At 45.1% G+C, this 248,548-nt stretch overlaps 5 protein-coding genes across 11 annotated transcripts; 4 read left to right on the top strand and 1 right to left on the bottom strand.

Moving 5' to 3' along the window:
* Positions 1 to 19,074: 19,074 nt before the first annotated feature.
* Positions 19,075 to 28,140, top strand: GOT1 (glutamic-oxaloacetic transaminase 1). Its single transcript, XM_035133544.3, has 9 exons — positions 19,075 to 19,282; positions 22,853 to 23,034; positions 23,355 to 23,478; positions 24,236 to 24,348; positions 24,675 to 24,779; positions 25,326 to 25,476; positions 25,748 to 25,913; positions 26,067 to 26,209; positions 27,130 to 28,140. Exons 1-9 carry the CDS (start codon positions 19,159 to 19,161, stop codon positions 27,267 to 27,269), a joined length of 1,248 nt encoding a protein of 415 aa, XP_034989435.3. The 5' UTR covers positions 19,075 to 19,158; the 3' UTR covers positions 27,270 to 28,140.
* A 1,689-nt stretch (positions 28,141 to 29,829) lies between these two features.
* On the bottom strand, positions 29,830 to 80,638 carry CNNM1 (cyclin and CBS domain divalent metal cation transport mediator 1). Of its 2 annotated transcripts, XM_035133728.3 has the most exons (16): positions 80,272 to 80,638; positions 66,527 to 66,596; positions 52,737 to 52,873; positions 45,901 to 51,878; positions 42,366 to 42,509; positions 41,396 to 41,536; positions 40,799 to 40,968; positions 39,542 to 39,641; positions 38,470 to 38,517; positions 36,862 to 36,924; positions 34,059 to 34,225; positions 33,114 to 33,282; positions 32,681 to 32,797; positions 32,472 to 32,588; positions 32,076 to 32,184; positions 29,830 to 30,491 (listed from the first exon to the last, which is right to left on the bottom strand). In XM_035133728.3, the coding sequence occupies exons 4-15, from the start codon at positions 47,420 to 47,422 to the stop codon at positions 32,105 to 32,107; spliced, it is 2,838 nt and encodes a 945-aa protein (XP_034989619.3). In that variant the 5' UTR covers positions 47,423 to 51,878; positions 52,737 to 52,873; positions 66,527 to 66,596; positions 80,272 to 80,638; the 3' UTR covers positions 29,830 to 30,491; positions 32,076 to 32,104. The 2 variants fall into 2 exon arrangements, with proteins under 2 accessions (XP_034989619.3, XP_088526830.1); XM_088670704.1 differs by lacking the exon at positions 36,862 to 36,924 and having other exon boundaries at positions 80,272 to 80,637.
* Positions 80,639 to 80,797: 159 nt separating this feature from the next.
* HPSE2 (heparanase 2 (inactive)) lies at positions 80,798 to 194,222 on the top strand. Its single transcript, XM_035133543.3, has 12 exons — positions 80,798 to 81,145; positions 82,059 to 82,216; positions 98,191 to 98,352; positions 157,718 to 157,891; positions 158,712 to 158,883; positions 169,314 to 169,361; positions 175,629 to 175,722; positions 178,485 to 178,591; positions 182,825 to 182,939; positions 189,213 to 189,358; positions 191,724 to 191,870; positions 193,061 to 194,222. Exons 1-12 carry the CDS (start codon positions 80,886 to 80,888, stop codon positions 193,224 to 193,226), a joined length of 1,749 nt encoding a protein of 582 aa, XP_034989434.1. The 5' UTR covers positions 80,798 to 80,885; the 3' UTR covers positions 193,227 to 194,222.
* A 7,676-nt stretch (positions 194,223 to 201,898) lies between these two features.
* Positions 201,899 to 219,009, top strand: HPS1 (HPS1 biogenesis of lysosomal organelles complex 3 subunit 1). 4 transcript variants are annotated; one of them, XM_088670661.1, is made up of 19 exons: positions 201,902 to 202,094; positions 203,312 to 203,428; positions 203,879 to 204,016; positions 204,778 to 204,920; positions 206,279 to 206,387; positions 207,030 to 207,190; positions 207,438 to 207,540; positions 208,748 to 208,840; positions 209,142 to 209,211; positions 209,621 to 209,688; positions 211,414 to 211,581; positions 211,659 to 211,838; positions 212,481 to 212,548; positions 214,265 to 214,390; positions 215,001 to 215,071; positions 215,604 to 215,743; positions 215,968 to 216,081; positions 216,428 to 216,510; positions 217,126 to 219,009. In XM_088670661.1, exons 2-19 carry the CDS (start codon positions 203,312 to 203,314, stop codon positions 217,286 to 217,288), a joined length of 2,115 nt encoding a protein of 704 aa, XP_088526787.1. In that variant the 5' UTR covers positions 201,902 to 202,094; the 3' UTR covers positions 217,289 to 219,009. The 4 variants fall into 4 exon arrangements, with proteins under 4 accessions (XP_088526791.1, XP_088526787.1, XP_088526788.1 ...); XM_088670665.1 differs by lacking the exon at positions 209,142 to 209,211 and having other exon boundaries at positions 201,899 to 202,094; XM_088670663.1 differs by lacking the exon at positions 209,621 to 209,688 and having other exon boundaries at positions 201,943 to 202,094.
* A 1,010-nt stretch (positions 219,010 to 220,019) lies between these two features.
* PYROXD2 (pyridine nucleotide-disulphide oxidoreductase domain 2) lies at positions 220,020 to 237,056 on the top strand. 3 transcript variants are annotated; one of them, XM_035133130.3, is made up of 16 exons: positions 220,020 to 221,132; positions 221,977 to 221,996; positions 222,207 to 222,300; positions 222,398 to 222,471; positions 223,957 to 224,112; positions 225,263 to 225,416; positions 226,370 to 226,431; positions 226,824 to 226,921; positions 227,887 to 228,028; positions 228,952 to 229,086; positions 230,738 to 230,810; positions 232,881 to 233,037; positions 234,605 to 234,759; positions 235,265 to 235,371; positions 235,606 to 235,726; positions 236,720 to 237,056. In XM_035133130.3, the coding sequence occupies exons 1-16, from the start codon at positions 220,994 to 220,996 to the stop codon at positions 236,788 to 236,790; spliced, it is 1,758 nt and encodes a 585-aa protein (XP_034989021.1). In that variant the 5' UTR covers positions 220,020 to 220,993; the 3' UTR covers positions 236,791 to 237,056. The 3 variants fall into 3 exon arrangements, with proteins under 3 accessions (XP_034989021.1, XP_088526793.1, XP_088526792.1); XM_088670667.1 differs by lacking the exon at positions 223,957 to 224,112; XM_088670666.1 differs by lacking the exon at positions 235,606 to 235,726.
* Positions 237,057 to 248,548: the final 11,492 nt, after the last annotated feature.

The raw sequence follows: 248,548 nt of genomic DNA, 5'->3' as shown, positions 1-248,548 counted from the left end.
AATTCATGTGTGATGCAGAACCATCAGGGGTGTATGTGTGCACTGGGCCGCCTCCCAGACAGCTGGTGGGTCCCCTTCCCTCAATAATCTTGACATTATCTCCCAAACAGTTGTTGCTTGTTTTCTTTGGCCTGGACTGTTATTTACAGTCCCCATCCTGCTTATGGTTCATGGTTTCATTTTTCTTCTGGTGTTTACTGAGATCTTTCCCGAATATTTGTGACGTGATTTTATTAGGGGACATGGGAGAGATGTCAGACACTCACCATCTGGCTCATCCTCTCCCACTAAAATCTCAGGCAAAGCTTGTGAAGGATTCAGTCCTACACCCACCAGTTAGGCTCATGGCTACCATGCCAATTGTTACATGCACCCCACTTTCCTATCTGGTGAGAAGTTCTAGGGGCAGGGCTACCAGGGTAACTTCCCATTGGATGGCAGAGAGCATCGGAGAATTAAGATGTGCTTGCAATCAGTGCTATTCTTCTAAGAAAAAGAGGTGCCAGAGCTCACCATGAACTTCTCTTTTGTTCTCTTAGAATGGCAATGGCATCCACCTGAGAGCTGCCAAAGCTGAGCTATGGCTGAAAAAAGCCCTGCTTGTAACAATGGCTTTGTTTAGAAACCAACAAGCATAAGTGAAGGCAAAGAGGGGCTCCTTCAAAGCAATGAAGTAAGGTCCCCAGAGAGACCTTCAGCCAACTCTCATTTTCCAAATTGTCAACCTCTTTTTGTTTCACGTGCACACAGCAGGCTATGTGTCCTACTTTATAGAGGGCTGTCCTCTATTTCAGGGGTGGCCAACTCCCAAGAGACTGCGATCTACTCACAGAGTTAAAAACTGGCAATGATCTACCCCCTTTTTGTTGAGCCTTTTTTAGGAAAGAGGAAGCCCATTTTTTGGAGGGGGGTTTCAGGTCAAAGCTGATGAGTTTTTTCAGGGAGGAGATAAAATGTCGAGCTTTTTTTAGGGGAGTCACAGTTTTTCAGCTTCTTTGGGGGAAGCCAATGATCTACCAATGATCTACCGCAGACGTCCAGTGATCTACCAGTAGATCATGATCCACCTGTTGGATATGCCTGCTCTATTTGAAGGCATCTTCTATTTGAAAGTCTGTCTAGGTCCAAATTTGGGGTGAAGATAAAGAACCCTAAGAAGGGAGAGCAGGGTCTTTGGAGTTGCCCAGCAATACTTAGTACCTGGGTAGCAGACTGAGCAGGAACATAGCACACAGCACACCTGGTCAGAGTCTTCCCCACTATGATGGGGAACAATTTAATATTTAAAATGCTTAAAATAATAATAATAAATAATTTAAATACTTAAAAATAATTTAAGCATTTCAACTTAAATTATAATAATACATTCTAAGTTAGTATCTATACATAAAGGTAAAGGTAAAGGGACCCCTGACCATTAGGTCCAGGCGTGAACGACTCTGGGGTTGCAACGCTCATCTCACGTTATTGGCTGCGGCGTACAGCTTCCGGGTCATGTGGCCAGTGTGACTAAACCGCTTTGCACACGGAAATGCTGTTTACCTTCCCGCCGGAGCAGTACCTATTTATCTACTTGCACTTTGACATGCTTTTGAACTGCTAGGTGGGCAGGAGCTGGGACCGAACAACGGGGTGGGGATTCGAACCGCCCACCTTTTGATCGGCAAGCCCTAGGCTCTGTGGTTTAGACCACAGTGCCACCCGCATCCCAATACATATACATATAAGTTAGTAAATTTTACGCAAATTGGTATCCCTTTTTTTGGTGATAGATTCCTCCCCCCCCCACTTCATAAGAGGTAGAGTGGCCACTTATGAAATTAATCTCATAAAGGACCATAAGGAGGCAGAGTTGCCCATCAACACTTAGCACTTGGACAGCAGAATGAGCTGACACACAGGTCACCTGATCAGAGTCTCCCACCACCCCCACCTCTCAGGATATGTATCGTATTTCAATTTAAATTATAATACTTATTTCTAAATTTGTAGCCATTGTATGCTACAAATGTAAATCCGCTTATGTAAATCCGAGTCACTTTTTGCCCTGTTCATAATTTATGACTTATTGTTAATATACATGAAATAAACACTGGACAAACCACACCAACCTCTGCAAATATGGATATTGTACAGATATTCTCCTCCTCCTCCTCCCTCTTTTGGATCCTTAGACCTCACTGTGGTATGGTTACATTTTCACATTTTGTTCTGCTGTTCTAAAAAAGCATGAGTGCTATGCACTTGTTCAGTTCAACTATATTTCAATTCAACTATATTTCTTACTTGAACATCAGCTATAGGATCTTATAAATATTTTTGAAGCAATCTGCTATCTTAGCACATTCTTTTATTTCAATGGCACAAAAATAACAACGCTTTCACTTTTGTTACACATTTGGGAAAACCCTGAATTCATACTCTCCACTTATAGATCTCTCTTTACAATAACATTTTGTTGAAAACAAAGGGCATTATTCAACTAAATCCTCTTGATTTCAGCCGGAGATGTTGAAGTAATTTTGTTCAGGGGTATAAAATTACATCATTTGACTGAAATGTGAATTTCAATGCTTCTCATTCAGATTCAGATTGTCAACGTTTTATTCTATTTTTACATGACAGCAAAACATATAAAAATGGGGAAGTGGAAGCTTGTTACAATACATGCACCTTCCTCTGTTCTCCATTGTGAAACCATGATTCTAGGGTGTTTCAGAAGACAATTTCTCCGAAACATGAATTGGCCTAAACAAATCCTTGACTTGCAAAAGTTCCTTCCTTTTCCAATTTGACTATCATAATTATAGCTTTGTTAATCGTTTAGTTCTACATCTCTGAGGACAACCTAGTCAAAGATAAGCACTTTCTAATCCCATGTATTTAAATGGGAGGTATTTTAGCATGTGCTTTTCATTCACTCGTCCAAACCAATGGGAGTCAGAAAAGTGCTTAACTACAAACATTTTAAAATCCTGTGAATATGGCTGAAGGACTGGAAGGCACAGTGTGTGTACAACACTCTGCCTAATATTGTGCTTATAGGTTTTATACATTTCTATTGACGGTGTAAATAATTTTTGGTCTTTAAAGTATTTTGTGCTTTCTGCCCTCTGCTGAGAAACCTCATTGCACACACCTGGTCCACTCACACAAAGTCAGGTTTCTCTTTATTAAGGAAAGGGACTCTTCACATGCTCTGAGACTCTCAGCTCATGCTGGGAATTTTTATTTTATTTTTTAAATCCAAACATAGCAAAACTCCTGACTAGAGATGAATGTCAAGGTTCAGTTTGGCATCTAGGCAGTGTATGGCAGGTGTTTGTGGAGATAACTAGTCCTTGGCTTTTGGGAGCATGGGCTGCACTTTCCTGCCAGCAAAGCATTGCTGTGTTTGTGGGAATGTGGCAGCCTCGGAGGGAGGGACATGTCAGTGCTTTTGTATTCCAGCAGGAGTTTATCTCATGGGATCTCACCAGGTTTCCTGGGTCATGCTACACCTCTTTGTTTTCTGAAAACACAGGAACAGGCTTCTCCAGAGCCAAGCGGCACTCAAACTTCTCAACCTCCATGCAGCGGCAACAGCACACACAATGCAGTCCCACCCCCCACCCATAAGGGAATATGAGACTGGGCTGCGGGGAGGGAGGAGGGAGGCTGAGATTCATCTGTTTCCTTCATGCATTTCCAGTTCCACACCAGCACTGTCTCAATTGCAGGGTTCATTCACTTTTCAGCAGGCAGTATTTCTTCATCTTGGGTAGCCAGAGTGCCTCCCCACTAGCACTGCCCAGGAGAATAATATTAGGCAGGGCCTGCATGAGGGATTGGAATTGCTGGACACATCAGAAGGCCTATAGTGCAGGTGTAGAGGGGCACTGCCAGTCCCCAGAGCCTCTTGGCTCTGCTGTGCCCGTATCCTTGCTTCTACTGCTGGTTCACTTGGCTTTCCAAGTGAGCAGTAAGAGGAGTGAGGAGATAGAACAGGAACCTCCCATTGGGCCAGAGAGAGAGGGGGGAGGAAGGGAATGTGCTGTGACAGCAGTGACAAGGAAGAGCAGGTGAGGGGAGCCTACTGAGAGCATCTTGCCAAAGGACCCTCCCCCCCCCCAAAAAAAACTTGGAACTGGCAGTAACTATAGGATGAGCAATCTTCACTTGCAGATGGCTTCCCATTGCTCCTAAGACCACTAAGTGTGTTCTCTTTGTGGCGAAGTAGGCTGCAGAAGATCTCCAGATGAAATAACTCCCCATGTGATCTCAGCAGGATTCCATTGATCTGGAGCTTTGATGCGTCCCCCTGATCCTTTAATGCAAAGCTAGGGGTCATCCAAACTAGCGTGGTGCCAGCTTTGTGCCAGGACCAGGATATGCAAAATGCATTAATTAATTAATTAATATTTGTTTATAAAAGTATTTATAAATCACCAACACATAAAAACATCATGGTGATGTGCAACGGAATCATTATCGCATAAAATGCTTTCCACCATTCCAGTTACCATTGAGAGAATGAAGCCACAGGTTGCCTCTGGACCTCAATATATACCTTATGTCCAGTCCAAGAAAAGGAAATATTAAAAGAGTGTGGAGGGCTCCCTTAGCCTCAGAGTGATTGCTATTTCCCCAGACGCCTCTGCATGTCAAAACCCTTTGTATGTCCTGCTCCTACATTTCTGGTAAATAATTGGTGACGCCATGTCAGGAGGCCTGTGAATAACCCCAGCATGGCTTGTGAGCCTAGGAAGGACATGGCCACCCACAGCCCGACCCCCTAGAAGGGCAAGGCTACTTTTGTTTGAATTCCTGGATGACTAAATGCTTGGGCTGATTCTGCCCAAACAAGGGGATGTGGGTTTTTTATTTTTAATACTATATAAACCATGTGCAGTATTAGTTTCAGCAAGGCCTCAATATCTCTTTTCCCAGTACCAGCTCTGGAATCCTCAGCTGAGCTTCTGAAAGAACCCCCAGTATTCTCCTGGGCCCTTCAGAGATCCACCCCCCAGTCCATATTTTGGTCTCTCTAATGTTTGCAAGTTGCACGCCAGAGAACCACTCTGATGCTTTGAAACTACCAAGGATGTCGAACACGAGACAGCTGCCGCTTCTGCCGCCAGTTCCTTCCCTGGTCGTTTTTTCTGCTCCCTCTCTTGCCTGCTCTATCTATAAGGATTTGGGTGTGCTGTTCAGGGATCATCCACAGAGTATGTCAGACCTCACATGGGAGACTGGGCAGCAAAGTTGTGACAAAGGAGGAATTGGCTATTGGATAAAGTGGGGGTAATTTTCAGCAACTGCTATTGCCTGGTTTAGAGTCTGTGCGTCCAAGGCAGTGCTTGGTTATAATGCTCACCTTAGGATCAGATTAATATTATTAGGAATGCATAGGGTGCCTCCCGTCTGTCGGTATTTTGCGGCAGAGATTCCAGCATATACGAGGAAATTTAGAAATGCACAATTAAAGTGGATTAAAGCACCTGTAGCTTTAGTGCATCAAAACTCTACTTCACCCACACTAGAGATGTGAAGACCTGGTGAAGAAATGGAAACACTGGGGGAAACCAATTTGGCTCCAATTTGTCCTTATTTGTCTCAAAAAGATAAGGAAACCCCCCCCCCCAGAAAAATTGGGAAAATATGTAACCCCCCACCCTGTCTTCTGACCCTTAATTCCAGGTGCATGGGAAAGAAAATTGTTTGCAATAGATCCTGACCTTTCTCTTTGCCCTTAAGTCAACATTGCTTGTTCTTTTCCATCAGGAGATTCCAGGAAGACGTCAGCTTCATAGAAGCGTAAGAAAAGCCCTGCTTCGTCAGACTAAGTGCCCATCTAGTTCAGCAACCTGCTCTCACCGTAGCCAATCAGATTCCTTCGGGAAAACTTGCAAGCAGGACTTGAGTGTTACAGCCCTTTCCTCACTTCTGATTCCCAGCCATTTTATTTATCTATCACATCAGATCAAGTTTAACTCTGCAGTGCTGGGAAAAAATACCATTAACATGGGTGATCTTCTGAGCACTTCATTCAAATGGATTCAACTTTCAGTATGGAAAAGCCAAAGAGCCAGTTGGTTGGGTTCCTGAGTGGCTTAAACAGAGATAGAGAAAAAACACACAACAAGATTGCTTATTGTTTCAGCTCTACTCACTGCTTGCAGCTTCTGTAAACCCTTTGAGCTATCATCACCCTCAAGCGATGACAGACAAATCCTGGGATCCAGTGCAGCCTTGGCCTGGAAACTCCTGATTCTTCCTTATCCGACAGTTTTCTTCATTGGCTTGTTATAGGCTCATATTTCCAGTCACTGTCTATCCCCTTGCTGATACACTCAGCTATCTAATCATCTCAATTCTCTGCTTGTCTGTTTTTCCTCTCACAGGCCTATCCTCCTCCTGTTTCTTATGTGTTAACTGTAGACACAGTCCGGTCACTAGCAGAAGACAAAAAAGTTTGAATAAAGCTTCTCACTTATGAATCAAGTTTGAACATTCTTTTGAATCTTTCAAATACAGCATTCAAATAGAAACCTATGAAATCATGGACAAAACAGAAGGGTTTTAAAATAATAACAGAAGGGTTTTAAAATAATTATAACTTGAGGTTTGTTTGTTTCTTAACTGGAGGATGTAATTTTTAAAATGTAACTTTGTTTTTGTTTTTTAAAAAACCCCTGCTAATTTTATTTACAAATTTTATGGTCAACTTGTTTTTAATGATTGGTGTTCTCAGTATGTGTTCTCAGTATATTTTAATGAATGTTTCATGTTGTTTTATGTAAATTAATTGGCAGTTTCTGTGGAATAAGCATTATATAAATCCAGTTAGTTAGATAGATAAAGAAGCTCTGAACTGCAAATTTGAATATCACACATATTTACTTATTTTATTATTGATGAATTTACATACTGCCCTTCCTCCTGAAGGAAGGAGCCCAGGTTTGCAAACACATCCAAAGCAAAGCATTCTAAAAAGTGTTAAAGAAAAAATTCTAGTAGTTTTTATATGTAACGTATTTGTGACTTTAACAACAGCAGCTTATGAAATGATGGCCCATATCTGTCACCTGACACAGGTTTCACTTAGTTTAAGAGTGGGGCTGACCATAGGCTCATATTTGGGGAATAATTTCCACTGATATAAGTGGTGTATGATGCAGCTACTACTGAAATCTTTTGCCATTGCACCCAAAACCTCAAGGCTGCTGCATTTCCAGATCAGGGGGTTCTTTTATCCTGAATGATTGTTTTCCACAGAAGTTGCTTCCATCTCTCCCCACCCTTCCCTTTTCACAGAGAAAGTACTTGCAGGCAGAGGAATGTAAACACATTGGAGCTTTTCTTTCTCTGAGTCTCTGGTTCTTGTCCTGGAGCAGGCATATACAAATGAGGAATCCTGGACAATGGAGCTCTCGCTCCTCCTTCTCTATCCCAAGCATGGCCTGCCTTGGCCTGCCTTTGGACTGCTACCGTAGTTCTGAGGAAAGACAGCTGTGGGGATTGGCCTAGTCTGCTAAGGGCATCCTTCTGCAAATGCTTGCTGCCAGGTCCTGCTCACCTTGTTAGAAGCCTACCTAGCCATTTCCTACTTCAAACACAATAACCCTTGAGGATGGGGAAGGTCTTTCCCCCAATAAACTCACCAGGAGTGAGGAACCTGTAGTCTTCTTCTATGTATTGAGTTTCCAAGAAGGAGAGCTAAAAGAGTTTATGGCACAGGCCTCCATTGGCATAAGAAATTAAGATCTCCAATCTGAGTGGGCATCTGGTGAGGGAAGTTTGGTCTTCGTTGAGCATTGTGGTCCTACTGCAGCCACAGTAAAGAGAGAATGTCACCATGGCATCAAAGTTAAGGAAAAGGATCCAGAAATAACTTTGAGAGATGCATTCTTGGAGAACAGCTGAAGAAGGTTTGAAGGAGTTGGGCATGTTTAACCTGGAGAAGAGCCAGTTATGAGCCAATATGATAGACATCTTCAAATATCTGAAAGGATGAAGATGAAGATGTTTTCTGCTGCTCAGGTGTGAGCAGGGCCTGAACCAATGGGTTCAAATTAGAAGAAAGGGGATTTTGACTAAACGATAAGAATAACTTCCTGATGACACAACATGTGTGGTAGTCCAATAGATTGTTTCAGAAGGCAGTAGACTCTCATTTGTTAGGCTGCATAGAAACTATACCTTTAAAGCACATCTACCACCTCAAAGAATTATGAGTACTGTAGTTTACCCCTCCAAGCAACCCTTAACAAACCACAGGGCCAAAATTCTTTGCCGGGGGGGGGGGAGGGATGACGACAGCTGGGAGTCAGAAACATGTACTGCAAATCATGCAGAGATCTACCAGTAGATCCCAGTGTATCTTCTGCCCACCACTGTATTAATGGTATTAACATCAGAACAGTTTTTTATCATACTCATTATCATAAAACAGGAAACAATTATGATGTAAGTAACTATTTACACAGCAGACATAACTCTCCATTCATCTGAGTTATTTGCTCATTTATACAGAGCTCACGACAAATGAGAATGTCACGTATGCTCAAAAATTGAGCCAGCTCTGTGCTTTGTAACATATTTATGACCAGCTTGGAAGGCAGGACATGCATCTTGTTTGCTGTGCTCGTCTGAAAGTAAGTGACTTGTCTGAGGCCATAAAATGAGTTCTTGCTGGACAATTCTTAAAGTGTGCCACTATTCAGCTGCTTGAGAGCGGCACTTTTGCTCCTCATTTTATCTCTCCCCTCTTTGATCTAATATCTAATTCCCTTCTTAAGCACACAGAAAAAAAATCATGGTTATCCTTGTGCACAAGTAATTTTGTTGCTAAAAGTCTGGGTTAACAAGTGTGGGGTGAAATACATCAAGGTTAGCTAGCGTGTTGGTTGTCAGCTGGCTTGCAGCAAGTGACCCGCAAGGGTGGCACAGCTGAGAAGACTTCCCACATGCAGCTGATATTTTGCTCACATGGTGGCAATGTTCAAAAGCACAGTAATCTCAGCGCAGTGGTGTAGTGTGGGTTGCCAGTACCCCGGGCCATGCAAAGGGGGTGGGTGGGAGGGAAACGGACAGAGTATGCATGCTCATTCAACTGCCTATTGGCATCTGCATCACGCAGCAGATTGCAGCAGAAGAGATAAGAAGAGTCGTTCCCTTGTCTGGAGACATCACTTCCTGGTTGACGTGCAGAAGCTGTTTTCAATGGAGCCCCGCAATGGAAGCATGTAACTGTATTGAGACAGCACTAGGAGTTGATTAACAACTTTCGATGGTCACTGAAAAAAAGCTTGGTAACTGTGTCTGGCTTTATACTTCTTGAAATATGGCAACCCTAGATTTGAACCTGGGACCTTCTACATGCCAGGCAGGTGCTCTGCCACTGAGCTCTGGCCCTAACCCAGAAATCAGATACAAATTATTCATCATGTGGCCTTCTACCCAAACGGGTGACAAAGCCTCATAGCTTATGGACTCATTTGGGTGGCATTTAGTGGCAAGCTACTGACTTGCAGAGTCAGTTCTCCCGGCTGCAAAAATATGTATGTTTCCTACTCGGCAGGTTGGAAGAAACAGGCCACCATGCACCTGGAAAGCTAAAAGGTTCCATACAAATGCTTTGCCCCTAGGCAGAGGCCTTTCGCTTGCTCTCTTAGGTAGACATACTAAACTAACCCAGGAAGTAATCAGCGCTACAATACCAGGGATTGAACCTGAGATCTCCTTGGTATTCCCCATCCCTGTTAACCATTGTGATCAGTGGTGTAGTGGTAAAAAATGACATGCAGGAGCTCATCATGGTAGCCCCCATAGCCCCACCCCAAAAATGCAGGGACGTACACACATAAGTATGTATATGTGTGTGCCCATATGACCTTATTTTCCAACTTTATACTGATATGGCACAAGCAGTGGTAAAACTCAAAAGCTTCATTATCACCCCATTCACTTGCCAGAGCAAGGGCAGTCCATCAATTACTCTGGCACTCCAGCAGAGGACATCACACTCACACACAGAAGTCCCAGAACTGTCCTCCCCCAATACAGCACATTATGTGACGCTCAGTCATGGGGACACATCCAAGAAGAGTTACATCCTTTGGTATCCCAATTATGCCATAATTATTGTAAAAAATGGTACATGGAGGAGGTGCACAGGAATGCCCCCCTCTTCTATGTTATCTAGGTACTCTTTATGTTTCCAAAGGCCTTCCCTAACCATCCCTTCACAGTACTTTTCCTTTCGGTGTAGCGTTTCTGATGCCCGTCTCATGCAAAAGTTGAGGCTTTCAAGACAATCTTGGGGTAGTGGTTGTGCATGTGGCAACCAAGGGTTAATGCTGCAGATCTGGACATGTTGTTAGGGATCAGCTAATCTGGGGAATCGCAGCAGAAAAAGCTTCCTGACCTGACCTTGGGGTCTGAGAATGAAGACAGCGCACTCTCCTTAGTCTGGACCCATCTGCCAGAAAACAGCTGTGGTCAGAGGAATGCTAATGTCACCCAGATTCTGAAGAAACACAGCTACCTCGGAGCTGTCAAGGGAGGATAATGACTACAAGTAATGTAACCCCAGGACAGGAAACAACTGAGAAAGGTTGGGGCAGAGAGGACAGGGCAACACTGCCCTGGCAAAATTATAGAGCTCCAGGGCCGGCTCTGCCATTTGGCAGAGTTAAGCAACCACCACCTCAGGCTGCAGGTGCTCAGTTGACAGCCACATGGCTTCTTCCAGGCCTCCTAATCTGGCCTGCTTTGCTGTAAGGTTCAGCGGAGGATGCTATCCTGTCACTAGTGTTAAGAGTCAACTGATGGTCCAGTTGGTTTCTCTGTGTGGAGTCGGTAGGTGCTGCCATTTTGTCATTTTCTGGCCCTTCAGGCAGCAAAATATATTGGGCTGCCCCTGCATAACTCTATGTTTCCTTTGGAGTTTCTCAGGAAGGACCAGGAGATTGTCTCACTGAGTCCAAAGAAAGCACAGTTGCCAATTCCTGATCTGGAAGCACCACCTACGGCTGAGACTGTGAGCTGCTATTCAGAAAGAGTGGCCTGGCCCTTACCCTGATGCGACAATCTCCCATCTTCGTCTGTGCCTTCTGTAGCAGGCTAGACATTAGTCCATTCCCTACCTGTTGTGAACAAGGACTATTTGGAGCATCAGTATGGGAATCCTAATTCTGAACATTTCACTGCTAAGGTGCTGCTGAAGCTGTCTCCCGGTTACATAAAGTGTCTGCAGCTTTTGATGTAAGAGCTAACTTTAAGCACAATTAAAGGACATAACATCTGCCAAGAACCCGGGGATGTGTAGTTTCCCCTTCACAGAGCTATAATTTTCAGCACCCTTAACTGACTAGAGTTCCCAGTATTTGGGGGGGGGAAGCCATGTGTTTTAATTGTGCACTGGATATGCTTTAAATCTGTGGTGTGGGTCTGCCTATGGTCTGCTGGGAAGCGACAACTTGGGAGATTGGCTTGATGGATGCTACCTGGAACCATTGGCAGTGGCAACAAGAATCTGCGTGGATGGCTTTTCCATAAAGCTTCAGGTCAGGCTATGAGTACAGGTAAATACTAATGCTGTCATTGCAATTGATCCTGAAGATGGAAATGGTGCGCTTTGCGGGAGGTGGAGTTAGCTATGATACCTATGCTCTGCCTCCACAATTGGAGGCAATCATTTTTCTGAATGACAGTTGCTGGAAACCACAGGAGGAAATAGTGCTCTTGTGCTCAGGTCCTCTTTGCAGGTTTCCCACAGGCTGGCCACTGTGAGAGCAGGATACTGGACTAGATGGGCCATTGGCCTGATCCAGCAGGCCCTTCATATGTCCTTACAGATTTGACCAACCACGACAAACCAGAAACTGCTTTCTAGAGAGCTTGCATCTACACCCAGTTCTCCTCTCCTGGGCCCCCTCTACACTCTGTGGGGAGTCTCTCTCCGCAGCCTCCATGGGTGGATGTGAAAACATAAACATGGATTCCCTGCCAGGGCATCGCTGCAGGGTGGGGCTCTGTAAGTGTGTGGGGTGGGGGAGGGTCTCCCTCTCTCTCTCTCTCGGCTCAGGTATATGAATGCTCGCGTTGACTGGCAGGTCATTTCTCTGCGTCAATCATAGTCAAGAGATTAAGGGGCAGAGGTGCCTCCGGGCCTCTTTCTATGTTTTCTCTTTTTACAAACTTTTCCATGGCAGCCTTTGTGTACCTGTGCAAGATTAAAGTACAGTGGGTGGGGAGCTTGAGGGGTGAGGGATGATAGTTCTTGCAGCAAACTGCCACATGCATTATTACCGGAGGGCCTAAATGCCTCTAGTTTTGGGGGGGGGACCTGTGTGTGCGTTTCCTCCAACATTAATATCCTACCATCTACACTTGGTTCTAAAGTGAGGAACCGCTAAGATGGTTGTTGTTCTTGATAATTAATTTACATGATGAAATGGGCTCAAAACCTGAGAGCAAATATTCCATTTGAGATTTGGATAAATTTATGGATGAAAGCACATACATTTTATTTGAATATGCCAGTGAAGAGAGAATTGTTATAAGCTACTGAGTAGGTGGTATATTATAAAATACATAATATCAATCAGAATCACCTGTATACGTGTTGGAAATGTCAGAAAAAGGAAATAGACCCCCCCCAATGTGTGGTGGAATTGTGGAGAGGCTTCCCCCCCCCCCTCAAGGCGGGGAGGAGAAAAAGGAATACTGAAGAAGGATTCCTAGATCCATTGTTATTTTTACTGAATGAAGCAAGAACATGAGGAACTGGCTTCTGATATGCTGGCAGCAGCCAGAATCTTATATGCAAAGAAATGGAGATTAATAACAACAATGCCATCTATTAGTGAGTGGATTGAGTAACTGGGGGAGTTTGCTATAATAGCTAAACTAACATATTACATCACTGAAAGAACAAAAACAAAGACAGGATATTTCATGGCTCGTAAGATTAAGCTTATTGAATATTGCAAGCAATATTGGTTACCACCCAAAGTTCATTATGGGTTTACAAAACTCAGTTAGCTCAAGGAAGCATATTTATAAGGTACTGAAATAAATTGGGTGACTATTGTTATAAGAAGGTAATATAATTAGTTTCTGCAACAGTCTTGGCAAAGGCTAGCAATTTAAAGACTTATATCAGTCTACACAAAATATGGATCTAGGGATCTCCCTTGCAAATGATCTGTAGAGCCTGGTGATTCTCTCCTGGTATGCAGAAAAGAGAACAATAGATTGACTGTGGGGCAGGATCCCAACATTTTTCTTTCCTGTATCTTGAGCAGGCATCCCCAAACTTCGGCCCTCCAGATGTTTTGGACTACAATTCCCATCATCCCTGACCACTGGTCCTGTTAGGTAGGGATCATGGGAGTTGTAGGCCAAAACATCTGGAGGGCCACAGTTTGGGGATGCCTGATCTTGAGGGTATCACTGAGAGTAGTGGGGACCCCCAAGTTTTAAACAACCACAACCAGAGGAGTTGTCTTTTTCACCTTATTTATTATTACATTCAGGGCTTTTCCCCAATATAATTCCAGGTCCTAGTCCAACACTAACCACTACACCATGCTGGCTTTCCTGACAAAGACACTTCCCAAATTTTACATAATTTCATTGTGAGGTTCCATGAAGTGTTGATTAAGCAGCAGAGGATATGAATAGAAGGGTAAAGAAACTTCCTAAGCTATATTTTCATTTAGCATGATTTGGTGTGTTAGGATTTTCCTTCAACTTGCAAAAGAAGTAGCAATGAGACGAAGTTATGGTTTCCAGTCTATCAAAAAAATATTTGGAGACAAAAATATGGGGAAAGAGGATGAATGTCATAAAAGAGCTTGGTCTTACAAAGCTGTAATCTCTTTTTGAGAGTTTCTTTCTGTTCTTTTTTAAGAACCAAGGGCCAGTCCATAATTGGGATTATCTCTCTGGGAATGGAAGATTGAATTTTAATCACAGAACCTTGTATTGCGTTCTGTGTATCAAGTCTCTGAGAAAACTCCCAGGAACAGAAGATATCATCTTAATTTGGATACTTCTGAAACTATTTTTAGATGCATATTTGTTTTATAGAAACATACACAACTTTGTGGAAAGAAGAGTTTTGTAAGAATCCAAGTTTGATTCCTGTATCTCTTTTTACCAAGCCATGGTAGAGGCCAACCTGCTGAAAGTTTTGCCATTTTCATCAACTCCAAAAGGAAACTAGAATCTGAATTAGTAAAGCTTTCTAACTGCCTCTTTCTTGTGACAGAGTATGGCATGAAAAATCTAATTGTTTAATTTTGCTTAATATTTATAATGCTCATGAGCATTATCTGGATCTATTTTTAGCAAGAATTGAGAGCTATCATAGAAATAAAAATAACTATTTAATAAAAACATGGAAATAAATTGAAATAAAAAGGGGTTATTATACAGCATTTGCTTTGAATGTTGTAGCAGTCCTGATGCAGTAAAGATGGTACAGCAGCTCCCCCCAGTGACCTTATTGAGATAACTATAGATGAACAGAACCCTGGTTTTGAATCATGTTGTTTATAGCTGAGTTCTATAGTTACAAAAGGGACACGGGTGGTGCTGTGGGTTAAACCACAGAGCCTAGGGCTTGCCGATCAGAAAGTCGGCGTGGCTTTGTCATGCTGGCCACATGACCTGGAAGCTGCATGCTGGCTCCCTTGGCCAATAAAGCAAGATGAGTGCTGCAACCCCAGAGTCAGTCACGACTGGATCTAATGGTCAGGGGTCCCTTTACCTTTATAGTTACAAAAAGTGGACATTTGCTTATTTACCCAGTAGTCCTAGGTGTAACCTGAAAAGCATCTAGTAAGTTGTTGTTTAGTCGTTTAGTCGTGTCCGACTCTTCGTGACCCCATGGACCATAGCACGCCAGGCACTCCTGTCTTCCACTGCAGTTTGGTCAAACTCATGTTGCTAGCTTCGAGAACATTGCCCAACCATCTCATCCTCTGTCGTCCCCTTCTCCTTGTGCCCTCCATCTTTCCCAACATCAGGGTCTTTTCCAGGGAGTCTTCTCTTCTCATGAGGTGGCCAAAGTATTGGAGCCTCAGCTTCAGGATCTGTCCTTCCAGTGAGCACTCAGGGCTGATTTCCTTCAGAATGGATAGGTTTGATCTTCTTGCAGTCCATGGGACTCTCAAGGGTCTCCTCCAGCACCAGGGCCGGCCCTATGGCCAGGCTGGGTGGCGCAGGGCACCACGACGCCGGCCCACCAGGAGGGTGGCGCGAGCTGCGCCTGCCCGCTGGCCGGTCGGTCCGCCGGTCCGCCGCGCAGCTGCGCCCACGGCAACTGCGCTGTACCTGCCCGCCCGCCGCACAGCAGCGTTTGTGGCACCCGCGCTGCACGTTGCGCCCGAACGCCCACCGCTCTGGGAAACGGGGCGGGGGTGGCGCTGGAGGGATCCACGGTGCCAGGGGCACCATAATTCAAAAGCATCAATTCTTCGGTGATCAGCCTTCTTTATGGTCCAGCTCTCACTTCCATACATCACTACTGGGAAAACCATAGCTTTAACTATACGGACCTTTGTCGGCAAGGTGGTGTCTCTGCTTTTTAAGATGCTGTCTAGGTTTGTCATTGCTTTTCTCCCAAGAAGCAGGCGTCTTTTAATTTCGTGACTGCTGTCACCATCTGCAGTGATCAAGGAGCCCAAGAAAGTAAAATCTCTCACTGCCTCCATTTCTTCCCCTTCTATTTGCCAGGAGGTGATAGGACCAGTGGCCATGATCTTGGTTTTTTTGATGTTGAGCTTCAGACCACATTTTGCGCTCTCCTCTTTCACCCTCATTAAAAGGTTCTTTAATTCCTCCTCACTTTCTGCCATCAAGGTTGTGTCATCGGCATATCTGAGGTTGTTGATATTTCTTCCGGAAATCTTAATTCTGGCTTGGGATTCACCCAGTCCTAGTATAGTATAGTATAGTATAGTATAGTATAGTATAGTATAGTATAGTATAGTATAGTAAAGTAAAGTATAATCCATTTTGCAGTGCAATCCTATACATGTCTATTCAGAAGTAAGTCTAGGTTAAGACGATAAATTTACTATCGCTACACTTTAAGGCTTATAAATGCAGACTTTTTGGCTTCAATACCTTTTCCTTCTCCCTCCTGCTTTGCCTAACATCCAGCCGAATGAAGAGTTCTGGTGAACACATTGTCCACCCAAATATTTATCACGGTTATATTGTATCTATGACAAACTTAGTTGCTCTCTAAAGTGCTACTGGAAGGAATTTTTTTATTTTGCTTTTATTGTATCTACTAGAGAACTAGACTAAGATTGAGAGCAGGGATGCCACGTCTTTTAATGATATCAGGTGCTTCATTGTTGTTAGATAATAAATAAGCAAACAAGCAATATGTGTATTTATTTTTATCCCATAAATATTGCTTCTGAGAAACAAGTATTTTATTTATTGACATAATTTTTATCCTGCTCTTCAGACAAAAAGGGCTCCCAGGGAAGCTTACAATTCACTACAGACAAGGCAGTCCCTGTGTAACGAAACCAGGGCCTTTGCCACCAATAAATATGCGACAAACCCAGTCCCGGCGTTGTCACTAAACTTTCGGGGATCCTTCTTAATATGTGACGAAATGTCCTCCCTCTCTATTACTAAAAATGTGCCACAGGAATCCAGGGGTGAAACCACCCCCCCCACTTCTCCTGCTGCCTTAAAATAAACCCGTTACTTGGGTTTCTTAGTAAAGAGAGTCTTCCAGCTTACATGGCCTGGTATCATGAGAAACTCTAGGCTGTTTGACGGAATAACCTCCTGCCTACAGTAAAGGGTCTCACTCAGTTTGATTCCCCACTGCAAAAGTTTGCCCTTTCCACTCTGGCAACTTTGTAGCACCCCAGGTTATCCTCCTAAGCCTCCTCAGTGTAACTCTAAGACACAAACCGTTGCCTCAATTCCCGAGGTAAGTTTTGTCCTCTATTGAGCCACCACTTCTGTGAGTTTAGATACCCAGCTGGAATAATTAAGCACATCCACTAACATTTAAGAAAGCTTTATTTAGACTAGATGACTTTTAAACGCGTAATGGTTTCATGTGTACAGGCTCTTAGATCATATTCTTAGTTTCAATTAACAATGGCTAGATAATATAATTCAATTAAACTCCTCAGAACACTTTAAGATCTCCTACGCCTACCCACACTCTCCCTCGCTCCCACAACCCTCTCCACCGAATTAACTGACTCCCATTCCTTTTAAACTCCTGGCAGTCCCGCCCCTCAGGAATGGAATGCGTCATTTATCCAGGAGGTTGGGGTTTAACTCTCTGCACCCTGGAGTTCTTTTGCCCACCAGGCCAATCCGTCACACCCTGCCCTCAGGTTTATAAAAAAAAAGCTGCAACAGAAAAGGAAAATGGATTGGGAAGGAGGAAATGTGCACACTCAAGTACATGCTCATAGTTAAAATAATTGTGTTGTACACTCAAATGGTGAGAGAAACATATTGGAATATGGTGTGTGAGAGTGCTGTACAATTGTCCCCAAAGCCCTTAAGAGACAACTGCTAAAGAAGTTTTAAAAGCTAAATGTGGTAGATTGAGTTTCCTTTCCTTGCAGGTGGCAGTTGACACTAGACATGTACTTTCATGGTGTTCTTTTTGGTGCCTGCTGAAAACGGTTCAGCTTCACCATCAGTGTTACGAAGAACAACATCCTGGGTTAGAACATCTCCAGCACTCCACACATCAACATTGGTGACCACATGCTTGAGGTGGTAGATTATTTTGTCTACCTGGGCTCCATCATAAGCAGCAACCTTTCCACCAATGCTGAGCTAGACTAGCATATTGGTAAGGCAGTTATGACTTTTCTCTCCAAGAGAGTATGGAGCAATGTGATGCTAATGGCTGATACCAAGATGAACACCTACCAAGCTTGTGTGTTGAGCACACTGCTTTATGGAAGTGAGTCATGGGCAACTTAAACCCACCAGGAGAGACACCTCAATGCTTTCCATATGTGCTGCGCCAGGAAGATTTTGGGCATCATATGGCAGGACAGTGTCTCAAACAAAGATGTGCTCTCTCAAGCCCACCTTCCCAACACGTTTGTGCTTCTTCTGGCTCAGCGACGTCTGTGCTGGATTGGTAATGTCCATGGAATGGAAGATGGCAGGATCCCCAAGGATGTGCTGTTAGGACCTGTTGTCACACCAACTCTGTTACAAAGATGTCTGCAAAAGTGACAAGAAGGCTGGCAACATTAACCCCACACTGTGTGGGAATCCCTTGCAGACAACTGGAGTGTCTGGAAATGGCCATGTTGTGTATTCACAGCAGCGAGCAGAGGAGAAATGACCGCTTCTCTGGGAGGAGCACAGAGAGAAGAAACGCCATGGTACACCTGCATAAGCACAAACTGCAACAAAACATGTCTCTCCTGTATTGATCTCTACAGTAGGCGCTGTAACTTTCAATGGGCTCAACTCCTCTCTGGAAGGTGAGGTTTGTAACTGTTTTTTATTGATAACTTTAACATTTCTCATGACCCGCTTAGGGGTTTTATTACAAGAATACTAGTTTGTTTAATTAATAAAACAAGCGCCTCCTCCTCGGCCCACATAATCTCCTCTCCCAAGAGCAGACACAGTTGAGCCTCCACTATTTTTGTAGGTTTCTAGGTGGTTTTTGCAGATTCCAGAATCTCCCCGCCCCGCTCCACTCCGAATCAAACCCCGCGCAATCTCCCCGCTCCCGAACTTTCCTAGCAGCAGAGCATCTGCCCGCAGCTGGGCCTTATTAGAACCCGACCTATTCCGCTTCTACAACAGGCTTTATGACTCCTTCTCCTACCGCGGAGGGATTGGTTATTTGTAGCTTTGTCCCGCCTCTAGAAGGCAGTGGTTGGCTACCCTTCAGGGGCTTCCCTCGTATGCGGTATTCCATTAGCCGGCAATCTCAAAATTCGTGCGATTGGTTGTCCCGCCTCGCCCCCCTCGAAAGCGGCTCTCCGATTGGCGGGAGGGCGCGCCTCCCTGCTACTGGGGACCTGGGATTCGCTCTCCCCATCTCTCTCTCTCTCTGCCTCCGTCTGCCGTGAAGGTGACACTCTCCGTCTCCTCCAGGCAGCGGCGTTCGGGGGGTTCCAACCTTGATATTGTCCCGCAATGGCTCCCGGAGGGAAATCCGTGTTCACCACCGTCCCGCAGGCCCCGCCCGTGGCTGTGTTCCAGCTCACGGCGGATTTCCGCGCCGATACGGACCCGCGCAAGGTCAACCTGGGAGTGGGAGGTAAGAGAGCAGAAGCAAGCGTGGATGCGGCTCCTGGTCGGAAACGGGTGGTTGAACTTGGAGTGGGGCGGTCAAGGACCTAAATCTGATCCCAGGGAGCCCTGGGGAGACGGGCGCTGTTATTCTCTGCAGGCAGGGTGCCCACCTGTCCTTTTTAAGAGGGGTCCTCCTGAGCCTTTGAGCAGCTGTGAGACAGACAGAAATCCGTCAGGTGATGTCTCTCTAGAATTGCAGCTCCGTGCCAGGGAACCTTTGCACTTGTTGAATTTCTGCCTACCACCCATCTGTCAAAGAGGCAAAGCTCTGTCTGAAAAGAAATCAATGGGACTCTGACAAGGATGCGTGACCAAACAATTGGGGGCAGCGATTAAAACAATTTGTTATTTGTATGAATGTTTCACAATCAGCTGATTCAGACATATTGTCTATACTTTCAAAATCCTGCATAAAGTCTAGACCAGGCATCCCCAAACTTCGGCCCTCCAGATGTTTTGGACTACAATTCCCATCATCCCTGACCACTGGTCCTGTTAGCTAGGGATCATGGGAGTTGTAGGCCAAAACATCTGGAGGGCCGCAGTTTGGGGATGCCTGGTCTAGACTCTAGAGAATCTAGCTCCTGCTGATCGTTGTTGTTTGATTCGTTCTGTTCCTTGCCTAATACCAAATGGTCTCTATGTGACTCTCAACAATTTAAAAACATGCAAAATTGTAAAGCAGTATAACATTACAACAATATTATCAGCAGTACAAAACTGCAATGATTAAGTGCATAGCAACCATAAAACATCATTGGCCATCAAATGGTAGGAGCACTAGAGGAAGCGACCATTACTGAAAAAGCGCTTATGCTTTCAGTTGAATTGGTGTGTGTTTACAATTTTAAGTACATTGATGATCTGAACTACTTGGAACCATCTGTGCAACCTCTGGAAAAAATCTTTACTTCTCTTGATGGCTTTCAGGCTTAGCAAGGAAAAATACGCATCAGAATACTTTCCAATTCTGTAGATAAAAAATGGCTAACACTCAATGATCCCTCATCTGCAGAGCACACAGTTGAAATCCAAGGTGCCTCTAGACCAGGCATAGGCAACCTTGGCTCTCCAGATGTTTTGGAACTATAACTCCCATGATCCCTGACCACTGGCCCTGTTAGCTAGGGATCATGGGAGTTGTAGTTCCAAAACATCTGGAGAGCCAAGATTGCCTATGCCTGCTCTAGACTACCACTATTTTCAAGAAAGATTTGATCACATCTTGGCAAATTGAGATTGCACATTTATAGTTTGATTGGGAGGTTTTGTGCCACAAACATGCTTCCCCAAAATATTAGACTGTTTGCGATAAGGAGTGTGCTGGGGGAAAGTACAGAATAACACTGGCTTTTGATGCAGTGTCAACTAACCTTGTCTTCTAATCTCCCTGCAACCAAATCTGGATAAATCAGGTTGTCTGGGAAGCACCCCTAAAGATAATCACACTAGTAGGTTGTGGGGATGAGAGGCTCTAGTCTCTTGCAATTTGCACCCTTTCTTATGCTCATGCCTTTGCCATTGGATTCATGAGGAAACATCTGAGAAAGTTCAGCAGGAAACTACATGTAATGATTGGGTTGTGGTTATAGGGTTCTGAACATATCATCTGTTTTGCCTAAATGGGAGATTTGTACATTTTTATCTGCAGGCAGACAGAAGAATACTCTGTATCCTTAAATAGTGTTTATACTTTATGGCATGTAATTTCTCACAGCCAAGTTCAGTTTACAGAAATTGTATTTGTACTTCATCTCACCTGTAGATTTTTGGCTGTACCGTTTATAAATATTAACATGGGGTTCTGTGGCTGATCACAGCAGATCTGCAGAATACAGAAGGATGGTGCCAAAATTGATGTTTTTGATAGGTGTTAAAGTCCCATATGGATATGGGCACTGTTCTGCTGTTGATACAGTGGTGCCTCACTAGACGAATTTAATTAGTTCCACGGGTCTATTCTTATAACGAAAAATTCATCTAGCAAATCCCATAGGAATGCATTGAATTTTTGGAGTACTTCGATCTGAGGCAGCCATTCAAAAAGAGGTAGAGCTACTAGCAAAGGGGCTGTGTATTACAAGGATCAGTGCCTAAATGGGGGTGGTGGGTTAAACCACAGAGCCTAGGTCGGCGGTTTGAATCCCCGCGATGGGGTGAGCTCCTGCTCGGTCCCTGCTCCTACCCACCTAGCAGTTCGAAAGCACGTCAAAGTGCAAGTAGATAAATAGGTACTGCTCCGGCGGGAAGCTAAACAGCATTTCCGTGTGCAAAGCGGGAAGGTTAACGGCGTTTTTGTGCGCTGCTCTGGTTCGCCAGAAGTGGCTTAGTCATGCTTGTCACATGACCTGGAAGCTGTACGCCGGCTCCCTCAGCCAATAAAGCGAGATGCATGCCGCAACCCCCAAGTCGGTCACGACTCGACCTAATGGTCAGGGGTCCCTTTACCTTTACCTACCAATACTGGAAATGTTGAAGCAATATTGCTAATGAAGCTACAGTATGTACCCTGGTTTATAGTCAAAAGTCAGTTGAACAAATTGAAGCCGTAAGTAGAAAAACAAGGAAATGGGTCAGGCTGATTGTAGAGAGAAAATAAATTGTTGTCTCTTTCTTAATCTAATGCTGTCAGATCCAGGACTTTTTTTTGGATCTTTACCCTTTTTTTACCTGCACTGCCCCTTCTGCATTCATTTCCCCCTTTCTTCTTTCATCTCAGTGTATCCTTTATTTTGGGCTTGTTTCCCCAGTACTTACTACAGTCGCTACTGATTGGCTTCCCTCAGGTAGGGGGGCTGTGATGCTGCCTAGACTTTTGGCACCTGATGTTCTTATGACTGGGCTACAGCTGTCAGGAGATCTGGGCTGGTGCCCATGTTCTGCTTGGGTGAACCACACGACCTTGAGCAAGTTAATGCCGGGGCCTTGCAGGAACTGGAAAAGGGACTCTGCCCTTAAGAAGCAGAGTCCAGGCTGAGCGTAGTGTTTAGTTAGCTGCCAGTCCTGCAGTTTCTAAACATTACCCTTTGCTCCCAAGTTGTACAATCTATGGCTGCCTGGTTCCCCTTTGCCCCAAAGCCACTGCACCTCCTGCAGGTGACTAGCTCAAAGCTTGACCTTCAGCAAACTAATTAGAAGCCAGCTTGCCAGTTTCCTCTTTGCCAGTATCCTCTGGAATACTTGTCGGTTGTTGTTTGTGGTCTCTCTTACCTGTGCTCTGCAGCTCATGCTCAGGATTTGAAGTCTTCTCTCTTGAATGGCCCATTTGCTGCCTTCCATTAAGCTCTTGACGTACCTGATAAAGTGAAAATTGGCAAGCGAGACTGGAAGGAGTAAGGGAGAGAACGAGCTCTCTGTATTAAGTCTTTTTTGTCCATCCTTTTATTTTATACCATACCACTCCTCTGAGAAACTCAAGGCACTGCACATCTCTCTCCCAGACCCCTTCCATCTTCACAACAACCCTGAGAGGTAGGGTTAGGCTAAGAGATGCGTGTCTGTCTCTAAAACAATTCCCTCCCCTTAAACTTTGCAGCCTATCGCACAGATGAGGGGCAGCCATGGGTCCTGCCAGTGGTTCGGAAAGTGGAGCAGATGATTAACAAGGACCTCAGCTTGAACCACGAGTACCTGCCCATCCTGGGCCTGCCAGAATTTCGTTCCAATTCCTCACGAATTGCCCTAGGAGACGACAGCCCAGCCATCAAGGAGAACAGGGTGAGCCTGAAGAGGAGACTCCAATTTCAAACTTCATCCATGCAAGTTAAGCCTTATTGAACACAGAAGAGCTTGATGGCATGGGAGAGATAGGGTGGGAATAGGTTGGCACTGTGGCATATAATCTCTCACTCGCTCGCTCACACACACATATGTAGAAACTGGGGTTTCATTGGAACAGAGGATTTTGGGGACAGGTAAGGATCTCAGTATAATTAAATGAAGCTATTATAGGAAACAGGATTCTTGCTTATAGGATGCCCAGGCATCTTACTGAAAAGAGCACCTGCCTTCTAATGATTGCTTTCTCTTTGTTCCAGGTGGGGGGTGTCCAGTCCTTGGGGGGCACAGGGGCTCTCCGTATTGGAGCAGAGTTCTTGAGACGCTGGTACAATGGAACCAACAACACTGCAACCCCTGTCTACATCTCTTCTCCTTCCTGGGGTGAGTGCCAAGGCCTGGCTGGCACTTTTGGCATGGTTTGGGGTAGAGAGAGAGGGGGGGGGAAAGGCTGGGCTCCCCATTGTTTGCAAGCCTCCTCAGTAGACACGTGTTACGCATACATGTTCTTGTGAAGCTTTAGACAGTGGCAATAGCACATCTTAGTAGATTTACCCAGGAACTTAAACTCACATAGGCCTTAAAATGGGGGTGTTTATTGATACACACACATAGAATCAAAATATTCAACACTTCTCTTATGGTAGTAGGTAAAGCCCATCTATCTATCATCTATCTATCATTATCTATCTATCTATCTATCTATCTATCTATCTATCTATCTATCTATCTATCTATCTATCTATCTATCTATCTACGGTATCTAAATACAGTGCTGCTTGAAGCCTGCTAGTCTGCCCCCCCCCCCAGCTCCCATTGCAGACTAGGCCTGAGTCATGTACAAGTGGATTAGGGAAGACCTGAGGGTGGCTTCTAAAATGCAGCACCCTTGCATGAAGGTAAGAAGCCAAACACAGATCTAGAAATACAGTATTTCTCTCTCTCTCAAGGTAGGAAGGGGGAGCAGATGTGGAGGCTACAATTTATAGGGTGAAGGACAGGATAGGTGAGATACTTTTCCTAGCCCTGGTGGGCAATTCTGAAGAAATAGATCTGGGGCATTTTTTTAAAGGATCCCTTCTAATCCTGAGCAGCTTGAGCTTTGGCTGAATGAAGAATGCTTCTCTTTTTTCCCCCGCAGAGAACCACAACTCTGTTTTCACGGATGCTGGGTTCAAGGACATCCGAACCTATCGCTACTGGGATGCTGCAAACAGGGGTCTGGACATCCAGGGATTCCTGGAGGACTTGGAGGTGAGCCGGATCTCCTTAAGAGAACAACAGTTACCAGACCTTTAGAAGGCATCTCAAGGCAGCCCTGTTTAGGGAAGCTTTTAATGTTTGATGGATTTTTGTATTTTACTATTTTGTTGGAAGCCGCCCAGAGTGGCTGGGGGAGCCCGGCCAGATGGGTGGGGTATAAATATATTATTATTATTATTATTATTATTATTATTATGGATTGGGTGTAACCTAACCTAGAAGAAAATCTCAATAGGGACTGCGTAGAAGTTCTACAGGAGCAACGTTTCTAGCCTGTTGTAATAATAGACTGGGTTTTATTCCCTCTCTCTACCCAGAAAGCTCCGGAGTTCTCCATCTTCGTCATCCATGCTTGTGCTCATAACCCAACTGGCACAGACCCCACACAGGAGCAATGGAAACAAATTGCTGCCGTTATGAAGGTATTAGCAATTCTGCAATAAGGTACTCCCAGAGTCTGTGGCCAAAGCCATATTTCTGGAGGTTTTTGAATTAATTTATTAGTACTGTTACATTTTTATCCTGCTCTCCAGCTAAATGGTATTTTTAAAATACAGTAATTTAAAATAAGTTTCTTTATAGCCACAAATACACTAGAATCCATATTGTTGAGTGAAGGAGTGTGTGGAACCAGTGGTCTTGGTTTCTTCTGTTAAGTGTTTTAATACCTCAATTTAATCCTAATCTCAGGGCAGGTAAGAAAAAGAAAACAATTACAATCTCAATGCAAAAATCCATGACAAGCATTGTAAAACAGTTGGCAGGATTCAAATTGCGTCTGAAAAGCTTGGGAAGCACCCAAAGGGCAATAAAGTAGGTGCTGAAGAAACCTCTCTGGGGAGAGAGAGCACCATCACTGAGAAGGCCCCGTCTTTGGCAGCCATGTGCTTTCAGGGAGAGCAGTTGAGGATGCCCCGAAGTTAGTGTCAAAGACCAATCTGCTCCCCTTAACTATTCATTCCTTGCAGCGCCGGTTCCTGTTTCCCTTCTTTGACTCTGCCTACCAAGGCTTTGCCTCGGGTTCCCTGGACAAAGACGCCTGGGCTGTCCGCTACTTCGTTTCTGAAGGCTTCGAACTCTTCTGTGCTCAGTCCTTCTCCAAAAACTTTGGCCTGTACAGTGCGTATATTCATTTAACTTCCCTGCTTCTCGGATTTTGTTCTAATGTTAAGCTGCTTTTTTATTTTTGCCTGTAAAAGAACAATTATTGCATTGTATGGTTTTGCTGTTTCATGCCACTATGGGGAACCTTTTTTTTTTTTGAGAACTACAAGGTGGGATAAAACTAAGTAGAGATTCAAATAAAGGGAAGTGAGCATTTCCTTTCGCCCTGTGGGCTGTTGCACCGGGCCTAAGGCTTGTGGCTTGGCTTTCCTTTCTTTTCCCTCAGATGAGCGTGTGGGGAACCTGACTGTTGTTGCAAAGGATGGCGACAATGTGCAGCGCACCTTGTCTCAGATGGAGAAGATTGTCCGCACCACCTGGTCGAACCCCCCCTCACAGGGCGCACGTATTGTGGCTACGACACTCACGACTCCAGAGCTCTTTGAAGAGTGGTAAGGAACAGCAAGAGGTGAAGGGGTTAAGTTGATCCCTGTCATGAGGGGATCATGGGCCCTGTTTACTGCCCAACACTTCCCCATTCCTGCCATTAAAAAACAAACAAAAAACTGGTGCTGGACTGAACTAATGCTTTCCCCTTGCGACAGGAAAGGGAATGTGAAGACCATGGCAGATCGAGTCTTGCTGATGCGGGCAGAACTCAGGTCTCGTCTCGAGAAGCTGCAGACACCGGGCACCTGGAATCACATCACGGAGCAGATCGGCATGTTTAGCTTCACTGGCCTCAATCGTGAGTACAGCTTTGGGCGGTCTAGAGCAGGCACCCCCAAACTGCAGCCCTCCAGATGTTTTGGCCCAGTGTTTCTCAACCTTTTTTGGGCCACGGCACACTTGTTCCGTGAAAAAAATCACGAGGCACACCACCATTTAAAAAGTTAGAAAATTTAACTCTGTGCCGCCCTATATTGACTATAATTATGACTGTAAGAAACACTTGCCAATTGCTGTGTTGGTTGCAATCTCCTGTAATAAGGCTTCACAAGCCGTCCAGCGGGTCAGTGCTGTGTATTGGCGGCCGCCAGGTTCGTTTGCATTGAACTTTGGGAAAGAGGAGAAATATTGCTTTCCGGCGGGTCAGTGCTGTTTATTGGCGACCGCCAGGCACGTGACAATGCAAATCGCCCTTCTCGTCGCCGCACGTCGCGGCACACCAGCCAGCGGAACAGCGGCTGAGAAACGCTGTTTTGGCCTACAACTCCCATGATCCCTAGCTAACAGGACCAGTCAGGGAAGATGGGAATTGTAGGCCAAAACATCTGGAGGGCCGAAGTTTGGGGATGCCTGGTCTAGAGATACATCGGAAGAGCCTGGGCAGGAAGGAGGGGGTATGGTACAGGGAATGAAGCAGCTTTCCTGACTTTGCTTGTGGTGATCTAGCAAAAATGGTTCTGGCTTCAATAGTACCTCCTTGCCCTCCACTGCAAGTCCAAGTAACCATCTTTACACAGCTGTCCACTATGAACAGATCTACCTGTGCATTTCCTTTGTCAATCACTTCACAGGATCTCTTTGCATTGCATCCACTTTCTGGTCGCTTACCAGCGCCATTTCCTGCTGTGACCTTGGCTGCAGCCGGCAAACCTTAGTAACGGCTGGTCTGGGTGCCCGATGAGATGCCTGACACAATTTTTCCTCTTGCTCTTTCTCTAGCTAAGCAAGTACAATTCATGATCAAGGAGAAACACATCTACCTGATGGCCAGTGGCCGCATAAACATGTGTGGCCTGACCACGAAGAACCTGGATTACGTTGCCAGCTCCATCCACGAGGCCGTCACCAAGATCCAGTAAATCGGTTGCATGTAACTTTCCCCCTACGTTTTGGGTTGTTTTAAAACCAACAGCAGCCTTTGGAAAGTGGGAGTTTTAGGCAAAGAAATAGCCAGGGGTCAGAAAAGGGTGGCTTAACACTATTGCCTCTTGCCACTTTTCTGGTTAAAATTCTACCACTCTCTGAAGCTGCTACCAGCCCCCTCCCCACTGCCTCAGTGTGGGAGAACAGTACCCATTTATTCCTTTAGCTAGAGAGAATGGAGTAGAAAAGTGGCTGTGGAGTGAGAAAGGGTTAAGTTGGGGGCCCCCACAAGCATCCCTAAATTTTTGAAAAACCCAAAACAGTGGAAGAAAGAAACACACAACTGCATGTAACATCTAGTTTGGCCAAGAACAAGAAAAATTGAATCCCTCCATGCTGTAACACATAGTTTGTCTACTCCACCAACTGAGCTAATCCCCCATACCTCTTTGGTCAATATGGATTGAGAACAGTACTTTTGTCTGCATAGCTTCTTTCTGTCTTTTAAATGGCCCTCGGTTTGAGTGTGTGAGCAGGTGGCAGTGGGAATTTTCCTTCTTGGGCTCCACTTGGTATTGATAGCACCTAACTCTGGAATCCAAGCACATGGCCTCTTCCGGCTGCCTTGTCTGCATCTCCGTTTGCACTTTATGTAACCAACCCTCTCTGGCCCATGCCTGTTCCAGTAGAAGGGTTGGGCATTGTGGGATATGTACCAAAAATGACTGGTCTCCTTGTATGAGCTGCACGGGTTACTTCAGGGAGCGAGGCTGATGCTGCTTCCTTGGTTTCCAGCCTTGCACAAGCAAAGATTGTAATCTACCACCTTTTCTGTCAGTACAACCAATAAAACATCTCTTCATGCCATACCTGTCTTTTGGCCAACTTGGGGCTGGGGTAGAGAAAGGAACAGAGCTGTCTGTTGTGTAGAAACCTATGTGTGGTCCTCAACCCCCATTGGAACAACCCATTACTGCGTCTAGGCACCTATTCTTACCCTCCACTTGACCTTTCCCTGCTTCAGTCTCTCCAGTTGTCATTAAGAGGTGAGGCTCTTGTGGTAGCTCTGAAACTACCTGGAAACCTGGAAACCTTGATGAACGAACTATCAAGAGTATAGTTTGCTAGAAGGGAAGGGTGATGTTACTGCTGACGTGGTGGGTGAGGGTGATGCTCACAGTCCACAAACTACTCCTGAGACATGGGATGATCTGCGGAGAGAGCAGGTGCCACGGCTGCCTTTGCTTCAGCAAAACTGAGTGAAGAGGCAGGCTCTGAACCTTGAGACATGGAATGTTTGTGTGTGTGTGCAACTCTCTGCTACTCTAGAGGAGCACACAATCTTTGCCCATTGTTACAAAAGTTCCTAAATTTGACCCTTCTACATCAGAAAATCTTTCAGCGGCTCTTTTTCAGTGGGAACAACAGAATGATCCTATTTGCTTTTCCATCTTTGTAAGGCTGCAACCACCCCCCCTGTTCCTACCAAAGCCACACTTTTCTCCTTGTCCACCAAGTTAGCCCCACTCTATACCAGAACTGGGTTCAGGTCCCACCTTGGGCAAAAGATTCCTGTATTGCAGGGGGTTGGACTAGATGGCCCCTGTGATCCCTTCCAACTCTACAGTCCTTCGAAATAATAGTTATAATAAAGGATATATTCCAGCTTGAGAAGACTAGAGGTGAGCAGAACATCTTGGTACCTTGACTGCAAAAGCTGGCTTACAAGTGCCATACCCCATATTCTCATTTATGCATTACAGGCATTAACCAAATGGAGTATGAAATGATGTAGGATGAGAATTTACCTGCAGTATGGGGTTGAAGAACACATTTCAGCTCGGCAAAAGGCACTGAAGGAGGGTACAAAGCAGGGCTGGTAAGAGATAAGGCTGAGGACAGGGTGTGACCTGGGGAGAGTCCCAAAGACTAGAGCCCACATCTGGCCCCTGGGATTGAGCTTCCCAATCCCTGTTGCAGTCAAAGTGTTGCCTTGCAAGGAGTTATTGGAACTGAGCATTTTAATGTATTGACCTAGAGATAAAGCAAAGGAAACTCTGGTATTCTTCAGAGCAGAAATTTAACAGATGGTGTACAAGCTTTAGAGGAAGACAAATGGTGTCCCTTGGGATTATGATAGATAAACAAGGAGAAGGAGGGCAGTTATTTAAGAGAATGAAGCAATGCTTTCCTGGCTACAGCAAAGGGAGTGCTGGCCTGTTTTCCATGCTTTTGCCCAAGACCTGGAGTTGGCATGAAAAGCCACTTCTCACTTGGAAACAAAAGGCTATAAGGAGCTAGGGAATTGTCACCCCAAATGCCTGGAAACAGGGGGGGGGGAGGCAAATCATTCCAAACCTGTGTGGTGCCAGCCACCCTTCTTTGCCAGTACAAAACCTGCTTGAAAACGGCTCCTGCTAGACTCCGGTCTCTAGCTTGACCACTAAACATTAGGAATGTTAAGACAAGGGCCTTTGGTGCCCCCTCACACCACAACCCTTAATGTACGTTTGCCCCTTTCTCAAAGACATACTCAAAAGCTACACGTGAAAGGGGTTGATTTAATGTAAAACAAGAACATTTTATTTCTCCCTGACAGATGCTTGATGTCAAAACTTCATATATATTTTTTGTCTGGACGTGGAGGACAAAATTGCTCAGTGTGCACAGGTGACAGGTGAGCAGTGCGCTGACCTGCCCTTCGGACTGCCAGCCCAAAGCCAGCTGGTGCTGGTTACAAACAGCAACGGGTCTGGAACAACAGAACTGGGATAATGACCAGACAGACGTGAATACAAGAGGGAGCAGATGGTACGATGCTGTTGGCTGCACAAACATGCACTGGGCCCCCTGTGCTGGACCATGCATAAGGAAGGGTAGGCACTTCCAGCAGGAAGGGGGATTGACCGTGGGGCACCCCCTCCCTCTGGGCATTACCCCATGAAAGTAAGATTTGAGATGGTGAGGACGTTGCCCTGCTAAGACGACCCACAGGGAGCCACACGCACCACCACTTCGCGGTCGCCTTCTCGTTTCCTCCTCTTTTGCTGGGCCTTCCCTGCTCAGCTTTCTCCGCGTTTTGGCGCCACCTCTCAAGCACAAAGGGCTGCTATCTGAACCACAAGCCCTGGAGGTAGGGGGTAGTTGATGTGAGACAGAGAAGCAGGTGCCATCACGCACACATGGATCTTGTCACAGTCGGCTGTCATGCTGCAGACCTAAGAGAGGAGGAGAAACAACAAAAGCTTTTCAGCACAGTAAACCAGATGCAGGGGACCTCTTTGCCCCTGCCACAGTGTTTCGTGCAGCCCCCTGTATTTATGTGATAGTTCAGGGCCAGGCCCCCGCCACACAGCACTTGGAAAAAAAGCACAGGGCCATTGCGTGCAGAGCCAAGTGTGCCCTAAGCGCATTCCTCTCAAGCGCCTGTTGGTTTTGAAGTAAAACGTGGCCACTCCAAAAACAACATGGCGGTTTACAGCTTCTTGAGAATGATATAAAGGTCTGTGGAACTATAAAAGCTGGTGAATGGGAAGTACATTAAAAACCATCACCACCACCCAAGAACGACCTGGCAGGAAGCCCTGAGCTTGCAGAATGCTGGTGGTAGCTGAGCCTAAAAAGGAGAGATTGGAGAAAGGAAATTTCTAAAGCGGTAAAGAAGGGCGAAGGCTAATCATCCCTGAATCACCTTTTAATAAGAGCACCTTGAGACTAGGAATGTACATGTGTGAATTGGGGATGGGGCAGAAGAGAAATGGAGGAAAGGGGGAAATTATTCACTTGCTCAAACACCTGACAGCTCATATGGAAGGGAAGGGGGAGGGAATGCCTTCACAACCTCCAGAATTGAGTGCTTCCCATAAAACAAAAACAGGTTTCCAAACTTATTTACCCCACAGACCACTACGAAATTGCTAAGGGTTTTGAAAAACCTGATTTTTCTACTTGCTGCAACAAGTGTAATATGATATGCTAGATGATGCACAATTTAAAACTGCATTTTCATTGCTTCTTTTTTACGGTTTCAGAATGTAACACAATAAAATACAATATAAACAGTAAAAGCAGCAATGAAAAAGCAATAGGAATATTTAACGTGATAGATATGCCGTCTCCAATCTTCAACCACAATCTACAGATGTTGTGGACTACCTTATTGAAACTTGCAGACAACAATTTGGGAACTCCTGCTTTAAAGGATCTGGTTCTGGAGCTGGCAGCTGCTAGAGCATTATAGCACAGCAGGGAGAAGGTTGACCCGTGATAATGGGTGCTCATATAAAATATAACCATTAAAATATAATAACTCCTCTTTCAGATTATCTGGAGCCATGAACAAGACAATTCCCCTTTAGGGGTTGGGGAAACACATTTTGTGGTTGGTCCACTTATTCTTAATGTGACACTATCAGAAAGCCAATTTCTCCCTCTCAAGAATACATGGAACCGGATGAACATTAACACTGGTTTCCACAGCACAGAATTGCTTCTTTAAAAAACCACCAAAGTTTCACATTCATAAAATGAGACATGCTATTTAAAACAACAACAACAACAAAACACCACCGCACAATAGAGCTTCAGTACTGGGATTGCACAGCAAAGGGGTGAAGGACCACTGAAGAAATAGAAAAATCCCATATACCAAGAAGTTAATAGAATGGTATTTGTGTGTGTGTGTGTGTGTGTGTGTGTGCGCGCACACATATGCAGAGACTCGTGTGCCTAGCTCACAGCTGATGTACATAGCTTCATGAGAGACCAGCAGTGCTAAGAACACAGCAACACATGCCACTCACCTGTGGGCGGGGCAAGGCCATGTTGCCACTCATGTGATGAGAGGTGTGAAGTTGGAATTATCATCTGAACCCTTTTCGCTATCTGCTGACGGTTTTCTCCTCCTCCCACCTGCAATGTCAAGTAGTACACTGTTGCAGACCATCACCCAGCTTTAAATGGCAATGTTAATGTGAGGGTACAAGACCCTTCGGGCCTAACACATCAGGCACGACTTCACAGGCTCAGGGAATTTCAAGCAGATTGGTGGCTGGTGAATCTACAGCCTCTCAGTAGCTTCCTCCCTAGGAGCTGCGCCCCACCATCCCTCCCCAGTGGTGAGCAGGAATACGCTCAAGTGGTCATAACTGCACAGCTGCCCCCCATTTATCCCCTCCAGGGCCTTTGATGTGACTTACTAAGGGTCCGGAGTAACTTCTTGCCCAGGGGCTCCTCTGGGCCACTTGGGGATATGCTCATCTCCATTTCTCTGTTTGAAGGTTCAGGTTCCAGCCTGAAAAGGCAGCCCTCGTTTTCTGCAAGGCAACAATATCCAAGATAAGGTACAACACTCTTCTCTCCCTGTTCCTGGCCCACCTAAATGCCACCGTGCTGCCAACATACTTACTCTGCTGCGTGCTGGTCTCTAGGCAGCCTGCCACCTCCTCCTGGATGTGAGGGATTCCCTCCAGGTGCAGGAACACTGAGTCTGTTGGGCTCTTAAGATGCAGGTCTGAGTGGCTAACTACAAGGTTCAGAAGGAGAAACCACAGCAAATGTGTCAGGACATGTGTACATTTCAAGTGTGGGATACAGGGTGGCAACAAATCCAGGTGAAAGATGACCAGGGATAAAGTCAAAAGTGGGCTGTTATCAGTTAATTTAGCTTTCTCCCATTTGGCCTGGTTTTAATTCATATTGAGCCTTTGCTCCAGGATGGGCGCACAAGCAATTTACACATGCAAAATCTTTTTGTCAAAATCGGCAGTGAATGTGCTTCACCACGGTGTTCATTACTGTACACCATCGCACGGTCAGAACATGCCTCAAGCTGTACCTACTTCTCTCGTGCAGGAGGATGGCAGGGTCGTCCTTGGGGGTCTGTGGAGTGCCTCTGACGGTGGGTGCCTTTGTGGAATAGGCATCATTGAAAACCTCCATGTCAGGGGTCTGGGGTGAGCTATCCATGTGGCTGGCAGCCAGCGCATTCTGGTACTGCTGCCGTGTGATCTGGGCATGGGAGAGAGGGACCCATATATTCAGATGACTCGCTTTTGTTCATCATCGCCAAAATCTACCTTGCATCTTCTGCTACAACCCACATCCCCATCCCTTTGCAACTCAACTACCGGAAGTTCTTCCATTTCACTGCAACATCTCTTCCGCCTTTACTATCTTTAAAACTGTGCCACCTTCATGCCCTGCTAGTGGCTTTCCCATTGGCACCTGGTAGGAAACGGGGTGTTGGTCTGGTCCAGCAGCATCCGCCCTCAGGGAAAGACAGCTGTGTCTCAGCAACCAAAGGATTACAAGGATGCCTGAACCTGCCTCAAAACAAACATGTCTACAGAAGCCCAGAGCCTTGCAAGTTCTGTGTGATGTGCTATTTGTCAACCCTCTCCCTTCCATCTTTGTTTCTTTATCAAACATTTATCAGCCCTGCTTAGGGAACCTTTTAATATCTGATGAATTATTGTATTTTAATATTTTGCTGGAAGCCGCCCAGATGGGTGGGGTAATATATTATTGTTGTTGTTGTTGTTGCTCTGCCTTTTCATTTCCGTCCACCTAACTCAAGGCTGAAATCTCACCAGGGATCAGCTCTCTGTTCTGCATGCTAAAATAAAAAAATTCCTTCAGTAGCACCTTAAAGACCAACTGCCGATGTTACTTGACTGTTCAACTGATTAACAGCTTTTACATATAGGACAGCCTTGTACCACAAAATGCCCAAAGAAGCGGCAAGGAGTCTGCACTTGCGCCAGTCACCCAGTCCAGCAAGATACCTTGACAAACTGCACATCACAGAGGATGTGCACGGAGTAATCTGGCGTGTAGATGTTGTTGCTGCTGCTGTAGAGCTGGGTACTGCTGCCTCCATAGTCATTGCGCTCTCGGATGGGGGACTCACCCGAGCGGTTTAATCCACTGCAACGGGATGGTGACTGATTCACTAGAAACAAAGAGGAAGCAGTGAGCAAAACCATTATCCCTCCCAGTGAAGAGGCTATGGCTAAAGTGCAGGCTCTTGGGGAAGCATTTCTCAAGTCCCTCCTCATGTAAATTTGGCCACAATCACCTCCAGCCACGAAATCCACGGCAGTCTCAGCCCAAAACATTTTGCAGGCGGACAAAATGTACCCTTTCTGTTTCCATGCAGCTGTCAACTAGGCTGACAGCTGAATCTTCAAACCATGTTGATGTGATCAGGGTCCTCTATTGGCCCTGAAGCAGCAGGCTTCATGAAGTACATGCATTCTGCTGCTCGAAGTAACTGACTCACTTTGCCTAACGATAGGGCTGGCCTGACCAGGGTAGCTTCTGGGGTTAATGTCACAGGCTTGCTCAAGGAGAAAGAATGCTGAGCAGGGATGGGGCATGGCAGATAATAAATACAACAGGCAGCAGGGTTGAAGGGAGCAGCTTGCTTACGGAAGGATTTTGCCCCCACCCAACCCCTGCTTTAAACCAACATCTGCTCTTCCAAAAAAGCCAACAGCACGCAAGCCCACACCATGCTTCTCAAGCTGATTTGCTGCAAGACTATGCAGAAAGGATATTAGCAAGAGGAAAATTTGAGGGATTATTCACATGATGTGGATTCAGGTCACCACTGTAGCTCTGCCTGCTTCAAAAATAAGCAGGCTTGATGGGGAATAGAGTAAGAAGAGATTGAAGTAAAAACTGGAGAAACTGCTGGCTCTCTCTTGCTTGACAAGGAACAGAAATGGCTCAGTTTTTCCAAATGAGCCTGAGAGCATGTAACCGAGTCACTGAATAACATAACCCTTTGTCTACAGCAGTTTGGGCAGCACTGAGAACAAGAAGTGGGTTGTTGATCTGCTTAATTTCTTCTCCTGGTAGAAATTTGGGCACCTCAGTGGAAGATCTGCCTGTTTTAGCATGCACCCATCAACATGTTGAGGTGTGTGACCCCCACACGCTAAGAGAAGTGACTTTAATCAGGGCTCTAGTCAGCCTGGAACAGGAACCTGCTAGTACTGTTCAGGGGAGACCTTTTCCTACTCCATGCTGAAACTTTCCCTCCATATTGCTTTATGGTGCTCAAGGGGCTGGTTTAGGCATTGGTGATCAGCTGCCAAACTGAACAACTTATTACAATGTATTAAGGGGGTAGGTTTCTGAAAATTGAAAAGTAAGCATCCTCTCTCCTCTTCCACTCACTCCTCAAACTTCCCTGTGCAGTACAGGGAGGGGAGCTCACCTTGTTCATGAATGGCAATGGAACCCACCTGAGAGGTGAAAAAAGCAATGCCCACACCCTATTTAAGATTGTGTCTCTCCCGCCTATGAATAGCACCAGCCTAAAACCTATTAACACAGCACTTATAGCATTGGATTTCACTTCAGTATCCTTTGCTACTATCATTTTCCTCTACAACGCTGCCAACACCACACCTTCCTGTTTTCTTATTACTGCCAAAACTGGTTAACACTCTTTTCTTTCATTCTCTCCACTAACTAAGATTCATATTTTTAGCTTCATGTTTTCTGCAGCCTTATCCCCACCCTGTCTTTTGATTATTCTATCTTGCAACATTTCATATCACGTTCTCCACTTTTCTAATTCCCTTGATCCTAATCTCTTTCTTTCTTTCTTTCTTTCTTTTTTCTTTCTTGCCATAGCACATCAAACACCTTGTAGGATACCTACTGCAGTAACAAGAAGAGATTTGTAGCCCTTAATGAGTATTTATGGCAAGAGCTTTCAGAGACTAGAGCCCACATCATCAGATGCAGAAATGTCTCTAACAGTGACTTAAAAAAAACACCTTACTGCTTCCACAAAATTTTCCCAACAACACCTCCCTGCAATCCCAATTTCCTAATATTTTAACTGCTGTTTGTGTAAGATTTACACAGGAAATGCATATTTACCATTTTCACATGCAATCCTTGCTTTCCCCCTCTTCTTTGACTGGCACTTTCTTAGCTCGTTTCCCCCCAAAAGAAGGTCCCTCTCAATTCAGGCACCATACACATTGCTTGAAATTCTATTATCGAAATGAGGAAGCATGCACAGCTCAGCTGCAATAGTGAGACCACAACCCATCTCGTAAGGAGGTATGTCCCTAGACCCTAATTTTAGAACTGGCCAATTGAGTGTATTCCTTGGAATCTGTAGAAACATATACAGCACATTTCTGCATATGCACACATTTGTATATGGATGTGTATGCACATATTCTGCATATGCACACATGCATATTTGTAGGCAATATTTATTGTTTGCAGCTCCTCTATGTGTATGAAAAATTATGGGAAAGTGGCTATCCCTGCTGTTTTATGTGCAGCCTTTGATGTAGATCACCGCTCAGCACAGGCACATAGGTAACAGTTATGGAGAAGCACAGCACATGCAAAAATATGAAGAGTGTTCATTTCTGCACGCATGCAGAGTATATGCCGATATGTGGAATTAGAGGAAGAGCTCGCATTTAAGCACAGAATCATGAGGTTGCAGGATAGTGTAGTGTGTATTCTTCCATACTCTAAGGTGCAGGGCTGGAAAAAGGATCAGCAGGCAGCAGCATGGGAACTCTTGCTGGGTGCTATGTATACAGTTACCTGGGGAGCCAGCCAGAGATTCCCCTCTGCTGAAGGCGAAGGTACGGGACACGGACACAGGCACTAGATGGGGGCCCAGAATCAGGAGACAAAAACCAGGGGGCAGGAGAAGGAGCAAGGGAAAGGGTTTAGAAGGAACAGAAAAGAACTAGGCTGGATAGACAACAGTATTACAGCTCGGAAAGTTGCAAGCTGCTTACAGATATAGAGTGGAGCTGTCTTTCCTGCAGCTATTTATAAAGGGAACAGATAGAAGGGTCCGGCAGGCAAACTGCCAGATCTAGATCAGGGCCTAAGTATTCGTAGTATTGTAGGGTTATATTATGGAGAACCCTCTCCAGACTGGGCGGGGTGGGGAGTATAACCAGAATAAGGACCCTGAAAGGAGATTTCACTCCGTATGCTACCAACATTATTTCACAGACACAACGCCTCACCTAACATCATATTTAGGGCCAACCACACTTTTGTTTGCTGTGTGATTTCAAATCATAGGTCAGGGGTAGGCAACCTAAGGCCCGTGGGCTGGATGCAGCCCAATTGCCTTCCAAATCCGGCCCACGGATGGTCCATGAATCAGTGTTTTTACATGAGTAGAATGTGTCCTTTTATTTAAAATGCATCTCTGGGTTATTTGTGGGGCATAGGAATTTGTTCATTTTTCTCTCTCAAGATACAGTCCGGCCCACCACATGGTCTGAGGGACAGTGGACCAGCCCACGGCTGAAAAAGGTTGCTGACCCCTGTCATAGGTGCTAGAGGGGTTTTGTTTGTTTGTTTGCTGAATCTGCAGATTGACATTTGTTCCGATTCTGGGTAAAGCTGGTGGGACCAGAAAAAGAAGAAGCAACGGCCCTCTTGGACCCATGATTTGAAATCATGGGACAAATGGAAAAAGAGGTTTTAATAAATATGTCATGAGCATTTGTTATAGAACCATGATGCAACTCCACCAATAACCACTGGGCGGCACCAAAAATATACATTATGGTATGCCGACAGGAGCAGGGTTGTTTCTCGGCATTCAAGAGAGATTATGGACCCAAGGTTAGGGGCCAATACTATTATTCCTACAGATTTTCCTTATTTGCATGGAGCATTACTGTCTTGAGGGAGAAGGTGGGTGTTCTGCATGTGAGCAGGGATATTTGTTATGCACACACAATGCATGCATACTTGGTCAAGTGACCACACATATTAAGGTATGTGCAGGACCAGCTCCAGCTTTTTCTGGACCCAGAACAGGAGAGATGTGGGCAGGAGAGGATTAGGGCTCCTCCACTTCATTGCCTCTTGATTGGCTGTCGAGACAGAGGAAGTGAATGAAGAGATAGGAAGGTGGGATGAAGAGCTGGATGCGGCCGAGGTTAGGACCCTTGAAAATAATGGCCAGCAGAGTCTCTGGGTGCAGTTTGGGAAAACTAGGACTGCCTGTTCTGGGCTGGGAAGGGGGATAGTGACAAGGGGCAGGGAATGTGAGAAAGAGGAGTGGTAGGAAGTCCAGTCTTCTATCCATAGACTAGGTGTTTCAGGGGATGTCCTGCCTCAGCTGTCCTGCTCCACATTAGCCACATCAGCAAAAGATTAGGTCAGGGAGAAAATACGTACACAAGAAAGACGACCCGGCCAGGCTGCCCATTTTGCGCACGTCGTTATCTGAAAATACAGGAGGCAGATGGAAGGTGAGTCTCAAGTCTGAGCTTTGTAGTACCAGCCCTACCCAGTACAGGGAGGAGACCCTTTCTCTGAAGGGTATGGAAAGCCAGGGTGGTCATACCAGTTGCAGCCTGCCTGGACTAGCCACAGATGATTGGCAGTCCCTGCTACAGAGATGCTTTTAGTGTATCTCACAAAGTCTGCCAGCTGACAAGGATAAGAGAGCACCCCTCTCACAGACACTGCTCCTTCTGACTTTCCATTAATGTTTCCCATACTGCCGTTCCAAAAATGTTATTGGGGGCGGGGGGGGGGGGGCTTGTTCTTGCACATCTACATGAGAAGCCATATAGATTGCTGCCAACCATGTGACTTCCACTTAACCACTGGCCATTTCCCTCTGGTAAGGCTGTTCAAACTGTACATGCTCAGGTGGCTGCAGCACAGAATTTGAGTTCATGAATACCTGAAGTCAAAACACTGTACTTGGGGGAAGCGTTTAGGCCTTATGGAGAAGAGCATTTGATGGTGTGGGCTTAGCGCCTCCCAAAAGCTCAGGGCAAGGGCCAGAAATGAAAGGCTGCCAAGTTGGGCAGGGGTGGGGGAACTGCCTTTTAGCAGTGGGCAGAGCAATGAACCTAAATTTCACCCTTGTACAGTAGGCTAGTTTCTGCACACATCCCTCCACCTCTCTCTACCTTCCATATGGGGAAGCAAGAGGCATTATCAGAGTTCAAGGGACCCTCAAGGAGGGTGCTGTCTGGGGAAGAATCCTAACAGGCCAGATAGACAGGCTGGGAGGACTACGGCTGGCCCCCAGGCTTGTTTAGCAGAGTTACCAAGCCTTCTCCATTACTTTTGCTCTACTTTCAGACCTTTGCATTGCCTCTTCTTTTGTTCGCTTTCTGCCCTATTACAATTTGCTAACTCTGCATTTCTGTGAAAAGCCAAATGCTGCCGTCAGCAAAAGCGCCTTCCTTGGGGCTTCCCTCAACTCATTCTGTGGCTGGCTCTGTATTTTTACCTGAGCAGACAACAGCCATGATAGCTGGGACTCCGTAGTATGTGAAGGCTCCATTCTCAAAACGCAGGCCTTCCTTCCCCACTTCCACCTCCACCTTCCCCTGAAGAAGCATAAAAAGAATGGAAAGGCAACTCAACCCTTGTCCTCACAATCTTTGGTCATTCATTAAAAAAGAGAGAGGAAGGAAAACAAAGCCAGTGCACCTTAGCAAAATTGCTTTGAACCGAAACAAAGACTGTTTGCTCAGATAGTGTGGATGTTCCTTCATAAAAGTAGAAAGCAGAAGGTGTGAGCCAAGGTTGTTGGGGCATCAGTAGGAAAAAACACAGGATAATGGGAGACACAAACAAGTTAGGAGTGAGGGCCCCTTGACAAACAGAGAGCCCAGACCTGATAGGCTTGAAGTGACTGCCTGATAGGAGTCTGAAGCATCAACAGAAGGGACACAGGAAGAATGATTCCAGCGTTGGGGGTTAAGGATAAAAGCCAGCCTTGGGCAGGGAGAAAAGTATACTGGAGTATCTAGTGGCTGGCTGCCATAAGCCAAGCTCAAGCTAACAAGATGTTTGTTTCCTCCAATATTGATTTGTAAACAACATATTAAAACAGAGAGAAAAGGTTAGTATTACCTGTTGGCAAGGCTCTGGCACACTAGTTTTCTTACAAACATCACTAAACTTGCAGTCTATTATAGATGAGGCTGAATATGCAGGTGAAAGTGTAGGGAAAGGCTGTGGCTCATCTGCCTTGGACACAGAAAGTCTCTGGTTCAATCCCCAGCATATCCAGGTAGGGCTGGGACAGACTCCTGCTTTAAACCCCGGAGAGTCACTGCCAGCCAGTGCAATACTGATCTAGATGCACCAGTGGTCTCGCTCAGTGTAAGACCATGGGCGTAGCCAGGGGGTGCGGGGGAGCTGCCCCCAATCAAGTAAATAAATTAAAAGACTTAACTGACCAATTGCATCACAGATAACTCGTTTCTGCCCCCCCCCCCAATAAATCCTGCGATGCCCATGTGTAAGAGGACTTCCTATGGGTGGTTCGCCGGTAGCAAATTTAGAACATCGTCAACTTTAGCGCAAAAGGACTGGAATCCAACACTTTATTCCTTTATCTAGGCTGCAGCACTTTTAAAATCCAGCTGGGGAAGTAAGGCCTCGTAGATCCAAGGGGTGTGTGTGTGTGAGAGAGAGCTATACTTAGCAGTCTCTTCACTCTCCAGGACTATGGATTCTCAAGGAATGTTTGACCAACCTGTAGGATGAGCACGAAGTAGTCAACTGGCCGATTGCGCTGGAAGAGGTAATGTTCAGGGGCTCGCCTGTTCTTGTGGTCAAACTTCATCTCTTGGATGACGTGCGGGTGTTTGAGCAGCCGCAGCAGGATCTTCTCTGAGAGATACGGGGGCTTGAAGGGCTCGACCTCTGCAAGGGAAAAATGGGAAAGGAAAGCATTTTGAGGTTTGTGAGATGGGGCTTTACGCCTTCTATGACCTGCCAATGACAACCCAAAATGGTGACCAAGGGTGGCATGGAAACTCAAGGAGACAGAGGGAATTCTCCAGTTCGGAGACTGGAATCAGGCGGTGCAGGTTTGGCTTAGTTTTATTGGGGAAGCTGCTAGCCATGGCAAAATTTGTGCCCTGCACGCATCAACTTCTCTCTCCAGATTTAAAAAATGGGAGCTCAAATAATTTCCACTGTACCCGGCCTAAAGCAGGCCGAATCTTGAGCTGGGAAAGCTGAAGAGTATAGCTCCTTGAGGTATGCAGGCATCATGGCAGCTGACAGCACTGGCTCAAGGCAAAGACTGGACCCTCATCATTAAAGGTGCTTTGGAAAGGCTGGGTACCTGTGGCCATGAAGCGGTGGGTGGCCAGTAGCAGCTGCGGGGAGATCTTCACCTTCATCTCACTATCCGAAAGTCGGAAAATGGAGAAGTCATGAGGTTTCCGACCCCGGTGCGGGGCCCGTTCCTTCTTCCGATTGTCAGCTGAAAGTCAGGGTAGCAAAAACAGTGTTATGGCCCTGCTGATCTACAAATGGTGCCCTGTCTCCATCTCTTCTCCCCCTGAACCTGAAAGCAAAACAAAGCTGATGATTTCTGGGACTCTAGATAGACAGCTAGAAGATTTCAAGTGTATGCAACTCCTCTTCCCTTTCCTCAAATCTTTTATTCGTTGAGTGCATGATGGGCTGGGGGAAAGTTCTGAAACTGGAACCTCCTGTCTGCAAACTCAAGAATTCCTAAGACGGGTGACATTTGTGGATTTCTTGAGCCATCTTGATATTTTTATAGGGCAATGACCAGTAAAATGCAGGTACTGTACACATTTCCCCTGCTCTGCATACCAAGGAGTTCCCACTACACGTTCCAACGTTTCTTCTCTCAAGGGCAACACAGAGCAGTTGTTTTATAATATCTGACAAGCTGCACATCATGAAAGCACAGAAGTGCAGAAACTAGTTGTGGTGAGATGAAGGTATTCTGTACAACCTCAGGAGCAATCTGTTAATTCCTCTGTGCCTCAGAGCTGAATCATGACATTGAAACAAAGTCTGAAGACATGGCTTCCTTGACCGACAGCTCTTTCCCAGTGTTTCATTAATTAAGCCATTAGTATGTAACCCTTTAGCCAAACGGTTCTGATGCAGGAACATTGCCTCAGACCCTTGTGGGAAGCAGCAGCTTCACTTTCTGTCAAGCAACGAGATCCGTAATTCATAAAATCACAGTGAGAAAATTAAAACTGGCTCTGACTGAACTTGCTTCTTGTTTGAGGGTTGGGGGAGCAGTCACCTCTGTGCTTCAAAATACTCACTGTAGAGGTCTGTCTCATCCAGAATCTCAGATTTGATTATCTCTTCAATAACGTCCTCAAGAGTGACGATTCCCATCACTTCATAGAAGGGGTCTCCTTCCCCTTCATTATTCACCCGCTGCACAATTGCCAGGTGTGATTTACCTGCAATGAGAGAATGAACACAAGCAGGCTGAGCAGTAGTTCGAGTGAACTGCCCCACTGCACCCAACAAAAAGGAGTTAAAATATTTGAGGGCCCATTGACTCAAGTGCTCAGTTGGGTATCAATCCTCTCTTGAAATGAGTATGCAAAGCAAAAGCACTCCATTCTATCCCATCCGCGCCAAGGACAGGTAAGCAATGTATACCTAGGGAATACATTCTATTCGGTGTGGAATGAAAGGGCTGTGACCTGAATGGGAAGGTGTCATGATAGTTGGTACAGGTGAGAGGTCCATAACGGTGTGAAGGAAGAGAGTAATGTCAAGGAAACAACACTGATTCTGTGACAATACAAAACATACAATCAGGCGCCCTTCAGCAATGAACCAACCCGATGCCCCATCCTATTCTTACGCTGAAATCAAGATTAAAGTATTACAGAAAAGGCCATTAATTCAATAACTCTTCAATAAACACCCAAGGAACCATTATGGGTGCCCAGGAAGATGCTATGGGAGCTGACTAGGCTTCCAACTTCACAAGGCGTGTGAAACAGCTACAGTCGTACCTCGGGTTACGAACACCTCGGGTTATGAACAACTTGGGTTACGAACTGCGCAAACCCGGAAGTATTTTTGCCGCGCGCGCGAAAATAGTGCTTTGCGCATGCGCAAAATGGCGGTTCGGGACTTTTTTTGGGTTACGAACTTTTCGGGTTACGAACTGCGACCCGGAACGGATCGTGTTCGTAACCCGAGGTATTACTGTAATCATATGATTATTATTCTAATGTGATTAAAAAACAAACCCTGACATTCCATTTTTAACAGGGCCTGAGCACTGAAACAAAGAACGTAGGTCCAATGGTCCTGGAAGAAACATGTCAGGTTCCAGACTTACCTCTCATTTTCTATATGATTCTCTTCCCCTAGAGCATTGCACCTAACTCTGAGAAAATGCTGGCAGCTGCTCTTTTCCATGTATGCTGCTTTAAGAACATTTCAAAGCATCTAATTGGGGAATAATTTGCTAGGAAGTAGCACTACTGAGAGGAAAGCAAGCTGAACATGACTCAGCAAGATTGTGCTCGGCTTCATCAAAAGGAACAATGAAGACAGGCCATGAGATGTCCTATTTAGCATTGGCTGCATCTCAGCTTCCATACTGTGGGTAGTTCTGAAAGCTGCTTTCAAATATTTCTCAGCAAAGTGGAGGTGAATGAGAGCCAAGATGCACAGATCTAATAAATGCTTAGCCTTGGTCTCTCTGCTGTTAAGAAGTGCAGACCCATTATCTGTTAAGACTGGGTCTGTTAAGCTTTTCCTACCCACCCTGATGCTTTCTGATCACCAACATGACAGCATTCGAAGGTGCAGCTTCCTCTGTGTGCCCATTCGATTTAATACTAAATTAGGTGTGAGGACTCCTTTGAGTTCATTCCATCTGCTCACACAACTGGGTACATTTCAATGTATGTACTAACCCCCTCATCAGTTTTTGAGAGAAGCAGTTGTTGCTGTTTGCCCCAAGGCTTCTGAACTTCTTCAACTGTACTGCAGAGGCAACTTCCAAAAGAATGATATTTAAAAAACAAACAAACGAAAAATTCCCACAATTTCAGCTGCTGCAGCAGCTTTGGCACCAGATATCACAAGGTTCACAATAAAATTGTGAATGATGGTGACCCTGAACAACATCAATGGGTATTAATGATTTCCATATGGCCAGAGCAAAGCTGAACAGCGTCAGGGGAGCCTGTACTGCACACCTGGAGATTAAAGAAGGCAAATTCAAGACCAAACATAAAACTCCCTGCTTTTCAAAAGGGCAGCTGCTTTAGATTGCCTGTGTCTGGCACAAACAGCTGCAACTCAGCCAAGTGACCCCTAGCATCACTGAGGGATGACTAAGTAGAACCACCACTGGACAAATCTTAAACATGGGATTACTCTGGTTCAGTGTGCACACATATCCCTAACAATTAAGGTGCACAATGCTAACTGATGAGAGGTACAATACTGAACACAAAATAAGTTGTCTGATGCTATGTTTATATAGCAAAACTACAACCTTAGTTCTCTCTCCCTAACAGCAGCACTGCAGGATGCCACATACTCATTTCCAATCCCAGTTAAGTCTAGTGCTATTTGGCCCATCTTTTTCATTTAGTTGGACAATCTATACTTGGAATGGGAAATATGTGGTCCTCCGGATGTTGTTGGACTACAGTTCCCATGATCCTTGACCACCGGCTGCCCTTGCTGGGGCTGATGGGAACTGGAGTCCAACAGCATTTGGAGTGCCACATTGGAATATTGGCTATATTGTTCCCTACTATTTCTTGCACCTTTTTCTGTTCTGTTTTCCCTCTAACAACCTGGTATCTAGCAAGCTGCAGATTCCTACTGTAGCTTTCCCCTCAGAGATACAATTTTCAGAACCCTTAGCCAACTATAGTTCCCAGGATTCTTTGAGGGAAGTCATGTCCTTGAAATGTGCACCAAATTTGCCTTAAATGCCTAGTGTGGATCTGTATATATGAGAGGTGCTGTTCTGTGTGATATTTTAAATTGGTGTAAGAGAAGCCAATTTAGCAGCTATCTTGTAACTGCAGGCAGGTGCACAGATCGCAATGGGAGGGGCTATTTTCAGTAGACTCTCTGCTGAGAACTGGTCCATAACTCAGTAGTAGAGCACATGCTTTTCAAGCAGAAGGTCTCAGGGTTAACTCTTAGTATTTCTAGATAGGATTAATAAAGAGCCCTAGCCAAGATCCTGGGGAACTGCTACCAGCACCAACCTAGATGGACCCATAGTCTGACTTGGTAGCTTCATATGCCCACAGCAAGTATATCATGCTGTATTCCTAACACTCAGCCGGAATAGGCAGATTATAGCATAGTCATCTTCCTTACAAGAGTTGCTGAAGGCAAGGAACTGGCAGACCAGGTTCAGGCTGCTATGAAAGGAGGGCTAAATGGCAAATGCATGAATCACTCAGCTAAGAGCAGAATATTCAGTACATATGAGTTTATGCACAGTGGGTGCAGGTGGGTTTTTTTTGGGGGGGGGGGCTTAGGCCTACACAGCAATGCATTCCTTCCCAAGCAGCTCCAGGAGAGCATTGCTTACTCAGTTAGGTCTAGGGAATATTAGGATTGCATGAGCCATGCATGACAAGAACACAGAAACAGACAGACCCACCCTTGCACCTCTCCCAGGAGTCCAGCCACATTACCTAGGCAGGACAAGACTAAGCTAAGACAATAGGGCAGGCCAGGGCAGGAGGGGGCAATGTGGAGTCCCAGGGTACCTCGCAAGCAGGGCACGCAGGGAGCAGAGAGGCATGTGATGCTGGCGGGAGGCGAGCGGCTGGGGCCCCGGGCCCTCACCCGTCTTGAACTCCTTGAGCAGAACATCTAGGCGAGTGTCATGGAAGACACAGTGCAGCGGGCGGCGGTAGAAGCGGGTGACCGTCTGCAGCGGGGTGCAGTCATCGGGATCCACGAAGGCCAAGTCCTTGACGAACAGCAAGTCGACAATGTTGTCACGCCGCTCGCCTTCGTAGACCGGGATGCGTGTGTAGCCTGAGCGCAGGATCTCGGAAATGGTGGCAAAGTCCAGAATGGCATCCGAGTGCAACATAAAGCAGTCACTGAGGGGCGTCAGGATGTCCTCCACCATCTTGGTGCGCAGCTCCAGGGCGCCTTGCACCATGGCCAGCTCCTCGCTCACCAGGTCATGGGGCTCCGCAGCGCGCAGGGTCTCCAGCAGGCGCTCCCGCGTGGAGAAGATGCTCAGCTCCTGGCGCAAGGCCCAGTCCAGAAGGCGGCTGAGCGGGTAGCAGATCGGGAAGGTGGCGGCCATGAGCAGGCGGGTGAGGAAGAGCGTGTGCGCCGCGATGGCGAGCCCGTGGCGGGAACACACCGAGTAGGGCAACACCTCCCCGCCCAGGAAAACGACCCCGGTGCAGATGAGCACCGGCAGCCAGGGCACGCCTTGGCTTGCCTCGGGCAAGGGGCTGTGCACGGCCTGCAGCGAGGCGCACAACCAGCCCGCCAGCGCGGCGTTGGCGCCGGCCTGGCCGAGCAGCAGCGTGCACAGGAGGTAAGTGCCGCTCCCGCCGCGGCCGCGCGCCGCCTCCACCTTGCGCGCCTGCTCGCGCTCGGCGGCCGAGCCGCTGTTGCGCAGCACGCGCAGCTCCATCGGGTCGAGTGACAACACCGCCAAGCGAAGGCCGCTGAAGAGCGCCGACAGACCCAGCAGCACCAGCGCGCCCAGCACCCGCAGCCACCCCTCGGCGGGCAGCGGCACCAAGCCCGCCGACAAGCCCGCGGCCGGCGCCTGCACTTGCAGCGCGAAGCCGCCTCGCGCGCCGTGCAGCTGCCACGCGCGCCCGTCCCAGGCGCACAGTGAGAAGCGGCGCCCCTCGGGCCCGGCGCCGGACTCGCCCTTGCGCGGCTGCCGGACCCTCACCTCGGCCAAAGCCGAGCCGGCCGAGCCCCCGGGGAGCAAAGGCCCTAGCACCTCCACATCCGAGGCCCAGGCGCTGCGCTCCGGGCAGCGCTCCGCCTTGGTCGGCTGCTCGACGAAGACCAGCCGTCGCTCGATCTCCTGCCGCGGGCCGCCGCTGCCGTCGCTCGTGTTGCCTTCGGCCGCCGGCTGAAAATAGACGCGGAGCAAGAAGCGGGAACCCTCCACGGCCCGCAGCGCTCCCCCTTCGAGCCATACGCGCCCCGGGGCCGTGCTCTCCGGCCGCAGCCCCAGCAGCCACGCCGCTCCGCCAGGGGGCCGCGGCGATAGCGAGAAGAAGAGCAGCAGCACCGCGCCTCGGCTCCGGCCCCAGCAGCAGGCGCTGCGGCGCTCCAGCCCGGGCCCCAAGCGGCTCCAAGCCTGGCCGACCATCCTCAGCATCCCGTGCGCGCGGCTCCAAGCAGGGCTCCGAAGGGCAGCCACCGGCCGCACGTGATACTGCAGCGGCGGCGCGGGGGGGTGGGAGCGGCTGCCGGGCCACGTGGGCGTGGGGCGGGCCGGCCAGCCCCTCGGTGTGTCTCATTGGCCGAGCGGCGCCCGGCTAGCCCGCCCACGGGCCCCCCGCGCTGTCCGGGGCCGAGAGCGTGCGCGGGCGAGGCGGGAGGCGTGCAAATGCTCGGCGCCCTCCGGATTCAGGCGGATGCAAATTGTTGACTTCGAGTCGGAGTTCGAGATTCCGCCCATCATCCGTTGGCCTGGTCCCTTGTGACGTCGCGGGACGGGGCAGGGGAGGGTGTTGTCCAAGGAGTTCGTTCGGCCGTCTGAGAAGGTGTCTTGGTGTACAGCAGAAGTACGGGTGCCGTGGGTCTCTGCTTCTCACATTGCTGCTCCCTTAGTGGGATCGTAAGGCTTGGAGGAGGAGGAGGAGTAGAAGGAAATCGGATCCTGGAGCAAAGAGAGTAGTGGATTCTGTGCATATATTATAGCGGATGGGTATGAAGCTCGTGATTGCTGCCTAATTACTTGCTTTAATCCGCTGGACAAAATGAATGTAGACATGGGAGGTTTCATTTTTTAATGCAATGAAATAATATGAATTTGTCAAATCCTGCAGATACCGAGGGGCTCAATCAGACCTGACGAAAACAAGTAATTATTAACCCACAAGTGTGTTTTTAATCAGTGGTTCCCAATTAGGGGTCTGGGGATCCCTGGGAGTTTGTGGCCCCATCCCTTGCCTCCTGTGCAACTATTTTTTTGTCATTTTTCATAGTAATATCACAAATTTTATGGTCTGTTTTAGCGCTGTGCAATTTTTCAATATATTGGCCAAAATCGGTTGTGAAATCACACCACAATAACACTTTTTGACCTGACAATGTGCAGCAATATATCACTCCTTGTGCAAGGGAGACCAGGGCAGCTGATTTCAAGGTGCTGTCGGTATTGCACAATGATTTCAGCTGATAGCACTGCTGATCTGAGCTGTCTTCCCTAATGCTGAAGGCAATTCAGTCCTTTGCAGAAAAGACTGCTCTGTGTGTGCGTGTGTGAGAGAGAGTTGGTCATTTTGAGGGAAGAAAGGAAAACTAAATTTCTAGCCCAAACAAGGGTGGTTGTGCAAATTGGGAGAAGATGGTGTGGAAGTGGGGGCTGCATGAGTCATTCTCCTGGCATTGGCTGCCTGTTGAAGAACTGTCCATTTGCTACTAATTCCTTAGGGAAGGTTGTAGCTACAGTGGTACCTCTACTTACGAATAACTCTACTTACGAATGTTTCTACTTATGAACGGAGCTCCGTCCGCCATCTTGGAAGCGGTTTAGATAGGATTTTTTCTACTTATGAATTTTTAGATAGGGTTGCTTCGACTTACGAATTTTTTCTCCCAATGCATTCCTATGGGATTTGACTTACAAATTTTTTCGACTTACAATTGTGCGTTCGGAATGCATTAAATTCCTAAGTAGAGGTACCACTGTACATGGAAGAGCATCTGCTTTGCATGCAGAAGGTGTACTTGAGTTAATAATTCCTGGCATCTCTAGGTAGGCTTGTTAATGTCCCATCTGTAGCCCTAGAGAGTTGCTCCCAGTCAGTGTAGATAGTACTGTACTGTACCAAAATAGGTAGACCAATGGTGTGACTCAACATAAGGCAACTTGCTATATTCCTGTGCTTTTCTGTTAATAAGGCAAATACTACAAAGAGGCTATAAATGCTCAGATGTGAAGCACATCCAAAGTCCTACCTCACAATCTGCTTGTGCCATTTGGATGCCAGGACATTACAGGCACCTTCAGCCACTGTCTCTCTCCAATGGTCCCTTTCTTTTTGGAAACTGTGAGCTCATTTCTCTAATAAGCTCATTTTTGCTATCTTGGGATGGAAGAAAGGGTGGGATACAGATGTAAGGAAGGAAATAAATAAATAGTGCTAAACTGCACACCTTACCGTATAGAATTACGTTTTTACTTGTAGAAGGTGTGCCATTTGCCCTAGCAGCTAAGGGGGCATTGCTTGAAATGACTACTGCCAGTAAAGTGCCAAGAGAAAATTGTATTACTAGCCCATCCTTAGGAAAGATATCTATCTGGCAAAGCCCTTTGTGAAGTTATTCTGTCTTGCTAACAAAAACCCACATTTGTGAAAAACATGTTAGTTTAAATGATTCACTATAGCCTCAATCCTTTGCTGGTATTATGAAATCAGCTTAATCTCTAATCTGGTTAGACTAAATCTGTCCCCGTCTTTCTAAATCTCCAGGACTTAATATAAGTGTTTAGAAGTAAGTTTCGCTGAAATTAATAGGAATACTTCCAAGTTAAGATGCTTAAGATCAGGGTACAATTAATTATTTTTCCTAGGAATAAAACCCTTTATTTTTCATAATAAAAACATGTTTATTATATTCACATCCCACCTTTCTGTCCCAAAGTAAATGAAAACGATTTTGCATTTGTTGGTTTGTTTGATTATTTGTTTCTTAAAAAAAAAAGAATAGACGAAGAACCAAATGAAAGAACATCAACAGACAGTACATTCCTATACTGCAATTATACTCAAGATGGTGATATGCTAGAGAAATGCCAGTGTGGTACATGCTCAGTCCAGGACATGGGGCAACCGTGGGGAAAAATATTTAAAATCCAAGGCAAAATGCCAGCACTGCTCTCAGTATCCTTGGCTACATTGCCATTTCTCCTAATCCCAGGATATTGTGGAGATGACAGCATCCCTACACTGCCCATAAATGGAGAGAACCAACCAGTGTCAGTGACCTGGGGACCTGGCTGTGCCAACACCATGTCACCTCAACACACACATAGCATCCACAGTGATGCCACAACGTGCAACCACCCATGTGAGGCCCAGTGCCATAGGTATCAAACACAATTCCTGTGATACCCCAGGCAGACTCACATATGCCAACAACCACCACCCCAGCCTCAGGATGCTGGCAGCCCATGGGACTGATCTCAACCTGCCCACTACTAGTTCACTTTAGAGAGAGCAGAAACTGGAGAAGCCCAGGTAGTATCCCTCTCTTTGTCCTCCCAGGAGTCCCATCCTGAAGCCAGTGTGTACTAGGGTGGGGAAAGGGGACCCTAACCGCCAACTGGGATACATTGATGAAAGCAACAAAACCATAGGCACAGAGATGAATGCAAAGGCCTGTTTTCTACTCAAAAACAGGCCTTTGCATTCATACCAGTGATGAGAATCAGTACATGTGAATAGCATATGGATGTCTTAATAATTGATCACAAGCTGACCATGGGTTAGCTGAATGATCTGGCTGCTAAAAAGTTAATGCAATCTCAGACATTGTAATAACAAAAGCGTAGTATACAGGAGATGCAAAGCAGGAATTACATTCTGTTTGGGGCTGGGGTGGGCTTTGATCACTCTCCACCAGATATACTCCAGTTTGCCAATTCTTATTTTAAAATGTGGTACCCAGAACTAGATAGATGAGTCCAGAAAATGATTATATGATTATATCGCCCAGTAAAAAGTGAGTGACTGAAGTGGGGCTATTCGGCAATAAACACCCAGTGTGGAAGTACCCAGATCAGAAGAGATGCCATAGAAAATATGCTCTGTATTGCACTATATCAGCCTCTAGCTGGCATAATATTTGCAAACAACTCTGTTAGGTTTGGTTCTCTGCTTGTTAGAGCCAAACTTTCTTTCCCTTCTGTGTTTTCATGTCGGAATGAAATGTTTGCACAATAATTTTTGCTTCAGGTTTTTAGCAAAGAGGTTTCTGTAGCCCTTTTGTTTTAAAGATGTCAGAATTGCTTTGACAGAGATCAGGCTGAAGACCCAACTAGTCCATCCCTTCTCCTGTTCTAATAGCTGCAGTAAGATGCTCCATTCACAACTGGGGTATGTGGAAGGTAAATACTTCCTGTTTTTGTCCCCAACATTTGGTAGCTAAACATGAAGGTTCTTAATACTGTAATAGTAATAATAGTAATTCATTTGATAAAATGTATATACTACATAATTGTAAATACCGGTAAAAAACAAAGAAACACCCCAAAACACCCCAAAGAAACGCCCATTCAAAATACCGGTATTAGTGGAGGGGAATGGCATTCTACCCTGGTTAGGGCTGCATCTTTATGTAGCCACTTCTTCTTCTTCTTTCTTTGGCGATCACTCGTAGCCGAGTAAGATTGTCTTCCATAAACACGATTTTAACAATGAGTCCGTAAGTGACTGTGGAGGCCAATTCTGGATCCACACGTCCTTCCACAGTGGGGGCATTGGTTTCTGGGCGGGAGTTGATCACGGCATGGATTTACCAAGTGTGCCTTCCTCTTAGTATGTTTCTCCCTTGCCTCCTGAGTTCGAGTGTCTTCAAAGCCCATAGCTAATTAGACAGTGCACCTGACACAATGACATGGGGGAGTGAAAAGTTTAGACAAGACCAGAGCCAATGCATACATCCATATACTGCATTTGTTTACCTGGGCCAGGGAACAATCTTTGGTGTTCCCAATACAGTTACACAAATCAGTGAATTTGTATTGCTGATTCCTTTAGTTTTCACAGAATCCATGGAACAAGGAGAGACATTAGGGGTTGTATTCATTGTAGAGCCAAGCAGATCACTGGTCAGTGCAAGGATTTATCCTTGAGCAATGGAATGATCTTCCCCTCTCCTTCCCCTGTACCCCCCTCAATCTCTCCTGGGTTTCCCCTCAACCCTCCAGAGCAGATTATGGAATGGTGTGGGGTGTGCATGAGGGAGGGGGTGGAATTTCCCTTGCACTATTGCTAATCCCTGTGGTATAGTAGCTCAAAAGAATGTAATTGAATGCCACCCTAAGTCATCTAATTGGACCTCTTTCCTTAGGATGATGCTATTTATTTTTAGGATACTGTACCTGATGAATTACAAGGCACCACTGCAGTTTGCCAGAATCTTTGGAAATTAGTGACATGCGACTGGCCTTCTCTTCAAGTCCGCTCAGTGGTGTAGTGGAGCAGGGATGAGCAGAGTGAAGCACCACTGCTAATTTCACTGCCATGACAATAATATCATCTCCTGGAGTGCTGTTTGCTACTTGTGTACATAGGGACACAGGTGGCGCTGTGGTCTAAACCACTGAGCCTCTTGGGCTTGCCAGTCGGAAGGTTGGCGGTTCAAATCCGTGCAATGGTGGTGAGATCCCGTTGCTCTGTCCCAGCTTCTGCCAACCTAGCAGTTCAAAAGCACACTAGTGCAAGTAGATAAATAGGTACCATTGTGGCGGGATGGTAAACTGTGCCTCTGTGTGTTCTGGCACGCATCACAGTGTTCCGTTGCACCAGAAGCAGTTTAGTCATGCTGGTCACATGATATGGAAAGCTGTCTGTGGACAAACGTTGGCTCCCTCAGCCTGAAACGAGATAGTTGCTCTTAGTATAGTTAGTATAGTATAGTTAGTATAGTATAGTTAATAAGTATAGTATAGTATAGTATAGTATAGTATAGTATAGTATAGTATAGTATAGTATAGTTAGATAGTTGCTCTTAGTATAGTTGCCCATAGTTGCTCTTGACTGGACTTAACCAATCAGGGGTCACTTACCTTGCCTATGTAGCAGATAGGTTTTTTATTGGAGGGAAGCCCACCAGGTAAGCTAAGCAGAGGTTGCATGCATGACAATGGATTAAATCACTTCTGTTTTGTCCCTTTGTTAGGACCAACCAAAATGTCACAAATTAGAGAGCAAGCTTTTGAGTCTGCCAGCACTCGTCATGAGGATGTATGTTTGACAAAGTATTTTGGGGGAGAAGGTGGAGAAAAAAGTTTTTTTGGTCCAAAAATAATTTTTGCTGCATAGTTTACAGCAACACCACTGGTTTTGTTATTGGAATGTATCGCTGAATGTACAAGATGCAGCTTTACATTCAATATAATGGCAGCTGTACTAAAATTTATTGATGCTACATTCTTTTTTAAAAAAAGATTTGGGCTGCACTTTAACATTTGCCCCTTCCCTTCTTTGAGCCTTTATTCTGGCCTCCCTTTCCCACTCTGTATATTGAAAATAGCTGGAATAACCATAAGGTGGCTCCCTTTCTCCATAACACAGACTCTGCAGATCTGGTGGTTTTCAAAGAGTGGGCTGTGAAGTTCTTTAGGAAAGCTGACTAGCAACTGTTGTGATGCTTGTGTTACCATATTGAAGAGAATAATTTTTCATTGTGGCTGAGTCTTTATAGGAAAAATCAATAAAAATAAGAGTGTCTGCAGAACCCAAAAGCTGTGGTTGATCCTTGCCTGTATTCATCTCTCTCTCTGTATATGGAAAGTAATGTTTTTCATGGCAGCAGTATATATATAAAAATGAAGATTCAGGGTTTTTTAATGGCAGATTTTCCAACTGCACAAATTCCCCATCAGACAACCCACAGTTGGGAAAAAGAAGAAGCTGAATCAACACAAAGTGTGCATTGCTTCTTGCTTGCAGCATGTGCCTGTGGTTTTCCCAAAGGAATCAGTACTTATCTACTGAAAAGTGACAATTCATTTTATGAAACTGCCCACAAAAGGAGTACTTTAAAGGTATCTGCAAGGAGGCAATGAAGTACGAGGGGAGAGAAGAGGAGATTCTGCCCCCCCCAAAAGTGTTTTAATATGGGACACAGGAAAGTCTATGGAGCACGCCCACTAAGCTATATCCCTTCTTCTCAAGGACTTGAGATGGAGAAAATGATCTTCATTAGAGCATGTCATTCACATCCTTAGTTTGTCCTGACAACCAGCACAGCTCAAGTATTTCATTGTCTTAATACCCTTCATAGCTGAAGAGACTTTGTAATAAACCATTCTCCTTGCAGAATGCAATGTAGGGCAAGTACTAGTGAAATATCAACTGCTCACAATTGCCTGTCAGTCCACACCACAGCATCAATGTGATCAAAGCTCCTCTTGAGGTATCAAAATACTGCCAGCTCTGTGACAGCAGTATTTCTAGCCTTGCATAACAAAACAAGATGGGAAATAGTTTTTGAACACCTTCCTTGCATTAGATGAGATCTCTCTACATGGGATAAACAACTTAGGCCCTCTCCTTCTTTGGCATATGTTTGCTTTTTCTTTATTTTAAACTCTGTAGATGACTCAGAGCTGAGTGTAAGAGACATCCACAGAACAGTGCATAGCAGGGGGTGAGCAGTTTGCAAGATCTACTTTATCTTTTACTGGAACCCCAAGATCCATCAACCAGAGCCAGGTGCAAAAGCATACGTGAGGTGAGGGAAACACAGGCTTAGAATAGGTAATGGGATGCCTTGCAGCACAAGCTCCACACGATAATTTGTTTTCAGTACCACAACTGAGCTCATGCTCCTTTCAAAAAGTCACCTGCTGTTTCCCTCCCAAACTTTTAGTTTTGCCAACCTAATTTAGGAGAAAACAACCCCAACCATTTAAAAAAATTAAAACAATAAGCAATTGGGGGGTCACAAACCCTAACTGCAAATTACCCAGCGTTTTAGCAAGAGATCTCAATCTAACTTCTGCTTTCCCCTAGTGTAAGGATTATTTTAGGGAGCAGATTGAAACAGACATCCCCAGAAAAGGAAGCTTCCTGCATGCACATTCCAAAATCTTTTTGTTGTTGTTTGTACTGAGCTGCAGTGCAGTTTATCTGGAAGTCCTCTGGGCAGTGCCTTACAAGTTGTGGGGCAGATCTGGGACAGTGGCCAAGGGCAGTCTGTTCTCATAGGGAAGTTAAGGAGAGGAAATTGTGGGGTTTCATTTAGTTCTACAATTTAAATATATAATCAGTGACAGATGGTAATGCTAACTGCAGAAGGGGCTATTGTACAATTTAACATTTTGCACATACCAAAAAGTAAAATAGCCTGAACAACAAGTTAAACAGATCACCTTTCCACTGTGCCCACAGCCCAGGATACAAACTTTTCCAGACATGTTGCCCTTGCCTCGGGATATCAACAGCCAAGAAAGATGACCAATAGAGAGCAGCATCTAATGTGTACAGTTAATTAGATTTCCATCTATGTTATTTTGTGCTGGGAGGGATTGTGGTGGTGAAACCTTTACATCTGGGGCAGAGGTACAGAGTATGGGCCATGTTGCACGTACAGCAGTTTGCAGTAACAGCTATGTTCCATGTGTGTTGTGCACTATCTCAGCTTCCCTCCCATCAAGCAGCTTTAGACAGCTCCATTTGTACAGCTCCCCATGCTTTATTTTTCATTTTTATTTATTAAATTTATATACTGCCCTTCGTCCAAAGATCACAGGGTTGTTTACAGTACAAAACACAAAAATACATAACATAATAACTAACAAAACTATAACTAACACACCCAATTTAAAAGGCCATAGATGGTTTAATTAGCCAAAGGCCTGCACTCCCAACCTCCTATGGACAGTCACAGGAGCTCTCAAGACCTAGGAAGGCAGGTGTGGTGATGCTACTTCCTGGGTATGCATCTCCTTTCAAGGCGAGACAAGCACAGAAAATAGTTATTGGCAACTGCTGCTACCTGTCTGACAATCTGTGGATCCATGGCAGTGATTGTGATTGGTCACAATGGTGACTTTAGGTTCTAATTCAGATTAATGTTGTTAGGAATGCATAGGGTGCCTCCAGACTGTCAGAATTTTCCAGGAGCAATTCACGCACATACCAGAAATTTAGGTTTGTGCACTTAAAGTACATTAAATGCTCTGTTGTCCTAGCACAACAAATCCACTAGCAGTTAGTAAAGTGATGGGGAGATGCCCTGAAAGGTGTGGGGTGATTTCCTTGCTTAATAAAATGCTTAATAAAAATATATATAATCACCCTGCAAGCAAACCAGGATTAATGCTCATTGTCACATAACCTCCCAGTAAACCAATTCAAAATAATCTAACCTTTGCATCGGCTTTGTGCAAGGAAATCAGGATGAGTGCTCAATAAACAGGTTGCCTAGAAGAGCCATAGTAATAACACTGGAGCCATTTGAAGTGATGTGTTGGGGTTTTTGTGTGTGGTCTGTAAGAACTCAAATACAAGGACAGCCACCAAACTACTAAAGAGCTAACTTAAACTCACTGGGTCATACGTAAGCAAGTCATATTCAGAAGAGATAAACTGAAATCAATGGAATTAAGTTTTACTTTCTGTCCTCAGAGGATGATTGAAAACAGTGCTCTGGCTTTAATTCAGTGATACACTGCAGTACAGTACTGCCTCTGCAGGCTTAAACCAATTAAATTAGTAATAGAGTGATGTTATGTTGCTCACAGAAGTCTTCCCTAACTGGAAAACTAAAGAAACTATGGAAGAGTATCAATAAATGTCTAGAACTAAACACACTACATGAAAGTGTGTCCTGCTGAAAACAATGGAACTTACATCCAAATAACATATTTAAGATCCCAATGCTGAAAACATTCAATCTGTCTTACTTTTCCTTTGACTTTTGCCATCTGAATTTCTTTAGTATTCTCAGCTAAAAAGCTTTTTCCTTGCTTCGCAGGAATAGTTGCATCACTTTTCATACATCCTCTGGGATTACTACTCTGCTGTACTGGAGAAGACCACATATCAGATAGATTGTGCAAAAAGCAAAACAAAACCCCATACACTATGCAGTAATAAATGCACAGCAAACATATGTGAAGAAGTGTGAATTCCTGTAATGCAATGACTTCATAATATTTTTCTGCTGAACAAAGTTGTATATTATATAGTGTGTGTCAGACTTACGATCTATAAAAATCTTATTTATTGCCACAATCCTACACTACCTTACCTTGAAGCATGTCCTGCTGAACTTGGTGGGACTTACTTCTGAGTAAATGTGAATATGATTACGTCTGTTTGTTTGCTGATTAAAAATGTAAATAAATCTACTCCTATAATCTATGGTGCTCTAGAGCTTGCCCTAGAGCTACAGAATGGGCAAATTAAGCTCTTGTCCCTTGAAAGGGGCTTAATCTTTCCCATACTAGAATTCAAGTAAATTGCCCACTGCAGACTTGCCTATTACTTATACAGCGTATTCCTATGCATGTTTACTCAGAAGTAAGTCCCACTATGTTCAGTACTGCTAACTCCCAGCTAAGTATGCATGGGACCTCAGTGGCAATATTTGCAAGTTTCCATAGGTCATTTTGCACTTTGGCATCACTGCTTCACTTCAAGCTCATGAAATCATTAATCAACAACTGCTACCCATGATGGAGGAGAGGATACCTTCTACCTTCAATAATCTCATTGGTAAACAGCAGTAACGGATATGTGAACTCATGTGACCACAATCCTGAATGCTTACTAGTGTTAATACAGCATACCAGGTCAATTCCTGGAGGTAAACTACACCCTGTGGTTTTAATGAGGTTTATGACCCAACAGAGAATCTTTCCCACGATGCAGAATTTTGTCATTATGTGTATGTGTTCACTTCTACAATCTTTTTGGATGGACAAGGGATCTTCTGGTGATGGATCAAGAATCTCCATCTTATGCTTGGGTCAGTTGTGACCAATGCTCATCCCTTGCTCCAAGTGAACAAGAGCACAATCCCACCCAAATTGCCTGGGATTTTGGAGAGGGAGAGAGTGTTGGTGCCTTTTTTCTTTTACTGTTAGTTTGGGATTTCTGGTTTACTGTAGATGCCAGTTTCTTCATAAGATCTGTGCCCAAACCCACTTGGCTTGCTAGCTTGGCTCTGCCATGCCTTCCATCCTGCCAATGCTTGGCCTTTCTCTCTGCTTTCTCTCCTTCCACATATAACACTCAAGTATCTGGCATTCATCTGGCATTGGGGACTTGTTTTGCCATATTGTGTAAACACACATACACAGCCCTGCCAATGTTGCTAAACAGACCTACCTCTTCTCCTGGTGCTATTGCCATGGTATTTCTCCATATGGAACGATTCCATTTGCTTGCCAAACTCACTGGGCTGGGGGCTTGAAGTTTCTCAAGCTCTGATACCTTCCAGATCTTTTGGAAACAACATGCTATCTTTGCCGTGCTGCATTCAAGAAACCCACCGCCATATTTGTTTCTTTTTAAGGCACAGAGACCAAAGAATATAAGGAAAGTGCTGATTGCTGAACATGATATTCAAATTAGAGAAAGTAACAAAAATAAGCTTGAAGGGCCAGTTAGATCAGGGGTCAGCAAACTTTTTCAGCAGGGGGCCGGTCCACTGTCCCTCAGACCTTGTGGGGGGCCGGACTATATTTCAGGGAAAAATATAAACGAATTCCTATGCCCCACAAATAACCCAGAGATGCATTTTAAATAAAAGGACACATTCTACTAATATAAAAACATGCTGATTCCCGAACCGTCCGCGGGCCGGATTTAGAAGGTGATTGGGCCGCATCCGGCCACCGGGCTTTAGTTTGGGGTCCCCTGAGTTAGATCCTGTGACTTAGAATGAAAGATTATCCCTACGCAACAATGCACAAGTAACATTGCAAATAACAGTCACATCCTTGCTATGTATGTGCACCAAACAATTCATCCACTGGACGAATCCTTCCTGCAAAACTAAAGGATCACCATGGAAAAGCAGAGTCAGGAATTCTTACAGTAACCATTGCCATGTCTTTGTGTCTTGGTTGTTTCTACGGTTGCATTTTTTATTTTTGCCACCAGCTTCTGTCCTGTACTTTGACCACAGCTTAATGTGCAGACATTGGCAGGTGATCATGCATATCTTGGTGCTCTAAGATGCTTCTCCTTCCTCTTCCTGTATATCAAGCTGCTATCAAATTCTGCACAGGAGCAGGCCAGGCTGCTTTTTCTGGCAAGTTGGCATTGCTAGTATCCACTTTTAATTATTATTTCCTTTTGTTTCATTGTGTGTGTGTGTGTGTGTGTGTGTGTGTGTGTGTGTGTGTGCGCGCTCTAGTTAGCTTTCCCAACTTAGCTGTATTGGATAGACTTTCCCCAACAAATAAATTGCAGACACAGCCTAACTTGCTAAATCCTTCACTCTCTCCATATCCCAAGCCATCTGGATGTGATCTACAGCAGGGATTTCAGCACCTGGCTATTACAGCGATAGGGCTGTAGAAATAGTTTAGATAACTCCACTGTTCCAATCTCCGAAGTATTAGAGACGGTGAGGGCATTCTGCTTTCTGCACAATTATTTGTAGTGATAACATCACCAAGCCTCTCCTGAAAGTACTGTAGAGAGATTCTCTGGGCACTGGCAATACTTTTGCAATGGTTCTATCCATATTCCTGTTAAACAAAAAGTCCCGCTGATTTTAATGTGGCTGCATAATGCCTTTTGCTTTTACAGTAATGCTGTAACAAAGAAGGTGTTCAAGTCCTCCCTTTTGGAAGATAATCCCATAAGTGGATAAGTAATGCTGCCATTTGTGCCTTATTTGTACCTTAAATTGGCAGGAAGCAGTGATAGCAGCATAATATGAAACCCAGAGGAATGTAACATCAGCAAACAATACCCAGATGTTCACAAGCTAACACTGCATAACCCAAGTGCATTTATGGAATGTGCACCAGCAAAATAACGCTTACACCACCACTATCCTATGCATTTTGATTATGAGGCAAATTCAGCTGTGTCCAATTGATTTTGATCCCTTGTATGGTTACAAACCCTTGCACACCTCCTGAGAAGTTCTATTGAACTCAGTAGGACTGTTTGCCTATGTTGTGAGTGAGAACCTAGTCAGGTATACATATCAAAGAGGCCCAATGTGCCGTGAATGTGCTTTGAGCACACACTGAAATGTGTGTGTGATTGCAGCACAGCAGGCAGTTGGACTTGCATGTGGATAGAGTGGCCAAGTGCCATACTATAACATGGACAGACCTCTATTTTTAAGTCTGATTTAAAGAGAAAAGAACAATTAAGGAGAGCAGGGCCTTTGGGGGTCAACAGGCTGCAGAGGGAGCAAGCACAAAGAGATCACCAGTCTTCTCCAGTGGTGGTGTTGCCTTTCTACTTAATTTATAATATTTGTTACTCAATTGGCAGGTAGGCGTAATATCAATTAGCATATGCAAATCCCAGCCCCCCCCCTTTTTGAGGGGGGAGGGGCGATGCCTAAATGGTCACTCTGCGTATGTGAGAGAAGATCTGGCTGGTCGCTACAATTCTGTGATTCTATGACTGGGCAGAGGAGAGAGGTTGGTGGGAACTGCAACTTCTCTGATCCTGAAGATACTGCAATGAGGGGCTGAGGGGAATGCGGCCCTCTCGCAGGCACAGCCCTCGCTTGACTGGGACTTGGTGGGACCCAAGTTCTCTTACCCTCCGGGTGAGATAAGCATCCCCGGGGAGCTTATTCGCTGCGTGTCGCTAAGGAGTGAGCAGAGGCCTAGGCCTTCCTTTTTGCGCAGACCTGAAGGAAGAGCGGGAGAGCTGCGCCGCTTCCTCGCTTGACGGGAGCTCCATGCAAAAGAAATGATTGACCAGGCTGGCCGGCCCTCCGTTGAAGGCAGGGGGGGAAACAACCCCCCCCCACTTCCCCGCTCCTTGGCATTCCTTTTCCCGCCACGCGGCGGCGGCGGCGGCGGGCGTCCCTGGAGAGAAGGCGGCGGCGCAGCAGCTTCCTCCCTCCTTAAGCGCCCAGAACTGAGGGGATGGATGGCGGCCCACACCTCCTCTGCAGCAGAAACGACAGTCTTGCAAGCTCCACGTTGAGGTGAAGGGCTAAAAGGCTTTAACCCCGGACTAACATACATACATATATGTATGCATATATATGTGCAGACATTAGCAACTTTAAATTTAGGTTTATCTATCTCTCTATCTATAAACCTAAATTTAAAGTCGTACATAATTGGTTAAAAAAAACCCAAAGAAACGGAAAACGGACATTATTATTGCAATGTGACAAAAGTATACTTCAGGGCCGCACAACAGCCATATCGCGTTTATTTGTCTGTGCATTGTGTGTGTGAGTGTGGAGCAATATCAAAATTTCTTCTGGCTGTCACACAGCAGCGGTGGCAGCTGAGGTCCAGTGAGAGCACATATTTTTTAATTTGTAATACTACGGGGCCTCTTAAACTTGGCATAGTTTTAGGGCCTCAGCATGTCTTAATAATTCATGCTGAGAAGCAAGAAGGAATACAGGTGTGGGCATGCAGATATACCCTCCAAAAGATGCTACAGGGGTGTGTATCTAGTAATCCAGTAGTACCTTTTTATTATTTCAAAGGTACACCCCAGTCATAACCATATTATACTGAGATAGGTACCATTGAAATGAATGGAGCTTGGTTTTCAAATAGAATTGGTGGTATTATGTGTATTCTCTGCAGAATGTAGTCCAGCACACATTTTCTAGGGAAGTCCCCATTGAACTCAAAAGAGACTTCCAAGTAAAAGTGTGCTTGTTAGTCACTCCACTTCCAGTGAGGAGCTAAGGGCTTAATGTAGGATTGTGCATTTTTTTTAAAGGCAGCTTTGATGTGCAGACATTAGCAGGTGATAATGCTTATCTCCACAAAAAGCTTTCCCCTGCTGATTCCTGCATACCAAAGAACTTATGTTAAAAGCACAGACAAGGGCAGTTGCTTTTTGGCCAGTTGGCAGCCCTATTTCATTGCCTGCAGTTGACTTTCTTTGAAAATGAGCCAGATCCAGAGCTTCTCTGTGCCCTTTAATTGATATTAATTCTTACAAAGGACCAGAAAAAATGCTGCTATCATATTATTTTAGTTTAGTTACTGTACTAACCATTGAAGAGGGTTCAGAACTACCTTGGGAAAAGCAATAGAGAGAACCCTGCTGGATCAGGCCAATGACCCATCTAGTCCAGCAACCTGTTTTCATGGTGTCCAACCATATGCCCATAGGAAGCCCACAAGCAGAACCTGAGTGCAAGCAGAATGAATGCTGCAACCGCATCCCCCCCCCTTCCTGTGGTTTCCAGCAACTGGTATACAGAGGCATACTATCTCCAACAGTTGAGGTAGAGAATACCCATCATGGCTAGTAGCCATGTTGGCCTCCAACTGTCTTGGGAAACAACGGAGTTGCACTTCTGGGGTTGAAATCAAACTGCTGGAGAGTCACAGTGTTGTGACTGCAGAGACCAGTTGCTCAGAACTGCTGCCTCCCGTGTTGTTTTTGCTGTATTAGCAGCACCAAAATGAACTCTCTGGGGTACATGTCTGGGCAGTGTGTATAGAGATCCTTTGCTGCCCAAACAACAAGACCCTCCTCTCAGCCTCGCTGATGTGGTGCAAAGGAAAGCAGAGCAATGCTTTTGGTACTACTACCTTGGCTGGAGGATTTGCCAGAAGGAGGCAGACAAGACACCATACATCTTAGGGACTCTGCTCTGTATATGTGTAGAGTTTATTCCTTTGCCTTTTCTTCTCCTGGAGATATAACACAAGGCAGCAGAGGGTTGGGATCAGAGTTTTCCTTCTCCTAGATGAGCTACCTTCCCAGATTGACAAGCCCCATCTGCCCCTCACTTCCCTCTATGGCACATGCGGAAACTGCCTTCTTGACTGTTGGACCCACTATTGGTCTTGTCCACTCAATCTGCCGGACAAGGGTTTGAGACCCCTCACCTGGTTTAGTTGGCCAGTTGAAGCTGTTCCCAGAGTATGGACAAACTACCCCATACACCACTGATAGCCACTGATAGCCTTATCCTTGTTTTGCCATGTGTCCTACTTTACAGAGGCCTGTCCTTTATCTGAAGGGCTGTCAGAGGATTGTTATCTATTTATCCAGCTTAAGCCCAGTTTAAAGATAGCCCTAAGAAGGAAGAACAGGAGACTTTAAGTTGCCTATCAACAGTTAGCACTGGGATAGCAAACTGAACAGGTCACCTGGTCAAAGTCTTCTCTACCTTAGTTAGATGTATTATATTCCAATTTAAATTATACTAATTTTCTCTAAATGTGCACCTGTATCTATAAGTTTGTATATGCAAATATTATGCAAATCTGTGTCCTCTCTCTCTTATCCTCTTTTTTTGTTGCATTTTCCCTTTCTTGGTCATGTGCAACTTGCCACCCCTGGATTTTGCACTGAAAGCGACATATGGATTTTGAAATGAATTGAATGCATATGAAATGAACATTTCTGTTGGAGAGTTATTGTAATGGCTTACTATTTCTGTAGTGCTTTTCATGTATCGAGTCTTGTTTATAAGAAATGTACATTTCTCTGTATTGTTGGAAGAACAATTAGCCTAGCTAGCTTTTGAGCTAAGAGTGCCTCTCTATTTCCTCTGATCTCACTAAGGTTGCAATCCTATGCTTTTACTGAGAAGTAAAAATACATAGGACATAGGACAAACTGCTTTGATTGTCATGTACATCAGTAGACACTAAAGGGAATGGAATTATATGAATAAGCATAGGAATAAATTTTATTCACAAAGGCCTTATGAAATCATATAGGGAAAGCCCCCTGGCTACACTCTTAAGGAAAGTTGAAAAACAAGCCTGTGATTGGATAGAAGATTCTTTGAATAGTTGATCATAGCTGCCAAGTTTTCCCTTTTCTCGCGAGGAAGCCTATTCAGCATAAGGGAAAATCCCTTAAAAAAAAAGGGATAACTTGGCAGCTATGTAGTTGATATGTATGGAGATTTATACATAACTTGGCAGCTATGTAGTTGATATGTATGGAGATTTATACTCATGTATACATGAGTCTGACCAAACTGCGGGAGGCAGTGGAAGACGGGAGTGCCTGGTGTGCTCTGGTCCATGGGGTCATGAAGAGTCGGACACAACTAAACGACTAAACAACAACAATATGCATTGTGCTGCAATGCAGGTTTATATAGAAGTAGGTGCCACTGAGCTCAATGGGACATTCTTCCAAAGTTCATTTTTCTGAGACGAAGAGATGGGGCAAATAAAGGGCATCGCTAAAGGGTCCACACTTAAAGAACACTTTGAGAAATGGAGCATGTTCAGAGGCAGGTGAACGGAGATGGTGAGGGTCTTAGAGACCAAATCCTAAGAGGAGAAGAGACTTCAAATATTTGAAGGGCTGTCATGTACATGATGAACTCAATTTGTTTCCTGTTATTTGTTTCCTGAGGAGGTAGACCAGATGCAATGGGTTCAAAGTACAAAAAGTGGTTTTTGATTAAATATGAGGGAAAGCTTCCTGATAGTATGAGCTGTTCAGCTGTGGAACAGACTGCCTCAGAAAGTGGTGGATTCTCCTTTGTTAAAAGGTTTTAAGTAGAGGCTGGACCAGGGTTGCTGTAGCACCAGATCTCCTATGTCAGCAGGGGATTCAGCTTGTTGATCTTTTAGGTTCCTTCCAGCTCTATGGCTCTTAAGATAACCCCATGCAATATCACATGCAGTCTTAGCTCACACATTCAGTTTATGTGGGACCCGATTGCATTGGAAGTGGTTTGATATTTTTTAAAATAAAAAACACACACAAGTGAAATGGGTATTCCTTGAACTGTGCCATCAAGCAGCTGCCTGAATGTTCATATTAGCCCTGTTACCTAGTAAGTTTTTGTGGGATTGTAACCTTATTAGTTAACCCTGCTCTGGATAAAGCTATGTTTGCATCCAGCCCTTTGCATTCCCCTCTATCATTCCCTTACTCTCAAAGGATGCTTTTATGATTAAAAACAGCAAGCTTAGGAAAAGAGAAGGGGTGTTATTTACAAGCCTAACAAAAATCAGTGGGCTAAATATTTACAGGAGAAAATAGTTTAAAGGAGCCGGGCTTTCAGAAGTAATTATGGTAATGTTCCAAAGAAACAACCCATTCACACCAAGTGGGTGCCTGAGTCACAGCTGGTGCAAGCTGATAAAGCTCTTGGCTGGGGCCTGTAAATTGTGAACGCCCCCCCCCCCCATAAGTCCTTCAAGAGATCTTCTCCTCACAGCCTCTGATTGAGAAGATGGTTCTCTCTAGTCCCTTTGAAATCCCAACATAAAATGTTGCCTCAAAAGAAAAAAACTCTTTTACTTTTTGAGCAGGTGGGTACAGAAAACAGTCCTTGAATTTCTTTATTTATTACTTATTCCAAGGCAGCCAACAGCTGTAAAGTGCAAACTACAAAATATTAAGAACATAAAAACAAAGCAGATAAATATACAATAAAAAACAATAAAACTGATAAAAAAAAACAGCAGCCAGTTGAACAAATTGCAACCTATTTACAGTAGTCACAAGGAGTCAGAATATCATCAGGCCAAAGGCCCTTCTAAATAAAAATGATTTTTGCTTAACCAGCAGAATTCTCATTTTATCTTACTCTTGTTCTTAGAGGTGATTCTTTAGGAGTTTAATCTTATTCATTCCAAAAAATAATTTCCTCATATCTCTGTTTGTTTAGTCCGCAGTAGACCATCTACAGTTCTCAGTTCTTCATCTTCGCAATCCAACATGAAGTCATTTAAGAAACAGGTGTTGGTCTGAGTCGAAACAAAATAAAAAAATTCCTTCAGTAGCACCTTAAAGACCAACTAAGTTTTTATTTTGGTATGAGCTTTCGTGTGCATGCACACGAAATGGTATCTGAGGAAGTGTGCATGCACACGAAAGCTCATACCAAAATAAAAACTTAGTTGGTCTTTAAGGTGCTACTGAAGGAATTTTTAAATTTCATTTAAGAAAGCAAAAGCAGCCCCTTGACTTGTTGCTGGTGATTGCCAAAGGATCATTTTGTGACATTTGGAAGTACCATAAATCTGTGGAAACTGACTTGACTGGAACAGCCAAAGTGGTGCAGTGGTTGGAGCATTGAGCTAGGTGTGGAAAGACCCTGATTCAACTCTCCACACAACCATCAATTACCGTACTGGCCTCACTTTTTTTCCAAATTCCGACCGTGAAAAGTTAAAGTGCGGCTTAAATTTGCGACCTTACAAAAATAGGCTTTTATGATATCGCTGCTGAAATAGACATATGGTAAAACAGAATGGGTGTGAGTGCCTGTGGAATTTTGAGGGAGCGGCTTATATTCAGGTATTGTGTCCCCGTCCCCTGAATTTAAAGGTACGTCTTATATTCAGGTGTGACATATTTGGGCCAATACAGTACTTTGAACCAATCTGCTTTTCATTCTAACTCACCTTGCAGGGCTGTTTTGAAGCTAAAGTTAGAGCGTGTTGGCAGGAGAACCATGTGTGCAGCCTTGAGTTCCTAGGATAAAAAGTGGAGTAAATAAAATAAAATAATTAAAAGTAAATGTCATGTTCTTAGAAATTAATACTGTTGTGTTCTAGAATAAGAACAGCTGTCTCTAAAATACAGGAGTTTGCCGGGGGGGGGGATGTCTTGGGGCCACACTCCAGTGATGGATGAGGCCAGAGAAGAAGAAGAACTTTTCTCTATCAATGTCATGCATACAAATTTTATAAGCTTTTATAATTTCATCTCTTTCTCTCCTCCCCCCCCCTAAACTCCCAAGTGCTGCATCTTTTCCTCATGGGAGAGTCACTGCATCCCCTTGATCTTTACGATATGTACACAATACTCTAAATGAGATTGCAACATAGATTTTTTTATAACTACAGTATATCTGCAGTTTTATTTTCAGTTCCTTTCTTAATGATCCCTAGCCTGGAATTTGCTTGTTTCACAGCTGCTGCACAACTGGGTTGATGTCTTCATCAAGCTATCTGCTATGAACCCAGGGTCTTGTTCCTGGTCAGTTAGCACCAGATCCCATGAACATATATGTGAAATTAAGATTTGTTTGCTCTGACATGCATCACTTTACAGTTGTTTACACTGAATTGCAGTTGCCATTCCATTCAGTTTGGTGAGGTCCTTTTAGAGTACTTTACATTCTCTTTTTGTTTTAATGCAGGGGTGAAACTAGGCTTTATTTCACCTGGGTCAAAGACACAGGCTGGGAGCCTCTATACCGCCCCTCCTCCAGCTACAGCACTGCTTAACGACCCTGAACTATGTAGTGTCATCAGCAAACTTCCCCTCCTTGCTGCTCACCTGTTACACTAAGTCATTTATGAACAAGTTAAAAAGCAGAGCCCCTAGTTCTGATCCTAAGGGGACACTACAGTCTACATATCTCCATTTGGAGAACTATCCATTTATTCCTTCTGTTTGCTTCCTGCAACTTAATCAATTTGTGATCAACAACAGAACCTCTCCTCTTCTGGATCACCTCTATATGCTTGTTGACACTCTCAAATAACTTTACTTGGTCATGAGACAGGACTAGTCCTTGCAGAAGTCATGCAGGCTTTGCTGCAGCAAGGCTTTTTCTTCTATATGCTTGGTAATTTTATCTTTAGTAATACTTTCCATCAGTTTTTTGGGGGGACATACTGTACATTAAGCTAGGGATGCAGGTGGCACTGTGGTATAAACCACTGAGCCTAGGGCTTGCTGATAGGAAGATTGGCAGTTCAAATCCCCTCGAAGGGGTGAGCTCCCATTGTTCGGTCCCAGCTCCTGCCCACCTAGCAGTTCGAAAGCACCCCGAAAAGTCCGCAACCTGAGCAGTGCTTTTGCGCATGCGTGAAAGCGCAATAGAGCACTCATGCGCGAGGTGCGCAGAATGCTTCTGTGCATGCGCACGTGGCGAAACCCGGAAGTAAGCACTTCCGGATCCGCCACGTTCGTAACCTGGAAAAACGCTACCCGCAATGGACGCAACATGATGTATGACTGTATTATTCTCTGCTTACACTGCTATTATTTTTTGCCAAAGTTTGTGTTCCTTTTTGTTCTTTTTGTATGGACAAGACTTCCACTTTGGCATCCTCCTGGCCCTTGTGAGACCTTTATTCATCTGCAATGTACAGATTAGGGCCCTGTTAACCTGTTTGACATTCTGGCCCCAGTCAAGCTAACCTTAATCATTGTCAGAAAAAAAAGAAATCAACTGTACACCCAGGTACAAACAGGAACAGCTGACATGTTAGAACAGTGCTGCTGCCACTTACCCAGATGGTACAGGGAGCAGCAAGGGCATACTGATGGAAGTGCCAGGTTGTTTCCAATGGTGCACCCAGGCTGCCCTAAGCTCACCACCATTTGGCCCCAACTCCACACCATGGCACTGCCCTATCACATGACTGCTACTGAGTTCAGATGTTCTCATCTGTTCTACAACCTGTTAAGAGACTATCTGAATGGAGCTCATGGACCACTAGTGGTCAAAGGGGTTCAGCTTGAGCATCACAGCAGGTAGGTAGGTAGGTAGGAGCTTGGTAGGTCGGCAAGCTAGGTAGGAGAGCTTGCCTTAGGACTCTTGGGCAGCTATACAGCTATACTTTCTCCCCTGGGGGATGGCAAGAAAGGGTTGCATCTGTATCAGAGCCAATCTATTACCTTCCATCATCAGTTCAAAACAAGAAAGAAAGCACAACTCAGGAAGAAGTGGAAAAATGCCTTGATCATCAGTGATTCCTGAGTCACACGCATTTCAACTTAAATTCTTGGTAGGGGTTCCTTTTCTGCCTGGAAGATGAATACTTCTCTTTCTCAGTGCATTCTGCCAACATAGGCAGAATCTGCTCCAAATTATGTACCTCTTCTTCACTGTGAACCACTTACATCCATATTCAGCAAGCTCTCTGTTGGTTGCTGTTGAAGACCCAGGCTGCCATGTTTTCCCCAGTATCCTCACCTTCCTAGCTTTCTGTCCTCAAAGAAGTACAGTATCCCTCTTTTGACAAAATGTTGGCATAATTTGAAATAGTACGTTTAAAATAGCTGAGTCCCTGCCAAGAGTAAACCAAATAAGCTGTTACTACTACCGTACAGCTATGACCCTCACCTTACCCTGGATGTGCCCACTTGACTGCTTCAGTCTGCAGAAGTGGCACTTTTACAAGGACTGCAAAATATTTGTTCCACTCTTGTGAGAAATTGATTTTTTTTTTTACTGTGACATCAGCTGATCTATAGATATTAGGTAGGCATCTTTGCTGTTCTGTTTTCGACTACTGCTAAAAACTTTTCTGTTTCGGCAAACCTTCCCAGACATGTAATTTGATTAGGTGCATTTATTTTTCAGTTTCAATTAGATGCATTCCCCCCGCCCCCAATTGATTTATCTCTATTTTCATCAATCGTTATGTTTACAGTTTCAAAGTCTGCTTTTATTACAGTGTTAATGAATATTATATGTAAGCCACTTAGGGATTATTATTATTTGATTAAGTGGTATATAAATCTTGTGAAATAAATACCACCTGATCATTACACATAATAGTCCCTTTGATTCCACTGTGCATCAGTGTCAGCAGAGCTGATGGCCACAAAAAAGAGATACCCCTTTTTCTATGGTATCTTTTGCTCTGTGATGCTGAACCATGAGCTTCTTTGTGTTACCTATCTCCTAGTTTGTTGCATCCTGAGCAAGGCTGTTGTCAGGCAAAGCAGCATCAAAACTTTGCCAGGAAGGTCTGCTAGCGCAGAGGGTTCCTCTTATTCCATTGGAGCCTTGGGAACCAGGTTCCATGCAAAGGTTTTCCCCAACTCCAGTACAAACACACAAATACACACCAACTGCTGCAGTTAATTTAAATTTCCTTCCCTGAAGAGGCCAGTGCAAGGCTGGGTTCTCTGAGATTCTGCATGATCTGACGCCACATCTCAGCCTGGCCCTGCCCTCCTCCCCCTTCACCCGGCCTGGCTTTCATACAAGGAAGAAAAGAAATAGGGGAAGACACTTTCCCCCCAACATTCTCTATTTATCTTAAATGAGGCAAAAAGGACTTCATCAGTCTGTTTGAAACAATATCTGAAGCAGAGCTGGGCTGTGAGGGAGCGTCACTTCATCAAAGGCTGGGCTGGATACTCCACTGGGGAAGAAGCCCACAGGCCTGGTGGTTACTTTAAGTTTATAATGTGCAGGGTTTACTTACATCATCTGCTTTCTGTAAATCTGCCCCCCCCCAAGCAACACTTTGCTCCAGCCTCACCCAGTCATGTCTGAGCACCCAATTCCACAGTCTCTGAATTAACTTGTACCTCACAGTAAGGCTAGACTGGGGTGAAGGGGGAAATCTATGGTGGGAAATTATAATCAGACAAACTTGCAATTTCAGGCACAAATCGTGTAATCATATTGGGCACGATTCCAGCAAAGCTAAGCACTTTGAAGGTTCATTTATTTCAACATGAAAGATCTAATAATGCACTTGAGACTGCAATCCCATACATACTTACCTAGGAGGAAGTCCAACTGAATTCAGTGAGCCTTACTTCTGAGTAGACATGTCTAGGGTTGCACTGTGGCTGTTCTAAATGTTGACTAGATCTAGATCGTGCCTTTCATTTTGTAAATCAGTTTGGTTAGAACTTGGATTTCTTGAAGTCAGGCCCATACCTCACAAGGTAAGAGTATGATGGGATGGAGTAATTGTACTTACTTTCCTTAGTTCATCATCATACATGGTTCATCTCAGTCAATCTTAGTGAAAAGCCTGTTTAAAAACAAACCCCCATGTGCTCCTTATAGGCAATATTTTAACGTAAGTATAGTGCGGTAAAAATCAGAAATACATGATTTCCATACCTGCTTTTTTTTTTAAAGACTGCAATCATTAGCAAATTTGAGGAAATAAGTCCCATTCAGTTGAAACTTGCTCAATAGGCATGTTTATAGGATTGTGCTGCAAACGTGTGATCCACGGAGCCCAACTAGGAAGTAATTATCAAGAGCTCTATAGGACTCCTATTAAATATAAGTACACTTATTTTGAAGTAAGCAGGCATATAATTGGGGTATGTATATTTTCCCTGAAAATTTAAAGGGCTCTGAAATCAGTAGTGTATAGTTCCAAGTGGATAGCTACGTTTTTAGGACAAGACTAATATGCCAGCCTCATTTATTTTAGTGGGACTTCTTTTAGGTGAATGTGTTTAGAGTGCGTATAGGAAGCAAAAGGAGAGACATTCAGAATCTACCTTATGCCTCTTGGGGGAAGGGAGAAAGGAGGACTGTACAAATGTTAATCTGCATCCAAGAATTGTCATAAATCCATCAAATAATTGTAAATCTTGGGCACGATCCACTGAAAGTAAAGCAATGTTTTGAGTCCCTTGGGAGAAAATTGCACGCCCCCATATAAATAAATGGGACACAAAAGTGCTTTGCTTTCGCTGGATCATGCTCCAAGGTTTCAACAGGTTAATCAATCCACTCTTTTGTTTTTGTTTAAACCCAGCAACTCAACAGAGAGAGAACATATTGGGGGCATTTTAATTAATACAATCGTTCAGGGCATGTAAAATAACAATTGACAGTTTCAGTCAAGAGCTAATGACAGGTTTACTGTGAATTAATCAACAACGATGATGATGCACACATTAATGATGATGAGGGTGATAATCATAAATAAAACGTTTTGTATGCTAAAATCCAGTGCCATCCCTTGCTGGATTGATTCCTATAGGCCACGGGTGGAGGGTGAGGAGATAGTGGGGGTCTCCCGACGTGGTGGGGGAAGCAGAAAGAGTGGTAAGATAGAAAGTCCCGTTGTGCTCCTCTTTGCCAAGCTGCTTTTCCTTTAGTTAAAACAAGAAAAGGGGGGAAAGAGAAGACGTGCGCTTAGCGCTGCGCATCCTTTCCACAAGAGAAAGAACTGCGGAGAATCCCTAGGAGATTCTCCGCTGCTCATTCCTTAACCTATTTAAGTCATTTCTATCCGGCCTTTCCCTCGCAAGCCTTTCAAAGCGTCCTACAATCCAGAAAGAAGGGCAAAATCCAAAACGGGGGCAAATCCAAAACAAGGGCAAAGAAATTAAACGAATCAATCAATCTTTTTAGCTTTCAGATTTATGTTTTACAAGAGTTTCGATGGGGTGCGGGGAGGAGAATCCCGAGATCTTTCCCTGGAGGTTTTAGGTTGCAGTAAAACCCCCGCTGCCCTATGGGATTCAGTGGGACATAATTCTGCGTGGACATGGTTAGGATGGTGCTGCTAGTGGGTTTCCGAATTCTACAGTGGGACCTTGGGAAGAGACTAGAACGGCCAGATCAAAATAGATAAGGTCGAAAAAGGTAATCTGCATAACAAATAGGGGATCCCCCCCGCAGAAACTCACTCCGTTACGCAGCTAAATCCCAGCCACGCTGGATTTCCAAAATCCTTGCAACATAACCGATGATTTGCAATAACATTGCTATTGTCTGAATGAAGGGAGTGCAAACGAAACCCCACTTTCTTTTGGAAACTAGCCCGGCAGTGGGAATTCCCGGGGAGGGGAGGTTGTAGGACTCTCTCGACGCCACTCCACTGGGTGGAGGAAGAGACCCTTTGAGTCTCTGGGCAGCTAGTCAGCGGGTAACGTAGTCGATGCCATCGGGGATCGGGCGCTGTTTTGCGGATGGAGGAGCCAAGGAGACCCAAGAGAGCATTTGTTTGGGGGCGTGTCTCCCTCACCCAGTTTGCTTGGCCATCGGAGTGGGGAGAAGCCCACAAGTTCCCGCCGCCGCTTCCCGTCGGGGTTCCAAGGGCGACTCCGCTGTCAACGCCGCGGACTTCAAGTCTTCCTGCACACCTTGATCCTTCCACGTCTCTACAACCCCCTCCCCCAGTTTCAAGGCGGATTGTGTGGCTGAATGTTGCCTCCATAGCACCCGGCTTAATTCTACCGAATTGCTTCTCGGGGAAGATAAGCATATGTTCTGGCCGGCTCGATTCCGGCAGCGGATTAGCCACTTCTTCCCTTCCCTTTCTGGAGCCATTGACTAAAAATGCTCTTCGACGGAGCATCCAAAGTCCGTGAAAGGACACCAGCTCCTCCGGTTCGCTCTACCAGCGGCCAATGACCGGGAGGTTCTGTCTGAGTCCCAGGAAGTGTCTTCGGGTTTCCGAGTCCACGTTTGCTGCCGGGTTCCCATCCCCGTCGCTCTCAGGCTTGGGGCCCCCGATGACTTATTGTGTCCCCCTTGCTCGGCTTCCCTAGGCCCGTGGTTCTCCGATTCTTTCCCGCAATATCCGCCGGCAAGTTTTTGCGCTCCCTCCTCCAATTCGAAGCGTGAAATCGGCCCGTCGGATTCGAGGCGCGCGTTAATTGTTTCTGCTCCGCTGTGCGCCTGATTCTCTCTGCAAAGTCAATCCCGTTGGAAATGGGATTTCATGCTGTTTTCCTGGCCCAGTAATAGATCTCCCGAGCGCTGCTAAGTTGAGAGATTTCAGACAAATCGAGCTGTCTAAAGTTGCTAAAGTCGATTCGATTTGAGTCCCCACGAGGGTCTCTGCGGCGGAAGGGGGGGGGCAGACGGGAGAAGGGGCAAGAGACCTATAGAGTTCGGGTCAAACTCCGGTATTTCGCGCCCCCCATACCCAAACTTTTGTTCAGTTTCCCAAGATCCCCCCCTAAAAACCCGACTGTATAGGCCACATGCCCAAGTTAACGGAGGGAGCAGTAGGTGAGGCTTAGAAAAGACAGTTCTAAGTCTGGGCTTTTGCAGGCAGAAGGGCAAAGAGCAATCGTTTAGCCCCATCAGATCCAGCCAGCACGACCTGCGGAGCTTTGGTCCAGCAACCTCTACCACAGGCTTTTAGATCATTCCCGATGGAAAAGCCCCCCCCCCCCAATTGATCTTGACGGGTGTGAAAACTGGCTATCCGGTATTCGTATCATCCTCAAACGCAGGACGGTGATCGTTTGGGAGGCAGTGTTGTACAGTGGTTAGAGTGCTGGCTAGGACCTGAGAGACCAGGGTTCAAACCCCCATTTGGTCATGAACCTTGGGTCAGTCACTGCCTTTCTTCCTAACCTACCTCACAGGGTTGTTGTGGGGATTAAATGAGGAGGGGGAGAAGAACCATGTACGCCACCTTGAGCTCCTTGGAGAAAAAAGAGGATTATAAATGCAATAAAATGAAGTTTTATTGAAGGAATGTGCCAAGGGGGGTTGTTACCCTGTCGCGCATTCGGTTACTCCCTTGTCTCAAGGACGGCAGGCTACCTTCCAGGAATCCGGTGCCCTGCGGTTATACAACGGGGACGGATTTCCCTTGGCAGTTTCTGAGAATGTAAACGCAGCGGGATGGGGCTAGTTCACACACGATAGTGGTAGTACCTATTCCTCTTTTTCACATCGCACCAAACGCGGCGCTTTACCGCGGAGTCTTTAACGCGGGGCCAGCCTTAGGCAGCTGAAACTGGGTGTCATGGAAGGGCAGCAAATTTAACTAACTTAAGGATAATTGTATCTCTGCTGCCAGGGAAACGGAAAGGTATTTCTGTCCCGGATGCCCAAATTACTTGGCTGGCCTGGCTGTACGTGTGTGCCATTTTGCTGCTTGGCGTAGGGCAGCGTGGTGTCTTCTTGCGCCGTCCTTGTGAACAGAGAAATCAAGAGATGGCGCTTCCTTGAACCAAGCAAGGAATCAGCTGGGCTTACCCAGCGAAGCCAGGCACCTGCTATTTGGAGATTTTCTTTTTCGACCAATCTAAATTGTGCCCCCGCCTTTTAAAAACGTAGCTGGCCAAGGCCAGAGTGTCTCGGTTAGAGCAGTTACAGGTAGGTAGCCGTGTTGGTCTGAGTCGAAACAAAATTGAAAAATTCCTTCAGTAGCACCTTAAAGACCAACTAAGTTTTTATTTTGGTATGAGCTTTCGTGTGCATGCACACTTCTTCAGATACTTCGGTTAGAGCAGCATTGTTTGACGGGTCTTCTCTCCCCTTTCCAGCCCTGCAGAAGGGGCGCCCCGAAGGTTGGACCGGAATGCTAAGTATTCCAAGTTTACGCTCTAAATGGCAACGCATCAGGCTTTCGGCCGCCAGGAGGCGCTCGTTGAACATCATCAAGCTCTTGGTTGCCGTCTGTTTGGTACTAAAAGGCCTTCGGAAAGCCAAAGGCTCCGTGCAGTGCGCCCCCTGCCGGCTAGTTCTCTTGGCAATCATGGCTGCTTTCGGCGAGGATTCCATTAGGGATGGATAGGGCGAGGGCACCTCTGCGGGTACGACAAAGGAGGGTATTTGGGAGAAAGACCTAAGCTCCTTGCTATCCTTTTCTTTCACCTCGAACAATGGCTGAGGAGATTCAGCTTAGATTCATCAGCCTGCCCGCTGGCAACCCTTGCTGCCCAGTCCCACACCCACTGGGGATTTTGCCTGACTATAAACTCGGTGGAAATGCCCTTATGCGGGATCTCATGATTCCAGCGAGGGGTTAGGCTGGGAATTCAGGATTCTGCTTTCCAGGGTTTTCCTGGAGACTCCAACCTCATTTGCAAAGCAGCCAACGTCAGCACTTAGTCCCTCTGCTAAACATCTGTCCATGCGAAAATACGTTTTTAAAAAACAAAACAAAACCCAGGTTTCCAGACACCCACTCCACCCTCGATATTTATGTCTGCAACATCTCATTTGGAAATGCCATCGACTCAGTTTGCAACATCCCATTATAGGGGGTTAAATCCTGACTTCCCAATTTGCAGTTTATTACTATTTTTATATATTCCTCTACTTAGAGGTTTTGGGCTTGGAGCATGTGTTACCAGTTAGAGAAATATCAAAATAATGAATGACAAATTCCGAATTCTGAGGCCGTGAATCACAAACTGGAGAGTCCAGACTGAGTAAACGGGGGCCAGGGAGATTCCTCACGGATCACCCAAACAAATAAATTTCATTTAGGATTCATAAGACTTCTGTCCTATACCCGCCTGCCCATTGAGCTCAATGGCCTGGGACTTCTGATTAGATACGTCTAGACTAGCATTGCACTGTAATTATTCCCCCTCCCATAACAGTGTCATAAAAAATGGATAAGAGACTTTGTTGATCCTCAAGCTGTTCAAAAGCACCCCGTTAACTCCGTTCCTCATGAAAAGCAAAGCAGGAAAAAAAATCAAACAAACAAAACCCTAGGAAAGCACCTAAAAATCATGACACGAAGGGAGCACGAATTTTTCTGGATTCCCCAGCTGGATAAAATATAGGAAGCCAAGACTAGTCAGGCATGAACGGTGCCAAAAAATATGTAGGCTATTCATTAATGGCCTGAAAAAGGAAGTAAGAATGTGACAAGATTTGCAGGTTATCAGGTCATTTAAACCAACTAAATCATCTAAATCCAGACTGAGGCGGTGGTTTTATCTGGTACCTGGAAGTAAGTCCCGTTGACATCAATGGTGCTTACTTCTGAGTAGACACGTATGGGCTTGCACTGCAAAGACCAGTCGCCCTAGGTGCTAAGGAACGCAAGCAACGAAACAGCAGATGGGATTTAATGCTACTTGGGAGGAGGAGAGATGGCCAAAGAACATAATAAAAATCTAAAAATGAAGGCAAGGCGTCGTTGATTTCAGTAGGTTTTACACAAGGTCTTGAGGGTTGGGGAAGCAATTGCATTTATGCAGAGCTTTATACACCCTGTGTATAAAGCTCTGCATAAATGTATTTATGCATAAATGTGTATTTATGCAGCTTTATACACCCTGTGAGTGTGGAGATGTTATCCAGCATTTCATCCCAGTCCTTAAAAAAATCATCTTGTTTTTCTTCCTATGGAAAATGTGCTTAGGATCGCAGCGCCTAGCACACCTTTGTTCCCCAACAAGTGGAATGGGAACCTGACTGAGGTGGCAGATGAGAGCCCCACTGAAAACAGTGGTACTTCCTTCTGAATAAACACGCGGCCACAATCGCCCCTTGAAACAACAACAGCCAGGAGCCACCATTCTGGGGAGATCATCCGTCGAAATGTCGATTAGCTCCCCAGCCCAAAGAATAAACATCGTGATGTTAGACTTCCGAGCGCGGGTAGTGCGTTAAGTCTACTGCAGCGGAAACAACAAAGAGCCCCGTCCTTTCCTTGAAGAGGACAAGACTTGAGAGTGGCATTTGCTTTCCTGTGCGTCATTTCGTCGGATGCACGACGGCCGGGTTATCTAATGTACAATGGGTCTTTCTTAGTACAGAATAGCAAAGGGGCCGTTGAAACGAAGATCACCTTCATACCATTCCGCCTGGAGCCCTGAATAGTATATTTCTGCTCTCCCAGTTGATTTTAAGGGAGTAAAGAGAAGCTCAATCAGAATTATTTTGGAACAAGCAAAGATTTAAACACTTCATCTTTGAAGAAAAGAAGAGAACAAAGGAAGGATGTGTCTGAACCGCACAGAACCAGGAATCCTGAAAGGAAACTGCCGCATTTATATCCGAAGGCAGCAAGCTTGAAACAGATCTGATCGTTGCTTCTCGCAAGGCCCAGTTTTAGCCTATGGAAACGTGAGATATTAGGTACCCCTTGCCTTAAACATTAGAGTATCTCAAAGGAATTTCCTGATAATTCCTATGTTAAATGTACTTATGTATTTATATTACAGGGCATCAGGCTTACTGGACGTAAAACAGTGGTTCAGGCTGCGTGCAGGCCATACTAAAAACCCATTCTGCAAGAGTCCTGTAGTTTATCCCCCCACCCCACCCACAGAGCTACAGTTCCCAGCACCCTTGGCAAACTACAGTTCGCATGGTTCTTTAAAAGAGAGTTTCCCAGGTAAGCCGTGCCTTGAAAGGAACCACTTTATAATTTTTATTTGGGTCTGATGCCCTTTAATATGAATGTATGCGTAGCACTTCTGATATTGCTTACATTTACAGAGGCTAGCCGTGATGGGAATACCCCCCTCCTCTCACCGCCCCCTCCTTTGAAAGCGCTTCCTGGCGCATCTGGCTCTGGACACTGTCAAAGACAGGCTACTGGGCTCGATGACCCCCTCAGGCTACTGTTGTGAATTTGGAAAGTTCTTCAGTAGTGTCAACTTGAGCATAAATACTCGTGAACGAGGAGAGGAAATTGTCCATGTCCTCCGTTATTTTCTTGCAAACCAAGGGCCCAGCCTAATTCCCCCGCCCCAAGATAATCTATTTCTCCGGTAGTCTTTTGTCAGCAACACAGTGCCAGGTCTAAGTTCTTCCATCTTCGTGATTCCAAACAGTAATTTTACGCAGCACCTCTACCACCCTAAACCTTTTAAAGCTCAAAGCCGTTTCCCCCAACCCCAAGTCCAACTGGGCATCTCCGAAGGCAGAGTTGCACCCACAGCTCGCACATCCCGAGAGAAATGTTCGTACAAGCAGGACTTAGATCAATTGGAGACATTCTGATTTCATGAGAAGGTCGCTCTCCTGAGATCAAGGGCAAGTTGCCCATGTGTGGCTATTTCTGCGGTGGGATAAAGGCGATACAAAAACCGCGGGCAGCTTTGCTCAAAAGCCTTATGGGGCCGCGATCTTACACGCACTTACTTGGAAGTGTAAGCCTCAAAGGGATCACTTCCAAATTAGGAGGCGCAGAATCCGGCACGGCCGGGGTGAGATCCGAAACTCCCGGAGATTTCATTCACAACCAGAGAATCTTACGACTTAAATAAAAACCCTCTGCAGTGTAAAACAACAACAACTATTATTTCCAGCGTGCACACACACCTACAATGCTCCTAGTGAAGCTTGTTTTCAAGCACCGGGAAAGTGCAAAGAGCCAGTTGGACACACCATCTGGGAGTTCTTCGCATACCAAGGAAACCCAGAGGAGGACTGAGGCTAACCCTCCCCTATAAATGTTTAAAACTAGGCTTGGAGATCGCTCGGTCTCCATAGCAGGGCTCCAATATATCGAGGTCCGCAAGGCTGACTACAGAAGAAATGTGACGGACTAAACCGAGAAACAGCAACTCCCGGGAGGCATTAAATCGAGCCGGTCTTCTTGCCAAACCGACCTGGCCTTTAGCGCTCTCACTAAGTCAACTGAAGAGTTGGAGGCGGATGGGCTGTGTGTGTTTCTGTTCTGCATCCCTTTTGTTACCCGGGTTTTCCTTTCCAGGAAAGGAACGAGACTCAGACATAAAGAAGGATTGTATTGCTTAAATGGGTTACTCTGCTTAAAATATATATTACGCACTCTGGGACTAAGCAGTTCCAAGCCGGGACAAATCCTGCGGCGCGCGGTCCAGGGCAACCGATCAGCTGTTGGCCAAATGCTCGAGTAATATGCATTTCTTTGGCAGTAAAGTCTCCCTTTCTGGACTCGGTTTCCACCTCAGTACGAGGCACGGGATCGCATTCCTGCAACTTCGGGCACGTTTACTCGCAAGTCACTTCCGCGGTGTTGAACTGGGGGGCTTTCACTCAGAAACAGGGCGCGAAAACAGCCCAAGTGAAGACGCCGCGTGTAGTTAGAGTGAGGGGGGGGGGAAGGGAAGCACCCTTCAGTCAAATAGGGGTTTCAGCTGGATTAATAAATGGGCCTGTGACACCCCCTCTCTCTTAGGCCCCCACCCTGCAAATGCAAAAAAACCCTCTGTTTCAAAAGGAAGCGCCTCTCGCTTGCCCTCTGGCTCATCCCTAAGCAAACTGTTGGAGAACCTGTCTCCCCACCCCTCCAGCGCCCATTAGCCCTGGCCAGCGTGTCTAGCGGTAAGGAGCGGTGGGAGTTGGAGTCCTACAACATCTGGAGGGTCACAGGATCCCTGCTCCGTTGCGGGGTGGGTGGGGGAAATTCCCTTGGCCGGGGTAAGGCCCCTCCACCGAAAACGTAGCAGAAGGGAGCGAGATCTCTTCTCCCGTCGGGGAGATGCCGGGTTACCCATAGAAGAAAACCAGCCTCCCGGGAACGACTCACCCGCGCTGCGTCCGGGTTCGGATTCTTTTCCCCTTTTCTTCTCCCGGGAGCGCCGGGACTTCCTCCTTTCGTCCTCGCCAGTCTCATTACCTAAGGCAGAGGCTGGCAGTGGGGTAGGGTGGGGTGGGGGTGGAGCTGCTGGGCACCCCTGCTCCCCCCTCCAGCCCCCAGATTTTTGACTGTCCATACTCCAGAGCCAAAGGCCGGCGGAAAAGATTGTGTGAACGGAGAGACCCCTGCTTACCTACCCATCTCTCGGGCTACTCTTGGGCAAGGTTTCCGCGTCGAGGCTGGGGAGAGACGAGGCAACGACGGTTAGGGGGTTCCTGTTATTCGCCTCCGGTTGGGACTGCTCTTGCCAAACCACCTTTTTGTAGCGAGACTGTTAGCAACGGCGACGGGAGGCCTCCTACGCGGCAGCTGTAGAGAAGGAAGCCCGGTGCGCGCGCGGAGGGGGGGGAGGCCAATCCCCTCCCCATCTCCCCCTTCCCCCTCCCTCCGGATGCGCGCAGGCTCCCTCAGGGAGCTGGCCTGGCCCCTCGGGGAACCCGTGCCGAGAGGGTTAACCCCGGAGCGACTCCCCTTTACCTTTGCGCGAGCGAAAATGTCCGCAGGCGGCGGCTCTTCCAGGGGCGGCGCTGGCGAACAAGGCGTCTTGGCACCGGCCCCGGGGAAGGCTGGTCAGGGGCGTGAGCTCCCCTCTCCCACCAGCACCAAAACATTGGGGGGGAGGGAGGGAGGGGGGCAGGGGGAAAAAGGCAGCTTCGCCCCCACGCTTTGCACTCCGGACAATTAGCCGCCCGCGACTGGCTGTGCCCGGCGCGGGACTTAATTCGGGGAGCCCCCTCGGCCTCGGCCCAGCATGCCCTGCCCTAGCGCTGGCCCTCCCGGCTTCCTGGCCCTCTTGGCCCCTGGACTAGCGCTGCTGGCTCACCTCTCGCTCCCCTCGCAGGCCGGGGTGAGGCGCCTTCCCGCCGGGACTGGCCCGCAGGGCGCCCCGGGCCGGACGCTCATCCTCCTGGACGTGAGCGCCAGGAGCCCCCTCCGCGTCACCAGCGAGAACTTCCTCTCGCTGCAGCTGGATCCCTCCATCCTCCACGACGGCTGGCTGGACTTCCTCAGGTAAGGAGGGGCGGCAGCGGCTCCCCGGTGCTCCACACCCCACGGACTCGCTCCCCTTCTGCCAGCCCGCCTCGGCGCCCCCTTCAGCCCTGCCGCGCGCTACCCCAGCGCGCCCTTTGCGCTCCGCGCGTCCCCCCTCCACGGCCTCGCCGAGCCGCGGCTGGGACGGGAGGAGGAGGCCGGGCCATGGTTCCTATTAAGATGCACATGTTTGCAATGGAGAAAGCATCTCGGAAAGGCTGGCTGGAGGGGTGGGGGGAGAGAAATGCTGCTGCTTGCCTTAGCCCCCCCCCCACCGTCCGCGCCCGGTTCTGGAGCGGGTTTCAGCCCCGAAATGGCGAATCTGAAGCTGATAACCGTCGATGTCCCCGGGGGCGGTCACTCCAGGGCTTCTTGGGTCAGGAGAATCGCTTCCCCACGCGATTAACAGGGCCCTGATGGGAAAGAGTACAAAGGAATCCCTACAGAGAGCCCGCGCCGATGCCCACGACGGGGCGGACTTGCCCTCCAGCTGGTCCGCAGGGAAAGAGGGAGAGGGGCGTCCCAGGGTCGCGTCCCTGCCCGTCGGGAGAGCGCAAGCTCCAGGTATCCTTTCTCAGCCGCATCTCTCCCGGCTGCCTCTGGAGGGCTGGGGGAAGATGCCCCGTCGTTCCCTTGGGCGGTCTTCCGTGGGGCGAAGGGTGGCTTTCCGGCCCCTTGGCGACGGCAGCCAGTGTGGGAGCGCAGCCCTCCTTTGCTTCTCCTGGCAGCCTCCTCTTTCCCTTCGGGGCCTTTGACGGCCTGACGGGCTAGCGGCGCCCTCGGTGTGCACCGGGAGGCGCGATGGCGGCGCTCCGAGCGCGGCTTGCCTCTCCGGTCGGGCCCTGGGCTGCCCAGGATCAGTCCTCTCTCACGCAGCTCCTTGTCCGCGCAGCTCCCGGCGTCTGGTGACCCTGGCCCGTGGCCTGGCGCCCGCCTTCCTACGCTTCGCCGGCAAGAGGACCGACTTCTTGCAGTTCCAGAACGTGAAGAACCCTGCCAAGAGCCGAGGCGGACCCGGACCCGACTACTACCTCAAGAACTACGAGGACGGTGAGGCTGCGGAAGCGCAGGCAGGGGCCAGGCCGGGGAGATGGCAGCGGCGGGGAAAGGGGCTAGGCGGCGATCCCGCGATTCCCTGGACAGGACGGATGCGGGGGGATGCGATCCCAGAGACAGAGGAAGAATGCTCACTGCAGATCCCGGCAAAACCCTTCTATTATCAGTGATTGGGCGATGGGGAGGAGAGGCAGGCTCTTCTTATGGGGGAAAGGAGGCTTATCACGTCGAGCTGGTGATAATGATAAGAAGGTGGCCCTAGTAAACTGGGGCCAAAGTAAAGCGCTCTGCTTATTAGGGTCTTTTTGCTGCCAGCAGTGACTGAGCCCAACTCACACATTTACAGCTGACTTGTGATTAAAAGCCCTCCTGTGCTGTTTGGTAGGATGGTAAAGATGCCTAAGGCTCCCAAGCGGGGTGGCAGTGAGGGTCCGATAATTTGGTCCCTGGTATCTTATGCAAGAAGCAGTTCATGTGATGGTGGGCTGCTACCCTAGACCCAAACAATACCGTCCTTGCAGATGTGCACCTGCTTCTGTGCCAGCATGTTTGGGGTGTGGCTCCAGAGAGTGTGGAGGACATCAAGGCATGTATGCTGGGATGGTTGCATGACACAGCCTGGCGTTTGTGATGGTGCATTGGGAAGGTTTGTGCCAGACAAACATCATTAACCCTTTTGCTCTGTGTGTATTTTGCAAGAGAGCTAAAAGTTGCTAAACTGTGTCCACAGGTTGCAATTCACTAAGCTTTACTCATAATAGACTACTTGAAATTGATGGACATCAATTAACACATGACTAACCTAGGTGTGTTAATTTTAATGGGTCTACTCTGTGTAAAGGTTAGTTGAATGTCACCCTATAGGCCAGGGGTGCCCAAACTTTTTTCAAAGAGGGCCAGATTTGATGAAGTGAACATGCGTGAGGGCGACCAAAGTTGTTGAGCTTTTTGTAGGCTTGAAGTTGCTGGGCTTTTTTTTTTCCCCAAAGAATTTTACCCCAGGACTTATACCGGCAGGCCAGATTAGGACTCTGGACATGCCTGCTATACTATAGGTCCATATGTGAGAAGAGCAATTTGGTCTTCAACTGGTGGTTCAGGACCCACATTAGGTTGCATCCTGATTTATGATAAATGTGTGGTCTTTTGGGTGTGTGTGTTTTTAAGGGTCACCAAATTCATGTTTGGGTAAAAGATGGGCTGAGGGTCTGAAAAAGTTGAAGACTAGTGGGAAAGGCAGAGGAGAAGATTCCATCTGTAAGAATCTATAAGAAAAAAAAGAATGCAGGAGTAGCTTTGCTGAATCAGACCAGACACCCAGCTCATCCCCACACTCTCCTCAGCAGTAGGCAGTCAGTTGCAAGGCAGGGAAGAGAAAACCACCCCCTCTTGTTTACCTGGTATTTGGAGATACATTGCCTATAAATAGGAATGTTAGGTTTTTAAGCTACCGGTAGCATGGCCAATGAAATCATCTTTACCCATGAACTGGCTTAATTTACTTTTAACAGTGGACTCCTACTTATATTTACCCAGAAGTCCCACTTGGTTCCATGGTGCTTACTCTCAGGTAAGCGGGTCTAGGATTGTAGCCTAAAGTGGTTGCTATCAATTATGCCGTTTGCCTGTCCTCTGCTTACTGCCAGTTGTTACACCAGGCCCCTGAATGAGGGGGCAAAACTAAAAGCAAACCATGGAAGTACAAATTACACTTTGTGAGTGTTCAATTTAGGCAGAAATCCAGAATATGCAAATATCAAAATAAAAAATGGAAAGTAATAATCTAAACAAAAACCTCATGTTACTATTCAACAAAGGTTGGTCGTACAAAGTGAAGACATGGTGTCTCAAATCTACCATTATCCACAACCCTCCAAAATCTACCCCTCAGATGGGGTGGGGCAAACCCTCCACAATGATTTCTTTATATTTAGACCATTTCAAAATTAATTGTACATTTAACTTTCCTTCTACTATGGAATTGGGGCTGAATGAATATTTGACAAAACACTTTGAGTTCAAGGGGTATAACATACAAAGAAGTAAGCAGTGCATATTTCCCCAGGAACACAGGCAATTTCACTGGATAGCTCAGCTTGTTGAGAGAGACATAGAATAGTGTAGGACACAGTAACCCAAGGAAACAAGGGTAGATGGAGATGGTTCCTTGCCTGATCCTTCCCTGCCATCCATTGTATGGTTGGTGCTGTGATTTGTGCACTGACCTCTCCCACCTTTATCCTCTGGCTGAGATTACGATATTCCCTCATCCTTCATTTTTTCAATTTTATTTTAGAAATTCCAGGGTACTTTACCTTAGTGGCACCAGCGCAAAGGGGTAGAGAGCACAAAAACATTGGGGAGAGTGTGGAAGGGGCAAAGTGCATTTTGGGATGGGGAGAGCTTTGTCCCACATGCTATATTTTTTAAAAAAATAGTGTATGGTATATTTCATATACATTCAGGTTGTCATCAATGTCTTTTCTCTGATGTGAGCCTGTTGATTTTGATGGAGTTTAGTTTCCCTCTAAGCATGCTTGGGGACTGCAGCCTTATTTTACTTTCTAGTGTATTACTATTTGTATGTAAAAAGTGCATTTTCTTCAAGCAGCTGTTGGACTCTACCAATGAGGTCGTGCGAGGCTAAGCTGCTCGTTTCCCCTCCCTACTTCTGGTGATACCTATAGTACTGTACTTAAAGGCAGAAAATCTGAGCTGCGCACATATCCTACATTTAAAGGACATTATTTCCCCCAAAGAATCCTGGGAACTTTAGTCTACCCTACACAGAGTAACAGTTCCCAGCATCCTTAACAAACTACAGTTCCCAGGATTATTTGTGGGAGATAATGCACTTTAAATGTATGATGAATATGCATGCTTGGTTTTTAATGCCTAGTGGTTTACAAGAACCTGCGACAGTTCTATCACACTAGTCTGGGCAAATGGAATGCATGCCAGCATTTCTGGTGAAGCTGAGCAACTTAGGAGCAGGCTTGGGCCTGTCTGATGCTAGAAAGGCCTGGCTCCATGTTACAAGACTCTGCTTTTTCTCTTAGCAGGAGCCCGCCCATGGCTTCCTTCCCCACCCACTCCTTTGCCACTTCTTGAACTCAATAATTCAAGCTATATATGTGTGTGTGTGTGTGTGTGTGTGTGTGTGAGAGAGAGAGAGAGAGAGAGAGAGAGAGAGAGAGAGAGAGAGAGCGCTAGTCATAGCTGCCAAGTTTTTCCTTTTCTCGCGAGGAAGCCTATTCAGCATAATGGAAAATCCCTTTAAAAAAGGGATAACTTGGCAGCTATGGCGCTAGTGCCAGCCTCTGTCACCACTACCAACTTACCGTAGAAGTGGTATATGAATACTAAGGGCTATGCATTAGATCAGTAATTCTTACAGAAACCATATATTGTACAGCAGACACACAACTACAGCAGCTCCTGCTCATTTTGTTAGCTGGAACTGAATTTATAACTGGATCAGAAATGAAGGAGAACATTCACACAACACCTCTAGACACCTCCTTTTACAGCACACATTTTCTCTCCTTCACTTACTCAGCTCAGGGTGCTTCTGCTTCACTTGCTGACAATTTGGGGAAAATATCAGTCTGTACAGTACTTCTTTCTCCCTGTTTCAGGGGTGATCCTTGGGAGTGAGGGAAGACACGGGGCATTTTCTTAACAGTAGTAAACTTCTTGCTCAATACTTTAGCATCTGCTTAGAGTCAAGCCTTTGTGTCTGCAGCTGAAATAAATGCTGGTAAACACATAGGGCTGAAAAGGTTTTCCATGAATGCCCAGTTTTCCCAGTTAACCTTTGGTTTGTTAGAAGCAGCTTTTCTGGCAAAGTATATTTGCTTATTATCATTTAACCATTGATCTTACTCTCAAATTTTCCACTTCATTTGTGAACTGAGCTGAAATCCCATAATGTTTGTAAAGTTTGACTTGATCCCACAAAAAAGACTACACTGGAGTAGTGCCACAATAGTAACATAAGGTCTGCTTTTAGTGCTGCAATCTTGTAAAGACTTAATTTAGGATCAAGCCCCAAGAAGAACACAGTTGTACAGGATTGGGCTGCAAAGTCCAAGTGGTTGAGTTTATTATTTCACAAGCCTGAACAGTTATATGAACGTTATGTCCCTCTTCTAAATACTGATTTCAACTTAACTTCTTCCTTCTAAGCAATATATGTAGAATGGCCATTTTTCTTGGGATTTATTATTTGCATCAGGGCTGAAAGCTGCAATGACTAATTGCTAATTAAGCAATTAAATCAGAACCACTCCCCATCAAAGGGAATTCCTGGCAGCTGAAGACTTTGATGTAAACCATCCATGTGCCCTTCTTGACTTAGGAATGTCTTAATGATCACCCTAACAATAAATTAATAGTATGTAATATTTGGATAGGAGTATTATCTTGAGATACATTCAAAAGTCCATCTGCCTGTAATATTTATTTATATAGATTGCTCTGGGAATTAACTTTCTTGCTTATTTTTGAAAAACAGTAATTAGTTTTAATATTTCTATTCATCAAAGGTTTTAGGCCTCTCTTCTTGCCTAGACTGATGACCTGGTTGAAGCTTCTGCAACTTCCCAGATGTTTTGAGCTCCACTTTCCTCACCGCTACCCAGCAGATCCAGTGATAAGGGATTATGCTAGCTGCAATTCAGAATATCTGAAAGGCACCAGGCTGAGGAAGGCTGGTCTAGACTTCTGTTGCATAAGCACTGACTCTGAGATTTGGTGTGTGGACATTTTGGCTCACACTCTTGATTGCTGTGATACACTGGCTTTCACTGTACAGATGAAATGCTAACTCTGGATTAATTAATGATGGGTAAATGCAACCTCTGGGTGTGAACTCACATTTTATTAAAAATTGGAGGTGTCGAGGGGACATACTGACATATTCAGGTTATAACTACTCAGTTTAAAGCTACAATCCTATGGAAATTTAGGAAATGTAAGAAGCTACCTTAGTTTACATCAGACCATTAGTCCACCTAGCTGATAATTTCTGGTAAAAAGCCTAGGTAAAGGTAAAGGGACCCTTGACCGTTAGGTCCAGTCGCAGACGACTGGGGCTGCGGTGCTCATCTCGCTTTACTGGCTGACGGAGCCGGCGTACAGCTTCCGGGTCATGTGGCCAACATGACTATTTATCTACTTGCACTTTGACGTACTTTCGAACTGCTAGGTTGGCAGGAGCTGGGACCGAGCAATGGGAGCTCACCCTGTCGTGGGGATTCAAACCGCCGACCTTCTGATCAGCAAGCCCTAGGCTCTGTGGCTTAACCCACAGCGCCACCCGCGTCCTGATAATTTCTGGTACCCAACTTTTTTTGAGTTCTGAGGCATATTTGCAAAATCTAAGCAACTGTTGCAGACACTGCAAAATCTAAGCAACTGTTGCAGACACTGCAAAATGACTTTCACAGAAGAAGAACTGCAGATGCTTAGAACACACCCAACCCTGACCAAAAACCCGGCATAACACATACATGCTCCAAAACAAAGAACACAGACAACAACAAAAAAGCAGTTAAGCCCCACAAACACTGACAACAAAAAGGCAAAAAACCAACCAATCCAACTCTTAATTAAAAAACTACACAAATTAGAACCTTGGAGAGGCAGGGAAACCTTGGTGCATGTCAAAGTGAATGTCTGAGGATGCCATGGTGCCCACAAGCACCTCGTAGGGGACCCCAGACCCACAACAATTAGCAGTGGCTCTGCATCATTTCAGGCAGGAATCTGTCCCAGCTCTATTTGGAGATGCTGGGGAATTTAACTGTTTTACTTTCCCACTGAGCTATGGCCTCTTCCTTACATGGGAATAAGCTTCATTCAGTAATAGTGGCATTTACTTCCAAGTAAACATCTACAGAAGGGATGGGACCCCTGTTTGAGCCCCACAATGGGCAAAAAGATTCCTTCATTTCAGGAAGTTAGACAAGGTGACCCTTGTGGTACCTTCCAACTCTAAGATTCTACTTTATAATGTGACCATGAGACATCCAGAAAGTATAAAACAATGCAGCTACATAAGAACATGAATCATTCCCAAAATATAATATTGATTGCCCTTGAATCTTCCTGCCACATTTGCCATCCTCCCCTGCAATTCCAGTATAGCCCGTCACACTCTTTGAGAACCACTGCCTTAAAGGAACAACATAATCTACACTTGCCGATTCTCAGTATAAACCAAAAAAATGCATCACTAGAAACTAAATTTAGAGATGCAAATGTATATTATTTTAAGTTCATAGACTTTTAGGATGAGTGCCCTTTTAACAGAGACTATGCAAGAGTTGGTTTGTGAACTGCACCTTTGGTATTAAGACGATAACCTCTGGTCTGGAGAAAAACAAATGAGGAATCGGACTTTAAATTCCAAAGGAAAGTAACAAGATCCACGTGCGTGCATGCACACCCCTTTCAGCCTTTCTTTGGCTGCATGACCCAGGAGGCTGTTAGCTGAAGATTTTCCATAAGTCATTACTGAGGAAGCCAATTAATCCCAGACAGACCTCAGCGGGTAGGTCTGCAACAGAGAGGATGTCTCATAGAGATCTTGTCTGCTTGGACAAGAGGCTTCCAGCCCCAGTTCCTTTCTTTCCTCCTATGGGTTCCTTTTGATGCTGATACCTCAGTCAGCAGGGGTGATGCAAGCCTGAGATTCTCTTTGCAGGCACGGATAAAAGCCCCCCCCCCACATATAGGGTAATTCTGCCTGCTCCCTCTCTCCTTCCCACCCAAACTTGCTTTGTTGAAGCCACTGCAGTTTTAAAGCTAAAGGTGAAACTTCTCATCGGTAGCATAAAACTTCTCTGACCAAGAGCTGTGGTTGATTCACACTAAACATTTGCAGAAATAAGTGTTCTCTCAGCCCAAAGGTCAATATTTCAACAAGTTGTGGTAGGGAACTTACACTTATTAAATGTCTTCGCCCAGGTTTCTTTGCTGTTGAGTGACTGCGGCCTTTTGTTTCTTCCATTTTCCCCTCCTGGCAATAAAGTTGAAATGTAGCAGCCCTTCAAAATGAAGTTTCTCATAGAAGTTGTAACCACAGGTCTTAACTTTTCATCACTTAAATGTGGAACAGAACCATTGCAAATGGGGGAAGGAGGGAGGGGACACATGTGGTGTGTATCAGGGATCAGTGTAAATCAGAAAGGTGTGGTGAGGGGGATTTCCTGCCCACAGGCCCAGTGTTCTTACTGGCTCCCCTACACAGGCTCTTGGAATTGCAGGCAGGACCTTCTTCCCGTAGAATGTTACAGAGAGCCATTCTTTTTTTGTGGGCGAGGGGAGGCAAAGATCCTTGCAACACCCTCAAGACAAATTGGCTGGCCATGGCATGGATGCATGTGACGAGGAGATCCATATTTGCAACAACATCTGACCTGATGTAAAGACTGTGTTCTGCAAACATTGGTCTGTTGCTGGCTGCTCTGGAAATGCCTTCTGCTTCACTTCAGATAATAGTGGAAATGTATGAAGGGGAAATGCACACCTTCTATTCTGTACAATGCTTTGCATTGTCCTGGCCACCATTGCAAATCCTGCTGCACCTTCAGATCAAGCATTGTTAAACCATGTCAAGTACCATATTTTTTGTGAGTAGGAATAGTTTTGTTGGCTTGTTTTCCTGGAGCACTGCCTGCCATTAATATAATTAACATTTGTTTCCCAATTTTCAGGCAACAGGTGTAAAAATAACAAAAAGCCTTGTGGCCCAATGTAGATGAACAAATGTCACGTTTAAGGTGCCAGAAGACTCTTAGGGCTCTTCTAGATGAACTGTTTATTGAGCATTCATTCCAATCTGCTTGTGTGGAGGTTATATGATGCTGTGTCAAGGGATTGCTATCACATCTTTTCTGGTGTATTTTGTTTATTTATTTAACAGAATCTATTTACTTTTTGAATGTAATAAAATATCCAAGCAGTTTACAAGAAATCTTAACGTCATCAGTGAAAAATAATTTAAACTTTTAAAAATAATTAAATTTAACAGTAAAAAAAAGATTGAAAAGCATCGCTATTTAAGTGTCTGGATAAGCATGTCTAAGCAGCAATGTTTTAAGCAGGTGCTGAAAAGAGTATCACTTTCCTCCTCACAAAAGTGTGCGTTAGGCTTTTGTTTTGTTTTTTGAAGCAGGTTTGCTGTACAAGAGTGTCTAAATCCATTTCAAATTTGCATCCTAAATTTGCTGTCATAGCTGCAACAGATTAGCATGGTTACTGCTCTGGAAATGGTATAACACAGGGTCCCCAGACTACGGCCCCCGGGCCGGATGCGGCCCAATTAGCCTCGCAATCCGGCCCGCGACGACCCCCGCCGGCCACTGCCGCCGCCCGCTCTTGCGGCGCGCGGCGGCGATCTTCAAAATCGGCAAAAAATCGCCGAAAATCCTTTGTGCGCATGCGTATGGGCCTCTCCCGACCCAGAAGAGGTCATTTCCAATGCACTTCCGGGTCGGGGGAGGCCCATACGCATGCGCACAAGCGATTTTCAGTGATTTTTTCCGACCGTGTGCGTGTGCGCATGCGCACGGGCGCGCACTCCCCCGCCCTCCGGCCCGCTGCGCGCACACTCCCCTGCTCTCCGGCCCGAAGCCCGGTAAGTCTGGGGACCCCTGGTATAACATTTTCTAACCTTTCTAGTGATCAGGGTGTCCTAGACTAGGTATGCACCAAATCTTAGCAGCTGATTTGCTGGGGATGTATCTTAAATCTTTTGATAGCACCCCACCCCATAAAGATTACTGCTGGGCAGGCTGGGTCGTCCTCTTATATACCTGCTGGGATTGAAAAGGCATCTGACCCTCACCTGAATCGCATAGCTCTCCTATAGCTGCCTCTGATTTGTTATCATTTAACTCTCGGGGGAAATAATTAGCATCACACGTCATGTGCATGGAAGTTGCAGAACCAATTAACCAAATAGAAGGATTACTGTTAATAACACCAGTTTTCCTATAACTTGATATCGCTGGATAGTTTTGATGAACTGCAAAAGCATTTTTAGTTTGCTTTCTGTTGCCACCCTGGAACTTTTCTTTATTAGTGCCACTTTGTTTTGTACGATTCCTTGCAAATGAAGGAAAACACCTTTTCTGCTTGTGTATGTTGATAATATAATTTTGATTACTGAGGACAAACAAGATTGTACAAAAACAAGATTGGGTGCAGGCCTGGCCAGGACATAGGCATCCTGACTGTGACAAAGGTGAACTGTGTGCTTGCATGCTTGATTAACAGCTGTTGGGAACTTCTTATGGTCTTTGTACTGGACCTGGAGACTCCAATAGAGAGCATTCCATGTCAAGAAGGAGGGCAAGTGGGCACTCTATCAAATGACAGGGCAGGAGTTACATGGAGCAGGGCCTTTTCACTGGTGGTGCCCATTGTATGCCTCGCTCTTCCCAGACCTGCTCTCTTTTGGCCTGTATTTTGGAGCTTTATAATTTAGGAAGACTTTGGAAGAACTGGTTGACAAGTCTTATCAGTTGCTGACGTTTGAGCGGATTTTATTTGCTGCTATTCTGTGCTTCTGGTGCACCAGGGTTTACACCAGCATAATAGAGTTGGCCAGGATGCCAGAAGGGATACAATTTACGAGCTTTCTCCATTATCTGCACAGCAGCGGGTGTTTAGTCAACAGTGCAAAGGCTGAGCTGAAGCATTCCCTGCTGGTTACCGGTACCTGCTTTCAGCAATAGGGGTCTCTGTTTGGTAGTACCCAATTGGTTAGATGTCAGATTCTAGAGCTCCCTATTGGTGGCTCTTAGATAATTCACAAAATACAGAGTCCATTCATAAAACACAGTGTTCATTCATAAAGCAGCAACATAAATCTCCATTGCTACATATTGGGTGTCTATTTCCACGGTTGAACGTACAAGTTTATGGCCATGCTGTAGTGTAGTGCTTATGCGACTGTGAATAAAAGGTGGCTGGGGTCATTGTCTCGGGGTTTGGGGGGGAAGAGGTGACAAAACTGATTTCCAGTAAGTGCCCCCCTTTATTTCCACAAGTCCTTGAGTCTGTACTCTGAATGGTGACACCAGGGACCTAGAAGGTGCAGGGCTTGTCAGTCCAACCCCTGTATCAGGGCTGACCTTAAGGCAATAGGAGCAATTGGGCCAAATTGGGCCCCGCGGGCCGCTCCTAAGGGGGCCCCTGCACCAGGGCACTCTAGATGGATTTTATTTATATCTATAAGATTTTGCAGACTTTGGCTGTGAACTGGGGCCTTACAAAAAAAAACCCAAAAACAATTCAAGTTGCGCTCTACTGCTTCAAATTGGGCCCCACTGGCTAGCCCTGAGTCTAATAGTTGCTGGGCCTGCATTGCCCTGCCCTTGCATGAAGTCTTGGGTTTACAATTTTGGGAGAGGGGAGACTGTGGCACTGGGGAGTGGAAGGGCTGGTGAGGCCCCTAGATTTAGAGACTCTAGGCTTCAGCCTGCTTAGCCTATACATAAATCCGGCACTGATACCGTAGGTAGCTAGTTTGACTTGCTTTTGCTGGACAGTTCTTACATTACTGAACTTGTGCTACCTTCAGAAATTGAATACTGTAGTGCAACTAACTAGGCAAAAAAGAACAGAGGAAAGACACAATAAATAGTAGTGTAAAAGGAGGGTCAAGTGCTGCCTTTCACATCAACTGTTGTTGTTTAGTCGTTTAGTCGTGTCCGACTCTTCGTGACCCCATGGACCATCACATCAACTGCTTGTGACACATCAACTGCTTGTGACAACTGCTTGTGACAATTTTTGGTTATTTTTAGTTTAGCTTAAGTTGCCCTATTAGCATATCAGAAGAAATGACTGAACTAAGAAATCCTTAAAAAATGAAGAAGCCCAACATTGTATGTGCTTTAAAGGCAATTTAGTGGTGAGTATAGTAGAGAGATTATAGTTTCAGGACCAAGACTTAGTCCGGTCCAAAAAACCTTCTTGTCATTGCATGATTAATACAACTTTCTGAGCCTTTGAGTCTGCTCAGGAACAGACACATTTACCAGAACAAATACATCCTCCCTGCCCCCATGGCTCCACCCAATTAACAGCTTTTCATTATGGTAGTTAGCATAAATCCCCTTGGGGTAAAATACTCACCTTATCTGATTTTATGCCAAGGCCCAGACACCCTAGTCACCGAATACTTCTAAAAACTTGGCTAGAGAGCTGAGAGAAATCACAGAAGCCATTTTAATGACCATGACCTTTAAAACTAGCTATTTTCAAAGCTTTACAGCTTTCCATTTACTGGCTCTCTTGTCTGATGACCAAGAGACAGTGGGTTTGATCCCTACAGGATGTCTCACTTTCCAGTGTCGCCCTGCCTCACTTATTTCCATAGTGTTGGGGTTTGTTTGTTTTTTGTTAAACAGAAGGTACAATTAAAGTTTCTGTTAAAATTCATTTGGGATTAGTCTGAAAAGTTTAAACAAAGCCCCCCTCAATGTAATTTTTGGGCAATTGCTATGTGGTGGGCACTCCAGCTCTTGGGAAATATTCACTCAGGTCTTTAGGCATCCCAAAGGAATGCAGGGCTCCACCCACAGAGGAAAGCCTTTTCTGTGGACTCACACGCTCCCTCTGTCTCATACTGGCTGGATACCAGTTTAGAGAAGGCTGATGGATGGGGTGTGAGATGTACTAATCTCTGCTGGAATTTCTCCTCCCACTGCAAAAGGGGGGGGTCTCCCTCTGGGAAATTATTTGGGATGCTTTGAACCCAGAGTGTAGAGCGCACACTTCTGCCATGGCTGAAATGGGACAGAACTTCCAAACTCCCCTGGTCTGTGCCTTATTGTGAAGGTGGGAGCTTTCTAACCTACCCTGGGCTGATATGCCAAGATAACATAGGGTGGCTGGAGCAATGAGTATGCTGCCTACAGAAGGCCTCATTGTGCCTCTGCACTATGGTGTGAGGAGTCCTTTACTACACCCTTTGCTTTTCTAGTCCCCCAAACTCTGGATTTTGTGTCCTGCAGTCAGCCGCAGCTCACCCACCTGCCACATGGGTGTGCTCCCTTCATACTGCATCCATCTGTGAGTCTGCTGTATCAAGGATTGCACACAGGATGGTTGAAGATAGTCATGATTCAACATTCACAGCAAGGACCTGGTGATCCATAGCTGTATTGCAACCAAGTCCAAGAGTTCTAGGCAGAGCTCAACCCACCAACCCAACCCCCATCTTTCATATGAGATCTTGGACTAATTCTTTGTCAGTATTTGCACACTTACGTGGGAGTAAGTCTCACTGACAACAGTGAGGCTTATTCCCCAAGTAAACATGCACACATTTGGGCTAAAGGGCAAACCAGCTAAGAGTCTGGTTTTCTGGAAGAACAGTTAGGTAGTTTTAACTCGTTAAACAAAATGATGGGATGAGAACAGACAAAGTGGGTGGGATTTTTGTGTCCTTTTCCTTATCCAGCTTTATATTCTGTTCCCCCCTATGTTTCTTGTTCCTAGTTCCTTCCTTCTACCATCTCAGCTGGCTTTTACCCTCCTTGGGAGGAACTGTGAGATATAAATCCAATAAATAAAAATAATAACTTTTTTCTCTTTTGGCAGTCAAAATTATAATTGCTCAGAATGGGGTGGTGGGGTAGGGGTGGTGGAGAAGCCCCAACAATAATTAATTGGGATATCAAATGTTGGGAAATCAGGAAAGTTAACTTATTGGATTAAAGACAGAAAAAAAACCTAGGAGGAGTTGGCAGAATGGATTATTTTGATAATAAAAAAACTATTATAGGAACAATACAGTTTTACAGCATATTGGTGTTTGTTTATGGATATGGAAAATTTCAGTAACATAAGCAGATTGTTGAATTCAAACTAATGATTAACTATTAAGTTAAATAATTAAGAAATTTATATTATTTGGAATTTGTGAACATTGTATTTATATGGCTGAATAATTGAATTTTAAGTAAGTAAGTAAGTAAGTAAGTAAGTGGAATTGCTCCTGAAGGGATGTGGTGACAGCATCAGCATTGTTTGATTTGCATGATGCCACCACCAATAAATTGGGTAGCGGCACCTACAGAGGTCTCTGTAAGCTGGTTCCAGCCCATGGGCCACTGGTTCCTATCCTTGGCTTAAATTAACAAACCACAGATCCGTGAATTCAAACATCATGGAAGATTGGGGTCAGTTTAAAACCAGAAGTGGATGTTTCCTGTCTCCTCTGGTGCATGAAAAGGTAGGGGCACCAGCCTGAGACTTCTTGCAGCTCATTCACATAATAGAAAACTGTGGCTTCCCATTTTGTCTGAACTTGGCCACCAAATGAGCTGAGTTGAGATTTGAATCAAGGATTTCCTGGCTCCCTGGTCATATGCTTAGTTACTGCAGCATTCCAATTGTCTTTCCTGAAATGGGCCCACCGTTAGAATTGAATATAACTTTTATTTTAAAAGATAGTATAGACTGGACTCAATTAAGTTAGGCATGCCTTTCTCAACCTTGGGTCCCCAGATATTGTTGGACTACAGCTCTCATCATTCTTAGCTAGCAGGGTAAGTGGTGAGGGATGGTGGAAGTAGTAATTCAACAACATCTGGGGACCCAAGGTTGAGGAAGACTGGGTTAGACAGTGCTCACGAGTCCTAATTTTGTGAAACAGGAATGATAATCAGCCTTTCTTACAGGTTTTCTACTGGGCATGCTGAAGGTAAACAAGGAACAGGACCAGCCCACAATATTTTGCCTCTTGAAATGGAGCACCAAATGACATCCTCTATAAGTCAATGAGCAGAGTTCCAAAAGCTGGTCAAGTTATTTTGGCACCTGAGGTAGAAATTCTCACAGGTGTCTCTTCCCATCCCTGGCAGTAATGTGTCATCTATCTATCTATCTATCTATCTATCTATCTATCTATCTATCTATCATCTATCTACCTACTGTATCTCAATTTGGTGGCCTTTCATAACACCCATAATCAGATACTTGAAGTGGACACTTCAGTCTGACTCGTTTACACACTTATCTTCATGCGCATGATTTATAGAGACACTAAAATATGTGTGCTGTTCTACATGCCCTGGTCATATCTGTTTATTTACATGAAACTTAAAGGATTAAATGAAACTGGGTGAGGGAAGGAGGAAGGGAGAAAAATATCTCAGCTGGTTGCCTTGCAACTAGACCACATGATTTTTGTTCCCTCTCTTCTCTTCATGAGCAGATGAGTAAGGTGTGTGTGTGTGTAAGTAAGTGTAAAAGTGGTGTCCTTCATGCACAATGGGAAGTGTTCTGGTTTTGGGTTCATGCACTCAGAATGAGGGCTGGCATAAAACATAATTTTAATCTGCAGAGTCAATCAACAAGTTTGTACAGCTGTTTCAGGGCCACCTCTATTTCTGCAGACTGATGTCACCTTATGAAGGCATGCCCAGAAATTATCAATTTTTAAGAAAGGGTTGACTATGGTGCACCAAATAAGGGAATGTTTTTAAATCACCATCTATCACTGCAGAGAGGAATGGTAGGAGGTCATCTCACTCACTGTTAAAAAATTACTGGTGGCGGGTAGCCCCCTGCCTGGCATTAAATTCTCTTCCTGAGCAGGCTAGCTGGTAGCATTGAGAGGTTCATCAGCAATTGTTAATTATTCCAGGAAGAATGTAAAAATAAGGCTGTTGGCAAAACCTTAGCTGTGCATAGAAACCTTCCTTAGATAGCCTCCAGTCTGTGACTTTTGTTCTGAGCATGTGACTGAGACAGCACTGATTGGCATTTGGTCATAAATTCCTGCAGCTTGACAAGCACTATTTTATTCCATTAATTTGTGGTCTTTTACAAGTATTGATCATGAAGTTTTGGTGACATGATGACTATAGAACCTAATGGGAAATTGTGGGACCACTCTGGAGTGATTCCACTTAGCCCTGCAAGGTCTCTGAAATGCTGATGGGAAACTGGTCATCTTTTCACTGATACCTTTCCTGTGATGTCCTGCAGGGGTCATCCTGTTCTATTTCCCAGTTATAAGTCAAGACAGGTAGCCATATTAGTCTGCTGCAGCAGAACCAACAGAATCCTGTGGCACTTTGCAGCCTAAGAAATTATCATGGCCTAAGCTTTCAGGGACTAGGGCCCACTTCCTCACTTGGTAGATACACAGACACAGACAAACACAGACCTGAACAGAGGGGGAAATATGTTAATACTAGAACCAAAATGCAAAAGGTATCAACAGGTCTTTTACATTTCTAGGCAGAGTCAAATGTATACACGCTAACAACAAAGTGACCCATTTACAACAGTACATCTCATGTTAACATGCTTTTCATTATTATGCCGATTGAACACCTAAATTCCCCATCTCATCTGAGCCCTCTAGTTCAGTAGTTTTACGCTGCAGGCAGCCTTATTCTTCAGTTGTATATGAAGTGCCTTGGCATCTCTCTCTCTCTCTCTCTCTCTCTCTCTCTCTCTCTCTCTCTCTCTCACACACACACACACACACACACACACACACACTGTCCTTCATCAAAATATCTCAGGGCAATTGAAATACTCTCCCAAGGCTCTGTTGGCTGGCTATAGCATGAATCCCACTGGGAGATGTGTACATGACTAAGCCCCTGTTGGTATGGCTGTTGTTGTGAGGTTCTGCCATAGTGCAAAAACATGAGGTTGTCAAAGGTCATGTGCTGCTGTGTTTGGCTTGGTGACTCAGAACTTGTGCAGGCTTGGTCCAAGCAAACCTTCTCATTAGAAAGAAGGCATGAGTGGTGAATGAAAATGTTGGCCGTCAGGGGTCTGAAGCTGGTAGAGACATGAGATGCTGAGGAAGATTGACTGGAAGGAAACACAGACCTGCAAGGGGCAGGTGGGAATGCATTGCCCACTGGGCGAGTTTGTCTGGTTTCAACTTAAAGAATAGAGACTTTTGTTCTTTTATACCACAGACATCATTCGCAGTGATATTGCCTTGGATAAACAGAAAGGCTGCAAGATTGCCCAGCACCCAGATATCATGTTGGAGCTACAGAGGGAAAAGGCAGCTCAGATGCACCTGGTTCTCCTCAAGGAGCAGTTTTCCAACACTTACACCAATCTCACGCTAACAGGTAAGGTTGCAAGGCCATCATGAGCCAAGGATCTGCCCTCATTGCTGAGACTCTGGTAGGACAAATTGCTTCTTGTTTCATGGTGGGAAGAGAAAGGGCAGCTCACAGTCAGCAGGAAATGTTACACAAATTAAAATGTAATCTAGAGAGTGTCTCCTCACTTTGCTGGCAACTTGGATGTTGCCAATTTCAGAATGCAAGAGAAAGTGGCAATCTGACCATGTTAAACATAAACCAAAATTTGTGCCCAATAAGATAGAAGTCAGAGAAGGAGAATAAATACTAGGAAAACCCACAGTGTGTTCATTCTTCTATTTGATGGTCTCATGTAACAGCAATAATGGGTTGGGCTGCTTAACAACTTCTTGGGACACAGACAGACTCCTGAATTTGATTTCAGCAGCAAGAGGTGATCTGTGGCTTTGAGCAGTGTTTTGGTGCAGCCAGAACAACAAGAAAAATGATTAGCACATGTCCTTTAAAATGAAGTGAAAAATAGCTGTTCCATGAGTATTTATTTATTTAAAAATATGTGTATATAGCCTACCCTTTATCAGAACTGATACCAGGGCAGCAGGGTATGACATTAAACAACTGAATTTATACATAAAAAATAGACAAGCCCATTAAAAATACATACACATGGGGCAACTATGAAAGGGCAGAATAGGCTAAAACAACCATTCCCTTACAAACATTTAAAATTCCTGAGTGAACAGGTAAGTTTTAATATGGTGCAGAAATGATATCAATGTCTGTGCCAGTTGGGTATGTAATGGGAGGACATTCCACAAATGGGGCACCACCAAGGAGAGGCTCGCCTTCAGGTATTTGGGTCCCAAACCATTTAGGGCTTTAAAGGTTGGCACCAACAAATCGAATTGGACTTGGTAGTGAGTAAGAAGATACATCCTTGTTAATCTGGCAGCACCTCTTTATATGTCATATTCCTGACCCATCTTAGGTTTCTGCTGGGACCAGAGTGCCTCAATTTAAATATCTCTTATTACACATCCTAGGCATAAACCAGGGGCAGTCATCTTCTCTGGAAGGGGCACTCTAGTCTCCAGATAGTGATATGGGGACCAGAAAGGTATTTGACTTGGATTTGACCTTTCCACATTCAAAGCCAAAGAGAGACATATCATTCTGTTCAGAGAACAAACTATCACATTCTTCATATGAACAAAAAACTAAAGGCAAGCTTTTTACTGCACACACATTCATTAAAATATGATCGAGTTACCAGTAGGGATGGGAGAGAAATCTTAATTTGTACTTTCCTAAATAATATTTGAACTTATTTGAAGGGGGGGGGAAATCTGACGGGTGGCTGCAGTTTTTATGGGAGATGTAGCCCTGGGATGCTGTTCTTCAACAGGCAACAGCTACTACTGCCTTCCTCTAAGATGCACTTGGTGGGGAGGAGCGTTAGCAGGCCTAGCAGAAACTGTCTGACTACTTTCACCCTGGGCCTCTGCCCGAACAAGCAACACAAGCCTTTTTGTAGCTCTTTAGCACTCCTCAAAATAGCCGTGCAAGGCTTTCAAACTTCTTCCCCTCTCCCTGCCCTCACTTGCTTTAGTAGAAGGGATGCAGCAATTACTAAATTTGGTGTCCTTGAAACCAAAGCAGCACATGCACTTTGTGTGAACCCAGTAAATATTAAAGAGCAAATATAAAAGAGATAATGGTCCAGATGGAGCCGAGTGGCTGTTTCTATAACGGGTGTTGTTTGAATTATCCATGAAATGGGTCCTGGAATGACTGACAGGCTGTGAGGTAGTGGGGAGAGCTGCAGGGCACTCATAAATGTCCTGCCTGGCTAGTGGGAGGACAGAAGAGAAGGATCTAGTTCTCCCATCTCTGGCCAGTGGGTGGCAGTGGAAAGCCCCACCAAGAAGTGCCCAGGTTTTCGCTAGAAACGAGGCCCAGGTTTAAAAAGAATCCCTTGTTCCCAAGGTTTTTGGATGGATGCTGAGTTTGTGTGACATGCACATCTATGTCAGCCTTTTGAACGTGACAGTGACCCACGCTTTGTGGGGAGAAAACACGAGGCATCCAGGGCTGGAGGCTTTCCCAGTCTCTTGAAAAAGACACCTAGCTGTGACAGATCCCCAGACTTGTGCCTGCATGATGTTTGGGCAGGATCCCTTCAAGCCATTTCTCATTTTGTGTAACATAATCCCCTCAGCTGTTTATTCCTACTTGAGCTCTTGGAATCTTCCCTGACAACTTGCTTACTCTCCAGTAAACAAACTTCCCCCAGAAGGGAGGGTCTTCCCCTCCTGTGCTAGTCTGCACGGCAGTTTCAAAGAGGCCTAGGGCATTGCTTGCATTTTTGCCTGGGACCTAGCGCCCGAGGGGGCACCCAGTTATTGCAGTCTCTTGGCCTTTTAAAGTGTGTTTATGTTGGGAGGATAGAGGATTTCGGCTCCAGGTGCCTCTGTGAGGCAAAACGTCTTTCAAGTGGCAGGGCTGCACACAGCCTCCTTGGGTGAAATCGATGTAGCCTGATAATTGTTAGGAAGTTTAATCTCTCATTTCATAAATGTAACTTAGCTCTGTGTTCTTAGTGGGTAGAACATAATATTTACATATAACTAGACAGAGCCATGTAAATATTTCTCTTTCCTATGATGGATTCTATCATTTTGGTTGTGTGTATGGGATGGGATGGGATGGGATGAGATGACTGGCTGAGGGGCAATTGCACCTGCTTCTTCAGGATCAGAGGACAAATACTTGCAGGAGAAAAATGCACCAGGCAGGGGTTTTCTGGGGCAGAATGAGGTGTGGGGAGTAAACTGTCCAAGTGTCAAGGGGCCCCTCCAGCATGGTGTTTTCTTCTTCACACAAAAATATTGCCTTACTGGTGGATTTATTCTGCTTTAGTATGTTCTGTGATTTTCCCTCAATGCTACCACATTATTGCTGCCCAGAGCGACTATAGTGCAACAAAAGTAGGACAAAAATAAACCAGAACACTTGTGGTATAAAAAGTTACAGGGTTTTGGCAGGAAATTACAGGATAGCCACTGAACCTCTCCAAAACATTCGCAGGTGCAAACAGTATTGAAAGTGGGGCCATGTGTGACCACCCCAATAGCATTATGAGCACAAATAATCATGAATGCACAATAAAAAGGATGCCTGGAGGAGCCACAGGACACTCACAGGGTCACCACTTTCTTTAGCAAGCCTTGTTTTGCCACCAGATGAACGTAGACTACACAGCTGCCTCTGAGCATGAAGCTCAGCCTCTTACACAAAGGGCATCTTCCTGCTATTCCAGGGAAAACAACAAGCTAGTTAAAATGTGTTTTTTTAATACTTTCCCACTACCCTCCCTTTCCATATGGCCAGACAGAAGAGCAAAGACAAGAGGTACATCTAAGCTGTGAAATGGCTGTGTTCGTACCTATGCTAAAGGCTTTGGATCAGTTTCTGACAGAAAATCAGCCTTCAGTGTACAGCCTTCATTTGACTGTTCCAGCCCTATGGCTTGATCACCTTTCAGCATTTGACAGACTGCTTTTCCCACACTCCATTTTCCTTATCATACACTAACAGCGAGAATGATATGGCCATGAAATAGAGTAATTTAGATTCTCATCTTGCTGTGTGGCCCAGTATAATGTGTTTTGAACCTGCCACAGGCCTAGGAATGATTGTGGGCCATGCGAATTGGCCCTCATTTCTCTCCCAAGATAGGTGTCCCAGTGCTGGTCCTCTGCCAATTTCTGAAACCTGGCTGTTTGGACAGTGTCCTGTTTGGAATGCAGCAGAGCCAGTTTTGCTTGTGAGTGAGTGTCTGAGAAAGCCATTCTGGGATGAAAACATCACCTCAACCAGGACCTATCAAAGGCCATTGGTCTCTTTGATTGGTGGAAGCTGTGGGTTTGGGGGTTTTTTTTGTCATCTTCCCAGTTATATTTATTTTCAGTGCTTATATCCCCCACTTCAAACAAATTTTCAAGTGCACTAGTAACATATTTCAAGTTCATCAAATAGTGTAGATTGAGTAGGGACTTGCCGCCACCAATGGCAGAACCATGTGTGGTTACCCTACAATTGTGGCCAAGGGGGAGGAAGTGCAGGTGGAACGATGAAATATGGAACAATGAAATATGACTCAACGTAGCACCACAGGGCAGCGAAATTTCCTTCTACTTCAAGGGTGTGGAAGCTTTTTCAGCCTGAGGGCCGCATTCATTTCATAGAGAAACTTCTGGGGGACACAGGAGGCATGCAACAGTCAGAGGTTGTGTTAAGATATACATCCTTTCTGTGGTTGGCTGTGGAAAGATTTGTATTGACCCTGCTTTCACTTTCCATAGGTGATGTTGCAGTCACTTCCATTAATTAATTGGGACTTCAAGGTTTCATCTCTAGATTAATTGTGAATTAATTGGTGGTGGGGAGTCTTGTGCAAGTTTTGGTTAAGTTTTGTTCATTTTTGAGGCTATTTTATTTCTGGTATATTCCCATAATAGGGAATGAACAATGTGCCTGTTCTAACAATGGATGGTAACATTTGCTTTTTATGCTATGAGTTATGTCAACATACATCACTTTGTCAAAGAAGCAACAAAGAAGTGACATGCTTATTTATTTAGATTTAATCAATTAATTGATTAGTCAGCAAAAGCATATGAATAAGCAGCTCAAAATTGTTTTGTGGCCCCAGCATTTATCATACTTGAAGGGACAAATTACTTCTTGGGGCCTAGGCTGTGGATATGAAACACTCCCCCAGCACGCGGCTCTTGGCCCCATGTGTGCAGACATCCGGCTCTGTGCCTGGATTGGAAGCCTCATGCTGATTTAACTAATCACTTCCTTGAGAAGGGTGAAATGAGCATTTCTCTGCTTGTCTTGAAGGCAAGAGCCTAGGAGACCCTGCAGGGCTTCTGTTGGGGCTGCCCTGAGGAGGAATTTACTGCCAGAAAGGACATGACCTGACTGCAGGCTCATTAATGGCAGCCAGATGTGCTGCTGCTGCTGCTACCATCCCAACATCCTGCAACTAGGAGTGCCTGCTGTGGTCAGTGCAAACACGGCTGACCTGTCAGGCCTCAGGCTGGCCATGTACTCTGCAAAGCCCTTGCCTAACACTAAGCATGGGAGAAGAATTCAATGCAGTGTGCATTTAAAGCCAGATTTATCAAAACATAGCCATCCTTGAAAATTTGTGCTTGGCTGAATGTTGTGATGCAGTTCTCCAACTAACAAACTAAGTATTGCTTACAAAAATGCATATATTAGGCAAAAATGTCCATGAAAATGAATATATAAGTGAAAGTAATATACCAAAATGCATTGTACTGGGAGAAGTTGCTTGCATGAATTAGTCAAAATTCTGTACAAAAATGTGTTCGCTAGGAGAAATTTGCACAAAAGTCCTGAAGAATTCTCATGTGGATTTTTTAAAAGAAAATTTACAAATTGCTGCAGAAATGTGGAGAACCAAATTTAAGACTGGAAAAATGAGAAAATGAAGGAACCAACTCTGACAGATCTTTCTATTTCTACGTAACACTTGCTGTCACTGCAAATATCTCGTAGTCTTACAGCTTTCCCTGTGAGAAAAAGCTTTCATATGGAATTACCCTCCATGCATGCAGTGTGGCCCAGCTCTTAAGTGCTGCTCTTCCATGGTTCATATTGGGAAGAGGATGGATGGGGAGCCAACACAAAGGACATTATTCCTGTTCTACTGTATCTTCATTTACTGCAGCAGACTCTAGTCACGTTGATTAACAGACAGAGAGCTTGCCCCTGCTTTCACCAAACGTCTTGCAAACATCAGCATAGTTGCACATGCCAACCATGCCTAGCTCTGCTGAAGGGGAAAATAATATCGAAATGTCAAATGGAAATAAATCCAGTTTTGCCAAAGCTTCCATTCACAAGAGACCAGATTTTAATTAGTGCCTTCCAACTTCCTTTAGAAAGTTATTTGACTTCAATTAGCTGAACTGGCACATTGTTAGGGAGCAGGGCAGACTGGATAGCTGAGCTTTGTGTCAGGCATGGCAGTGGCCTAAATTTTTCCAGTGTTCAGTAAAGCACTATGCAATCTCTGTAGAAGAACTTCACTTATTTTTAAAAAGGCACCTTCAGCCATCTAACTTTAAAATGGGCCGAGAGGAATAGAAATAATAGAATAATAGAGTTGGAAGAGACCGCAAGGGCCATCCAGCCCAACCCCCTGCCAAGCAGGAAACACCATCAAAGCATTCCTGACATATGCCTGTCAAGCCTCCGCTTAAAGACCTCCAAAGAAGGAGACTCCACCACACTCCTTGGTAGCAAATTCCACTGTCGAACAGCTCTTACTGTCAGGAAGTTCTTCCTAATGTTTAGGTGGAATCTTCTTTCTTGTAGTTTGAATCCATTGCTCCGTGTCCGCTTCTCTGGAGCAGCAGAAAACAATCTTTCTTCCTCCTCTATATGACATCCTTTTATATATTTGAACATGGCTATCATATCACCCCTTAACCTTCTCTTCTCCAGGCTAAACATACCCAGCTCCCTAAGCCGTTCCTCGTAAGGCATCGTTTCCAGGCCTTTAACCATTTTGGTTGCCCTCTTCTGGACACGTTCCAGCTTGTCAGTATCCTTCTTGAACTGTGGTGCCCAGAACTAGACACAGTACTCCAGGTGAGGTCTGACCAGAGCAGAATACAGTGGTACTATTACTTCCCTTGATCTAGATGCTATACTCCTATTGATGTAGCCCAGAATTGCATTGGCTTTTTTAGCTGCTGCATCACACTGTTGACTCATGTCAAGTTTGTAGTCTACCAAGACTCCTAGATCCTTTTCACATGTAATAGCCAGTGAGATATTAACATTCCTAATTTCTTATATACCAGGGAACATCTCCTGGGTTAGAGGGTTTATGGGGATTCTGTCCTGACATCAGATTGACCTATATGTATACATCTTATACACCGTAAAATATTCTGTCTGCTCCACTTTGAAGAAGCTAATGATTGGCAGCATGTATCTAAAACCTGCCCCAGTATATTCCTTTCTCTAATCAATCTTTGATAGTGATGCATCCACTTAGATGTGACTTACACATGTACATATATCACTTTATCATTAATACTTATTGATGCCGGGGGATGTCTGACCTGTCAACATTGAAAAGTATTGTGTTTGAGTTGACAATTGGGCAATATTAACATCCTCTTTGCAGTTTTTAGTCTGGAATGGCTCATTCACTGATGCAAATCATTAGCTGTATGTGCAAAGTGATAGGAGTAATAGCTTTTGTTTATTACACTGTGCATAGTACTGGACACATGCAAGCAAAAAATAAATAAATCATTTTGTTCAGTTAAAAATGGCTAAACTCTCCACCTATCAATTTTCCTCTTATATTGCAATGACGCAGAACCAACATGTTCACAGGTCATGGTTATTGTCTTCATCAATTTCATGTGAACAAGTCACAGGTATAGTGCCTCACAGGAACAACATTGAAAAAAAGAATGTTCAAGCATATTTTGAAACCTCCACGGGTTCTCCCTCTGGTGTGCGCATGTACTTTCTCCCTTTGTCTCTGGTCCCTTAGCTTCCCATCTCTTTACCTCATAGCAGGGCATTTCAGAAACAACTGCCACAGCCCCTCTATCTGCTATTAGATCCTGCAGAATTCATAGTGGTGTGGGTGAATTGTATTTTATATTGTCATGATCTGCCTTAAACTTTTTTAATGGAAGGTGATATTTAAAATGTTTTTTTTAAAAAAATGAAGAACAACTCTATTGCAAGGCAACTTTTATTAAACTGTACAGGTAGGACATCCAGATTCCAATGGCCAATAATTTTGAGGGTGAAAGACCTCTCTTTTGGCCTCAGATAAAAATTCTGGCCAACCTTACAGGGCCATTAAAAGTGTCATTGAGATTATGCATGGAACCTTATTTGAACCTTCTTTAAGCATTACATAACTGGTACTGGTACCACTGTCACCTGTCCTTTTCCATTTGCCTTTAAGACATTTGTCATCATTTGCCTGTCTGAATAAAGTATTCCTTTCCAACAGAGCTACTGGGTCCAGATTCCAAAAGTGCCTTGAGATCTTGAAGAGTTGATAAAAGGACTTACCTTGTCTCTGCTGTGTGAGGGTTATGTGGTTGCCAGTATCATTTGAGAGGCTTCAGTTCAAGCTGCTCTGTGGGCAAAATGTTTGGGTGAAAAATACTAAACCCTTGTTTTGAGCTCATGTGCAGCACTTGTGCTTATATGATCCAAAGCTCTCAGCATGCGTGATCATTCCTTTTTTACCTGGGAAAGGATGCACTTTGTGCATGGATGCGATGCGCAAGCTCCTTTGCTTGGACGGGGCATTTTCTTTTCTTAGATGAAAACAAGTAGCCCAAAAGTATAAGAGATTCTATGATAATTATGTTACTATCTCTATTTAAACTGAATCAATTTACTGATATACTTGGAATGTATTTTTCTTGAAGTTTTTTTCCCCTTTTCATGTAGGCTACTTATATTCGCATTTTAAAGTGTTTGTTTTAGGCAGAGAATGATTTAACCACCACTACCCTCATGTTCCTTGAGCTGAAAATCAAAGGGTATGATCACATGTTTTAATTATTGTCTGTAAGCAGCCCTGATTGACTCATGCTAGTAAAGTGGGTTGTACTCGTAAATAAACACACAAATAAAACAAAACTCTGCGTTCTATGCTGGACGTGGGAGTCTGGATCTAGGCATATGCCATCTCTAATTTCTTCATGGTATGTGCAATGGCTGAAGGCATCTTTGCATACCCCATCCTGATTCTGCTCAACAACACCCCACCCCCCCAATAATAGTGCATATGAAATGGTTTTATTTTGCATTATGAAAATGCTCAATATTTGCAGAACCTCCAGGAAATACAAGATGTGCCAGATCTGTTGGGTAGGTACCCATAATACTTCCCTTTTTGCTTAGCCCTAGTAGGAATTCTCACTCAGAATAAATCCCACTGAGATCAGTAGACCATATTTCCTAGACAGCATGTCTGAGAAACCTTGTAGTTAAAACTTTACCCTCAAAGGGCTAACACCCACAGAGCTTGGCCAATTTTAAGGTAGGCTTTTGTTCAAGGGGTGAGATAGTTAACTGCTATGCAACAGCTCTGTACAACAGTATATGTAAGCTGCTGGAGTTCCTGTGAGGAAGGAGAATGGGAAGGAATGCTGTGGCCATGGTGCTGATGGGGTCATTGCTCATTCTTTCATCCGGGTCTTGAGGGACATGTTTCTGATGACAGATCAATTCTTCATTGTCGGGATTCCTGCACAGTTTAGAGGGAAAAGCAAAGGAAGAAGGAACAGTGGGTGAGTTTGCATCTGGATTATCATTCAAGTGGCCACAGGGGTTACTATAACTGGTGGGGGCGCTACCTGCTGCTAGGAATACAGTCTGACTCCAGTGCTTTGCTTGACTCCAAACCACTTCCCCATCTGTCTAGTCCTTCCTTGTCTACAGCTCTTCTTGCTCTCCTGTTTTGGCTAGTTCCAAATGAGATCCTGACTTAGTGGCTGCTAAGGGCTACAGCCCATTTTATTTTATTTATGTCCCCCCTCCCCCTTTTTCTCTGATGAACTCAAGATGGCATAGGATTTGCCGGTGGTTGTGATCCAGAAGCTCTGGTTGCACTGTGAATTTCAAAGAAATAGACAACCATATGTAATTATAGCCTTGATATTTTTTTTTAGAAATTCATCTTTTAGCCAGGACAAGACTCATAGTCCTGGTGGTCTAACTTCCTATTGAATGTGTGCACCTATTTGTGTGCATTATTGTTCCAAAAACATGCTGAGAAGCACAGGGGCTTTGCAATGATAGAAGCTTAAGTAGGTCACACTAATTGGGAAAAGATCAATATAACTTTTTTATAGACTAGAGCTGTGGTTGGTATTTGGCATACTCAACTTCTGATTGATCTCTATGGTAGGGACAAATTAATAATAATATATATATATGGTTGTGATCTTGTAAGTAACATTTACATGAATTCTGGATGCTATCACCACTGCTTTCATGGTATTTTAGCGCTGCATGAAATGCTTTTTCCTACCAATGAACTACAGTACAGGCTGTGACTGGCAATTCACACCGGACAGAAGAGTAGTTGAGTAACATTTAGGGAGAAATGGGCTTGAGAGGTAGGTCACCTTTGCTCCTTCCAGCACAGCTGGGTCATCACGCCAGGAACTGCAGCTATTGAATTACCCAGAAGAAATAGAAAGGGTGGGGAGACTCCTTTTTGGAGTGAAATGCGAACCCATTGGCAAGGAAGCAAGAGGAGCAGCTTTGAAGGGAGAAGTTAAAGCAGATTCCAACAATCCTCCATTAAGTAATTAGGGGGCACGGGGGATGGATCCGTCTGAGATGGTCAGTTACCCCTTTTCTTCTGCTGGGCACTCCCTAAACCGGATCACCTGGGGAAGCTCCTTTAAGGAGCTCCAGATGGTGTGTGTGTGTGTGTGTGTGTGTGTGTGTGTGTGTGTGTGTGTGTGTGTAAAATGCTGCCTCCAGCTGTGGCCAATCACTCCTAGCCAGCCAATCTGCCTTTCTGCTGGAGCCCGCGGCAGCCACACTGCCCATTCGTCACGCTTCTCCGATTGCAGCGCTCTGGATAGCTTCTCCGGGCCTTGTCTGGCTCTTCCTCTCTTGTTTTATCATCCACCCCCTCCATGAGCTAATGTAGTAACATCTCTTCATTGGCTATAAATTCAGGGAAGAGCCATAGATAAAATATGGCTCTACACAGGAAGATGGGGAAACATCTGGTTTTTAGCCCTTAGATTCAGTCTTCACTTGTCTCCTATGACAATGTCACTGTTTGTGCACGTGTAAAAAAGAGAGCCGATACATCTGAGCCACCCCAACTGGATAATTTGGAAGAAACAATTGGCGGGTGGGGGAGCAGAGTAAAATGCTTTCATTTGGATATGCAAAGAATCACGTTGAGTCCAAAACTTTTCCTAACAAGGGAACTGTACATGGCTAGTTTGAGAGGCTGGGTGGTCCAGGCCTCTTCCTTCTCCTTGAAGGGCTGCTGGATCTCTGAACATTCAATGAGGAAACAGCTGATTAGATGCCTCAAAAGCAGCAATGATGCGCGAGCCCTGGGAGAATTCTAGTCAATAGTTTATTTAATGGTGGACTCTTCAGGCAGTGTTCCACTGTGTTTCAGTGTGACAATGTGGCACTGGGTTTAAAAATAATGAGGGTGTATGTGTGAGAGCATGATTAGCTTAATGAGCAGAGAGTGGCCAAGTAGGTATCCGGAAAACTATTGAGCTTCCACAGTTTTTTCTGATCGGAAGGAGGTGAATCATTGTGGAAATTCTATACTTTTTCGGATTCACCTCTTTCTGGTTTGAGCCCTAATACCCTGAATCCAAATTTGGCTGCATTTTGTGCTATATCTACTTGCTCGATAATTTGGGGAGTGGAAGGAGGAACAGAGTTTTTCCACTTGGTTAGCTGTTCTTATTGTGTCTAAAGGGCTAAGTAGTACAGATGCTCAGTCTGCATATTCTTTGTTATTCAAAACAAGTGTCAAAGTTCTTTGCCCTAAAATAGCAAAGGCAGAAGCAAGAGACCTTTCTAAGTCTGTTTTAAAACAAAATTCACATGTGCGTTGTAACAAGAACTCACCCTTTCCAGATGTTTGGTAGTTGGTGTGCTTTTTTTTTTTTTACTGACAAGGAAATTAACAAATTGCCTTCAGTCATTCTTTAGACTCCACCCAGGTCTAGATTCTGTCCAGGCCATATTTTAGCACCTCCTAGAAAGAATACTGCCTCCTCCCTCCATAAGCTATAGGTAATGAAAGAACCTTATCAGCGCTTTCCTGTAGGATCATAACCAGTTGCCAAGGGAAGGCAGCTTCCAGCACCAGCCTTACTCTGTTTTATGTATATGGAGAAGCAACAGCAATTGGGGCGATCAATGAAGCACAAAAAGACCCATGTCTGATCCACCTTTTATGGCAGTAACATGCCAGACCAGACTGAGTTTCTGCAATTAGCCTACAGAGTCACATCACCTTGGAATGTATTGTTGGAATATACTGCAAGGAAGTGTCTTCCCAAAAAAGGCAGCAAGTTGAAGTTCACCAACCTCTCATCCTTGATTTGGCACCCCTGCAGACTTGTGCTGCCTTTCCAAAGGCAGGTAGGGAGGAAAGACAGCTTTGGGAAGGAGGCATGAGGGCTCTGGCAGGGTCCTGGAGCCCTCCCACTTCCTTCCCAGATCTGGGAAAGCGCTAACTAGGTTTTGGAGAAGAGGCTCCAGAACCCTTGCTTATCGGGCTTGGAGACAGTACCCCTTTGGCTAAGGGCCCAGTGCATGTGCACTGCTCGCACAGCCCTAAATCCACCCCTGCAGATGCTGCCCAGGACTTGAACAAATCTATCTGCTTTCCTCTTGACAGTCATAGAAACTGTAGAGACTTGAGTACACTTGCTCGTGAATCCTAGTAAACAGAATATCAATGTATATTTGTTGGCTTCCATTGTTAGTGCTGTCTACCTGTTCCTATCAGATATTATCAGTTGATGAGAGTTATCTGAATTATCCAAGGAGGCTCAAGTCCTCATAGCAAAGCTCTGCTGGGTTAAGAAATCTCTTCCTTTGCCAACTGAAGCACGATCTGCCTTTATCTGTTGTCTCCAGATACTCTGAGATATTCCAAATATTTAAATAGCCCAAGACCATCTGCTGAGTACAGCGGCCCATAAGGCACACATCAAAATGCTCTTAGGAGCCACTGTGCTAATAAGAAGTCTGGATAATCTTGATCCCTAAGTATACATGCATGGCCGCTTGCCTCACTTTTTACCTCTGTTGGTGAACTTGCTTGCTCTGCTGGGGGGCAGGGTGGGAGAAAGAAAGGAAATATTTGGCTGTGTAGGGGTTAGATTAAATATTGTGGCCTTCAGTGTTCTGACACCTTACCTAACAAAGATCGAGTTGTGGGATGAGCCCCCCCCCTCCAACCTAACTGCAACCTGGCTTGCATTCAAGGATTGCTGAGGAAAGGCTGCAGCTGACATCATGAGCACATTTTGCTTCCTTTTAAGAGCTTCTTTCTCCAATTGTCAGCCATTGTAGATGGAATTGCTCGATGATTTAATTGCATGATCACATCTAGGAGTGTTTGGTCTTGGTGTCCAACAGTTCATTTATGTTTGTCCCAACTCTTAATTCCCAGCCCTAGAAGTATTTCAGAGAAAAGAGTCTCCATTTGATGGAATGCCATAGACACAAACTTTAGAAAACGAGCCTCCTGAGCCATCTTGAAGGTGTCTGGCACCAGGACAAGTCATTAGTCAATCCTGAAATAATCATCAAGCAGAGGAACAGCTTATTTTATATACTGTTTCTTAGAGTTAAACACTTCCCCATATTCCAGCACTGATTGGAGCCTTGAATTCTTTCCAAGTGTTCAACCTGTAAAGATATTTGAGAACCCCGGGACCTAGTAGGAGCTTTCCAAAAAATGATAGATTTCACTTGAATTTTCACAAATGGAAAACCACAACTCCCCCATAGCTGCAAAGAAGCAGCTGTCACACCAGGTACACTGTATGAGAAAACACTTTTTGAAAGCTTCAGGGATTTCCTATTATCTGGAAGTCTGTAGTGCTCTTAAAATTTGTGAAGAAAATGTTCTCCCCCCCCTCCTTTTACAGGCACATTTGCCTGGGATAATCAGCTGCACCTGTTTGGAAGCTGCTCTTCATGTTTCCCCCCTCAATTACAAGTTGCACGTGTTTTTGTTAATTTTTCCCAGTAACTCGTAAGTGTCAACAAGCTTACGTTGCAATTCTGGAGCAAGCTGGACATTGTTTTGCTCATGCCATCGTGTTGTGAAACATTGTGAAAGTAGGCTGAAGTCATCTGCAGAGAATACAGATTTCTGGGAGGTTTTCTCCCATCCCTACCCGAGACCAGGGTCCAGGAGGCAATGGGGTTAAATTCTATTGCAGTGGAGTTTACTGCTCTGTATTTAAAATGATGGTAATAGGATAATCTTCATCTGCTTTTATTGGCCAATTCACTGCCAAAAAAAATGTGAGAGTTGCTCTCTACTGGAAAATGGTTCCTATTTATAGGAGAAGAAGCTTGTGATGTCCTAGGCTCAGTATGTTCCATTCTCCCAGATCCTGTTTCTGATCTGGGTTTAATAGTGTGTGTCATGGCCAGATAGGAACCGTATGGTGCAAGGCCCTGGCTTGGCCTGGGGCCTGTGTGTTTAATTCACCCCTACTGCCTAGTGTGGGAGCAAGGGGAGTTTGGCTGTGCATCTTCTCAAATGTTTCTGTCATATCACCTCTCCTTTTCCAAGGCAGGCTTGACAGTGGGCCTTTTGCACATGTTGGGAGGTTTCTACCCCCTTCCTGTTGGTATAGGCCCCCACAGTCCTGGGAAGCACAGCTTCTAGGGAGTTTCTCTGATCCCATCTGTGGTTGGACTAAAAGATAATCTGTAAACTCAAACCTGTACCAAAGGTTCTCCAAGTTGACCTTGTATCCGGAACTGTTGCCTTCCATGTAAGGAGTTTGCCTATTCTGCTGTGTCTTTGGCCTCAGGCAGTTCCCCAGCCTACATTCTTTCCCCTTCTCCTTGGCCTCTCAGATTCCCCCCCCCCTTTAATTTTATGGCTGTTGCCTATCTGGGGACCACACAGCCCGCATTGTCCAGCTTTGGTACACTGCCAAATAGTTGACTGGCAGCAAGTTCGCTACACTACATCTGGTGGTTTCCCAGCAATGGAATCTTCTCCCAGGGCTGCTTCATATATTACTTTTATCAACACAGATGCTAATCCCAGTCTAAGGCAGGTTTCAGGCAGCATGAATGCTCTGCCCACTAGCTGGCCCTTCCTGGTCTCAGAAAGGAAATGTACATTTCATTTCCCTTGTCAGTTTGCCCAAGCACACACTGTTCTTAGAGAAGGAGCAGGGCCTCTTACAGGCCCCTGGATGCAAGGCTGCAGAAAAGGCAGTCCTTTGGGTAAACAGGGCCAGCCCTACCTTTAAGCAGAGTGAGGCAACTGTAATCCCCCTCTGTGGTTACATGGCCTCTCCTGCCTCCTCAAATCTGTTCTAGTGCCTCAGGTGTGGTGGAGCAAGCTATCCCATCACCAGGGTTGAAGTAAGATTCAACTGCCAGTCTAGTCATACTCTGTACATGCAATTAGGAGGGGGCCCAATCTTGTAATTTACCTCAGGCCGCATAATATCTTGGGCCAGCCCTGACTGTGGGCTCCCTCTGGCTCTAAAAGCCTCAGCACAGTTTCACCATTTTTTTTGAGGGGAGGCACTTGCAAGAAAGCTAGTGATGATAACCATACAGTGGCTTTGTCCCCAAATGTGAGATCCATCAGTAGTGAGGGCCGTAGGGTTTGTAATTTCTCTATCTGTTAGGACTCTTCTCCACCCCTGCTTCATTTCCAAAGCCTAGCGGTTGGAGTTGTAGTCAAATGCACAAGAGAACTGGGGAGGTGTATGTTGTGCCACTCGGCCCAAGTCCTAAGGCAAGGTGCCCTCAAACCAAAGCATTCCAAATACAGCCTGTGCTTTCCCCTTTTATTGTTCAAACCTACAAAGCTCAGTCATCTTTTATGAGGACATAGAAAAGTTTGGAATAAGTGGAGAGATTCTGAGTTGTCCCTAGTCTCCCTTTGATGAAATCCCAGTGTAGGAACCACCCCCCTACACACACTTAAGTATGGAGAGCAGTATATTTCCCTATACTATGAATACATGAATTGAACTGCCTCTATAAACATGAGCATCAATGTACCCTCAGCAAGAAAACCCCAGCACTTCATACATTACAACATACCGTATATACTGTATGGTTTGCTACATGGAGATGAATCTCTGTGTATGAAATTGTAACACATGAAGCAGCCTTCAGCATATGGCAAAAATGGCACAACTCCAAAGATATCCATTTCTGCTTCCATATTCCTTCCTCCAGAATAACCGTCTCCCCTTGTAGACTTAACCATTTACTTTCCATGTAAATTATGGAAACAGTTTGAGGAGATTGGTGTTGATGCACGGAGGTTGAACAGGAGAAACTTTGCCTGTTCAACTGTTTCTTTCTTCTCCCCACATCTTTCCTGCTAAGGCAAAGCTGCCTTCCCTGCTTAGCTGAACTCTACTCCACTGAAGAGTATTGCCCTTGCCCCATTGCTGGAGTCAGCTCTACTCTGCAGGAAGTCCAGGGCACTCTTCTTGCCCCTGCTATTTGCTCAGATATGCAACTCTAATGTCCTTATCACCTATCTGAAAAGGATTAACCCCTTTCCTTGCACATTGAAAGCACATTTGTCTCTGTTCTTAGTGCAGGTCTCTATGAAACTCTTGTGAAATTCAAGGTCAAAGAAAAGCACCTGCACTTTGCACTGCAACCTCTGCTCTCTTTGTTTAATTATTCTATGTCTGTCCCAGGATTGATGCCACTGCCCTGGGCAGATCATGAATGCCTTTATCTTTCCATGTTTTTCATCTAGCTCTCCTTACTGCATTTATGTTTTATAAATTCTTCTGCATTCCAAATGTCTCACATGCTCATGCCTCCCTATTCTTTTCTGATCTCTCTCTCTCTCTCTCTCTCTCTCTCTCTCTCTCTCTCTCTCTCTCTCTCTCAATATAGACAGCAGCAGCACTAAGACCGTAGAATTTGAAGAAAGCATGATCTAGGATCTTAGACATTTTGCAAACATTACACTTCATGGAAAAATTTTTTTTTCTGTGAGAAACAGAAATGAAACAGCTGTCTTCTGCTCCTGCTGGGCTTGTTCCTGTGCAGGCTCCCTCTGAATTTATGCTGCAATCCTGTTGGGCAAGGGACCGGTGGCCACCTTCATGGTTGTAAGACTATGTGCCAAGCCCTGGTGTTTACATGCTTAAGTGAGATCTGGGTGGGCTTGATCAATACAGCCATTGAGCTAAAGAGCCAGCCACCACATTCAGACCCTTCACTCCAAAGCTCACAACTAACAGAGCTCAGACTAAAACTCATTCTCAGTGTCATTTGTAAAACCAACAAACCTCAAACCCAGGAGCCTTAAGTCTGATTGTGGGAAGAAGTCTCTTCTTTTGACTTGGAAAATGCCTCCATATTAACACCAGCTCTAACTTTGAAGTGTTCTTGCTTCTGCTTTATTGTACGCCAAGGGCCTTGACCCTTTCTGCATTGCTTCTCTGTAAGCCTTTTAGGCTAGTGAGTACAAGATGAGATACTTAGGCAACAGCTAAAATTAATGAACGGATCTATTTTTATGATTGTCCATCAGAACCCTCTGTTTCCATTCTCGTACAAGTTCATTTCTAAACTTGCCCAGTAAATGTCATCCTGTAACTGTCCTCCTGCAACTGCTAACCTTTCATGAGTATTTTCTTTTCACATAGGTGTGATATTTTATCACCCCAATTACAGAAAATTGTGATTCCTTTTTTCTTCAGTGCAGCGTCTCAGGGCCCCTAGTGTTGGTACTCCTGGCTCCTAGTGTACTCTTCTTGGCTAGAGAATGTGTATATGTATGTGTATATTAAATTGCAGCCAGAATGTTTTCAACTTTCCCTTAGTTTTGGAGTAGGGCTGAATCCATAAAATATCCCAAATTCCTTTGATATTTTTTTGCATAGTTTGGCCATTATTCTCAATGCCTGAGTTCTTCATTAACCACTCAACATAAAGCCAGGGCCAAATTAATCTGTAAGTTTTCTATGAGGCATCCATATTTCTGAAGAAAGAAGACTGAACACAGTCTTACCAGGACATCTGGAAGCTTTGATCCTAGCTACTGAGTAAATCTGGTTGTATCACAGATCTGAAAGCTTTGCTGCCTGTGCAGATACTTTCTGTAGTGACACAGTGTGATGATAACCTTAGTATACCCATAACATGACATACTATGTCATCAGAAACTGAGGAGTCAAAGGAACCCACCAGATTCTAATAACTTTCTTTCTGGAACTGTGGCATTTGGAATTTCAAGTGGATTCAGGAAGGATGGGTGAGAGAGCATGGAGGGCAAAATTTCAGAAGATACCTGGATAGAAAACCAGTGACTCCCATACCCATAATGTTTCCAGATAAAACTGGGGGATTATATCGACTTCAATCCTAGCTGTTCTTGAAATCTAGATCCTTACTCAGCAGGTTGTTTATCACTTGGCTGAACAAGGTACATGCTTTAAGTCCTGTTTAAGCCCACAAATGAATGGCCATAAGGCATTTTGATGGTTGTGTGCTGTAGCAGTGACATTTCCTAAATGTAATGGCTGGGTGACTATGCAAGATAGGTGCCTTTTAAAAGGTAAATGTTTTGACCCTCCAACTCATTTATATCCTGCAACAATATCAAATTTGGCTGAGGGCATTATATGTACCTGCTCCCTATTGACAGGTTCATGTGGAGGAGGCCTTCTTGTCGTAGAAGCCCCTCCAATTAGAGGCTGGACCAAACCCAAGTATTTCTACAAGACTGTCTCTTTTGGCTTTGCTCCCAAATATCTTTAAATCAATAGGCACTAGAAAATTTCATTTGAAAAGCAATCAAAAGAGAGTGATTTCCAACACCAAATTCTGCATTCCTGTGGCACTGTAATTTGTTGACGAGTTCATGCTGAGCTAGTTGTGTGACCGCCAACTGCTGTTTCCTGTTAACATTTTGACCTGAGCAAACATGCCTACATGCTAAATTGAGCCAAATGGAATTTTGGTGCTTCGTCACAACCATAATTTTGCAGGTGGGTTTCACTGCAAGGGGGGGGGCAATCTGACTTGAAGTCAGCTTAGCATATGTTGGGTAGCCACATTCATCTGGCAAATATGTGCACCTATAGCATTCCCACTTCATTTCCCCAAATCTTATGGAAAATAGGTTTATCTGTATACAGTACATCTATTAGAACTTGTACCATGGGGAATATCAAAGTAGGACATAAGACTAGATCATGTGCAGGGTCAAATGAAATCTATAACTATGCTAACTTTAGCTCCCATAGTCAGTAACTACAGCCCACTTTAAAGAGGTGCCATGTGAATAATTTGCATTCTTAGGGCAGATGTGGCTGTTACGTTGCATGTTAAATTTAACACCAGCTTAGCAGTAATAAACAGGCCAGTTCACAATTAATGTAGCACCCTTGCAGTTCCCAGCAGGGCTTTTTTCAGGTGGGCGTCATTGCCATTCTAAGAGAACAAGGGAGAACTTCATGGTGAGCTCCAGCACCACATTTTCTGGAAAAATAGCAGTACTGTAGTTCCCAGCATCTTCCTTCTCAACAGACAGTTGTATAATGTTGTGTACAAAACATTAGGCTACCATAATAGCAAAAAAAATGTTATGCATAAATATCTGTCTGTTTGAAATCTTACTCTTGGTTAAAAAAAAACCTTTCAGACATCCAATTAATATCAAGAGCATGCATTTTGCTTTGGCTGTTTTTGCATAAAGAAAAGAGGCATGTGCAAAATTGCAGTATCTGTCTTTCCTGAAGGGTCTTGTTTGTCTTGGAGTCTACACAAAGTTGGAGTATGCTCTGTCATGGTGCCAAACAATTTGGCAAAGACTATGAGCAGAGTTTCATTCAGTATGGATTCTTTCAATGTCCGGTGTTGTATGTCCTATCCCTGCATGCTCTCACAGACACGCACACACACATGTTGCATTCCTGATATATGCACCACTTATCTCTTGGACTTATGATGGTTTTGTGGCTTGTATAATTATATAGGGCCATGTGTATGTGGTTGGCTCACCTACTCCAAAGGCCCCGTGGTAACAATTAATAACGGAAGGGCGAACACGGTAAAACATAAATCTTCTCTTAACTACTAAGAACATTTAACCTTTTATTGAAAAACAAAAAAACAAAACCAGAAAGCCAAACCTTGGCTTGTCATTTCCATAAGTGTGTGGCTAGGGAAGGATAATAATTCCCAATTCAATAGTTAGCAGTGATTTATTTAGGCCTAAAAAGAATACAAGAGCTGCTATACTGTGTTTAGGCTATATTTCCACACATCTCAATTGAGGGGGGAGAGAATGAAAAGAAAGAAAGAAAGAAAGAAAGAAAGAAAGAAAGAAAGAAAGAAAGAAAGAAGAGGAGCTTGTAGGTTAAAAGCCAGAACTAGCTGGAACTCCATATTCTTACAGATCTTGTATCTCAGTGCAGACCAACTTACTGAATTTCATTTTCCTCCTTTCCTTCCCCCTTGTCTTTCTGGAAAAAAGATTGTGGCTCTGAGCACTGCAGTGTGTAGTGTCTCTTCTTCCTGTAAGGAAATTCTGCAGACTGTACCACACTGGAAGAAGGGGAAGCCATGGGCCAAACTGTGCAGGAGATCCATGGTCAAATTTCTGATCTTCTTTTCCCCTTAATAGCAACATCATAGATCTGAATCTGACTACTACCCCGCTCCAGTGTAATAAGAAGTACTGGAGAAAAATGCAGCAATTAGCAGGTGTGTGTATATGATGTGAGGTTTATGTCAGATCAAGAAATAGCATAGGTACTGGGACTCCAAATTTGGCAGCCTGGAATCTTACTCTTTTTTTGGATGAAGAGGGGCAGCTAGATTATCAGATCAATGGCACCAGATGCAGAGGTACTGGAACTGATCTAGACCAGGCCCGAGACAGACCCCAAGTCTGTTGGATTGGGACATTTGAGCCAGGAAATCCCTGACTTGGGCTCTTTGGATTCTGTGCTCTTAAAGCTTGTACCCTCTGGCAAAATAACACATAACACCAGGGACTCACAATGCCGGGTTATCCCCTCAGCATAGACTACAAGCCTGGAGGAATTGTCAGAGAGAAGGAGGAGGGCTAGGCTCTAAGCCAGATGTTTTAAAATATTCCAATCCTCAAGCAAGGCGCAGAGCCTGAGAGGGGTGATCTGGCTGTGGAGTCACAAAAAGCTTCAGTACAGTCCTTCCCCCAAAGAATCCTGGGAACTGTAGCTTTCCTCTCACAGAGCTACCATTTTCAGCATCCTTAACAAATGACAGTCCCCAGGATTCTTTGCTTTAAAGTTTTTGCTTTAGAGTCATGTGCTTTAAATTTGTGCCGAATATGCTTTAAATGTAGAGTGTAGATCTTGGTCACTTGGAGCTTTCCATGGTGCTGCAGCCACTGACCCACCTTGCTGCCTTGCCCCATTGTGTCCTGTAGGCCTCTTGTCCAGCTCTGGACAGCACAGAAGGGGGTTAGGGCTGAATGTGTTATCTGCCACAGCCACTGCTCTGATCAAATTTGGACCCTCTGCCAGAGCCAGCTTTCAAGTCGAAACCAGTATGTCATGAGATCCAGTTATGGATCTTCAATATAACATACAGATTGGTTTTTCTTGAGCAGGAAACTCTTTCTTTCTCTAGTTTTCTCCATCTCTACCCCTAAAACTGGTCATCCTCCTGTCCGTCCTCCAGCAGCAGGAAAAAGCTTTCATGCCAATGGCCATAGGTATATACGCCACACCTTGTTTTCCTCCAGCAGTTGCTGTAAGTTGTCAGTCTTGTCTAGACTGCCACTGTCTTAGGCTATTTGTCAGGAAATTCCCATTCATGGTATGTGTATGTATGTATGTATGTATGTATGAGGAGAGGTAATGCATTCAGCGCATAGGGCCACCACAGAGGCCAGACTTCTGATGGTCACATAAGTAAGGTTCCTTGCAGGACATGGGAATTCCGTATCAGGGATGAGGAACCTGTGGCCTTCCGATGTTGCTAGACTGCAACTCCCATCATCCCACACCACTGATCGAGCTGGCTAGGGCTGATGGGAATTGGATTACAACAACATCATAGGTTCCCTACCACTTTTTCTACATGTGTAATGTGGAGCAATGTATTAATTTTCCTTTCCGGCTTCCTTAAGAAAAGACAAAGTAGGAAATGGAGAGCTGGCTGTGCATTATGCTCACAATGTGAAAAGTTATATAGGATACAAGCATGTTCACCACACTGCCTGACAGCAGCTCTCCAGGGTTTCAGGCGGGGGTCTCTCCCAGCTGTACTTGGAGATGACAGGGATTGAACCTGGGACCTTCTGAATGCAAGGCAGATGCTCTAACCGCGCAAAGCCTTCCCTCAAGTTGCCACATCAAGTATGTTGCCTGTTGACAATTCTGCAGGTGCTGGTGGAGATAGGCAGAGAAAGCAAGATGTAATCATGCACAAACACACAAGGAGCAAGGGATGGCTCTTCTTCCATTGTTTCTCTCGTAGCATCCAAATTTCTCTAGGAGTTGGGGGTAGGGAAATTAACAGCTGTGCGAAGATATAAAAGGGGAGAAAAAAGGGCGGGAGGGAGAATGGCTGCCAGTGGCTCTTGTGTTAACCTACCGTACAATCTGCTCTCCACTCCCTCTGGGGAGCTTTCAGAACTCTCAACATACTCTTTGTGGTGAGTGTAATGTGTAGCCAGTCTCTGAGCTCAGTTCTGTGTATTGGACTGAAGGCTTTTCTTCCAGCCGTTCTAGAATTCTAAAACTCCCAATAGGTGAAACAGTCTCCTTTCTGTGAAATACTTGAATGGCCCCCACTGCTGGTGGAGACACATCTTGAAGTAATATGCATCTCTTGATGACACCTCCTCAGCACTTAGTAAATCTGACCTCCCCTTTCATCTGTCATTACACTGGAGCACATGGCTCAGCAAGCGGTTAACACATTGCCTCCAAACTTTACATTTCTGAGAGAGGAACATGTGCTCCTTGAAAGTGACTCGTGGTATTAAGTGTTTAAACCCATTTCCTGTTACCTTAGGGTCAGGAGGTCAGACAACAGGAAGTCTTCTTGTACTTCCATCCTGCCAGGCTGCCTTTCCACTGCCTTGCAGAAGTCTCTGTGCTACTGGCACTATCTTGTTTGGAAGTACCGGTAAGCCTTCATTCATCTTTGCATATTACAATCACTGCATTAGAATGTGTTTTGGAAAGGAGAAGTTCTCAGATTTCCTTCTACTTAATAGAACAGACATTTCCATTATGCATTTAAGTATCCAAATGTTTTAATATATATTAGCCAAAAGAATAGATTTTCTGCCTGTTTAGAGAAACAGTTTTATTAATTTCTGGATTCAGAGAGCAGCTTTCCGAGGACATGTTGAAGCTGGAAACTTAACGATGAAACAAATTTCATACTATAGATTTTAGCAACTTCTACTTAGACTCCTAGTGGAATTATTTGTCGACCATTTTCCCTGACCATTTTTAGCTTCTCCAGGTCCTCATTTAAACCAGACTAGTAATTTGGTCCTTAATTTGGCACCTGTAGCTCATTGAAAGTTGTGGGCTGCATTTGGAAGCTTTATTGCTGGGTAACACAATATGCTTTTAGGATCTAAATAGCACCATTAACAGAAAATTGGCTCCTGCTCAGAGTAAAAGTATTTATTAGATTTATTTGCTTAATGTTTATTGGAAAAACGGTTGCCCAACAGCCACAGGGAATGCATTTCCTCTGAGGTCCCAAGACAGGGTTTGGAAATTCTTCCTTTCTATTTCCAGGAAGAGTTGAAGCGGTTGGTTAAGAGTAGTTCTCTTCAGGATATGAATGGACATAGCCCAAGGAGATATAGCGTGGGGAGTATGAGTATATTTTGTGGAGGATTCTGCCTCTCTGGACCTCATGAGACATTTGTGGTGTATATGTGTACCTGCTGCTGACTCATATCACCCCATTCTTATGCCTCCTCAGTAATGCTTACCGTAGTAGAAGAGAGCTGACAACCAGTGTTCCAGCTGAGATGGTTTCTTCTTCCCCTGAGTGCCACCACAAAACTACTCAGGAACTGTCTTGCTCTGTAGTTTTCAAAAATATTCCCCTGCCCCCTCATAGCTTGTATTGACTGATTTATTAAATTGCTTTCATGCTTATTGTTTTAATATTTTCATCTAATCTTTTTTCGATAATAGTCTAGTAAGTGGTATGTAATTAACGTGTGTACATTAAAAAATAAATTAAAATTGTACCAGTCCTTGCTACGATTTATTGGCTAAGCTCTAGCTTGCAGGGGTTAGGAAGACACTGAATGGGATGACATTCCAGCAACCCAGTTTATTGGGTTTTGGTCTGAGCAATCCCAGTTTTACTCTGAGCAGAAGCCAATTTGCTGTTAATGGTGGTATTCAGAGCCTAAAAGCATATTGTGTTACATAGCAATAAAGGCAGCCTATTACTGTCAGAGAGTTAGAGGTGCCAAAACTGACGCAGCCACACCTTCACATTTATGAAGACTATAGCACTGGTCTTCACCCCTACATATGACAATTGTCCTCTGTCATATTGTGCAATCACCTTATGTAGCCAAAATAGCACCATCCGTGCAGAAGAGGCAGGCATCAGCAGGTTTGCGAAACTGTAAGGTTTGCAGAAGTGTGTGCGTGTGCGCACACCCACCCACACCCACACACTCTTCTGAAAGAACTCTTTAAGGAGAAGGACCCCAAAACAGTCCAATGAGAACTGAGCATACTAAGTAGGTACAGAATATTGTTGTTCAGGGGAGGAATGGAATGGAATGGAGTGGCTGGAACTTTGAGCAGTCTACACTTCAAGAGCTTCTTGCAGGTTCCAATATTTTGTTCTTGGCAAAGTGAGAGTGCTTTCCAGTTAATTATTTTGGTGATTTTTTTGTGATAAGCAATTGCATTAGAGCAGGCATCCCCAAACTGTGGCCCTCCAGATGTTTTGGCCTGCAACTCCCATGATCCCTAGCTAACAGGACCATTGGTCGGGGAAGATGAGAATTGGAAGGCCGAAGATTGGGGATGCCTTTATTAGAGTGTCACAGGCCTCTACGGGATTTTCTTTGTACTGTACTGTGATTACATGAAGCAACACAAAGCTCCCAGCCTCCATGCCTACACTCTTTTTGCAAATAAAGGTAAAGGTAAAGGGACCCCTGACCATTAGGTCCAGTTGTGACCGACTCTGGGGTTGCGCGCTCATCTCGCATTATTGGCCGAGGGAGCCGGCGTATAGCTTCCAGGTCATGTGGCCAGCATGACAAAGCCGCTTCTGGCAAACCAGAGCAGCACATGGAAACGCCGTTTACCTTCCCGCTGTAGCGGTTCCTATTTATCTACTTGCATTTTGACGTGCTTTCGAACTGCTAGGTTGGCAGGAGCTGGGACCGAGCAACGGGAGCTCACCCCGTCACAGGGATTCGAACCGCCAACCTTCTGATCAGCAAGCCCTAGGCTCAGTGGTTTAACCACAGCGCCACCTGGGTCCTTTTTGCAAATATTGAATATTAAAAGAAATATTTGGAGTGAATACACATGAGAGTGTAAAGCAGCTAAAAAGCTGTTCCTTTGTTCTTTCTTCCCTAATATTAGTGTATCACTTTATGAACCTTCCTTCCTGATTTCATTTAATTTATTCTAAAAATATATATTTAGGGTCTATGATCTGAATCTTTCCTGCACTGAAGGGAGGCAGGTTTATTTTTAAAAAAGGAGATAAAATGCAGGATGTCTATTTGTTACATTTATATACTGCGTGTCTGCCAATACACCCAAGGTGGTTTACAATTTAAAATATATTTAGATCCAAGAAGTTCAATACATAGTGGGAAATGAAGGGGACCTCAGTTCCAGATATATCTCTTCCACTGCACACTTAGGGCTGGTTTGATACTTAATAAGCAGTGAATTCAGGAGGACCACCCTTGATTTGACGAAAACCTTTTAGCAAATTTCTCAAGTCCAAAATACAGCAGAAGTTGCCTTTGCCACCAGTATGATTCTGCATGACTTTACTGCAATTCATTCTATACTAGATGGCTGTACATTCATAGAATTGTGCATGGAACCTCAAGAGAGATCACTATATTTAGCCATTTATGGGAGTAGCGTATACATGACACACACACAATTCTGGGGGAGATGGGCTTTCTGCCCAAGTGGCCAAATGTGATTGGGAAAGGCTCAAGTTCCCTACAAATGACAGTGGGTTGGAAAGAAGACAAAGAAAGACGCTCTATCTTTTATTGAGCTGGCAAAGTACTAGGGATGCTTTATCAAAGACTTAAGTGCTGCGATATCCCCTACCACTAATGCATGAAAAAAGGATTCACATGACAGGTTCTTTGGGGCTGAAAAGTGCCAGATGGGATTTGGAGCCATTAAGCAAATACTGTCCCAAGTTCAAGTGCTTGCAAACTCTGATTTTGATAAACCTCTTGTGGCGAGGACATATAATTCAGATGCAAGCTTCGAACCTATTCTTCTGCCTCAAGTGGTCGTTGGCTACAGACATCCTTATCTAAGCAATAACCAGCTGTCTTGAGAGTATAGCCTTGCCTTGCAATTATACAAGAATGTACATTTGAACTGTTAAAGACCACGGAACTTTACTTGCCCAGTAAGAATCTGAGTTTGTTTGGACTGTTTCTCTGTTTGTTGTGACTAATCTTGCTGAAAAATGTGTGAATTTGCCCACCAGTAGAGATAGGATAAAATTTTGCATTTAAAGGCGAACCTACCCAGCATATTTTCACTTCCTGAAAAAAATACATGAACCAAAACAGCCATCCTTTGACATGTGCACTTCTCCAAATTTTGCTATGCAGTCAAATAATGTGTACAGAACTGCATAAACTGGAGGGAAAGTGTGCATAAAGATAAATATAATCATGAAAATAACATACAGCGGTGTATTACATGGGAGTAGGCAGGATTTTTATTGGGAGTTAGGCCTTTTATTAGGGGGGCAGAACCTCAGTTAGCTATGAATTTATATTGATTTTTAAAAATAATAATAATATATTTATTGATTTTATAACAAACAAAAACAAAAACGCACAGAATACAAAACACAAAAATACAAAAAACACAAAAATAAAATTCCAACTTTCCATATCTTAGTTCAAATCTAGCACTGTTGACTTCCTCATTCCTCCTCCAACTGCGTTACATTGTAAATAATCTTTAGTAATTTCTACATCTTGACCTTAAACTTGTTTTCCATTTTAACTAAGCCTTTTTAATATTATATTATTGTATCTTAACATATATTTCAAATCCTTTTCCAAACTTATAACTACATCTAAATATATTTACTCCTCTACATTTTATATTTCTACAACCTCTCTGTACCTCCTTCACTTCAATTAATTCTATCCAATATTATGCTTATTCTTTAAATAAACTCTAAATTTCTTCCACTCTTCTTCCACCACTTCTTCCCTCTGATCCTGGAGTCTCCCGGTTAGCTCCGCCAATTCCATATATTCTATCATCTTCTTCTGCCATTCATCCACTGTTGGTAATTCTTCATTCTTCCAATTCTTGGCTATTAAAATTCTTGTTGGTATTGTGGCATACAGAAAAAAAAACATCTTTCCTCGGTAATTCATCTCTAACTATCCCATGTAAGAAGGCTTCTGGTTTCATAGCAAATGTGTTTTTCAACACTTTTTTCAATTCATTATGAATCTTTTCCCAGAGGTCCCTTACTTTGGGACAAGTCCACCACATGTGGTAAAAGGTTCCTTCTTGATTTTTAAATTTCCAACATTTATTGTCATGCTTGTGATAAAATCTTAGCTAATTTTACCGGTGTGAGATACCATCTATACATCATTTTCATCATATTTACTCTTAAAATATTACACACGGTAAATTTCATATTCTTCTTCCACAACCTTTCCCAATCCTCCCATCATGATATTATGTCCCACATCATTTGCCCATTTAATCATTACAGATTTCATTAACTCATCTTTCGTATGCCATTCCAACAGTAAATTATACATTTTTGATATACCGGTAGTATTTATATTGATTTTTATTGATTTATGAGAACAGCTGCCCCTCCCTGCACCCCCCCCCGGCTATGCCCGTGGTGTATTATATTAGGGAAACTGCTCTGCAAAAATGTGTATATTGGGGGGAAAGCATGCAAATATGTGTATATTAGGAGAAAATCACACTGAAATGCTGACGAATTTTCATGAGAACTTAAAAAAAAAAACACCAAGCAAAGTGATGTGGAACTGTGCAGGCCTAAATTTAAGATTGGAAAAATGAGAAAATTAAGAGAAAATCCTGCAGTGAAGGAGTGTGGTGCAGTAAGGGAGGGTTCAATTCCCCTCGTTTGAAATACTTTTTAAAAAATTAAAATAGAATCTCTCATCCAGATCCCCTGGTTTATAATTGAACAGGTGTCCTGGCCCTCCCCAGCCAAGGAAGGCACACTTCTGATAATTAACTCTTTATTGACAGGAGGAACACTTGCGACAGCTTCCAGAGTGCTCCAGATACACATACACACATGCTTCTGAGCCTCTAGGCAGCTGTCCACAGCTCTAGGCTATGTGGAGCAGTTGCAGCAACAGGGGGACCCTGGACCCCTGCCGGCTTATATACCCTCCCATGACGGGGGGGGGGGGTGCGCCTGTAATCTGAGACTTCTCCTGCATGTTGTAGGATTGGGGATGTGTTTAATAATGTTATTATTTATTTTTATTTGCTGCCCTTTATATCGCTGAAGCTCAGGTCTGGTAGCAGTTTCCTAGCGAGGCTTAAATATAAGATAGTTGCATAGATATAACAACACTTTCAGTTGTAATGATTTGAAGACACCAGGATGGTGCCGGTGGTCACTAATAGGCCTCTACTGTGCTCATAAATAATTGTCACCATCTTTCCATCATGTATAGAAGTGGAAGATTCAAGTATTAGAACATGAATCACACATCTTACCTTGACACTTTTTTTCAGATATGCACACTATGACTTTAAAAAAATCACTGAAAAGAGCCAAGAAATATAGGACAGCAATCTGATAACAGAATGGTGAGCAGGATCTACCTTCTTTTAGAGAGGATGGTGGTAGCTCTGGCCTATAAATAAGCTTGTCCTCTGTTTTGCACCAGATTGTTTAAGTGAAATGGAAGCAGATTTTAATGCATTTTTTTGTCACCATGCATATGTGGGTCACAGATTTGACAGGCTTCTCTAGAACTGAGTGTATACAAGAGAGAGGGCATGCCCATGTTTCCTGAAATGAGAAAGAAGCTCAGGAATCTCTGTTACACATCTCTGCTTGCTACTAGTATGCAGTCCATCTGCCCTGGACATGCTGCATGCTTGTTTATCTCATTGACCTGCTGGTAGGCTTTCTGGCTCTGGTGACTGCATGCTGGGCACTGTGCCAAGAGGTCGGCAACTTCATTTTGCAAGTGAAGTTACCTGCCTTACATAAGGTCATGTGCTAAAGCAAATGTGACTAACCAGTCCGTTTGGCCATGTGGCACCTGAAAACAAAGGGACCAAAACAATGTGCCTGTCTGTGCTGCCTGCAACCATTAGATTTTCCCCTGCAGATTCCTGACCCTAAGCTGTCTGCACTTAATGCGATTTCTAACTATTAGTTCTCGAAAATGCAGCTTTCCCACACTGTTCCTTATAGCAGAAAGGAAGAAATTGCATCACCAGAAGGAGGAATGTAACTGATAGACCTTTGCAAGAGATATATCCATTTACCATCTGAGTGGACTCAACAAGGCAGCTCTCAAATCCAAATATGATGTCAAGGCCTAAGAGAAGAATCTCATGATCCTCACACTCACAGACTGTTCTTGCACTTCTAGTCTGTGCAGTATTACTTCTCTTGCTGCATTCTTTTAAGTGCAGCATAAAAACACAGCAATTTTTCTCATATGCACATGGGATGGAGGAGAGAAGAGGATCTCCTCTTGGGCTTTTCTCAGATCTTTTCCCTCTGTAACTGTTTACAGGTCCATGCACAAGACTGTCTGTTTTAACGTTTTAACATTCTAGTTTTAAGGGCTCTCTGTGTCCAATTATACAGTAGCATATCTCTGGAATATTAACACATTAAAAGCAATATACTTCCAGCAAGGAAATCTGATCTTAATTGGCCCTGGAATATTGTATTTTCCAAACTGAACTGTGAACCGTTCAGTGTGGAATCCCCCCACCCCCCCAAGACTAAGGAAAACATTAGGTTCTCTGTGAATAAACTGCTCAGAGGAACAAGGATTTGACTCTTGGCATTTACCTGTCAATCTTCCATTTTCCAGCCTTTTACCCAGAAATGAGCACAGGAACTAATTGACTCCTGTCCCTTTCTGTCTCCTTTTCCCCTCCTATTTAACATGGTGACTCAAGTTAAAGCAAAGATAAAATTCCTGGGGAGGCTGGCATTAATCAAAGTTTGGGTTAAATTAAATTAAAGGCTTTTTATTGAACTCAGCAGTATTAGTTATTAAAACCAGAAGGCCCTTCCCAGCCAATGTAAAAAAAGCAAACAATGACTCACACTGTGGCACAGAGTTTATTGGGAAATTAAAAGGCTCGTTTTCTCTTATTCTGCTGAACGAGACTTCAGACAGTTCCATGTAAACAACAGCAGAGATGGAAAACCTGGCAGCCAATTTCCCTCCGGCGCCCTTTCACCATTCCTGGGCAGTGGGGTTGGCACTGGTGAAGAGGGCAAGGTGGCGGAGATAAGCTAGTTTTGGTTTTGGTAGTCTTCTTTCTCTGCCTGAAGGTATTATTGCTATGGTAGTTAAGGAAACTATTTTGTTGAACAAGCAAAGTTTGAGGAGGGATTGTTTTTCTCTTGTGGTTTCAAAGCCATTAGGACTGCTCTCTCCCTCATGTTTTCCCAGGCCTCCTCTGCAGGCAGGTGAATGAAAAGCATTTGGGTTCTCACCATTGATCATGAACCTTATACATTAGACCAGAGTAAACACGAGAGAATTAAAGTGTATTGGATACCCCTGCTGGTGGTCCCAGATGTTTGGGTAGCTTGACCCCAGGCTACAAACTCAGGGTGTAACTATAGCTAGCAAAAAAAGAAAAAAAAATAACCATCTCAATTCCGATTACAGGCAGAATTTAAAGCTGATCTAACAGGAAACGGTGGAAACCTGGTTGTACTTGAGTAAAACAGTTAATTGCGCCGTCAAAGACCCCTGCAGAACACCAAGCATATGCCTCCTTATGTATTGGGGGTACAGTTTTGAGGAGCAAATCAGCCACTCACCTGCTACTTCATAGCACTAATTCCCGGCACTGGCAGGTGTTTCGGATCTTATTCCTAGGGCAGAACTTGTATGTCAAGAGGCAACCCAGGATTCTCAACTCTGAGTTTGTCTGAGAACACTTTAATTCTGGGTTTGGTGGAGGGCATAAGCAGGAGAGAACATTAGCAGGTGAGAAATGCCTGTGAATTCTACCCTGTGGCTCACCCAAGACTTTTTAAACTGACTTTTCCTCAGCTGGACTCAGACTGGAAGTTTCCAAGCACAATTCAAAGTGCTGTTTTGAACTAAACGGCTTGGTAGCTGGGGATCTAGAGGAATCTCTTCTCCCATATGAATCTGCTTCAACATTAAAATCATCCTCAGAGGCCTTCTGTAGGTCCCCCTGCCACTGGAGGATTTTTATGTTTTGTCATGATCTCCCATCCCCTCTCTTCATGTGCTGTTTTAAATCATTTTTGTTTGTTTTAATGACGCTTAAGTTGAGGACACTTTGAGGGTTAGCATCCCCCCCCCCTGCTTTGACTGGTCCCTGAGGTGCACTTCTTGCCTGATCTCCTTTTGTATTCTTAATCCTTTTCCTTTCTCCCTCTTCCCTGCTGCTCCCACTCCACTTGGCCTGCTAGTCTTCTCCTGTACTTGAGCCTGGAAAAGGAAGAGCCATTGAAATAATGAGATATAGCACATTATTTATCTCTCTTTGCAATTCTTTCCAGACCATCTGCTGGATTTGCAAGCACCGATAGCCATTAATTGTTATCCTGGGTTTTGCCAGATGGTGAAACGGTGCAGAACGAACTGATACCATTTTCACAAATCCTATCTGATGGGCTCGTCAAGTTGGGAAAGCAGCATGTCTACTAGGACGGTGGATTGTCTGTACAGGAGATTACAGCAGCTGTAGGAGTTGCTCCTCTGGCTACTGTTAGCACTTTCTATTCTGCATGCGGTCTTGGGCTCCCCTCAGGGTTGTAGCCTGTGCTGCTGTTTTGTGATCAAACACTTTTACCACACTGTATGTCCTTCCCTTTGATTTGCCTGTCAAACAACTGGAGTGCACTTTTGAACTAGCAATGGGGACCCGTGCCTTTCTTGCAACAACAAGCAATCAATTTCCTGTGAGTTTTCAACCCTTGTGGCAGTTTCGTTTCTCTCTTTCCCACCTGTTGACTTGTAAACACACCCATCACTCAGTCCTGAGTAGTTCTGGAGTTTCCAGGAAAGCAAACATTTAATGAAATGGCAAAGGCATGGAATATATCCAATGCTCTGTTGCACCAAAGGCATTGAAGGCCTGGAACACAGTTGCAGTTTGAAGAGAAAGGCCGTCATAGTTCAGTTCTACACTGAACATTGCAGAGAATTGCCACAAGGGTAACTTCCTACAACTCGCCAATCAACCAATACAATAAAAATAAAATTTAAAAATGGAATGTTATTCCTAGCAGTAACATAACACTGCCCTGGATCCAAAGGTAAGTCTAACCTTTTAAGAATATTTGAGAGGATATTCAAGTAGACGTTGTATACAAGAAGTTTCAAAAAGCTTTTGATAAATCTCCTTGCTAAAAACTCCAGAGTTATCCATAGGATAAAAGGGAGACATCCTCTTATGGATTACTCTTATGGTAAATGGCTAAAGAACAGGGAAAACAGAGTAGGAAGAAATGAAGAGTACTGACAGTGGGCAGGTATAAACAGTGGGTTCGCCGAAGGATTGGCACCGAGACTAGTGCTTTTAATTTATGTTTAAGTTTTGGAGTGGTCATACTACTTGATTTCTAATCAATGCTTATGTAACTTCCTTATGAAATCCTGAAACTTTTCATGACACAAATGTTCTGAGGGGTTCTGTTTTTGTTGCATTATAGCCTCTACAGACAGCAGCAGCAGTGGGCAAGCATTGCAGAACAACTCATAAAGCAGAATAAACATACAACTGATGTGTTGTTATTGTGTCAAGAACATTATGCAGAACCCACCCACCCACAAAAAAACACCAGGCTGGAGGGGCCCATATGTGTTGATGGAGTCTGACCTAGTGGTGACTGGCCAGGAAAGAGTTATTATGGTCATGGTGGACAGCTCAACCCAGTGTGTGGCAGCTGTGAAAAGGGCAAGTTCTATGTTGGGGGTCGTTGGGAAGGCAATAGAAAGTAAAAATTTTAATATTGAAATGTTTTTTATAAAAGCATTCCATATAGTTTTGGTCAATCCCATCTCAAAAAGGATACTGTAGAACCTGAAAAGTTTCAGAAAAGGGCAACCAAAATTATCTGGGGGCATGTGTAACTCCCCTATAAGAAAATTACATTTAGGGCTTTTTAGTTCAGTAAAAGTAAGCAGGGGCATGAAAGAGTTGGTGTGGAGAAAGTGGATAGAGAGAAGATTTTTTCTATTCTCTCATACTGCTAGAACCCAGCATCATCCAATGAAGTTGAGTGGTGGACGAATAAGGACATACAATAGGAAAGACATCTTCATAGAGTGCATAGTTAAACAATAGCAATCATTACCATAAAATGCAGCGATGGCCACCAACTTAGGAAAACTGGTGCAATTCACATCCCATGGAAGTCAATGACAAATGTCCTATTCATTTTAGTGGACCAGGAATCTATTTACAAACCTGGTCAAAAACTATATCATGCACTGCATCTATTTTCTGTAGAAAAAGAAATAACTGTAGTCAAGCATGCACTGTTTTATCTGACACAGCAGAAAAAAAAGAAAAATCTGTAGGGTCACTAGTCACTCTGACTGAGGGGATGGTAATCTATCACTGAACCATGAAGATAAAATGTTTTTATTTTATTTATTTATTTAAAATAAAATATTTGTATACAATCTCATTTAAATGATACCAAGGTGCTATACAATAATAAGAAAACCACCACAATAAAAACAACAAAGTTATAAAATCCAATAAAAGCAACATATAGAAATTGCAGTAGCCAGAAGAATAAGAAACCAGGAAGATAAAATATACAAAGAGGATTGGAAAATATTTATAGATTATATAAGAACCCAGTATACATAGATTTACATAGTTTAGTACCTTTGTGTAAAGTTCATCTGTGTAAGCTAAAACAAGAGGTTAAGAGAGGTAATAAGATGGGTTTGGAAATCTCAGAAGATCCGGATAGGAAGGGTAACAAAAAGAACCCTGAAAAGAGAGGAAAGGAAGTCCATTCACATTTTCTTCTTTGGTTTTTACATACTTACACACATACACACACACACACACACACACACACAGAGAGAGAGAGAGAGAGAGAGAGAGAGAGAGAGAGAGAGAGAGTTTTTGTAAACATTAAAATGTATACTTTCTTCTTTAGTTTTTGTATATGTTTAAGTATGTAATAAGTTCAAATATGTAACAGAAATGCAATAAAATGATTGTCAAACCATAATAATAATAATAATAATAATAATAATAATAATAATAATAATAATAATATGCAGTAGCCAGGAATTGTTAAATTGGTGTGTGAGGGCCCGGGAAGTGAGTCTATATATATATAGTGGAACCTCGGTTGTCGGCTTTGGAAGTCGAACGTTTCAACTTTTGAACGCCGACAATCCGGAGTGAATGCTTCCGTTTTCAACTTCCGAGGCATGTTTCTCCATTTTTTCAATGGATTTTGCCAACAAGCAATTGCACCTCAGTTGTCAAACGTTTCGGAAGTCAAACAGTCTTCCGGAACGGATTACGTACGACAACGAGGTTCCACTGTATCAGTTATTTAACCCTCTTTTCCACCATGGCCATCCTATCCAATATCACAGTTCCATCTGAGACTATTTCTAATGCTTCAGAGTTATACTTTTATAGCACTCTTGCCACCTTGCACTTAAACATTTCAATTCACATTTCACAAGACCATTTTCACATGAAACTCTCTTCTACGGGTGTTTGTGCCATTTGTGAATGTAACTAAATGTAACGGTGGATAAGAACTACAACCAGGCTTGACCCCCAAAGTGAGCAAGGTAGCAATAAACCTGTAGATACATGTGGATCTTCTCCCTTAATATTGGAGTAGAAAACAGAATGTAGTGAGTCAACAGATAGAATGTGGTGCCTATATAATTTATTCTTACAGAATGAGGAGACAGTCATAATGTGTCAGAAGGATCAGAGCATTTATATATATATAAATACAGCACCAGACATGAGTTGGTTAACCATCTGGGAAGCATTAAAAATGATACGGGATTTTGTCAGATGTTTTTTGGTTGCACAGAGGTTCAAAACTAGGATGTCAACTTTCTTCATTTTTCCATTTTATCAACAGGAGCCTTTTAACCATTGCTATCGGAGGCAACATTAATACTGAACAGACAAAAGTGGGCAGGGGTGACTTTTAAAAACTAAATCTGCTGATGATATTACTTTATTTGAGAAATGGAAATTCTTTCTTTCTTGATGCTCCTTATGCCTGGAATCCTTCCTTCCCTGAACACTTACATGAAGGATGACGGTGGCTGTAATAATCTTAGGGACCACAGTATGAGCAGAAGTAGTAAGGATGACATTTCAAAAATCTGCTTACCGGTACCTTGATTAGTATTGTGTATGAACATGGGGGGGGGGGGAGGTTTTAAATATAAAATCTAGTACTGATAACACTTTACTCTGTTCAGATTATGCAGATTACGGTTTATACACTAAGGGTGCCACATCTTTTGGATATGGAGATGGCTGTGAGCTACCGTAATCTTGCTCATATTTTATGGAACTATCAAAAGATTTTTTTTCCATATTGGAAACCAATCTTAGAACATGTTATTTATTTTAAGCAATTTTTTAATAATAATTTTTATTCATTTTATAGAAAAATAAAAAACAAATAAACAAAACAAAAAGTTAACACGGCTTCGGAAAATTAAAAGGGTTTCACCAGGTGTGTCCAAAAGGTAGCAGAAAAGATGTCAGGTGGATTTCCATAAGGAGGGAATTCCAAAGCTGGGGTAGACCCTATCTCACCACTCAGCAGTTATCAGAAGACCACTGAAACTAATCTTAATACATGGGTAGACTTGTGGGAGAGAACACAGTCTTTATGTTACCTGGGTTCTACTTATTCAAGGTTACTAGAGTAATAATCAGATATTACATACTATTAAACTTGCTTCCAGTGTCATTTGGATATGTAAAAAACATATTGTTTTGGATGATCAAAGAAAACTACAGTTTTTTTTACAATAGGCAGAATGTTAGTCATTTAGATATGAGGGGTAAGGGGACAACATAGTTGTACCATCTACAGTAGAGTGTGGGTGAGAGATCCATGATCAGTAGAAATATTCCTAATTTTTTAAACTGGCAACATATGAAATAATATGCAACCATAACTATAGTCATCTGATGATTATGGAGCTAAATATGTTATTATGGCGTTGAACAAGACTCCATCCTTAAACTTTTCTATGTGATACCTTTCCAATTCTGTCCTATGCTATTCCAGCAATAAACAACCTGTTTGGTTAAACTGTAAATAAAGTGAGTGGAAGTATTATTTTTATACATAAAAGGTGTTCCTATATAAAAGTAGTAGTAAGAAATCCCAGCAATCTTATTGGAAAGTTGAAGAGTTTGATCCAGAGAACGAGAATTTGGCAGCAATACGTTGAAAGATTAAGCCACTGTTTTAATGATCAGGACAAACAGAAGCCAGTCTTCTTCTGTAGCTGTAGCTGTAAAACACGCTCCCTCTTGAGAAGTTTGTTGCAATCTCAGAAGCCAGAAGACAAAATCTGGCAGATCTGCAGAAGATTGTAACAGAACATTATACCTCACAGTCTAACATTACTGTAGGAATGTTTTAAATTCCATTATAGGATAAGAAGGGAAGGGATGTATATCTGAATAGGTGGCTGATCTCAAAAAGCTAGCTGCACGCTGCTCACTTGGCAATGTCCTGGAGGATATGTTGAGAGAGGGGTTTGTTGGTGGAGTGAACAATGATAAAATTCAAAGGCAGTTTGCTGGCAAAAGGAAACCTGACTTGGTCCAAATTGGCAACAGCGGTGAGGAACATAAAGGATTTACACCTACATTCTAAAAAAACCCCAAATGGAATACATGAACAACGTACAAACCTCACAACAGCCGTAACCCCTTCTAGTCAAAGACAGCTTTGTCATGCTTATCCATGGTCTGCTAACCTCAAAATCAGACTACTATAATGAGGTGTGCATGGGGCTGCCTTTGAAGATTATCCAAAATAGTGAAGTTTATTCAGAATATAACTGCCAGATTGCTAATGGGGATTGGACACTGGGAATGTATCCCTTCAGTTTACTCTGATCATTGTCAGAAACTCTTCTCAGGTTGCCCCACTGAAGGAGGTTGTGGTGGATGGTGACCAGGTGACTAGGATGAGGGCCTTCTTGGTGGCCGGACCCCATCTATGGAATGGTCTCCTCAGAGAGGCTTGCCTGAAATCAAGATATATACAATGTCCACAGCATTTCTGAGACCCAACAAGTTTGTAACTCTATAAAAAAAGAAAGAAAGAAACCAAAAATGAGATTTGTCTGGCATGGCTTGTTTTTGAGAAACCAATGTTGGGTCTTAGTAATCACGTCACCCTTTTCTAAGTGCTTACAGACCAACTGTGGAATTATCTTTTCTACAAGACTTTTCCTGGTATCAATGTCCAGCTCACCAGTCAGAAGTTACCTGAGTCTTCTTTTTACTCCTTTTTGAGGATGGAGACAACATTTGCCCACCTCCACTGTACAGGGACTTCACCAATAATTCTCCAATAATTCTCAAAAATTATAGTAAGAGGCTCTTGATATTAAATCTGCAAGATCCTTTAATACCCTTGGTTGCAGCTCACCAGGCCCTGGAGATTTGAATTCATTTAAAGTAGCTAGGTGTTCCCTTGCCACCTATTTTCCTATCTTGGGCTTCAGCTTCCTCCTTGTTTTCCCCCCCTGTTATCACCAGTTGGGCATTGTTTTCCTTTTGGAAACAGAGGCAAAGTAGGTGTTGAGTGGTTCCACTTTCTTTCTACCACCCAATAGCATTTCTCCATCTTCTCCATGCATATGACCTATTACTGCTTGTTCCTCCTCTTGCTTCAAACATAGTTGAAGAAACCTTTATTATTATAGTGCTGTAACATATGGAGGGCACCACACTGGCTGTCCCTGTTTTGGAAATGATAACAAGAAGAGGCACTGGGGCAAGTGAAAATAAGAAGCATTCCAAATATCAAAGTTGTTAACAAATCCTCAGAGCTCCTGGTGCGTTTTAATCCCATAAAGAAGCAATCATTTCCTATATGTTTTATCATGAAGTAGGATCAGTGTTGCTCATTGAACAGTAAGGTGGAATGTCCCTTTGGATATGACCCATTAGGTATAAATAAAAAGTGCAGTGATCTGTAGCTTGAAGAAGAGAGCCTCACATTAAAGAATTCCATCAATTTATATATTGGAAACTTTTCACTATTGTAACAAACCGTGAAGTGTGCTGGGCTATGGTAAGCACAAACTATATTAATAGATGTGAATTGGGAGAGCAGAGCCAGTTGTTTCTGATAATCATCACCTGATCCTGATCTCTGTGGTGGATGGGTAGAGGAAAGGGAGGGCTGCCTTTGTCCCAAGATGGGTGATGCTAAAAAGGCCAAATATATATAAATTTTTCTTTCTTCACTTATGAAATATGGGTGTGTATTTGTGTGTGTGTAAGTGTGTTTGGGATTGTATTATGTTCAGACTTTCCAAAGTTGGAGCAGGACTTAAAGCCAATAGCACAACTGAAGCAGATGCTTTTCTTTCTGAGAATGGGGGGAAAATCCAGTCCATGGAAAAGTAGCATATTCCAGGAAAATAACCTCTTGCAGGGGATGGCACTGCAGGGAGCCTGGCTTCTCCCTTTCAAAGAAAATGCAAATAATAAAAAAAAGGAATCAGAAGTGGTCAGGCAGCTGGGGAAGGTGGCAACTGGCCAACGAGGTTTCAATATTTACTTCTTTCCTTACTGTTTTCCTTTCTGTTGTTCTGTTTTTAGCACCCTGTCATGAATTCAAAATGTTAGCTCGGGTGCCTGTATCAGCCTAAGGCTCTTTGCCACCTTTATTAGGCCAACTCCATCCACTCCAGTCCAGAAATAACCTGAGACTACCTGATTATTTAGTCTGTAGACTGTTCACTGTTTTTACTACACCTCAGCAAAAGTCTTGATGAACCAATGCAGATTGATATAATTGACTTAAATTTGCATTCCAAGCCATTGCCCCCAGAGATGAGGTTTGTGCTGCTTTCATGAGGGTGGCAAGAGCAACAGGGTGGTACTTATTTGCAGAATATTTCTGGATCCCAGATTGTTCCTCTTTAGAGTGCAGACTGTCAGTTTCCATAACAGCTGTATAACAACATGAAATAATGTTTGTAGCCTTCTAGCCTACAAGTACAACAGCCTATGGAGAAGAGGGCTGTTGATTTAGCAACTGGGCTGCCCACCCAGGACCTATTCAAAATGAAATATGCTGTGTTCCTTTCTAGGCTTCCATGCTAAAAACCAAACTTTTTAGACTCTTCTGGGTTCAACAAAAACATGTTGTTTTTCTCTTCCTGAGATGTTACCACTGCCAATTCAACCTGCCTCATCATATGCAGTAATACCCTTACACTGGCTCTCCATTAGATAATAGCATTATTTAGCTTTGCCTTTTAATGTGCATATAAATGAAGCTAGGGACATTTGGATTTTTTCTCCAGTGAAGGAGCTGAAGGCCTTTTTTTGCACATTTTCTTAGTGATTATTGTTTTAGAAATTATGTTCCTAGTGATTATGCTTTGGGAAAGACCAAGGCCTACGTGGAGAGCCTGAAGTTGAAGAAATGGTGTTAGAAAAGGATAAAAGCAAATCCCCCAACTTCCTGTTTTGTATGATCCCTTCCACAAGGCCAGAATGATCAAAAATAAAAGTTGCCTAGAGAGCTTTTCTCTATTTGCACCAGGTGTGCTGGATAACTTCCTTTTGTACCCAGGAAGCCCAAGGGCAAAATGTGTACATTATCTCAGCAAGCACGTTTTCAACCCCACGTTGACTGAGATAATGGTAATACAGTGATGCCTCGCTAGACGAATTTAATTGGTTCCACGGGTCAATTCTTATAACGAAAAATTCGTCTAGCCAATCCCATAGGAATGCATTGAATTTTTTTTAGATTCCCCCCCCATAGGAACCCATTAATTGAATTTCAATGCATTTCCTATGGGAAACCGCGATTCGCTAGACGAATTTTTCGTAAAACGAATTCTTCTAGCGAGGCCACCTCTGCTAGAAAAATCCTTTCGTTAAGCGAAAAATTCATCTTACAGGGCGTTCGTTAAGCGAGGCACCACTGTACTGTACAGTAGTTGGATCAATGGACAGATAGGTGTTCTTAATTCACCCTGTCCTGTGCTCACTGATTCTCCACTACATATCCCCCTAAACAATTTTACCCTAGTTGGCTTTCATCCAGTTTTAAAGCCTGGCTGTGGGAAAATGATTAAAATTTCCTGGAATGTCTTTGCAGGAGGATAAGCACCCTATTTACTTTACCAAGTTTTGCCTGTAAATGCTCATGTTAGCACACTAGCCTTCTTAGAGCATACTTACCTTGGTTCCTTGCCCTGGTTCCTTAAAGGTAAAGGGACCACTGACCATTAGGTCCTGTTGTGACTGACTCTGGGGTTGCGGCGCTCATCTTGCGTTATTGGCCAAGGGAGCCGGCATACAGCTTCCAGGTCATGTGGCCAGCATGACAAAGCCGCTTCTGCCGAACCAGAGCAGCACACGGAAACACCATTTACCTTCCCGCTGTAGCGGTACCTTTTTATCTACTTGCACTTTGACGTGCTTTCAAACTGCTAGGTTGGCAGGAGCTGGGACCGAGGAATGGGAGCTCACCCCGTCGCGGGGATTCGAACCACCGACCTTCTGATCGGCAAGCCCTAGGCTCTGTGGTTTAACCCACAGCGCCACCCGTGTTCCTGGTTCCTTACTGGCCTGTTATTATTAATTTTTTTATTAACATATAAAACACATACACAACACACTACCTTACATTCATAGCATAAAACATACCTACATTACTCCATATAATACCTACCTATACTATACATATCAACATACCTACACACCTACCCCACACGGACACCCACCAAGTGACTTGACTTCCAGCCATTCTTGTTACGCTACTTTATTTTTCCAAGTAACTTAAACACATTTCATTATTTCTTTAAAATCTTCTTCTCTCTTGACTTTACTCTCCTTTCACTCTAATCATTTTCTGGATTCACTCAATAGCTGTCAGAAATTCTACTTTTTCCACATAAATTTTGATGTATTCCTTAAAGATAGCCCACTCCTTATTCACTTTTTGTACCATATCTCCTCTTATCCCCCTGTTAGTTCGGCAATATGGAAGTATTCCATCATTTTAGATAGCCAATCTGTTTTAGTTGGGATTCTGCTGCTTTTCCAATTTTTGGCAATCAATAGCCTTGCCGCTGTAGTCGCATACATAAATATTGGTCTGACCATTCTTTTTTTTCCTCTGACATGATACCTAGGAGAAAGGATTCTGGGTTTTTTTCAAATGTAAATCTAAACATATTTTTCAATTTGTTATAGATATTTTCTCAAAATCCCACTATCTCTTTGCATTCCCACCACTTGTGTAGAAAGGTTCCTGCCCCGTTGCTGCATCTCCAACAGACATCACTACAGTTTTTATTCCTTACCAGCCTGTTAGCTGCTACTCTGTTGCTATGCTTCATGAAGTACCCTGTTTGCAAACCATTAGCCTAAATTAGCCACCATGTTCTCTAACACAGTGTGGACACCTGCAGCCCACTGTATCTCTCTAACGTTATTCTCTCACGCTGTATTCATCCTAACTTTGCTTGTATCCTTTGCCTTGGTATTTTGAAACATCTGTCCTGGCCCAGATGTGCATCTGGACTCTGTTTGGAATTGTTAGCCACAGGCTGGGAATCATCCTTTCAGTAATGGCATCATGAGATGAAGAAGTATTTAAGCATTTCTATTAATTATGAGGCACAAATTGCTATGCCAACGTTTGCTGAACGTTCCCTGATTATACAGGCAATTGGTTAATTGATATTCATAGTCACATGCTTGTGTTAATTACTGTAGTAATATTTAATGTCCATATTATCCAAACATTTCAAATCTCCAGACATTATAAGAGCACTTTTTTCTTGAATTGTGTGTGCTGGATATGGCAGAAGATTAGCAACAAAGTAGGCCCATTGGCATGTGTTTCATCCTTGTGGTCTAGGAGAACTGATCGTACTCACAAAAAATTCTCTCTCGCACAACTGCTGTCTATAACAATGCTGAGGCCTCCATCTTGAGTATTCATGGGACTGAAATCCAATACGCATCAGCTTTGCTTTGCACAGTGTTCTTTGTGCAAAAGCTTTTAAAAATGCTTTCCTAAATTAAACAAAAGCAGAAGGGAGAAGAGGCATACAAAGAACAGCAGAAAGCTCTTTCTGCTAAGATTGGCAGTGAAATGGTGTCCATGAAGCACAAACTCTTAATGGATGGAATCCTTGTTGCTTTGATAAGTTGAGGCGAGTGGAGGGACCAAGGCAAGGTTTTCATGCCAGCAAAATTATATAAAGCGAACATAAGAGCCTGTGGTGAGTAAGATGGACTTTATGATGTCAGCTCTCCGCTAATGAGTTCCCTCCATTTTGTGAGACAGAGTGTCTTTTTGAAAACATTTGCTCTCTAACCAGCACAAAGATAATCCTGTGAAAATATGTTCTGAAGATCCCATTAAAAGGGAATGTGTGACCTGGCTTCCACAGTCAACTGCCCAGACTTATCCTGTGTTATTGTTTCCAAACGGGGACACTTGGTATTCTTATTTTTCTGAACAAGCCAGGCTAAGAGTGAATAATAGCCCCATGCAAGTAAAGGAAAACTTCAGTCGTTTTTTACAGCCTTGGCAAATAATGAAAAACCCCTGTGAGCTATTCTGCCAGCCTCATGCCAAACACCCATAACATCTTGAGCCATTACCGAAAGGCTTTCTGGAGGCCTTCTCTTGGTCTTGGCTTTTTCTGTAGGCAGGGGGAGGGGAATGAGCTGACCCCTCTGGTACCCACAGCATTTCTACTGGGTGTCACCCATGGCATGCTGTGCTATGAGGGTCATAGAGTATTATTTTACACACACACACTCCACCCTTTTAAGATGCCTCCAGAACCAGAGTAAGACAACAGTTCATGGCGCTGTTGATTTGGGTATTTCATGTCCAAATACTGTTCAAAGCCAGACTATGATATTGCTGCTAATTTCACCATCTGCCAAATATTACTGCTTGAGGGTTTGGCACTTTCAGGAGTAGTGTTCTTTCTGATGATAAATCTAGCTTGGACAGCTCTGGTTGCTTTGTATAATATTTGTATAACACCGAGTCCTGACCCGCTGGCACAAACAGTCTCCTTCTGGCCTATTGTGTCAGTCACAAGCTGGATAATTTAGTCGTCATAGAGCATACATACCAATTTATTAAAATCTGTATACTTTGCCTTTTGGCTGCATTATGTATATGCTTGCAGCCCCATAAGCAGCACCTCTTCCAGCAGGGGGTAACAGAGCACTGACTGCAGAGGAGCAGCTGGAATACTAGCTATGGGCTGTGGGTAATCAGAAGAAAAGCTGCAACTATCTTCCAGAATGTAAACACCCTTATAGCTTAATGGACCTATTTACATTGAAGGAGACCAGGAAACGAAATTTGTTATGTTGTTCCAAATAAGCCTGTGCAGATGGTAAGCAGAACCAGACGAGCCAGTGATCTTGAGTGCAATGGATTTTCCTTTGGAAAGTGCTTGATTTTATCAGGTTGTTTACTAAACTGTCACAACAAGGCATGAAACCAAGGAACCCTTGTACATGCCGATACTGGCAATGTGTTCCTGAGAGTGGGCAGTGATGGAAACATGCCTTAGTTGGCTTCCCACTCTGAATTAAATGAGTTAAAGTGAGTCAGGTTTTTCTCATACCTCTTGAGAATGTCCTGGCACATTTGGGTAGGTGTGTGCATGGTGGGAATCAGTGTTGACCAAAACAAATGGCTCCACTGTTGAATGTCTTCTACAGGCAAGTCAGGTGGGATTTCCCTTTTGTCTCTAGGAAAACCAGTCCCTTCTTTTATTTTATTTTGCCCAGGGAGTTTTGTAAGGGACCAACGTCTGTCCCAGGTTGGGAGGGGAGCTCTTGCTCAGGAAACTGGGAAGTTTACCACAGCAGAATTGAAAGCAGTTAAGTTGCACTCTTGTCTCCCAACTGGGAGCTAAGAACCATTGCAAAATATTCCATCCACCCCCATCCCGTAGGCTCTGCGTGTAGATTTACAATTAAATTGGTTCTGGTTAGCAAACGAGAACAGGACAGTTAAATTGAATTTTCAGAAGAATGTTGTGAATCCTATGTGGAAAAAAATAACATCCCTCCTTGCTTTTCCCGCTCATCTTATTGCTGCAGTTCACTCTTATCCATCTCTCTCACTAAGAATCATTTCTGCTGGTGAAGGCACTGGTTCACATGAATGAACCTTTCCTTTTCTGTCTTACTCAAGAACAGTGCTGAATAAACCCTAGGACCCATCTAGTCTCACAGAGGCCAATGAGATAGATGCCCATGGGAAGCCCATAAGCAAGGCACAGCATTCTCCCTCTTATGATTCTCAGCAACTGGTATTTATAGACATACTCATATCCATGAGAATGATTACCAACCTTGCAATCCTAAGGTTCCCAGATGTTGCACTTTTGAGATCTTGCTCTGGAGACGAGTGTGGTCTGAATGTTAGATGCCTTGAGCATACATCCTCACTGAAGCATTCCAGGAAACCTCCCTAGTTCTGTTTTGTGTTGGAGGGTGGTTTAAAGCTTTTGGTGGCAGCAGGAGAAGAGAACTAGGACTTCTTGCTTGATGGCCTTTGGAATGAGTATCACTTAGTTGTTTATGGCTCTTGCTATGCAGTGAAATGCTGCAAGTTACAGGAACTGACTCCAAACCCTCCCATTGCTTAGCTCATGGGGAATGATCTGATGCAATATAAATTTTAAGCATGTCAACTACTAATCCCTTCTTCTCCAAAGTAATGGAGCACTCCTATTTTTGGCTGTAGCAATGCAGGTAATTGCAGAGAACATTAATTTGCTGTCCTGTCCCGATGGGGTTTGCAGCCCACAGGGGAAGTAGTAACATATACCGGCGCTTCTTCCAGGTCAGGTCCAAGGGAAGGGAAGACTTTTGCCAGCTCCCAGTGAGCCCTCCTAGCTCAGTTTGGGAAGCTGTTGTTTCAACAAAGACATAGGGCAGAGGTCACCAAACTGCTCCATGGACTTTATTCATATGGTCCACAGCATGTTGATGAAGCACACTTGGAATCTGAATTCTATACAATTAAAATTTTAATACAATAAAAACCAATATGAGAAATAAAAGAAGCAATAACATACATTTAAAAATCATGCCCCATCCAATACTGTGTATTGCAATTGCTGCGGGGGGAAAAATCATTAAGTGGTTTGCCAAGAACCCTCAGCAATTTTTAAGTGTTCATGTGGAGTGGGGAGTTTGGGAGCCTCTGACTTGAGGCATCTAAAGCAGTGTTTCCCAACCCTTTATCTGACTGTGGCCCCCTTCTGACCTTGTTTCCTTCCTGTCCCCCCCCCCCCGGACGTAGGCAGGGGTGCAGCTCCCCTATAAGTAAAAATCAATACAAACCTGAGGTTCTGCTCACCCTAACAAAAGCCTGCCCCCTTACAAAAATCATGGCTAAGCCCATAAATGTTTTGTTTGTAAATATATGTTTTTTATGTTTTTAATAATTTATGCAAAATACAATTACATAAAATACAGTTACATAAAATGATAGGAACATAATGATATATTGTTGAGTTTGAGGAAGCCTGATTTAGGGGAAATGCATTACATGAATATTTTGTGTGTGTGTGTGTGTGTGTACACATATGCATATGCACTAGTTTGGAAAACTGAGCAACATAATTTCTACCAGTGCTCCTCCTTCTAACCTGAGATTTTCAGTGCAAATTAGACTTTTTTTTTTAAAAAAAGAATTTTTATTAAAGATTTTCTTGGTTTACAAAAGTACATGCATTTCCTATTTTTTCAGGTTGTAGAGTCTTTTCTACAGATCAATTAAATTTGATGTGAGACATTAGTGTGTAGTAAAGAAAGGGGGAGAGGGGTGGGGTAGTAAAGTTTATATTCATTTATTTAGTGTATGTGTGAAGGTTTTGTGTCTGCGTCACTTGGGTAAGTTCTCTTTCTATTCATTTATTATTTTTCCTTGGCAGTGAGATAAATTAGATATCTCAACACTAATGACAAGAGCTGATTTCTTACAGAATCACATGTACAACAGGATTATAATTCTATCAAAGCAAGTTCTGTATCTTGTGGGCGATTAATTAAGCAAATAGGACTCTTCTGGCCAAGTACAGAGCTATCAGAAAAAAACTTGGAAACTGGTAGCTCTGCTATTAAAGTGGGAAGATTCAAGGACAATAACTATACAGGCTTCTTTTGATATACAGGGGGGTTGAACCAGACACCTTAATGCTACTGTACACACCACAAGCTCTCACCTTTTTTCATGCCTGCCTCTTCAAATGCTGCCCATGTGCTTTGCATTTAAGGATCCTAGAAGTCCCTGCCCCCCTGCCTCTATTACATGCCATGTGTGGATTAGATGGATGGTTCGGGGAGTTATTTAGTTAGAAACTGCTGTTCAGTTTTGGAATATTTGTTTGACTAAAGCGATGTTCATATTTGTATTACTTGATTTTAAAATGTGGCTTTAAGGAATACTCGAGTAGATAAAGCTCAAGATGTGTTCAGTTAAACCTGAAAATGCTTTACTCCGGGATGTTGACCTTTTACTCCCCTCCCCGCCAAGGGCTGTCTCTCCTTGCAAGTTGCTCTGGCAGGAATCAAATTCCTTTGGGGGTTTAGTAGCAGCTCGTTCTTTCATCTAATCAGGTTTAAACTCTGACAAGATATTTGTACAATCCCTGTCTCAAAGGGCAGGCCAATGACACCATTAACCTAATCCTCCCCTCTTGTTTTCCACTTTAATGGTACTCGTAAGCTCAAAACAGGGAATATATTTGGGCAGTAATATTTGTACAAAAGACAACCGTAATAAGAATGGCATGTTGATAGTATCTGTGCTGCGTTTCTGTTGGAGTTGGGAAAGCTGTTGGAGTTGGGAAAGCCATCTCATTCCTCTTCCTGTCTATTGAGAATTCCTTTGAATGTGTTTGCTACCTCTCTGGAGAACAGGCACCATGACCCATCACTTATCATCCACTGTTTAATATAGAGGCTAAACTTTAGAAAGTGTTGCTGGGTCGTCCTGTTTAAAAATAGGCCAGGAAGGGGAAAAGACAAATGGAGAGGTATCCAAGGATAAGGTATATTGTAGGAACTGGGTTAAGCAATAATGCCCACTATTGCATCAACCATTGCTATAGCTTTTAGTATGTTGGGTGCCACTTGACCATCTGTGGGGGGTTGCAGATATGAGGTTATCCATTTCTGTTGGACAAGTGGAAACATGTAGTGGGTCAGTTGTCTTTCTTTTGAAGGGTTAACACAAGTGAGCTGATGCCAATAATGTAGTACTTGAGAAATAAGGGTTTTCTGGGCACACTGTACGCACACAAAGCACACTGATTAGATTGGGATGCTGAACCAATTCATCACTGGAATATTGTGGCTAGGGAACTGAATTGCAAAATCTGGAGAAGTGCAAATTTCAAAGGATGTCTGTGTTTCAGTCCATGCACTGTATAGTAAAATGTGGATTAGGTAAATTCTCATTTAAATGTGAACCGAATACAAATTCACCACCACCACCAGTGCCTTGTTCTAGACTTCAGATACAGCCGATATCCTACTCTGCTGCAGTCATACTAAGTCATAGGGCTGTTGGATAATGTCAATAGAGTTGCATTGAGCTGTAATATTATAGAATATAGTCCAATAATGTTTTGTTGATATTTGGGAATAACAGTCCAAAACAGTACAAAAATGGGAGGACGCATTTGATCCAGCCTCTGGGATTTGCTTTTATGACCATTTAAGATCAATCAGATTTGATAAGAATTATACAATCACTGGGTGGAATCATGGGGATAGATAGTTTGGATATGTGCCATTTCCCAAGTTATGAGACCTTTGGTGCTGGTGATCAGGTGCATAACACAAGTCTTCAGGGGCTGCTTTCATGTAGCCAGAGGCTATGACTTCAGCTCTAGGTGGACATTTTCCTGCCATGACTGGGTTTATTCAAATGCTGCCTGGGATGTATGTGCAAAGCAACATTTCTTCTTTAACTTCCTTCTTTAAAGGCTAAGTCAGCATTTGGGGTATGGTTTTAATTAGGGATTTCAGATCGAAACATTTCCGGTTTTGTGTGTGTGTGTGTGTGTGTGTGTGTGTGTGTGTGTGTTTTCCTTAGGACAGTTTTCAGTTAAAATGTTTTAGAGGCTTGAAAAATACCAGATGCCCAACTCTCAGTGTGCAAAAGAAATGTAAAAAATCCACCAGTTTCTCTTGGTTCTTGGGCAGATCCACGTGTGTGATGTTGGCAGAACCACAAGAGTTGGGGGTGACAGAAAGGAGGACAACAGTTGGGATCAGGCAAGCCACAATAAGGTTTGTTTGTAATGGCATTCAGCTGCAGAGCAAGGCTAAAGAGAAAAGAAAAGCACCCCAAACTATTCAGGCGCAAGCTAGAATGTATTCTCATGTTGTTTCCTCAATATCAAGAATTTAAGGTGCAATTACTACTAGACCACAGCTATCAGGATCTCAAGCAAAGCTTCTTTGTGCAGCTCTACAGGGCTTCTCAAAGCTGGAAGGATGCAGATGGCCATATTATCCAGAACACATAGATGGTACCTCAATTCAAATGTATTAAAATGTCCTGGAAACGGAGCTGGTTAAAAACAAAAAACAAACTCTGTTTGCAAATCACTTTCATACATTGTTGCAGTGTGCAATAGTAAATGACCGCAGACTTAACCTGCAGTGATCCTCTTTGTCAGTGATACCATTACCATATGCCAAGCCTCCTCTAGCAGGAAGGGGAGAACACTTTCAGTGTCAGGCTGGATGGAGTTAGGGCTGGTACCCAGCACTAATCTGGGCTCCCATCCAGTACTACTGCATGCTGCTGCCACCATGCAGTAGCACCAGGCACCCATACAGGTGGCAGTGGCGGCTGCCACCAGCATTTTTGAATATTGGTTTATATAGAGCCCAGATTGGGTCTACAGCTAGATCCCAAAGATGGAACCCAGCTATTGTGGGTGGGTATGAAAGCAGAGGCCAGCACAAAACCTGTGCACTCACCTGGTAACTGATCCCAGACAAAACACCCAGCTAGACCAGTGCATTTTTATTTATTGATTGATCATTTGGCAACTCTGCCTGCAGCTTAGATTAATCATTCTGAAAGTGGGGAGTGACTAAAATGATGGTGAGTGTGTTGCTGTAACTGGTCTGTGTGGAGGGAAATGTTTTCTCAACAGTCTACATGTTCATGTGCGTGGACCAAGTGGAGGCTGGGTCCTGTGGAAATAATGCATCCATTAGATTCTTGTGGTGTCTGGAAATGCAGCTGAAAGACTAGCAGCCTCTTGCCCCCACTTGAAAAGTGCACTGCAATGTGAGGACCAAGGAGCAGCCTTTGTTCCTGGGATGATTTTGTGGGCTCTGCCCCTTTTGTGCCTGTGTGGGCTCTTCCTGAGAGAGCTCTGTCGGGCCTTTCAGTAGTGATCTGCTCATTCACAGTAATTGTTTTCCCAGTGGGCTGCAGGACTGAAGGGGAAATGGCTGATTGGATGTGCTAATTTATTGTGGCTGGTAAGCATTTTATTATGATTAAGCAAACACGCTGAAAATGTGCTCAGCATTTGTATGATTGGTATCATTCTGAAGGCATTTCGTATTTTCGCCACAGGCTGCGAGTTACAGGTCCTTCTTCAGCCGTGCCATTAAAGCAGCTGTCTTCTACAGTGAATGAGCTAGGATGGGGGATCTGCAGCATTTCCACTCCATTCAGATTTCAGGGTTCGCATATGGGGGTGCAAATTCCTCTCAGTGGGTAGAACCATCATGTAAACCAGAGAGATCAAATGTATCTGAGATAGGGAAACAGCTTTGCTCACCTTATCTAAATGGTATATTTGGACTAGTGATTCTTGTGCCTTCGGTTCATAAGGGAAGAGTTAATGCAAAGAACTTTCGCTGCTACTGCACATCCCATTCTCAACATGCAGCTTTCTCAGTGATAGTGATTCTTTGGATTGTATGCAGCATTAGTGCTAATCAGAGTAGAAATTAATGGGTTTTTTTTCAGTCGGTCTACTTTGTATGATTAGCGTGCAACCCTTAAAACACAGGAATCTTTTTTTATATAGTTTGACATTTAGCTCATTGAAGAAGGTATTTATCACCCACTGTTTCCAGACTTTACTTTACCTTTATCTCACATTTCCCAGGACATTTCCCCATCACCTTCATTACCACAAAAGACAATGTTTTCTTTTAGGAGGGGGAGTTGGTTTATTGCCCAAGAGACCAAATCCATTTTCATCACACAACCTAGATTTGTCATTATGTGATTGAATCATACCCACAAAATAATGTAGTCACATTTTGCAAGCTGCTCAGGACCTAGCATACTTGACAGTGTTGCCATGCTGTTTCCTTTTGTCCATAAGTGAGCTGCAACTACCTGCCAAATCTCATTTGAGAATGCTATGTGTGAGGAGTCTTCCTTATATTCTGGAGCCCAGCACAGAAGGACCATAATATTGAGCGCCTCTAGGAATGCCAGAATACATGTAAGCTAAATATAGCAGACCACTTACATTAGTGACATGCATTTTGCTTTCCGCTTGCCCTTTCTTGCCTTTATTTGGCAGAGCACTGCTCACATGACACATGCAATATTGGGAACCTTGTCAGGATTTATTAATATTCTTGCTACAGCCAAGCAGAATTATTCATACCGGTATTGTGTCTCAGTGACTTCCTTTGTGATGCTAGTTACCATCCAACAACTCAATAACTGCTCAGAGACCAGTGGTTTCCCCATTTTTGTTCCTGGAATATCTAATAGATTTTCTTGGAGGGTTGGAGTGGAGTGATGTAGGCTTTTAGTTTGGCACAGGGATTTTAGGCTGAATGGTTGAACAGTGGCAAAACACAGCTATTCATTTGTGTTCTCAGCACTGCATTTTGCTTCTCTGCCCTTGATCATATTTACTGTAGCAATACCCTTCTGATGAGCATGAAAATAACAGTTTGACCACAGACCCTGACTAGATGTGGGCAATGGGGGTCATAGGCAAGAAAATTGCAAGAGTGAAACATTTTGATAAAAATTGCTATCCACATGAACTTATCCAGTTCTCCCATTGATGAACTGATACTTGATATATAAAGGAACCTGGGCTTGTAGGTAACATGCACAACTGGTGAGGTCAGAGTCTGACCTGAAGTCATGGCAACTGGAAGCAGGAAAGGGCCACCTGCTGCACAAACAGTGCCCAAGAGTTAGGATCTGTCTGGTATCAATGAAGCTTGCAGTTCCTTGTAAAAATAATTCACATAATGCCTGCCTGGAAGCAGGTATGCTTTTCCCATCCAGAACTTCTCATGACCACAGGAATCCAGCAAACATTGTGCTTGTTGAGTACCTCATACCAATTGGCTGTGTACATCACTAAAATTGTCCAGAGCAGAGTCCTGCTTTCTCTGTGGCATAATTAACAATTATGGATGAATGGTGCACAGGATGGGAAGAAGGCAGCATAGACCCTGATCTCTCACTATTTGCAAACTCTATTCTGACTATCAGACTCACTGGTGTCAGTGTTCCAGTGTACCTTGGGCATAGCTGTCAACTTTCAGATTTGAAAATAAGGGATCAGCAGCCTCACCTGTCCACTTTCAGATTCGAAAATAAGGGATCAGCAGCCTCACCTGTCATGGGGACAGTCTACGGCAGGCACCCCCAAACTGCGGCCCTCCAGATGTTTTGGCCTACAACTCCCATGATCCCTAGCTAACAGGACCAGTGGTCAGGGAAGATGGGAATTGTAGTCCAAAACATCTGGAGGGCCGAAGTTTGGGGATGCCTGGTCTACGGTATATCTAACAATCCAGGAAAGCAGCGGGAAACGGCGCTCGAATAAGGGAATTTCCAGCAAAAAAGGGGAAAGTTGACATCTGGGGCTTGGAATAAGGGAGAGTTGGCAGCTATGACCTTGGGGGTTCGCTTTTGTCTATGAGGACTCCTCCTTTCAGGTGTCTCCTCTGCTTCTCTATCTCTGCATGCCTCGACTGATTATAAATCTGGATCCTTTTCAGAAAGCAGCCACTTCTTGCCTACTTGGGAATGCTTTTAAACCATTCCAGAAACCATGTTTGTTGATAGATCAGGGTGCTCTGAGAAGAGCGGCTGATCTAAGCTGTATGAGAGCCGGCATAAACTCCAGCACGACAGTACCAGCTGTCACTGCTTAGAAACACATAATAGATTCTGCTGCTTTTCAGACAGCAGATCTTACAGCCACATAAACCAGTCATTCTGTCATCAAAAGCCCTGGCAGCAGAGAAGTGTTCTCTCTGCAGCTGCATTCCTGGGGCAGTTACAAGTGCAGAGCCAGAGGGAGGCAAGCTTTGCAATGCATTATTTCCTGAACTGGCCTCAATAGCAGGAAGGAAGGAAAGAAAGGGGTAATTACAAGAGCTGTGGACTGCATCCCTCTGTCAGTTGTCTCATGGCCTGTCATGGCTGGCATTCAGTTAAGATGCCCAAAGCAGAATCAGAAATTAAGTTGTCAAAGTTCAAATAGAGTTCTGGTTCATGGAAAGATCAGCATTGGGGTGCTGGCACAAAGTGAGTGCCATGGTGTTATGGCAGATAGTCCATTTTTTTCAGTAGGCCTTTCCTATTATTTTTAGAAGACATCTGAAGGCAGCCCTGTTTAGGGAGGCTTTTAATGTTTAATCAATTATTTTATTTTATTTTTCTGTTGGAAGCCACCCAGAGTGGCTGGGGAAACCCAGCCAGATGGGCGGGGTATAAATAATAAATTATTTATTATTATTATTATTATTATTATTATTATTATTATTATTATTCTCTTATATATAGGAGTAGTCAGTAACATTGAGAGTTGAGATCAAGCAACTGGAATTGCAGGTGGTAGGATGTCAGCAGTTAGTATATTGCCTTGGAGCACTTCCAGCCACTATTTTCAGCTGGTTTGGAGCTCTTGTGCAACAAACCTGCTTCCTCCAAAGTCATCTTTATTGGACTTCCAAGCCACCTCCTGTTCTTGTAGCCCACTTCAGAGCTGATGTCACTCTCTTGGCTCCTTCCTGGTGATTCAGAGAATTGCCATTGTTAATGTTAAATTCTGTGGCAACGGCATAATTCTTAAAGCTGAGGAAAATAAATGGAAAAAGGGAGATTATTGTATTTAGTGTTTCAGTCAATAGCATCGACAATGTGTTTCAGAACTGCTTTTTTAACATTTAATTTAATAACACCCCTGAAAATTGTTCTCTTTCCAGAAGTTCCCAGATGCAAGTTAACCCTGGCGTAGTCGCAAGGCAGGCAGAAGTGTGTCACTGCCGTCTGTGTGGAGCATGCTGACTGCATCTTCAGGGCATATAGCATTTGGGATGAAGCCCAACAGTATTTAGCTGCATTGGCATGGATAGCGCTAGGTAGATCACTACACTAAGAGCCAGAGAGTGTTAAAATTATGGCAATAGATTATTGTCCATCTTTGAAGAAAAGCAGAGAGGGGACTTTATAAATGCATCAAGAGGTTCTAGTCTCATGCACAGACAGGCAGCTAGGACTATGTCACAACCCCATGATTCCACTTGGCAGCAGTTCTCCAGGGTCTCAGACAGGACTTTTTCCAGCTTTGCTGCAGGAAATACCAGAGCTGAACATGGACCTTCTGCATGCACAGTCACAGATCTTTGGCCTTTCAACCAAGATACTTGTTGCAACCCTGATTTAAAGCAATGTTTCTAGCCCTCGCGGTTTCAGAGAAAAACATGATCAGATCATGTACTCTAAGTCAAGAATGAATGAATAGATGCAACATCTTGAGTAGCAGGTGGCTACTACTGGAGGTGATACACATTTTGAAGAAAATGTTTAAGTATGACACAGATTCTGTTTGTGTTCTCTATTGAGAAAAGCTACACATTTATTTATTTTGCAGTCCATTTTGCAGTCCACCTATGTTTCCTAGCAGCAACCCCTTCAAATAGTAGTGGGATGGTTGAGGAGGAAACAAAATGCCTGCTCCCCAACATAATGCACATTGCCTCCATCTCACCAGCCCAACACATTTCCTAACAGAAGGTGTGGAGAAAACCATTGGGCTGCTTAAAAGAACAGAACAAATAAGTATGTAACAGGGAGGAAAAAAGAGGGTCGGGAGAGCAAACACAACAACCCCAAGTGGGCATACAATTCAAGGTAAGTCTCTAAGTCACAACATAGGAGGGGATGGAGGCCTGTGGCTTGAGTGATCCACAGGCCAGTGACAGGTTTCTTAGACCTCTCTCTAGCATCAGATTGTTGGTTGGTTTGGTAACAATGGGTTGTATTCAACATAGTGCTAAGCAAATTGTTCCATAAGTGCAAGGATTTCTACTTAAACAGTGGAACGTTCCCCCCATCTCTCCAGCATGCCTTCCCCCAAATCTGTTCCGGGTTTCCCCACAACCCTCTGGTATGTGTGAGGGGAGGAAAGGGTGTGGGGAGTCCCATTGTGCTAGCACTAATCTTTATGCAAGTACAATTATTTCGTTGAATACTGCTCATTATGTCTAGCTCTTCTGGATTTGCACTTGAGGTTTCCAAACCCCTCATGGCTTGACAAGCAAAGCTCTTCTAGAGCTGTTTTCTTACCAGGAGCAGGTGACTGTACAGTTCCAGTGACTTCAACAGCTGCATGACAGGCAGAAATACAGGAGGGGCAGCTTTCCCCAGCATACTAAAGCTTTAGCTGTTATTAAACATTAAAGGTACAAGAGGCTTTCAGGAAAAAAAAATCTCTTAAGTGATCACCATTATCTCTTTGCACTGGAGAGAAATATGTTTTTTTTTGTCTCTGTTTTCAGCGCCTGGCATTTCTGTTATGGCTTTCATTAGATTGTTCTTGGGTTTTATTTTTGTTTTCATTCACTTTTATAGATCTGATGGCATACTGGCATGTGAACACAATGTGTGGGCAGTTGGCTGGCTGGCTACATAAATTAAATTACAGTGTATTAAGTCTTGTTGTTCTATTACAATGTGAATTATCTCCTGCACTCAAACCAAATGAATTGTTTCTGGCTTGGAAGAATAAATAGTACTTTTTAAGGGTTGGCAATCTTCTTTTTAACTGTCCCTTTCCCTGTGCATTTAAAAACAGCCTGACAAGCAGGAATTATCACTATATTTTCATTCCACAAATGCTTCATTTTGCATTTTCTTTTGTATGGCAGACTGCTCTTAACAACATGCTGGAGTAGGACTAGCGTGGCCAGATACAAAAGGGAAAGGGGCTTCTGCACATTTAATAGTTGTGTAGAAGAGGGAATTTGAGCAGATGCACCTAGCATTTGAAAATTTCCTCAGGAATTCCATCTTCTCCACAACTCTTAAAGGTACAGGAGCCCTGAGCCGTTTTGAATCAGGCTGTTCTATGCATGAGCTGTAAAAAGGTCAGTGGCTTTATGAGGATGGATGGAAAACCCTATAAATGGGCAGGTATCTTCATCCAAGCCTTCCCACTCTAGAAGTGTGTGAAATCTCATGAAGCATCAGTCATGTCTTTAACAAGTGGCTTCTCTCTTAAATTTCCATGGACAACATGTTTCTTCAGTTGAAAGACTGGAAAAAACAGTGTCTTGAACTTTTGCAAAATAGCCCCATCCTGAGCGAGATGGAAAAAAACAATTTAGTAGTTTAATTTAAGCCCTGCTAATTGAGAACATAGTGTTTCCTCTATTTCTGCTGGTACTTTGCCCACTTTTCTGCATTCATTATGGTATATCAAAAATAGTAGTCATGAGTAAAATCCATATCCTGGAGCAAGATGCAAGCTCTAAGCAACCAACAACGGCCATTAGGGTGGCATGGACCGGAGAAGCCCCCTGGCAGGTGTAATATTTTTTCTCTTTTATGTAGTGCTGCTTTTAATACTACAGGGCTGCAAGCTGTGCCTGAAACCTAACTAAACAGAAACCGGGTTTTGATGTAAACAGGGTTGCCAACTGTTGAACCAGCTTTTAAGAGCAGCTTGCTATGCAGGAATTGGCAGGAGATAAACATTATCAGTTGCTAATTTCTGCATATCAAGTTGGTGTAAAGAGTGCCCAAACAAGCAATAATGTTTTCTTTTGATCAGTTGACAACTCAAAGTATAAAGTTGCTGAGTATTCCCTGAAGACCGTAGCTGTACCTTCTAAATGTTTTGAAGCCCTAAGACAAGGTGCAGCTACTGAAGACCTGGCAAACATCCAGGCCCAAACCCCAGAGACAGAAGAAAAAAAGAGGGGCAGCTCTGTCAGACCCTCTAGCGAGCAACTGTTACCTAGCAAGCGCTGGTCCCTGCCTTCAGGAAAGAAATTCATTACATTCAAGGGCAAAGAATGGCCCTGCAGCTTGCACTGAGCCAGATAAATTTGTTGTATTACATCAGCAGCAGCACAGGAAAGGAGGAGTGGGAGGAGGTGAGCAGCTCTCTGTGCTGGAAACTCACGGCTTCTCTTTGCATCTCCCTCCTGCTTTCCTTCACTACTTCTTACTTAAGAAACACAATAGTGATCGCCATGGCAACACATGCTCCCCTGGCACCTGCGCACTCACAGGTGGGATCCTCTGAGCCCTGAACGTGGTTCCCGGCCCCAAGCAGGTGGGACTTGGCCCATCAGAGATGTACTTGCTGCTAGGATGTTAAGCACTCTGGGTGACATCTGGGTCCCACCTTTTTTGTCTGAAAAACATTGCCTCATCCTTACGCCTGCTGCTGCCAGTGGGTGCCAGCTTCCCAGAACAGCGGCTGGTCTATCTGACGTAGCGATGGACCTCCGTTCCAAGGACAAAGGGCAGGATGCAGGATTCCGAGAGGAAGGAGGCTGTTCTGTGTGGGAAGTGCTGGGCTCATCTGCCAGTACCTGTTACTCCAAGGACTCTGACATTTACCAGACTTCCCTGCAGGGAAACAACACCTGATTCCACTTAAAGCTTGCAGCATCTCTCCTCCCTACTCCCACACCTCACCACAGAAAACATGGAGCTCTCCGAGAACAATAATGTAATTGGCTGGGAAAAATCTCCTCAGGATTTTCCATCAAAACCTGGAGCTGGCTCAGACAGCGCTAACACACAAACACATGCACACTGCAGGCCCCAAGATACTCGTGAAAGCACGGGTTCCCCTAGAAAATGCGTGACCCGGACAGAATGGAGCCCAATGTAACAAGGAGTGGCTGAGACCTGAGAGACAGCAGATTCCCCCAGGGGGGTGACCCAGCCTTTGGCCCCATAAAGAACAAACCGCCAGCCGTATGGGCCTATTTAGCATCTCCGACCTTTCACCTCAGAGATTCCCACCTCCTTGCCTGCTGTGCGCAGGCCTCCTTTACAGCATGCAAGGACATCTTGGAGCTGTTTCTAATGCTAATTCCCTTCTCCCCTCCCTCCAGAGGTGCACATTTAAGTTCTGTTCTTCAGCTATCTGCAAATTTCACCCAAGAATGGTTTATATGCACATCTATTTCCTTTCTCAAATAAATAGTTTGGAGGGGGAAAGAGAATTACTGGTGTAGATTGGCTGAATGAAGGCCTCTCCATATTCATTTATGTTCCAGTGGCTCTAGCACTGAATTTACATCTAGTAGGCCCTTGTCTACCATCACGAGGCCATAGGCGAGTCACCATCTTTTAGCCTCAGCTCTTCACCAGTAACATGGGAATAATAGTGACTTATCCCCTAGAATTGTTATGAGAAGAAACAAGTAAATGATTGTTAACATGCTTTGGAAGTTGAACCATAGAGCAAAGCTCCCAAGAGGTCGCAACAGTGCCTTGCTTCCTGTAGGCCTGCCTGCAGCTTGGAGCCCATTCCCGATAGTAAAAGCCATCCAATTCCAAGGCTGAAAGCTATTTCTTTCCCCCAATTGCTTTTTAGTTTAATATAAAACTATTCCCTTTTAACTGTTCTCCTTCTTCAAGAAGATAGTCCAGGCTGTAAAAATGAATAATAAGGTATAACTGCTCCTTGGAGACCTGTCTGTAAAAAAACGATTCTCAGAAGCGGCTGCAGATGTATAACCTCATTAAACTGGGTCAGAGCTTCCAAGGAAAGCAGACTGCACAGAAAGGAGCCACTTGGAGATGTCTGGTGTCATTCTGTAAACCACAAGCCACCTTGGAGACAGCCTCCAGGAAGCCACAGAAAGCGATAAAGGGCTTTCCCACACAGTCAGATTCCCCCCACACGTCTAATATCTAGTATGATACTCCTTGTAACTAGACAAGTATGGACATATTAGTGAGATGGGGGTAATCTGAATGCTGGGGGGTGGGTGATATCCCCACAATAGGAGAACTAACCTGGGAAAGGATGGAGTGGATCCTCTTGCTACTTGGTAAAATTTTTTTTAAAATAAATAAATAAATATAAATAAATAAATAGCAGCTGCTGGCCATTTATAGCACAGTGTAGCCCAGGCACCCCCAAACTTCAGCCCTCCAGATGTTTTGGACTACAATTCCCATCTTCCCTGATCACTGGTCCTGTTAGCTAGGGATCATGGGAGTTGTAGGTCAAAACATCTGGAGGGCCGCAGTTTGGGGATGCCTGCTGTAGCCTTCCCCAACCTGGGGTATTCCAGATGTTTTAGATGAGAGGTCTCATCATCCCTGACCATTGGCTAGATAGGCTGAGACTGAAGGGAATTGGGTGTCCAAAACATCTGGAGGGAATCAGGTGGGGAAGACTGGCATAATGAACCCATCATCTGGACCATTTTGTTACCACCCTTTTCTGAGTTCCCTAGGACAAAGAACTTTAGCAACTATGGGGGTTACTCTCTGGACCTTGGAGTTCTTTGCACTTGAGTTTCAGGCTGGTTTTGTTTCTTCCCAGCCAGGTCTCTAGACAAACTCTATAATTTTGCTGACTGTTCTGGCCTCCACCTCATCTTTGCATTGAACGCACTGCGCCGGAACCCCAGCAATTCCTGGAACAGCTCCAATGCCCTCAGCTTGCTCAAGTACAGTGCCAGCAAGAAGTACAACATCTCCTGGGAGTTGGGCAATGGTGAGTGAGGTTTGGAGATGGGGATTTGGAGAAGGAGGTGGACGGGGAGGAGGATTGGAGAGAAAATAATCACTGGGGTCACCTTCTAGGTTAGGAGGAATTCTTAAGAACAGCCCAATGGCCCATCTAGTCTAGCATCCTGCCCTCACAGTGACCAACCAGATGCCTGTGGGAAGCCTGCAAGCTGGAAATGAAGGCAACACCAGCGTGCCCACTTGCTATTCCCAGCAACAGGTATTCAGCACCATAATGTCTCCAACAGTGGAGCTAGAACATAGCCATCATAGCTAGTAGTTGTTGAATGACAGAAGTGGAACACTGCTACTGGAGGTGCTCTCTGCAATTGATAGCCATAGGAATCTGCAGGCAAAACAGAGATTGCTATCTTGATGGTACAGGGAAGGAAGGAGCTTGTATAAGAAAGAAGATCTGAAAGTTCTCAGTAAAAACAGGTGACAAATAGTGCAATCCTATAAATGTCTTTCCAGGATTCCAGCTGTGTTGAATATCACTTATTCTGAGGTAAGCGTGCATATGTTTGCACTGTAATGAGCTATATAGAGTCACCTTCACCAGTACTTTCTGCATAGGGTCTCCATGCAGGGAGAGGGAAGAGGCAGCAGGGAGTTCAACACCATGTAGGTGCATCAGTGAGATCACTGGGTTTTCTCTGCCAATGTACCTGCACAGTGCCAACCTCCCCTCCCTCTTTCCTGGTAAGTGGCAGTGACTCCACCTTCTCACTCATGGCTTTTACTGGGCACCATCTTCAGGGCAGTCGGGTCAGAGTTGGTGAATGCTTGTTTCTGTTTGCTTCCAGAACCAAATAACTACCGTACCCTGACAGGGCGAGCAGTAAATGGTACTCAGTTGGGCAAAGACTACATGCAGCTGAAGAGCCTGTTGCAGCTGATCCGCACCTACTCCAGAGCCAGCCTGTATGGGCCCAACATTGGGAGGCCTAGGAAGAACGTTGTGGCCCTTCTGGATGGGTGAGTGATTTGATTCATGGCCAACAATGCAGGGACCTATGAAATATTTTTCATACCAGAGACATCAAACCCATCTCTCAGGTTTATATCACTGAACAGCAATGAAAAGCTCTGCAGAGGTGGCTTCTTTGCCCATGATGGTGCAATAATAGAAAAATCCATGCTTACCCCAGACATACATCTATGAAAGGCACAGTAGCCACTCTTTGTGTCATATGAAGCAGTATACTAGCTAAACTGACTGTATGTGCCCTTGATTTCTAGCTGTATGATGTTCAGAGTGCCAGGGTGTTAGGCAGACCAGGTTCTGGCATTTGAAGGTGCCTGGAGTATTCCATGACATTTTAGACTCAAGTTGGTAAAATTGGCAGGACAATCAAAGCAAAGTGTCCATGCCTCATTGTTGACCCTCCTATAAGATCTCCTTTGCCACTTCCCTTCCCTATGTTCCAGTGCTATTTCACCACTTTCCTGCCAAATTCCTAAGGCATTGGCGGAAGTTTTCATTGGCTGTCCCTTTTAAACACCCAAACCTTTCCTTATTAAAACTTCCTATACAGACTCTTGTTCCATCTAAAGAGGAAGAAGCCTTGAGCAACCATGACTTGTATGAGAAAGAGGACATTGCACAGATTGGCCATTGCCTCTGCACCAGCCTTTGATACAAAACAATCTTAATATACCTCAGAGCTTAGCACACAGCAACATGGTGAAAATTGACCAAGTAAAATGCAAACAAAGAAGACCCAAGTGTGCAAATATCATATCCCTGTCACTGGAGCCCCAGGTAATCTCAGTGGCTAGAAGCATTTTTTACCAATTGACTGGTGACACAGCTACAAATATTTCTGGACCAGCAGAGCTTGACCACATTAGGTCAGCCATTGATGGCTTCAATATTGGATTACTGCCATGCACTCTATTTGGGGCTTCCCTTTCTACAGAAGCTACAGTTAGTGCAGAATGCTGCAGCACAGTTGCTGAGAGGAGTGATACCCTGTCAATATATAACACCTGTGCTCAGATATCTGCACAGGTTGCCCATTTGCTATTGGTCCAAGTTCAAGGTGTTACCATTAGTATATAATAGTATATCATTAGTATATTGTTACTATATTACCCCATATATGCCCTTTTGACCAGTTTGATCTGCAGAACTAGCACTGTTGCAGATGCCACATAAGACTCATTCCACACAAGTCAGCATATATTTTGGAATTCCCTGTCTATTGACACCAGGCAGACAGCTTTGCTGTACTATTTTCAACTTTTGTTTAAAACATTTTTGTTTAGGCAGGCCTAAAGTTACACATGCTTGGTTTCATTTTAGCTACTGTTGATTTAAATCATATATTTTTTTAAAAAATCATTTTTATTAATTTTCCAATTGTTGTTATTTAGTCGTTTAGTCGTGTCCCACTCTTCGTGACCCCATGGACCATAGCACGCCAGGCACTCCTGTCTTCCACTGCCTCCCGCAGTTTGGTCAAACTCATGTTCGTAGCTTCGAGAACACTGTCCAACCATCTCGTCCTCTGTTGTCCCCTTCTCCTAGTGCCCTCAATCTTTCCCAACAATTTTCCAATAAAACCAGCCAATTAACATATCCATAATCATAATCCAATTGCAGCAAAATAATGTAATATTGGCAGCAGCATTACCTGTAATGCTGAGGAAGAAAGCATGCTTGCTGCCACATCTTCTAGGTAGCAAATGTGATGAAGAAATTGGAAACATTTCTGGGGCAACCTACAAAGATGACAAATAGGCTAGAAGGCAAATCCCACGAGGAAAGGCCGAAGGAACTGGGTTTATTTAGCTTTAAAGACATGTATGTGAAGAGGGTATGGTGGAAATTTTAAAATTGGTTAACATGTGATCCTATCCATGTTTACTCTGAGGCAGGGGTAAAGGAGAAATTTGTTGCAGTTTTCATTTAACAGTGAATTTGTCAATTTTGCACTTTCTGAAACAACATGCAAACGGAAACAAAACTCTCATCTGAATTTTTTGATGCAGTTCTCCAACTGAATAATGAATAAATTTGGGGAAAGTGTGCATAAACATGAAATTATTAGCAGAAACAATGTACAGAAATGCTTTACGGTGGGGAAGATTGCAAAATGTGTGCATTAGTCAAAACTGAATATAAAAATGTATTTATTAGGAGAAATTTGCACTAAGATGCTGGTGAATTTTCATGAGAAGTTTTTTTTAAATAAAGTAAGAATTCACAATTTGCTGCAAAATGTGGAGAACTGAATTTAAGATTGGAAAAATGAAAACTGATGTTGACAGATCCGTCCATCCCTATTGTGAACCTGGGACACTCTCCACGTAAAGCACATGTTCTGCCACTGAGTTGTGGCCATTCCACACAGTAGCTGTTTTCTCTGGATCTGGCATAATTTATGCATTCACTCAGTTATTATCGAGAATCCAGGTGATGCCACTGCTGAATTGTGGCACTCTAGCGTTTCCCCTGTTGCCCTTTCATCACTTTAAAGTCTTGGTGTTGATTTCTCTGACTTTGCGTGGAATTGTGCCACTGTCCTCTCTACTGTGGAGCAGGAAAGTACTATTTATTCACATGGCTTGCCCTTCCCCTCAGAGTGTTTTCACAGGCAATTGCTCTTCCCAGGGAACTATGGGTAATTATAGCTCTGTGAGAGGATTAGTGGTCTCCTAATGGTTCTTAGCACCTTAAACAAACTACAGCTCCCAGAATTCTCTGGCAGAAGCCATGTCTTTTTCAAGTGGTATCATAGTGCTTTAAACGTCCAGTGTGGATGTGGTCTTGGATTGTCGACCCTTGGGTTTTTCTTTTTCTTTAAAAGACTGACTATCTACATGTTAAACGCAAACTGATTCCCTGTGTCTGCCCAGCCAGAAATGTGAATCAGGTTTCCCTGAAATGAATACTAACACAATATTGTACCTGAAATCTTGCTGCATTTGGGGAAGGAGAGATGCTTTGGGAACTCGGTGTATTTCATTCCTTTAGTACTACTGAGCTAGTTGGGTGCCTGCAGGGCAGAGAGAAGAGTCAGAGACGGACATGTGGTCAGGTGCAAGGGAATTTCCACAGATGGGACAGCCAGCCCCACTTGATGAAGTGTTAATTAGGCTATTCAGGGAACCAGAGCTGCTCAGAACAGTCTGTATCTGTTCCCTACTTTGTGGGGTGGAGGGTCAGAAGTCGTAGCATTCTCAGAGTTCCCAAAGAATCAGCGGAGTTGTTAGCAGGGAGACTGAGATGACCTCAGCCAAGGTTCAGCCCTTGTGTGGAACTTGGTTCCTAAACAATGGATGATATTTGGTGGGTAGAATGTGATGTTATATTTTCCTCTCCGAAAATATCAGATAAAAAATTATTTCTCTTCTCAGAATTACAATGGTTGCCTTCTGGCATCCCTGTATATAGGAAACTGGTGTCACTCTTTCACTGTGTTCAGCCTTCCTAGGTGTGAATCCAAGATAGAGGATGCTAATTATGAGCTAAAACCTCATGATTATATTTTCTTCTCTTACACTGAAGGCCATGTGGCCCTTTCTCTCCAGCTTTCTGGTCTCCAAATTATATTATTACAGTGGTACCTCTACTTATGAATAACTCTACTTACGAATGTTTTTACTTATGAATGAAGCTCCGTCCGCCATCTTGGATGCGGTTTAGATAGGATTTTTTCTACTTACGAATTTTTAGATAGGGTGGCTTCGACTTACGAATTTTTTTCTCCCAATGCATTCCTATGGGATTCAACTTACAATTTTTTTCAACTTACGGATGTGCGTTCGGAATGCATTAAATTTGTAAGTAGAGGTACCACTGTATTATTATTATTATTATTATTATTATTATTATTATTATTATTATTATTAATTTTAGTTGTTGTTGTTGCTGCTGCAGTATTTACATTTATATCCCACCTTTTGAGATGACAGTGTGTATATAAACTCAGCTGGGCAGAGGGGAAGCAGTGGAAGCAGAGCTGAAGGATGTCTTAATAAAGTACATGCTTCCCTCACTCAAAGTGAGCCTGGATTCTAGTCTGCCTTTGCAGTGCTTTTGACAGAAGACTTTATCACTGAATCAAAAATGGACTGAATCCAATATGGAGTGAGTCATCTGTCATGCCCTTTCCCCCAACTTCTGGCAATGACCTGTGTGTGTTGTGTGTGTTGTGTGCGTGCATGTTTAAACCACCAAAAGTTCATGTATGCCATTCCCCCCCCCCCTGTGTGTGTGTGTGAAGGGGTGGGAAATCTGCTAAAGTGCTCCAAGGAGGGAGGGTGGGGGAATCTGTGATGTCAGAAGATAGCAGCCAATCTGTGTTGTGAAAAGCTGGCAATTGCTGCAAACTAGCAAAACTGGTTTTCCTGGACCACAGCCCTGGAGAGGGTTAGGTACGTGTGACGAGAACTTGATGAGTGTGTTTCCAGAGTGCAGCAGTTCCTCTTTTTATGTAAATCCATACACATTCTTTAAAGGGGAGTTGTGACTCAGTTGTCTCACTGAGGCCAAGTGTTCATTATCTGTATTTTGGCATTTTTGTACTCTTTAGTACTCTCCATTTTGACTGGAATACTTAGCACCTGAATAAAAATTTAAACCAGGTTTTGTGAATGAGATTCTTTAAAAATTCACAGACCCCATATCTTAAGGGAGGAGGCACAGAAAGACATTACACCATACCCCTCCCCCTTTGTAAAATAAGATGTGTTCCAGATTTTTCTGCTTTCTTTGTGTGAGAGGGTCGTGTTTTTTCTGGTAACGTGAACATAATTTTTTTCTCCAATGGTTAAAAATTACATGGAAGAATAATGTAAATGATTATTTTGTTTTATTTAAGTATTCAACAATTCCTCTGCCTCTGCCTAGCAAAATATATAAAATTATGAGGCAAAATATTGAGTTTGTTGTCGCATAGTCTGCTGACTTCCTAGCTGTGAGCCTGACCATATGACCAAAAAACCCTTTGAAGTACCTGGACCAAACACTGGGCCTCCCCAGCAGCGGAAACCAGAGTAGTAAAAACCCTTTCAAAGTGTGAAACTGTGTGGAAATGTACATCTACATGTAGATATACATGTAGAAAAACTGGATTTAATATGAGAAAAAATAGTGGGTAGTCTCCAACTAACTGTTACTCAGAGTAGACCCATTGAAATTTATAATTATTTTTTATTAAGGATTTTCTTGGGTTACAAAGGTAGTGCAATGTCTCATTTTTCCCCCTCCCATGTATCATTTTTACACATCAATTTTACTTGTTGAGACATTATGAGGAAGGGGGGAAAGAGGTGGGTGGGATGGGGAGTTGGGTGTGGTGGATTGCCAATGTTTCTGTTTTTCTTGATATGTGTAGGGGTTCGGCGTCAGCGTCGTTTGTGCAGGTTCTCTGTTGTTTGTTCGTGCTTCTTTGTTGGTGAGAGAGGTCGGGATTTGTCTTAGAATGTGATTGTTCATTTGTGGAGACCCACTGAAATTAATGAACCTAACTTAGTCACATTCATTAATTTCAATGAGTCTATTCTGAGCAAAAGTTAATAGAATACTACCCACTATGTAGCTCTGAAATAAATGAGTCATCTATGTACGCTTTCCCCCACATTGGCTCTCAGTATGTTTCCAAGCACAACTCAAAGTGTTGGTGCTGACCTTTAAAGCCCTAAACGGCCTTGGCCCAGTATACCTGAAGGACAGTCTCCACCCCCATTTTTCTGCCCGGACACTGAGGTCCAGCGCCGAGGGCCTTCTGGCGGTTCCCTCGCTGCGAGAAGCAAAGCTACAGGGAACGAGGCAGAGGGCATTCTCGGTAGTGGCACCCGCCCTGTGGAATGCCTTCCCATCAGATGTCAAAGAGATAAACAACTACCTGACATTTAGAAGACACCTGAAGGCAGCCCTGTTTAGGGAAGTTTTTAATGTGTGACATCTTAATGTATTTTTAATCTTTGTTCAAAGCCGCCCAGAGTGGCTGGGGAGACCCAGCCAGATGGGCGAGGTATAAATATATTATTATTATTATTATTATTATTATTATTATTTTATTTTATTTTGTTGTTGTTGTTGTTGTTGTTGTTGTTGTTTTCCCATATTACAGTGAATGCCATTGGTACTCTCCATTTTGTATAACATATGAAGCACCCCTTAGATTCCCATCCAGTGACTGAATGAAACTGTAGATACACAAGAAGGGAAATGGTCTAGGACTCTAGGACCATTCCTTCCCAACTTGCTTGTTCATAGCCCACTTACCTGATGCCTAAACTGCATACTCTGTAAACTGGTGTGCTCTTCAAAGTAGATATATGACACACAGGGAAAGAAAACAGATGTGGGTCAGGGGAGAAAGTCACACATCAAAGAACAACCATCACATGCCAAAGAAATCTCATGAGGGTGTACCAATTATCTTGAGTCTTCATTGAAGAAAGAAGATGTCTCAGAAGAATGGAGTAGGACAGGTATATAATGGCTATATTTAAGAAGCAAGAAAGGAGAAATTGAGGAGTTATAGGCCCATTAGTCTGACTTTTATACCCTGGAAGTTATTAGAATGGGTTATAAATCAATCTGTTTTAAGCACCTATGGGAAAACAGGGTAATTGCTAGTAGCTGGCATAGATTTATGAAGACGACAACAGGGAAAGCCAACCTAGCAGACTTTTGGCAGGGATCTGCTCTATTAGATCAGGCTAGAACAGTAGGCATTGTATTTTAGCAAGGCTTTTGATGTCATTTCACATGTGCAAAATGGAAATACAAGTAGAAGGAAATATCATCAGGTGGGAATACAAGTTGTTAAACAGTTGAACATTCAGAGTAGATTAATTATTTCAACTAGGGATAGGACAGGTGTTCCAAGGGAATCCCATTTTTTACAGATACTCAGCTGTTAGGTGGTTATATACCATTGTTTCCATGTGGATACCAGAGAGGGAGGTATGGAGGTATGGGAAATGTTGATATGCTTTTTTGGATCAGCAGATGACATTTTGCCTATGAGCTTGTGTTATCAAGATCTGGCTGGACGAATCATCTGGTCCAGTGTTTGACCAATTGGTTCCAGCTGGATACTTGATATGGCACCAGCTTCACCTTCTGAACATTGTTCCTGCCACTTCTATTTTTCAAAGACTCTTCTAATCTTTGTAAATGAATTATCACCTAGGAGGTTCCCTGTGGGGGTAAGAAATATCACCAGGTGGGGTAGAGATGAAGGGATCAGGGAGGGGTTGCACATAACGTGATCTCGTCAACATAGGGAAATCATAAATTGAGAAGTGGGCCTCTAAATATTTCAAAAGCTTGTCTGCTCATGCTGACAAAGACTTGTCCACTAAGAAGTAGATCAACTTTCCTATTTTGCCACACCCCCTACTTCCATTTTGTTTCCATCAGCCCAAAGGAAACAATGCAGCCTGCCCTTTTCCTTGTTGCTGCGGGCATACTCATGGGATTTTTATTTATTTTTTAAAAACGCTCTTTTGCACAGAACTGCTCTTGCACAAAAGAGCTGTACTGAAAGTAAAAAATAAAATTTGCCCTTGTGGGTACAGGAAGTGTGAAAAGAAAAGAGGAGGAAAGGAAGTGGTAGCCTTTTATACCAGCAACTTCAAATCCTTGCCTTGCTTGGAGTGACACATATGTTTTTTTGATTATTATTCTTGACTGCTCTTTTGTGTAGATCTCGTTTACTGGTAAGCTTGATATTTCAAAAATGAAATAAAAAAGTGTGCCTGGACAAGTAAACAAGTACCTGTGTGCATACCCACAATGGACCTTAGGTTTCTTGAACTTATGGTGGAGGGGGGGACAACAGCACACAGCATTCATATATCCAATCAAGCACAATCCACTAGTGTGGACTGGAAACATGGAGATAGATTTTAAAGTTGAAAGTGCTCTGGTTTGGATATGGAGGTGCATAAATGTGCACGATGCTTACCAAATCTGTAAAGTACTCAGAAGCTTTGCAGGACAGAGATAGCATTTAAAGCAATCATGATAACTTGGACAGCTGGATGCGCAACAAATGAAATTCAGCAAAAGGAAATGGAAACTATTACCAATCAGAAAAGATGAAAGAAGTGCTGAATATGCACATATTGGGCAGAGGTATTGCTCTTTTAACAAGATTAGCAGTGTAATGGTACTGCAAATTAGGAGAAAGCCAGCCTTGGTTTCATTAGCACAGACAACCTATATAAAACACTGGGAGTAACAGGACCATGGTACTTGGCTCTGCTTTGGCCTCAGTAAAGAACACTGTATATTGTTTGGGGCATCAAATATAAAGGGACATAATATCATTCGTAGGAGAGCTAAATATGATGGTTTGTATGGAAGAGATAAGAAACCCCCCACAATCATGACTGCATTAACCTTAAGAAAAAGGACATTCCTGTTGAACTATACACATATTGATGGAAATGAATGAAGTCAACCACAAAATACAGTAGCCTTACCTGCCAGTTTATAGATTTTTTATAATGTTTCATGAAATTATTTGTAGCATATGTACACAATGGTACAGATGGTGTGCACTCTATTTAAAAGCACCGCAACCAAAGAAAATACAAATAGAAAAGAAAACATGCTCCTCCCCTGCCTTTGAAAGAAAGAGGAAAGAACCACAGGGAGATGAGCTACATATAAATGTTATTTGTTGGGGCTGAACTTCCCCATGTCTTTAATTTAGTAGCACATATCATTTCACAGGATTGCAAATTAACATTTCATTCCATGTGGATGGCCATGTGGAGAACAGAATGTATAAATCACCATTGGAACACACTGACTGCCCAACATATCATGTTCATTACTCTGCCCATCCTTTGCTATTTATGTACACAGCGAGAAACTGAGAATTACATTATATGTGCAGATTTTTCTAGATTTTTCTAGCATGTTGAGACTGCTAAAACAAATACCAGTAACTATTCTGCCTGCCTTCCTGACAGCAATGAAGGGGATGAGTCAAATATCAGTTCTAGATCATGGTGATCTAGATCAATGGTGAGCCAATGTGGTGCCTTCCAGATGTCATTCAGCTCTCATACCTTCAGCCAGCATGGTCAGATGATGGGAGTTGGAGGGCACCATGTTGGCTATCCCTGCTCTTGATGGTAGAAGAGATGGAGATGCCTGTATTCCAGTTCTCCTATGCTAGTTGAAAAATTCATAGCATCCGAACTATCTGTGCTGTGAGCATCTTGCACACACCATGAACTTAAGTGGAGCCCTATAACCTGATGCAAATATTTGCACTTTTTTCCATATTCCCAATCAAACTGACACACAAATAAACAAACAGGCTGCTGTCTGTTGTGTGTGTGTGCGTGTGCATAGCATGTTTCAAGTCACAGAGCCACAACATATGATACAAGACATGGTATTACCCCCACCCACCCAACGTGTTGCATTTTGCCCTTGTTCTTTTTACATGGCTATCATGGCTATGGAGAAGATTTGAAAATGTACACACTGAAAAACCAAAAGGAGCTTTTTGGGGAAGGGAACGTCCTATTGTCTTCCCATATCTTATTGCCCCTGCTCCAAACTTCTCCTGATTTTGGGGGGCTTCTGTTGCTCCAATTTTTGCTAAACCAAAACACTGCAGTCAAAATTATCATGCAAATTTGAATAAGTCATGCAAAGTGTGGTGGTTTCTGCCATGCAAAACTGGCAAAGTTGCAAGAGGTCTACCAAATTCTGACTTTCCTTATTGTCCTGTACAGCTCTCTGATGTGCTGCTTGCTGCAAACCATACTGCATGCATCATGAAGCCTTGGAAATTTGCTATCTAAGATAACATAGCATGTTTTTTTTCTATGCATGCTGGGTGCGCAACACAAGGAAAGAAATGGTTTTTGGTTCTTGGAGATGCTGGGTGCACACTTTAAGCTTCCTTGCCTTTCAGAGTTTTTGGGGTGCAGGCACTCTAGGAGAATCATTCTTGGATCCTTCTGATTCTCCCTCTAGGGAGTCAGTTCTTGGAGCAACTGTGGGTACCAAAGTGCTAATCTGAAGCTATTGCAGTAGTGTCATAGCACCCTGAGAACCTTCACCAACCCCTTCAGAGAGTTTCATTAATGGGTCCAGTTTAGCTTAGGTTTTCCTTTCTAAAAAGAATCTTCTTTCCAATCAGAACTTGAGTAAATATGAGTATGGGTTTTGCTAGATCCAAGTATTACTTTAAATTGAGGCTCTGATAAAAGCCTACTGATTCAATGTTGATGTGATATTGGATAGCAGAAGAACAGTAATTCGTACTTGGACTTCTTGGGAATGTCAGTGGCCTGTACTGACGTGAGCTGTGAGTACATGTATGTATGTGTGTGTGTGTGTGTGTATGTATGTATGTATGTATGTATTTACCACTTTCATTTCCAGAAGCTCACATATTTTCTGTATCTCACAGGTTCATGAAGGTGGCAGGGAACACAGTGGATGCTGTTACCTGGCAACAGTAGGTATTTTTCCCTTTTTCCAATATTTCTAAACATGCATCAATTTGGGCAGAAGTCAAGAACTGAGCCAGACATCGATAGGACACTATCTTCAGACAAAGAACACACAGAGAGACTTCTAAGATTACCTTTCCCATTCTGTTTTCTTGAGTTCACTCTGTTTGGCTAAGGAGAAGCTTTTCTAAAACTCTTGCAGGCAGAATTTACGCTGTGAGAAGAATACCAGCTATGTAGCAAGAAATTCTACCACTCATGTTGGTTTTGGTGTCAGAGGCTTCCCTAGTGTGAAGCTCAGGGTAGGCCAAGAATAAATCCTATAAGATAAGCCTTGCAGATTTCAGTATCAATGCAATAAGATATTCAGAGAAAAGGATGCCACACACCAGTGCCCTATGTGTGGCAGAGGGATGTTGTCCTCACAGAAACCTACTGTATGATGAATATTTCAAAGGGCAGAACTTGTCTGCTAGCACTGGTCTTCCCTCACTAGTGTGAGAAACTGGAAGTCACAGGACAAGCTGACTGTGATTATACAGGGCTGTTTTCAACTAACTTTTACTCAGAGTAGACCCACTGAAATTAACAGACCTAGTCATAGTCATTAAATCCAACACGTCTACTCTGAGTAAAGTGTGGGTTGGGTCACAGAGAGGTACATTTTTTGACATGTCTGTCTTTTGTGTCATTTACTTTAGCAACCAGGTCTGTCTATTCTCTGGGGTCATGTGATAGCTTTAGAAAGACACATGTGCAGCATTTACCTAGCCTGAATGGGATATTGTCCTGGTTAAACCTTGTTGCTGAAGGTGACCTGATCAGGACCAAGGGCCACTTTTAGAAATGGTGGGCATAGAATTCTAGCTGTGGCAAAAAAAATGGGATGTGATCCACAGGCAGTTCTCTTAATGAAGAGTTTGCTCAGGTTAGTGTGACTGGTGTTCCTGCTGCCTAGCAACATAGCCTGAGAGCAACCATGGATTGAATGCCACGTAATGACAGTCCCTTGTCCTTAGAAAGTTGTTGATGCTCTGTTGTATTTGCTGGCATCTTCAGAATGATGCTGTGCCAAATTGGTATTGGCTTGTACAGACATTTTTGCCAAAATAAATTCCTGGCTTTCCAGGATTCCATGGAGATGATCCACTAGTGGTGCTGAAACTGTCCCTTGTTCCAGAGATTGACTATCAGTAATCTCTAGGCTAGGGGTGTCTAACCTGTGGCCTTCTGGATGTTGTTGGACTCCAGCTTCCATCAGTCTCAGTCAGCATGGACAATAGGCCCCACATGAGGAAGAGAGCTCTCTCACCCAAACATGATTTTGACTGAACAAGGCAGGATGTGGGTTAGCCTTTCTCCACTGATTGACAGAAAGGGAAGCTTTATAGAATCAGACAGAAAGAAGGGCCTTCAAAACTCGTCAACATTTACACTTAGGCAAGATATTATATTATGCAGGACCCCTTTATGGTGCTTTAATGCCTTCAGCTACACAGAAGCACCATGTAATGGTGGTGTTTCCCCTTCGCAGTAACACCCGGCACAATTAGCATGGTATTTACAATCTTTATTACATATATACAAGAAACAGCTACTGTTCAGAGTTATGCATCCGAACCCGTTGAGTCAGATTCGGGGAGTGGCTTCCTGCGATTTCCGCACCAACAAAGTAGACGTGGGAATCACGCGAGATGTCTTTGATTCTTACATTTCATTTCCCTCCTTGTCTGTGCTGATTTGAAAGCCCCCTCCCTTTCTGAGTCTGAGCTTCCTTCCCTAGCCTCTGGGTGGTTGCAGGGCTCTGCAACATCTCTGAACTCCTGCTCCTCCTGGCTACTCTCCGCCCCCTCTTCCACGTCCTCTGTCCATTGCTCCTCCAAATCCTCCCTGACACACCATCAGTTTTGCATTCTGAAGGAAGTTCTGTGGTGCATGCAAAAGTGTTTCCCAGGTTATAGCCACAGAATTTCACTTATAGAGAATAACATGGGTTCATGATTCCAGACTATACCTACTTCATTTGTGTGTGAAACTCCATGATAATTGTGTTGGAAACAATTATGCATACCATATAGCACTCCATTCATTCTTGGACTCCAGACTCCAGTGAAGCTTCCTTTTTAAATTTAAAATTTTTAAATTTACAGAGATTCAGGAGCGCTGTGCTGATCACTCTCCGGGGCACAGTGGCTACACAATGACTATGTTACCTGTGCATGAGATCTGTTGCCATCACTCATTGAGTGCCTTGGGGTTGATGACAGAACTTTTGCAATGTATTTGTTCATGAATTAGAGCCTTGGTTCATATACACTAGTAAGCACATATGCTATTGTAGCATTCCAGTGAAACATTTGTTGTAAGAATGCATTGAGCATTTTGCTGCAGAAGAATTCACTCTACAGGAGATGCCCTTAAGACTGAAACGGATGAAAGGAATTCAAAGTGGAAAATGTGCAGTATCCTGTAGTGTGTGTCTACTCATCTGGGTGGTTAGCGTCCATCTCTCTATCACGAAGGACAACGCCCATTCATATGGGTCACACAACATTCCCTCCTCCCCCACCCAAATCTAACATGAACTGTTTGAGAAAACCAGCACTTTTAGACAGCAGCAACGGCATGGGTTTAATTACAGAAAGTTGTACTAATGCTGGGCCTGGTTCTTTGCTACTTGTTCGGCACCTTGATTCCATGAAATTGATAGCCCTTTTCAGGGGAAAGTTCTGGGGAAACTTCACCCACCCACCCTTCCCTATCATATAAGCTCCTGCTTTTTCTGGGGGAACTTCATCTGCCCTCCCCTTTCTCTGTAAAGAGTGCCTGCTGCCATCCTTGCTGTAGTTGCTTTGTAAGGGAAAGGTTAGTTGCTAAAAAAGCAGTGTGTGTGCCCCAGCACTGGAGCAAAACAGCAGGCACAATGAGTTTTCACTGAAACTGGGCAGCATCAGAGGTGAGGGATACAGTATGTTGTATTGAATCGTTAGAATTTGTTTTAGAAGTGATCAAAGCAGATTGGTAGACAGGCAGTGCAAAGGGGTAGGGCTCACAAACATCACCATCCACATCGCAAACCAATCGCCCCAGAGTCAGACTTCAAACACTTGCAGAGTACAGTTGAAACAGAATGTCCAGAAGTGGCTAAAATCCAAAGCTATAAGGGTCTGGGATCACACCTGAAAAAAAGGAAATGGCATATGAGAAACAGGCAGAGGGCCTTCTCAGTAGGGGCGCCTGCCCTGTGGAATGCCTTCCCATCAGATGTCAAAGAAATAAACAACTATCTGACTTTTAGAAGACATCTGAAGGCAACCTTGTTTAGGGAAGTTTAATGTTTGATGTTTATCGTGTTTTTAATATTCTGGGCAGATTGGCAGGGGTATACATAATATATCATCATCATCATCATCATCATCATCATCATCATCATCATCATCATCAAGATTTTCAGGAATTGAGAGGGAGCACATGGTGACAATACCAGAGATGGAGGAAGTATTTTGTGCAGGAAACCTGTGCCTTGCTGAGTAGCTGCAGGGGGAAGGTGCCAGCCTCCCCTTCCCCTGCTAGTGACAAAAAACTGGGAGGTGGGACGAAGAGAGGAGGTGGTGGGGCTCTAATTCCAAGCAGGCCTTCCTGAAGCAGGAATGGATTTGGAAATTCCTGAGTGTTGGGAAGTGGCTTTAATGCAATTAACTGAAATAAAAGGAGGGGGTCAGATAATGGGGCAAAGGTTCCTCTACCATAAAGAGGAGTAAAACAAAAACAGCTGTTCTGAAGCCCTCAAACTCTGCTCATTAAATTCCATCTGAGGCTAATGGTTTGGGCCGTTAATTGTGGGTGGTGTCTTAAAAAGATAATGGTGCTTTCATAGTTTTGCTTAGTGTAAGAGGCAGCTGGCATCCCAACTCCCCAGAAATGGCTTCCATGGGCTTTTAAGCATGCAGGTAGGCAGGAAGCACAGTGCAGACAATGATGTGGTACTGAATTGCATGATTAGATATGTACCATATTTTTCCAGGTATAAGACTAGGTTTTTTTCCTTTTAAAAATGTCCAAAATTTGGGGGCGTCTTATACATGGATAGATCTCTCCCCGTTTTCTTAAATCGGACGCCCCCAAAATAGGGGGGCGTCTTATAGATGGAAAAATATGGTATGTAGACATTTATTGTCCACGATTCAGCATGGGCTTTTGCTGCTGAAGTTAACATGTTGATGGGGAGAGGAAAAGAACCCTTCCAGTCTTCTTTAAGTTCTTGAACTGGAGAGCTGCCAGCAGAGCAAATATATTGCTAGACACCACCCCAATCTCCATGAGTGGTGTGAGATTCTAAGGGATGCAGACACACTAACCAGGGTCTGTGTTTCCTTTTGGGACAATGTGTCACAACAGAGACTGTGGTGTCTTTATGATATAGGAAAAGAATGATTTTTCTGCTACCACTGAAGTTGATATTATTCTGCTCAGAAGCCTGATTGAGCTTCAAACTAATGCTCTTGGGAAGGAGTGTGGTCTGTTGGGCCTATGCCAAACTTTTAACAACTTCTCCATTAATTTCCTAACCCCAAACCTCACAGTAACTACACCATTCAGTTGTAGGGCTCAACTCCTGCCATATTTGTCCAAACAGCATTTCCCACTATGCTTCCAGATGTGCTAGCAAACACTTTAAGTCAAACATGCTGTGCAGTCACTTCGTTTTAATCCAAGGGTTGTGTTGACATGTAACACTAAAGCAAGGTGTGCGACTTGTTTATCCGTAATGTGCACTAGCACTCCTGTTTTGCTCTTCCCAGCTGAGAAAAGCAAACCACAACCACAACTTTAGCATTATGTCCAAACCAGTGTGCATTATTTGTTCCTCTCCAAACTAACCATGATGTGAAGCCAAGGTTTTATTATTCTTGTCTTGTCTTGCCGACTGTGGTTTGTTTGGGAGCAATGTACTAGGAGGAGCACTTGCTGGGATGACATCATGCCAAGCCAGAACTTGTGGTTCGTTGCTCCCAGCTGGATGAAGGGAGGAGCAAAGCAGGAATGCTTGAACTGTCATCAACATACAACGTGTGCATATTATGGTTCAAAAAAACAACACACATCTTGCCTTAGCATTACATGTGAACTAAAGTTCTGTCCCACCTTGCCTGTCTGGTGACCAGTCTCTCATGTTTGGAAAGAAAACTCCCAGGTGTGTCTTAGAACAAGCACATCCTTGCCTGTTATTTTCCAGCCTTATGTGAAACTTTCTAACCCAAGTCTAAATCCATCTGGTACTTTTTCAGAAAAGATCCTCTGCTGGCACTATCCTTCTGCTTACAATGTTGCCTCTGCAATAAATCTACTGTAGTCCCATTTACCCTTCCTTTCTTTTCATTCATGCATTGATTTGTTATACCTATATATTGCACTCTTTCATGGGGAAACTCAGCTTGGCTAATGGAGGGTGGTAATGGCGGGGTCAGTGTATGGTTTCTGAAACATCGGTCCAGATATCTCTTTACAGGATCTGGATCAAATCAACTATCCATCTAGTTGAGCACCCTTTTCCCCATAGTGACCAACCACATGCCTTTGGAACACCCACAAGTGCATGAACACAATAGCCCTTCCCTGCTATTGCGTCCCAGAAACTAGTGCTAAGGGACCAACTGCCCCTCAAACCTGGTGAAGAATCGTGCATTTCCTGTTCTTTCATGTGTCAGAAAGAACAGGGTGGTGAGGTTAGTTGTACCAGTGTATTTATACTTGGTCCATCAATTAATTTACACAATGTGAGCAGAAGGGCCTGATTGGATGGGCAAGCTTGAGGTTGGGAACCTTAATAATATTTTCCTCTTTATTTTGCACCAGATGTGGTGCTAGGCACTGTGCGGAACATAGAAATGTTCCGCTTCCTGTCTTCATTAGATGGACAAGTTAGTAGAAAGAAGAGATCAGGGACTAATTGCACAATTACTTGTACAAATGGAAGTGGAGGTGCAGGCAAAGACTTTGCTGAAGAGATGGATTATGGAGGGGCTTTTAGAAGAGAGGGAAATTGTGGGGAGGGTCCTCTGGGCACAGGGAGCATCCTGTGGTAGAAGGCACAGAGAAGAGAGTGGTAGAAGAAACAAAGGTCAGTAAGAGCAGCTCATCTTATGCAGAACAGAGATCAACCTTTGGGGAACCCCAAATGTGGGCATCAGAGGCGCGGTCCTTAGCCAGGGTGAGGGAGAGCACATAACTGCAGCCCCTCTCTGACTGTTGCCTTCTCATTTTCATTCCAGTTACTACCTTGATGGCCGAGTGGCCAAGGTGACGGACTTCCTGAAAACGCGCCTGTTAGACACACTCTCTGACCAGATCAGGAAAATCCAGAAAGTGCGTGAGTGAGAGGGATGGCTGGGGCAAGAGGGCAGCATGTCTCCAAGGGTGGGGAGCTTTCTCCTGGGCTCACTCTGCCCAGTGCTAGACGCACCTAGCACAGGTTTCAGTTGGGACCAACCTTGCTACTTATGGGCCCTGCAGGATCCCAGCTTTCAGGTCAGGCTAAGCAAAGCTGGGAGAGTAGGTATGAAGATATCCAGGATATGCCCCATAGACAGGCTCTGTACCTATGGGAGCATTGGGAATGGCTACTTTGGAGTCAGTCAAGCTGTAGTAGTATCAGAACATCTGGTAGATTATGGCATACATGTACTGTAGTCTCAATAAGATAGGAATTGAGGGTGAGGCAATAGACCTTTCGAAATTAAAATGAAAAGTGAGATGGAATCTTTTCCTGGATCATTGTACATCATAGGAAATATGGCTCCTCTTTATGGAATGCACCTTGCTTAGCTATGAGGCTTCCTGGCAGGAATGTTTGATCCATTGTTGGCTAGAATGGTTGACTCGTCAAAACAAACATGATTAATCAGAGAGGACTTTTTTGTCTTAATTTGGTGTCAGATTTTCATCTGTGCTATCAGGCTGATCCTAATAGGGGACCAATCATTCTGTTAGAGAACCCAACACAAATATTAGGTGAAGTGCCGCTAATTAAAGTTATGAGCCCCTTTCTATGCTCTTGCCTTGTTTTATTGCTACAAGACGCTGCCTTCAGGTAATGAAGCCAGGTCTGGCAAGTGGCCAGATCTCCTAGGCACTCTGACAGGTCTCCTGTGCAGAGGCAGAAGGAGCTGCAAGCTGGCATCCTCAGTCCTTGTTGTCACTGATGTGCTTTTGTTTGCTGGCGCCGTCTTGTCCTGGGCATGTCTGTGCTGCCAAAGTTTGTCTTGTGTTATGCTGGCATTTCCCAGGCCGGTATCTCTTATGCCATGCTCATATCTCCATTTCACCACTTCAGATGCTTAGCAAAGTACCACTGCCCAATTTGGTCTTAGAATCAAGAATTGTGAGAATGTTTTGGCTGCTCCAAAACTAGCAAGTTTGTTGCCACCCTATGCCCAGAACTACGTATTATTACTCTCATTATGCAATCTGGCACGGTTGTGACGTGAGATTGCTTCATAGTTCCTACCACCATAGTGCCTATTCTCAGTTTCTCAGGAACAGTTTAGAGTCTGAAATTCTGTCCTGGCTTATGGAGGCGTTAGACCCTGTGCACCCATGTAGATAATAATAATAATAATAATAATAATAATAATAATAATAATAATAATAATAATGGGACCCAGGTGGCGCTGTGGTTAAACCACTGAGCCTAGGGCTTGCTGATCAGAAGGTCGGCGGTTCGAATCCCTGTGACGGGGTGAGCTCCCGTTGCTTGGTCCCAGCTCCTGCCAACCTAGCAGTTCGAAAGCACGTCAAAATGCAAGTAGATAAATAGGAACCGCTACAGCGGGAAGGTAAACGGCGTTTCCATGTGCTGCTCTGGTTCGCCAGAAGCGGCTTTGTCATGCTGGCCACATGACCTGGAAGCTATACGCCGGCTCCCTCGGCCAATAATGCAAGATGAGCGCGCAACCCCAGAGTCGGTCACGACTGGACCTAATGGTCAGGGGTCCCTTTAATAATAATAATAGTAATATCTGGCTGGGTTTCCCCAGCCACTCTGGGCGGCTTCCAACAGAAAAATAAAATACAGTAATCTATTAAACATTAAAAGCCTCCCTAAACAGGGCTGCCTTCAGATGTCTTCTAAAAGTCTGGTAGTTGTTGTTCTCTTTGACATCAGATGGGAGGGCGATTGGCCATCTGAGCACTAACCAGATATCCCCCCTTTCATTTGGCTGCTATTACTTTATTTAGTTCTTTGGCAAATTTACACATTATACTTGTACATACAGTGAGGAGCTACGTCTGATCCCAGCTCCATGGTGCATTGTACTTATATCATAAAAGCAGTGAAAAATGTGTTAGCTGTGCACACGCTTATGTATATACACATTACAAATACAGTGTGTGAAAGTGGCCCTTTTGTGCAGTGCTGGTTGAAGGGCAGCTTTCAATGAACATATATGCAAAGGAGTCACCATGTGAGGATCAGAAATGATCAACTTTTTAAAACTGAGAATGAGGGCAACCTTTGCTGCATAACTGCTATGTGGGGATGGATGGTGGTCCAGTCAGGAAGATGTTAGGGTTGCCCCATGGTTAGATGGCATGCCAGCCTAATGTGATGTAACTTGGAAGGGAAGTTTTATCTGTGTCTATCCTACACAAGTTAGTGTGTGCTGGTAATTTCTACTTCTGTAAGGAGATGGGACTTTGAAGAAATAACACCCCCATCTTGCAACAGTGGGGTGCTTTCTTAGCCAACATGCTATGTGGTGCTTCAGATGGGACACATAAGCCTAGGGAAGGGATCAGAGGCTCCTTGGGCACTTAAGAAATGGTCAAAGTGAAAGCCTGCAAAGACCTGTATGTTAAGGGGTTGGAGTAAGATCGGTGCAGGTACTGGAAGTGGGAGAGAGGTGAAGAAGGTTAATGCCAGGCAATGGGTGGTGTTGGTAAGATATATATATTTTTTAGCTCATGGTGTTTCCCACCACTACTCACCTGTACCCTGTGACCTCACTAAACTGTGCAAAGTCAAGCAATCCTATTTGTGCTAACCTGTCCACATCCATAGCATTTTATGAGTACTAGCTGCCTACTGAAGATTACTGACCATCCTTGCCCTTTCATTTTGGCAATAGGTTGTCAATGCACATGTGCCTGGAAAAAGGATTTGGCTCGAGGGCATCGGAGCCACCTCTGAAGGAGGCATCACCAACCTCTCGGATTCCTATGCTGCCAGCTTCCTGTGAGTCAACCTGAATGTGGTGGTGGTGTGTGATATGGAGACAGGGAATTAATCAAGGGATAATTAATCAATAGGTATGTCAGCTGGTTGTCGCCTGGCTGCTTGTCCTTGAGTACAAGGATCACTCACCAGTTCCCCAGTCCAGCGCCCCAAATCCAGTTTGGAACCCCAGCAAGGAGGTTGGGGAGAGGTTAACTCTTTGCATCTTGCTGCAGTCCCAGTCTGGATTGGGGAGGGCAGCATACATTGAAAACAACAAAAACAAAAAAAGGTTCTGACATGGGGTTTTTGTTTTGTTTTGTTTTCAATGAAAATTACAGGCCCAGGAAGCACAATCCACATTGAGACAACAGCAGAAGGGCAAAGGATTAAAGCCCCCCACCCCCAGTGAACTGATTCTCTGCCTCATTTCCAGAATAAAAGTTTAAGAACACTTTGCGCATTGATCTAGACCCACTTAACTGGGAGTGAGTCCCATTTAATTTAATGAGCAGTCCTGTTTTACTTGAGAGTAGACATGTATAGAATTGCACTGAAAAGCAACAGCCCTATGCACACTTTCGTCTGAGTAAACATACATAGGATTTCACTGTGAATGCATTACTGTATTGTAAATTCTTCATAAGGAATTTCCCACAGAAAGCATCTGTTTACCAGAAAGAGACAGGAAAAACTTTATGACTGTAAGACCACTTGGACAATGGAACAAACTGCCCCAAAGTTATGGAATTTCCTTCCATGGAGAAACTTTTTAAGGATAAAGTGGATGGCTAGTTTTCAAGTTCTAAGGAAATCCTGCCAGTGAAAGAGGCTGTTTTCAATGAGGTCCCATTCCATCCCATTCACTTATCCAAAGTGCGTACCTTGCCTGTTCTTCAGGATGGTTTTTTACAGCCTGGCTTTGCCATTGACAAGGGTGATTCAAGGCTATGTGTCTTTTCTCCCTTCTGTACAAGTAAAGAAAATTGGTCCAGTGAAGCACAAAACTCAATTTCATGAGAATTTTAGCTTTCTTTACCACCCAAGTAAGAAGGCTTTGGATGCTTATGTGGTAGGTTTGGAACATTTTCTGGAGACATCTCTGACGTCAGAGAATTGAGTAATTTAATATTTTCTGTGGTCAGAGAGCCTTGCAGAGCTCCTTGTCCCTCCCAGTGACTTACAGAAATGGAATATATTTTTAAAAAAAATAAAAATAAACACCAATTTGTTTTATCTGTATACTTTATATCAGCCGTCCGAACCAGGTGCTTTCCAGATGTTTTGGACTACAAATCCCATCATCCCCAGCCCATTCTGGCTGGGGCTGGTGGGAGTCACAGTACAAAACATCTGGAGAACACCAGGTTGGAGAAGACTGTTTTATACAGAGTCCAGCTTTTTGGGGCACAGAGTTTGGGATATCTCAGCGTGATGTTTGTTTGTTTGCTTGCTTGCTTGCTTGCTTGCTTACACATACCTCTGGCTTCCTTTCCCAGCAGTTTGGTCAGAGTGCTGATTGGCTGAAAGTTCCTATTCCCTTATTCTCCTCCCTTCCAGCACCCACCCTGTTTGTCTTTGTTCATTAGAATGTCAGGTGTACAGTGAAGATGGTGTAGCTGTATATCAGCAGACAGGATTTACTTGAAAATTGCTGCCCGCTCTGTGCTATTTTACACGTACAACCCAATTCTGTGCATGCCTCCTCCCAAGTCAGTCAGTCATGCTTACTCCCAAATTCACTGGGGTTTACTAACCATATAAGTAAGATTGCAGCCTCGCAGCTAAAATGAGTAAATAAAAATGACTTCTAAAATTGCATCTTTTCTTTCTATTTTATTTCTGTGCAATCGCTTTGCTTTCTCCCTAACCTCAGGGACCATCACTGATAGTCATGGAATTGTTTTTTTGGCTATCACTGAATATCTCAGCTGGGATCTATATAACTGTGTACAGTAATTCCAGCACAGCCTTTAATGGAAACAGGGAAAATGTGTAGCATTAACCGTGTTCCCAAAAGTGGTTTTCACCAGATAACTTCACAACATTTTATCACATTAGCATCTATCTCTTGAAAAACGCTTGAGTTTCTGTTGCCAAAAGGGCAGAGGACTTTTATCAGAGTGCAGGCAGGATAAGAAAGTACTGTAGTGCTGTGTGCTGGATTGGTAGGGATACTTGAAGAATTTGTTGTTGGTTTTTTTTTTGCAAATTCCAGTTCAAACCAGTCTGATCTGGATTAATGTAATTATTCACAAAATTTCACACTTTTCTGAATGTTGCAACTCAATTTTCAGCAGTTTAAACAAGGGATTGATTGTGTGTGTATTTTGATGTGAATCTGTTTGTGTGTTTTCATGCTGACCTAAAACCACATACAAACTGATGCAGAAATAAACTAAATTTTAAGACTGGCAAAATGAGAAACTGAAAGAAACTAAATTGTCATGTTTGCTCATTCCTGGTTAAACATGGCAAAATGCATTTAAAATTAATATTATGAGAAAGAGTATATTAGAAAAAGTATTTTAAGAGAAAAAGCCTTTAAAAATAACTATTTAAAAATTGGTTTTTATCTAACTAGCCCATCATTGCATACATGGAATGACTTTTGTAAGTACAGTGGAGCTTCCCCTATCCTCCAGTCTGCTCCCCACAACCCTCTGGAGCAGATTTGGGGGTGACATGGGGGGAGGAGAGAGAGAGGTATTCCATTGCACTTGCAGAAGTCATTCTGCACATTCACTATTTAGCTAGATTCAATCCATATCTTTAAAATGTGAATTTTTGTGCAGGTTTTTAAAAATATTTGTTGATCAATGCAGGAAAAAACAAATCCATGCAAAAGTGACACAGGTGAACACATGCAAAAAGCAACATGGACTTCAATTGATTTGTCCACTGCTAGAGTATTGAAAAAGAGACATTGCACTTCAAAATTTCATCCACACTAGTCTAGAACCCTTTCGAATTAAGGCATTATTTTTCCACAGTTAGCAATTTCCATATGGCACTTGTTATAGCACTATATTATATGAAGATGCTGGTCCCTATGGCAAAGATTCTTCTATAATGTTTACTACGAAGTAAGTCCCTTTCTGGGAAGGTTGCCTGTAACTTTATGAAGAAGCTTCCTCATTGTGTCTTCTGCCTTTAAGTGCTTCCTATTCATGAAGGCAGCAGCAGTGTTGAAGAACTTCTTAATTAGTCTCTGTTATTGTGTATGGGGTGCTTTCTTTTCATTTTTGAATTTTCTTTTCAACTGTAAAATAATGCTATTTCAGGAAAAAAGAAGAAGAAGAAATCCATAGTTAAAACTCACCAGGGTACAAATAATTGACTAATTAAGGGGTAATGAAAAGACAGATTGTTGTTTGCACTGAACAATAATAAAGCTTATAATTAAAGACACAGTAGCCGTAGTGGTTTGCTAGTCCACATTGAATATTGCAATTGCATTTTACCTCTTAAAAACCAAACAAATCAGCTTTGCAAAAAGGCAACACAGACAACACAATCATTCCAACTGGTTGACTATGAGCTCATTTGAATTCTCCATAAAAATGACTGAATAAAGAATAGTAATTCCATACTATAAACAGTCCAATCTCTGCTCAGCAGTGAACCTCAATGGGTGACTTCAGGCCAGTCACTATTGCTCAGTTTAAACTACCTCACAGGGATGCTGTGAGGAAAAAATGGAGATGAAGACATTTGTAGTGTACTTCCTTGATGGAAGGAACTAAATCTGTTGTTAACACTTCAGTTGCTGAAGTATGGGCAGGGCTGTCTTAAGCATGACTGGTGCCGTGGCGCGCCGGATCCCTCCGGCGCCCCCCCCCCCGCCCCGTTTCTGGTGTGGCAGGCGGGCAGGCGCAGCGCGGCTGCCGCCTGGAGGGCCGGTGCCCTGCGCCATCCAGCCTGGCCGCCCCCTGTTGCGACGCCCCTGTGCACGGTGGAGGCGGCCTCAGGCCCGCACGCCTGCGGAGAGCGGCCTGAACAGCTGAGAGGCGAGCCTAGGGCTGCACCCGGCGCGCCTGGGGTGGCCTCTGCTGCACCTCTCAGCGGGCGCAGCAGGTGCAGCAGCGCCCCTGGTGGCCTGGTGCCCCGCGCCACCGGACCCGGGCCTAGAGACGGCCCTGAGTATGGGAGCCAAGAATCTGTGGGGCTGAGTCAGAATGTAGAAGAATGTTCTGGGGATCCATGGCCTGCTACTCTCTGAAATACTGATTAAGTCCTCTGTTTTTTTGCCAGGTGGCTCAACTCTCTTGGGATGTTGTCCAGTCAAGGCATTGATGTAGTAATGCGACACTCATTTTTTGACCATGGGCACAACCATCTTGTGGACCAGAACTTCAATCCTTTGCCGGTAGGTGTACAACACCATGTTCCATTCTGCATCTTTTGAATTTGCCCCATCATCAGTCTGTTCTTATTGGGTCTCTGCCACACAAGACTGCTTGGTTCCTTGTCTATTTGCTATAGGTATGCAGTGTGACCGTGGTTTTGCCCTATTCTCCACACCTCTTTTGCCCTATTCTCCACACCTCTTTTTACACACACACACCATCCTTTTTGCAGTTGCTGTTTCAGAACAGCAGTTATTTTCTTAACCGATAAAGATATATGACATGTTGACTCACACACACTACATCTTATATTCACATATTTATTTATTACTACACTAGTATCATGAAGCCCGTTAAATTAACGGGTGCTAGAACAGTGACAGGATCGGGCTGCGCTCACAGGCAAAACCCAACGGCTGCCCGTGGGGCACATGCGCAGTAGCGCAAACCCAGGGACACAGGGACTGGACGCAGAGACACTTGGACTTTATTATATAGGATTATTATATCCCACTTTTCCTCCAGAGAGCTCAAGGTAGCATAGGTAATTCTCCCTCTCCACATTTTATCCTCACAAAACCCCTGTGAGGTAAATTAGGCTGAGAGACAGACCCAAGTGAGTTTCATGGCTGGGTGAGGTTTTGAACTCTGGTCTCCGAGGTCTAAGGCTGTGTTCACACCATACATTTAAAGCACTATGATACCACTATGATACAGTCATGGCTTCCCTGCCAAGAATTCTAGGAGCTGTGGTTTGTTAAGGGTGCTGAGAGTTGGTACGAGGTCCCTATTCCCCTCACAGCAGTACAGTTCTCACAGTGTTTTTACAGGGAACTCTGGGAATTGTAGGTCTGTGAGGGAAACAGGAGCCTCCCAACAACTCTCAGCTCCCAGAATTCTTTGGGGGAAGCCATACCTGTTTAAAGTGGTATCACAGTGCTTTGAATATATGGTGTGAATGTGGCCTTAGTCCAACTTTCTAACCACTAAACTACACCGCTTCTCCACTGTACTCCGCTCTCCACTATACGAGCTCTGTCCCCATCTACATTTCTGTGTCCCCATTTCAGGCCAGGGCTGGCTATCCCTTTCCCTGTTGTCAGATGTGCAACACAGCACCCACCCCTTTCTCTTATCTCTCTCCGCCTGTCCACTTGCAGTGTCTCTGCCATATCAGTCTCAGTTTTTCCTCCCTGCCTTTCCTGTTCCCAGCCAGTAAATCAGGGGATTTGTGCTTGACTTCTGTGCCCTTGACCTGTTCCTCAGACTCTTGGCTGCATCACAAAAAAATAAAGAAAGAAAGAAAAAGCTATGAGCAGCTGAAAATCCACTGCTCCTTGTGGCCTGTTTGAACTCGGCTTGAAAATACATTTTTCCAGATTGGTTTCTTTCAGTGCTAATAGGAGACATTAGTTAATGTCAAGCACAACATGTTGAAAGCAGATGGGGCAGGGTTACCTCTGGAGCTGGAACTTAGTCCACTGTGAAAGTCTCTGTGGGACCCTTGTGGGGTACACAAGAGCAATAGAGTCAGGGTTTTCTTGGGGGGGGTGTGCACAAGCGGGAGAAGGGGGGGCAGGAGAGGAGTCTTAAAGAGTTCTGAAAACATGCTGTAGAAACAACCAAAGTCAGGGCAGCCGGCTCCTTAGGGAAAGACTAAAGAGCCAGGAAAACGGAGCTGAACGCAGTTTAGATTTATAGGAACGAAGGTGAAAGGAGTTCACAACTTCACACAGCAGGGCAGTTCCCTCCAGTTTAATGCAAACCCGCTCATTTGTAGCTCTTCAAAAAGGCTGAGGCCGTTGCTCTTCCAAGCGCTCAGGACTCTAATAAGGAAACCGTATGTAAAAGGTCTTTAAAAGTAGCAGGTTTTCTTTTCATCTTTTTTTCAGTCTAATAAATTCTACACCTTGCAAGTGGAACTCTTGGCAGCGCCGAGAAGCTCTGGATCTCCTCTGCCAGGAATTTACAAGCCTGGTCCAGGGTACCAATCTGAGAGACACTGCCAGCAGGCCCCTGGAATGCAGCGGTGGGGATCTGGGAAGCAGAAGGGCTGCCGCAAATGCGGAGCCCTGCCTGTAATGAGCTGTAGATTTTGCATTCTTCTGCAGCTGAGTCCCTGGGAGACTCAGGACTTCTTACAATTGTCTCTCAGATAATCAGCTGTTGGTTCTGGCTCCTTCAGCCTCACATCTTCGGGCATCAGGAAAACGGATTAGAGAAGTCAAAAACCCCTCCCCATTAAAAAAAAGAAAAGGAATTGTAGAGCTGGAGGTGACTGTGAAGGCCATCTAATACAACACCCTGCAATGCAGGAATCTTTTGCCCAATGTGGGGCTCAAATCCACAGCCCTGTGATTAAGAGTCCCATGCTCTACCATGGGTGGATCAAGGGTACAAAAAGACATTGTGTTTTTTCTCCAGTGATCAAGGGACGTTGGAAAAAGCAGGTTATCCTTAACCTCCAATTCGTATTCTTCCCTTGAAAGACGGAGAGGGGGAGCATTTCTTGGAGGCTGCTTTATTCATGATGCTTTGGTCCAGAAGGGCAAAAAAGGGGGGGGATAGGATCTGATTTGATATTTTAATGCTTTAATGAATTTGTCTTGTTCCTCCCCTAGAGGACTAGGTCAACAGGTGACTAATGTATGAAATAAATAAATATGTCTAATAATGAGGTGGAGGGGAAGAGGAAAGGATATATAGCTTACAGCTAATGATCAGCCTACCAGGGGACACATGCAGAAGAACAAGTGTTACATGGTCCCAAACCAAAATTACATATGCCATCAACTGAGCATGCCAATATAGTATTTATTTGTGCTTTTATTTTGTGTATTTATCTTGTGAGCCATCCATCCTGAGATCTTTGAGTGAAGGACAGTATATACATTTAATAAATAAAATAACAACATTTTTCTCTAAGAAACCCCCCCCCCAAAATAAGTCATTTTCTCTAAGTCACTGCTATACCAGGTGACTGAGAGTATGGGGCCCCCAGAAGGGTCCAAGTCTTGGGGGGGGGGTGGAGATGTGTGTGAGAGAGATGTAGGAGAGTTTCCTGTAGGATTTGCAAGTGCTTCAAGGTAGTTTGTCCTAATGTGGAAGAGGACTCCCTCTTCTGTGCTATTTATCTTCAGGGCACTGCACTTTGAATCACTGTCCTTCCATTTCTTTTTTAAAAAGCATCTCTCATTACACTTTTAGCCAATATCTTTCCTTTTGCCCTCAGCAGGTGAGTTGCTAGAGGGTTTTTGTTTTAAAAAAACAGCAACAATAACAGCAAGGCCAGACTGAACCTGGGGTGAGGTGTGGCGGCCGCTCTTTTCCCGTGGGAGCTATCACTGAGATGAAAGCAGCCGTTTGGGCCTGTGTAGGGCTGCTGGGATGTGAAACCAAATCCTCCCTCTCACTCGGTGACAAAGACTTTTCCACATGCTGCCTTTCCTTTGTGCAGACCCTTAGCTGCTGAGAGAAGTCACTGCATCAATCACTGCCTTAGCCTGGCTGCCCATCAGCTGGCAACGAACTCAGGCTGGGCGCCCATTGCAAGAGCTCCATTCCTTGGCTTTCTGTGCCATGGCCCATCCAGCTCAGTCAGAATGAAAGCTCCAGCTACAGAGATGCTCTGCCGAAGCTGAGCTCATGTGGCCGAGTTCAGAGATCCAGGGATAATTCAACCTGCCAAGATGAGTCTCTTTCAACTCTGCTGCTGCTCTGAAGATCAAAGATAAAAGACAGCGTCTTCAAATACCACCCATATTCTACGAGCAGAAAATATATAGTGCAGTGGGGCAAAGTTTTCTGGTCCTGCTAGATAGTAAAGTCACAAATCTGCACTTGCTACTAATGAGGAATAAACAGCTTGAACCGGTGGCCTTTGGATTGCCAGGAGGCCGGCCACTTGGCTACCCTAGAAATAGAAGTGGCAATGGTAGTACATCTTGCAGTAGGTGCTGACCCAATTACATCTGCATCTTGGGTCACAAAGGCTTTAATTCCACACACACACACACACACACACACACACACACACACACACAGTTCTGTGGATGTAGAGAATGAAGTGGAAAGTGCCTTGTACAAAACAGCCTTGGAGACTTGATTGCCGATGGCACTGAACTCAGTTCCCATCCACCCCCATGCTCTGGACTCTGTCAGGAAGAGGTGATGACAAGGTACAGCTCAGCTATTCCTCCAGCTGCTGCAAGAGCCTGGGAGACTCTTTGCTCCTACCCAGCCGCCATCAGGGCAGGATCCAATTCCTGTCATGTCACAGTAGTGCTTAGACTCCATCCAAGGCAGTCCTGGGCTGATCAGCACAGCTTCAGGTTCTGTGACACATCACATGGCTACTCATCCCACTGACCAGATTTCAGCATCTACCTAGACCCAGGAGAACTTGAAGGGTCAAAGTTGCTCTCTTGTCTTCCTTCTCCTGTCACGTCATGGTTTGAGGGGAGGTCTGTGTCCCATTTGCACTCAAAAGGTATTAGGTTCCACCTGTGCAACCTCAGGTAAGGCTGGGAGAAACCCTTGCTTGAAATCCTGGAGAGCCACTGCTGAGCAGCAGGTACTAGACTGGATACTAATGGTCTATGCCAGAGGTTTTCAACCTCTTGAGCATTTTCAGCTCCCTTGACCAACTACCTTCTTTCTGCAGCACCCCTGTGGTGTTCAGGAGCCCAGTTATGTCACCTCTTGCCTGCCAAGCTGGTAGCATCTCACCCTTTTTCAAACACCCTCCCTTGTGGCGTGTGCCCTCCTCCTCTGGTCTCTGAGCTGCCTCAGCTCCTGGCAACTAGCAGCCCTTGGCCAGCCCCCAAGGCACCATTCACCTGGGGAACTTGTAGCCAGGGCTGCTGCAGCTAACAGCTGTGCAAGCCTTTGGGAGGCAGAGATGCAAGAGGGCATCAGAGGAGTGAGGGAAGGAAAGATGGACAGAGGCCATTGTTGCCCGTGGCACCCATGACCATACCATCATTCAAGGCATCCCAGGGTGCCACAGCACACTACTGTAGTTGAAAACCACTGGTCTATGCAACACCCTGTCCTGTGTCTAAGGGAAATTAAGGCCAACAGATGCTTGAAAAGGAATGTGTTAAGTGAGCTTCCAGGAAAAACATGACAATGGCAGCCCTTGGGAGATACTCCCAGGCTACTCTCAGCTTACTCCCAGCTTTCTCCAGCCTGCAGGCCTAGTTAAGCCTGCCGGGTTTCCCAATTTGGTCCATGGGAGCATTTTGCCCAGGCCATGCCTACCTGTAACGCACTGGGCATCATATGAAAGGTAAATCTATTGTAAAGTTGTGGGGCAGGTAAGGCTGTGCTTACAAATGAGGAATTGGGAATGTGTCTGCATTCAGGCACCAGAGGCTGCCTTTGGTCAGGGTCAGGCGTACTTCAAAGTTCCCCTAAAGTTGTCCTTGATCTGAAATTCTGTCTTCTCACACCCCTGGATGATATTGTTCACCACAAATACTCTCGGCCTTTTCTTTTAACACTCTCACAGCTCAGAACTGTGCTGCAGCCTCTGAAAATGAGTTCTGGGTAACTATTCTTTGTAAAGAACAGAGTAACACACCCAGTAGGCACTTTGGCTGGGAGAAAACACCACACTGTCTGCCTCACACTTGCGTGCTGAGTGTGTGTTGTTCTCATACTTGTGGCTGATGGCACCCCTGTTGCTGCGCCTCATGAACATGCGTCTCTGGAAGGAACAGGACGTGAAGTGTGGAGAGCAGAACCACAAGTGACATTTAATGTTCTCCTCTGTTTGCCAATAATAGCTCTCAGAGGACCGCGAGTGAAGGGACTATTATGCTGCTGCTACATGCCAGATTACAGCAACATTTATTCACCATGTGGTTAGTGCACAAATTCACAGCCCTGCTGGCCTGGTTGTAAAGCTATACTGGGCCTCTGGGAATGCATCCTGTAATGGTTCTGCCAGGAGACAGGCAGGTCTGCTGAATAGGACTGCATGGCAGGTCATCTTATTCACACCGTTCCCAATACCTTCTGCCTCTGGACATGTACCTGTGCAAGGAATCCCCAGGCTCCTCTGGCAAAACTCCCTGCAGTGGTATAACTGAGACTAACGGTCACTCATTCTACAGCAGCATAATCCAATATAGGGCAGAGCTTGTAGGTTTTTGGTAGTTATAGTAAAAGGGAGAATTTGAACAGAAGATGCAACATGGGAGAACCATATTAAAAGTAGATCTCTGATCTATATTGAATATGGTGTAATGACTCACCTGCTTTTATGTTTTTCTTTTTCTGTGGGGCAGGATTACTGGCTCTCCCTGCTCTACAAGCGACTTGTCGGGCCCAGGGTGCTGTCTGTGCACGTGGCCGGGCTGCAGAGGAAACCTCGACTTGGCAGGGTGATCCGTGATAAACTGCGCATCTACGCTCATTGCACCAGCTACCACAAGTGAGTTGTCACATGCCGCAAGCACAGCTTCTTGGAACAGAGGTAGGGGCTGGGGCACTGGTGACTGGAAGACCCAAGAGGGGTAACTCAGCGTGGGCCACACCCTCGGACGAAAATGTCACTTGGCATGGAGGAGGAGGAGGATTTGCTACTGTCATTCCTTTCACCTAAGGTTGCAGGGCAGGTTACAACAATAAAAACACAACATTAAAAACAATTCAAAGCAACTTGCAATCTTGGAAACAAAAGTGGGTCCCAAAGCGTATACATCTCTAGTGTCAAAACCCAGGGTAAAGAGGTGCATTCGCAGCCAAAAGCTATTTAATGATAACGATACCTTCCTGTTCCATCCTTCTGAGCTGTCCCTGCCAAAGAGCAGGCCTCTTACTGACACTTGATGTCCCAGGGACAATTAATACAGCAAGGGAGTAGATCTTGTCTATAACCCACCCTTTCTCCACCCCAACCCCCCAAAGAAGGTTTAAGTTATCCTGCTGCAAGGAGGTTATAATGATTGTTTGGGGACCAGGATTTAAGGACCTGCTTTTCTTCTCCCTGCTGCCCCCCCCCCAATCCCTGTGCACATATCTACATCCTCACTTGCTCTGGTTGTGGCCGGGGTGGGTGGGGAATGGCTCTGGTGATGATAGGGAAGAGCAGCTATCTCTGGGACTAGGGTGAGTGCCTTTGCAGCCCAACTTTTATCAGGATGAGATCAAGAGAGTGCATTTTCCTCCAAAGGCCCTGGGGGTCTGGTTTCAGTTCCTCCTCCCCCCCCACTCCCCTCACTTGGGGCACCCAGCCTAGCTAGGGTTTCTGTGATAAGCTTTTTCAAAGCATCCTCCTCCGAGCGCAGGGCCTGGGAGTCCCCTGTGTGCACACAGGTCCCCATTGTTGCTTCCTCATTTCGGGCAGATGCTTTCAACAAGCTTCCCCCTCCAGGAGGGAGTCTTGGCCAGTGACTGACAGGTAACTGGCAACTGGGATAGGGACAGGTGGGAAAGGAAAGGCAGCAGGAGCGGGCACAGGTGGGCAGGTCATCCCATGCCCTGGGCATTTGGAAGAGAGACTGCTATTCACTCTCTCTGTCTTCTGTTTTGGGCATTTCTGGCTAAGCTCGCTGCAAAAGCATGAGTACTGTAAAGAGCTTTAGACTCTAGAAATATGGTCTGAGAAAATAATACTTATAAAGCTCTGAATGCCTCATGTTATCTTTACAAAGATCCTGCAACAGAATTGTATTATTGTCCCCATATTACAGATGGGGTCCAAGGCTGAGAAGATAAGTGATTTGCCTAAGGCCACATAGTAAATTCATGCAGTTGAGGGGAGGTTTCAGCTGGGGATTCCCATCTCATGCTCTTAACCTTTCCACCATTTTTCAAACATTCCAAAAGGTGGAGCTTCCTTTAGCAACGTAGCTTCCTTCTGCCTCTTAAATTGACCTCCTTTGACAGTCTTAATGCTGGTAGCGCTTCTCAGGGCCAGCTGCAAATTGTGGCTGATTGAGAGGGATTTGCTTAAAACGGCAAGTGCCTGTTGTCATACACGTTGGTTGCAAAACACACATTAATGACTCTAGAGCCCACTTGGCCATCCCATTGGTTAGAAATGCATGAGCAGCCAGTTTGTTACACACCCACCCTTTCACAGGTTGAAGCGGCTGCCCCCATGGCTATATCAAAGAGCAGTGGACTTGAAAGGCTGTCTAGTCCAGCTCCCTGCTGTAAAGCAGACCCCTCCTTCCATCACCCAGTCAGCCTATGCACTCTGGACCAGAAAATGCCACGTACATAGCACTGTCATCGATCCTTTCTCTTACCAGCTTGGAACCACACTGAAGAATCCATCCCTAGGTAACATCACCTTGCGGTTACTTAAAATCATGGGATGCAACAGTTCCATTTTGTGCCCTGTCTTCACCCAGGCTAGATTGCTTGGCCAAGACATTTTAATAGCTCCACCTTACTGGAGAAATAGGGCTCTGTGTGTGCTGAGGAGTTCAGAGGAGCTGTGCATTGCAGCCACATCATCACACTGGCCAGCTATTGCAGGATATGTCAGAGCCATTCTCTTGCCAAACTTTTCTTTGCAAAGGAGAGAGAAAAGGAAAGTGACCTGACAGGGCAACTTCCTGAATTGGAAGGGCAGGAAACATTTCATACTGTCATGAATTTCAGCTGGACAAAAAGGTCAACAACTTCTGCATAATATGGCCTCATCCTCCAGTTCCTTTGACTGGAGTGATTTTATCCTGGGATCTGCGGAGCAATAAGGGAAGTCCTCGACCTTGATTCTAACAGGAGGTATCTAGGGAATTGTGCACATGACTGACCCTTAGCCACCTTGTCTCTATCTCACACAGCCACAACTATGTCCGCGGCTCCATCACACTTTACATCATCAACCTGCACCGGTCCCGGAAGAAAATCAAGCTGGTGGGAACCCTTCGGGACAAGCTTGTCCATCAGTATGTGCTGCAGCCCTATGGGCAGGAAGGGCTACACTCTAGGTGAGCACTACCATCCTGGTAGGCATTGGGAAGTGGTATCAGAATCTAGCCTCTCCCGATTGACAAGAAAGACCATTGCTGCTAGAGTTCAGTGCCTTGGGGGCGGGGGGAGAAAAGGGAAACTAATAATAATAATAATAATAATAATAATAATAATAATAATAATAATTTATTTATTTATACCCCGCCCATCTGGCTGGGTTTCCCCAACCACTCTGGGCGGCTTACAACAGAAAAATGAAATAAAATAATATATTAAACATTAAAAGCATATTGATGCAGGTACCAGGCTTGTGATGCTCCCCATCAATTCCCCATTCAGTACATGCACCACCTTTACAAGATGCTGAGCCTAAATTTGATGTAAATTGTACTCCCATCTTTCTGCTGACCAACAGCTGATCCCACAATAAATCTGTTAGCCTGTAAGGTAATGGTCTTTTCCTTCAACAGGCTAATTTACCTACCCCTTTGGAAGTTGCTTCTCTAATGCCATTCAGCTTTATATTACCACTGTAGTACCAAGCAGTTCCTTTCCCCCAACAATCCTCCCGTGCCTGACCAGACTTCTTATGCCCTGCAACAGGACTAATTTGTAAATTGCTACACACTCTCCATTTGTTCACTGTATTTGCCTTATAATCAATCAGGTCAGTGAAGCGACAGGCACCTAAAATGAAACGACATATACAGTAGGGTATGCTGGTGCACATATCTTTAAGCGTCTGCCTGTATTAATTGGGGGAGGTGTGGACAGGATACACTGCAAAGCAGCAAAGAGCACAATATAATTGTCACCCCCCCCCCCGGAAGATTCTCAGCTCTGATGATCTAGAACTTTTTTTTGACTTGCCCACTAACATATTTGCTACTATTATAGCTGCATAGTTCGTGCACTGATGTCCAGGGGGAAAGTGTTGCCTGCTAGTATGGAATGAGTCTTACCGTTCCCATGTGCCCCAGCCAGCCCTGGACCTTCACATGATATTGTCCTCAGAGTCCAGGCCCCTTCAACTCCTAGAGGTGCAAAGCTGGTATGGGCACCCTCTTGAATATCATCTTTCCTCCTAGCCACAAAAGACACCTGTGGCCACCTCAAAGCTGTGCCACCATCCCTTTGTGCCTAGGACCAGCCTTTCCCTTGTGCTTCCCTGAGGTGGTTTTCTCATGCATTTGCTCTGTGTGTGCAGGTCAGTGCAGCTTAATGGGCAGCTGCTCACCATGGTGGACGACGGGACTCTGCCCACGCTGAAGCCTCGCCCCCTCCGCCCTGGCCGGACCCTGGTCATCCCACCACTCACAATGAGCTTCTATGTGGTGAAGAACGTTAATGCCCTGGCCTGCCGATACCGGTAGCTCCACCCACCCCACTGCCAAGGACAGACCTGCTAGGCCTCGGATTGGGGGCATCTCCTGCCAAGGGCTTCCTTCTCGGGTAGACTAGGCAGGCAGCACAGGGAAAGAAGACTGAAGAATCACTATGGGTGCCCGCAAGCACTGGGCATCTGTGGATGGCGTCGTGGTTATGATGTCAACACCACCATATGCAGTGGCTGCTCTGTGATGAATTGGGAGAGAAAAAGGAGAGTGTCAAAGTCAGATTCCCACCCCCCCCCCTCTTATGGAAAAAGCATTAAGCCAGAGTCGAGAAGAATTGCCCAGCAAGCTGTCCCACTGATGGAGCTGATGGAGCCCTGAGTTGCTGCTTCAGAAACTTGGAAGAGTACGGAAACTTGAACCTTCTGCAAAATGACAGATCCGGGGAAGTTGCCCAGAGCATCCTGCCCTTGACAGCCTGGGAAACGTAAACCCTGTGCAGAGATGATGATCATATAGTGGAGACATTGTGCCACCTTGTGGGCAGGCGGAAAGGCTCTGATAGAGATAGGAGCCCCTGGCTTTATTTGCTGAACATACGCAAGGGCAGGATGCAGAACTGATCAACAGGAAAAGCCTCAGAATCATCCTGGGCCCCTTCAGCTTTATTCCTTCGGGAGCTGCTCCCTCTGCTGGCAACTGGCAGTAGAACAAGCTATGCAGCTGTCGGGCATCGGGTGGAGTGCAAACAGAGGCAGTTGCACATGGTGCTACGAGGCATGTGCGCATGCAGGAGTCAGAAGAGCCTCTTACAGAAATAAGCAGCCAATTGGGCTGCAGGGGAAAGATGTGCAGCATACGTCCATCCGGATAAGACGAGCCACTGGGGTGTCTGCAGCTGTTTTGAGTCCTGTGGCATTGTGGGGTGGGGGAAGAAGAGGTTTGGTCTTGGCTACTGTCAAATTATGCTGCCTTCTGGGAGCATTTGCTGTAAATGTTAATTATTAAATTATATTTTCTGAAGAACTCTAAAAGATCCTTGGAACAGAGCTGGGGTCAAGGGTCTCTATTGGACCTCCTGGGGGATTTTCAGATATTTGAATACTGGGGTGCAAGATAGGGGGAAATCACCATTCATAAGGACAGCCACTTGAAAGCTAGTATAATATCTGTATCTGAGCATGCTTGAGCCTGGATTGTACTCTCTGCAGTTGGCATTTGCATGCAGCCAGGTGTCACACCTAGGACCAGATGGCAACCAGATTCTCTTATCAGCACCCCTGCGTCTGTTTTCTTGGGACCAGCACCATCCACACCCCTGGATCCAACCTAGGGATCAAGCCTGTTACACTCAAAAAACCTTTGCCAACCTGGTGCCCTTCAGTTGTTCTGGAATACAACTCCCATCAGCCGCAGCCAGCCAGCCATGCTGACTGGTAGGAGTTGCAGGGAATGAACACACTGTATCATAATATGCATTCAGTGATGGATACAGGCACCATTTTGGGAGTGCTGTACACACAGCAGTATCCTCATGCTGCCCCAGAGTCACACGATTTGTCCATCTAAAGTTCTGCTGGAATGGTTATAATCCATTTGGTGCCAAGAACGCAATTCTCAAGTGCTTGTATGTGGATACAGAGAGCGCTTTATCTGATCACGTCCTATTGAGGCAGACCTACTAACATTGCAGGCCGTGCCACTCCCCCTCACCATGTTTAACTTGTCTGTGGATGAAATAGGCAAAATAGGAAGTACAGTCATACCTCGGTTTAAGTATGCCTCGGTATTTTCAGTTTAAGTATTCCACGGACCCGTCTGGAATGGATTAATCCACTTTCCATTACTTTCAATGGGAACGTTTGCTTTAGGTTAAGTACGCTTCAGGTTAAGTACAGACTTCCGGAACCAATTGTGTCTGTAAACCGAGGTACCACTGTAGTACAGTAACTTAGCTGCCTTGGTATATCAATATATATCCTCTGTATATCAACACAGTTTGCAGCACCTCCCTTTCATATGACTATGATTTGTTTTTTCTTTTAAAAAAAACTTCTGTAAAAGCACTACTTGAGGAAAGGGAAACAGAGAACATTGTTGCACACTAGTTTGAAAATGCGCCCACTTGTGTTTACAGACAGCATGGGTAGTAGTTACCATTTCAGATGACATTAGCAACTGTGTTTAACAACTCAGAGTATTTAAAGGTGTAGGCACTGCCTCCTAGGTCATAGAATTGTAGAGTTGGAAAGAACCACAAGGGCCTTCTAGTCCAGGCATCCCCAAACTGCGGCCCTCCAGATCTTTTGGCCTACAACTCCCATGATTCCTAGCTAACAGGACCAGTGGTCGGGGAAGATGGGAATTGTAGTGCAAAACATCTGGAGGGCCAAAGTTTGGGGATGCCTGTTCTAGTTCAATCCCCTGCAATACAGGAATCTTTCACTCAACATGGGGCTCAAACCCACGAACCTCGTGCTCTACTGACTGAGCTATCTGAGCTGCAACAAGGTCATATCTTGGTAACCCAAGAAGGTGGCATTTTGAGATTTGGACAGAATGTCCATATTTGCTCACAGGTGTCAGTCCTCACACTATGTTCTGTTTCATTTTATTCTGTGAGTCACTTAGAATGAGCTCAAGCTTGTCCTCTCATGAGCATTAAAAACCCAAGCCCAGTTGCTCTGAGTGGCAAGAAAATAAACTTTAAGGCATTTACTTGCCCTGTATTCATCCCTGGGAGAAGCATGCCAATCTCTGCCTGTACAAGAAGAATTAGGGAAATGCTCATGCTTAGAGACTCTCCATGTCCAGTTAAACAACCCCCCAACACCTGTTCATTGAGCAGAAGGTACCCAACTGATTTAAATCAAGTGGGATGGGGTAGAAATGGAACTGTTGCACTGCAAAATGAAACAGCCCCCTGTTCTGGCTTGTACAGTCGTACTTTGGTTTTCGAACAGCTTAGTTCTTGAACGTTTTGGCTTCTGAACGCCGCAAACCTGGAAGTGACTGTTCCAGTGTGGGAACTATTTTTGGAAGCTGAACATTCCTGCATCCAATCAGAAGCCGCACTTGGGTTTCCCAACGTTTTGGAAGTTGAACGGACTTCCGGAACAGATTCCATTCAACTTCCAAGGTACAACTACTTGATTCCTAGAATGCAGGCATAGTAGTCGGAGCAAGCTGTAGGATTTTTCCTGTGATTCACATCATGGTGTCCAGTAAGCAGCCTTTGGGCAGATTACCTTGGTATCCACCCATCTCAACTCTTTATTTAGAGAGGCTCATGCAGCTCTCTGCCATGATCTGCTCCAACCCTCAAAATGGGCTCTTCCTCAGGACTTTACTTGCTTGGCTTCTACTGCAGAATTTGAGAAATGGCAGCAATGTCTGCCCTTGATCCAGAGCCCTTTGAAACCATAAACAGGGTTACTGCCTCCCTGCAGCTCTGTGCCCACTTGATAGCCATACAACACTTTGTGTCCAATTACTGTAAAAACAGCAACTGAGAAATTTATTACTAGTCGGAACGGGCTCTTTTGGAAAATCCATTATCAGCCCCCTTCTGCAATTCTGCTGTTGCTTGTGCAAGACCCATATCTTAGCACAGTGTGTGGACCCTCATGGGATTCACTTGGTTTAACTCAATATAGAACTGAATAAGCAAGAGAGCAAGGCCAGGAAAAAATAGCCTTCATGTCTTTGTTTAGACAAGTATTGGATGTCATAGCAATGCCCTTGCATAGTCCACAGATGGAACCCAAGGGAAATCTCTAATTTGTTTCCCCAAAGACACAGAGTGCCCATCTCAGGCCACCTTCGATTACTCCCCTTGCAAAACACATTCATATATTCCAATCGATTGATTCAAATTATTTTTAAAACAATAGGAGGTCATGACAATCTAGGATAAAACAAGGGGAAATAAATACAACAAATGCCATAAGCCATCACAGTGTAAAACAATGTGAGACAGGGGGTGTCAATATCATACAACCAATGTGATAAACAAATTTAAAAAATCATAATTATTACAAAGCAACTCAATTAAAACCTGGTGGAAGAGTGCCATTTCAAGTGCTGGCTTAACTCCACCTCAGCCGATTATTTGCCTAGATTTAAGTTTCTATCAAAACAGTTTCAATTTTTGATTTGTAGCTAACTATAGGGACGTGGGTGGCGCTATGGCCTAAACCACAGAGCTTAGGGCTTGCCGATTGGAAGGTCGGCGGTTCGAATCCCCGCGACGGGGTGAGCTCCCGTTGCTCGGTCCCAGCTCCTGCCAACCTAGCAATTCAAAAGCACGTTCAAGTGCAAGTAGATAAATAGGTACCGCTCTTGTGGGAAGGTAAACAGCGTTTCCATGCGCTGCTCTGGTTTGCCAGAAGCGGCTTAGTCATGCTGGCCACATGACCTGGAAGCTGTACGCCGGCTTCCTCGGCCAGTAAAGCAAGATGAGTGCTTTACCGCAACTGGACCTAACGGTCAGGGGTCCCTTTACCTTTACCTTTTATTGGCCATAATGAAACATATAAAAATAAAATAGAGCTAATGATGACAACCAAGCTGTTCCAAATATAGCTGGTAAAAGATAGCTTGTGTCTTGGCTAATGCTACTAAAGAGATGGCTACTCTTCTCAGTATTGTAATAGTCTTGTAATGGTAAAAAGGTAAAGGACCCCTGACAGTTATGTCCAGTCGCGACCGACTCTGGGGTTGCGGCGCTCATCTCGCTTTACTGGCCGAGGGAGCCGACGTTTGTCCGCAGAAAAATTTTCTTGGTCATGTGGCCAGCATGACTAAACCACTACCAAAAACACCGTTTACCTTCCTGCCGCAGCAGTACCTATTTATCTACTTGCACTTTGACGTGCTTTCGAACTGCTAGGTTGGCAGGAGCTGGGACCGAGCAACGGGAACTCCCCATCACGGGGATTCGAACCGCCGACCTTTCGATCGGCAAACCCAAGGCTCAGTGGTTTAGACCACAGCACCACCTGCGTCCCAGTCTTGTAATAGGTACCCAGCTATTTCTGTCTGATGCCTTATATCTGGTGGTGCAGAGAGTAAATTGGAAGCATATTGTTGTAGGTCACCCCAATCTCTGAGCAGTGCGAGATTCCAGGGGTTTCAGGCGCCTACCCAGGGTTAGTGTTTCCTTTTGGAATGAGGTACAGCAGAGACTATAGTGTCTTTAGGATATGTGGTTTATTAATGCATATATACATCCTCAGCCTGCGATAGAGGAGTTAACAGCATTAATACCCCAAAGTGTAGTGTTTCTCCCATAGTCACAGCCCTGGATTCAGATGTCAAACATTGCTCTCTGACCCTCTCTCCTGCTTGCTGCTTTACTTCTAGGTCACATTAATCCTACCTCTGCTCATAGCTGCCAAGTTATCCCTTTTTAAAAGGGATTTTCCCTTATGCTGAATAGGCTTCCTCGCGAGAAAAGGGAAAACTTGGCAGCTATGCCTCTGCTCCAAACTCTGGCTTTTTTTCTGTTGAGATTCATTTGCAATCTCACACCGAGCCCCTTAATCCCCCTTAATGGTTTATCACCCAGGCTATCACTTCACCAGGAGGCTAGCTTGGATATTCCACTAATTAGAAGCCTTGATTAAATTCTAACACTTGGTGGATCCAGGGATTAGAGGGGTCTGGCACACATCTTAACACTCCAAACTCATAACAATATGCATTCACTGTTATTACAATATGTATAGTTTTGCTTTGTTTCATTGGTGGAAGAGAACTTAGCTGTTGTGCCAAAGTCTTCACAATAAGTATACATTTTGAGATATGACTTTATGGAAGACCTGAAAGAAGTCCACCATATGGCAGTCAGAGAAGGAGAGGTGCCAGACATAACGGGCATCAAGGCAGAAAAAGGAGCCATTTAAGGAAGCAGGAGATGGCTGATATTATTACCAATTACAATAAAACAAAATAAAAAAAATTCCTTCCAGCAGCACCTTAAAGACCAACTAAGTTTTTTATTTTGGTATGAGCTTTCGTGTGCATGCACACTTCTTCAGATACCTGAAGATAAGATAATACCTTCAGATATCCGAAGAAGTGTGCATGCACACGAAAGCTCATACCAAAATAAAAAACTTAGTTGGTCTTTAAGGTGCTGCTGGAAGGAATTTTTGTATTTTGTTTCGCCTACGTCAGACCAACACGGCTACCTACCTGTAACTACAATAAAACAGATAGTTGAAAATAAGCCAGCTACCATGAAACACAGTTTAAAACACAACCAAGCCTAGAAAACTTCGATAAAAATCTGGCAATGGTACATATAATAAAGCATTTCAGTTAAAAGTGAGAGAAAACACAAACTACTTTGAAGTTCTCTTTAAAACCAGAAGTAATGAGAGTCAGCTGTATTACCCCTCTTGGGAGGAGATTCCATAGGATTCCACCACCAACATGACTTGCCTGGAAAGGAGACAGAGGAATCAAAGATAAAGGCAAGGCTGTCTGTCCCTGATCAAGAGAATGGATGGTGGTGTCAGTGGAGATGGAGTATGTACCAGGAGAGGAAGGTTTGTGGGGGGAAAGATAAGAAGTCTAGCCTTGACTATGCTGAGACTGAGACAGCAATAAAACATTGAACTATCACACAAGCAGCTGTATATATAGGACTGGATGGAAGACACAAAGTTCTGAGATGAAGCTGGATATCATTATTGTATAGATGGTACTGAAATCCCATAAAATTTGATGCACTATTTTTACATTTATACCTCCTCTGAGGAACTCAAGATGGTGTAGGCCTGGTTCTCCTATTTTGTCCTCACGACAACCATGTGAGGCAGGTTACACCGAGGTTGCTTCTAGACCATTGCTGTTGCCAGGTGGGATTCAACCACATGCCAGCAAATCAAGGCTGCCCAATTAAAATTGATTTGGAGCCCTTGCACAACAAAGCCGCTTCCCAAAAGATTTGACTTCTCGCGATAAGGGAAGTGTGGGTCAACACTTGCATGAAGCAGCATCTCCTTACCTCAAGGTCACCTAGTGAGTTCTGTGAGTGTTTGAACCTGGTCCTAGCCTGAACCTCTAGCCACTAGGCCACACTGCTTCTTGATGAGGTCACCCAGAGACATGTAAGGCAGTAATGGTGTGTGTGTGTGTGTGTGTGTGTGTGTGTGTGCTGTTGCCCTCCACATCTTGCTGGAGCCCCTCTTCCATCAGTCCCAGCCAGCATGGCCAGTGGTCAGGGATGATGGGAGTTTTAGTCCAATGTCTGGAAAGCCAGAGATTCCCTATTTGCATATTAAAGGCATAATGGTGGGGGGCAGGCTGAGAAGGGTATACAGCGCAGGATATGCAACAGGAAGTAGTGCCTTGTAGCATGCTTGGCACCAGTGAAGCCACAGCACCAGTGTTATCGTTAGGCCAACTAGGCAGCCATCTGGGACACAGACCTCAGTTTTTGTAACAGTATATACCCACAGGTGGCGCTGTGGGTTAAACCACTGAGCCTAGCGCTTGCTGATCAGAAGGTCGGCGGTTCGAATCCCTGTGACGGGGTGAGCTCCTGTTGCTTGGTCCCAGCTCCTGCCAACCTAGCAGTTCGAAAGCACATCAAAATGCAAGTAGATAAATAGGAACCGCTACAGCGGGAAGGTAAACGGAGTTTTCATGTGCTGCTCTGATTTGCCAGAAGCGGCTTTGTCATGCTGGCCACATGACCTGGAAGCTATACGCCGGCTCCCTCGGCCAATAATGCGAGATGAGCGCGCAACCCCAGAGTCGGTCACAACTGGACCTAATGGTCAGGGGTCCCTTTACCTTATCTTATAAATTACTGATAATACTTTACGTACTGTTATTTTATATTTTGAATAATCTTACCCAGGGCCAGATTTAGGTTTGATGAGGCCCTAAGCTACTGAAGGTAATGGGGCCCTTTATATGTCCAGCTGTCCTTTGTCAACAACAAATTCCCACTGTTTTTTGTGTTGAATATATGGTAATTTATGGACCTAATAGGTACTTAAAGTCATTTTGCACCTAGAAATAGGAGCCTACACAACACAAAACACTGTTGCTGCATGTAGGTTTTATTTGTTTTTATCTTATATTTTATACAGTATATCTTATATTTTGGAAATGTACATCCAGGGTTTTTTTTCTTTAATTTTTGGGGGGCCCTCAAGAGAGTGGGGCCCTAAGCTATAGCTTGTTTAGTTTATACGTAAATCCGGTACTCTTACCGTTTCTACAATACATTTGTTTTTTGGAAATTTGAACATAGCAAATTTTGGAGGGCGGTGTAAGTAGCTAGGGCCTTGCCTGGCGTGCAAAATAGCCCGGCACTGCATGAACCTTGGGAGCTGCTCCCCCAAAGAAAGCAGCGAACCTAGAGCACGGGAAAGCCCTTCCTTGCCAGCCCTGCGGTTCCAGGGCCGGGGCGCGTCCAGGTGCACAACCTGCCTCCCTCTCCCTCTGCGCCCAATCGCTGCAAAGCAATCCTGCCTTCGCCCCGCCCCGCCCCCATTTCAAAGGCCGTGGTTGGCTGAGCGGGCGCAGCTACTTCCCAAGATCTTCGCAGAAGTTTAGTCCCGGCTGAGTTTGCGCCTCTCCGCCCCCTGCGCCAGGTGAGGCGACAGCACGTTCCAAGGCAGCCTCGCCAAGCGCCTCCACTCAGTCTCGGAGGAGGAGGAGGAAGAAGAGGAGGAGGAGGAGCTCCTCGCCCCGCCCCGGCCCGGGCGGAGTCGCCGCGGCTGCTGACATGTTTCCCCGGGAAGGAGTCACGCGCGCTTTTCCTCGGGGCTGCTTTCGTGGAGCCCCTTCGGGACAGGATCGCCCAGCAGCCTGCACGGTTACCGCCGGCTGCGTCTGATTCCGGGGAACCGCCTCGCTCGTCGGCGGATCTCTGGAGCGGGGAAGGTAGGGCTGTCGGCGCGGGCCCGGAGGCGCCCCTTCGCCTTCCGTGGCGTGCGGGGAGGGCGATCTCCGCGGGATCTTGGCACTTCGTAGCCAACGGGGCTTCCTCCCCCTCGCTTGCTACTGCTTCCAGTTCCTGCAGCGAACAGTGGACCTGCCTGAATGTCCTCTTTCCACCCCAAGTTTGGGCAAAAAAAGGTTTAGTTTCGTTGCGTCTGGCTATTGGGAAGGGAGGCTTGGATCAGACCCGGGCAGCCCAGGACGATTACTTAAGAGAGCTTCCTTTCTTTTACGCCGCCGCGCTACTAAAGTAACCCAGTTTTCCGTCCAAAGTAACAGCAGCCCTTGTTTTACACGCTGCATTTTGCTCAGCTTGCAGTCCGCCCCAGCTGCAACAAAACATGTGTCTACTGTATGGGTTTTTACAGCCACAACAGGCGCTGTAACTCTCCAAAGGTTTGATTTTGCCCCCAAAGGCACATCCCTCCATTGTCACTGGAGACAAATGGATGCAAAAAAAAAGTTGGTTCAGTGATTTTGGATGGTCATCTTGTCCCTTTTATATTCTTTATCTTCAATTTATGCAATACTAAATGGGGAAGAAAATTCTACCATTTCATACCTGCAGAGAATTAAATACAAACACAGTTGTTCCAACTGCCCAATAGCACAAGGATGCCTGTGGGTTTGTGAGCAGTAGGGAAGATGCAGGCTACTGGAAATTAAGCCTCCAAGCCCATCTATTGGCAGGGGGAGAGAAGGAGTGTTTGTCAAAGGCAAAGAATCCAGGACATGTATTTCCCTGGTGTGGGGAGTGCTTCCAGTGTTTCCTGTGGAGTGATAACCCTCAGCTTTTACAAATGAACTTGCAAGCCTATGTTGTGTTCCTCACCTGCCTCCTTCCCCCACTCTCCAAGAAAGGTCACCTCCAGACTGTCAGAATTTTGCAGGACAGATTCACATGCATACTGAAACATCATAGGGTTGGGCTGAGCAAAATGGACTCTCTTCCCTCTGTTAACTCTAAATTTGTTCTGCTGTTCCCTCTAGTCCTCTAGAGCAGGTCTGGGGACAGGGTGGGGGATCCCATTGTGCTAGTGTTAATCTTTGTGCCAGTGCAACTGTTTAGTTGAATTCCAGCTTGGGTTGACATTTGGACCAGGAAGCTAAGGAGGGGCCTCGTACCAGGGGCCTGGATTAATGCATATATTTATTTGCAGATGAAGTGTGTGCTGATTACTAGTGAGGTGGCAGAGGTCCTGTTCTACTGGGCTGACCCAGAATTCATGGCAATTCTGCACCAGCGCTTTGGGGGCCATGATCAAGGTGGTGGTGAGGTGAGATTTAAAGGAAGGGAGGGAAACGGACCAGAGTATATGGATGCAGGGCCAAAATGACATTGCTGGCATTGTGTTCAGAGCTTGAGAAAGATGTTCTGCAAAGTTCCTGGAGTGATGGGGGAAAGTGTACTGGAGATGGATGTGTGTATGCTTATAAAAGCTTTGGGGCTTGTCTATATAGGATCAGCTTATTTTTTACTGTTCTAGTTTTGCTTTTGTATTTGCATTTTTTAAATTAAATGAATGCCATGTTTTAATTGCTTTCAACAGTACACTGCCCAGAAAACCCAAGTCCTTAGATGGCTTATGGATATGATACATAGATATTTAGCTGGGAGGGAACTGGGTTATGGCCTGTCCATGGGTGTCCATGCATATGCACATGGGATATGGCAGGACTTGGCAGGGCACAGTGACTGCAGCTTGTCCCTCTTTTTCTTTCCACAGGCCCCCGCTCTGGAAGACAGCATCAACACACTGTTTGCCCCCATAATCATCTCCTGCACAACGCTACTAGAGAAACTAGGGGACACATACACTTGCTTCTCCGCTGAAAATGGCAAACATCTCTATGTGTTACATATGGTAACCGAATGGGCCACGTGCTTAGAAATGTATAGACGTTGATAGGAATTTAGTAGTCAGACTAAGTCACCTTCAGGCATGTATTAGCAGTGGAAGGTAGAGGCTAGCCAATGCAGATACATGAGGCCTCCCATATTATTTCAATTGGGGTGGGTGGGTGTCATCCAAGCGCCTTTTCTTTGTTCCTGCAATCGCAGGAAGGTCGTCTTTTTTGGCGATCACTCGTAGCTGAGTAAGATTGTCTTCCATGAACACGGTCTTAACAGTGAGTCCATAAGTGACTGTGGAGGCCAATTCTGGATTCACACGTCCTTCCACAGTGGGGACATAGGTTTCCAGGCAGGAGTTGATCAAGATGAGGGTTTGCCAAATGTGCCTTCTTAGCAAGTTTCTCCCTTTTTTCCTGAGTTTGAGTGTCTTCAAAGTCCACCACACCTTTGGTAAAAGCTGTTCTCAATTTGGAGTGCTGTTTATACTACATTTTTAAAAGACTTGCCCTGAGAGTCATTAAATCTCTTTTGTTGACCACCAGCATTACGCTTTCCATTTTTTAGTTTGGAATAGAGTAGTTGCTTTGGAAGATGATAATTGGGCATTGCATCCGAACAACATGACAATGCGCACATCTGCTTTATTTAAATAAGCACTAAAATGCATCAATATTTTTGAAGCAAAGGGGACTTTAGATGTTTCCATGATAATTTTACATCTGTGTTCATCTTGTAATGACTGAGGTAGCAATCCTCTTGCTGCTTCTACAGTTTGGTGAGTGCCTGTACATTGCTGTGAACGGCGATGGCTCTGAGAGCGAGGATGACTTGCGCCGTAAGCTGTACGTGCTCAGGAGACTGGCTGAAGCTCACTTTGGACTAGTCACGCTCGACAACCACCTCTTCCGCAGAGAGTGAGTTACCGTGCCAGAGCAGGGATTTCCTTCCTTCCTTCCTTCCTTCCTTCCTTCCTTCCTTCCTTCCTTCCTTCCTTCCTTCCTTCCTTCCTTCCTTCCTTCCTTCCTTGTGATGAGCTTGTTTTCCTCCATCCCTGGATGGGATGTTTTGTTCACAGCATACAGGGCCTGCTTTCCATGTGATCTTCTCAGGCCCCTGTAACACTAAAGTCCCAGTGTGCTGAGCCACAGGAAAGCAGCTTCTCCTTGGTGCTGTTCCACACAGCTGGCATGTGTGAGACTAGATCCATATCTGTCATACTTCCTGGGCACATAACCTCCTGGTGCATGAAGTTAATGCAACAACCCCGCCCATGTGAGAGCAGTATTCTTGGAACACTGAGCAGTAGCTGCATGGGATGTCGCCATAGTGCAAATTATGGTTTATATGCACACGAAAAGAGCCTGAGGCAGAACAGCCTGACTTCCCTATAATTTGCAGAAAAGTAACAGTAAAGTAGGATCTGTTTGGGGGTTTGAGTGCAGCTCTCAACAAAATCTGGGGATGGTTACACAGGTGAGAAAAAACCAAGGAAAGATGAATTGTATGGCCTCTCTGCTCCACAGGCAGGTAGCTGACTTTGACCAGGGTACAATCTGAAGATTATGAATGTAGCCAGAAGAAGTTCACTGTCTGATTTGACTACGTAGAAATAAATTCTCCGCATAAGTTTTAAAGCACACCCCCCCAAACTGCGGCCCTCCAAATGTTTTGGCCTACAACTCCCATGATCCCTAGCGAACAGGACCAGTGGTCGGAGAAGATGATAATTGTAGTCCAAAACATCTGGAGGGCCGAAGTTTGGGGATGCCTATTTGAAAGCCTTACTTGCAGAAATCTGGTTTAAACTTTACAAAAACAATAAAGTATACATTGTCTCAGTTACACATTTTTATTCTTACATATACTGGTTGCAGTATAAGGCTCAATCTTTGCCAAAAACCAATCATTTCAGCTACAAATAAAAGAATCCTCTATTTTCCAGCTTGCTGGATTTTGATTAATGCTCAGGGAGATCTGTGTGGGCTTGAAAAACTACTCTGAGTGGTGTGGGCTACTTCATTAACATAAGTAAACACTTGGAAATTGTCCCCCAAAAACATAAAACTTAACTCACCCCATTTTTGCAGTGGAAAAATACATGCTTTCAGCTGTGTGTTCATTCTTCACAGTAACTTGAATCCAATACAACAGTTATGCACCATTTTATGTAACATTACATAATTTTAACACAATCTGTAAGTTTGAGGATTTCTGTCTCTGCCTTGGAGGTAACCGTTCACCTCCACTGATTTTGTGGGTTCTTGCTTTGTAGGCTGCGCCCAGGGGATTCTGAGCAGCGGGCTCACATTTGGGGACTGTTTCAGAGCCTCCTTCAGACCCATCACCAGCTCCGCCAGGATGACCAAAGCTTTGCTGTGGAGGTAAAGTGGACTGGGGCAGTCGATGAGTGGTTGTTGGAATGAAGCCAGGGATGCAGTTGTTCTACTGGGTAGCCTAAGATGGATGGAGCAAGCCAGGATAGGGGTGTGTTGCCCTCTAGAACAGGGATGTGGCACCTTTTCCAACACACGTCTGTGGGGCCAGAAGCAAAAGAGCATCGAGCAATGGATGTGTCTCTTACCATTGTCTACTAGGCTACATTCCAGGCATGCCAAAACCAGAGGCTACAACACACCCTCAACACCTCTGCATCCAGGGAAAGCAAGATGCATTATCAGCATTAAATTAAATTTTCGATCTATATCCCACCCTTCCTCCCTAAGAAGCCCAGTGTGAGGAAGGGTGTGTTTTTGGAAGAGTCCTGGAGGCCAGATAAAGGGCCCCCCAGGCCTGGGTTCCCTACCCCTGAAGTGGGTAGCATTGTGGATAGTTTGTCTAGTCAGGCCTAGAAGGGAATGCATGTCCTGAATCTGCGTAGACTGATGGAGCTGGGGAAGCGGGCTTTTCATGTTGTGTGCCTCACGATAATTGCTGCCTGGGCTCTGCTTAAGGGACCATACATCCCAGCGCTGGGAGGGAAGACTTTGTGCTGCAAACCTGTTCCTCTGCGCCACCCTCTTTAGGCCGTGGAGCGACTGATCCACCCTCAGCTGTGTGAGCAGTGCATTGAATTCCTGGAGCGCCAGGTCGTGCAGCACATCAATGGCAGCCCAGAGCGTGCTGGGCATGAAGTCGTGCATGCCTTCCTGCTTGTGCACACCAAGCTCCTTGCCTTTTACTCCAGGTAAACCCCCAGCTCCTCTCTGCAGTCTCCCCATCCTCCCCTGAGGCAAGATGCCAGGCCCGGAATCTTCCACTGTGCCCATTGCCTCATTTGGCACCCCGCACCTCTGCTTCAGTGCCAGACAGACCACCCTGGGCCTCTGGTTGTCCTCCTCCCTCTGTCTCTAGAAGGATATCCCCCCTTCCGATATGTGGCTCCCCTAAGAGATGGCCGTGCCTTCACCTCTTCTCTTTTACCTGCCTCCTAGCCGGAATGCCAGCTCTCTGCGGCCTGCTGACTTGCTCACGCTCCTTCTCATTGTGCAAGATCTGTATCCCAGCAACGCTTCTGAGGAGCTGCCAGCCTCCCAGGTACCTGCCCAGGTGGGGAAGGGGACACATCCATACAAGGGGCTCTGTGTTTGCGGAGATTCCTCTTTGGGATCTTCTCAGGCAGCGACCTTGAGCTGGACTGAGCTGTGTGGAGTTGGGCGTAAGTGAGATTCTGGGAGCATGGTGGTATTTTACTGTCACAGAGCTGTCTTCCAAGTGAATTGCACTTGCCTCTGCAATACAGGCCTTCATGCAGACTTTTAAGGATGTGGCTACAGGCTTTGGTAAAAGGTTTAAATTGTGTTTTCTGTATTTTGAGGGGCTGCTACTGTAACTAGATTTCACATTTGGATGGGTTTTTAAAATGTATATTATATTTGGTGTATAAGCCACCTTGGGAGGGCTATGACCTAAGTGGCAAGCATATTTATTTAAATATTTAAATAAAAATTAATTAAATCTAAACAGGAGCTGGGATGGGTACCCTGGATTAATAATAATAATTAACAAAATTTGTATTTATACCCTGCCCATCTGGCTGGGTTGCCCCAGCTACTCTGGGCGGCTTCCAACACAAAAACATAATAAAACATCAAACAGTAATTAATCTGTTCCAATATAAAAGTCACAATAACTTTAAAATAAATAAATCATATCCAACAAAGCAACATTCATTAAGAGCTGTTGTGAAGTCTGTCTAGATGCCTGAATAGCTAAATGTCACAGAGAATCATTGTGGATTAATCATTAACCACAGAGACCCATGTCCAAATTCCCACTGAATGAATTTGGTCCAGTTTCTTATATGCCACCTTGAGCTCCTTGGAGGAAGCCTCGTAACCACCACTTTAATTTCCCATAATGTCCTGGGCTGAGTCCAGAGCATTGTGGGAAATTAAAACAATGGATCGGCACAGGTTCCTTGTTCATTTTTAGGGGGTCCTCAAACACTTCTGTAAAGAAACAATTCAGATCTGCCTTTGGAAAATTTCATGGAGCTCAGTGTTTGCACATTATTTGCTGCCATTTTACTTTAATGTTAGCATTTTTCACGATAACGTTTTGTGCTGCTTTATTAGAAACGTGCTATTTCATAGTATAAGGAATGAGACTAAGCTGCCTTGTGAGGATAGAGACACTATAAAAGGCAAGATTTTTATTAATAAATGGGCAGGAAGGATCTTGGCCTACATTGGTGGGCGAGTCCTGGCAGCTGTCCAAAAATGGCTGAGCCTGTCTCTTTCAGTTCTCAGAGGATGAGCCAAGTCTCCAGAGGCTCCATAGCACTGAAAGCACCCCAACGAACAGCCTTTGTTCCCATGCATCTTCCCAAGAACAAGTGAGTATCAGCTGGGCTTTGGGCCTCCCATCCCAAAGGCTTAACCCTGGGTCCTTGGAATTTATGGTTGATCAGGATTTGGGTTGTAGGCTTAGCTTTAAAACCTGAGGGAAGCAGGGGAGACTAGGATGTTGCTGTGGCAAATGATATGTGGTTCATTATTTGCTAGGAATGGTGAAACCCCCATCATTTTTCTACTGGGATCCCATGGTGGAACCTATTTTGGCACATGGGGAGGGAGCCAGCCTGGGCTCGTGCTGAGTCTGTTCCCTCCCATACCCTCCCTTACGCCCTCCCTCAGGTAGCAGATGATCTCTCTATGCCCGAGGAGTTCTTCACCCCCAAGGCTTCCCCTAGCCAACAGAGCACAGGTGAGTTTTGGGTCAGTGTGAAGGAGTCTGAGAAGCGACTGTGGTCTCCTGTAGATCTGGGGACAGCTGTCAGAATGCAAAGAAAGAAAGAAAGAAAGGGTGACTTGCTCATCAGCTGGCTTGACTGAGTGGTGACTGTGTGGTAATCTGATTTCCCCCTCCCTGTTTTGGAAAGGGGCACTGCCCTGCTGCTTGGCTGGCACTCAAAAGGCGTGCAAGTGTGGCTGTAAAAGCAATTTCCTATAGCGCCTGCCAAAGGTTGGGGTTAAGTGTTGGTGCTGCCCCAGCTAGGAGGTACCTGGATCAAAATGATGTTCCGAGTCTTTTGTTAGTTGCTGTTGACAGCCACCGTAACTGTTCCCACCTGTGGTGCTGGGGGTATCTGGTGTCTCTTCTCTCTTGTCTGAAGGAAGCACGGCTTGGGCTGATGGTGTGGACTTTCAGGGTGAGGGGGAGACGAATTCTGCTGACATCCAGGTATGTGCTTTTGGGATTGGGATCACAGCTCTGGATTTTTCTGCTGGGCCTCCCTTTCTGCTCTCTCCATTTCTACTTTACATTCTCTTCTGGGTCTGTGGGGTTTTTTGTGTGTGTGTATGTTTTGGCCACCTGTACTTCTCTTGTACAGGTGTACAATGCAAGTAGATAAATAGGAACCGCTACAGTGGGAAGGTAAACGGTGTTTCCGTGTGCTGCTCTGGTTTGCCAGGAGTGGCTTTGTCATGCTGGCCACATGACCTGGAAGCTATATGCCGGCTCCCTCGGCCAATAATGCGAGATGAGCGCGCAACCCCAGAGTCGGTCACGACTGGACCTAATGGTCAGGGGTCCCTTTACCTTTACTTCTCTTGTAGCCAGATCATATGGAACATGATCAGGTTTTTTTCAGCACCCTCATAGCTATTTGCAAGCATCAGCCTTGCAGCTTGTGGTTATGTCCCCCACAAATGGGGAAATGAATGGAAGCAGCTTCCTCAGAGTTGTGCAAAGCACCACATGCGATGAGAAACGGCAACAAAGAAACTCTGATAATGAAAGCTGGACAAAGAGGATCCATACCACAAGGATTTCAGGGCAGCAGGCATTAGGGATCCCTTATGATCACGTTTCCCAGTTTGCTTGATAGAGGTGCTGCTTTCTTTCTATACTCTTAAGTGTTTCTATACTTTCTATACTTCCCAGTACTGTGAAATCTGGGACAACCTTCCCTACCACCCGAACCATTAACGTACCATAAATGCAACCATCGTGGTGTCATGAAAATTGCATATAAAGCTCACCGAAGCACATTGCAGTAAAGTTAACATTCCCTATGCTGGCAGAACAGGGTGTCTGCGTGGATGACCTTGGGGCTTAAATGAGGGGATAAGAATGGGCAAGAGAGCCCTTCGAGATCTCCTGGCCTTGCAGGGAAAGGGTTGGAACAACATCCCCTCAGTTGCCCTCTCCCCCCCCCTCCCAAAAAAAAATGCAGATGGGAAAAACTGGCAGGGGAACAGGTCTATGCATTCATACTGCGCCACAATTACCAGCAGCATGCGCGTGGGAGCAGTTAGCTAGCTGGGATTTGGAGCTAGGCATGTCCTGTTTTTCATGTCTGTAGCCCCTAATCCCACCCCCTACCTCAGCCAGGATCCCATCAACAGGGAAGGGGACTCTCCCATTCCAGCTGAAGAGATCCTAGTGGTAGTTGGGGGGCAAGGAGGAATGGAATTGGGCTCTGAGGCTGCATGTTCTTTGAGCCCAGGACCTTAAGCCTGTGACCCTCCAGGTGTTGGGATACAGATGAATGGCTGTGCTGACTGGGGCTGATGGGGAGTAGAAGTCCAAGGACACCTGGAAGGCCACAGGTTTCCTCGCCTCTGCTTTAAAGTAGGTGGGGCGCTGTCCTGCTTTGGCTTGAAGGATGGTGGGGGGTGGTGAGGTGGGGTGGGTGAACTAACTTGACTCTGGAGGCCTCCTTTCCTCTGAGCTCTGTTTCCCTCCCCACTTCCTTTGCCTGTGGAATTGAGTCACTCTGCTTGTTTCCTAGAATTGGCACTAGATGGAGCTATTGCTTCACTTTCCTGTTCAAGGAGCAGCCGTTTAGTTCCCAAAATTGTGGAGAAACTGGAGTCCTTGAGACACTTCACCCAAGAATGCTCTACGTCCGGTCAGACAGTTCCCAGTTCCGTGACAACGGCATGCTAATCTTTTCCCCAGATGGCTGAGGATTCGCTGCAGTTTCTGGCGCCTCCGGCGTCGGAGGGTACCAATCCGCGGAGAATTTTCCTAGACGCCAACTTGAAGGAAGGCTACTGCCCCATGATGCCCCACATGATGTACTGCCTGCCTCTCTGGCCAGGAATCTCGCTGGTGCTCCTCACTAAGGTGAGCCAGCTCTCCTGAGCAGCGTTTATGATGCCCAGCCTGCCAGGATCTCACTGAATGTCCCCTCTGACTTGCAGAGCCCCAGTTCCCACGTGGCACATTCCATCTACCAGCTGCTGGATGGATTTATGGTGCTGGAGAAGAAGCTGAAAGACGGGCAGGAGATCAAGCCTCAGCTGCGCTCTCAGCCGGTTCTTGTGGAACTCCGGCATCGGATGGACAACTTTGTCAGGAGGTTGGGTGGGCAAGAGCCACAGGTGAGGTTTGGCTGATTTACACAGGAGCTGCCCAGGCACAAGGGTGCTGGAGTGAGCACCCTTTCTGAGAACACACTGCTAAGAGAGCCAGTGTGGTGTAGTGGTTAAGAGCGGTAGACTTAATCTGGTGAACCAGGTTCGTGTCTCCGCTCCTCCACATGCAGCTGCTGGTTGACCTTGGGCTAGTTGCACTTCTTTGAAGTCTCTCAGCCCCACTCACCTCACAGAGTGTTTGTTGTGGGGGAGGAAGGGAAAAGGAGATTGTTAGCCACTTTGAGACTCCTTTGGGAAGGGATAAAGCGGGATATCAAATCCAAACTCCTCCTCCGCCTCTTCTTCTTCTTCTTCTTCTTCTTCTTCTTCTTCTTCTTCTTCTTCTTCTTCTTCTTCTTCTTCTTCTTCTTCTTCTTCTTCTTCTTCTTCTTCTTCTTCTTCGTGATGTAGTGTCTAGTGGGGCAGAGCTGGGCAGGCATGAACAGGCCTGAGCTATGGGTGAGCTCCCATTTACAGGGGTAGGAAGGGCAATAGAACCGCTGGGTAAGAGCAGACCCTGCAAAGAGATGAAATGATGCTGGACTTAGGAGCACATCTCTCTCTCTCTCTCTCTCTCTCTCTCTCTCTCTCTCTCTCTCTCTCTCTCAGTTGCAGAATACCTGGCTGGAATTCAAGAACAGAGCTTTCTCTCGGAACGAGACTGGGAGTTCCTGCGAGTGAGTTACTACTGGTTGGGCTGGGCTGGAGTGGGGGAGATTAGAAAACAGAGTTGGGATAAGAATTTGGGGGTAGCATCCTGGGGGCTGCTGAAGCTTAGGAAATCGGGTACCCTTCCCCAGCCATGCACTGGCGTAGCGATGCCCAATGACCAGGGAGAGCTAGGTTTAGAGTCCCCACACAGCTGCAATCTCACTGGGTGGCCTTGGCCTAATCTGAGAATAAAATTGAAAGGTGATGGTTCAGCCATGACGAAAGGCAGGATGCAAATGTAGTAGTGATGAACAGAATGAATGGAGGTCTATGAAGCTTAAGGGCCCTTTGTCCTGTGAGTTTTGTGGTCCTGGGACAAGGAAGCAGCTGGCTGGACCTGTTGTGAGGAAAGGAGAATGTTCCTGGTATTGCTGGATCTGAGCAGGGAACAGACTCCTTTGCTGTCAAATTTTGATTTGTGGTGTGTGTGTGTGTGTGCGTGCGCCGCAGCAATTCTCTTTCAACAGCTATGAGACATGGTTGCAGACAAATCTGGAAGAGCAAAAAATATGAGGTAAAACTGGGAACCAATTTACAGAACTAGCCCATTGTATAGCCCTCCTGGGACAGTACCACGTACGAATGTGTGTTTGAAAGCTCCCCTGTGTGTACACAATCAAACAAAGCTTCCTCTGCACATAGCGAAGAGCACATGAGGGAGAAGGCTTGGCTTCAAACCCTCCTCCTCCTTCCAGACATGCAGTAGACAACCATGTGCTGAGTTTGAACTTTGGCAGGGGCCAAAGGAGGCCTGGCTGGTAGCTGACGGGGGAAGATTTGGCGTGCATTTGGGAAAGGGGCTTGAGGGACAGGGGAAGAGAAAAAGATTCCGATTGAATAGAGTGGGGGAGAAAAGGACCAGTCTGGTCTTTTCACCTATTGATTTGTACTTGGGACACTAATGGAGTTACCAGTTGAATGGATTTAACAGTTCTTGCAGCTTGGGGACAATGTTAACAATACCAAGTTAACCTCTATAAGTTAACCAAGATGATGTATTGACAGAGACTGTGTACAAATGAAACACGGTTTGAACTCTGGGGCCATTCCTACTGCTTTCTGCTTAAAATAATCCATTTTCTCTGCGACTGCTGCAGATATTCCCTTTAGACAGGTGTTTTGTGGCGGGTGTGTCCTGCAACATGTTCTTGACAGTAGTCTTAGTGTACTAGTGGTGAGTTTGTTCTCCAATGCTTCCCTAATGCTACAACGTTATTGCTGTCCAGAGCAGCTGTAGCACAACAAGGGGGGGGGGGGGGTAACCGAACTCCAGAACATCTGTGGTATGAAATGTTGCAGGATTTCAGCAAGAATCTGTGGAATCTGCGCTGATTGGAAATGAAGCTATGTGACACACACACACCAATAGCACCATGTGCACAAATAATCATGAACGCACAAAAAAAGGGACATTGGGGAGGGATCCTGAATGCCCTTCGTAGGTGACAAAATTCAGATAATGCTTCTGGCTTGCCTGGATGGGGGACAGAGGTGGGCGTGAAAACTAGTGTTTCTGTACAGAGGTAAATTTTGCATTTGTTGCTCTGACCTCTTTTGCCTCTGGCCCCACCGTCGCTCCTGCCATGTGGCCCCTGGGAAGTTGCCCAGAAGGGAATGTGGCCCTCAATCTGAAACAAGTCCCACCGCTGCTTCATCGGCACACTGATCTCTCTTTGGCGCAGGCTTCTGCAGGCCTTCTGCCGCATCCGGAGGCAGCTGTGTGCCGTGTATCGGCAGCTCTTTCTCGGATCCTCTGGGACGCAGGGCCTGCCGCAGAACTTGCTGGACCAGGTGCAGCAGCTGACGCGGTGAGTGGGATGGAGCGCAATGGCAAAACCACACGGGAAAGGGTGGCGGTGGCAGATTTCAACTTGTACCCATTTGAGAGTTTGCACCTCATGCTGGATATCCCGTAAGGCAGTGTTGGTCAGTTGTTGGTGGACTACAGCTCCCATCATCCTTGGCCAGCTTAGCCATGGATGGTGGGAGTTGTAGTCCAAGAACATTTGGGGACCCAACATTGAGGAACGCTGCCGGAAGGTCACCCTGAAGTTCCCTTGTGCACAGCTCTCTTCCCCTCTTATATCTGTTCAGTGCTGTCCAGGAGAAGCTGGTACACCCCAGTCACGCTCCACTCCTTGTGGCGGCTGCTGAGAGGCTTCTCGGACCCTCCACCTGAATGCCCATCTCTTCCTACCCCTATGCACTTTCAGGGCTAGTGCCTGCTTCTCCCCATATAGTGGCCAACAAAGGAAGGAACACTGGGGAATTGAAAGGCTTGCTGTCTTTTCCCCCCCAAGGTGGGGCTGGAAACTCCGGCTCCGAAACCAAGCACCACTTGCTGCGAGGGCAGGAAGGCAATATGTGCACCGAGCTCTTGGCCCTTGTAGCTTATTCCTGCTTCCTTTTTGTTGGCAGGGACAAGCTGCAAGACTGGAGAGATTTCCTGCTGGTGAAGAGCAAGCGCAATGTTACCATAGTGTCATATCCTTCCATGCTTTTCCCCGGTCCCATTCACTTCTTTTCTCCCAGAGGACTTTTGAGCATCCCCAACCAATACCAGGAGGTGTTGCTTAGCTGGTAGAGCCTGAGACGCTTAATCTCAGGGTCATAGGTTTGAGCAGCACCAAAAAATTTTTTTGTAGGGGGTTGGACTAGATGACCCCTCCACGATCCCATCCGATTCTAGGATTCTGTTTCTTGGTCACAGAGCTGGAGTGGGTGAATGTTGAGGTTAGTTCTCTTTCATGGGTTCTACAGGTGCTGGGAACAGGCTGGCAAAAGTTCTCAGGTTGTACCAGGAAAGTACACTGTCCTTGGACAAACGTTAAGATCTGGGGGAAGGAGGGACGTTGATAGATTTCCATCACTCACTTGAGTCAAGAACCCCATCCCTGCATTATCCAAGTTCCTTGGGAGGTTTTTGTGGGGAGGATCCTAGTGGGGCAGGCACCCAAGTTGCGAGGGGGCAGCTGCTTTCTCCCCAGCCACAGGCCCTTAACTGGCTGCCATCCACATATCTGGAGGACTTCCCAGGGCTGGTGCACTTCATCCACGTGGACCGCACAGTGGGGCAGATGGTGGCTCCATCCCTTGGTGCCGCAGAGGACTCTGGTTCAGAGCTAGGCAAGGGGCCTTTGCCTGCCTTCATCAAGCAGAAGGTAAGTGCTCCCTAGCCTATGCAAGAGCCCCAGCTGCTGCTTCTTTCTTGCCTGCAAAGTTTTCGCTGCAGCGAGAGACAGGCGGTCTCCCAGTAACGTGAGCATGTGATGGGAGTTGGAGGAGAGACCAAGAATCTTGGAGTGGTGATTCAGGGCTCAGAAAGGGAGGTCTTGGGCTGCTGGGTGCGTGTTTCTCTTTGTCTTCCCTGTCTCTTCCTCTCCAGGTGTGGTCCTTGGTGGCGCTAGCGAGAAGCTACTTGCAGAAGGGCTATACCACGGTGACAGTCCGGGACGGAGACTACTATTGCACCTACTTTCTTTGGTTTGAGAATGAGATGGTAGGTGCAGAAGCTTTGGGGGAGAGGGTGGGCGGGCTTGAAATGCAGAGATCTCCTGCAACTTCCTAAGCGCTTACTCTGGATGTAAGAATCCCATCATCAAATGGTCATTCAACTGCAGTCAGTCATCTTAACTTGTTCAGAGTTGACTTGAGGCTACAAATGATGCTTTCAGGAGGAAGGATAGGATATTGACATGGTGCATAAACAGTGTCCTCTGCTACGGTGTGGATAGTATGGGCTGGAGACATTTGCCTCTACATAGCCTAAGAAAGCCTGCAGTGGTCCCTAAGCCACTGTCCTGTCCCGTCCCTGACCTCTCCTTTCTGCCGCCACGCCCCTGCAGGGTTACAGGCTGGAGGTTACGGAAGTGCCGGTGCTTTCGGATGATTCGGCCCCCATTGGGACATTGGCCGGCGACTATTACAGGTGAGCAAGGATTCCAGTGCCCCAGATACTATTGGTTATATGAGGGGCTTGGGGGGAGAGATCCAGCCAGAAGATCCAGGTTGGCTGGAGGAGAAGGGCAATCCTTTTACAGCTTGACCATTACCCAGCCTCTTCCTCATCCTGGCACCTGTACACAGTTCTACAGAGTGCTGCCTACAACCTCATGGGAATTTCTATAGCCTATAGTATAGTACAGTATATTTTTATGAACCGTCTTATTTCTGTGTCTGTAAGTTGTTTTTAATTGTTTTTAATGTTCTAACTTGCCCTGGGACGGGATAGAGTGGGTAATATTATTTATCATCATCATCCCATGTTTTGGGATTTCCAAACTGGCAGTGGAAAACCTGTGACTCTTCAGATGATGTTGGCACTACAAATCCCATCATCCCTTGACCAGGGAGGAGGAACACAAGCCTTCAACTTGCCTTGGATTACATGGGTGGGCTTTAGCCATTTCCCCCTCTCTAGTTTAGTGGTCTCTAGTTTAGTGGTGCATCCTCTGCTGACTGGGCTAGGAAAGCTTTTGGAATCCTCCTTGTCCCAGCAGCCCTGCCTCTTCCCCATTTCCTGACCACCGTCTCACCCCTTCAGGAAGCTGCTCCGTTACTGCAGCAGGACCCATGCGAACGAAGTGGTGAAGTGCTATGAACTCCTCACCATCCACCTGGGCGTTGTGCCAACTGAGTTTGTGATCCAGCAGGCGTGTGACTTGGCCCGGCGACTTTGGGAGCCAACCCGCATCCCCTTGCTCTAGGGGTTTCATTAGTGGGGACTCTACTTTCTGGACTCTTCCGTGTGCGAGCCTCAGATCTCTAACATCTCTGCTTCTTTTGGGTTCTGTTCTGCCCGCCTGCCGTGCAGAATCCAACATCCTTGTCTCAAAGAAATGGTGGCTTTCCTCAGGGCACTGAAACTAATGGGAGCAAATTGCTTTCAAGGCAATGCTAGAGACATGTGGCACACTGACACTGTGTGAAGTTTGACTCAAGGAGCTCCCATCTTCTCCTTGCACATGCAAGGATCTCTATCTGTGAGAGAGGTGCGTAAGCCAGAAAGGATGGTCAACCTGTAGCATGAGATGCCCACAACCAATTTCCCCCTGAAGCAGCTAGGAATAATCGGGAGCAAAGCTTTTCTTGAGACTGTCACTTGTGAAAGGGTTTTTGAGAATGGACTCTCAAACCTGGTGCCTGGTACGTCATCAAACTTGCTCCGCTGTTGGAAGTTTGTTTTTGTTGCAATTGGGGAATCTTATCTTCCCATGGCGGAGAAGGAAAAGTGCGAGGAGAGCCAACTGCATTTAACCCCTCCCCATATTAAAAGTGACAGGTTTCAGCTGAACAATTCTGTAGGCTTGAGTGCCTTCAGAAATGTGTGGTTTAACAGAAAAGATGGAGAGTTACCAGCAATTTAAACCCTGCACTTGTACTTCTGAGATTGAAGTTGGTTTGGAGGATCTGAGATGTTTTCCCACAGCACAGATAAATGCAAAGTGCCTCTTTCAAGGAAGCAGTCCCTGGAAAGAGGGAGATGAATAAACACAAATAAACCTTTAACTGAAAGCATCTTCCATACCAAAAAAAACATTGACTGTCTGCAGTGCAGGGTTATAGGATAGAAATATCTCTTGCAATTGGTGTGCAAGTTGGCTACAAACTCTAGTAGCATTTTTAAATGTATGTTTAGGAAACTGGAGTAAGCTAAACATTTTGTAAATGAACAGTATTGGCTGTCTTAAAATAAATGTTACCCCCTAGGTCAATATTTCTCTCTTTTGTGATATTCATGTCCCAGATACAATACAAATTCACTGGCAAAAAGGAGAGCTTTTATGTCTGTGAAGATTTATGATTTCTTATAAAATGTTGCAAAGGAGAATAATGGGGTGGGGTATGAAAATACCCAATACTGTATAATCTACATTACAAAGCTTTATGAAAGAATGTGTCCTTATTGCAGTGCTTTCTGCATAGTGACCCAGGCTTATGAATAACTTCAGAACAAGCTCCGCTGTTAGGAAACAAAGAAACAGGAGGTTGGACTAGGTCAGGGAAGGGGAACTTGCTGCTCTCCAAACATTTTTGGGCTCTATCAGATTCGGCCAACTGCCAGAGATGGTGGACAGTCGTAGCCCAGCAATTTCTGGGGGGCCACAGATACCCCTTCACTAGATTGGGGTTGTTGATCAGTTGCCATAAAGCTGTTGTTTGATACAGTATTTATACTGCTGAACTCCCAGCTGAGGTTGCCACCTTTTCCTCTAAGCAAGCTCCGTATTCTTAACAGCTAAATGATGGACAGATTTTCCAAATGGAATAGCTTTGCCTAGTGTGGAGATGATAATAAAAGGGAGAGGGAGGGTTGTGCTTGCTGAATTTCTGCTTGCTGTGCAACTGTTTATTCATTTTATCTACTATTTATATCCTCCTCCTCTTGAGGATAGCTTTCAGCGGAATAAAGCATTTGTCAGGAAAAGGTTGGCGGCTGTTCTTCCAAGGATGATGGGCATAGAGCAACGAGAACCTAGGCGTCAGACTTTTATTAAAGGTTCTATATATACTAATACTGGACTCCTTATCCGAGTGTGGGTGTTTGTTTAGCAAAAAAGATACCACCCATGTGCCAGGAGGCTCTGAGAAACTCCAAGCATTGAATGAAATACTAAGAAGTCTTTAGAAACAAAAACTGTTAAAGCGAGCAGGCGAGACGAAGAACAGCCTAATAAGAACTGAGCATTCTCGGTGACCGTACAGTGCTGCTATTTTGTCACAAGGTGGGGGTTAAAAGTGTAAAGTGGGAAAGAGGGAAGGCAGAATGGTGTATCATGGAAGGGAGGCAATGGCTGGCTGCTTGGAACCCTGAATCAGGCACAATGTTTTGCTGCAGGTCCCACTTGTGAAATAATCTAAAGTATGCTTCCATTTCTTCAAAGATTGGTTTTCTAGGCTGAAAAGAGTGACAAACAGTATAAAGCTGTGTCTTTCTACATTGCCATTTCCTTCTTCAGTTAGAAACCAATCTGTTTTTTTTTTAAAATTAAGTCACATGGTCACATTCTCATTAAAATGCTAAGCAGAAATATTATTTAATCTCTGAGAGATCCCTATTTGCAAAGGGATGGTTTGGTACCAAAAACATTGTATAAGATAGTGGATATATCAGCCTAGTGTGGTATATAATTATACCAATAGATATCAGAGGTTAATTATTTCTTTAAACGCTTGACTGGAAGCCCTTCTCATCTCAGCTGCCTGCCTGCGTTGGCATTCAGTAAGGGGGAAATACTCTCTGCAGTGCTCTGAGCACAGTTCTTTGATTTGGTTTAAAGTCCTGCGTCACTTTTCCAATATCATACTTGAGCTCCAAAGTGCACCATAACATTTTAAAAGTAAAATATGTCAATCTATATCCACATTGGCATAATATCCAAACACAATAGATGAAAACTGCAAAACAATAAACAGTTCAATACACAATATAGTTCCATATGTTTCAGTTCCTCTGGGTGCTTTTATTTAGAAGGTGGAGTATAAAATAATTCAAAACTAATGTATCAGAAAAAATACATTTATATTATTTGTATTACATTTATATCTCGCTTTTTCTACAAGGTGGACAAAGTGGTATGCAGGATTTTCCTCCATTTTATCCTCAAGACAAGGGCACCCAGCAAGCTACATGGCTGAATAGGGATTTGTACCTTAGTCTCCCAGGTCCTAGCCCAACACACCAATAAGTAAGCCTGACTGATGACAGTGGTTTACAGCTGCGTAAACATGCATAGAATTTCACTGCCTGCTGCTCCCTACTGGAAATACAGTAAGAAATCTAACAACACAAAACACTCTGGCCAAGCTAAGGAAGCCCTGATGTCCTCTTTGTAGGTGGATTTAACGCACATCTTTTTTAACCGAGGGTCCTTTTGAGTCGCCTCTTGCAGCCCCCACCTAGATTTGCTTCCTCGGTGAGCGCCAGGTTAGCCTTCCACATGCTTCAAGCTGATCATTGACGCTGACAAGTTCTAAGGCTGACTCTTGATCAAGACAAATAGGCAGCTCGCCTGGTGCCGCATTAGCGAGGCTTTGCTTGTCTCGTCCCCGACTGAGGAGCTGCTTTGCGTGTTCACGTCGCAGCTCGGGCCCTCTAGTACTCCCCACAACTCTTTCCATATGTCTTTTTGGCCAAATAAGGGGCCCCTTCGTGCATCGGATGAAGGCAGCTGCAACTTGCAACCCAGGAAAGCAGATGTGTTCCCCAATAAACTTAACCCGTACCTTCTCTTCGCTCCTTCCTCACTTTCCCTGCGGACCTTTGCATTTGGGGCGGTTCACTCGCCCGCTCCGTCTGCCCTCCCGCTTCCTCTCGGCCCCTCCTTCCTTGCAAGCTCCCCGCCCCACGCCCCTTCTCCCTGGGACTGGGCTGGAAGCGCGAGGCGAATAGCAAAGTCCTTCCAGGCGTCATGATGGCCGCGAGGCCCCGTCGGTGGCTGCGCGCCGCTGCTGCTGCTCTCCTGAGGATCCCGGGGGGCAGCAGAGGGTGCCACGTCGGGGCTGCAGGCTCCCTGAAGCGGGAGTACGACGCCGTCGTGATAGGGGCAGGTGGGTGGCTCAGGCAGAAAAAGCAAGGGCCCGGCGTCCAGGCGGGAAACATAAAAGTGGGGGGTCACCCCGAGCAAGATGCCCAGGTTGGTCTAGCAGGTGGCCTCGTGCTAATGAATGCTTCCCACGAGGAAGAGGAAGGCAAACTTTCCTGCAGGAGAAGTGGGGCGAGTAAGTGGCCAAAGCATGGTCTTCGGCTGGAAAAGAGCAGAAGTTTGGTTTTGAAAGACGATTGGCCAAATATATGGAGGAAAAGACTTATTCGAAGCATCTAGCTATGATTATGCTCATCCTCCACAGTCTGCTTCTGAATACCAGTTGCAGGAAACCTGTGATTGGATGGGCCACTGACCCGATGCCCCAGGGCTCTTATTATATTCTTTCTTTAAAAAGTGCCTTTATATCCCACCTTTTTCTCCAAGGAGCTCAAGGTGGCATACATGGTTCTCCCCATCCACAACAACCCTGGGAGGTAGGATAGGCTGAGAGGCAGTGAGCGACCCAAGGTGAGCTTCATGGCCGCCAAGTGGGGATTTGAACCTTGGTGCCTTAGGTCTGGGTCCAACAGGACATACTGGCTTACTGGGTTGGTGGTGCTATGCAAAGGGAGGACGCTTTAAACTGGAGGAAGGGTGGCTGGGATTGCCCATTTATTTGAGAGAAAGCTCCATTGAACTCATCGGGGTTGACTTCTGAGTAAACATGCTTCACTTCAGACTGTGGGGCACAGTTTTGGAAAAGAACAACTTTAAAGAAGCCTTTTTAAAAAAGTGCATTGTGGCTACGTGAATTGTGGGAGGAGGAGGTGGCCCAAATCAAAGCTGCTCCTCTTGTCTCTTTGCAGGACACAATGGACTGGTGGCTGTGAGTACTGAGAACTCCTGAGGGGACATGGCATCAGGCCTTTGGGCCCTCTGGAAAGAGATTGGCTCAGAGGGAGGGGGCTGCTGGTCCCTACCTGACTTGTCATCTGGGGAAGACTATTTTCTTGTCTGGTGATTAAGTTCAGCAAAAGGAATGGGGTAAGCAGCTGGGACTTCTTCATGGCTAAGAGGATGCTCCTTGCATCTTCAGGCTGCCTACCTGCAGAAAGGTGGTTTGAAGACAGCTGTGCTGGAGAGAAGACACCTCGTGGGGGGTGCAGCAGTCACTGAGGAGATTATCCCAGGTAAGAGCTGTGCTTCCCAGGTGCTGCCCTCCTGCTTCTCCAGGCAGCATCCTATCGCTGCTGCTCCTCAATGCACCTGACATGTACTGTTCTACAGGGTTTCGCTTCTCCAGAGCCTCCTACCTGCTCAGTCTGTTGAGACCCCAGATTTACTCAGAGCTGGAGTTAAAGGTATGGACTGTTTGCTTGTGCTGGTGGGGCAGGGTGAGCAGTGACAGTGGGAATTGCTGGGTTCCTGCCTGGTTTCTAGCCATTTCTGCTTGTCATTTTTTGGGCACCTCTGAAGCCAAACCCCTGCCAAATTCTCTTCCCTTCCTTCCAAAAATAAAAAAGTTCTGATTTGCTGAACAGACCTTGTATCTTCCCAATTATCCCAAGTTACCGTGTAACAAAGACCAGGGCAGTCTCTTTTCACTCTGCTTTTTTCTTCATTTTAATCTTTAGCCAGCAATTTTAATCCAGGAAGTCAGTCATAGTTCTACCATAGGCCCAGCCCTGTAGAATCCTCTGCCAGCAGAAATGCAGCAGGCCCCTTCTGTTTCAGCCTCTAAACTCGTACTGAAAATTACTCTATTCTGCTAGGCTTATGTAGACAATTAAAAATACATCTTTCCATAATAATTAATTCGATGATCTCTGGTTTTAAATTTTGTACGTGTTGTTATATATCGATACTGTGGCAAACCACTTTGGTATTTTAATGATATAGTGGTATCTTTTAATAATTTTGTTTTTTTAAATTGATTAATTTTTTAAGTATTAACAAATAACAACAAAAACAATTCCAAATCCAAATATTGAGATTACTCTGAACCTCCTGACTTCCCCCCATCCCTTCCATGGGTCCTGATGATCATATTTACAACTGCATATCAATATCTATCCAAAAAAATTTCCTTCTAAATTATCCATACTTTCTGTTACTTTACAAGTGTGATTCAAATCCTGCTAATCTTTTAACTTGCTTACAGTGGTCTTGTAAATAAATTATAAACTTTTCCCATTCTTTTTTTAAAGCTCTCGTCTTCTTGATTTCTGAGCTTCCCAGTTAATTTTGCCATTTCGGCATAGTCCATCAACTTGGTTTGCCATGCTTCTTTGGTCAGGGTTGTCTCTGACATCTTTTAATAAATTAATATGCTTGGATGACTAAGCTACCAGGTTCCTACACATTCTGACTGGAGTACCCCTGCCACCCAAGTTGTACAGTCTGAAATAGCCATTCTCCATCCCTCTGTCTTGGTACCCCGTTTGTCACTGAGGTAGATAGAAACTTATAATCTAAAGGCTGTCAGTTACTAGGTTTAGGCTGAGAAGGTGATGTTTTTTATTCATTTAAGTTGGGAGATGACATGCAGTGCAAGCCTATCCATGTTTGTTCAGAAGTGAGTCCCACTATATTCAGTGCTCACTTCTAGTTGGGTAGGTGCATGTGGGACTGCAGCCTTGGTTGGTGGATGACACAGTTCATAAAATTCTGAATGATATGACCAATGGGCACAAATTCTAAGGCCAGTGTTCATAACATGGTCTTGCTTGAGGCCCGTAGGCCTGTGATAGTGAAACCTCCTAAAATCTGAGGACCCAGCGGTTTGTCTCACCTCATGTGTGTGATAATTCAGCATGTTCTGTGCATTGCTGCCTTCTGTCTTCCAGAGACATGGTTTAAAAGTGCTTCCACGTGACCCTTATTCCTACACACCGCTACTGGAGGATGGTCGGGCCGGAAAAGCCCCCCGCTCACTGCTGCTGGGGAACAACATGGCTGACACACAGAGCCAGATTGCTCAGTTCTCTGTAAAGGATGCCCAGGTATTGTGGGGAAAACTTCCTCAGGCATGGAGGGGCAAGAAGCAGGCCCAGTCCAAGACATTTTGTTGCTGGAGGGGGGAATGGTCAAACACAGCCTCCCGCCCAGCCAAGTAATTTTGGCCCCTGAGGGAAAATCGCCCAAAGCATCCCTCTGGCAGTAAAAAAATATAATAGCAATAATCATAGAAGCGGCTTGCTGGGTGGGCCAAAACCAATATGCTAGTTTCCCAGAAGGTGAGTTGCTGTAGCTTACCAATATGGGGAGCGGGGAGGTGGCAGGGAGCTCAGCACATTGCAAACACATTGGCAGGAGTGTTGGATTGGCTTCGCCATTGTGTTTGCACCACGACATCCTCCCTGCGACTTCTTGTAACCCACTTTCCACCGGGAGGCTATTGTAGCAGCTCCACCCCACTTGGTGAGTTGCTTCTGAATATCAAAGTAAATAATTTGCTTTCATGACAGCTAAAATTAGCTGCCTTAGGTAACTTCCTCATTCTGCCTAATGGTAGCATTGGCCTGGGCAAAAGTGTTGAATGAGTCAGGGCCACAAGGCACAGGAAACTGGGCCCAAAGACCTGCAGGGACTGACTAGGCCCCCAAACACTCATGACTGGCCTGTGGGAAAACATTCCCTTGGCAAATAATAATATAATAATAATTTATTATTTATACCCCGCCCATCTGGCTGGGTTTCCCCAGCCACTCTGACCGGCTTCCAACAGAAAAATGAAATAAAATAATCTATTAAACATTAAAAGCCTCCCTAAACAGGGCTGCCTTCAGATGTCTTCTAAAAAATCTGGTAGCTGTTTTTCTCTTTGACATCTGATGGGAGGGCGTTCCACAGGGCGGGCGCCACCACCGAGAAGGCCCTCTGCCTGGTTCCCTGTAACCTCACTTCTCGCAATGAGGGAACCGCCAGAAGGCCCTCGGCGCTGGACCTCAGTGTCCAGGCAGAATGATGGGGGTGGAGACGCTCCTTCAGGTATACTGGACTGAGGCCATTTAGGGCTTTAAAGGTCAGCACCAACACTTTGAATTGTGCTCGGAAACGTACTGGGAGCAAATGGAAGTTGTTGTCTTGGGAGAATCTCTGTTTGACATGACTGATAGAAGAGCACACAGCAGTTTTCTTTTTCCTTTGTAGGCCTTTCCCAAGTATGAGGTGTTCATGAACCGCTTGGTGTCAGCCATAGACCCTCTTCTTGATACCTGCCCTTTGGATGTGGCTGGTTTCAGCCAGGGCTCCCTTCTTCAGAAGTTCAGAGCCTTACGAGGCCTACAGGCCCTGATCCGTGCAGGTAAAGGATAGATGGGCTAGACCAACATTCTTGGAATCAGGGGGGGGGGGCTCAGGAATGTGTGCCCACTGGATTTCCCCTCAGTGGTCATTTTGTGTGTGTGACTGAACCTCTGACCTAACTACTTAAACCGGGATACCTAACCTTGTTGGTCCCAGAGCACATTTGGAAATCTAGGGAACTGTTGTGGGCACCACAAAATACCCATTTCACAGAAGGAAAATTGGCAATGCTCAACCTTCCCCTTCAAACAAAACAGATGGAAAACTTGCACTCCCCAAACAACTAAATACGAGCCAGAACAGCAGGGCCCACCCCCTCAAAAGTAAACAGCCGATGAAAGCAACACTCAGTTGTTAAAAAATAAAAATTGGGTGGAGCAGGGAGATTGACAGGCATCAGGGGGTGTCTGTAACTCCTGTAGTGCTTGTGAGTGCCACATTAGAGACCCCAGATGTAGACGGTGTGTCAGAACCCCTTCAGATGTTGTTGAACTTCAGCTGCCATAATCCCTGTCCATTAGTCATGGTGACTGGGCCTGATAGGAATTAGAGTTCAACGATGTCTGAAATTTAGCAGGTGTCTCAGCCCTACCCTTCATTTATCTCTCTTCCAGCCCCTTGTTGCTCCAAGCACAGGTTGTTTACAACCTGAAGAGCCCCCCAGGTGGTGTGCTTGGGGGGCAACAGTGGGAGAGGGCTTCTGCCTTCATGGACTTCTCAGAGGCATCTGGTTGGCCACTGTGACAAAGGTGATGCTGAATTTGATAGACCATTTATTTGTTCCAGCAAGGCTCATCCTTTGACTTGGCTCAGCCTCTTGCCTGACCAGTGGGAGAAGCAATGCTCACCTGGTTAAAACTTTCCTTAGGGACTGTCTGAGGTTCAGGGATGCTCTTTCATCTCTAGCTCTGTATTTGAACTACACCAGACTCCTGTTTTCCTTTTTGCCAGGCTTTACTCTGGGGAAACAGCTTCCGCAATATTATCAGGTTCTGACGGCCCCCATTTCCAAGGTAAAAACCACTGCATGACCCAGTCAGAATCCCTCCTGCTCATCAGAATGGTTTCTGCTCCTTCTATAATCAATCGGCAGGTTCCTTTAGACCAGGGGTCCCCAAACTAAGGCCCAGGGGCCAGATGTGGCCCAATCGCCTTCTAAATCTGGCCCACAGATGGTCCGGGAATCAGCATGTTTTTACATGAGTAGAATGTGTCCTTTTATTTAAAATGCATCTCTGGGTTATTTGTGGGGCATAGGAATTTGTTCATTTCCCCCCCCAAAAAAATATAGTTCGGCCCCCCACAAGGTCTGAGGGACAGTGGACCGGCCCCCTACTGAAAAAGTTTGCTGACCCCTGCTTTAGACGTTCCGTACTGAGCCTGTTCGTCTTTCGTCTTGTTGCAGATCTTGGATTTGTGGTTTGAGTCAGAGCCCCTGAAAGCAACACTGGCAACAGATGCAGTGATAGGTGCCATGGCTGGTCCCCACACACCAGGCAGTGGGTAAGGTTCTGTCCATGTGAACATAGCCTTTGGTTTTTGCCCGTCCTGCCTCTGTGACCCTTCCCACTCCCCATTTCAGGTTTGGCCCCAAACTCTGTTGCTTATGTGAATGCCCAGAGCAGAAGTGGGGAACCTGGGGCTCTCCAGATGTTGTTGGACTCCAGCGCCCATCAGTTCCAGCTGGTGTGGTCAGAGGTCAGGGATGAAGGGAGCTGTAGTCCAGCCACACCTGAAGAGCCTCAGGTTCCCCATCCCTTGTCCACCAGAGCCACCAGAGGTCTGAAGGTGGGCAACACTCAACACAAGCAGAGATGAGTTATTCCATACTTAAGAACTTTGTGGGCCAGGTTCAACTAACTAGTTGCACTAGCAGAAGGCAGCACAATGAGTCCCGCCAGCACAATGGGACTCCCCACCTTCTCAGTGCTGTTGTGCCCAGGTCTTGCTTGTAGGATTCCCAAAGGCATTGGGGATGCTGGACTAGAGGGGCCAGTGGTCTGGTCTAGCAGGTGCTTCTTGCACTGTTACATTATGTCACTTCCCTGCCCCCCCCACTTCCCATCAGCTCTGGGTGATCAGGAGAACTCCCCCCCAAGGAGGAGAGAGGAGATTGTTCCCATCAGGCAAGCAGAAATGCTTGCGCCGACAGAGCGATCTCCTTAGCGCTGCTTTGAATTCCGCCCCATGCTTTTAATTTTTTTGTTGCTCCTTTGGGACTGAAAATGTAGGGCATTAAATATTGTAAAAAAGAAAGCCATTAATGATAACAACGTGCTCGAAGGGGAAAGTGCCGTGCATTGTAACAGAGTCCTGCTTAGATGAATGCAAGCAGGAGGTAAAGAAAGCTGAGATGGCGCCAAGCCTGCCTGGCCAGCTTCTGCCGGGGAGATGCTGTGTCTTTTGCCATGCTTTGGGAGCTCTGAGCCCCGCCCGTGGCAGCCCCTAACTCTTGGTGTTTCTCGTAGGTATGTGCTGCTGCACCATGTGATGGGTGAGCTGGAGGGGCGCCAGGGGGCCTGGGGCTACGTGGCTGGGGGCATGGGAGCGCTTTCCCAGGCCCTGGCCAATGCTGCAACTGCACTCGGGGCTCAGATCTTCACGGACAAGGTGGGTGGATCCAATGAAGGGCAGGCAGTGCAGTGCGAGGGATGCTGATACAGTGTGATGGCATAGGGCAGGCTTCCTCAACCTTGGCCCTCCAGATGTTTTGAGACTACAGTTCCCATCATCCCTGACCACTGGTCCTGCTAGCTAGGGATCATGGGAGTTGTAGGCCAAAAGCATCTGGAGGGTCAAGGTTGAGGAAGCGTGGCATAGGGGAAAGAAGTTATCCTGGGACAATTCCCAGAAGGGTAGCTGTGTTCATCTGTGTGGCAGCAAAAACAACCAAGAGTCTTGTAGCACCTTAAAGATGAACAAGTTTGGCAAAGGCTTTTCTGGACCAGAGTCCACTTTATCAGGTACACAAAGCCTAATCCTCAGTTGCAACGACATACATATTTACCAATGAAGGCGAGAGCCTTGAAAGCAGTGAGGCCAGAGGGAAATTAAAAGCAGAAAAAGTGCAGGCAGAAGCAATGCAATTATAGCCAGAATGCACACAGAGTCAGTGCAGTGCCCGTTTGCAACTGCAGTGAGAGGTGACAAAACTCGGCAACGCTGAGTTAATTAACATCTGTAGCGGGACAGGAAATCATTGTCTCTATTCAGACCCAAATGGGATACAGGCAAACCTCTCGGTGAATTCTGCTTCAGCAGACTCTGGTCCACAAAATGCCCTGGTGATTATCCTGGAGCAGTGAATGCAATCACTTGGTGCCAATGGGATGCCATGTTTGGCATGCACCAGAAGACAGAGGCAAAGTGACACCCTCCAAAATGACAGTGATGTTGGCATCCCTGGAGATTTTTGTGGAGAGGATGAGAAGCTGAAACTGGTGTCCTTCCTACCCCTGCTGGTATCCTGTTGATATGGGGCAAGTGGCTTTCTCCAGGGACGTGTTTATACTCCCCTCTTCTCAACCCTGCAGACTGTTGCCCAGATTCTTCTGAGCTCAGATGGGAAGGTGCAAGGTGTTTGCCTCCAGGACGGAACAGAAGTGAAGAGCCGCCTTGTCCTGTCAAATGCATCTCCGCAGCTCACCTTTCTGGAATTGACCCCTCAGGTGAGTCCTCCTCCTTGGTATAGCATGGGAAGGCCTTGGGGTGTGTGTGTGTGGATTCTCTAGACTTTTCCACTATCCTTGCTTTTTCCTATCAAGCAGCAGGATGCCCAGAGCTTGCAAAGGATGTCAGGTAGGTCTATTTGCACTCTGGTCCTTGAGGGACAATACCGGTTTATTACAGATACCCTAGAAGAGTGGGGAGCAGAGGAGGCTAGAGACACCCCCTTTAAGAATTGCCAGTGGGCTGAGCCCTCACGTAGGAATGACTGAGCAAAATATACTGCTGTTCTGGTCCAGGCTGACTGAGAAAGGTGTGAGAGAGATGTAGCCCAGTTTCTACAACCCAGCAGCCAGTTGCCCCGTCTTGCTTTCTGTACCTGCAAACCAGAGTGTTGCTGTGAAGGGAGGAACTGAGCTGACTAGAGACTGAATGCATGGAGAGAGAGGGAGGCAGAGTTGAGGATAAGAGTGAAGAAGCTGAGTCCCAAATAGTGTGCTTCTGGTTTCGCCTACTCTTCCATAATATTCATGAACTATGTGTTTTCAGTACAGCTGGGAAACCCTCTCAGATTTAATGGTTAATCTAATATTGGACCACTGTGAGCCACCCTACCTTAAAAACACTTCTTTGGTCTGTTGTGTTCGGGGAGAAGGTACTGTCTGGGTGTGCTGCCTTCATAGGTAGATTATTAGCTTTTAATGTTTGATGTTTTGGTGTGCTCCTTTATACTTCATTGGAAGCCGCCCATAGTGGCTGGGGCAACCCAGTCAGATAGGAGGGGTACAAGAAATGTATTATTATTATTATTATTATTATTGGTGGACTTAGGGTAAAAGAGTATTGGAAAATGATACATAATGAATTGAAAAAAATGTTCAAAAGTACTTTTTTTAAAAAAAACCAAAACACCCAGAGTCTTTTATGTTGGGGATAATTCAGACTGAAATTCCCAGGTGTCAAAAAAGGTTATTTATGTCTGCGACTACTGCGGCCCATGTTTTGTTAGCCAAAAAATGGAAAATGAGTGAGGTCCCAACCAAAGAAGAAGGGCAACTTAAATTGACAGAATATGTGCAGCTTGCAGACTTAACATATAGAATAAGAGAACGAATAACATACGTTTAGAGAAGATTGGAAAACATTTATTGAATATATGGGAAATAACTGTGTACAGCTGAAAACGCTGGCAGCATTAAGATAAATTCAACAGTGTAAATAAGTTTTGGTGGATGTAGTAATGGAATACTGAATGGTATAGTTTTTGTAAAATATGCAGGGATTTATGATATGCAAAATGAACCATGGAAAGAGAATAAGTCATTGGTATCTTAAGGATGTAAAAATCAGTACTTTAAATTGTTAAACAGAAAATTGAATAAAAAATTATATAATGTGTGTGTGTGTGTGAAATGTTGAAATGTATTATTTATTATTAGCATTGCATTAGCATTGGAATCAGAGGCAATGAACTGGCTGCCCAGGATGCTAGGACAACAACACCCCTTTGGGGGACTGTGATTACCAGCTATTAAAGTGTGTGTGTGTGTGTGTGTGTGTGTGTGTGTTGAGAAAGAAGTTCAAACTCCAGTTTTCTTCCAGATACCAAACTATATCCCAGGATCTCATTCTGTGTCTGGCTGTTCTCTCTAGGAGCAGCTGCCCCCAGAATTTGTCCAGAGAATCTCCCAGTTCGACTCACGCTCTCCAGTCACCAAGATCAATGGTGAGTACCATGGAGGCAAAATGGACCAAATGCTTACATGCAAAGGTTCTGCACTTCCATGGTCCTGCAAACAGCAGACAGGAGAAGAGTTGCCCTGTGGATGAAGAACATGAACATTTTACACGTGGAAGAGAGCGGAAGTCTTTCAATGTCTTACCCAAGGGCAATAGATGCAAACATGGACCTTGTGCCAAGTGAGGCCAGCAGCACCATGTGTGGCCAGCAGAGGGAGCAGTAATACTACTAATGGGTGGTTTTTTCAAGAAGGTTTCAAGGAGCAGATTCATTCATTTGTATGCCTCTTCCCCCCGCCCAAAATCATGCTCAAAGTGGATAATAACAAAGAAAACAGGAATGCATTTCAAGCAAACACTGCAAAAACAATTTCATAACAACAGAAAAACAATAGCAAATTCAAAAAATGCATTTCGATACAATAAATATAACAAGATTGCTTAAACAACATGCAGCATTCAATAGCAAACATAACAAGGGAGCATCAGTTTCACCTTAGTCCTAGAAACACCCCTTCCCCTGACATTGCTCAGGTTCCCTCCCCTGCAGCCCTCACAAGGCTTCCAAGGGCAAGAAGGGGGTGGTGGCTGGAAACAACCCCCCGCCCCAAAATGAGGTGGTCTATGTCTTCCCAATAAAATGCCCAGGCTGGCTGCTGGGAGAATAGAGGGAAGAATTGGGGAAGCAAGACTCCAGAGCTCCTATTTTCTCTTCCATAAGAGCCCTGGGTTCACCCTGCTCTCCCGTCCCCATGAATATTCATGCAGCTTTCTCCTAAAACTTCTTAATAATCAAAGACGTGGTTGGTAGCCATTCCCCCCCGCCCCTGCTGTTTCCTTGCTGATAGTGTGTTGGTGGCAGAAGGGCATGTATCCAGCCAGGACAGAGGGCCTGGATGCTTCCCTTCTCACAGATGACTGGCCTGCCTGCTCTTTCCCGCTTTCCTGCCGACGCTGTTAATAAATCCAAATACCACTTGGCTATAAAATAACAATGAGTTCATGCAGCTGCACCCGGACGCACCCTAATAAATTAGGTGCAATGGGCTAAAAAGTGCACCTCCCTCCTGCACCAAAAGGCAAGCCACTCTGACACCACAGGAGGTGTTTGTGCCTTATTTGGAAATGAGGACATTGCTTTTAGAACTTGGAAGCAGGTCCACCACGCAAATGCACATGGATGCAGAGCAGGGGTGGGGAATCGCAGGCCCTGAAGGCCTTCTATCAAGTGCCCTTGAGACTCTTCCCAGAACGCACCCTCAGCCTTACTTTACGTCCTTCTTGTTTTTGCCCAGCTGGAATAAAGATCATGAGTGGTTGGGGTCTCACTGGCACTGCACCTCGCAGAGTCCCGAAAGCAAAGTAATGATAATAATAATTTATTATTTCTACCCCACCCATCTGGCTGGGTTTCCCCAGCCACTCTGGGCGGCTCCCAACAAAATATTAAAAACACGATAAAAGATCAAACATTAAAAACTGCCCTAAACAGGGTTGCTTTCAGATGTCTTCTAAAAGTCAGATAGTTGTTTATTTCCTTGACATCGGATGGGAGGGTGTTCCACAGGGTGGGCACCACTACTGAGAAGGCCCTCTGCCTGGTTCTCTTTAATCTCACTTCTCACAGTGAGGGAACCCCCAGAAGGCCCTCAGAGCTGGACCTCAGTGTCCGGGCTGAACGATGGGGGTGGAAACACTCCTTCAGGTATACTGGGCCAAGACCGTTTAGGGCTTTGAAGGTCAGCACCAACACTTTGAATTGTGCTCGGAAATGTCCTGGGAGCCAATGTAGGTCTTTCAAGTCCAGTGTTATGTGGTCTTGGCGGCCACTCCCAGTCACCAGTCTAGCTGCCGCATTCTGGATTAATTGCAGTTTCCGGGTCACCTTCAAAGTTAGCCCCACACAGAGCACATTGCAGTAGTCCAAGTATTGAAAATGAGGTGGAAGAGGTGGGAGTTGTGGGGCTTAGCACAAAAGACTTGGGCCTTGGGCCCCCTTTGCCCCTCCCCTGACACCCCCCTGTCCAGCCTCACCCTCCGTTCCTTCTGTCCACAGTGGCTGTGGACCGGTTGCCTGATTTCCGAGCGGCCCCCAATGCCAGGGATGGCTGCCCCTTGCCCCATCACCAGTGCTCCATCCACCTCAACTGTGAAGACATGCAGCTCTTGCACCAGGCCTTTGAGGACGCCTGCCAGGGGAGACCGTCAAGCAGGTATGGGTGGGAATGCTAATCCCCGCAAGGACTGACTGGCACAGGAGGGGCAGGATGGGGAATCCTTTAGCTAAAATTGGCCCCATCCTAGCTAAGGAACAAGAACAGCTAAGGGAAAGAGTGTGCTTAAAACTGAGTTACAAGGGGCTCTTGTCTCGTGTCAAACAGCTGTGAGTGGACCCTGGTTGCTGCTTTCTTCCATCTGTAAAGCCCTCTGCCAGGCAAGCCCCATAAGTGACCCAGAGCCTCATGTCCTGTTTCCTGGCACTGCACTTGTTTGCGAATCAGAAGAGCCCAGATTTGTCTCCTTTGTTGTTGCCAAAGCCCAAACGGAGATCAGCTGTAAGAAGGGAGAGAAAATGTAAAAATTGCAGTGGAGAGCTGACCGCTGCAGAAACCCACATTGCTCACAGCGGCCTTGTTTTGGCATAGTTCCTAGTCTCAAGACCTTACCATGATATGATCCTGGTCTAATGAGATAAAACTCCTCTTCTCGAGAAACAAATGGATATTGTCAAGTTCTTCACCGGCATATTTATAGTCCTGTGTGTGCTTTGGGAAGCACTGTTTCCTACACACAAAATTAGCTGTTTTAGACGCTGGAGTGTCTGCCAGCCTTCTGCCCCAGGGACGAGTGCGGGGCAGACAATTTCATTTACATGCACCTCCTGCATCACCGGCTTTTGGCAACCGTTCTGCTTCGCCTTCCATTGCGAGCTCCCTGAAACAGCAAGAGGCTCTGCTAGGTGTCTGCACCACCAATCTGTGTCGCTCTGGTTGTTATCATTTGTTCAGCCCTTTAAGGGCAGAATATAAATTACATTCCCTCTTGCAGTTCACCTTGGAGTTCAACCTCTTATAGTGTCCATTGTACAGAAAACAAACATGCATGCATGTTTACCTAGAGGTCAGTTCCACTGAGGTTAATTTTACTTGCTTCCAGATATATGTGCATAGAATTGCATCCTTGGGCTTTAAGCATCGTGTTCTTAACAACACGTTAGATTAAGCTAGAAAATGGAAAGCTGCATCTTTCAGATTCAACACTCCCAAGCACTGGGCCACCTCTGCCACAAATACAGTACATGATTCCCTCCTCAATGTTTACCGTATTAGTTTATGGGAATAACCAATGCTCAATAACTTTTTTTATTTTTGCAAGATCAACACCAAGCAAGTAGGAAGTATTCAGCATTGAATCCTGCATTGTTATCACTCTACATACTACAGGTCTTTTCAACGAGTTATTTCCAGTTATATGTGTCCCCCTTACGTGCCCTTCTACTCCAACAGTGATGGTGGACCTCCAGAAATTGCTGGACTCCCAACTCCCATTATCTCCAGCCAGCAGGGCCAGTAGTCAGGGATGGTGGGAGAGTCCAGCAACACCCACAAGTTCCCCAGCCCTGCATTATGCGATACCTGCAGGTCAACAGTCAGAGTAGAGTCACTGCTCGAAGCCTTGCTGGTGCCAGATGAAAAGTTCAGTAGGCCTGAAGCAGCTGCACTGAGGTTCTTCTGGACTTGATGCTGAGGGTTCCTGCTTGGCCTCTCTCTGCCGTTCCAGGCCCATGATTGAACTGTGCGTCCCGTCTGCCCTGGACCCCACACTGGCTCCACCGGGCTGCCACGTGGTCTCTCTCTTCACTCAGTACACCCCCTACACACTGTCCGGAGGGAAGCAATGGGATGACCGTGAGCGTGAGGACTATGCTGACCGAGGTACAGCCATTGCACGGAGGACTGGCAGGAGCAATGGCGGTTTTGGGAAAGGGGAGAATTTTCCATTCTCAGGAAGGCCTTACCACCACCCCAAACCTTACTCCATTGGGCCGTGTCTCCCATTTCCCATTTGCAAACCCTTCTATCCTATGCTTCCCACACGTCTGTTTCCCTTTTCTTTTGGGAAAGAACCCTCCTGCCTAAAACTGTGTAGCACAATCTTCTCTGGGTCTAGATGTTGCCCACTAGCCCACAAACTGGTCTTCCGTGAGTGTCAGGGGTGGCTGGAGACCAATGCCCAGGGTCAGCTGAGAAGGGATTTCTCCATGGTGCCTAAGTGTGATTATCTAGTCTTAGTGGCTCTTGGGTGCTGAAATTCCAGTTGAATCCCTGTCAGCAAACCAGGTGTTGTTGTTTTTTGGGGGGGGGGTTCTGGGTGACTAATACTTAGCCTTCCTTGAGGCAACTCTCAGTCTTTCCCATGTGGCATCTCTTCCCCTTGTAGTCTTTGATTGTGTTGAAGCCTACGCCCCTGGGTTCAAGGCCTCTGTCGTTGGCAGGGATGTCCTGACACCTCCAGACCTTGAGCGGATCTTTGGCCTACCTGGTGGGGTATGTATCTGCCCATAGACTCTCCTGCCCAGCTTTGCCTTGCCATGCCCTTCCAGGGCAACCTCCCCAAATGGACTGATATGGCTTAGATGAGTTTTAACACCTACACAGACCGCTGCCCCAGCTGCCCCCCATCTCCCAGCCTCCACTTCTCGACTCCCTTTGTACTGGGAAGCAGAGACAGGGCGCTGCTGATTCCCAGCTACCTTGTCTGATGCTGCCTCTGGTTTTCAGAACATATTCCATGGAGCAATGTCTCTGGACCAGCTGTATTTTGCCCGGCCAGTGCCTTCCTATTCCAGCTACCGATCTCCAGTGGAAGGCCTCTACCTCTGTGGAAGTGGCGCTCATCCTGGTGCGTATCTGTCAGGGGCAGCGCAAGGCCAGACGAGGCGTGTCTGTGCTGCTGCAACAACGAGGGGGAGAGCCTGGCCTCGGTGGTAAGGGGGTGGCTAGAGAGGACCAGGGAGAAGGGTGGGGTGAAGGCTTTCTTTGCCCAAGGACAAGAGAGAGAGGGCACTCCGTGGGTGCCCCACCCTGGAGTGGGTGGAAATGCTGGGGTTTTTTTTTTACTCTTAAAGATCCTGACTGTGTATGTAAGCCTGCTTGTTTAATTTTTCAATGTATTTCTTTACCTTTCGGTTTTGCCTTTTGCCCCGCCCACTTGAGCTTTTTGCTCCGCCCACCCTTGGAATGTGACCCTCCTCAGAAGGTTGGGCTCAAAGAGGTTTCCCACCCCTGCTGTAAAGAACAGACACTTGTGTGCGCTGACCTTTTCCCCTGTGCTGCAAATCCCAATGAAGCCTCTTCTCTCTTTTACTTCACCTCACTGTGACAGGAGAAAGGGTTAACACCACTGACCCTCTCCCCCATAGCTTCTATTTAAAACAGAACAAACAAAATTGAACGTGTACATCAAATGCAAGCACACATTTTGTGCTCTGTGTCAGTGGCTTTGACTTGTTTTCTGCCTGGGATAGGGAGAGCTTTTGGTGTCTGAAGGATAAACGGAGACATTCCCTGCCTTGTCTTCAGCCTCCTCCCTCCTGGCTAATGCTGGCTTGGGACTGGATTATGAATCTTCTCTGTGGGGCATTGTTAGGTTGTTTGAATGCTTTCTTACGATGCTGCTAAGAAGGGGAATGAAAGGAGGTGCTCTCCCTTCTCTGTGTTCCTGCTATGGGGAATTTTAGTCCCTTCCCATTCCTGCCCTGCTAGGGGGTGAGTGAACTGGGTTCAAGGATTCCCAGTGGCAAATACCCACAAGAGTTCTACCATTTGGCTTGCTGGCTGTGGACCTGGTTAAGCTGCCCACCCTATTCTTGCAACGTCTCCCTTTTCTTCCCAGGAGGAGGTGTCATGGGAGCGGCAGGGCGCAATGCGGCTAGAATGGCTCTGGAGGATTTTAAGAAGCCGTGACCTCCCCAGGAGGACCCTTGAGCTGCCCTGGCTCAGGAAAAGGGACTGATGGGAAGACACTCTGCTGCATTCTGTCTCTGGGCCCAGTGCTAGAGAGAGATCTCTGGTCTTTTGCTCTGGGCATTGCACAGCCATGGAGGAGGAGGTGGCCACTGCTCTTGCAGATAGATGGACACAAGTGTGCCACAAGCGTGTTTGCAAAATGCTCTTGCTACCACTACCGCTCCCAGCTATATAAAGCAGCTAATGCGCTCCTCCTGAATGCTCCCTTTGTACCCGAGGCTGCAGTTTCTTGCAAAGGCTCCGGTTTCTGCTTCCTTCTTTCTTGGGCTGGTTGGGAGATGCATCCTGTGGTTCCTGCTACAGGAAAAGGGGAAAAGTTTAGAGTCCTGGGTGAGGCTGGCTCCTGAGTAGAGACTGGGTATTTTAGTAGAATAGGGACCCACTGGGTTAAAATGCCCTGCAGCACCAGCATTTCTTCTGAAAGCCCATCTATGCTGCCCAACTTAGGATATAGGAGTTTGTCTTTGAGAGTCTGACCATTGGGTCCATCTAACTCAGGAGTGTCTGCACCGATTGGCTATAGCTCTCCAGGGTTTCAGGCAGGGGTGCTCTCCATGCTCTACCTGGAGACGCCAGGGATTGATCCTGGAACCTTTTGCATGCAGGCAGATGTTCTGCCACTGAGCTTACATCCCTTCCACCCCAACTTACAAGACAGCATCTTAGCTTCTGTTCCTTAACGCACCAAAACACAGGCATTCTGCAAACGTGGCTCCAAACACTGAACAAACTGTCCTGAGAAACAGCTTAAAATTTACACATCTCTGGAAGCTCAGTGTTTCATGCCACCCCAATCTCAGGGTTTGTGTTTTCTTTGGAAATGAGGCACAGCAGAGACTGTGGTGTCTTTATGATATATGGTTTATTTACACACATATACAACCTGAGCCTGCGATAGAGGGGTTCACAGCATCAACACCCCAAGAAGGTCTTGTTTTTTCCCTCATAGCCACAGCCTTGGCATCCAGCAGAAATCAATCATTGCTCTGCTTCTCTCCCTTTCCAGCTTGCTGCTTTGTTTCTGGCTCACATCACTACAACTCTCTGCCCTCCACTCTGCCTTTGTCCCCCTTAAGTACCCACGAGTTGGGGGAGGGGCACCACCCACTTGCCATCTTGCACAGAACCCCTTTCCTTTGTTCCCCATAATGGCCCATTGCCCATGCTATCGTCTCAACAGGAAGCTAGCCTGGCTTATGTTTTAACACTTGCTGGGTCCAGGGGTTAGGAGTGTTCTAGCATACAGCCTATTCCCCACCCCCAATTCATAACACAAGAAGCAAGGCCAAGTTGTTACAGTGCTGCCTTAGCTAAGGGGCAAGGAGAGTCGGCTGCTATCCGTGTCTGTTGACCTTGTGCTCCCTATCCAAAGCCAGACATGCCTGGCTGAGCCCCAGTCCAAAAGAGCCATATTTCTCACTAGCAAAGAGCAGCTGCTTGCAAACACCTCTCTGCATTCGGACTGCAAATCCAGCTTAGGAAGTGGCCGGTAGCCAGCTGTCCTCTCTGGTAAGAGCCACTGTTGGGTTTTGTGCCCGAGGCAGCCTGATGATCCCACGAATCAGTTGCACTGGCTTTGGTCCAGTTCCACCCCATTGAAATCAATGGGGATAAATCAGCTTAAATCTAAATACTCTGCTTTAATTGGCGGATGGAACTTAGCCAAAGTGTGTTGACACAATAAGGAAAAATCGATAGGTAACTTTCCTCCCTAGCTATGATGGATTGATTACATGTGAAGAAATGATTGTAAAATCATTGCCAACGGTACACTTAGAAAATATATGTCCAAAGATTAAAGAGGTTTTAAAAGACTGAGAATCCAATTTTCCTTTGTAATAATCTTTCTCACTTTTTGGGGGGGTGGGGGAACTCTGCCACTGACCTCTGGGATGAGAAAGGCAGCCAGAATGCAACAGCTTTGCCGGTGAGGTTGCCAGCATTCACAAGGTGCCGTTTCCCCAGATATTCCTGCTGAGCACAATATCCATTCATTCCAATGCGGCACAAAACTCAATTGAAATAAATGGGTGTTGTGTGCAGCAGTTGACGGACTTTCCCAAGGAGAAAAGTCTAGTGCTGATGGACGTCTTTGTGTTATGTAATGCTCTGCAACTGATGCCATTTAAGTTAAGCGTCTTACACAAAGAGGATGTCAGAAAGTTGCTTTGAAAAAACGGAGAGCACATTCTATACAATAAATAAATAAATGCCAAGAGCTATGAGCAGAGCTCTCTCCTCCAGCCCCCACCCCCGCCCCACATGGGCTCCCTAAACATTGTCAACTCTAGAATATGCTGGCTCAGTCAAAATGCAACCCTCGAAGCTTCTCTTGCTGCACCACTGCCCTGCTGATTCATAATCTGGCATGTTCCCCCTTACAACCTCTCGATTCCTTTCTTTTTAGTGTTTGCTTTTCCAGTGTATGACAGTGACTGGAGTTATAAGGGCAAGAGCAATTAATTTTGCCTAATGGCAAATTATAAGCTGATAAATTCTCTGTGCCCTGGGCCTTGACTATGTAATGCTGCCCCAGCGTTGCCATATTTTGAAGAGAGAAAAAAAGAGGACACATTTGCCGACTTCTACATTTAACTATGGATCGCTTTGACGACTCTACCCATGAAAAAAGAGGACGTGTCCTGGAAAAAGAGGACATATGGCTACCCTAGTGGATGCTTCTGCAGACAGGACTTTCCCTCTCTGATGATAGCGACACAAAACCCACCTTAACTCCTTTGAACATCCGCTCCATGCCTGTTAGGCCAATAACTGCCGCTAGGTGGAAGCATTGCTCCTTTAGCATAATTTAGCAATGTTTAACAAGTGCAAAGCCAAATACAGCAGCGGTAACTACCTTGCTAAGGCAGTTCCATACTTCTCATTGTTTTATGTCATGCCGGCCTTGTGTACAGCTATTTTAGCATCACCAGCAGTAGCTGGCAAGCACTGCGCCCGCTGCATCGAGGCTGACGGAAGGCCTTCCTGCTTGAGATATAGCGAAATGTGGCAGGGGATGATGAACAGGGAGCAGGGCCCTGCTAGGAGCTGAGAAACAGGCAGGTCTCCCATGGCCACTTAGAGCCACAACTCCCAAAAGCAGGAGCTGCTGATCCTGGTTAGTGCCTCTGACACCTCAGGTTCCTTCAGTTGGTGGAGCAGGTCACCCGAGGTAATAAGAATACTAACCTCAGCGCTCCCAAGAAGTGGAAACCCTTCTTCACTCAAGGTGTCCCTGCTTTTCCGACACCAGAGAGCAGATGCATGCGTCATGATTTCCTGCATGGACTGACGGCCCTTTGTGGACGTTGTCTTCCCAGTCAGCTTACCCAGGAGGAGGAGAGGGCGGAAATGTCATACTGTATGCTGCAGTATTCAGACACACCCAAAGCACTGAGGCTTCTTCTCTTGCTCAGCTGTCCATGGCTCCCTGCCCCTCTGCCTCCTCCCTGGCCTCTGCTCACCCATCCTTTATTTGACTTTGGGTTAAGCATCTCTGCAGTCCCAGGGAGATGCCACTGCTCTTTTTGCTCTGCCATTGGCTCACTCCCCACCCCCTGGCTGCCTCTGGGCCAATGGGATTGCTAGAAAGCACAGCTTCTGAAATGTTTTTAACTCAACCCCTAAAGGATGAAGTACCTTGCTCAGTTGTTCTATACATTTTATATTTGAATTGTTCGCTATGTGCGATTGTTGAAACTGTTTTTCTATGTGTAGTAGTTTTATCATATGTTGACAGTATTGTAACTCGTTCTCAGATGCCTGATAGGAAGAGATTCATAAATGAGAATAATAATACTGGATACATAAATGAAATGATGATGTTCTTGAGGAGCATAGGAAGCTGTTGCGATAGTTACGCTGTTTTAAAAATACAGCATTAATATCAGTTGAAGCAATTTACAATCAGAAGAATGAGAAGGGTCCTAAGACGTCACCTAGAAGGAGATTCCGACTAAACATCAGGAAGAACTTTCTGACAGTAAGAGCTGTTTGACAGTGAAATGGTTTCCCTCAGGAGGTTGTGGACTCTCCTTCCTTGCAGGTTTTTTTTTATAGCAGAGGTTGGGTGTCTGTCATGAATGCTTTAGTTGAGATTCCTGCATTGCAGGGGGTTGGGCTAGATGATCTCTGGGGTACCTTCCAACGCTACAATTCTATGTACTTATCTCAGCTGTAAAAAGCCAGGGTAAAGAAATGCTCCTGTAGCATATGTTGAAAACTTTGCTAGGTGTACCTCTATGTGGAGGGAATAACATAGTTTAGGGGCTGCTACAGAGAATAATCCCTCCCATATGGCCACCCCCCAAAAAAAATTTCCACTAGCAACCCCCCTCCAAAAGAAGCATTGTATGAAGAACTTCATAGACCTGGCTTGGCGCTGACTTCAGGCTTGGCACTCTGGGCAGGGTATGGCTCATAACACGGGCTTCCCTGAAATACCCGACAACTTTAAATGTTAATCCAAACCAGGCTACAGGGTGCTTTCTGAAGAGGAGATGGCAGCCTCCTATCACACAGCCTCTTGCCCTGAGTCTCCCTCCTCGCTGCCAACTTCTCCTTGTCTGCCTTTGTGGAAAGAGGAGAAGCAGGGAGTGTTTGTGTGGCCTAAGGGTGTCCGCCCCATCCCTGCCAGCTCTCGCCGTCAGCCCCCGCGGGGAAGCTGAATGCTCTTCTATCCGCTGGCTCGGCCTCCGAAACCTCTTCCTCCTGCTGACGCTTCTCCCAATTGAACTCTGTGCCCTGCCTCCCACCGGCCCCTAAATAAAACATCCCTGGAACGAGGTGCTGCACCTGAGACGGCTATATAAATATTGACGGGATGAGAATAGCTCCAGGCGGAGCTGTTTTTAGTGCTGCCTCAACTGCTCCCTTGGCCTTAACCACAGAACCTCCCGGGCCAAGGGCCTGACACGTGCTGAGGCGGCAGCTGACAGGGAGGACCAGCTCGCCTCCTCCGCTCCGCCCTGTGCCACGTTGGACTGGCAGACGGGAGTGCCCAGCCCAGGCAGTCAATGACACAACAGCTTCCCAGCCTTGAGCTGCGATGGCAGAGGAGGAAGAGGAAACACAAGCAGGTGCAGGGGGAAAGGAGGCTCTTATTCAGGCATCCCCAAACTTCGGCCCTCCAGATGTTTTGGACTACAATTCCCATCATCCCTGACTACTGGTCCTCTTAGCTAGGGATCATGGGAGTTGTAGGCCAAAACATCTGGAGGGCCGCAGTTTGGGGAAGCCTGCTCTTATTGCCACAGGGGAAAGGCCTGCAAGGGATCCAGGGGAGGAAACTCTGCAGCTTAGTAGGAAATGGTGGGGTTTTTTATTTTATTCATTATGTATACAGTCCTGGGTTTAATTTCCCATTGAAGATATCAAGTATTGGGGCTGGGAGGGTATTTTCCCCCCAAGAGACCCACAAAGAGATGCAGCCAGTCAGCCCTGTGCTTGATGGGTCTTTGGGAAAGTAATAGGTAAACACAAGAGGGATTAATTCCTGCCTGCCCAAGGTGGGCCATTTGACAAATATGGATGAGGGTAAAGCAGGCGGCATTCCTTTCTACTTTCCAGATTCCCCAATCATTCGCCCTGCTTGGTGTACCATGTCTGAAGTGAGCTGCGCTAAATCAGTGGGGTGACAGGGTCCCATTAGAAGCCATGTGGGGCCCCGAGATATTTCCTTTGCACATGCATCTGCTCAGGCAGATCTGGCTCTTGATGGACGAGTCAGAAGGAAGCGGCCCAGCTGGACTGGGGTGGAGGAAATGGATCTATGCTTCTCTGCAATCCTTTGGAGAGTCTTCTGGAGCAAAGCAGAGCCATTTTCAAACTGGCCAGCCTGCTATATTTGTGGACTAAGCTGTGAATCAGCTTGTTTTCCTTTTCTTATGCAGGTTGTATAGGTTACACATATATTTACTGATGTATTAACCACTTTCCATTGAACAACGGGTTTCTTGCCTTGCTGTCTTATTCGCTGACAGTGTTTGGTTTGCTTTGAATCATAACCAGCATCCATTCTGTTCTTGGCTAAACCACGCAGGTTTGTGGTTCCACCAGATTCTCTGTCTCAGGTCCAAATCAGATGTGATGTGAGCCGCCCGTTATCAACCACCCAACACCCTTTTCGTGGGTTAAAAGCACCTGTGAGAGAAGCAGTCATTTGAAAACAGGCCATGATGACACTTGAGGGGGGGGTTAACATTTCCTCCCCACACCACAACCCCAGTCAAAAACCCCTTCCGTGCAATTGCAGTTGGCTGTGAGCAGCAGGTGGGGGGCAGAAAAACTGATAGCCATATATTTCCTATCTCTCCTTCTCCCACCCCCATGGCTAACAGCAGGTTGGGGGGGGGGCTGAGATCAGAGGTACTATATGGGGGGAAGTAGTTAAGCCCCTTCCCTTGCACCATGGCTCTGCCACCCTTTCAGCTGTGTTTAATAAATGGGATGCCTGATCAAGAATCTCCCAAATCATGTTTAAATTGATCCTCGGTGCATGTAGGTTTGTGTAGTATTTTTGTTGTAATACTCTTGGATGACATTCGGCTAAGTTTTAGTCAGAGTAGACCTTTTGAAATTAATGGACATAACTTAGTCGTCTTCATAATATTCAGTTAATGATTGAATATGTCGATTAAAGATGACATACTGCAAAAAATTTTTTGAAAAAATTAATATCAGTGAGTGGGTCTATTCTGAGCAAAACACAGCAGAAAACCACCCATTATGTACTGTTTTTATGTTGCATGCTGCCTAGAGATCTTTTAAAAACATTAAGCTTGTGAGTTTATAAATGTTTTAAATAAATAAAACAACAGCAAATCTATTTTGCATTAAAAAAGTGCTACCTTTTGACCTCAGTGTGTACCTCTGAATTGCATTACTGTGGCAATGAGGCATGCGTGTAAAGCTGGAGCAAAAAAAGAAAAGAAAAAAGGGGAAGTTAATGCCTATCTGCATTCATAAATTTATTATACCTTCTTGTAACTCAGAGCATGAGTATCAGCCCATATTATTCTGGCATGTTCTTTTGTCTCTGAAACTAATTTGATGCATAGCTAAGCTAGAATGTGTTTTTAATGCTTCCTTCATCTTATATACATGGTTTTATGTTCTCTTCTGTTGTTCCTAAATAACCATTTTTGTTTCGTTTGTGTGATTTGCCTTGGTTATACAAAAGCTCCGTCTTCCCACGCAGCCCTGGATTTAGACCTGAGGCTGGGGAGACGTGGATTCAGATCCCCAGTTAGCCCCAAAACTTTTCTGAGTGACCTTGGGCCAGTCACTGTCTCTCAGCTTACCCTACCTCACAGGGGCGGTGTGGGGATGAAAGAGGAACTAAACTCCTTTAGAGCAAAGGCAAGATAGAAATGCTACAGAAACAATAGCATTAGGAGTAAGTATGAAAGTTGAGCTTGGAATCTCCCGTGTTGCAAAGAAATAGATGCTGCTGTGTGATTGAGTTTACCAGATTTACCTGTGTTGAGTTAAAATGGATGGTAAAGTGGTGGCAGCTCAATTAGGATGCCATTGAGGAATTGGTTCAGCTCACTCCTGTTTTTCTATGCTATTACAAGTCACTCAGGAGAGTGGATCCGACTGTAAGAAATGCGCAAAGCATCTGAGCTGGATCAAGACAAGCATCCCTGATATTTGCAGATACTTGGCCAATGACGTGTCCTGGCAAATCTTCCCAGAGCTGGCAAGATGGGCAGGAAAACAAATTACTGTCAGCCCACGTGGCAGGAAGAGTGCCCTTTTCTGGTTCAATGATGCTTCTCCTTGACTCACCCCAGCCATCCTTCCAGAGGTCATCCATCTTGCCTATTCTCCTCATGTTTTGCACAGAGCAGCTGCCCTGCTGCTGACAGCTCTGGGTCAAAGGCAGTCATTTTTGGAAGGATCTGTTACTTTGGCAGTTGCTCTTGCCTTGATGTCATATAGCCAGAAGCCACGTGCTGGGCAGAGATGCAGAAAAGTGTGCCACTGCCAGCCTCTTGGTTGACCAAGCTGGGCACAAGTGGGTAGCCACAGGACTCTGCCAATAGACATGGCAGGATGCTCCCCTGTGCCCTTCTCATAAGGAATAGGGGCATGAATATTTCTTCCGTGGTCCCGGTCTTTCCCTGCAAAGGATTGCCAGAATGGTGAGCTCACAGGGGTATTTGGGGCCATGCTTTTTCTGGCTCCTTGTGCCAGGAACCTGCTCCTTAAACTCTAAACAAACAGCCTGTAGCCACTGGCACATTCCTGCCTGGGATGTGGACTACGGCATGGGCAACGCTACTTCCTGTTTATTTCCAGCCTTGTAACGGGGCTAGTTGCTGCTAGGCGGAGGCCGCAGACCGTGATGGGGAGGGACAGGATGAGTCCCAAGGAAGTGTTGCACGGGGAAGGCAGCAGCCCAAGGAGACACCTCACAGGAGTACAGCTGTGGATCGTGGTTAAGGTGCCTTGGCAGAGCTGTCAGAAGAATCCCAGGAGTGAGAAGTGCACAGCTCAATTAAAGCCGGCTGCAACTGATGAGTCGTGCATCTGTTGGTGGCATCCATCTGTCTTGGGAGACAATGGAGGAGTGTACCTTTGCGGGGGGGGGGGGGTGAGGTCAAGCTGTTGGACAGTTGCAGCTTCTGCTGTGGTTGTAGAGACCAATGCAGGAGAGACATGTTTTGTTGCAGCTGGGGCAGACAAAGGCATCCAGTTGTGCTGCTGCAGATGCAACATGGTGTTTCTTCTCTCTGTGCTCCACCCAGCAGTCGTTTCTCCTCTGGCCACTGCTATTGATACAAGACCTGACTGTCTGTTTCCAGGCACAGCAAGGGATTCCCACAGGGCGGAGTTGATGTTTCCAGTCTTCATGTCACGTTTGCTTCATGTCTTTGTAACACAGAGTTGGCCTGCCAACTGGCCTGGGGCCAGAAGCCAGCTCCCCGTAGAGCACATCCTTACTCTACATGGAGTTCAGAAGCGATCACGAATCAGGGAAACGGGGTCTGCCTTCTGCTCCCATGTTTCTTTCTGTTTTGGAGTGGTACCTGTGCCTGTGTGACCCTTAAAAGAGCCTATTTTAATCCATTTGTGCACACATCGTACACCCACAGCCATGACCTGCAAATATCCTCACATGTTGCACAAGTCCTCCTAGGCTCACTTTTTTTAAGCCCATAAAATTGATGCACACATTGAAAACTAAGCATGCATCTTTTTTCAAGCAGCGAGCCATTAATCTTCGCGGCTTGCAGCTAGAGGGCCAACATTCCTAGACACGGTTAAAAGACATGACTTGGCAAAACGAGGAGGAAATGGGAATAGCGGTGGCTATGATTAAGCAAGACAGATGGGAGAGAGTTGCCCCCGTTGATGGTGTCCCCAGTCAATCAGCTTCTTGAAGGTGGAAATGATTGACAGAGAGCAGAGCTCTCTATTAGTATCTTGAGCTGTTATCCTCTAAAAGCCTTTGCTGGAGAGAGCAAGGAATACTCCGAAGGGACAAATGGTCTCAACCTGTAAAGATGAAAGTTTACCCTGAAGCATCTTTGCAAGAAGAGGAGGTCTTCTCTCCCCCCCCCCCCCCAGTCTAATACCGGTAGCACTTTAATAGTTGCTACTAGGGAATTTGGGGAGCAGATTTATACTGAGACAGATCATTGGCTCGTCTAGTTGAGCATTTTTTACATCAGGGCTGGGGAACCTTTTCTCTGTCAAGAGTTGCATTGCCACAGGCAATGTCAGAGTAGGATCATCTGTCATGGCCCACATGCCAGTGGGTGGGGCTGGAGCCAGTGTTAGGTGGGGCTGGAGTCAAAAGGTGGTGGATCTCCCACTCTTGCCCTCCTTTTCTTGCCATCAGCATGATATTAGGTCAAGGGCTGCATGTGGCCCTCAAGCTGTAGGTTGCTGACCCTTGGTCTACACAAGCCGGTAAATGGTTCTCCAGGATTTTGGTCCGGAATCTCTCCCAGTCTTTCCTGGAGATGCCAGGAATTGAATCTAGGACCTTTCTGCAGCCAAAGCCTGCACTTTGCCACTGAGCCACAGCCCCTCCTCTGGCACTTCATAAGTGCATTCCTCTGTCAAGTGGAAGCACGTCCATAAGAGCAGAGGGGGCTCTGCCCCACCAGCCTCAGCCTACCTCCTTCCAACCAAGCAGGGGCATCTCTGCCTGTCACTGGCTCTGGCTCATAGCTGCCAAGTTATCCCTTTTTAAAAGGGATTTTCCCTTATGATGAATAGGCTTCCTCGCGAGAAAAGGGAAAACTTGGCAGCTATGCTCTGGCTCCACCTACTGTTGGTCTCATGACACCTGCTCCACCAATCGCAATGGGCACTGTACCAGCCACCGCAGCCTTTCTGGACATAGTGGAAGAGGGCAGAACTAACCCTGTTGCTAAGGAATTACATGCTGTGGATGGGGTATCCTTTAAAAAAAAAATGCACCAGAGAAGTAGAATTCTGAATCTCCAGTGGAACAATAACAGCAAGAAAAACGGGAAGAAAGGAGTTTACTATATTGGCACAGCATTCACAATGTCTTGGGGACCATTTTCTCTCTCTCCCCGACCCCAACAACAAGCTGTTTCAAAGATGGGAAATGAACCTAGCTTGGGGAGAAGGCCTGGGGGAAAGGTTACAAAAGAAATACTGCTGGATTGAACCTATTGATTCTTGCCAATGCCTCCACATTATAATTAGACAACAAACACATTTGCTGAAGTAATGCACAGTTCCTCCCTGTGGTGGATAATGTGAAAAATAAGTATGTTTAAGATTAGTCACAAAGCAAACATTCCTCACAAGCAATGGAATTATTCCTTGAATGAGCATCATTGCAGGTTTTTTTTGTCTGCATAAATGCCATTGGATCTCTCAGTTCTACAATTGGGCTCATCTTCTATCAGGTCTTCCTGGAAAAATGAAACAGAATCATCACCTCGGTTCCTCTTTTTCCTCTAATCAGCCTGAATGCACCTGTGATTTTCTTGACTATCCAAAAAGGAGAGGCGTATAGTCTGTGTACTGATGAATTTCTCTTGGTAACACCAGTTCTGTTATTATAGAGGAAGTTCATGGGAGAATTACATTTTGCAATCAAAGGGCATATCTAGACTGTTGCTATTTTGGGGTGGGATTCCGTCACACACCTGCAAATTCAGGCTGTACAATTAAAGTTGATTGGGAGGTCTTGTGTGACAAACCCACTTCCTCAAACAGTCAAACTTTTTGTGATAAAGGGAAGTGCTAGGAAATACTCTGGAAAGTGTGGAATAACACTTGCTTTGATGCAGCAGCATCTAACCGCCCTGAAAACAAATAAGAGTGAATGCTCATTAAATAGCTAATACTGTCTAATAATATCCCCACAAACAAATCAGGATGGTAGGGTTTTTTTTTTAAAGGTCTGAAAGTGCCCTTAGAAGATTCTTGGTCCTGCGATCTTTTGAAGGGAAGGGTTGTGTAAATAACCAGCAGCAAGTGTGAATTTGGAGATTTGCAGTTTTGTTGTGCAGACAACTGTTGTAGGTGAGAATAATTATGCAGATGAGTTACAGGTAGGTAGCCGTGTTGGTCTGAGTTGAAACAAAATAAAAAAATTCCTTCAGTAGCACCTTAAAGACCAACTAAGTTTTTATTTTGGTATGAGCTTTCGTGTGCATGCACACTTCGTCAGATACACTGAAACAGAAGTAGCCAGACC

Source organism: Zootoca vivipara, chromosome 5 (genome assembly GCF_965207765.1).
Source record: "Zootoca vivipara chromosome 5, rZooViv2.hap1.1, whole genome shotgun sequence".
NCBI lineage: Eukaryota > Metazoa > Chordata > Lepidosauria > Squamata > Lacertidae > Zootoca > Zootoca vivipara.
Note: the sequence above shows the minus strand (reverse complement) of the source record. Positions and strands in the feature narration are given on the sequence as shown.

What these genes read in the sequence shown, in the direction of transcription:
- GOT1 (XM_035133544.3), top strand. Translation starts at nt 19,159, where the DNA reads ATGGCTCCCGGAGGGAAATCCGTGTTCACCACCGTCCCGCAGGCCCCG. An exon ending in GGTCAACCTGGGAGTGGGAG is followed by an intron (nt 19,283 to 22,852) that starts GTAAGAGAGCAG and finishes TAAACTTTGCAG; the next exon opens with CCTATCGCACAGATGAGGGG. An exon ending in CCAGAGCTCTTTGAAGAGTG is followed by an intron (nt 25,914 to 26,066) that starts GTAAGGAACAGC and finishes CCCTTGCGACAG; the next exon opens with GAAAGGGAATGTGAAGACCA.
- CNNM1 (XM_035133728.3), bottom strand. Translation starts at nt 47,422, where the DNA reads ATGCTGAGGATGGTCGGCCAGGCTTGGAGCCGCTTGGGGCCCGGGCTG. An exon ending in GGATGAGACAGACCTCTACA is followed by an intron (nt 41,537 to 42,365) that starts GTGAGTATTTTG and finishes CCTGACTTTCAG; the next exon opens with CTGACAATCGGAAGAAGGAA. An exon ending in CCACCGCTTCATGGCCACAG is followed by an intron (nt 40,969 to 41,395) that starts GTACCCAGCCTT and finishes TTTCCCTTGCAG; the next exon opens with AGGTCGAGCCCTTCAAGCCC.
- HPSE2 (XM_035133543.3), top strand. Translation starts at nt 80,886, where the DNA reads ATGCCCTGCCCTAGCGCTGGCCCTCCCGGCTTCCTGGCCCTCTTGGCC. An exon ending in AGATCAGGAAAATCCAGAAA is followed by an intron (nt 175,723 to 178,484) that starts GTGCGTGAGTGA and finishes TTTTGGCAATAG; the next exon opens with GTTGTCAATGCACATGTGCC. An exon ending in CAGGAAGGGCTACACTCTAG is followed by an intron (nt 191,871 to 193,060) that starts GTGAGCACTACC and finishes CTGTGTGTGCAG; the next exon opens with GTCAGTGCAGCTTAATGGGC.
- HPS1 (XM_088670661.1), top strand. Translation starts at nt 203,312, where the DNA reads ATGAAGTGTGTGCTGATTACTAGTGAGGTGGCAGAGGTCCTGTTCTAC. An exon ending in AACCACCTCTTCCGCAGAGA is followed by an intron (nt 204,921 to 206,278) that starts GTGAGTTACCGT and finishes CTTGCTTTGTAG; the next exon opens with GCTGCGCCCAGGGGATTCTG. An exon ending in ACCAAAGCTTTGCTGTGGAG is followed by an intron (nt 206,388 to 207,029) that starts GTAAAGTGGACT and finishes CACCCTCTTTAG; the next exon opens with GCCGTGGAGCGACTGATCCA.
- PYROXD2 (XM_035133130.3), top strand. Translation starts at nt 220,994, where the DNA reads ATGATGGCCGCGAGGCCCCGTCGGTGGCTGCGCGCCGCTGCTGCTGCT. An exon ending in CACTGAGGAGATTATCCCAG is followed by an intron (nt 222,301 to 222,397) that starts GTAAGAGCTGTG and finishes ACTGTTCTACAG; the next exon opens with GGTTTCGCTTCTCCAGAGCC. An exon ending in TGAGGACTATGCTGACCGAG is followed by an intron (nt 234,760 to 235,264) that starts GTACAGCCATTG and finishes TTCCCCTTGTAG; the next exon opens with TCTTTGATTGTGTTGAAGCC.